The sequence below is a fragment of the Tribolium castaneum genome, chromosome 2, assembly GCF_031307605.1.
Source record: "Tribolium castaneum strain GA2 chromosome 2, icTriCast1.1, whole genome shotgun sequence".
NCBI classification, from domain to species: Eukaryota; Metazoa; Arthropoda; class Insecta; order Coleoptera; family Tenebrionidae; genus Tribolium; species Tribolium castaneum.
Genome location: NC_087395.1, coordinates 20,672,487 through 20,909,382, shown reverse-complemented (window position 1 = coordinate 20,909,382; position 236,896 = coordinate 20,672,487). Strand labels below are relative to the sequence as shown.

The following is a 236,896-nucleotide window of genomic DNA, read 5'->3' as shown; positions in this document are numbered from 1 at the left end:
AACCTTAATAATAACTGAGCTATAGAAGAGCTGAGCTGGACCAGCCTGTATAAAAGATGGGGCAAAAGTAATGTCATTTTGTTAAAAATAAAAATAAATAAGTTTTGTTTTTCGGAAAAGTTATAAAAAAGTGTAAAAGTGATGACGTTAAGTTGAAAAAATGACATCGTACCTTCTGAGTTCAAGCACAGTTTGAACTCGTTTTATGGCATTTTGAACTGTTTCTCGCTAAATATGTGACTGCAAATTGGTGATTTCTTTTGCAGTGTTGCCTTTCAATATTTGCAAAGGTTGTGGTCTTTTGTGGTAAACGTGAGATTTCCAAAAGTCCAAAGGAAAACGTTTGGCGTTATCGCCGAAACGGGAATTGGTCAAACAAGAGGTATAACAATAATTCCGCGTTCTTCAGGTGATTATTGCTTATTGACAACAAGTTCTCAATTTTTTAACAACATAAGTATCAAAGCACGATGATATTTGACGCCATTTGTAAAAATTATGGCACAACCAAACTATGACATTACGTTTGCTCCACCGTGTATATATTTTGCAGAAAATCTTATTTAAAACATAGTTCCGAGAGATATTCTTATATACAGCTACTCAACTTTTTTTAGCTGTACCTCACAAACTACCAATCACACAAAAATCAGTTTTTGAATTAAATACATTTCTCTATACAAGTGATTTTTTTCAGAATTTTTGACTCCTTGTAGTGAATATTACTTAATTACTTAAAACTAGTATCGACTTGTATTAATAAAATTAAAAACTTTATGTAGATACCTAATAATTTTTTAGGACTAGCGACAATTTTTAACTTAAGTCTGTGTGATTATTAGTTTTTGAGTACAGTAAAAAAATACTCTTAGCAGAATCGCCATGTGTGTAAGTGAATTATTTGTATTCAGGTTAGTTTTACACCAGTTTTATTTTTTGTCTAAAGTTTTCTGTGATTTCTTCTTATTTCCTCATGATTCCTTCATGATTTTTCCTGATTTCCTCAAAATTGGACAATTTGTTCTACGGTTTGTTTCTTAGTTTGCTCGGAGCATTGTTTTATTTTAGATTTAATTTGTTTTTCATTGCTTCTATTTTCAGTATAAATTTTTGCTTTTGTAGGAATAAAAACCCAGAAATTATGAATTAAAACAGTTCCATGTTTAGCTAGATTAATTGTCAATGTAACGGTTAAAAAATGTTTGTTCTGTTTTTTTGGATAATTTGAGAATAAAGCAAACGATTTTTCCACACAAACAAAACCTTGTCTGCCAAATAAAACTGCAAGTCGGAGAAAGAGCAAAATTGGCAAAATGTTTAGGTATAATCGCACAAAAAGGCTGCACATTTAGCGAACGAATTCCTCGTGTCGTCGGTAAAAGAACAAAGCGTTAACAACCCTGTATAACACAACACGTTTCAACTCCAGATTGCTAAACCGAATTCATTATCCCACATTTTTTAATCCTGCTACTTTTAACGTGACTTTTTTAGGAAATTATTAGATTAAAGCAGTCCGATTTTGGGTGAAAGACTTTAATCCCTTTTAAAGCCCGGAGAAACGATAAACACGGATCGATCCTTTTGATCGACACGTAGGGGAAACCGGAATCTAGAATGCATTTAAAAATAGGACGATGTGGCCTAAATTACGTTGGTAATGTCAAGTTCGATTATCTTTTAACTCGGTGACTCTATAAAACTCGACGTCCGATCGCTTTTGAAACTTGATTAACGAACTTGATATTTGTGAGTAGTAAAAGATAAACAAGACTTTCTCTGTTATTACATTCCAATTTTGTACGAGCTGTGTGTATCCGGCAATTTGTAATTTTTCTAAGTGCACTACAGGTGCACTTCGACATTATTCTTTTAATCAGGTAAGTTATTTCTCGTTATGAGAAAAAAACCAATGAAGCATAGAAAATATTACTTCGGGGTGGAATGGATTATGTGCAGGTGAACAGTTGGACTAATCATCACAAAAAATTACAGCACAAAGAAACTCAGATAAGTACTTACAACAAACTGTCAACTTAATCGAAAACTTTAATATTAATCACAATAACTCTTAATTATATCCTCTCAGAAATTGTTATTGTCAGATGAATGGGTAGTATTACCCGATTAGCATAAATTGACTATAAACATGATATAAAACCAGCTGAAAATAATGAATATGGTAATAGTGAGGTATAATAGTGTCCATTTTTAATGAAAACCTTACTTCGTTCTTGTGGGTAAATAGATATTTCACGGCAAAAGTCATTTTAATGCTATAATAATTGTGTGTAATCTAAAAGTTTTAATGGAATTTTTAAAAATCGATGATGAAAAATCTCATTAGCTGAAATTGACATGAGGTTAAGCTTGAATGCATATTCAAGGGTTTCGCTCCAAATTAATAATAATTGAAAAAGACGACTTTCATTCAAACATCAATTCTACACACCGTTTGCTTTAATGGCAATAATGGATTTATTGCCATTAAGTTGTTTTTGAAGTTATTAAGTGCTAAGTTAATTGGTAAATTGACGAAGTAAACGTTTTTTTAATAACGTAGGGGAAGAGGCGCGCCGTAGCACTTTAATAAACGTTTTATCAGGGGACATGCGAATGCAAGCAAAAGATAAATCTGGAGTCTTTTCCCCGATCTTTAAACTGCATACAACAGATACCTCATTTATACTTAAACGAATTTTTCTGCTCAATGAAAGCGTTTGGAATAATTATTCAAGCCTCAACAGAATGTTTTTCATTGTCGACGATTAGGAACCGGATTTTGCATTTGAATTTTCATGTCTATAAAGCCAGATTTCGATAAATCCAAACGTAGTCATTTAAAAAAATATAAAATAAATAAAATCAAATGGTACAGTGAATTGTGATAATTTTTATGAAAATTAACACCATTGCAGACAGAGTTCTGTTAACACCGTTAACAAGAGACCTTTAAAAACTAAATAAAATTCCGATTTCCGATGCTATTTAAATAACATATTGAAAAAACATACAATCATTATTTGTGAAAATGACTATTGAAGTTATGTACTCGAAAATCACGTCCATTCTCTATCATGTTTTGCCATCTTATAAAATATAGGGCGTTATAATATCAACGAAATTGCATAAATTAAGAAAGATCTAAAAAAAAAAAACAAAAAGTAAAAAAGTTTAGGTGTTTCACAACGTTAAATTTCGTCTTATGACCGTTTTATGTAGGATATCGAGATTGAAGTGGCAAGATAATACGTAGGGGGTCCAAAAATAAATTGGAATTTCCTATAGCCTTTGACTAAAACAACATTTTAAAAAAATTCTTTAAAATAGTTTTTCATGTACTCTTCCTACAACTCTGTGCATAGACGTCATTACTTTAGTCGTTTGCTAATATTTTTTATAAGTTTTTGACCTAGTCTGTAACCAATCATGTGCAAGAAGTTTTACAAAGCTTTATAGAATCGATTTAAGCACAAATGGAAACTTTTTGAATTCAGTATTACGTAATTAAGATGAAACCTTAATTAGTCAAAAAAAAAGACTGCACCCTATATCACCAAAGCTAAATTTGTGACCCAGGAGGTTATACAAGGTGTAAGAGTATGGTGCAGCAGTATTTCGTATGTAAATTTGTCATGATCAGACGAGTTAAAAACCCTTATATCATTTTCCAAAAAGTGCGTACTTTCTTGAGAAATGTTTATTAATCCATCTGTTGAAAGCCACTGCTTGACACTGTGACTTACTGTGGTTTATTATCAGTTAATTTTGTCATTAAACAAAATAGAGATGGTGGCGCATGGGCGTTTTCAGAATTTTTCAAAATTGTGGCTAACATGTTCATTTGTGTGGATGGTTCGGTAAAAAAATGTTTTTTTTTCTTAAAATTTAATAACAAAAGACAAATTGAAATAGAAAAATAACGTAACAACCTAAAAGTTAATTTATCCCTGCTGTTTTGTTAATGATATTAAAGTTGACGCAAATTTTTATTATTCTAGTTTAGCGGTTCTCAAAATTTGGGACTTTAATTTCAGAACGATTTTTTAGGAAAATTATATAAATTTTGTTTAATCGATTTGTCTTGCCATTCTCTATCTATCTTTAAATTTTTGCTAAACCGTTCCCTAACACGCTTATATTTTGGAAAAAAAGCGTCCAAATGAATGCTCCTTACTATTTTCAAGTGATATTTTTAAAATTAAGCCCTCATTTCAATTGCTTCAAGAAAATATGCCTGACAATTTATAGCCCGTGTGGAAAAATTTCACTGGAAGACTCCTGAAGTCCTGTACTTCCCTCTTAAAGCCCAATTTTAATTTTTTTATCCATCTAAAGGGGCACTGAAGAACGTTATATTCCCCAATGACGATGCGTTAAAAATATTTGCACATAACTGACTTACACTCTGCCACAAAACTTAGAAACCATAGAAAATATTATGAAACTACCAAATAAATGGCGTATTATGTGCATAAAGTTAGAGGAAAAGTTAGAATTTTGTTAAAACTTTGTTTCAACAAAAAGTTATAAACAAATTCCGGTTAATATATATTTGAACTATTTTGCACGTTTTTACTTTGCGTTTTTTTAAATTTTGATCATCTACAGATTTGGTTAGAAACGTCAAAAATTTAAAAGACCAGAGTTTCATTTGAAAGAAGGATTTTTTTACTTTTTGTTCACAAATTAAATTTAATAATATCAGTAGATGCTGCTTAACATGCTGAATCAAACGACAAGAAACTAGAAATCAATAAATTTTTCTTGTGTATGCACAAGAAGAAGTAGACAAGACTTGAAGAAGCCCAGATATGGTTTGAAATCATAACCCTGTAGTGCACACCATGCTCTAAATAACACAGTAAATTGCAAAATTACATCGGAAATGCGTTAGCTGTGCTTGTTTTAATGGATTTCTAGTCTTTTTCGATATAAAATTTACTTCTAAAAAACAAAGCAAGAACGTCGGTAAATGTTGTACCATAAAATCGAAAATATTCTGAATTAGAAAAAGCTCTGCCGGCGGAAATTTAGCCACAATTTAGCCGTTTATTTACGACCCCAGTTTTGGGGTTATGTTGTATTATGCTGGTTTTACACAGCATAAGATGTGGCTAAAGGTATACTTCACTTTTAAGGCTTGCTCAAATTGGGTATTTTGGATCTCATGGTTGTAAGCACAGGGTATATATAAATTAGCGCATAGACTCTTTACGCTATAGCAGACTCCAGAAAATTAGTTAAAAAATTCTCTCTCAATTATTCTTAGCTGTATTAAGACGTAAAATGGAGAGTGACCTGACCTGACCTAACCTGGCACGACTTGGCCTGACTTGACTTGCTAGTTCCAATTTTGTGTATTCTATTTGCAACAAAATTTAATAAAATATTTATCCTGTCGTGACTTGACCTGGCTTTGATTGACTCGAGTATAATAGAAACTAGTTCCTATTTTTTGTATTACTATTTGCAACGAAATTTGATAAAACATTTCCAGAAGGCTGCAGTCTTGTGATTGTAGTAACTAAGATACCACGGTTAATAAATTTTAAATTTTTGTATCATATGCTATGATTAAATTATTAGGTAGGTAAAGAAAGAAGTACCGAGAATCAAATGTTTCAAAATTTTATTTTTCAACGTAAGTGTATCCTTTACAATTATAATCGAGCGGACCTCTTAGGATCCACAGCTCATAATTTATTATGTTTTGTTGTGTTAATTCAATTTAAAAAAAATACTGACAATATTATAGGTGTAAATCTCAAGTAGAATGTGGGAAACATTTGATGAACTAAGAATATTTTAAATACTTTATTTAAATATTTAACCAAATCACGCAGTTTTGAAGGTGGGAATGACCTTTTTTCTTGTGATATTAAATTTATTCGTTTCTAAGTATGTAAACAAATACTATTCGAGTCTATGTGAAGATGAGTTTAAACTCGTAGCTAGAATGGATTTGTAAAAACTGTTTAAATTAGCAAACCACACGCACAACTTCCTGATCTGAACAATACATCAATTTATATAAACATTAAACATTATATACGTTCCCAAACGCCCTATAATTAACCAACTTTGAGTATTTTTAGATTGCTTACACCGGAAAAATGAGAAATGCATAATGCAATAGCTGCATTTCAGTAAGCGTGCATAATAGAATTAAGCTATTGATTTAGTAGAAAAAGCTGAATATTAATGCCAAGTGTTACAATTTCAAATTTATTTTTTGAACATGATTAAAAACTGTGAACTGGAGGAACGGAACCAAACGTTGTTTACATAAATGTGGTGTTTTTTAGGAATAGTATTTTTTTAGTGACTTTTTTTAATTGCAACCGTAAAACGTTATTTACCTACTTTTTCTTGAAGAACAATTCTAAGTAGCTTGCATTAAAAGAAAATCACATAACTCAAAAAACAACGTTTCATTAGTAGCACATTACCTATTATTCTTCAATTATTGAAAATAAATGGTAAAATCATTACTACCTTAAAAATCATTCAAAATTAAAAAAATAGATACAGTTCAATTTCTGATCAAAATATTTTTTATTTGAAGTATCACAAGATCGTTTATGCCATGAAAACTTTTAAAGGGGATAAGTGATGATACAAATTTAAAAAACAGACCAAGATGTCCCCCTATCAGTAAGTACATAAAACCAGTGAATAAACCCTGTTCAAAGTGTGAGTATTCAGTGTGAAATTTACGGATTCAGTTTTATAAAAAATCGTTCTATCTACAGATCCAATTTTCGGTTAATTAAATCCGAGTATTTTCGGGCCGGGATTAATTTTTCCAGATCGGGCTGTCGCAGATGAGGCCGTTTGATTCCCAGGTAACTAATTTAATTTGGTTAAATAGAGCCAGAGACGGTGAAAAGCGAGAAGGAAAATTCGTCGGTGTGCATGTCCCGTAATTGTTGTTCACCCAAACCGCACGCGTCCTCCCATAACACTGTTTTTGTTTTTCCAATTCCAGCCGACCAAAAAACACGAAAAATAAATAAAAGTAAATGGACGGTCCTGTAATTTATTCCAAGTTGCCTAACGAATTGTGTGCTGAAAAAAATTACGCTAATTTTATTTCTCTAGTCCGGGGCGAACGAGTTCACCCCTTTGTTTGCCCGGAAAACGAGCGCGTGCCGAACTAATCGCTAAATAAATTCGATTTTATTCGCTAGTTTTAATTACACGACAGGGAATTTTTATTTATCGTGGATTTGTGTGTGTTATCTGCTAATTTGTGAGCTTTCCGGATCCAACTTCGAGCTTTGAGCAACTGAAACAAAGCTCGCGTTTAAGACGCTACGCATGCGCTTCCTTGACTGGCAACTGGGGGTAAATTCCCCGTTTTTCAAGCGGTATTGTATTGGGCAGAGCAAAGTTTATCGACTGTGTAACAAAGAGAGACGTATGATAACAAAAACAGAAGATAATTCGTTCAAAATCACTTGATACCCTCGAGCTTTTCGCGAAGCTTGCGCAATACACACACTAGAACAAATTTAATTAGTTTTTTATATATTTTTTCGTTGTTAATTGGCGAGCTTTTTACTCCAGTCCTTGGCAACAAATAAATTAGCTGTAGAAGTAGACTCGAAGCAATTAAAACCGCTGGCTGGTCCTTGTCAGCGAAAAAAATCCACGCAAAAATATGTGCCACTTCTTGCGAATTCTTTTTACAACAGGAAAACATAAAGAAATTACTGTTTGCATCCCCTGTCGACGTCGAAAATTGAGGGATCGTCGGAATGAGCTTAACTATTCCGAAAAACGCGTCCCTTTTCTCCTTTGATAGTCGCCCTTAAACAGCCACGTCAAATTGAATAAAACATATTTTCTATCAATGACTGCGGCATCGGCGGCTTGCCAGTGACCGAGAGCCCCTGTGATGATTGGTGGTAAAATCCATACGGGACGGATCATAGAAACGACCTCGGGGGTGGCTCGAACAGGCAAAGAAATTCAAAATAGAGTACGGGGTGAAGTGAGACAGTAGAAGCTCAGTGGCGGCTCGATAGGTGAAGTACAATCTGTAAACTTTTACCTGATGTAACGGAAGAAAGGAACACGTCTTGCTTGTAATCGGTCGCATACACAGGGAGTTCCTGTGGGACCATTCCAAATTCGGAAGAAAAAAGCCATTTGGAAGAAAGTCTACTTAACTGTAAAACAAATATATAGGTAGAGGAAAGTGGGGAAATACCGCGCAATTAAGTAGAATACTAAAAACTAAAAATTAACTAACTTAAATGGATATATCATTTTGATATTGTGTTATACAGTCATTGGTAATTTTTAATTTAGTTTCGCCCAAACAGTTTTTTTTAGTTAATTTTTCTGTATTAGTGCAATCGCGCGGTATTACCTACCCCATGAGGTAAAATCGCGTAGAATGTGGTAGGTATATAGGTAGGTATATTTTCTTCAATAATGTAAAAAAGACACTTATTTGCAGCTGCTTTTATAGGCTTTGCCTATTTTTTTTCTCTTTCTCTTATTTTCTCCAAACTTTAAGTTTTGTTTTTTTTTTGTTTTCCTTTTATAGGTTCGTAACATATTCAAGCAATAATAATAAAATATTTAATGTTTTACTGTATTAACGACTGAGGAGTAAAACTGTGCATAACCTTATTGTGGCTTCCGCGGTATTACCAGAGTTGGGCATAATCAGATTACAATGCAATTACACATTAATCTGATTACATTGTAATCTGACTACTTTGTATTCAATTACAATGCAATTGTTATTACTTTCTTATTAACTAAAATCAGTTACATAACAATTTATTGAAAAGTAATCTAATAGTTGGGTACTATGGATACTATTAATAAAATTTAATGAAAGCTTTTACTATTGTTCTATCTTTTTCTTTCTAATAAAATCTAAATTGCGCTAACCTTTACTATCACAAGTAAAAGCATTTACTACATTTTATAAATACCACCCAGTTACTTTATTACAGATTATTTTGGAAAATCATACCCTGATAAGGTTCGGTTTACAGAAAGCAAAATTTAAATTTATTTTAATATTAAACTAATTCGAATTAAGTTGCCTATTTAAGAGCTGGTTTATAGGAAACTTCATTTTAATTCATTGTTAAAAGTTAAATGGACCAACCAAATGGCTTCAACTCGGTCATATGATCAGTTAATCACGCATTTAATAGCAGATTAAACTAATGAGGTTTCTATAAACCGGACCTTAATGTATTGATAAATGTCAAGTTAATCTCGAATTAAATTATAATTGCGATTAATGTGTTCTGTAAAACGGCCTTTAGGTTATTAAATGGGGTGTTAATAAAGTTCAAATTAAAATCCGTCATTTTTTAAATTATATCCTTGAAAATTAGAATCTAGGCTTTCGTCAAAAAATGAAGTAACATGTGTTTTATGATTTTTAAATTTAAATTTAAAAAACTATTAATTTTTAACTTATCATACCCATTGAATGAGATACACTTGTGTATTTATTCAATGGTAAACGTAGGAGTATTTGGGCTTAGGGTTAAAAATGAAAAGAACCGTGTTTTAGGATTTTTGGAAGTGAAACCCAAATACATACTATCACATAGATCTATTCGTAAGTCACATAGGTATACTCGTAAGTTCAAATACTGGGTGTTCTCGAAGTTGAGGCGTTTCATTTTACACGAGATACTATACCTCATTCTTAAGAGTTTTAGCCTAAATCGTCTTTAAAAAAATGTTTTCAATAACGGAGATAATTTTTAGGTTTTCTAAAATTTTGAGTCCGGTCCTATCTAACTGCCGTTTTTAGGTGAGCGTTTCAAAATAATCTTCCTCATTATTGTGGATACCAGATTTTCAGTAATGTTACTTTTATTATTATTTTTTCATATTCTAAGTACTTTCTGAATACCGCAGCTGCATTCTGATAGCATTGCCTATATACAACTGCATAAAATCTGTAAGATTGTTATTATTGTTATAGTGAGTCTCTCCGACTAATTAGTTGAAAATTGTAACAGTTTTTGTTGATTACGCAAACAGTCCTTTGATTTTTTTGATCTGAACAGGGTCGGTTTCAAAAATGAAAAAAAAAAGAAGTTACTGTATCTTTGTTGTCATTATCATTTTACTAAAGTTTAAAACACCAGTTTAAAAGTATTACCATGGTATTACTTTTGGTTAGTATTTTTGTAAACATATAAAAGTAGGTGTACTTGTACAGAGTTGCCATTTTTCGTTTTTGATTTCAGCCAAATGAAGCGTTTTGTGATTTTTTTTTTTCGAAAATAGTGCTCTATCTAGCTGCTCTTGCTCCCCGATTCGATATTGCATTTTATTAGGAGTGGAATTTCCAAAAAGCCCATGATATGCGTATTTCATTTTTAACCGAAAATGTAATAAGATGACATTATAATTACATTAATTTGTAATTCGTTACACACTCAACGATTAAACTGGGTAATTATGAACGAACATTCTTTGTGTAATCTGTTACAAAGTAATTGAATTACAAATTACATGGATTACATTTCCCAATACTGGGTAATACCCCTTAGTTGTACATTATTATTCAATCGTTTACTTTATAAAAAATTAATTAATTAAAAATAATAAAATAATAAACAAATAAAAGAAAAATAATAAATGAAAAATAAAAAAAGCTTCGCTGAATATAGTCTACTTTTTTACAGTGTTTTACGCGTTTCAATCACAAAAAGGTCATACTCAGGTGAGAATATAAACTGTCAGTTATATTCTCACCTGAGGATGACCACTTTGTGGTTGAAACGCGTTGTGTTTTAAATAAACGTTTGGTATGTTGGTTTTTTATACATTGTTTTAGTTAATTTCTGCACCAAGAAAACCCAACATAAAGTAAAACTATGATTCCTATTTAAAAAAAATACAACTAAACGAATTATTAAAAAAACCTAATAACATTATGAAATTATCTGTAAAAGAAGAGCCTTATAACGTCTGTGTTTCAAATATGTACCTCTTATACTAAGGAAGATATGAATTTTTTAAGATTTTGCTAAAATGACAACTTTTGTTTATAAGTCGAAAACAAAAGACAAAATTATTTTCTCAAAAACGGACCTTAAAATGTGTTACCCAGTTTTGCTCCTTTTTTTGTGTAAACGAGCCGGTCAGGTCAGGTCAGGTCAGTGTTTAATGTTTAATGTGTTAGTTTGTAATCATAGCGATAATGTTGATTGTTGTTTTAAATTGTTCAAATTGTCGGTTTCTATCATAACAAAAATAGTTCGGTATTTTTGTTTTTGTACCCATAGGTGGGTACACGTTTCAATATGTTATCTTTTCCAAATTTTAAGTAAATTATCGGGGTATTTGTTGAAAAATCACACATAAAAATGTTTTATTTGTTGAGCTCTGTTACCTGTTGAAATTAACACACGTATTTCTAATACACCCTGTATATGCCCCTTTCACTGAAAAAAATAAAACCAAAACAAATTTATTTTTTAAAAAAGGAGTCTTATAATTGGCATCTTCACCCTAGGGTTTGGAGACATTGAAACTGCGAAAAACAAACTTGCTTTGTGAATTTCGATTCCAAATCTCTTTATTTTCTTCATAATTGTTTACAAACTCAGGGCTAATTTACAATAGGGATTGGCGCTGCTGAGGCTTAAGGCCTTTTCAGCAATTCTTTGTGAATTGTGTCTTAGCCCTTCACCTAGTTTAGAGCTCACGAGCCGCCACTGCTCCGAGGGTAGTTGCTGGCGAGGAAGGGATGCAAGCAAAACGCGCCGCCGCGTCTGCGACCTACGTTCGAAAATCCTTCGTGTTCCAGCGGTGCCCGTCCGAAGAGAAGGGAGAAGCGGCTGCTCTCTCAGCCGGACCAGATAAGTTATTTCGTTCCCGGGCCTCAAAGGCTAACACACTCGCCGCGCCGTCAAATGCTCGACTTTCCAGCGTTTTTGCAATAATATCGCGGGTGATCGGTGCCGGAACTGTGAAAGCTCGCTCGAGCGCTTTGTCCTGGACTTCGAGCCTGGGTCTCGACGCAGAGGCCCATGCTAGCGCGGTCAATGTGATTGTTTTGCACGATGACTTAGTTCCGAGCTTTATGGGAGTAATAAATAATCTATAGGTAAGTTGTAGACACACACTCTCAATGCTTTTATTACACTTAGCACGTTGCCGTTGTTGATGAGCAAACAACACGTGTACTTCTTCTGTTTTCTGTCATTAGGACGAACGTAAAAACTGGTTAACATCCACTCAGCTCGACAAATAAAATTAAATCAACTGATTTTCATATTTGAGGACCGAGCTTTTTTACCCCCTGATCGCCAATTTTTCTTTTTCGCTTCCTTTCTACCGCCTGAGATAAACAGCTACATCATCCTATCGCAATCAAAATATCGACAGCACAGATTTCCTTTCAACCTCACGTCCACCACGATAACACCCATTACCCCAAAACTCCCTTCGTAAAATATTGATAGCAGGGTAATTACACCGACCAACAAATTTTAAGAATATCGCTTTTCTTGCCTGTGTTTGAGCATTTTTTAATACTTTCCCGCTCAGAAAAAAGATTAAAGTGAGCCCTTTCTATTCATAATTCAAATTTAAAACCTGTACGTTTCAATAGGTTTTATTTTTTCGTATAATCACCTTTCATGTTATGTATTATGTATTACTGAAGTTTTATTTGTCCTGAATCTCTGAGGAAAATCATAGCACGTAATTCACACTTTCGAGTATTAGGAGCCAAAATTATACTGGGGTGTAATGACTTAGACTAGTTTTTAAGTTGAGATATGGAAGGTATACCTACTGCATATTCTAAACAAAAGGTTTATAGGGTTGTCAACTGGTTATAATAAGCACTAGACCAGATTTTGAGGTGGTTGAAAAGTTTATTTTGGTGCAAAAAAAAGATCAGGTAATAAAATATTTTTTTAGTCACAATCATTAATGTAATTTGCCGATTACTAACCTTTTAAAGCTTGGGAAACATGTCATTAAATCCTACGGTCATTAATAATGTTTCATCCCTTGGGGCTATAATTACTCAAATTAAGATTGCAAAAATACTGCAAATTTTTTCAATCAAATTATTAAGGAACTCATTGTTATAATATTTTGCCTAATGAGTTATTTCAATGAGTGAAATTAATTTAATGCACGGTAATATTCAAATTCCTACATAATTTCACCGTCCGGTGCGTTCGTAAGCTCAGAATGGATCAAACATATTCTTAACGTAAACAACAAGACATGATCGTTTGCTGACGTGTTAACTTTCGACTGACAAGTCGATTGATTATAATTTTATTTTATTCAAATATTGGATTAAAGACTAAATATCTGTGCTAAGTAATGTGTTTGCGAATAAAATAGGATACAAGTTTCGCTTGTAAATATACTAGTGTTGTAGTAGGAAAAATAAAAACATTTCCTTTGTTGTAAAAAATACATATTGTACAAAATAAAAAATTCATTCAATTAACATTTTTAGTTAGATTTTTAGCTTCCACAACTTCTGTGGTATTTTTTAGAAACATTTTTTTCACTTTATTCATCCTTCAATAATAATTTCAACAGATGACAAGCTTACTTTTTCTTATTTTGATATGCTATACAGGGTGATTAAATACCGTACAATCTCTCGGGTGCGGATAAAGGACATCAGACACAAGGTATATGCAGCTCTTCAAAGTTGCAATTCTAAATTAATTTTTTGGTTTTTCAGATCATATTTTTTTTGATTTTAGTTAGAGGAAACGGCAGCAGTTGCAACATTTAACAAATACCTGTTGAAAAAATCAACAATTAATGTCTTATGATGTGGAAAACAATTGAAAAACTTGTAAATTCGACAATAAATTAAATTAAACAAAAGAGCAACAATAGATACCGTTGTTGAGAAAAGCAAATTAAAAATATATAAAAAATAAAATTTGACTTCATTTTTGTGCTTAACTGAACGTCTTTTATCACAATACGAGAGTTCAGCACTTTTGAGTCATTCTGTATATTTAGTTAAATTGGTATTGATGAGGAAGATAGATTTTGTTCGACGTATAATTTATGGGCAAGCTGTAGTCGAAAAGAAGGTTTATTATTTTTGAAAACGTTATCTGAACTGCATCAGGTTCAGCAATTTGAAAAGGATTTTTTATTAATGTTTTTGGACAACAGATAAAAAATGGTACTGTTTTAAACACATTAAAGATTACAAGAATAAAATTATATAACACTAAGGTGATTCCGGGTAATTCCAAAAAGTACAATTGAAGTATAGATTTATTTAATAAACCATCTGCATTAAGTGTAGTATCATCAAAAGGTAAATGAAAAAATAATTTTATTTTTATTTTATTTATTTTATGGTTATTACACGTTAGGTTTTCACTAGTAGTATCTCCCGGTATTTCAGGTGTTTCAGTAAAAATTGGGTTAAATTGTTTTTATAAAATGGTGCTTGAAAAACTTGATGCTAGGAAAAAAATAAGAGGGATATACACAAACGGCTTTTTTTTAATGGCAGGTACCAAAAACAGCCAAAGATGCACTTTGAGGACTTAAATGCAGTGCTAATAAAATTAAAAGGGGTTCCAAATTCACATTCAACACTCCAAAAAATACAAGCTACATCAGTTTTTAAAAGAGGATTTTGGTGTTGGACAGTGTTATTATTATCATTTATCAGTCCTGAGTTTAAAGATTACTTAATTCAGTAATCCCCTCTTACACCCAGTATTTCAGTGCCTGGTTAATAAGATCTATGGTAACTAACCACTGGTTAATTTTATCCAAGATTTTAACTTTAAATGCGTCTTTTAGTGCTTCAGCAGAGTCTGGGTTAAATTGGAAGCTTTTTGGCAACACCGCGCGCTAGGATTTTAAATGCGCATGCGTTGTTGACGTTGAAAAGTAGGAATCTCTTTTTGATTTCGTGATGATTTTTTTATTTTTCTTTAAAATGTAATAAGCATCCACATCCTCATGTCTCGTATAAAATAATTACAATACAGCCAAAATGTAGGCAAAAACAAGTCACAGAAAATAATAAAATTGCTTAATCTATCTGAAAAAAATTAGTTTAGAAAAACAAAGACACTGCACATGAGTATGTCTCACCATGAATAAAAGTTGCTAACCCGACCGACACATTTCCTTCGGTAAAGATTTTAACCTCGGTTAAATAATAACCAAGCGCTGAAATACGCCAAACCAGGAAATAAATTGGTAATTAGAATATTTTTATGGTTAAGCCGTCAACTGAAATACCGGGCGTAGAGACAGGACGTATTCGTACCTTTTAGATCCACTATAATAAAAACTAATACTTTAATTTAAACATAATATATAACGTCTTACAGATCCTTTTTTTTTTAATTGAAAAACTGCTTTATTCATTTATTAATTAAAAAGATCTGTAAGTTGTTATTTGATTGAAATAACAGAAACTATTAAACTGATCCAATAACCAATAAAAATTGTTATCGATAATCATTATTTGAACCGATTTTATTACTTAGACATTTTGACTCATAATTGTCGAAATTTTTTTTCGTCACGAAACTCGAACGATAATGGTCCAGTTGTTGTCATTCATTAGAGAAACATGTTACAAATGACAAGGAAAAAACGAGCCACAACTTCACGGTTTGAAATAGTCAAACATGTGGCATGTGCTCCTACTTAAAACTGTTGATATAATTAAACAGCGCCAGAAGCGGGGTTCACTTTTCATAATTAAAACGGCGTCTTCTGCGCTAATTACAAACTGAGATTAATTGCAACGAAAGGTGTTTGCAGCGAAGCTTCCATGTTTTTGTTCCTTGAAACCGTCGCAATTATTCTGTGGTCACTCACATAAAATCGTGTCAAGCTGTAAAAAATAATCGTAAATTTTAATTAAATCACGAGGCACTCGGATGCTCCAAAATTAGGCATCATTTAATTTTCGATAAAATTTCCATTTAAATTAAACATAAATTTCCATATGGAAGCGCACGGAACATTTTTAAGTGAAATATGGTCCAGGAAAGAGGGTTGGATACTTCCAACCGCGTCTCAATTTTCAATTATGTGTTGTAAATTATATCATGATCTTTCAAAGACAACCAAGGGAGCCTTCCTCGAATAGCTATGTTGGTAACAATGAACAATAAAGTACGGAAACATTCCGTTAGCAACGCCGCAGTTTAACACACACAATGGAAATTATTGTGGACTGAAGCCAAAAATTTGATGGCGTAAAATGCAGCCTTTTAATACGGTACATCTGATTCCGCAATGTTTTCTTAGCGCCGTGACGTAAGTGATTTTATTTCGTTGTGTTTTCAAAAAACTTGGAACGCTGCAGTAAACACGACACTGCAACAACATTCCTCAGTTTGTGGTTGTGGTAATTAACAAAATTTTTGGTCAACACAACCGAAAAATGTCATTTTACCATCGTTTAACCAAGACCTGGTTTAATATTAACGAACTGGGAATTGGTCGGAGCTGAACACTTTAAAACGCCTGGTCGAAACTTGCTCTGGCAAAATTATGGCATAAAATTGACTTTTTAAGAGAACGGGTTGTATATTGCAACGTTGAGACTTGAGCTTCCCCTTGAACATGTTCAAACGATAAGTCATCATTTAGCGTGAAATAAAAAATCTGATTTAAAACCCCATCCAATACAAAAGTGTTCAGCTTCAAAAGTATAGAAATAAATATATCCGAGCGCCTTTACCTGGTGACGATTTTCTATCCGCACAGAATTATCCCATTCCTTGCGATATCTTCCAAGATAAATCGATAAGTGTGTTTCTATAAATTGTTGTTTGGTTAAATTGGTTTCAACAAAGTTTTACACTGTCGTATGATTTTACAGTGTCCAAGGGGACGACAGAAATGCTAATTGTGGCTTTGTGTGATTTTAGCATCACCAATTTATTCTGTTTGTAATCAGCAAATAATTAGATTTGCTCTCAGAATTAATTCTGTTTCCAAATATTATTGACTTAATAATCATCTACAAATTGAAGATCACTAGAGTTGATGTGTTAAAAAGTACGGTCGAACTTCGATAACCCGAATAGACAGTTGTCGGTTCAATAGTTAGAGTTATAGAAAATTCGTGTTATCAAAATAAATGAAAAAAAAAGCAACTCAAAAATATGAATGAATTCTAAGAAAAATAATGCCTAAATGTTGTTTTATGCAAAAATACATTAAAAAAATTAACACTAGAATGTGAGGGAAAAGGTTTAAGGTGTAAAAAAATTAACTTATTAAAGTTTGACTATTCGAGTTATCGGTTTTTGTGCTACAGAATTTACAATCATCCGAGTTTTCAAAAAATTAAATGAAGTTCGTAAATTAATTACATTGGGATATCCGATTTGTTCTCACATAGTTGTCACTCATCAGTGTATCACATCCTTATTTTTAAAAATGTATTTTGAGATTCTCATAATTGTATTTTTAAAATACGTCAGGCAACGGGACGCGTAGAGTTTATTGAACATTTTCTTATTTTTAACATTAAAAAAAAACTTTCACAACCTTGATCTGGAAAAATTTTGACTTTTCATAAGTTTTTGAAACAAAGGAGCTTTGTTGTTCAATTGTTAAGAAAATTCTTCAGGTTTTAGGTTTTCAAAATAGTAGGTATACAGCCTGTTTCGTCTAAACCCCACATTAGAATTCCCTACCTATCTGTTATAATTTTCATGTTATGTTGTTTTTTTTTGACACGACACTAGAGAAAATTTCATACTAACCACACCTATTTTTGCATCGCTTGCCATAAAAACAAACAACAAACTCTGTTCAAAATTGTGTTATCTGTCCTGTGAAAACTAAATAAATACATTGAATTTTGGTTTCAAAAACTTTAACAAGTAGTATAACTAAAAAAAAACTATTAAACATAAGTATAGGGAATGCTAATACAGATCGATGCAGAATAAAATTCTCTACGACTTAATGAAATAAAACTTGTGGCATTTCATTTGAAAACATTGAATTATGGGAGCTTGAAGTTCTGAAAACTTAATTTTAAACATTTGGGGTTTGTTATTTTTTTTAGAATTTTGAAAACACCAAAGGAAAGATCTAGGCCTCGTCTTTCAAATGAGCTGAAAAATATTTCCAACTTTTTAAAAATTGCAGAATTACCAATTTTGAACAAGAAGGTGCAAATAAAAAAAAATTAAAAACCCTTAATATTTCGTCAACAGCTAAATTTAACTATAGAGAGAGCTTATGAAAACTTCTTTAAAATAACTATAGAAATCCAAAAACGCATTAAAAAATATAACTTTCCATTTAAAATATGGAAGTTGATAGCGACTTCTGGTATAACCGAAAGTGATACAATTTTGAAAATATTTTCATTGAAAGAGGTTGTGGTTGTATACAAATTTTTCGATGACTGTCATTATTAGAACTCCCTTTACTTCTAATGTGGGGTTTAGACGGAACACCTGTATGCTTAAACTGACCAGACTTAACTTGACCTGACCAGACTTTTCATAAGTTTTTTAAATTTAAGAGCTTTGTTTAATTGTTAAGACTTTAGAATAGAATGTTCAAACTTTCATTTAAAAATTGAATTTGTTTATATAAATAATGCGACGATAGTTCCTTATAATTTTTGAGGTATAATTCTTGGAATAAATGATAATTAAAAATTTTATTAGATGAATAGTAAATAAATCTCCCAAAAATCGCTACTAAAGGGTCCACGATTACAAAACTTCTTATAAAGTTTTCTGTTTCTTATAATGTTAATTTTGAGAGAACCAGACGATAACGATGAAATTTTTTTAGAGAAATATGGTTTATGTTAAATAAAGAATAAATGAAAAACAAAATTAAAAAGTTTATACAACAACTTCAACGTAAAAAAACATCGTGGTTGTGATTAGTAAAACATCTACTTTCTTGAGGACATAGTAATTGTCTGAATATAAAACAATAATTTTACAGATGTAAGCCTCCTTAAGGTAATTTTTATTGTAGATATTTCTTAAAATAATTACCACACAGAAATCAGCCTCTGTTATTAAATCTTTTTTTTTTCAAGCAATTTTTTTTACAATTCTTTGTGGCGAATATTATATAAGTTAAAATAATAATATTAGCATGATTTCCAGCGTATTTTAAAACAAATGATGTTTTCAGCTGCTAGCCTTTAAATTACATTTACTTCAATTTTTAATTTGTACCTGTTTATAATTATTATTTTTAAGGTTAATGCAATTTTTCGCTCAAACCAACATTTAAGCATCAGTTGTTCTCAAATAACACAGGAAATATTTTAATACTTATTGTTTTACACCTACCAAATTTTAGTTAATTGTAATTAAGGAAATGTAGAAAAATTTTGAAGAAATTTAGAGGCATAGGGTAGAAGTATTTGAAATCGAAAGCTGTGCTATTATTAGTTTTTGAGATACTCGTATACTATAAAAATATACGTTTAGCAGACATAAATTGGACATGAATCGTAAATATGGTGTTAACTATTATGGTTAGCTTTGGGATTGATTTTAATAATCTGAGAATTTTATTAGATAACAAATGTTTATTTTGGGAAAATCATTCATTAAATGCTTTTCACATCACAGCCAACAAGACAATTCGTATTGACAATCGAGTGCCATTTGTTTAGGTTATTTTGGTATTATGATAATTAAAGCTAATGGCATTGTATGCACGATTTATATTCATGACCAATGAATCATTACAAAATTTATTTACATTAAAAATGACATGAACCGAATCACTACAGGATACACATTTTCTGAATAAGGAAGTAAATTTCGGTGTTATTACAGTTATTAGAATCCAATCTTTTTGTGTGTAAAGGTGTGTAACTAAAGTTAGTACCAGATAAAATGGACGATGACATAAAACTTTTATGGCAGATCGTAACAGATAGTAATTATTAATAAATCAATCATGTCCCTAATAAGTATTTATGAATAGTCTGTGATAAATGTGGTTCGTTATGGCCGTTTGTTGAAGCAGGATTTTATTCTGGTGCAGTAGTTGAAAATTTCCCTTAATCATACAATTCGAGGAAATGATATCAGTGGGTTTAAGAAACCAATTTAAACGTTTATGCCCTCCGGAAGCGGTTTTATTGCAGTTTCTGTGCACAATTTATTTCGCGTTTGATGTGAGCAAAGACGCTACATGTCGAATGTCTGCGGTCTGTGACGGATTGATTCAAAAGTGTGTACTTACGGATATTATGGGATAAATAATGCAGTGAACCGCAACATCCGCAAGACGTATTTCCGTATTATAAGCTCTAAAAAATGAACGAAATAGGAAAAAAGCGGCGAGTAACAAACGAAGGTTGTCAGAACGCCAGCAGCTGCCAAAAAGGTTCTCCTGTAAATCGTTTCGACAAGACCACGAGACATTTGCATTCACTTAAGTGAATTAAAAGATTACTCCGCCGAGATATATGGCCGTGGAGATTTTTTGAGTCAGCCGTTTAAACCCTTTAACGTGCTGCGATAATAACCTGTTTATATCGCATTTAATTCGTCGAATGCGACGACGTCGTTATCAATTTATGGTCGGTGACACCGTCGCGCAACAATGAAGAGAATGTTAACGACACGCCAAAAATCTGGCTTGACGATGACAAAAGGAAAAATTAAAAAACACACAAAGTGTCGTTAGTTATCTGTCACGGTGAAAGATATGTTTACGGAGAGTTGGCCGCAGGAGGATGGAAAAGACGAGGGCGCCGAGCGCTTCTAAAATTACCGACGAAGGAATGCAAACACAATCGTAAATACGGAAATTAGGATGTTTATAATGACGATTTACTTAACAGTGGCCGGCCAGAATTAATATGGGGTATTTAACAGCACCAGAGCAAATCCCAATTATTGGAAAAATGTTTTAGAAGAAATTAACTTATTTCCAGGGATGTTATTTAGTCATAGAACATTTGTTTAATTTAAACACCATTTAAACAAATCAAGGTTGAAGTCTTAGCAAAATTCCATCTTTTAATAAATTGTGTATGACTTTTTTTGGTTCGAATTTATTTAATAAATTTCTCACAATTATGAATTCTTATTTTGACTTTTCCGACAATCAACAAATCATTGAAAAACTGAGGAAACTCAAAAATCACGAAATACGAGTATCAGCAACTTCTACCCGTAATGAAATAACAGTTTTCCAATACAAACCAAAAAAATCTCAGTCTGATCAAAGTCGGAAAATATGAGCGTAAAATTTTCTACATTTTGGTTCAGTTTCATTTAAAATTTTGATACCTAGGAATTTTAGATTTTAGCAATGAGTTTTCTTCAGATTTTGCTTTTTTTTGGTTCAGCTTTGTTTAAGTTTTTCAGTATTTTGAGTATTTTAAGTTTTTTTGTTTACAGCCATTTTAACGGACGGGACACATTGCACAAAATTTTATATTTTATTTTCAGTTTGTATGAACAGGGTCATTAGAAGTGAACTGTTCTTTATAGGAACTTAGTACTAGTCAAACAGTTTGCAACCTCCAATTAGAGCCACGTTTATAAAATTTGATACGAGCAGCAAAAAATACAAATTGATAACGGACGGGACACAGAAAAGGTGTCACATTTTTATTGTTGAACAATCAGTGCCTTTTGAATAAGCAGAATTTTATAATAATTAATTTATAACGAATTTGTGATGAATAATTCCCACAATTATTTTTTGACTAAAACGTCGAACTTGAAACTTTTAAAACTACGAAACCGAAAAACAAGGCAATGTGTAACGACTTCTGATTAATTTACTTTTTGTTTACACTTAACGGACGGGACAAACGAATGGGACAAAAATCTTTTGGGGGAAATTATCTCAAATTAACAAAATTGATTCTGACATGCTTTAATTATGTATTAAAGAGATAACAATATCAACATTAGACAGTGGAAATTAAATTCTTAGGCCTTGTTTAACGACGTAAGTAATAAGAACTGCATTTATATTTTTACAATAACGGACAGGTCCACAAAAGTTAGGAAGACAAAAAATAATATTACGAATCAATTTACTTACCTATTTCCATTTTCTAAACTACTAGAGACTAGAAAAACACTTTTATGTTTACCTTGTATACAACCCTACAAGGCAATGTATGTAAGTTCTACTTCAATTTAAATGATTCTCTTCCCCCATTTTATTTTTGAAAGAAACTTTACATTACTTAAATTATTTCGAAAATTTGGGTGTTCTATACAGATTGCAAAAAACGAAACTCAAATTCAGGGACAAGAAAAAGATTTGTTTTTGACTTAATTATCTATTGAACACTTGAATCTTGTCTTGATGTCAAGATATTTGTTCATTTTTATAAGTCCTGGAAGGTACTCCCTTCTCTATCACGTTCGATATTTTTTTTCTGCATTCATTCGTCGTCTACCTACTGGTGCTGTTAGTGTATTTTTTAGTTAATAACATTTTAAAACATTTTGGAAAATCCAACTGTATTGCAATAATTATTGTCGGTATAAAATGGTAACAATTGCGAAAAACTTTTGTTATAAAACTAATGCAGAAATGGAAGATTTACTTTCGAGATGGTACACATAGAAGTTGACTGAAAATAATAACGATAAAGAACATGAATACAATTTAAATCTAAGAGCTTTGATTAAGAACAATTGAGCTGATGATGGGAGTATTAAGAAAAAAGAAATTGACGACTAGATACTATGTGAGTGAAGCGGACGAAAATAAAAAAAAAACTAAATTTTATTTGCAAAATTAAAGTTAATTGTGATTAATTATTAAATTTAATTTATGTGAAATGGCTTTTTTACTGCTAAACGATATGATTAAAACTACAACTCACAAACTCCAGTGTCAATATTGTCATTGTTTCTTGACTTGACTTGAAATCATTAACTCAGTTGTTGTCTTGGTCTTGTCTTGATTCTTGACAACACCAATTTGATTTTTGTGACATACTTATAATAATGTTGTGTCTTTGTAAAAGATTATCCATGCTGAAAGCATTGCAATGGCTCTCCCTTGAGCGGACAAAAACCCACATTTTACATCTGAGGACAAATATTCTCTTGTGAGGACACAGTATTGTGTTGCATATCGAAGAAGTTTTTCGACTTGTGTTCGTATTTTTTCATGTATGACTACAATTTTTTCACTTGCTATTGCCCAATTTAGCATAATTAGGCTAATAATTAGGAGATTTTCTAAATTATCGAAAATACAAAATGTGGAGCTTAATTTTGCAATACGCGGCGTTTTGGAAATGAACACAAAGAGGTTTGCTTTAACTTTTAAATAAAAAATTGAGGTACCTTACAATAAAAAGATCTAAAGTGTCATAAATGTGTCGAAAAATGCAAGTTTCTGATACTTTGAAAAATGAAAACACCTGATGGAAAACATTCCATCATATACTTAATGAAGTACGTTTTTTGGTGATTATTTTTAAATTTACGGCGCTGACTAATCGTCACCAACTAATCTTCGGTTGATTTAAAGAAACTGAGTCAAAATTAACAAAGGCGGTCGCAAAAAAACATTTCCTGCCATAAAAAAAATATAAAAATGGTGAACTACCACCGATTTTCATTTCCTCAAATGTCATGGACTATTAGCTATATTAACTTTGGAATATTTGCACCCCGGAAATTACTTATCTACTGATTTAAATTTGCAATTTTCTCTCGAGAGGAATAGTTCTTTGAACAGACATAACATATTTTGATGCCCCGCTAAGAGAGATTCCACTGTAATTTCTTGCTTGTTAATAAAGTTTCTGTAGTTGTTTTCCAATCCTAGAATTAAATTATTTTCTAGAAGTTTTTTTAAATAAATTAATTTAAATTGTAGATAAAATTTGAAAATTTATTATTATTTATTAATGATTTCAGTTACCGTTCCATAGGCGTCAAGACTTTAACATCAAACATGTTTTTTAACCTAACCGAAATCTATTACACACTATTCGACATACCTCAAAAAACACCAATTAATTTAATTATTCCCTATGACTTAAATCGATAGAAAAACACATTCATTGCCTACTCAAATGTTATTTTTTACGCATATGCAATTATTGTGGCTTTTTCTAGAAAACATTGGAGAAAATTTACTGGAAACAAAACATTTTCATAAAAGTAAAATGTTTGTTGGTTTCTTTTAGTATTGTATTTTAGTATTTAAGGTTTGTTTTTAGTCTTTTCTAAACCTTCTACTTACTACTGTTGTATAAATAGAAAGAAATTACGAATTGTCTGGATGAAATATATCACCAAATATTTGATTCAAACATTGTACTGCAGGAAATTGAGGCTGCGGTAATGTAATTAAATCAGACCTTGTGAAAATATTATTTTTAATTATATTTTAATTCTGTAAATTTTAGAAATACGGCCGGTGAGAGCATCAGGCAGTGGATTAAAAAATAATTCATATGGTTTAGTGTAGGTTTTTGGTGCTGTTTTAATAATTGTTCTTGTTTGCGTCTGTGGAAGCGGTGCGTGATGGAATCGCAAAATTACTTTCGCAAATGGTCGTTTTCGTTGTCGATGCGTCCTATAAATCATGGAAAAAGAGGACGAGAAAAAAATTATGAGTAATATTGTGTCTAAGTTCGACGCTGCGCGAGATGTGTGTAAATATGTTTTACGAGTTACTTTTTTCTGGAGCGAGGTGAGGCCGTCAGCTACCCCTGACGAAAGACCGGGAGGCATAATCCACAGGAGACAAAGCGGTTCTTATCTGTGTTGTCTATCGGTTCGGACGGATATCCTCCAGTGGAGTCAATCCGCATCCCAAACAGGCAAGATAAGTGTGGCCGGTCTTGCGTCTCGAATATTTAATGGCTGGGAATTTTATACACTTTTAATTAGACCAAAAATAACTTATAACAATTCCAAAAATTGGTGAAACTTGTGACAATTTAAATTAGGTACTACATATAGAAATTCATCGACGTCTCTGAAGTGCTGTTCAGGTCCGTCCTAGGATATTTGGCGCCCAGTTCACGGTTCTTTATAAAAACTTATAAAATTTTAGTGGAAATAAAATAGCCCAGACATTTGTCTTTAAATCAAAATGTTAAGCTTACACTTTTGATGTAAGTTACTTTGAAGTATAGTATAAAAACGTTTAGTTAAAGAATTTTTTGTTTCAACCCTTGAGAAGTGGTTGACAAAACGTGAAATAAAGTGTTTTCTAAAGATTATCTAAAATAGGTATGAGCTAGAATTTTTTTTTAAATAATTAGCCCAGTCAAATTAGACAAAAATAAGACGATCGGTGGTAAAAATTTCTAGAGAGTTGGATTTTTTTTAAAAGCTTTCTTTACACTTGGTTAGACATATATCAAAAGTCCTCGAAGGTTGGGTACGAGCTCGAGGGAGACGGGGCTAAAGCTGTCTTTTTTGTTTTTTTTTGCTTATATCTCGGAAACGGTCACCTTTATCAATTTTTATCTTCTTACTAAAATTAAAGTTGATAAAATTTCCTACAAAATGGTTGTAGCCTTATTGTTGTAGGACTAACCGTAAGCGAGCTACTAGCTTTTGAAGTTTGGTGTCTACATGAAACTGTATAACTAAACATTAGTATATCATAAGTGTTTATATGGAAATAGTGTGTATAAAGCGTCTCCCACCTAAGCTAAGATTGGGATATAAGGGAGAAAAATACTTTCTTCTCTCGGGCTCTCCAGTTGAAGACCACAATTCAACATCAGAAGATGACTCAGATGATATAATAGAATGAAATGTTGAACTCAATGCATACAGTTTATTATAAGATTTATTCAAAACTTCTATATTAAATCATTTATTTATTAATATTTTACGGAACAAGACTGTAATTCAGTTTTCAATGTTTGAGACGAACACGAAAATGCAGCATCTAAAGACGACTCTGAAGACTTCTGGGACCCTCATGTCTCCTCCTTTAACCTCTAATGAAGTGTTGGACGCAATAAATTCAGTTTATTGTCAGTTTTTCAAATTATAAGACATTTTGTTTTACAGCACATTTTTTTAAATAATTATTTGTTTCTAGTCCTAAAACTCGCTTATGGTTAGTCCTACAAGAAAAATGCATATAACCATTTTGTAGCAAATTTTACCAGCTTTAATTTTGGTAAAAAAAGAAAAATTGACAGGAGTAACAGTTTCCGAGATATAAGCAAATAACCAAAAAAAGACTGCTTTAACCCCCTCCCTTTTCTCGAGCTCGCCCTCTACCTTTGGGTTTTGATATATGTCTACTCAAGTGTTAAGGAAGCTTTAAAAAATCCAACTCTCAAGGGATTTTTTCCACCGATTTGTCTAATTTGACTGGGCTAAATCTTACAAGAAAATGTAATTTTTTCGATTAACCCAAGATTTATCTTTATAAGAACTCAGCCTTATGTAACTACGTAAAAATCTGGATTCATTGAGGAATCTTTTTGCAAAAAAATAAAGTTCCTAGCTTTACCTAGAAGGAAGATACAAGAATGTAAACGCATGATCTCCAGTTTTTCGTTTTTGTAAATTTTTCGCTAAAACGTCTTTTTCATAATGAAGGCACTTGCAAATACATTGGATTTGAACTCAAAAAAAATCTTTACATAACAATAAAGTGTTTACGACGTTTTTTTTTATTTGTACAATTCATCATATCTTAATATTTAGCCACCCTAACATTTAATTTGAATAATATCAAAAAAAGTCAAGAAATTTTTTAAACACGTTTATCCATGTTTTACAATTTTTATTTAAAATTTGTTATTTCATCGTCACGGATAAAATATAAAATCGTATTATGTACACAGTTTGGTTGATGGATCATGGTTTCATGGTAAAACGAAATTGTATCGTCTAGAAAAATAAAGTTCACGAACCTTGTTGTTTTTCTGTTTTTCACGGTTTTTTCATTGTTTAGTATTTTGACGGCGGATACAAATCACCATTATCTTCTTAAAAAATTAAAAAAAATTAAATAAGTCGTCACACAAATCGTCTTAGCAAATTTAGAGATAAAAATACGAAACAGGAACAAATTCGGGGCGGGGGGGGGGGGGAGCATCTGAGCTGTGGTCAAAATTTGAACTGGTCAAGTAGACAAAAGAAGGGAAAATTTTCATTTCATTTTTTCATATAAGATTATAACTGTATTCTTATCACTTATCTGCGTTTTGAAAAGTTTTATTTACATATATTATTACAGACATTTTTTTAAAAACAACACATAGACTTTTGTTTTGTTTAGTTCATAATGTAAACAGACTCATACAAATCGTTCTATTTGAACAAAAAAAAAACAACAAAATCACAGTTTGCTCGCACCGAATTCGGTGTAATTTTTGTAAATTTGGACGGTGAAAACATAACATAAAACACGATCGTTTTGTAGTTTTTGTCAAGAAAACAATTTTAGATAAGAGTGTCTGGTTGGGACCGTATTTGAAAAAAGATTCGAAATTGTGTCAATTTTAAACTGAAGTTAAAGAATTTAAATATTTATTTTAACATTTTGTTTTCTCATCCTTGCATGAAAGGGTTTTATCTACGTTGAAAATTGTGTTTTTTAGAACCAAGAAAATAAATAAAATTACATATTAAGTTCCTCGCGATGTTTTGATACCTCATAACAATTGCCACAAACAAAAAAGTGTCGAAACGTCGCGACACATTTAATAATTTTATTTTTATTTTTTTTTAAACACTATTATCAATGTGATTGAAAATTAAAAATTAAAAACACTACTTGTATCAGCAACTTACCACTCAACTACAGTAAATAAATTTCATTTTTTATATCTGTATATTTTTTGGTGTATTTCAAAATCTTATAATCACACAAAGTCTGTGCTATTAAATACCTACGGTATTTTTTCCCGATGAATTTTTTCAGTATTATTTCTACATTTAAATTAAATATTTATATTTAGTAGTAATATTTGATTGATTATTTTAACACAAGCGATCCTTAAATGACGTTTTGTGCAAACATATTAATTTAAATCAAATACAGAGATACTTACACTCGTAAGTCGACTATAGCACATTTTTAATTTATCGAAGCATCGTTTGAAAAATATAGAGAAACATATTATTTTGAAATCTGTTTTTAGGAAAAGCACCTGTTTGATAAAAAATGTATTTTTAAACAAAAGTTTGGGTTTTAAAGAACGGACGGTGTGTAACAAAAAAATCCCATTCTGCATCTTAGATTATATTATAAAATTTGGAAATAACATGTGGTATAAATTTAATCAAAATCCGTTAGAGTACTAGTAACATTTGGTTTACCAAAAAACAGTTTTAAAAGCACGTAGCTTTTTCTACATTTTTATTAACTCGCTTAATCTAGCAATTCTAAAAAATTAATAAATGAAATCACCTGAAAAGTTAATATTCTTCGATTCCTCGCTTAAAAACCACGATACAATTGCTCGTGAATATTTTAATTCGTCTTTTATTTTGACACTTGTTTCGTTGAAGTAGATTGTTTTAAGCACTAATTTGTTTTAAAATGACTCAAGTGGCCTGAAAATTGTTTAAATCGCTTTGTTCTAGCACTTAATTTGTTTTACAAAATAAATTTTAATAATTGGCTGGAAATATCATAAAACATCTTAGTATGACATTTGATTCGTTTTAAGAAATTAATAAAAGAAGCGTTAATTTTTTTTAAAATTCCAATTGAAGCCTAATAATTTATAAACAGATATAAACGGGGATTGTATTTGTTTTTGTCACTATCCAGTGACATTCTTTTCAGAGCTTGGAGATAAATCATTATTATGCCTGTCCCGAAAATTTGAACGTTATTATGTCAAACACTAAAAGTGCAGTTTCAGATAGGTCCGTCCACTGAGTAAATATTGCCCCGGTGCTATAAATTCAGTAAGTGTTTTAAAAGAGTCGATTTTTATTTACTTTAGGATTTTCCGTTGTTTTTCGAATGAAATACAGAAATAAGCGAAAGTTGATCGATCCCTCACCGAAAATCAACAGTTATTTGCGGCAACTTCTTATTACCGGTGTGTAAACAATAAAATCAGACAAACTGAAAAGTTTCGCAATTACAAACCGACAAAGAACAATGCTGTAGTTATTAATCTGAAAAGTGAGAACCTGAAGGATTCATTCATTTCATAACTTCTGAATACTCCAAAGCGGAATGAAGATGGTTTTGCACATTGGCTCGTCCACAATACAATCACGGATTGCGAGCATGAAACGGCCATTTATTTACAATAAAATTTAATAAAGCCCGGCCAAAATTTGGCTTTGCCTGGTCGAAATAATATTTTTATAGCTAGATGGATCTTATCGATTGAACTCTGATGTATTGTTGAAACGCTTTGTGAAATTATTGCCGATGCACCGAACACATATTTGCGTGTTGCTTTTATTTTTTCATGCCGCGTTGCCATAAAATTAAAAAATGCCTGCAAAAATTAACAACTAAATTGCGCGCATATTATTTTGAATATTTATGGGGGCTGGAGATTACTTCCATCGTAAATATCCGAGCAAAAATTTATGTTCTTAACGCAGGAAGCGCGCAAAATAAGCAAAAATCTGTGCAACACAACCACAACAATTAAAATTTTGGCCCCGTTATTTTGTCCCTATCACGATATAATTCTTTAGTTTACGTGAACTTTTGTCGTAAAGTGAGTGATTTCTTTAATTACAGTTGTGTTACAAAGTGCGTGGTAAATGTAATGTGTTATCGGATATTACAGAGGGAAACCCATACCGAAAGTAGAACTTTTGTATATTTAATAAGAAAACCGTCCATTAGGTTAAATCGAAATTTAGAAATAGCTCCCTCTAAACACGGCATCGATTTTCCATCAATACCAAGTATGTTTAAAATTCCCTCGAGTGGAACTTCATTAAAATTCGTTATTCGATTCCCTCTTGGACTTAATTGCCGTAATTGATTGTTTTTATTTGTCCTAAAAGCAAGGAAAATATTGACTGAAGTCAGGCCCGGATCAAGTCCGGTCGGTAGCAACGCACTTTAATGGTTTTTCTTTCTAAGCGTGTTAAAATCGTGCGGAATCAGGGTACGTTAATCGATTAGGCGGCCCCTTTCTTCCTTAATTAAATTAAACAACGTTTAGGAATTCCGTTTTTCCAATTGCAGTCCGATAGAAATCCGATGTTAGTTCTGGGCCGGTTCACCCGGAATTACCTAGTTATGCTTAATTTATACGAGAGTTGCATGATAAAGCCGCGCCGAACCGCCGCAATCCGCAATACCGTAAACAGATATAGAGGGGAATTGGCGGAATCCGCTCATAAATTAATAAAAAGACTCCAAATCGGATTAGTTGGTGGCGGTGCGGAGTTTTTAAGAAGGCGGACAATTAAAGCGCCGTGTCCGAGAGCAGGGTCCTAAGTAGCATTAAAAGTCACAGTGTGAACCCTATTTGCTCTAAATTTGTCAATAGGATACATAAATAGGTTTTTTTACAGAAAAATTAAATATTTGGGATTTGCCTTATTAATATCATTGTGAGACGGGTAAGTTTGACTCTGTCCTTATATACCGGGTGCTCAAAAACCGGCGCACCAACTCAATGGTGTGTGGTAGAGAATTGCTTACATATAAAGGTAATAATAGTAAAAAAATTGTTTGTATTAAAGTTATTGATAAATAACGAATTTCAAATAAATGATATGTGGCAACGTTGTCTAACAGTCGTGATTGCAATAGAATTTGATCAACAATAAAAATAAATTATTTTTGAAACGGTTTCCTACGAAATAATTTCCAGTGTTGGCACATTTACAAACTGTGATTTTTTTGTAAATTTTAATTTTTTCAAATTAAAAAAACTGCTAGTCTGATAGGAAATTTAAAAATAATTATTCATCGTTGTATTCGGGAACGATTACTTAGTGTGAAACATAAAAACATTAAAAAATAATGAAAACTGAAGAAGTTAACAAAATAAGTTTGTAGCTCCAGATTTTTTTAAATATGGCTTTAGGAATTTTTTCAAGATTTTTCCAGTGATCTACACATGCTTCTCAACAATGTACCACTGAGTTGGTGCGCCAGTTTTTGAGCACTCTGTATAGAAATAAAATTTGGTGAATTTAATAATTGAATCGTTGATTGCAGAAAGTGTTCAAGATACATTTTTTACCATTTTTAGATAAGTGTGCATTTGTACTTTCATATGGTCTAATTGTGTTTCAGAAAATATCAACTGTTTTTCAGATTAGTCAATTTTGACCTAAAAACCATATCGAGCCATTTAGTTTACTCTTGAACGAGTAACAGATTTAATAGATTTTTCTAAAAACAAAAAAATGTATTTCAGAATGTGAAGTAAATGCAAAAACAATTAATATTTTCTGAAATTCATTTTACTGTTCTGAACTGCAAAATGTATTCTGAATTTGAACTGCAATAATTGGAAAAGTTGTAGTCACAGAATATTTCGTTTCGTGTAGAAAGATAGTCACCCAAAATGAAAAAGACGCGCTCATTATCTAACTCTCACATAACCAGACCTGTTACAAATTATCAGAGATCGTAAACTAGATTCGAGAGAAGTTCAACATTTCGTTTATCATTCTTTAAAATTTGTTGACTTATCAGCCAAATTTAATAGCATTTTAATAGCAATCAAATTTTAAGTCTAGTTTATTTTGACATTCTGAATGCATTTTAATTGGCAACTTAATGACGAATTAGTTTAATTCGGATGACCACTTTGTGGTTAAAACACGTTATGTTGAAAATAAACGTTTGGTGTGTTCAAGTATTTTTGTTAAAAAAAATTGATAATAAACGATGGGTATTTTTAATTTCGATGGCTATTTTTTTGATTATATTTGTAGTGTTTTCTTGTTAAAATTCTTCAATTATTTTTACATAAATTATTCATACCTGTTATAGCCTGTTAAAAATTAAGTTAATAACCTTTTAACTGGAAAAGACATCGTTTTTATCATTTTCATCGAAATTGCAATTTTTACAAAAAATACACAAGCATTTTCGTACTATAGTAATTACGAGTATTACTCTGGTATATTTACCAGATAACTAAAATTCATTACACTCATTTCCCTTTTTTTGGAATAGATTTACAAAAATCAAGCATTAAATCTATGTTTTCTTATTCAAATCTTGAGTTAGTTTCTATTGCCTCTACTTTCGTTAAGCTTAAGAAAGGTTTACACTGTCCGGCGTCAAAGATTCTTCCTTTATTTCTTCTCAGAGCGATTCGAAAAACAGTTGGCATACTATGAAAAATATTGTTGTGTTTGAGTGGTGGAAAAGGACTATACCCGGCGCCTCCACCAAAATGCTACATGTGAAAATGCGGAAAGTTTTCTAATGCTAGAATAAAAGCACATACTTTTTTAATCGTACCATCTCCCTAGGGTGTTTGACCTAAAAGGAAGATAAAGTTCCTGTTGGTGACGGTATCTTCTATTTCTGACCTCTTGGCCAATAAGTACAATTATAGCTGGTTTTCTTGCGTCTTTACAAAATTTTTGTACATAATTTTTTTGCTTTGTAGAAAGTACAGCAAATCTTCTGATAAAGCTTTTTGGTTATTTCAGTTCCTATTTGACTTCTGAACTTTTGGTGTATAGCTTACGTTTTTTTCTGTTGCAGTTGTTTAATTTGCACGCTTTAGATGTCTTCTTTTTTAAATCAGAATTAAATGACCGATGAAGGAGGCATTTGCTATTTTTTTCTTAACCAAATTCAAATTGTGGTTAATTCATTCGTGAGCGACAAACACATATGTAAAAGTTATTCACGATTTTAATACTTTGGTATTAATTATCTCGATAGGTTCTTTAGAAAATGATATTTGGACTAACCTACAACACTGAGTTTCTTCAAAGGAACTTTGCATCTTCAGAGTCATAAAGCTAGATTCGTACAAACTAAGGAATCAAATAGTTGCTTATAAATGTTTTCACCTGAAATCAGGGTTAAATACCGAATGATAACCATTTTAAAAGCAGACAGAGGTCTTCAGCAGGATTGTTTTTTAATTTTTCTGTTTTTTTTTGCATTTTGCGTCATTCAGAATATTTACTGGTTGTCTTTGGGTTTGTTGATCTTATGAGTTAGCTCTGTTTCATTCTGAAGCAATGTTTTTGAAATATTGTTTTCTAATTGTCTTTATTTTTAATTAAAAAAATACTTTTTCTTTGGTGAACTTCACAATCACTTCTGTGATTCAGTTCGAGGTAGAACAATCTCAATCTTTCTTCCAACATATGAATAGAAGTACTTGAAACAGAAACAAAGCATTTTCTAATTTGTCCTCAAGCAAAAATTTGATTATTTACTATTTCTTTTCTAATTTGTGGTAAAGAACAGTGATTTAAGTTTGTTTTGTTAGATTTGTTTTTTCGAACGTATTCATATAACAATTTTGCAGTAGACATGAACAAGACTGAGTGAAAATATGTACTTTTCTTGTTAAGTGTTTTGGAAAAAAATATAGGAACAAAACTGAATATCATGGACCAAAAAAAATCCAAGATTTTAGTTTATGTTATTTGCACCTTATATTAAATTTCATTGAAACTATTGTCAGAAAGAGAATGTTTAAGTAAAGTATTATTTATTTTTTTATTCAAACGAGGTCGCAGTTTGTTCTTGTGCATTTTTATACCTTTATGTTATTATACAATGTATTTTCAAATGATTCTCATCTAGTCGTCTGTGAATTTCTTACGTAACATCAGAAAATGCCGCTTCATAGAACTAATGATAGGCATTTAGACATCTAATATTACCATTCTTCATTTATTAATGTCTCGAATTCGGAAATAGGCTTTTGATTATAAAAGTGTTTTCTTTCACAGTGTAACAATTTAGTTGCATTTTAACAAAAATTTGTTAAGAAATTAATTAAATTTCACAACTGACACATTTGACATTTATTGACAGATAATTCAATTGAGTAGAACGGCATATTTTTTTTACATCTTAACCAGATGAGAATCATTTAAAAACACATTGTACATTCAAAATGATTTGACACAGACCTAAGATAGCTTAAAACATTTTAAAAATTGTGACCTTATAAAGCCAGTCAGTAAAGTTATCGGTTTAAAAGTAATTTTAATGAATTTATATCATTGTAAAACTTAAAAAAATAAGTCTAAATTGTCAAAGATTACGTTCTGTTTACCAAGTTTCTATCGAGTTATGTACCTTTAAAAATGTTTTTGTTGTATTTTTATGTGATCGAATAGTTATACAAAGTCTTGCTATCGTCGAAATCACGAATATTAATTTCAAATTGTTAGTCGACAACTTACTCGTGGCGATAGAAAACTCCTGAGTAATAGTTTAGGTTTGCGTGTTCTGGAGTTAGGACTGCGGTCCGATGGGCATATTTCACGGTTATGGGCGCTGCATGTGCATGGGAACGGTTAATTTTGGGTTTTATTTGGGTAATTAAGTTATTACGTGACGAAATCGTATTTTGAAAAAAAGGGGGAAACTTTGACGTAATTACCATCTTATTGGAGAGGCATGTGGCACGTAACATCGGACGTGTGCAAATTGAGCAATAAATTTTTCACGTTATCACCTTATGTTTGTACTGCAATTACAGTCGCAGGGTTACAAATGTACTCGTAGTTAACAATGAAGCTAATTGTGGGGTAATAAAAACGCGATAACTTGTGTTTGTTCAGGAAGACATGTGTCGAAGAGATTTGGCCATAATAGACATGGTTACCCCAAATTTGCACCAAACAAAATGTTTTGTGATTAATTAAAACTGTGCCACCGCGAAATAATTGTGAAAAATTGCACGCATCCACTGTGTCACAGTAACATTAAAATGGAAAAATGCTTTGATATATTTAGATAGACTCTTCACCGCTGACCTTTAATTGACACCATAAAAGTACACATTATAACTAGACCAAATAATATACTCACCTTTGCGTTAACCTCTTATAAAGTCGGCCAAACAAACAAAATAGTTTGGATTTACATCGAATTAGTTTTTATCAAAATATCAATGCTGAAATACAGTTAGTAACAAATTATTCAAAATTTTATAAGTAAAAAGTTTGTAAAGTTTTTGATGGTGTATGACTGAATCAAATACATAGATGAATAAATAAATAAATAAATTTGTTTATTCGCTATAAATACCTATTAAGAGTATATAGTACATAGAAGAAAAAGAGCAACAATGTTAAAACACAAAAAAAAAGATACGTAAGCCACCACAAGCAATGTAAAAATGTTTGTTTTTTAATTGGACTTAAGCTAGTACGTAATCGAAAACAAAGCAAAAAATAATACTACAGAAGGGTTAATAAACAAAAACAGATAAAACAGAGAAATGAAGAATGTAAGTAAAAAAACAAATTCATAATTTTTATCGAGAATATGAATTTGAATATCTTTTAAAGGAAGTGATTTCAACTATTTGATTTATTGCAAACAGAAGGTCCACCAACAGTTTCATTAACGTTTTTTTGGATGGAATTTCCTCTTTATCTGTAAAATATTATAGGGGCTGATTCTTTTAGGGCCTACATTAGAACCTTTTTAACTGCTAATACAGCTAGAGCTTTTAGATTTTGTACACAATCTAAATCGTCCATTCTGAGTTTAACTAAATGATTTTCAAAATGCCGGAATTTTTGGAATTATAAGAAATTGGCGCCAAGTTTGAAATTTTAAATAGTAATCACTTATTTTTATTGCATTTTTGAATTTGCCTCTTGAAACTGAGTAAAATGTGTCCTAGTTGTTCGTACTTATCTGTCATAGTTTTTGACTTATGTCAATTTTTTTATACAAATTTTTATTTGCAGGGGTTTATTTAAAATATCACAGCTTGTAAACCCTTTACAATAAGTGAATATTTTTTTTGCATTTACAGTAGTAGGTATGTTTTACAGTACCTCGAAAATTAATAGTTACAAAGAAATGAGCTTTTTTCTGTGAAATACTCAATTTATTTCTGCATAAATGTAATTTTTTTCAAAAATTTTCTACATTCCCGTGTAATTAAAAAAATTACTGACTCTTTCCGTTTAAAAATTTAAAGAAAAATTGATGTTTGAAGTGTTTAACCACAAAATTTCATACATTTATCAGTATCATTAGTTTTTCTCAGGAAATAGTCTAGGAAATAATAGTCTAAAAAATACACCTCGCACTTACCAAATTGTTGGAAGTGCTTTTGAAAAAATTGTCGAAACTTTGGAATGTACAGTTACGATCAAAAAGAATGACATTCCTAAAACCGCAGCCAAAAAGATTTTGATATAATACGGTTAATGTGTACGTTTGTCTACTAAATAACCTGTTTGTTGAAATTTGTGACCTAAACGACTTTAGTCGAACTTTTGCTATCTGGCTCGGTTGGTAGGGGTATCATTCTTTTTCATCGTAACTGTACTTGGGATATTACTATTAAACTCTAAATCATTGAAAAATTATGTAATTTTGAAAATATATGATTCAGATGTTTTATCCAAAAATACTTCAAAAAAAATATTGTTAAGTCCCCAAAAATTAAGAAATAAAGTTTCTTCCATGTGTAGTTCACACTTTCCAACACACATTCAAATGTACTCATATTAAATGGACAAAAAGAATTAATTACTGAAAACTAATTTGAATTAAGTCGTTATTTACTAGGCGAAGGTCAAATTAATGGCGAATTAGAATTTGATTTCAATTTAATGTGTTTTTGGAAAATGTAAGTTACAGAACAAAAAACTTTTTTTATGTATTTTTGTACAAATCCACATTCAAGGATGGTTTACATTGTCAATAAACGCAACAAAAAAAAAATGTGATTAAAGTATACTTTAAACAGACTCACCCTGTGTGTTTATTTCTTATTTTTCTATGACGACCATGAATTCCAAAATAATTGAAGTTGAAAACATACATACTTAACAATTAAAACTAATACCCATGTCTTTGGTTCTTTTTGTTCTTGCTTATTACAGTAGAACCCTGGTTATCCGAACTAATTTGGATGTTTTTGTGGCTTCGTTTACTTACTTTACTAAATTGTAAATGCTATTGTGGCAAATTCGTTAAATCAACGCTGTCCGAAAATCACAAAACGAAAACAGGGAAACAAACAGGCAAAATATGAGTCCGCATAATTTACGATACTAAGAATGTTTTTGGACGAGGTGACACATTGGAACATTTCTGTACAAACTATAGATGTTTATCCCCAACCTTTTCTATATTTAGATAGAATCTTTGAAACACAAATTTTGATTTACAATCTCCAAATGCCGGCTTATAAAGGCGGAACATTGTGTTCCAAGTTTGAAAGTTGGAATTCAATGTGTAATAGCCCGAATTCCAAATTAACTTCATTTGCATGTTGTAGTTTCGAATTTGGAAATCGGAATTCCGGGCATGAAAATCAAAAATATGTAGAAATAAAATCACTGACTTTGTGTTGTAATATAATGGGTTTATTAGTTAACTTTCAAGATAATAAAATTGAGACGAATTTACTTTCGGTGCCTACTAAACTCTTGCCGATAAAACAGTTTTGTCACAGTTTGCAAAGTTTGCACATAATCATGTTTGCAAAGTTAACTACAGTTAAACGAAATCTGTAATATTTCTGTCAGACACCGGAGTTTAAAACGTATAATTGCTCAAGAAACAATAAAATGATTTTTCCGTAATAATACCATTGAATATATTATCGTATCTAAGTTTTCTCATAATAGACAATGTATTGTTGTGCGAAATGAGAGAAAGAAGAGGAGGTTCGTCTCACAAATTCGGCATTTACTGCACACTTAATTATGTGTGTATTTACGTCAGATAAGTCCTGGGTCTACATTTTACGACAGCGCGCTGTCGTGCATTTTTATCTAGAAGTGGGTGTACGGACCGCTATCAAAAAATTTAAATGACTCATAATATTTTTCATTAAATATTTCGTGCTCCGTTTTTGCGGAAGTACGTGTATGTCATAATTAGGGTTGTTTGTTTAAGCCCTCGAGCCCGAAAGTCGGTTTATTTAATAGCGAACGAGAATAAGGAATTTTTGAGGGTGTTAAGCGGGTGGTGGCCAATGTAAATGTGTGTTTTGCAGCATAATATCGACTTACAGTTCCAGATTAAGCGGCAATACATCGTGGGCTTTATTTGCGCTCGCAATGATACTCGCAACTTTATTTGATATTGTATTAACATAATGGCGTGTGGTGAGACAAAAGCGGCGACTTCTATTGTCTCATTTTTATGATGCATGGCTGGATGAAAGTGCATGGTGTTGGTGGCATTTGCAATAATTGATGTGAATTATGTAGGTGAATTTTTTCCTCCGGTTTGCTTTTATTGCGTTTCTTGTTTTTATTGTCGTTCGTGTCTGATTCTTTGCGTGCGTTTTTCCCTGGGATCTCTTTTCGTAACAAGAAAGTGGCTGTTTTACTTCGGAAACTTTCAATCGTTGGACGTATCATTTATGCAACGGGATCCCTTCGACCTTCCGCACATTTCTTAAATAATGCCGACTTCAAGTCATGCAATTTAGATTCGGGACCCTCGCGAAGCCACATAATGTGACACATTTTGATCGAGAGGTTTTCAACTGACCGTTTTACCTGATAAATTTCATCGGTCCGTCTTCTGAAAGGACATATTTTTTACAGTTTTCGACAAACACCAACTAATGATGCCGGAATTATTTCGACTCTTGAACGCCTATTATTACAACAACTGCAGAAGGTGTCTAAATATAATAAGTTAAAACAACAGCTTTTTGCGCCAGAATAATGTAAACAACACAATAATTTCGCTTATTAGTGTTAGTATAAACAAACATAGATGTATGTACCGTTTCACACAATTTATTACATTTACACAGTTTTTAATTTAATAATTATAATTATGAAGAATGGCACTCTAATGGTCAGTATTCCAATGCACGATTAATAAACCAAAAATCTGGTTAATATTTTTTCTTGCTTAACTCTGGTTAATTTAAGGAAAGAATTACCATGGATACACTTGTTGTGTCTATATTTTTTCAACTTATATATTTATTTCCGTAATTAGTAATTAACATGCAACTTTATCAGTTTCTGCAACTTTTTTTACTTGTGTTTAAATGGGTTTCCAATGATTTAGTATGAAACCTGAATATCGTGGATGTCTATTTTCTATCAAGAAACCAAAAAATAAAAATAAACAGAAAAGGAGAGATTTACGTTCAATTTATTTATTTTTTTTACTTTAACATAAGCAACAGTTTTTTTTGTATAATTTGATCTTTTAACACATAAAGGATAAGTTTAACATGGTTTAGTTTAATTTTTTTAATAATATATTGTTTCCACCAACATTTTGGTTAAAAGTAGGTACACTACTTAAAGTATTTATTTTCCGCTTTAGTTAGTTCAGTCTAACCAATTTTTATAATCTGACCAAATAAAAAGCACTTGCAACACTGCCATATTCTGCCACCACCTTCGTATTCATAATCATGTCATCGTTTCCAAATAAGTTGTGCTGGAAGAGATAAATTTACAAAATTATTAAAACATAGTAGAAAAGAAGAAAGTCTATTTAAACTTTCTAGAGTAACGTAATATTTAAACTAAGACTGAAATATTGGCCTTTAGGTCAATAGGTCATAAAAAGTCTTGTTTCTCGAAGTAAAAACTGCAACCAGAATGCACTGTTTCAATATTCAGTTTAGAATGTAAGTAACGAAAGTAAACTTTTGAATGACGGATCACGTTATTCACATTATAAGCTTATTTTAGAATAGTCTGATGAGTTGGTCTTTACTAGCTTTTATCAAAACAACAAATTTTGATTTTGGTTTTTAAAGATTTATTCTTAATTTGACTAGTTTTTGGAAAATCCAGTTCTTGTTATAATGGCTTTTTTATTTGAACAATTTTCTCTTTCTTGAGAATTTTTGAAAAAAAAAAAAATAAAAGATGTTTAAGAGAACTTGTACGTAAAAGATGGACTAAAAAGTAAAAAATAATGTTTATCTGTTAGACAAGTTACGTTTCTAGGATTTATAAAAACTTTGGGAGTGGTCAACCGGACAAAGTAATTTTGTAATGCTGTATTATTATGTATGACCATTCTAAAAGCTTTTATAAATTTCAAAATCCTAACTTTTAAGCAAAAATATTCTCCTTTGAAAAAAAAACAATACGTATATTAACTTTTTAGTACATCTTTTATATACTGAAAACTGTTTTAAACATTGTTTTTATATATTTTTATTTTTTACGCCTTTACTATTTCTAATCGTTTTTTTTTCTCAGTTTTAGTTTCTCTTCATTGTTACACCATTACTTTGCTGACTTGTGCAAACGTGTTTAGTGGTATGTGGTACAAAACTGCTATTACTATTTCACAGCACATCCTAATCTCGGTTCTCTGTCTATCGTCTAAGATAAATGAATTTAAATATAAAATGGAACATTTGTTTGTAACGAAACGTCTCGAAATTAATTAGTGGTGATTAGTAGGTATTAATATATTTCTAGAAGTGAGTGAAGAGTGCACTTTTTATACCATACGGAGGCGTCCTAATGCCCAATATACCGTTGTTGGTATAAGATATACCGCATCTTACAAAAAAATTCCTAACCTAACCTAAACCGGTTAGGCGGTAATTAGATATTATAGGACTGCACTGTCACGCAGATTACGTAAGTATGCAAAATTTCAATTCATTCGGACAACAGGAACCCTTTCACACTTGGCTCAAACAATATGAAACAGGCAGACAGACGCCAAAGCAAGTTGAATAAAAGCTTTTAAAAGTTAATAGCAACTAATTATTATAAATTCGATCTGTGAAATGGCTTCACGAATTTGACGAAGAAGCTTGATTTTTAATTATTGTTTCTTGTCTTGACTTGAAATTATTAATTCAACTTTTGTCTTGATCTTTTCTTGATTCTTGACAGTCCCAAGACAAGAACAAGAACGTCTCTTGTTTTTCGAGAAACCCTAGTTGTTTTACGAGGAAAGATAAATAAAAATTTCTCCTCCAAATATTATTTTGTAAAAAAATAGCTTACCTGAAAGTATTATAACTTTATAACAGATAAAACACTTGATGACTAGACCTGTCAGTGCTCTAAAACCGATAATAATATAGTAATAATAATTATTGCATTAATAATTACGACCTATGCTTAATTGAATCAAATAAAAACAGATCTATTGTACAAAACAACGTCATGCATTATTTATATACACTGAAATTGCAGAAATACATGACTAAAGCGACCTGTTAATTAAATCTGTTTAGCTACAGTTAATTGGTAACTATACGATGCACATATTCTTCAATAAATAATATTACTGTTAAAATAACGCACAAAATTCTAATTCTTGTTAAAAATTATTTTTCAAAATAATTATCGAAGAGATTGATTTAATATTTTAAATGCGACATTTTGACACTATAGTGAAATTATTTATGACGTCAGTCGTTTTTGAGCAGTAAGGCCATTTTTAATTTTTATTTAAACACTGACATTTTTGATTAGTGCTTCAGATAGAACACAACTTTATCTTTCATTTAAATATAAAAATTCAAAAAATTTAGTAAAAAAACAAAAAACCATAAATAAAAAAATGTTAAAATAGAAAGTTTTATGAAAAGAGCTTTACTAGTCCGTCCTTGCTGTATTTTATAAAGAGTGATTGTTTTTTGTTATTTTTTACTTTTAGGTTTCATATTAAGTGTTTTCATTATCATTATTTAAAAAAATAGGCAAAAAAACAATTACCTTTTATATAATATGAAAAAAACAAGGAGATCATATTTTTGTATGTGGATGTATATATTTGTCAATTTCTTTAATTTATTTTTTAATTTTTGTTAATAAAGATGTGTACTTGCTATCAATAACAATAAATAAAAAGATCGTTTGTCATTTAAAAAATTAGTAATAACCTCAAACTCAAAATCTAATGTCGTCATAAATATGACATAAGAAGTAGTATTTAAAAAAGTAAAATGACGTGTATTTTTTTTTTTTTTTTTTTTTTTGGAAAATGACCCCTAACAAAATATGAATTTTGCGCGTTGCTTTTGGTCCATTCTGTATAAAATAGACACTATAGCGCAAATTTTTATCGTCCCAGTTCAGCGGTTTTCAAAATTTAGGACTATAGGCTCAAATGGAATTTTTGGAAAGTATGCATTTACGATATACCTACTCGAATTGTATTTTTTCTGTTCGTTACCATTCTCTATCTATCTCTAAATTTTTGGTAAACCATTCCCTAACATACTGTGGGTGTATTCTGTATAATTAGTAATTAGACACTAATTAGTTTGACAACATGAATTATAAAAAAAATAAGCGGGGCATGTTGAGGGGTTTTCGGTCCAATTAACTTTCCAACAAAGAAGTTATCTAAGCAGATTTCGATTCTGATACGAATAAAATTTTCTTCAACAGTTTTGCATTATTGGACGCAAATTAATCAGTGAATTTTAATTTCCTCCAGTTATTAATTCCGATTCAATTAATATCGAAATTAAAATCTGCGAGTCAAAGAAATGTGTTGCGATTTTAATTCCCGTGCTTACAGAGTGTCAAGTAAAGAACGTCACATGATGTGCATCTAAAAATAGTAATAAGTTGCTAAGTAAGATCGATGGTGGGTGTTTAAGCGATGAGAGATTTTTTGCGTAATTTCATGTAACCACCTTTGGGGCTAGAGCCGGGTCGCTTCTCATAAAAAGCCATTCATCATCCCGACAGGCGAATAAGAAAAACAGTTAGTAAAATAGTGTTCATAAATACGGTTTTAAAACAGCACAAAGGGCGGCGCGGCATAAATTCCGAAACGCATATTGTAATAAAACATTAACCCTCTCGCATCCACAAAAGCGCAAAATATAAAATAAAACATCTCGAGGTTTGCGTGCAACTTTTTAAATCTCGTAAAAAATGAAAAATGAACAACATTCGCATTTTAATGGCCGCCGAACTGCTGAAGCACCTCGGAGAGGAGAAGGACGCAACAGCCACGGTCGACTTGGACTCATATTCCTAATAAAGTTAGAAGGAAACGACGCAGAGCCGCTGGAAGATAAGCTAAGGTCCTTCGAGACCACAGACTTTCCGTTTTTGCTCCCTCAAAAGCTCCGCACATTTTTTGCCTTTCACAAAAATAAATTTACCCAGCTAAAGTCCGTGAAATGTCTATAACACATCTTTTTTCCCCGCGCGTTTGCTTTATTGCCATGTCAAGAAATTTGCGGGGGCGGCTCAGCCACTTCATACATTATGAAAACCCAACCCAAATTATTCAATATCGGGAATTTATATGAATTATTTAAATGCAGAACGAACGCATTTTCCAATATTTATTACTTAATAAATTAGACAAGTCCACCAGAACCTTACACTTGCACAAAGCGTCCATAAATCGCGGGGCTTTGCCTAAAGCTGGCATTTATACACCGCAAAAATGAAGGATACAACTAAATAAAAAAGAAATAAACAGAAAAAGTTTCCACGCAGCTGCGGAGTAGTGGCCAAAATATTACAATGCGTAAAGCCAAGAAATCTTCCCATTACACTTCGTTCCCGTTTCCATAAATGTGCTTGCGTTTGTATTTCACGAAAAACAATAATAATAAATAAAATGAATTCGGAGCACATGGGGTCCAGATGTAATAAAAACATTGGCCTAGAGGCTCGCGCAAAAAATATGATACTTATAATTCCAAGTTTGTATTTGGTGAGTTGCAATTAAATCGCCACCACATTTAACTCTCTACAGCTAGACTTCTGTAATAACATTAAAATTACAGTTCGTTTTATTTTTTATGTTGGAGTAGAACTTGCTACTAGAGGGGCGTGGAACATGGTGGTTTATGGTCCGTGTGTCAGTCAAAAGGGGACATCTGTGTTACCCATTCATATTTAAGAATTGTTTGCAGTATTAAAAGACATCGTAAATAAGCAGTCACAAAGGGGCCTCTTATAATTATTAGGGTTGAGTGGATTTTACTGTTTGGCCATAAATCATCCAAAAAACGTCCCACTAACTATATCTGTATCTATACGAGGGCATACCGTGTATTCAATTAAATTTCTGAGTAATTAAGACTTTGATATTAGGTTTATATGTAGATTAATAATCATTTAACTAAATCACCCTGTGTGTACCTTCAAGTTTTAATATTGCACCCATCTCGCAAATTACACCAATCAAGTTTGATACATTTCATTCAACAAAATTATACCTAATAGTTTTCTTAAAATAAATTTTTTGTGCCCCATAAAATACAGCGTGCTCAAAAACTGGCGCACCAGCTCAATGGTATGTGATAGAGAACTGGTTACATATAAAGGTAAAAATAGTAAAAAAATTCTTTGTATTAAAGTTATTGATAAATAACGGATTTTAAATAAATGATATGTGGCAACGTTGTCTAATAGTCGTAATCGCAATAAAATTTGATCAACAATAAAAATAAATTATTTTTGAAAGGGTTTCCTAGGAAATAATTTCCAGTGTTGGCACATCTACACATTGTGATTCTTTTGATAATTTTTATTTTTTTTTTAATTAAAAAAACTGCTAAAGTCTGATAGAAAATTTAAAAATAATTATTCGTCGTTTTGTTAGGGAACGATTACCTAGTGTGAAACATGAAAACATTACAAAATAATGAAAACTAAAGTTAACACAATAAGTTTGTGGCTCCAAATTTTTTAAAATATGACTTTAGGAATTTGTATAGTGATTGAGGAAAATGTTTATTGAAAAAAAAATTACCAATGGCCATAGAAAGAGTGTAAACATAAAATTTGTAAAGTTTTGATTTTTTTAATCATCTTTTGTGCACTTTTTCAAGCGGTAAAGTCTGTATTAAACTGACAGAACAGAATTTTACTGGAATTTTTTGCACTTTTTTGCTCCATATCCTGGTTCTCCGAAACATAGTTCTTCGAGCTGGATTCATATCAGCAACCAGACAATTTATGTCCGAATGCTAGTGCAGAGATTTTGCATCATACAGGGTGATTCTTTTAGGGGCTAATTTTTAATACAGCTAAAGCTTTAAAATTTTGTATATGGTCCAAATCGATCATTCTGAGTTCAACTAAATTATTTTCAAAATGGCTAAGCTTCCAGAACTACGAGAACCAACTTTGGCACCAACTTTGAAATTTTAAATAATAACTAAACATTTTTATTGCATTTTTTAATTTACATTTTCAAACAAAGTAAAATTTACCTAAGTTATTGGTACTTATCCATCACAGTTTTTGACATACGTCAATTTTTTTGTTAAAATTTTCATTTGCAAGGATTTAATAAAAATATCACAGCCCTTGAACCGTTTGTGATAAATGAATATTTTTTTGCATTCGACAACCGAACGTTCAAACTCTTCAAGAATTCTCAAAATTGTCAACTGTCAAAATTCAAGGCTAGGATGATTTTTTTTAAATGGTTTTAAAAAATCGGATATAACTCACTTTTTTCAAATAGAACGACTCTATTTTCTTAAGGGCAATTGAAAGGACATTGATATTTATGGTGACTAATCAGTATGCCCTATACATATCTCATGCAGTTTTGTAAAAAATAAAAAAAAACGGATTTTACTTCGTAATTTTCATACTTAATCAAGTAGACATTGCAAAATAGTCAACAATTGTCAAACTTCAATATTTTATTTAGTTTTTAGCAGTTTCATTATCGAATAGGCCGTAAAATAGTATTTTAATTATGGTTTATTATTACTTAGTGAATTATGTAAAGTCAGTCTGTTATCGAATTTTGAACTTATTCGACGAAAATAGTGAACAAATGGGACATTTTTTTAATCAATAGCACAGTTTTATCGTGTTTTTCGAAAGTTTACTTGATTAAAAATGAAAATAATAAACCAAAATTCTGTTTTTTTGCGATTATTTCAAAAACTGTAAGACATAGATATAAAAGATGTGAATAAAGGTCTGCATAAAAATTGATGTTCTTTTGATTGCCATTGAAAAAACGGGATCATCTCATTAAAAAAAATGTTTTCTAATCAGCTTTTAATCATTTTCAAAAAATCATAGTAGCCTTGCAGCTTGACAGTTGACAATTCCAAAGATTTGAGAAAACCCTTCGAACCTTTTTTTTACCAATCGTTTTTTATTTAGAAAAAACCTAGATGGTAATTTGCTAATTTGGAAGGAATGAAGACAAGAATTTTAAAATAAATGCAAATTTATTGAAATAAACCTCTTTATGTTAAATGAAGACTTACGACGGATAATGGTTATGAGATTTCGAATTAAAAATAAAATGTAACTTCTATGAGGTTTTAGATCCAAACAAAAAAGATCGACTGCTTCACACCAAAAATCACTGAACTGAAAACACATTAATACGACTGACTATTTAAAACAAAAAAAACCGAAATAGACGGTTGAATTGAAGTGCATATTAAAGATTAGGACTAAAGATGTACAAATTTTTGGAATCAGAATTGCTAGAAATTATTTGGTAGTATTCGGTAGAAGTTTAAAGCACGAACGATCGATATGGAGTGAGTGCTTTTTTAATAGTTGAGATCATGAGATAATTATTATTCGTTAGTCCCCCATTATCAACGAGTTGGTTACATTTTCGGAGACTACAAACTTTTTTATTCTGGTGACAAAATTTAAAATTAATACCAAATCGAAACCAATTTCTTCTTTTTTATTTTATTATGTTTAAATATATTTTCAACTTGTGACAGTTCTCACTAAACCTTACTGTGCATTTAATTTCCATAAATACAGGGTGAGTCAATTATGAGTTAATTCTCATTTTTCTAGATGCAACCTATATAATACAGGCTGATCCAGAAATACTGAGTCTGTTGGCAACACTGGACTTAAATTTTTAAGGATACTAATGGAATACGCTTCCAGTTAACAACAATTTAACATTCTTGTGGGGTTGTACGTCAAATAATTGTCAAGAAAAATCGAATTCGGTTGCAATGTTACAAATTACAAGCACAAATACTTTCAAATGTGTTGCCAACAGACTCAGTATTTCTGGATCAGTCTGTACTAGAATAATATTGTCTTTAGCTGACGAGATCGGTAATGGTTGAAAAAAATGAAAATTAATCCACGATTGCATTGTTTTCAATATTGTCAAGTCTTGACAGTTTTACTAAATTTCATTATGGACTATTATTATTTAATAGTTACTCATTTAACGAGCTTGATTGTAAATCGGACGCTTTATTTCACGAGTGGATTTATCATCCCCGAGGTGAAATAAATGAACCGATTTACATGAAAACGAGTTGAATACAATATTTTTTTTTTCGAATTAGACAACAATGCTTAAAATCTGTTAAAAATAATCTGACGTTTCGTATTGAGAAATACCAAACAGTTGTCAAGTTTCTTACACAGGAGAAAAACCGTAATTTCATTCTTCGACACTGTCGAAGAATGAAAGGTATAAAATCAATATTAATTTAATTAATGTTTTAAAAATCAAACGATATATTCAAGTGGTAAGTGTAATTCCTATTTTTGGTTTCATCTTAGGACAGTCAAAAATAACCTATAAATAATTCACCCTATACATCCTATTTAAAAAATCATTTATTGAAAATGACGCCAACAAACGGACATCGAAAAAATTATCCTCAAAAATGGAATTATTGGAATTATTTATTTTGTGAATTACTATGAAATTTTCTGGAATCCTTGGAATTCTTGTTGGAATTATCCCAGATTGCTTGGAAGATGGATGCAAATTCGATGCATTTTTTTGGAACTATAGGAATTATGTATTTTGGAATTATGAAAATTAAGAATTAAGTAATCTGAAGTTAAGATTATACTCGATCCCTGAAGAAATTCTTTAAATTTGAATAATGCAGTTTATTTCGGTCTTTGTAATCTAACACTGGTTAAATATGTAGACCACAAGAATCATTTAGATGTATTCTGCTCTTATTTCGTAATCCAGATGAAGCTTGTGGCAGTGGTGGTGTCAGAATGACCCGATCTTGCTGCATGCTGGCGAATTCAATAAATATTTTATAACTTTTAGGTCAGGAATTTGGCGTATCACAGTTTCTGATTACGTGACCTTTTGTGTTAGGTGTCAGCTGGGTAGGGAAATTTCGCCTGGCAAATATTTCAGGAGACTGGATGGAAAATTTATAATTCCGCCAAGATTTTTTTTACTCATGATGCAGTCCATATACATACAAGTTACGTTTACGGGTCTGCTCCAAATGCAAATGATAGTGCAGTCTTGATCGTCACGTAGCTGCTGTCTGGTTAGAAAGCGCCAGAATTAATAGGATTCGTTTTTCCCAGCACTGAAATTTATCTGTTATAAATATCAAAAAAGCTACATATTAATTAAAACTTTCCAGTTTGACAGCTACACTCGCGTGCGCGTTGGACGTTTCGTATTTATCGGATTCTTTAACGATATGCACATACGTGTCAGGGATTTTTAATAGTTTGCTTGCCGAAAAACACATGTTGCAATATATTTGAGCAGTAAAAATGTCTTACGAATGAAATTTATCAAAGCCCCGACTGCTAACATTGTTGGGTCTATTTGTAGTTTTCGCTCAATCCTTCAACATAAATTATTTTCATCCCTTTGATGCCTGCGCGTTGTACATACAAAATATATCTATCAATAATAGCATACACGACCACCACAAAGGAAACCCCGATTTTAATGCTCATGGTACATTCTGCAGATTACCTTTTGCAAAACTAGTACACAAAGGCATACTCCGCAGCATCACATAATTTAAAATTTAATTACCACCACTAACTATTTCAGGAGAAACACTTTCGTCAACGCGTGATCCTGAATCTTAAATTTCATGCGATACGTCACACACACACAGGGTGTTGAAAAGTATGGAACCAACCGCATTGTGCTTAATCTATTTATTTTACCAAAAAATTATTAGTGCCTTTAGGTACTCCACTTTAAAGTAATGTAAAAATGTGGTCGTTTGTCAGGAATGCAGTTTTTCGAAGCTTTTTGTTTTGTGACTTCTGCAATAAAGAGGTGTTGTTTTTTTAAATAGAACATATTTAATAGATTAATCACTTGCTAAAATTATTTTCAGACATACCGGGTGTTGCATAAATGAGTTCCAACTGACGAAACATAATTTTTTTAACAATGAATTGTACAGTGGAATTAAACAACAGAGCAACAAATGTTATAAAAAGATAATACCTAATAAAAGCGTCACGTGATTGTTATTATTGACGAAAAATTTACTTTTAGACTACAGAAACAATAGCCGAATTTTCTGAGCGTTGTGAAGATTAATATATTTTGAGTAATAAGCTAATAACACTTAACTATTAATATTTTTAAGATGACAGTTTAATATTTTATTAATAAACTAATTTGTTAATTCATTAATTAATTGTCAATAATGGATATTCGTTAAAGCACGTACGAGCGACAGCGAGTGAGAACCTTCAAGAGTTGAGATTATGATCTATTTACAAACGAGTTTATTACATGAGTTTAGAAACTTATTTTTCGTTGACTCCAAACTCTTAGGTACTAAATTATTGTGACAAATTTTGAAATTTGAAATTAATACCAAATTAAAGTCCATTTCATCCATCTTATTACTTTGACAGTTGTCATGTGAATTAAGTGTCGCTGGTGTTTTTGTCTAAATTTTTGCACACTGTTTTGAGGTAGGTCACAAACCGTAAAGCCTTTTTTAATATTCAAAAACGCAATAAAGCAGGAATTAATTTCTTTAAGATCAAAATTGCAAAAAGATTGAATTAATAAAAAAGGATGCAAAATAAAAAATAGGGTGTTCCATTTTAAAATTTTCATTTTGTCAACATTTAAGAACTTCTGCGTTTTTGTAATTTTTTACTGAATCTCATACTTTTGTTTTTTAAAATGGATCAAGAAATTTTACTTGCTTCTGGTGTACTGAATTTTTAAAAAAGTGTGTTTTCGTTGAAAAATCATATAATACAAAACAAAGTTCAGTTTGACTTTCAAAAGCTACAAAAGAAATGTGGCTAAAGTTACACTTCCCTTTCAAGGCTTACTTTAATACAGTTCATTTTCGATCCTATGTTATAATTGTGACAAAATTGTGACCAAATTAATACCAAATTATTTCATTATTTCATCCTCCTCATCCTTTGACAACTATCATTAAAATTTACTGTGAATTAAGCGTCGCTGGTGTTTTTGTGTAAATTTATGTACACTGTTTTAGAAGAGGTACCTAGGTCATGAACTGTAAAGCGTTTTTGAAGATTCAAAAGCCATATAAAGCAGGAATTAATTTTTAACATTAAGATTACAAAAAGATTGTAATTATGGAAAAGGATGGAAAATAAAAATTTCAATTTTTTCCACATTTAACTACTTCTGCGTTTTTGTAACTTTTCGACTGCGACGATTTCAAAAAATGTTAAAACATTGAATCTCAAACATTTATCTTTATTGGATTAAGTAATTTTATCGCTTAGAATTATCAATTTGCGTTCCACCTCTTATTTTTGCGAACGCTGCGAATACGGTTAAAGATACAATAAAAGTGTAAGGAACAAAGTTGTAGAGAATTAAATTTTCTAAAAAAAAGTCCGAGTCACCATATTTCTATCTTCAACGGTTTAGGTACAAATTAACTTTCGAATGCTTACCACCGGCAAAATGAAGCAAATCCATGGCTTGAGCTTCTTTGGACAACTTTGGGGTCTGAATGGTTGAAGATAGGGATATGGTCGCGCGGATTTTATTAAAGGAAATTTAATTCTCCACAAGTTTCTTCCTAACATTTTTCTTACTTGCATCTGTAACTGTATTTGCAGCGTTTTGAAAAATATGGAGTGTAAATTGGTAAAGTATGACATTTTTCTAAGTATAGTTTTCGATAAAATTTTTGCATTATGTTTATGTCTTACTATTGAGATTTTAATGCTCTATCTACCTGCAATTTTTGTTTGCTATGTGTTAACCATTACACAAATACAACCACTTTTTCACATTCATTGAAAGAACTGCGCCCTCTGGCAACATTAACGCAACTATCGAGGACAGGAAAGTTTTATTTGTGCGTCGATTCATATCCTAACCTTTACATATCTGTATTTTGGTTGAAAGTTATGATCAATCGATCAAAAATAACATTTGCGATTACACTTTATGACGCATTAACATTATTAAATTTTTCAGAAAGTAAATAATTTAGGTAAAAACACTAGGTTCTACATTTATTGTTTAGTCTGTATTTCACACAATACTGTGATAAGAGTAATTCAGTTTTCGTTGCATTTGTCAATGAAATGCACTCCGCAGACGGATTTTTTTAAACCGTCTGTAGAAATACTCAAGGAATTAAAAACGATAAAGGGAAAACGCCACCAGAGACTTGAATGTTTCCTTTTCGGGCAACAGAAATGGAGGACTTAAATATTGCATGAAAAACAATTTTTCTAAATGTACCAGAGCGACTTTTAAATAAAAAACGTCGACAAGTGACACAACAGAAACGAGCAAACTCATCGTCCTGTTTTTATCAATTTTAAACTAAAATAGCGCATTTGTTGGAGGATGTGTAACGTGCATCCATATAAATCAAGAGCAGCAGTCGGTCGCAAATTTAATTGAGGACACAACTAATATTACAAAACGTCAACGTTATCACACCCTGTACCTATTCTATTTAGCACTTTTGCCACAACAAAAGATAAACCGCTGGACGAGTCAGACAGAGCTTTTTCCTATTCTCCCACTTGAATAATAATATTGCCGCTTCCCTTGTTTATTTTCAAGCAACGCCTTTTTCAAAATTTAAGAGGGTGCTAACTTTATGCGGTTCCTGGACGTCTAGGAGCTCTTTTATACCGATCAGATTGGAAACAAAGAGGGTGTATGTAACGGTCGAGTTTTTAAGGGAAATTATTCGAGTTTTTGTTTTTTTTTTGACTTAAAACTTGGCAGTTTAATTTACTCAAGAAGAATTGAAAAATAGGGGGTTATTGAAGTCGGAGTCAGATTTCACGCCATATGTGCATTTCTGTGCATGTTTCTTATTTCGAGTCGCTTTGTAAAAAGAAACCGTACCGAACGAAATGTTACAAGTTTTGTAAAAGCAGCAAGTATCGTGTCATATCATTCGTGCCGACTTTTTCGGCTAGTGTTGAGTTTAATTGCAAAAAGAAGCAAAACACACTCAATTTTGTCTCCCTGATTCGACACACCGCACCACGCCGAAGTCGTCCTTTATTCAAGCTCAATTCAAAGCAGAGTGATAGAAATCAGCGCGCTTTGAAACAATCTTAATGCATTATTTTAAGCAAGTAGGAGACAATTCATCGTCGAGCTGAATGACACTTGTCAGGTGGAGTGAGTTTGCTCGCATGTGCTATTGATTGCTTCAGTTTTGGTGTCTCTGGAATCAGATAACGATGTTAGTTCGAGACGAATTCTATTCTTTAATAGCGTCCGAGATTCTGGACATCTATCAGTCAATTCCATCTCAACGCACAGGACGATCATGTGTTATTTGTCTCTAATGGAAAACGACAGGTGACTAACCGCTTTCGAAATAGTTCCGTTGCTTGCACACTGGCCACAGTCCGGATATTCCCCGGACGAATCCGGGTCAACGTTAGTTAGCAGCATACATTCAACGTCCAACACCCCGTCACACGTCGACGATCTAAGATTAAAAGCCACACGCACAAGTCAATTTGCAAGCGGGACTTTTCTGAGCAAATCTGTGTTTCTATTTTATTAACAACATTTTCATAAAACAACGATTCCTATTGTGATGCAAATTACAACTTGAAAATGGTTTAAGAAAACCAGCTTTACAAGTAATTATAATTCAAATATATCGTTTAAGAATTTTCTGGGAGTTAGATTTGTTAAAAGTACTTCTCCCGACTATTTTTCTTTTCTTTTAGGAGTGTTTTCTGTTGAAATAAATTAACAAAAATTTAAAACTTTCGTAAGTTGCCTTAACTGTACTAAATTTGATTTCCGTAAAGCAAATATTCTGAAATTAAATAAAAAATGTAGTTGTGGTCCTTATTTTTCATTTTTGTTTCAAGATAATGGAATATTGAAAAAATTAAAAAAAAAAACGTAGACGTTTTGTGGGCACTTATTTCCATTTCTTCAGTGTCTACACAGTCTATAACAATGCTGTGTGTACAGGGTGATGCATTTTTGCGAAAGGATGTCTGAAAGGAGATTTCCGAAACTAAAAGGTTTAGATGAAAACGTGTCACACATTCTTAAAAAATAATTTTGCTTAAAACCGCATCCCGCTATTTCTTTTTGTTTTTGATTTATAAACAAAAGTTGAAAACAAATTATAAACAATAGTTAAACGAAATCTTATAAAGATTCTGTACAGACACTAACTGACTAATTTAATAATGTTGTCAACGATTTTTTAATCATTCATTTAGCTTTAATAAGAATTACATAAAGTTGTATTTTAAATAGGAACAAAGTTGGCTATGACATTTTAGAAAAGCATGTTTTTTAAATTGAAAAAAAAAGACATAACTATACAGAGTGTCTCAAGATTTGCGAATTTCTAGTTTAGAGTCTTGAACTGAATCACTTCAATTGTCCAAATATAGAAATAAAATAAAGATTCGGGGCTTCCCCGCAAAGATACTTTGGTTTAAAGGTGCGCTTGAATTGCTTTTTTTTCAAACGCAGGCCAAAAATTTCAATGTTTTTTGTTACTTGTGGTGCAGATGATTATGGAAAGTAATAAAGTAAAACATTTTTTGAAAAAAATAGCTTTATTTTGCAGTCAAAAATTCCTAAATTTTTGTAATTTTTTTCAAAAATGAAACGACAAATTACAAAAATTTAAGATTTTTTTACTTCTAAATAAAGCTAACTTTTTGAGAAATTGTTTTAGATCATTGCTCTTTACAATTATCTAGACCATAAATAACAAGAAACACGGAAATCTTTAGCCTGCATTTGAAGAAAACACAATCAAAGAGTGAACTTCAAACCCCAAATATTTATTTTTATTCAGCATTCGGACCACTGAAGGGATTTTCGTCAATGCTCTAAACTGGGAATTTGCGCTTTTGAACAGCCTGTAGATTGCTATGTTTTATACTTTTCTTAAAAAAATATACCGGGTGTATCAGAAATACGAGTGTTAATTTTATCACGTAATAAAACTCATCAAGTACAACAACGTTTCTATTATAACTTTTTGCAAAATTCTTATTTGTTATTTTCGTTGTTTTGCTCCTTTTTTGTATAAAGGAGCCGGTCAGTATTTAATAATTAGTTTGTATTCAAAGTAACAATTTTCATTAATGTTTTAAATTATTCAAATTTTCCAGTTCTATCACAACGAAAATAGTTCCGTACTTTTATTTTTGTACCCAAAGGCGAGTTTCAATACGCTAAATTTTCTAAATTTTAAGTAAATTGTCGAAGCTTTTATTGAAAAATTACAAATAAAAAAATTATTTGTTTAGCTCTGTTACCTGTTAAAATTAACACACGTACTTTTGAAAAACCCCGTATGTAAAATATTTAGTAGTTAGTTATTCATGTAAAATTTATCACATAAATAGATAGGATTCGGGTGTTTGGACTGAGATTTTTTTGTAAAATAACATTTTATTGACAAGCATTCTTACATACATTCTTGTTTATGTATTTATAAAATAGAATGGCAATGTAAGCTTGCCATTTTAAATCGTAAGATCAAATAATTATTAATAATATGTTATTAATCATCAAAAAGGTGATGTGATAATTTATTTTGCTTTTTTTTGATTAATTATTGTGTAAAAATATCAAATTGGCAACATCATTTAGAAACAGCCTTTATTAAGGCACTTCGCATGCTACGGTTCACTATTTCTGCCGACTGATATTTTACGTTTATTTCGAAGAATTCTAATGTGTAAGCCATTTTAAACTATCACGAATAAACATCGTTAGAAAGACAATTAAAATGTCTAGCACCTGTTAAGAAATAAATTTTAAAATAATTATGGCTCTGAACAGTATCATGCAAGCAGCAATGGTGGTGCAGTTTATATCACAGACTTCGAATAAACTCCGTAATAGTCATGGTATAATTTATCATGGTTAAATATTGCTACAATTTATTTTTTATGTTTATACTCGAACAAAATTATCGATTCGTATCGATAATCTCAAATTTTCAGCAATTTGTTTTAAATGTAGCATTTAATGGTCAATTGTAATGAATTCTACCAACTCGTTGGGATAACGGGATCCGATTTGTATTTTTGTACGTTTTTGAGTCGCAGTCATTGTGGGCTTTGTGTCTACTGAAATTTCATTATCAAATAATGATGATCAACTGCAGACTTTTGTAAAATGGACAATAATTTAGCCTAAAATATAATTATTCTGCACACAAATTATACAATCCAACTTTTTGTGTAGGTATGTATACGTTACTCAACAGAAAGCATAGCTGCGTTATTTTTTAATACAATAATTGTTTGTTATTGATTTATCAATAAATTACACATGTTTGTATCTTTTGCGGCGTAATTTGACTAGCTGTATGTAATCGAACGAGTATGTAGATGGTTAGATATATAATGTTCTGTTAAATCTCACATTAGAAGCGTTGAAAGTTCTAATAATGATATTGATCAGAAAACTGCCTTTCATACCCTAATAAATTCAAGATTAAAAGTGACATAGATCCCAAAACTAGGAGCACCTCCTTTTCATTTCTGAAGAAATTGAAGGATTAAATTGAATAAACTTATTAATTCCACTAATTTGTCAAAAAACTGCCCAGTACTACTTTTCATAAATACATAATAAAATCAACAGACTTTTTATTAACAATACTAACCTCTTTAATAATGAAAACAATTGGAGGAGTAAATCAAACTAGAATACGAAAAATCCCTGCGTATTGCGTAAAGCACTAATCAAGTATTTATGATTTATTCAAATTGTACACATTATTCTTTTAAATTTAAGCACCATAAACTTTGTTCATTTGAATAATATCGAAGAACTCAAGACAATATTGTTATGTAAAATTTTATGTTTTACGATTTTTGTTTAAATCTTTTTCCTTTTGGGTTGAAAAAAAAACTTTGAACGTCTTATATACTTTACAGCAATTTATATCAAAAAATGCAAGCTTATCCCCAATATGTTGATTTAAAGGCTTATTTGACTGGACTACGTAGTGGATACTGGATGTGAACTTGCTACAACATGTGTTTTCGACATCGTGACAACATTAATAAAAGAAATAATAATTCCTATCAATCTCATTTAATGTCAGTTTTGTTATTGTGGTAGAAATTTGTCGATTGACGACAGGGCAAACTCGTAATATGACTGACTGTCTTTTATAAATTAGTTTCTTTACCTAATATTGATGACCAGTTTACTTATAAGCTAAAAATAAGCCGCGTAAGAGTTCTATTTGGAAAATACGTGTAAAAATTCGATTTTTAATTTTGATTTTTAATAGTTGAAGATACAGAATGTTTCGTGAGGTTGTGCAAATACTTTAACCACAGAGTGAGCGTTAAAATTAAGTTGACCATATTTTTATTTTTTCCAAAAGCGATTTTTTGTGGAATATGTCTTTTGTAATTTTTTGTAAAATGTACGTACTATTTTTGATAAAGTAATAAAATGTGAAAGGATACAGTGGGTATATCAACAGCAGCATCCCACTATTTTTAAACTAACCAGCTTTGATTTAAAACTTGTCAAAAGTGCAAATTTTATTGTTTTTCGTTTTAATATTTTTTTTAATATTTTTTTTTTGTAAAATAGACAGACAACAAAAAAAAAATAAAAACGAGCATTCTTAGCATTTCGATTATTTTACTTTGCAAATTTTGTTTTAACATCAAGCATTTCTACTGAGCGAATGATATTCATAAAAAGTAGAACATGCTTATACAGCGTGTTCCGGTTTTATTGTTACACATTTAAACAGATGATTCAGTTTTAAGACTAAAGTTTTCTATGAACATGTATCGAAAAATATTTTCTAAGGGAGCTACACCCTCTGAAAGGAGTACTTCTTGTAGTGGATTTTTTCCAATATTTCAGAAACCATGGCTTATAAAATTACAAAACTTGGTGCGGTTAATAATTTTTGTGGCAAATTCGAAGGCTAATGTGAATGTTTTTATCAGCGGCATCGCAACTTGGGGGGATGGAGGGTGAAAAATACCCCAACTAATACCTAATATAGTTTTTTGCCAGTTTCAGCAACGATAGCTTGAATTTTATAGTTTTTTACATAAAAATGGTCTCTTGTGTTGTCTAATACAACTCACCGTTTTAAATCGATTTAAAATTTATGCTATAGACCACAAACAGCATGAAAATTAAGAAGAACTACCAGAACCAAACTGAAATCTAGGTGTTTTGGAGTTAGACCGCATGGATTTGTAAGAAAATGTCGACATTTCGCCAGTTCTGGTAAGGGGTTTCTTCAGGACATGTTCTGGTCGCGAAAGCCTCTGTTCATCTTTGATTTTCATACTGTTTATGTTCTGTAACATTACGTTTAAATGAATTTTGCTGAAAAACGGTGAGTTGTATCGAAATCACAGAGGCCATTTTTGTGTAGAAAACTATGAAATTTACGATTTTGTTGCTGAAAGTGTCAAAAAACTAAAACCAAAATAGTTAGGATATTTTTTACCGTACGCCCCCCCCCTCTCGTTTGGGACGCCCCTGAATAAAAGTTTCTACATATGATCTTCGAATTCGATTAGGCGTTTGAAAAATTCAACTTTACCTGTAATGGTTTCTGAAATATTGAGGAAAATCTACTAAAAGAAACACCACTTTGAAGGGGTGTAGCTCCCATACGAAGTATTTTTTGATTCATGTTTGTAGGAAACTTTTGTCTTAAAATAGAATGTTCTATTACCTGTTTAGATTTGTAACAATAAAAAATAAAAACGGAACAGCCTGTATGTGCTTATAATTTTTTAAGTATATGCTTACATCCATATTTATAAAACAAATAAGTTACTAACAAAAATTAACATATACTTATGAAATCACTAGTCTGCTATTCGTTTTAAACATGTTTCTGCTCAAAAGACAATTTATTAAAAAACGCTATGTTTGCCGTATTAAGAATTCCAAGAAACTTTAAAGGTAGGCGGAACCATCCGGACGATCATGATTTCATATAAATATAGCGGCTTTCGACAGAAAATATGCAATGGTTAATGCAACATTTCTTAATGAAGAAAGAATTGATAAATAATAGTGATTGGGTGGGCTCACAAAAGCCGATTTATCATTTTAAAATTTCTTATTGAAATTGATAATCCAAGTTTTGTATTACTTTAATAGGCTGAAAACTGTCGGCTGTAAGTAACAGAGTTTAGTAGATTCGAAATTTTCAAGATGATTTTTCGTCGATTTCAGTGCGTTTTGGCTGCCTCCGGGTTCATTATAACCAAACGAATAAGTTTGGGAGACATTTTTGGGAACTATGATGTCTAAATCGAAACTAGAAATGCCGAATCTGCATTTAAAGCCTACCAGTTAAAAAAAAAAAACGAGTAAACAAGCAAATTAGTGCATAGGTTCTTATATGATGTAAGTTATTTACTTACAAGAATAAGCATCTCTTTATGAATATGGATTCAAGTATTTACTTTTAGGCTGAACTGATACTTTTAAGTAAATGCTAATACCTGTAAGTACCGACTTACAAGTAGATACTAATTTTTATGAATATCACCCTAATATCCCCCAGCATTTAGATTATTTTACCTAGCATTTACAATAATTTCCATCAAAATGATTATTATTTACCTAGCAGTTAATTAGTACCCGATTTTTTGAACTTTTTCACGGACTTTTGGTTCGATTCACCTTGGGGTGCGTTTTCACCCTCCGACATGTGGTGGCGGACTTGGGTTCGATTTAAGAAGTAAAGGATGATGTTGTCAGTGGCAGGTGGCGCTGTTGGCGACATGAAATGCGATAGAGATGTGATCTGACAGCTTAAGACTTTTCTAATTTTATTATTTTTCTTTCAGATAGATTGTGTTTTTTTTCTTTTTCCCATCCGACTTATCTCGGAAATTTCGAAGACAACAATATTTCCATCGCAGCGTAAACAATAAACAACCCCACCCCCACCGCGCGCAAACGATAACATCTCCAAGTAATTTCCAAATGGTTTGTGTAATTTTCGTCTTCGTTCCCGTTCACTCGAAATTTCGTAAAAACGTAATTGCTAAAGTCGTAAAAAGTTGCGCCGCGGCGCAATTTATCCGATTCGCGCTCACTGCCGAAGAAACTGATGGATTTGTGATTTTATAGGAAACATCTATTCGAGATGTTGGACAATAAAACTGTACTCGATAAATCCTCTTTCGGACAAAAACCGACCGGAAATTCTTCCAGAGATGTTGCACTCGGCGGTATTGAATTGATAGTTTTAAAAATAATTATCGAAAATTCTCGAAAAGAAATCGCCGCTGACGCCACCAAACCTAATCTCCGGTTAATAAAGAATCTCGAAGGGAAATCAGTCCGGGATTAGGCGCGGAAAATACGCACCTGACCCCGATAAAGTGCAATCGGTTAATCGAAAAAGTCGGAATTAACAAGTTTTTGCAAAATGCGTCGGCTTTCAACTTTCGTCTTATTGGCGATAAAGAATCCTGAAGGAAAATCAATCGTGCGTTAGCGTGAGAAAACTTCCAAATAATTCGTTAGCCTCTTCGAAAAAATCTCCACGGTTTCATAATTAAAAGATACACGAGAGTAAGTTGATTAAAAAAATGAACTGCGAGACGTCGCGTCGTCTTTCAACCTTTTCGACTTTTTCATTTGTGATACAGGTTTTCTCGACATAATTTATGAAATAATAGGGTGCTGGCATGACAACTTGTCATTCTTGTAAGAACTCAGAAGAAAATGATTACTCAAACTTTATATTTATTCAAGTTGTACCTTTTTATTCAGCGACTGTCATTCAACACTCGGAAACGTTTTAATCGCTGCCAGCAAACAGTATTCTCAACTCAAATTAAAATTGGACGATTTAATATACGCACATTCTACAATACGTAACTTACTTCCACCCCAAATTCCGCTCGCGACACAATGGTTTTACAAAATCGCTCTTTCCAATTCAACAAAGTCATATACATCTTCACACCTTGATCTTTCTTTATATGTGTTATCCTCAAGACTTGGATCGTCCCTCCGTAATCATTGAATGAAACAGGCCTCTGCGCCTTTCTAGACCTCAAATTTACCTTGTGAAATTTATTAGAGTGTGACACGACTCGGGGTAAAAGCCAATAGTAGGCCATACTTTTCCGGGACTTTACCCCTAGTTACTCTAAAATTGAGCCTTTTTTGTAAAATCTCGACTTGTCAAAAGGTTTCATTTTGTATAATTCTACAAACTTCCATAAATCCAGTCAACTTCCCCGGAAGTCAGGGGCCTATTTATCACCAAATAAATTATGTTATAACTTTGCAGACTCATAAATTGAAGACAGCTTAATCATTCGACTGCAAGTTATATTTTGCAAATATGTTTAAACAGACTAAAGGATTCGAATGATGGAAAGATTTAAATACAAAATTGACGGAATATTGATTTATGGTCTGTTAAAAAACGATGAACATAAAAAGCACCATTAGCGATAATAATTTATTAACAGTGAAACATTACGGGAAATTATTATGGCGTGTTTTAAATAGCATTTGAACGACCAAAGAAGTTCTCAATTTTTATTATACTTCAAACAAGTTAATTATCTATAATACCAAATCGCAAGCAAAACTACAAGGTGATTCATGTGAAATTTGTCACTTGGCCTCACCTGACTAGAGGACTGAGCGCACACATGTTTTTTTTTTTTTTGGAATTGTATTTATTGAAAAGTGACAATTAAAACTTTAAAACACGAAAAGTTCAAAAGATTAATTTTATTGATATTAATATTATGTAATTCTGTTTGGTGTGAACATTAAAAAAGACAAAATTTCTATTGCCACTAAATTAAATTAAATATAATTGGATTAGTGGCTTTTTAATATTTTGAAGACTGACATTTATCGAACCTATGAATTCGTTATTAAGTTTATATTGAAGCTAGAAAAATCATAGTGATCACTGATACATTTTTTGTATAAAGCTAAAGAAGTGTAAGGTCACAAGTTTCTTAACATTGGTCAATGATCATACAGGATAACGCATGGGTGTGTAATTGGTCTATAGCTTTTTTGCTATTTGAAATATTGCCATGCCGTTTTCATTTTCCGTTAGATCTAGTCAAAGTTCATAAACTGAAAATATTTTTATTACTCACAGGGTGTTGTATATAGGGTGATGAACCAAAGTTTATATTTTTTAAATGGAACACCTTATTTGTTTTTGCACAATTAGGTTTCAAGTGGAAAAATGAATTTTATAAAACCAACTTGTGAAAAATTACTACGAAGTTGCCCATGAATATTTTCCGACAATTTTGCAACACAATAACTTATAATACTTTGTAGTTTTAGCAAATAGTCGACTTTTATTTGAGACACGCAAATTATACACAGGTGTGCCAAAACACACAAAGTTGAACAATTCATATTTTTTTAATGGAACACCATGTATTTGTTCACACGTATCGATAGCATTTTTCATGAGCTTTGTTAATTTATTTTGATATGCGGTGTGTAGCAAATTAAAAAAATATTTATGTATTTATTTTGTTAAGTCTTGATGAATGAAATTCATTTAAGTTATTAGGTAATAGTTGGATCACTAATGTAATTAGTGATTAATTACTACTAATTACTAATTAATTAATTAGTATAGAGGCTGATTCTTTTAGGGCCTATATTAAAAACTTTCTTACTTCTAGTATAGCTACTTATTTTATTTTATTATTTTTAAAATGACTGAACTTTGAAAGAAGCGATGCCATGAGGCGCCAACTTTGAAATTTGAAATAGTAACAACCTACTTTTATTGCATTTTTGAATGTGCCGTTTGAAACGAACTAAAATATACCTTAGTTGTTAGTACTTATCTGTCATAGCTTTTCACGTGTATCAATTTTTTGGGCAAATCTTTATTTGCAGGGGTTTATTTAAAACATTTCAGCTTTTAAACTCTTTAGAATACATGAATAATTCTTTTTGCATTTGATAACCAAAGATTCGGAGGGTCTTCTAAAATCTTCAGAATTGTCAACTGTCAAATTTTAAGGCTACTAAGATTTTTTGAAAATGATATCAAAAAATTATTATAACACAACTTTTTCAAATGGAATGACCCTATTTTTTCAATGGCAGCCAAAAATAATATCGATTTTTACAGACTTTTATCAACATTTTCTACATCTATCTCTTACAGTTTTTGAAATAATAAAATAAGTTTTTAGTTCGTTATTTTTATTTTTAATCGAGTATACTTCCGAAAAATATGATAAAGTTCTGTTATTAACTAAAAGAAATGTTTCAATTGTCCACCATTTTCATTGAATAAGTTCAAAATTAGATTTCAGACTGACTGAGTCACTTTACATAATTCACTAAATTATAATAAACTATAGTTAAATATTATAGTTTCACTGTTTATTCTTCATGAACCAGCTAAAAACTAAATAAAATGTTAAAGTTTGACAATATTGTAGAGTATTTTGAAAGGCCTACTTGATGAAAATTTTAAACTACAATCAATTTTGTAAAATCAGTAAGAGATAGGTAGAGGACGGGTTGATAAAAGTCACCATAAATGTCGATGTTCTTTTGATTGCCGTTAAGAAAATGGGTCGTTTTATTTGGAAAAACTGAGTTATAGCCGTTCTTGAATTTTGACAGTTGACAACTTTGAAAATTCTAGAAGGCTCCTCAAACTTTTGGTTATCGAATGCATAAAGAATTATTCACCTATCGCAAAGGGTTCAAGGAATGTATTATTCTAAACAAACCCCTGTATATGTCATATACATATATCTAAATTTATAACAGATAAGTACCAATAACTTGGTAAAGTTTACTCAGTTTGAAAAGGTGAATACAAAAATGCAATAAAATGTATGGTTATTATTTAAAATTTTAAAGGTGGCGCCAATTTCTCGTAGCTCCCAAAGTTCAGCCATTTTGAAAATAATTTAGTTAAACTCAGAATGGTCGACTTGGATCGTATATAAAATTTTAAAACTCTAGCTATATCAGAAGTTAAAAAGTTTTTAATGAACACCCTAAAAGAATCACTCTGTATATCAAGAAATAAATTACCATTTGACTTATCAGAGTTTAGGCTAACAACTTTTATTGTAATAAAACAAATTTTTATTTTAAAAACAGTTTTTAAAACGAATTAGATCTCTCGTGAAAACGTAGTAAGTATATATATGCAACACAATGTCTCCAAACTTTACCTAATTTTTGATATCTTTATCAATTAAAAAGAAAAGTAAAGAAAAACGATCATTAAAATGAGAAATGTACCTAATAATAATAATTGATTTTCTCCGTTTGTTCTCTTGAATAAACACAGCAGTTAATATTCCTCAATTTTTCCTTCCAGGTGACGTTATTAGTTTAAATTCGCGATAAGGTAACATTTCTTTTTGTTTTTCTTCTGTATTTTCCATATTTGAAAAAGTCATAAGTTCTAAAAATTTGATATTCTGTTACACTTTTAAAAATCACCTTTGATCATTTGCTGTTGCTTTTCTACAGTTTTAGTCTGATTTCCTGAATAAAAGTTTTTAAATTGTCTCCATCTCTTAAACTGACACGAAGGCGCACCATTCGCAATGTTTTCTAAAACATTTATTTTTTGAGCAACTGAGTTGCTGTTCGTTTTTTAACTGGATTTCAACTGTTTTTTCCTAGCAGATTGTCAAAAACTGCTTGAAGTGCTGAAGAAAAGGCTAGAGGCGACAAAGTTAGACACACACGTTTTGTCAAAATGTGACAAAACCGGTTTTTTCAGAGATAATAACAGAAGAAATTATAGGATCACTCTGTACAATTTGTTTTAAACCGGATTGAACTGATATTCTGCTGGTTCCTTTTTTCTATTTGTCTATAATTTACACCTTAACGGACAGTCAAAATAATGGTTGTATAAAATTATAGTTATTTATTGTATGTGTTTTAGAAAGCGTTTTATCTACGCAAGAATGTTTAATCACGAGGGCGACAGCCCGTGATAGGTCACTTTATATGCTTTATTGGTGAGGATAAAACTCCAATTATAATGTGATTGTAGATAAAAAATACTATTAACTATGATTTTTGAATTTAATATTTATTCAAAATTAAATAAAAGCAAAAAGTCGTGATATTCTCCAAGACTGGTATAGTTCCTCGGCAAGTTTTATGTTAAATCGTAAAGTCGATTTATTCCTGAATATAATGACAGTTCCAGAATCTGGTAAAGTTCGTTAAAAGAAACAATACAAAAATTTCCAAGACGTCTGTCGAAACGGCAGATTATTAAATATTAAAACTGGCCACTTTAAGTTATCTCAAACGTGAACTAAAAATGTATAAAACATGAGGAGCGATCAATGCTGAAGCCCCGGAAACATAAAGGAATATACCAGTTTTGAGGCAAAAATCACTGTGATGACACAGAGAATAAGGGATAATTCCATATCCGCACTTTCAGTTTCCACTGCTAATATAATTTTCGAATGAAGTGGACGTGGTATTGTCGGCAGCAACAAATTTAAATTAGATCAGAGTATGCATCAATGGGTTTGTTCAGTTGTTAAATTTAGTGTACGAAATGTGTTGCAATCACATCAAACGCCGGTCCTGCAACGGTAATCCAGCGAATTGAAAAAAATAATTAAAGGATAAATGTCAAAGCAGCGATTTTGGAATAATTTTCCGCGATTTCGTTTTAACAAAAAATGGTAGACGATAATAGCATAAAAATAAATTAAAAATGTTTAATTTTTTGTCGGTTTTGCTTGTCAGCTATAATCTGATTTTATACAAAATATGAAATCTTTGCAACTTCATTTTCTATTCAAATAATAGTCAAGACAATTGTTGTGACATTGTATTTTGTAAATAATTTTTGACTTGTTCTAGTTTTGAAAAAGATTCATCTGCAGAAACTACTGTCACAGATAAAGTTAGGAACAATCCAAACCTAATTATTTCTGCTGACTTCAGTATTCTTCTCGGTATTTAATTGACCATAATTTACGGTTTAACTTGTGAGATAAAATACATATTTAGTGAATTATAAGTTTTTATTATTTCTTTAGCTCTATAGATATTTTTAATTTTTTTAAATATTAATTTTTATCCCGGCGCCTCCACCATTTTTAACAAACTGAAAAAATTTATTCAATGATTATATGCTACTTATTAATTAAAACATTCATTTTATTTTATTCCATTCAAACGTTAACAAAGTTTAAATGTGAATATTTTTGAACAAATAAACTGGGATGTCGTTTTTGTACGCAAGATGAAATTCTTTACTCATTAATTTGAAACAGTTCATTGTCTGATTTATTCAATAAATTTTATTTACTAGCAAATGTTTATTTGACCGTATTTCTTGTTGTTCAATAATGATGCAATAAGTTATTAACAAATCATTTATACTAAAAAAAAGTATTTGCTTGTCTGAATTTGTTGAAAATTACTTGATTCGTTAAATTAGTTTTGAACGGGAAATCGCTTTTGTGTAAACTTTTTGGATGTTTCCCAATTTCTAGTTAATGTAGTGGTTGTATTATTTAGCTCAAAAAATGAGTATGAAGAAGCTTTATTTCTGTAGGCGCGTTGTTATTTAAAGTTCTGTGTCTTTTCTTTTAAACATTTAGATAAAAACAATTAAAAATACCGCTTCATCCATCCCCAATGTTTTTTCAAAGATTTAGCCTCCTTAATTTAGATTTTACTTTATTCTAATACGCTACTTTATTTTGAATTGAATAAGTGATTTTTTAGATCTCTTCTCCAAAGAGATTAAAAAAAAACAGGGTTATACCAGACTTTTTAGAAGCAATATTGTTGTCATGTCCACGAACAGGATGTTACAGGAAGTTAATAAAAGTGCAACTACAATTACACGTTTTTTTTCATTAATAGCTTTATTTAAACGCCATTACATTGACCGTGTTGTTAATTTTTCTCTTGCCTTTTAATTATGTAGTTTACGTATATCCAATCATTGAAATCTAAACCAAGGGCAGTTTGTTGTATTGAAAATAATATTATTGCTCTTAATACTGATGTATCAATTTTTGTGTACCTAATAGGAATCCGTAAAACTTACTTCCATTTTTTTTCAGGTATGGATCGTATGGTCTACAGAGTCCATTTGAAATAATAAAACACTTTTCGGAATCTGTCAAACTTGAGGTGTAACATCCACGGTTTGTAACATTTTCATTATCTACTTGTATCTTACTATTTTCAGAATTAAAACATATACGCGTAAATATAAATTTTAAAGCTATTATTCTAACTTCCAAATGTTTTGAATGAACTTTGGATCTGTGTTCTCGCGTTTTTCTATCAAAATATGAATAAAACAAAGTTTAAAAACCCGACACACCAAACCTTTTTGGTTTTTAAACTTTGTTTTATTTATTTTACACGCCAAGAAAATCCAACAAGGAGGATCAAATTATGAAAAATGAAGAACACGTGTTTTTTTAAGTTATAATTTTGAAAATTGGTAATTGGTTTTTCTGTTAAAAATGAAGAAAAGCGTTTTTTTGGATTTCTGGAAGTTCCATCCCCAAGGGGGGTAAATACAAAACTCTTATCATTAACCATTTCAGTTATAACCATGAAAAATAAAATTGGTAAAATAAAAAAAAGCATGTTTAGTTTAGGTTTGTTGGAAGCTTTACGTCCAATGAGGTTAAACGTAAAAATCCTTCATTCTTGAAGTTATCATTACGAAAATTTTTGGGTTTCTAGAAATTCCATTCCCAAAGGGGGTATTTTTGAAGCTATATCTATGAGAATTGATAATTGGGCTTTTGGTAAAAAATGGAAATGAAAATATATGTGTTTTAGAATTTTTTAAATTTACATTCAGAAGGGGGTTAAATATAGTGAATTAAAGTAAAAGTAACTTGGGTCTGTACTGGGTAACGGTTTCACAGTGAAATTATGTATTCCTACTTTTTATTTCTAGGTTTTCCTTTGTTTTTATGCGTTTCAAAATATGTAGTGAAACCGCGGGCAACTGTGAGTCCTTCATACTCGAATAATAATAGAGTTGAATAAATCTTTAACAAAGCTATTAAGACAAATTTGACAATACACAGAACAATGCATTCATAGAATAATTTTATAATTTTTTAACAGTTAAGCATTTCAAAAGCTGGTATTAATGTGATTCATTGCATCTTAAAAATTCAACAAAATACATCATACTTACCGTGTATGTAATACCTTTACGCACTACAGTAGAACTACAGTCTTACAGTTAATAACACAAATTTACATTTTTTTTTCTTTTGCCAATAGAAAATTAATACTGATTTTGTTTTTTGTTTACTCACTGGTCATTAAAATATATGTCACATTTGTCTATCACGTCTAGTTTATTCACCAATACTTATGAAACTTTGTTTAGTTTGTCATTCGTTGTTTCTGTGATAAACTAATTGTTAAAAATCTTATTTGCTTTAAAATGTCGTGAAGTGAATGTAGATTAAGCTCAAAACAACATTTGTTTTGTTTGTGAAAAAATTATCATAATAAAACCTGAAATGATGAACGTTCCCATCAAGATTTAATTGATAAACATTTTATTTATTTTAAAATATCATCAGATGAAGGTAAATTAAGCCCAAACAACTTTTTCTATGGTTGTATTTAAATGATCTAAACAAAATCTGGGAAGCTTAAGCGATGGACCTGGTGAACGTTTTCATCAAAATTTAAAGTTTAACGAAGAGACGAAGAGAGGTATTAATAAGGTTTTTGGGATAAAATTATGTTAGTCGATTACTACTAGTCTACATTAAGATAGACTGACCCTGATATTTCAAAAGATGAAGCACTCTGTGCCATTTTTTGTTTTTGCAAAAATTGTAAACTTTTATATTTTCTAATGAATATTAAAAAACTTGATGTTCAAAATTTTTTCGACTACATTATGAGACTTTTAGGGTTATGATTATTCTACCGATACACATTGGTTACAAGTATTGGTAAAAAACCTTGTAAACTAGTGTAAATTATAAATTATTATTACTTATTAATATACTGACAAAGCTAGAAATCTGTATCTTTCAGGAGGTTAAAATGTAAACTACAAAAACTTGGTTTTATTAGTGAAAGCAAATAATAATTACACGAGGTCTAATTTATTATTAACAATTATTATTAATTATTATTAATTATTATTAACATTTCTCCAAACTTACAAATATGTACTTATAATGACATGTGGGGGCTTCCGGGGAGTTAGCGCTCAACCTATTTACTTCATATAAATTACAAAAGCAGTTACAAATTACCTACAATCGACTTAAAAAATTTTAAAACTAACAAAGCATTTTTTAATAAGAAGGAGCATTTTTTCGTGCATTTTCTGAAAATTTGGAAGCTAACGTTACGTGTGATATTGGTCCAATTATATCGGCCAGGATTGGGGCCTGATGGGGCTATTACGTTAGTCTTGGCACACAACGAGCATAGGTGGGTTCAAGTCAGGTTTCGGAATGCCGGGAATAATAATTATGAAAATGATTGGTATTGGGTCGTCGAGAAGGGATGTGCGAGGGTCCCCTTTGGCCCGGCGGGATGTTTATGAAACGGAGGTGATCGGCGCAGCAAAACGACCGATTAAACGAGTAGGCAGAGAGGACGGGGGTTAATCCTTTAACGTCGGCATTGCCTGGAAGGCGGCACCGTAATTTTTTGATCGGATTACGTTCAACTTTCCACTTGGCGTTAATTACCGTAATTCATCCATTATGCTATGTAAATAATCAGTTAATTACCGCGGACGTTAAAACCCTAACTCCACGGAGATTTTTGACAGCACGCCTGGACCTAATCTAATAAAATCAAAATATATTCAAAGGCGGCAACGTCAGCAGCGCAATATTAATAATTTTAATGAGCCAATAAACCGACCTTTTGAGAAGCCCTAGCCAAAACCCGGTATTATCGACCGTTCCCCTGACGGAGGGGCGGAGGAGGTGTGCTGAACCGACCCTCCATTCGACCGAAAGTCTGACACCTAGAAGGAGTCACGCAGAGTCGAAACAAAACACTCCCTACAAGGATTAGAGATTGTCACTTGCTTTCAGATGAGTGGATCTTGCGAACAATAAAGTGCTCCTCGACAGCACAAACTTTGCCATTTTGAACGGGTCCGGGATTCCCCCAAATTACCACCACCGCGCCAAATTCGAATCATTCCGACACGTCGTTTTATCTCTAATGGGCTCTGATACAAATGATCTATGGGCAATTCCGACCATATTTTGTCTCGGGAATATTGGGGAATAAAAGGGGAGATGTACCATTTAGATTATAAATTAGCCACAAAATCGTTCTTTAATGCCCCTCGGATCTATGCAGGTTTCGGCTTGCTAATGCAAATTTTATTTTCAAATGGTTATCTTTGGTTAAGACCATGTGAAGGTTAGCAAACATTCATTATTAAAAGCTTTCATATAACTTGTTTTGTTGTCTGACTACTTTATAAGTATTATGCGATTACTGTTAACAGAACAAACTGAAATTTTACGTACACACCTGATCGTGACACTGCAGGAATATACAGGGTGTAACAATGACAGGGAACCAGAAATTTCTCAGTTCAAAATATAGCACAATTTACCTCTATACTATAGATGAACCCTTCAAAAGTTGGAGGGCTTCAAATTTCAAAAATTATTTTAGATTTTCTTTAATAACTTTTCAGTGGAATAATCGATTTCAATGAAATTTTGGTAAAAATATTTTTTCATCAGAACCAAATTTTTATACCGTTGCTTTTGTTTTTCCTTGTTTGTGAAGTACTCACAAATCAACAATAATTTAACACATTTTAAAGACTCATTTATGTTATACGTTAGACGAGTAGTGTAATACTTTTTTATTTGAAACACCCGTTCATTTTGAACAATTTTTGTAACTTATAAAATTTTTGTATGGGCCCCGGTTTTGGAGTAAAAAAATAATTTAAGAGGATGTGTGAAAATTTTAGATCTTTGTCAATTTGATATTATTGGGTTTTTAATTATTTTTTTAAATTTTGACTTTAGGTCATTTATGTACGTGTATGCTAAATAACAATAATGTAACTAGTTATTAATTTAAACCAAAAAAGCATTTTTTTTTCGCAAAATTGTAGATTTCTAAAATTCGAATTATTTCTACCCAACGCAACTAATAAAAATCTACACTTTCGTTATGGAAAAATTATCACTTACAATAATAGTGAGTAAAGTAATAATTAAATAATTAAATTGAATAATAATACTTGACGAACCTCCGAAATGTTGACACTTAACTTAACTTTACGTAAATTATTTTTTTATTTCAAAACCAGGCCCAATACAAAAATTTTATAAGATACAGAGAATGTTCAGAAATAAAAGGTCTTTCAAATAAAAAAATTATTACTCTATTCTGATAACGTATAACAAAAATATGTTCTAAAATGTGTTCAACAATTAAGTACTTTACAATAATATAAAATCAAAAGAAATAGCACCAAAACAAGTGGTTTTCATGACAAATTATTTATAGCAAATTTCATCAAAACCGATTATTTCATTTAGAAGTTACTAATAAAAAAATAATTTTTGAACTTTGGCGCTCTCTAACTTCTAAACGGTGCAAGGTGATATAGAGATAAGTTGGGTTGAATCGTTTTATTCCGACTTGGAGAATCTGTGGTTCCTTTTTGTCCCCATCTTTTTGTTACAGACTGTATATTATTGAGTTTAAATAAAAATTATTTAAAGATAATTAGCAATTGCTTTAAAAAATAATTAACAATATCATAGTTTGTAATTAAAGACGAAAATTAACCCAACGCCATTCGACAAAGCAAAAAAAATCCACAAGGTGGTTAGATTTGTAATAATAAAACGAAGACATTCTTTATTTTTAATTTAATTAATGTTTATTTATTTATTGCAAAGAAAAAGCAAATTCATAGGAAAAGATCAGTATACAGTAAAAACAACATAAAACAACAATAATTCTAAAAATTATACACAGAACCTGATTGTTTCCTTCAGACTGCCACACATTGTCAATTTTTTATTTAATACAGTAATGTTTGTGTGATTCAAGCCACCTCTAATCCGAACGCCCCAATTATATAAAATGGTTTCCATAATCCAAACGTTTGAATTCCGTAATCCGACAATCATAAAAGCTACATCCAAAAATGTAAAAAATATAGAGTGTTCTAATTAATGTTTGAAAATAATTTTAAGTAAGTCAGGGGGTTAGTATGTATGGCTTTCGTAATAAACTGATTAATGATTAAAGAGCAACAATGGATTTTTTCAAATTGCTCGGACATCATGTATGGTGTTTGCATAGTTAATTGGTCTTGTACGGTTATTATATGATGTTATTATATGATATATTATATGATATAAATACAATGTGTTTAAAAATGGTCGTTCATCAAGTCTCCTATGAAATTTGAACGTTATGTGCCGCTTAATTTATATTATAAATGCCGTCAAACTGACAGATCCGTCAAAATAATGCAAAAAGGCTTCGAATCCAAAAATGAAAGAATACACAATACAAATCACGGAAATATAAAACACAAATCAAGACAAACCCTACTCTTAAAACAACTTTGCGGAAAAATGCAAAACAGTTAATAAAAAGCTAATTCCAATATTTGACAAAGAAACTACAATAGTCATTTGGACGGAGCGGCACATTGAGTTTGAATTCCATAGTCAACTTGATGAACAATCATTTTTGAACACATTGTATCATTTATTATGCATTCCGTAATCTGAACGGGCTCTGCAAACTTTCTTTTCGAATTATTCAAACATTACTGTAGTACTAAATTCAAATTACAGGGTATGCGTAAATGCTCTAGCAAATTATTGAATATTTAGTTATTACTGCAGCATAAGTATTTTTCTCAGTAAGGGTAAGTTTGTTTTTTTTACGAAATAAAGCTCTTAAAAGTTAAGTTTTTGGTGCTTTTTGACCTTAGTTAACAGAAACGACAACTCTTGTTGGAAAAATCGCTAATAAATGATATCACCAGTTGATACATCTGTGTCAACAGATTATTTGACTTCAAAAATATTAGAAAGCTATGACAATAGACTTATGGGCTAATACTTGGGCGTTTTTTGGGACAGTGTTGAAATTTTGCATATACAAATAATTTCCGTGACATTATAAGATATTCATTTTGGTTAGTAACTAATTTAATGGAATCTAGGCAACAACACCATTCGATAGAGCATAAAAATTGCATATAAAAGTTTCATAATAAAATGTTAGAGACACACATAATTTTAGTGACCTTACAATAATATTTATTTCAATAATTATTGTATACCCTTAATTAGCAAGTTCTATTGTGAAATATGAAAACGGAACCCACTCTACTCAATACTATTATACTATTATTACTATTATTCGATACTATTGTTCGATACACAATAAAGTCTAAAAAAATTAAAACAATGTTTTTACAAGGTTTTTAGTATTTTGTTTTCTCCAATAATGTTACCTTCGCAACGCATTGCATCAAAATACAATCTTATCCAGAAAAACTGAATCTGTTGGCAAATAACACATTTGAAAATATTATGTTTGATCCTAATTTGTAACACTATAACCGGATTCGGTTTTCTTTGACGTTTATTTGACGTAGAACCACACAAAAGTGTTGAATTGTTGAACTCTATTGATATTCTTTAAAATTTAAATTCATTGTTGCCAACAGACTAGTATTTCTGGATCAGTCTGTATTATTAACAACACTAGTGCTGTAAAAAACTGCTTAAAACATGCCAAATGAAATGTGTTTAGTTTACAGCTTGTGATTTTAAGACTTATAAAAGCTCTGAAAGCGATCAAAATATTACGGTATTCCACAATTAAGACTTTGTTCTATCAATTTTTAATCTTTCAAATTTTCGGCTGTAGTATGTTTTTAAAGCATATACTTAATGAATTAAGTACTGTTCACTTTATTACGAATAAAAATGCAAATTTGTGAGCCCGTTGTACTTTCGACAGAAAAATCGCACTTGGGAGACTGTCGCACAACTTCCGAATAATTACTTTTCTCGTAATGTGCCCATTAAAACTTTTTCACTACCTAATAGCTTCGATCGTAATAATAAAAAAATCTCGTTTTATAACCCGACCGTAAAAGCAAAACTCAACAAAGAACAACACTGTTTATTGATATAAATATGTATTTTTTATTAAGTTAGAATTTTATCTCGTCGTAAAAAAGCTTCCCAGCAACAATAATGAGGGCTCATTGTCGCCCGATTATTAATCTAAATAGGGTTATCATCTGAATGGGTTGTTTTGTCCATTATTATCAATGGCATTTATGCCAGATTAAAAGAGATATTAACTTTGTACGAAGACCCCTGACCTAAATTTGAAGCAGGAATTTCACACAAAATACGCTTCGGGATTTTCCATCTTTTAATTCTTTTCAATACACCTCAAATGTACCATCTTTCAGAATCCCTTTCATGAACTCTAGTGGATGCACGAAAGCAACTTTGTATAAATGAATATTTTTGGCAAAGAGCGACTTTTTAGGTTGCTTCTCATTGCGAATAAGCAATAGTAAGCGATGAAAACTAACCAGTATGAAAGTTTGCGAACTTTTGCCGGATGGAAGTAAAGAATAATAATGTTTTCAACGCTAGTTATGCAACTTTTATTAGATAGTAAACTTCAGGATCATCGCAAGAACTGTTAGAACACTAACTAGATACTTGATGATTCTTTTGACAATAATCGCAACTCCAACAAACCTCACAAGAAGCGGCATAAATTAAACTTGGGTTTTATGTATTTTCTCTTTTTGCAAATAACTATTATCAAATACTCTTTTGTATTAAAATCTTATCTACAAAATATTAAAACTCTTTTCTAACTGCATTTCGAAGAGATTTGGATAAAATTACCTACATAGAAGGGCGATTTAAAGTTTCATTATTTATTTCTAAACTATTTTTTTAAGCTACCAATTTGTAAAGCTTAAATTTCTTCCTAGGTTTTAAAAGAGTTGGATATTGTGTTCTTTATTCTTTCATTAGTTCAAAGAGACACGCGCTATTTTCTGAAAATGTTACACAAACACAATAAAAATTGGAAATAACTGAGAAAACTACAAATTTCTACAAAAGATAGAAGGTGTTTAAGGTACACAAAAAGCTTCTTGTGCATAGTACATATAGTTTTTTTAACATTGGGAATTATTTTCTTGGAAACTATTTCAGAAATAATTTATTTTTATTATTGATCAAATTCTATTGAGATCACGACTGTTAGACAGCGTTGCCACATTATTTATTTAAATTTCGTTATTTATCAATAACTTTAATATAAAGATTGTTTTTACTTTTTTTACCTTTATACTATGTAAGTAATTCTCTACAACACACCATTGAGTTGGTGCGCCCGATAGAAGTAGTAGTCGTATTAAAGTTACAATTTATAGTAACAATTTTTGAAAACATACAAACGCAATCTAAATGAGTTTACAATATATTTTGACCTCATTCTTTCAGACTTTGAGTTTAGCCTAAAAAGGATTTTTTCTAATGAATGTGTTCCGAAGAAAGAAAAAAAAAGTTATGGTCACGCAATAATTTTGACTGATTAATTACAAAAAGCAAAAAAAAGAAAGAGAGAACGATATGATATGATATCTTTGTATTGAATTGATTTGTCTCAGAATGAAAAAACTTGGCAATGGAAATTGTCTTACCAGAACTGTAATAGGAATTGCTTCTTTCCGTCTATTTCTCAGAATATTTGCCCAGGTGTGCATATTATCTTTAAAACGCAAAAATTACTTTGGTTGCCAGAGATTTTCATTTAGTAGAACTAAATGATCTATTAATTAAACATCTATTTTACATGTTCTCCAAAATTAATTTTTTTGTGGAGCTGATAAAACTGGAACATCGTTAGAGGAGGTGTATAAAGCAAGCAATAGATTTTATTGAAAATCATATCGAAACCTGGTTAAAACTACCTTCGTATCAATGGAGGATAAGCCATTCTGTACTAGTAGTCTGTTGTACATAGATGCAAATTTATTACAAAATAATTATTGCCTACGAGTATAAAAAAGAAAGAAGAAATTTTAAAAACTTGCACAAATTACTTAATCTCTGAACTGCAATCGTTTGCCATGTTAAAAAAAATTCAACAAATTTTGTTTTTTTGGACCTAAAACTCAAACTATTACTTTTGATCGAATTAATCTACAGCGTGGTTTAAAAAGATGTTGCCAAACGTTAGGGTCTTATAGCTGTCATTAAGACAGACATTTTTTGCTTATAAATCTTTAGTCGCAAATGAGCCGTTTTGCCTCAGAAGCTATTTACATTTAAAGAGAATGTAAACATGCCTCTACTTATAACGAAGCAAAAAACAACGTTAGAGCAGCCGATGGTCCTTGTGCTAAGCATTTTCAAAATCGCCGACATCCTTGTCGAAGTACATTTTCGTTAATCAAAAATTTCCTAAGAGGTCAAGAGGAGAGGATTTTTTTTCTCTGGGGTACATCAAGTTTCTAATCTATGACCCCATGTAGCCACACAAAAGTAACTCTTAGACAGTGATGGCCGCATGTCCTTTCGTGCCGCAAGATCAGCAAATAACAAATGGTTCCAGAGGCAAAACGGCTCATTTGCGGATAGGGGTTAATAAGCAAAAAATGTCTGTCTTGATGACCGCTATAAAACCCTAACGTTTGGCAACATCTTTTTGAACCAGCCTGTATAATACGAACATTTAAATATAGTTCATTTTTTTAAATAATCAACTGTCATTGTCAAAATTCTGATAAAGACCAGACTGTATCACCCTAAAAGTTCATGTCCAACCACTTTTACATTACTCCAACTTTAAAAAATTACTATTTATGATAATGCCAACCTGACGGCTCTCAGACAGTTGATTATAAAAAAATATCGACTATACAAAGGAAAGTTAAAGGAGTTTATTGTTTGGCATTTTTTGTAATTAAAGTAACTATGAATACACGCCACCTGTGCTCCTGTTAAGAAGAAAATCATTTACCTACTAGCTAGCCTCTTTTGGGGGTGGAAGTAAAGCTAACGCAAAGTATACATGAATAAAAAATTGACCCGTTTGAGCGCTTTTGAGTAAATTGAGTCCAATTTTTAAGCTTGTGTTTTCGCACTCGTATTATTAGTAATTATTTGATTTTTTTATAAAAATCGTTAGCCAAAACGTTAGATACAAATTTTGTGTGTTAACAAATTTACAGCGTTGAGTTATTAACAAATTAATTTCGTCTTGCAAAAACATATAAGTTACCACACACGAATGTAAACAAACTTTGTCTACAGCTTCACGACCGTTCACGACAGAACTAAATTACAAATAATCATTTATTTTATTGAAAAATTAACTCACTAATAAATAAAAGACTTTCAATTGACCGTTAGTCGCTTTCTATTTTATTTTACGACATTTTTAACAGTACATCGCATCTTGCACCATTTATCGAGCACTTTCAAAAGCCAATAAAATTTTAAAATTGCTTTTTGGTGGCGCTACGGATTAGTTGGCCTCTCCAAACGCCACATTCACCATTTGTCTATTTTCACAGCATATTTAAAATAACAGTCCTACAACAGTAGCTAACACTTGCCAAGCACTTTCTGGGAATGCACCTAAATTTTACAATTTCACATTTGTTGCGGCTGCTGTTTCATTTACCCCTCAATTTTTACTTCTTTTTGTAGAATTTTTGCTTTAATAGGTATGTGACTTTATATACATTAATCAGCACTTGTGCTTATATGAAAAACTTTCAACTATTAAATAATATAGGTACTGGAAATTACAAAACTTGTGTGTGTAAAAGGCCAGAACACATCTTGGGTAATTTCATGCTAATTATACAAGGTGTCGGACAAACTCTTGAGTGGTGATAAAAGACGTTCAGATGTTTTTATGTTTTACACATAATTATTTTTAAATTTACTATCAAATTTTAGCAGTTTTTTGAATTAAAAGAAATTAAATTCAGCAAAAAAATCACAAGTTGCAAATCTGCCAACACTGGGAATTATTTCCTAGGAAACCGTTTCAAAAATAATTTATTCTTATTAACGATCAAATTCTATTGCGATCGCGGCTTTTAGACAACGTTATCACATAATTATTCATTTAAAATTTGTTATCTACCAATAACTTTAATACAAAGATTTTTTTACTATTTTTATCTTTAAATGGAAGCAGTTCTCTACCACACACCATTGAGTTGATGCGCCGGTTTTTGAGTACCCGGTATATATTTTTTAATTTGTTTTCTTTAGCAACAGTATCGATTGTTGCTCCTTTGTTTCCTATGATGTCGGAATTAATATATTTTTAAGTTTTTCTAATATTTAATAACTTTTTTTATTTTTTTCCCATAACTAAAGTCAAAAAAATATTATCTGAAGCTCCAAAAACTTAATTTAAAATTTTAAATTTGAATACTTATATAAAAGGCTGAAACAGTTTTTTGTCATAGGAACTTTTATTCATTTTGATGTCTTTTGTCACCTCCAGAGAGATTATACGACACTTTTGAATCATCGTGTATTAGTTATTATGGCGGACAACTTGAAAAGGATACAACAACTGTAAAACAAATAATTTTTAGATTTCCAGAGTTTTCTAAATTTGAAGATTTGATAAGTAATTTTAAATTCTTCTTTTAAATTCTTTTTAATTCTAAAGCATTAGAGGGAACTGTGTTACATGCACTTGCATAAACACTTCTTTCTTAGTTGTAAAAAACAATAATTAAATCTTCGCAGTATAGTTTTTTTTCAAAATCCTAGATAACGTTACATTGTTTCACATTCATTGCACAAATCAATCGTGCAATTGTTTACCATTATACTATTTCGATTTAAATGCAAAATTGCTAAAAGCTTAAACAAATACCGACAATCATTTAAAAAGCAGCAGCTTTGAGTGTTATTTTTAAATTTATGTAAAATGTTCGCTGACCTCTGAACAGTTTCGTGCTTTTGTCGGCTCGGCGAAGTAAAATTTTAATTTATTCTTCGATTTGAGCGTCTCCGATCCGCGATCCGGCATCCTGCGGAGTTTTTGATAAATAATAGCGCCAGCATAAAGAGACTGAATTAAAATCAAATTACAGACCACCGCCCTCCTTCTTCGACTCGCTGCTTTATAAAAATGGATTTATTTTCAAAAATACCTAATGATTACTGTGCAGTTATAAATAATAAAAGCCCCACTGCTTCTCTGACACTTATAATTTATAAAGTATTCTTATTATTGTTCTCCTTCTTCCACGTTAATGGCATTTCTTTGTTTGTAAATTGTCAGGCAATTTGCAGATAACCAATGCTTCTTTCAATTTAAAATGCAAAACAACGTCCCCGTTACATATTTGAGCATTTTTGCTCCGGAGTGAGCACAGACAGGCACACTTGAGTTTTTGCGTTTGATGCGCATATTGCAGATGTTATTTTCTTTTCGCTGAGTAATTAGAGGCGCCGTTTAATTGCTTTATTTGCGTTTGAATTTGATTGTATGGAAAAAGGCGGCAAGAAAGAGAGGTGGTGTAATTTAATCGAGAGCGCAATTTATTAGTAGCAACGTGTGAGTTTAATTAACATTGTGAGGCTGCAAGCTCAAGTACAACAAATTAATTGCGTTAACTGTCGCTTTTAAATGAGTATTGGGTGGAAGCTTTTAAGCCCCGTGCACGCGGCTTCCAATTACATGATGAGGAGATAAGTAAAATTACCTGCCAAAATTATACTTTTATATAAATGTAAATTTGGCCCTAATTTATTGGTATTTACCCTGGCGCAGAAAAGCTGTTAGTCGGAAATGAAAGTAACGTCTTGGAGGCATTCGTACGACTTAAGATAAACATTATGCGGCGTTTGAATACGTTAAGTAAATTACGTGCAGAAGCCCTAAGTCAATACCGAGCCATCTTTCGACATCTGAAAGGCAAACAATCAAAAAAATTCAGACGATGACTTTTAGTTTGTAAGTTGCGCCATATTGATTTTCAATTTAGTTGCATTAATATTTCGCTTGGAGAGTTAAGTGAAGTGTGTATTTAGAGGGAACTTCCAGTCATTATTATTGATGGGGTTGGCACCCTTGTAGCAGTGCTGCCGCCCTTGCAAAAGTCATTCCTTATTTATCGGGATGAACGAGATACGCCAGCCGAGAGAAATTGCGAAACAACCTGAAAAAACGGAAACAGAAATTTAGACGAGTGTGATGCTTTCTCATCTCAAAACCACTATTTATTTCGTTCTCTATCTTCCCCTAATACCTGGATTGCTAGATTGACGATCGACGAATGTGCACACTGGGAAATGATCATAATCCGGCCCAATCCAGGGCCGGACTGCCTCGAAAAAGAAGTGGCTCATAGGAAAAAATGGCTTTTGAATCTAGTTTTTGGTGTAGTTTAGAAATTATTTTTGTCCGAGTTAAATGTATAGCTTAGCAGTTAATAATTATAATAATTTTATGTTATTATTTTGATTAATAAAAGTACATAATGGTTAATGAATAAAACTAACGTGTTTTTCATTAAAAAAAAGATATGTGTGCCATCTTTTTCGATGGAGGTTGTACAATGTGTTTTTAAATGATTCTCATCTAGCCGTCTGTGAATTTCCCATGTAAAAGCAGAAATGCCGCTTTATAGAATTAATGACAGGCATTTAGACACAGAATATTACCGTTCTCCATTTATTAAGTCTCTAATACGGAAATAGGCTTCGACAATAAAAGTGTTTTCTGACACAGTATAAAAATTAAGTTGCATTTTGACGAAATTTTTCAAAGAAATTAATTGATAATTTGTGAATTCCACGGCAGAGCGGCACACATTTGTTTACAAATAAACCAATAACTATTTTTGTCAAAAAAACGCAGTAACGATTCGAATTTGTATTTTAGTTTAGAAGTCTGATTTTGTCGAATATGTGAAATTTGTCTGTTTAGAAAAAGGATTCTCATATTAGCAAAAAAGCAAAAAAAATGTTAAAAATAACCAACCGCTCTATTGATAATTTTTTTTTCAATAATATAAAATAAAAAATAAGCATAACAAACTAATCAGAAACAAAATAACAGTTTTTTGTAACGCAAATTAACATTTTTTTGTCAAAATAAAAAAAAATTAAAAATCTTTAAGTTTTATATTTACAACAGAGGACACAGAAAAACTGTTTTGAGTTAAATAAATAATTTACAGCGCATTTCGAAGTTTGTTTAGTTTTTATTCTAAATCTTACAGTTTTCTAAAACAAAAAAATTGCAAAAATACCTATATCCCATTTCAGTATATAGTAGAATTGCAACAGCCCATTAAATTTTTCGGGGTGAAAAATAAAGCACAAATTAAGAGTTTCTGTAAAAGAAAAGAATTCTGTGTTAAATTAAATCCCAGCGACACGTTTTGAGCTAAGAAAACCCACCAGAAACCTTCAATTTGTGCTCAATTTTACTCCAAAAAATTCAACTGCGCTGTTGCAAAATTCTACTATGAATTGACATGATATATACATATATACAATTGAACCTTTTTTTAGTTTGTAAACGCCGATCACTTTTAAAAGTCAGGCACTTTTAAGATCGGCAACTTTGGATAGAAAGGAGGGATAATTTTTGATTTTTTATTCTCTTAATTATTAAAAAACAATTATGTTGACACACTCCCATATAAAATGATCCGGGGACTCAATTGGCGTCGAGAAAATCGGCAAATCTTGATAGTTTTCAAGTCTATTTTTATTGTTAGTCGCAGGACAATGATCCTTTTTTAAACGACAGATAAATACTTACAAAAGATTTCCAGTTACGAGTATAAATAAGTAAGCTCATTATGTCTAACGCTAATAATTCTAAAGTCATAACCGGATAAACGCTTTGGGTAAATATCGACCACATTCTTGACAAAAATCGGAGAAATCAAATATTTTATAACTGAACCAAATCACGTTTTCTTGCACTTTTAAGGATTCTTTAGGGTTCTAAACACATACAAAAGTGCATATTATCTAATTCTAAAAGTACACACATTTATGAGTTGAACCTTGATGTTATCAAATCAGTTAAACGCTTTTCTCGTAAATCTCTCCAAAAATGCATTAATGAAAACTAAACTATTTCCCAGTTTTCTAAAAAATATTTATATGTAACTCTAATTATTATTAAAGACCACCTTTATTGCTGCCAATCATATCAAAATATTTGTGTAAATAAGATATTAGTGACTCAAATCACGAATACAGTAGTTTATTTACCTACATATCACTTTGGCATTAGGAAAAATAGGTTTGACGCAGTGCTTAAACTTGCTTTTGAAATCAAACTGTATTAGAACTTTATTTTTCGAACTTTTCTTATTCTTCCTTTTCTTTGGCTTTGACGCTGTCTGTACAGATGTAATTGTATCCCAAGGATTTATACTGGGGCCATTGCTTTCCAAATTTCTTATAAGCATTGGCAACTTATTTTACCTGTTTTATATTTTATCGGAAATTCAAAATATCGTTCGTTCTTTACCAATGTTTTTTTCAAAATTTTCTGTGATGAGAAATAAGCGTGGTAATCGCCTCTCATCATACAATCCTCTTATCACTGAACCCTCTTAATCTCTAAAAACTTGACAGATATTTAAACATTTTTCACACATCTTTGACAAAATCAAAAATTAACTATTTTCTCGACTAATTTATGTTCTACATTTTGTCTTGAACTTCGCGAAAGCTCTAAGAAATTTTGATAAACTCTGACAGTGTCACCTAAATGTCAAAAACATTTCTTCTTTCAAGCCTATACAAAGAACAAATCCATTACACTTTATAAAAAATATAATACACATTATTACAGTTTTCAATAAAAATAAGGATAGTCGCAAAGTTTATTAAATGGTAATAAAATAATCTGTTAAAAATATTCTGTTTAATATACCATTTTAATATACCTTAAGTTAACCATTAACAAAATCTGGCGTCTAGGTATTAGCGCGTATTTTATAACTTTTTTAAACAATATAAATTATTACAGAAGTATTTAATTTGTATCAAAAATTTATTAATCTTATTAAAAAAATATATATTATTGCTAATTAAAATAAATCATTATTTTTATTGGAAAAAACGTACTAGACAAATTTTAATAAACAGTTTTTTCCGTGTATTAAAAATTGGTTGTGACAATAAATTGCATCTGAATAAAAATAATACTATTTAAATTTGTTTCACTTTAGTGCTTCTGACAAAGAGAGTACTACATAGTTTCTTGCTAGTTCAAAAAAAAAATGTTTTAACTCTTTAAACATCTTAACATTTTTTAGTTTATATATTTTTAGATTCTTGAATGTTTTGTTAAGCGTATTGATTTATTTAACAACGCGGAGTCATAAATTTGGCCATTTATTATTTCGTGTAAGTAAAATCTAGGTTTAGATTCAGTTACTACCATATAAAATTTTAGTGTACTGTACTGCTTATAAATGTCTGGAAATAAATCGGGATGTGTATTTTTAAATGAAATAAAAAGGTTTTAACCAAAAAATGTTTTTTCATTTTCGACGAATATTTAAAATATGATTTTAGTGAAATGGTTCGTCACATCTTAGCATTCATTTGCTTCTATAAATCATTACTGTATTATATTTATTATTGATTTTGTGTATTTTCAGTCCTGTAGTGTGGTACCTATAAACATCATAATTTATTGTAGATCGTGGCGGCCCTTTGAGGCTTGATCAGACCCAGTTCGGTCCTGGCCGAATCGACGACATATTCCGATCTGCCACCGAAAGTTTCAATTACACCGCCCCCCGCCAGCATTCAACACCTCACCACATGCCTCCGATAAAGAATTTTCGGTTTTTTTCATTTCCTTTTTCTTCGCATTGTGCAAACCCCAAACCTTCATATTTCCACGTCTTATTTCATATTCACCTCCACCTTTTTAACACTGCTCAATGGCTAACATGCAATGTTGGGGAACATCCATCATAGAAATAAAAAACACCACCACCACAAAGTGTGTGTGTGTGCTTTTGGCAAACAAGAACAAAGTGCAATGTTATTGATCTCGCACCGATGATAATCAGGATGTAAACTAGCTTTTTAATGACGGACTTTGACGGGACCTACCGTATACGCGTTGTAAAATGAATTTGTAATAGGATAACAACACCCTCTCTCTATTATTAACAATTGAGGACAATTGTAAGACCTGCCTCAAGGCATTCACCATTAACATAAATTGAACGAGACCATTCGCCCACTAATATAATCGTTACGGACAATGGAAGGCCCATCAGAAAAAGATCATTCAATTAATCCATGATACTCGATCTCCTCTTGTTCTATTCACCCCTCTGGTCGGCTAACACACCCTTTGTCTCTATCCAGTCGAATTATTAGACGAGTACATTCAATTCACTTACCCACACACAGGTGTAATTATTTTTCCAGCTAATCTAAGTCCGTATAAATAAATAAATGAAATCTGTATACACTAAAAATTAAAAGCAAAATTCTGTCCAGTTTATTGTTTCATGCTCACAACTGTTTTAACTTGTTACGACACATTTTTATTCCTTTTTTTCAATTTTTAATTTGCGGATAATTTTTTCCATTTTTTTCGTCATTATATATTTTTATTTTTCAAAGTTTATTTTCAAATATTTTTATAAAATGTATACAGTAGAACCTCGATTATCCTAAAAAGGTGACTTCAGGTTTCAAAACTTCGTGCAAAATCAGCATTGTGTTTCACAATTCTTTCTCATTTAATTTTTTTAACTTCAATTTTTTTTTAAACATGGCTACGTGAAACAAGTATCGATCCAAGTTTTAAATCTCCTTTTTGTAGCCTTTACTAATACCTTGGCGCAAAAGAAAATTTAAAAGATAGTTTTAATTGTGAATTTCGATTATACGTTTCAAGTCGTTTTAAAGCTTTGTGTTTTGCAATTCTTTTTTTAGGAGTTTTTGATTTTATAAAATAATTACAATAGAACTTCGATTATCCGTGTTTTTAGGGGATGTTGGTGCACCACTTCAGGTTTCAAAACTTTGTGCAAAATCAAACTTTTCAATTTCGATTAACTGTTTCAAATCGTTTTAAAATCAGCTTTGTACTTCACAATTCGTTCTTTAGGAGTTTTTGATTTTATAAAATATATACAGTAGAACCACGATTATCTGTATTTTTAGGTGATGTCCGTGCACCAGTTCAGGTTTGTAATTTGTTTGAATTTTTGGCGTTTTATTCTTCTTTCAATTATCCGTGTTTTTTATTATCTGGCCGGACAAGGCTTTACTGTATACACAGTTTGCCCAAAAATTATGGAATAAAGAAGTTTTGTCTCAATTATACACATTTTCAAAACACACCGACATTCTTCCTAATATGACTGAAGAAACTGTTTTTGAAGTTGACTGAGACTATTTATTGTATTGGGTGATTTTTTTATTTGTAACATTGCTATTTGTATCATACTACTTGGAGAGGAAAAGTTAGACTTTATGTGTTGAGTTCATAACCAGTTCGGAAGATCTTTACTCACCTAAAATCCATTTTATGTAGACTATTCATTGTAATTTTAAATCATACTCCTTAACAAAAATAATTATGGTAGGTTGCTATTCATAATATTTTTAATACTATATAATTTAAAAACTAAAAGCTATTTTGAAAAATTTGGTTTCTGCCTCTCAGAACATAAATTTGAAAATCCGTGTCATTTAAAAATAAAATGAGAAAAATCTCATTTTTTGGTCATTTTATTAAGAAATGAAACGTACTTTTTTGATCATTTTTTTAAGATCTTCTATACAGGGTGAGTCATTGATATGAGCATGCTGGATTGCTCCTGCAATGTCAAAGATATCGAAATAAAGTAAATGGCATTGCAAATGGGAAGTTAAAGTGTACGTTTTAAAATTATTTTGCCATATACAGGGTAATTCATTTTTACTGTGCAGCCTTTAACATAGTTTTTTAATGGCATTCCCTGTATATTCGTACATATTTAAATTTGCTCCTTTTTTAGGCTGTATAAATTAGTTTAGTTTTTTCAATTTATTTTAACCGTTTAGAAATTATTTACTTTTTTTCTACAATTTAGTGTGCCTGTAGACACATTATTAAAAAATCGCAGTACCCTTTCATTTTTATTTAATGATTTCTTATCAAAATTAAAGTTATATCTCGATGAGATGTGTTATACAATTTACATGAAAAATTAATTTTCACAACAAAATTAAAACGTCACGCACAAAAAACACCAGTCTTATGTTCTTATGTCAGAATGTATTGTTTTACATGGCACACTACGTTGGTATCCAAGGGATTTTATGTGCATTTTTTAGATAAACCGAGTCATCTCCGAAACTATCAACTTTTGGAAGAAAATTAAAGAGATGAAAAAGATGTAAAATGAGATGCTGAATAATACTTAATAATAAAATACAAAGGTTGCTCTTTGAAAAAATTAAGTTAAGGTTCTTCAAAGTTTACCAAAATGAATGTGTCACAGCATGGTAATGCTACAATACAGATGGACAGTCTTGTCGCCGAAAGATACCTCTGAGAGTTGTTTACCCACAGACAACATCGCAACTCAATATCTTGAAAATCAAGCGCACTGCGATTTTTTAATTATGTGCCTACAGACGTACAAAATTGTAGAAAAAATTAAATAACTTCTGAATGGTTAAAGCAAATTGCAAAAACTAAACTGATTTATAAAGCGTAAAAAAGTGCACATTTAAATATGTACAAATATACAGGGGGTGCCAATTAGAAAAATATAATTTAAAGGCTGTACTGTAAAAATGAAACACTTTGTATAGATAGAGCAAAATAATTTTAGAACGTGCACTTTGACTTGCCATTTGCAGTGATATTTGATTCATTTCGATATCTTTGACAGTGTAGGTGCAATCAAGCACACCCGTATCAATGACTCACCCTGTATAACTTGTTTAATATATGACTGTATTTTTTCAAAACATTTAAACCGTGGGTTTTTCCATAAAAATATTAAAATTATTAATCTATTTAACCCGTTAAAACTTAATACAATAATTACAATAACGAGATATGACATCCTATTGTAAAAAAACGAATTAAGGTATCATGTTTCTTAAAAAGTGAGTTTCAAATTTCTGCATTAGTACAGCCGCTTGGACAGTGTACTCAGTATAGTTCTCCCTTAATAGAAAATGGCAACAGCGTATTTAAATTTTTTGGAGTGAAATAGAGTACAAAATTGAGAATTTCCGTAGAAGAAATGAATAGTGGTAAACTAAATCTCAACGACAAGAAAACTCACCAATTCAAAGAGAAAACTAATTTTAAAATGTACTTAAATAGTTGTTGTTTTATAGGTTAGAAGCAATAATTTTCCTCTATACCTTTCGTATTTATGGTACTATTTCTATGTGCTAGTTAGTACTTTAACAGTAAGACATTTCCTATCTAAAGGTTGGTTTGTACGTGACTCTAATATTTTAATTTAAGCTGAAGATGTTGGTAGTTACTAATGGAGCATGTCCTTTTTATAATTTTTAACATTTCTAATGAAATTGACCGTCCACTCGGTTGTCATTGCCTAAATTTTCGATGTTTGGGTTTTGTTGTTATTGACGTAACTCATTTGTGAAAAACGTTTTATGATAAAATAACCATTTGCCGAATTTTTCGATTTCTTATAGTCGCTCTTCCATTTGTACTTTTACAACTAGCTAAAATGCAAACTATTCCCGGCGTTTAAAATTGATGGTGTGATATTATTCCTCTTGCTTGAGCAAAAATACACATCCAACTTATAGAACTTTATTGTTATTTTCCGCATAAAAAGAAAAGCAGTTAGGTTTTTGTGCCCTAAACGAGTTTTTCTTCGATCAGTTAGTTTTCAACTCCATTACTATTATACGAAATTTTCCAGACTGTTCTGTTCCCATTTTCCTTTATTAAGACCTTTTAAATTAATCCCTGCAGGCACTCCGGATTCCGAGATTTTTTGTCTATCTGTGGGGCTTCGCAAATGAATCATCTCTTGAAACATTACACGATTAATTGCTATTTATGAAGCCGGCCACATTTTTAATTGTTTCTTTGTTGCGACCAAGCAAACGCGAACCTTGCCTTTTAATGAACACTACCAAGTTGTTGCCACCGTTAGGCAAAGTTTGCGCCATCAAAATGATTTCAAATTAAAATCAGTCGTAATTAGAGAGTTTGTGAGAAAACAATAAGTCGCGATTTTTTCAGCTCCCCTCCGGTGCCAATTTGCTCCCTTCCGTTCTTTTGCCCAACTTTTAGCATTCGGAATTTATATCCATAAATTTCGGGGAGGTAATATCGACTACATATCTATCAGTTTGATCAAATTGAATCCGATTACATGTTACATTCTCGTTCGTTGCCTCAAGCATATTTCCAATATTCCATACTCTCAAATTTACGTAATTGATAAAATTCTGTTTTTCGTTCGTGCCTAATCCACCCCGACATGTTCGCGAGATTTGAGCCCCCTTCTCAGTTTCCCCTTGATCCAATCAGAGATACAGAAAACTGGCCACAATGCAATCGCAGGTACCAGACGACAATAACCCATGTATAAAAAAATCGGGCCTTGAAGCGGAAAATTCTAAACATATTTCATATCCAACCCTATTGGAAGTGGAGCTGACGCCGGGCTCGGATTTACGGCCTTACGCTCCGGCAAACACGCCGTAAGAAATTATTAGATGATTATTATTTCTATAACTGCACTTAAACCGCTGCTGAACTACAAACAGAATCCGTTATTTGCCTTTTGAAACGAGCCGACCCTCTTCACGGGGGATGAAATATCCTCGAATTTTAAGAAACGAGCGCAGGGAGTCTAATTAAAGCGACCGCACTGCACTACTCCACCCTCTACTTTTTCCACTGCCAAACAAACCAATCCGAATCAAAACTAAAATATCGCTGGCCATTATTCAATTAACCCCGGGCTTTGTGCCGCCTCGTTTTGTTCGACACGATTTTTTTGTTGCGATCGCAGAGAAATGGGGTCGTTTATAATCGGAAATAATAATTACACTACCTAGAAATCCTACCCGTTTATTACGCCCAATATGTGTACCACTCCACAATCAACAAAAACGGTATTCACTACAGTTCGCTCTTTTTGTCTCCAATCATTTATGTATGAAGCAAATTAAATAACGTTTGCTTAGGGAAATATCAGTTGCCGCTAATGAAGCGTTTCTCAAAAGGGGAGTATTTACTACTTATATTTTATTCTCTTTTATGTTTGGAACTGACCTTCAGGATACAAGTCCTTGGAGTTATCGATGGAAAGTTTACCAATGTTATCAGATTTAAAAATACTGTGAAATTGCTGATTACATCAGTGTTACTAAGTTGCCGGAGCCAATACTTTTTTCTTGTATTAATTTAGCAAAGGTCTGGTCTCTGCATGTTAGCTTTTTCCCACAGAAAAATCCCACAGTTGTTCAGTCCTTTATTTTGCAAAAGTATTAAGTTTCTTGTTACGTAGGTATCAGTTTTAATATTGTTGCCCTCTCATCTGCTCAGCTGATTTCACAATGGATACCACAAATTGATGAATGATGAATGAATTTCAAATCTTGTTTACCACTTTGTAAAAAATTTAAACAGTACCCAACTTATTTTTGATTTCTAAAATAGCGAAAGAAAAAAATGTGTAGGCACCATGAAAATAAAAAAAATTAGAGGGGAAGTGATTTACCTCGGGCCTTTATTTTTAAAGAAATGTTAATTATGCCAGAATAACAATTTTAGAATAATTAGTAATTTGGTTATAAGGTTTGGTTAAATTAGTTAAAGCAAAAACAAACTACCAAATTAGAACACGATCTTTCGTTAAGAAAATCTCTTTAAAAATTAAAAATTTTACTTTTCTTGTTTATGTTTATTTAATTGTATGACTTGCTCAAATAACTTTTAGATATTTTCTCACATTTACTCTGTGTTGCACCTACTCTTCTATAGGTAGCCGCATTTTGTTAAATCGGTGATAATATAATTTTGATATTTCTCAAGGGTTGAATAAAAAGTTGTTCTGTAGTTAAGGTTCGAAGTTTATTAGTGTTTTCTGCTCAAGGAAAAGATTTTTCTAGTTCTTCTTATATGTAACGTTGGATCTTCTCCAACTCAACATGCAAAAGTAATAAATATTTGAATCCATGTGTAAAAGACTTTTTTCTCCCAAAGATCTTACCATTTTTACCGTTTCCAACAAACCTTTAATCTTTAATCTTTTAACCTTTAACCGAATTTACAATTATGTATCTTAAATTCGTTACTAAATTCTGTTTATTTATCTTAAAGTATCTTCCCAAATGCTGAGGTTTATACAAAAAAAAAACATCTTAAATTTTCTTGCAATATATTTTCTTTCATAATGCATTGCTTGCTTTTAACATTGGAAATGTAATCTAAGACTTGAAAAAGTTCGAATTTAAAACACGAAACAATGACATAGATTACATTTTTTCTTAAATGTTCAAATTATCCAAAAGCTATTTTAATATAACATGAGATCGAAAATAAACTAAATTAGAGCAGGCCATGCTTGCGGAATGTTAGCCACATGTCAAAAATTGACAGATCAGGATTTTTCAAAGATTGATTCCTAGCTTAATTTAAATTATTCCGAAATGGTTTTTACCTCCCAACAAAAAGCTTACATTGTGGAATGCTATTTTAACATGTGAAAAACAAATGAGGAATGGAAATATTTAATACTGGTGATTGATGCCTAGCAGAATTTCGGGAAAAATTTTGCTACGATTTTTTTAAACGATTATTTACTAACATAGAAACAGAATTTCTGGACACCTCCTAAGTTTCCTCTAGAATCCTTTGAAACAGAAAGTTTTGAAAAAAAATGGTTAAAATTATACTTCCCTTCCAAGGCTTGCTCTACTTCAGTACATTTTAAATCTCATGATATAAGCCAAATATGGATCCATACAAAACATATTTTTTGCATTATATCAAAGTTTTTGGTTTTAGGTCAGATTTTTTTCTCACCTTTTCATAAATTGTTTTTGAATAAGACCCCAGTTTCAGTCTTTTCTTTAATTTACTCTACTTGAGCTAAACGTCATTTTTCTTCACGTAAAAGGAGCAATTCTACAGTTAGAAGCAACATTTTTATATCTTTCAGAGTTTCCAAAAATCTGTCTGAATCAGAGGATTGGAGAACTGTTTTATGTCAATATTCTCATCACGGTATTTCTAATTTACAAGACGAAAAAGAAGTATATAATGATGTCAATAGCCATGATTTTTTGATTGTGTGGTTGTGTTTCATTATTCGTTTTTTCGTTTTTGCCCTTTGTTTGTAAAAAACCTTCTTAAAAGATGTTTCTTGTAGAAACAAATATATTTAACAGAGAATTAAACTTAAACCTCAGTTAAGCTAAAACAGCAACGCCAATCAGATACGCATTACCTTGACAACTAACTGAGACATAAATAAAAAATTCAGGCTGTTTTTTGTAAGCATTAATTGTTAACTTTATAAAATCAGATTATCATAGTTATTAATTATTATTATACTCGTTGAAAATCAAATGTCTCATCATTTTCGGAAATTTTTTACAAGCTATGCATGATACGTTATAATATACAATTCAACAGTTTCGAAATTTTATTTTTTTATTGGTAACATTTTAAGCCTTCTTTTTATTCTCAATCCTAGATTATAAACTTTAAAACACGTTTCCAATAGCAACGTATATTCACTATAACGACAGCCCTCGAAATTTAAGCTTGTGTTTTCGCACTCGTGTTATTAATAACTATATTCTGCATTACTTTCTAAATGTAGAGACCAAGAATTCTCGTTTTCGTGCTCTGCGTTTTAGATTTTCTTTCTACTACTTGTTTAATACAATTGCCTCTTAATTAATTGCTTTGAGTCTTTAGGTATAGACAAATTTAAAAAAAAGGCCGATAAGCAGTGATGAAATCTGAAAAATAGTATACAATTTTAAATTCGACGGCCTTTGGTATAACTCCTGTGCAGGTTCGTTCATATTGAAACAAAATTCTTACTTTGTTGTTTTAAGTTGAAATTAAAAAAATAAAGTTTTCTAGTTCATCACACTCGCTTTTATTCTGTATAAAGATAAAATAAATAAAGTAAATGACAGATTTAACTATTTAGGTTTAGTAGCTAATTTTAAAAACCGAACAGCCTGTAAACATATAGGTACGTGGAATCGTGGTTAACACCCGTCTGAACTTTCTCTCATTCACCTTCGTGGAGTATTTATAGACTAATTTGATTTTAACTGCTGTCTGTTGAGAATCCTGCATCTTACATAAAAACACACTTCATTTTACGGAACTCTAAATTCTAATTAACTGTTTGACAACGGTACCTGCCTGTCTTTCTCTTGTTTATCACTGATTTCATCATGTCCCCTAAGGGTAGCTAGAGTTTTTTAATCAGACGTGACAAAATTTTCTCATATCTCCTTTTTTATCTCGAACATAAATGACACAATTTATGAAGAGTTTTCACCTCACAACTGTATATAACCTCGATATCAGGGAACGTGGAGTTTCGCTTATTAATTTTTGGATCCTAATATGAAGTTGTTCTCTTGAATTATAACTCGGGCCGGCCATAGATCCTAATCTGCCGCTGTGGCCAAAATTACAAATTAAGGCCACTTACTGGTACGAAATTTATGAGTGTCTCATCGTAATCCGCGACTTGGGCCATTCGTCTAATCATTAGAGTAGGGATTTCGCCATTTCATATTCCTTTGAGGCAAATCATTTTTCGGAGTATATAGGGGGATTTTTTAAATACAATTTTAGATTTCTTTTCACAATTTTAATCATTTTATGTAATGGAATAAATAATAATATATTGCATTTCACTTTTTCTAATGTGGTTTGTGCTGTTTCCATCTAAGTTTAATGTACCTTCAATATAAAATCCTCTATAGCCTATAATTATTGTGAGCCATTTGTTTCAAAACTATATTCCTACTTGTTTTGTTTTAACACTGACATTACCTAGTGACTAATGAACTATCTTCTTCGTAACTCAAACATTTTAAAAAATTCACTAAACCAAAAATTTGCATTTCTATGAGAAATTTAAAAAACTTCACTTTTAAATCTATGGTAACCACTGCCTTTCCAAAGAAATTCTAGTCTTTTGTTCAAGTTGAAAAACGCACCTCAAGAATTCCGGGTGTAATGTTTCGGTCAATTTTTCAAAATTGTAGTTTCTGGTTTGGAATCCATTTAGGATAGTTTAGGATAAGATGGAAGTCCAGTAGATACTCTTTTTTCTATAAGCTGTCTTACTCAAAAAATGGCAATAGAAAAACAGGAAAAGTACTGTTTTAAGAAGTTTTGTATGTTTTTTATGGTAATGGAAATCTTAAGGGCAGTTACTTCTTCGATAAAATAAATTCTAAACAATTAACTATATAAGATATGTGGAAAAACCGATGGAAGATTTTGAGGAGTGATTGCCTAGGCCATAGATTCCTAAGTTAATTTAAAAAAAGTTTCTATAGAATTATGGCTGGAAATGCTTTTTGATTTTTTTACTAATAAAACGTGGAAATGGAGACAGAACTGAAAGAAGTGATGAGGCAGCGCAGAAACAGAAAGAAGGTAAATAATAAAGAGGTGAGAAAAGATAGTAGAAGTAGGAGTTCACAAAGAAAAGTGAATGGAAGACGAGAAGACTGGACAAAGAAGAAAGATACGCAAACCAAAAGGGAAGGAAAAAAGGCAGAAGATAGAAGATAGAGGTTAAAAAAGACAAATGTTAGAGGATTTTGAAATCCCTTTCTAGTAGAGAATAATAATAAATAATAATAATAAAATAATATAGGTGAGAGAGAATAAAAGCTAAACTGAAAAGGAAAAACAGAAAGAGGCTCGGAAACTGACTAGGAAACAAGACAGAAGAAAAATTTCCGGACATACTTCAACCAAAGTAATCACCTCCAGTTTAGTACTTTTTATTGAATATTTTCTTGAAGTATCTTTTAGTCGATATTTGTTTTATGTTTTTTTGTTTGTTTGAAATTGTAATTTCTGTGTTGCTCTTTATTAATATTTTTTCGTTGACCATTTATTAATTTCGATATTAATGAATTATTTTATTAAAAAAAAGATGTATTAATAGACGTCATTAATGCACTCTTTTCTATTAAGTAACTGTTTTTGGGATTTTGACGTTTTGATCATATTAGTTAATTACAATTATACACTTTTTCACAATAGCGACCTTTTTTGGTATAACTCGCATGTCATTTTTTCAATGGTAACTACGTTTTTATAACAAACATAATTTTTACTTGAGATTGAAAATGTATGGAGTTAGCGTTATTCTCTTCTGGTAGCATAGTCTTTGTGGAAAAGTGAATGGAAAGTAGTGAAAATTTAAAAAATGGTCTACCTCGAGGACAAGGATGAAGAAACATGGGATGAAGGTATTTTATAAGTCTCAACTTTATGGATGCGATGAAAAAGATAAAATTGATTTCATTTGTAATTAATTTCTACTTTTGTCACAAAAAAAGAGTTTACGGTCAACGAAAAAATATTGTCATAAACTCGTTTGTTAATGAGGGATTATTAAACTTAACTATTAAAGGCACTCACTCGCTATCGTTCGTTCGTGCTTTAAACAATTTTGTTTATGAATCGCCTTCATTAACAACATTAAATAGCTATAATTTAAATTTGCGAACTTTGACGTTTCCCAATATTTTCAAAACGGGTGTAGTTTTCGACAGTATCTACAAGTGTAAAAATATGTTTATGAAAAAAGATCAACTGTTACAAATTTGGTGTATTTTACTCAGTTTATATTCAATGCTTATTAATTTTTTGTATAACTTTATAAATACTTGCATAGACTGTTCTTTGGGCATTGAATATTATGTTAAATTTTTTGTTCCGCGTTTAAACTCTATTCAGTTTCGAGTAGGACCAACTTAACGGATAAATCTCCTCAATCTCATGAATGACTAATTTATTTAATAGAGTATGTAAAGACTGTGATATTAAAACTGTGGTTCCTTGGCCAGAAATTGAATCTTCTATTAATTTCTTTTTTATCCTAAGTGTGTAATCTTACTGTAAATGGGTTTTGCTTTCCTGATGTAAATAAAGTCGTTATTATAATTTTTTTAAACGGGCCATTTTGGATGTCTCCGAAAATAAATGAAAAAGAAAAACTTGGGACACGTCAATTTCTGTTGACAAGGGAACATTTTGGTGTACTTCTAAAAGTGTTGCACTGAAATACTAACAACCCCATAAAAATTTTGTTAAATAACATGACCCTTACCTTAGCTATCTTTCTTTTAAGTTCTGATTATTAAAGTTACATGTACTTACTTTTTACTAGTGGTTCTACTAATGTTGTAATTTTTATTTAACAACTGAAAATAAACGAAATTTTTACGTGTTCTACGAAACACATTTTGAGTCGAAATTTAAAAAACCGATCTACAGGAGGTGTTCAAAATAATCACCATTTCTCCAAATTTTTTAAATTCTTGCCGTATATTTTACTTCTAGGAATTGTTCTTCTTAACAATAACTGGTTGTTCCAAATAATTTGAGTTTTCTGGTGGTGTTTTAAAGATTATACAGTCTGTGCCATCTAAACCTCATATTAAACTAATAAAAGTTCTTATATTTGAATGTTGGTACTCAGCTATGATCCGCTGAGGTCTGCTCAATGAATACGTTTTCAATATGGCGGCACTTCCGGTTATACTGGAAGTTACTATATTTTTTTTATAACTGAAAGCTATGTTTTTTACTGCGTTTTTGAATTAATTGAGTGATTTTAAGGAGTCTTTATCAGCTTTCCTTATACCTAAGTTTAACCGTTTTTGAGATATTTAATTTTTGAAAATTTTTGTATTTGCACCTGTCACGTAAAAAAATAACTTTCTTGGTTTTAGAGATTTCGAAATCATATTTAGAGAATTAAAAGAGAAAGCCTACATCTGTTCGCCGGTGGCTTCAAAATTGGAAACGGTGTTAACAAACCCAAAAATTTTAAGGTTAATTTTAGACAAGTTCAAGTACCCCTATCTTAATTTTTTCAAATGGAATGTCTCAATTTTTACTTTACTAAATGGTGGAGGATTTTTTTTTGCATCGATCTGTATTAGCATTCTCTATACCTATCTGTGATAATTTCCAAGTTATGTTATGGATAATTTTCCAAGTTTGTCTTATCTTTCAATCTTCCTGCACCTTTTGTTCTGATCTAGTGTCTTGGAACTTCAACTAATTTCTTTACGAATTTGTGGTTTATTTACTTGTGGTTCTTCAATTTGTATTCACTTGACAGAAATATTCCTGCATTTTTAGAGAACTAGTTGTTCTAGAACTAGGTCCGCATACTTTTAATAAAAACTCGTCGAAACTCAAAAAAAGGTTGCAGCTGACTTGCTGATTTAAAATATACCTTTCATATGGGGTGAGTGCTAAAATTTTCACGGACTTGTTTTTTTATTTCCTTATGCTATATCCAAGCTATATTCATATTTTGCACTCATTTGACCTAAAATGTTTAAATGAAAAACAAAAAGTTACTTTCATACGATTTTCTCAAGACCTCTCCAATAACAATTAAAACGGCTTCGTCCAAAGGAGGATTTCGACGTTGGACATTGTGATCATTGATGCACAACTTTAGATTGAACAGTCAGTTGCTGTAGGAGCGCAATGCCACTTCTTTTGATTAAAGGAGACGTCGTGCCATGTCACGGCGATAATTACAAATGCAGAGTCGAGGCAAATTGCTCATCCGGTTAAACATACTTTATCAATGGTAAAGTTGGTAAAGAGATTCATATTCCGCGGATGCAGTGTTCTAACCGTTCAAAAGATGTTGCGGATGCATCAGCAGTGAGTAACGAAAGCGCACACGTGTACTTGATGTGTTTGAAAACTTTGCGAATTGTTCGAAACTGTTTAATTCCCAAAAACAAACTATTAATTACGCGATCCTCAGCAGATTAAGGGATGGAAACGCGCGGCCGTCATTTATCCTTCAAAAATTGAAATTAATTAATTCGAAGGGGGTGGCAACAAATTTCGCCCTTTTTAATGATAATTGATGCAAGCCGCACTAACCCAGCGGGATGCATACCATGAAAGTAGGACGTGACTTCACTGATGAATTTATGGGCAAAAGCTCGGTTATTTAAATCCCAGTTGCGCGATTTAACCAGTGAATTAATAATAATATAGTTCGGGAAAAGTTTGCCTTTGCGATAGTTTTGTTTTGGACGCTGTTATTGTTTTGTGCTCGACTTCTGTGATGTTGATCAAATTGAAATTTAATTTCGGATAAAACACAGTTGTAAAATCATAAATTCGTGTTGGTTTTGCTGATTTATAAGCCGTAAATTTCGAATTAGACGCGATGAGAAAGCCCTATGTAAACACTCGATGGTGAATTGCAAGAGTAATTTAGTTCGAGTCGATAATTTTATCAACTAGAATTTTATACAAATAAGTTATATTCCTTCGGAATTGCTATTGGATTTGCCATCAGTTCGCCCGAAAAGGACAGATGGCGCCGTTTTAAAGGGTTGCCCCGATAGAGATCGCAGTTCGACACAAAGTAATATTTTAATGGATTTATATAATGGCATGATAAGTGAATGGAGTCTTTTGCATTGATAGTAATGGGTTTCTTTGATACTCTTAAAGAGCTAATTAGGCGGTAGCCATCAAATGTACTTAGTTTGAAATTCTCATAAAATTATACAAAAGAAGTTCTTTCTCCAAGAAAGAACTTCTCTTTGTTCCCTTTTATGAATATTTTAAGTTGTCTAGAGTGGCAGTGGAAGACATACAAACATCTATGACGTACTACCCGACACATAATTAACCACGTCCATTCAAAACCAACCCCAATCTCCACTTTTTTAAGACCTCCTAAAACTTATATGGAGTATAAAAATGATTGCTTCTGAAATGAAATAAAGCCGTAAAACTTTTAAAAACTTCACGAACACCGGGCGATAAATTTACATCGGAAACCTGTTCAGATGCATGCATATTTTACCCCGAAGCTTTTGGCTGAACGATTCTTCTCTGAAGCCACCTGCCTAATTATGTATTTATGATATTTGGTTATCAAAACACCGACAGGTGCTCATTTTCGAAGGACAGCTCAAATTTCATACAAAATTATAACGTGCCATCAAAAAAAGCCTCATCACCGTCCATTGTTATTTAAATTCGGTGGCATTTTAAGGAGCTTTTTGTGGCTTTAATTTAATGGAAATGTATACACACATACATGCGCTTATGAAATTTGGGAGCGGCAACTCTTACGCGCATGCAAATAATCACTCCAAATTACTCAAAATTGTTTTGAATTTGTATACCTATGTGTTGTACTCAATGACAAATTTTAACGTGGTTTAGTGAGTAATCGATTTTTTGTTCAGAAAGAAATAATTTAAGTTACAGTAGTATTTATTTTCAATGTGTTTTTCATAATAGAGAAATGTATTTATGCTGCAAAGAGACCTGGAGGACCGCCGTTGTGAAAAAGAAAAGAAAACCTTCGTACCTTTCCTTTCATGACCCGACTTAATTACGCACCAGACAAAATTAATATAAAGTTTAAGTCAACTTCTCCCAACTTCATCAGCATGCAAAATTTCCGTTAATACATTAGATTGTGCCGACTTTATCATAAGAGCTATATTAAATTCGTGTTTTGTATTTTAATAAAGTCGAAACAAATAGCCGTAATTCATAAATTTATGCCGCTGAAACGGGTTTTTGTGCTTGCGGTCGGAGGCCTATTCTGAAGCGAAGACTTCTCGATTGGGAAATATTTCATAGGGAACCGATACCAGCAGGACCGCTTTGGCGCTTTGATCACTAGACTCAGTTTTAATTAATTACTTCGTTTCGTTACCAACAAACGAACTTATAGGTTCTGCATAAATGCCGAACACAAAACCACAACAACAAATTTGCCCACCACATAAAACACAGCTCACATAAATTACAAACTTCCTTTTCCAAACTACATAAATTCTTCCGAAAATGAAAGTGAAGCTACAAAATCAAACTCGGATACCGCAACGATGCAACTTACAAATCTTACTGGTCTCTAAAGTTAGACCCTCAATCCTAATAGATTTGTGTGTAATTAATTAATTATGTTTATATTTCAAAGATCGTATATGCAACTGATTCAATTAATTATTTAAAAACAAACACAATATCATGTGGTAGTTTAATTAGTATTTTTGCTGAATATAAACAAATTTTAAAATTCCACTTTTAATTCATTCTGTATAGTTTTTTTAGAACATTTTATAAAAAAGTGCAATTTATATAACTTAATACCTATGTCAGCATATCTGCACATCGATACTATATTAACAAAACTCACCAAGAACAACTTTTCTGTACACCAGCTCTACTGAAAATAAGTCATTGTTATACGAAGTACGGTGTTTGATATACAAGGCATCATTATACAAGCTTATTCTTTTAAGGCCCACATTACAAACATTTTAACTTTTAATATAGGTAGAGCTTTAAAATTATCTAAACGATTCAAATCAACCCTTCTCAGTTCAACTAAATTATTTTTAACATGGCTGAACTTTCGGAACTATGAAAAATTGGCGCCAACTTGTACTAACAATGTACCCTCGTTGTTAGTATTTATCTGTCATAGTTTTTAAAGTATGAAAATGTTTTTCTTAAAATTTTCATTGGCAGCGGTTTATTTAAAATATAACAGCTCTTTAACTCTTTATAATAAGTAAATAATTCTTATTGCATTTGATAACCAAAGGCCCTTTTGAAATTTTTAGGATTGTCAACTGTCAATGTGCAAGGCTACTGGGATATTTTAAAAATAATGATTATTCGATAGTGAACCAGCTAACAACTAAATAAAAGTTTGACAATTGTTGATTATTTTGAAATGTCTACTTGATTAATTATAAAAATTACAAAGTAAAATCTGTTTTTTGTGTATAGGACGTGTTGATAAAAATTAACATAAATATTATTATTCTTTCGATTTCCGTTAAGAAAATAGGGTCGATCCATTTGAAAAACTTAGTAATAGCCGATTTTTGATAACCATTTTGAAAAAATCATGCTAGCCTTGAATTTTGGCAGCTGAAAATTTTGAAAATTCTAGAAGATTCTTCGAACCTTTGGTTTTCGAATACAAAAAAAATTATTCACTTATCACAGACGGTTCACGGGCTGTGATATTTGAAATAAACCCTGCAAATGAGAATTTTAAAAATTTTAACAAAAAAATTGTCGTATGTAAAAAACTATGACAGAAGTAGCAACAACTTGGGTAAATTTTACAATTTTACTCAGTTTTAAAAGGTAAATTAAAAAATGCAATAAACATGTTTGGTTACTATCTAAGATTTCAAAGTAATTTCTCGTAGTTCTGTAAGCTCAACCATTTTGAAAATAATTTAGTTGAACTCGGAAAGGTCGTATACAAAATTTTAAAGCTCTAGTTTTATTAGAAGTTTCTAATGTATGCCTTAAAAAAATCACTCTGTACTGAATATTGAAACTGGTAAGTTTTGAAACTGTTGTTTATAACTTCCTTATTTAACGTTAAACTTAAATATTGGTTGTAATTCATTCAATTATTATACAGCTAATTACTAATCGAAACTATTTTTATTGGTAACAAAATTTATTATCTGTTTTACTATAGCCTTTAATTCTGTTTTATTTCTTAAAATCAAGTGTAAATTAATCAATGAAGTAAAATTGCTTGGGTCTCAAAAATGTTCCAATCGAATCTTTAGCATTTAATTCTTATTTATTTGTTTATTTATTTAAGTATTTATTAACCAGTGATTGATTGGTTTTTTATTCTCTATTTACCTTCAAATTTTTGCTAAACCATTCCCCCACATACTGTACATTTGAATTTTGTCAAATGTAACTTTTGTTTTTTTTTTCGTAGATATTTTTTAAACATGCAGAAAAATATTTTTTTATATTATACTAACTACTAATTTGTTTTAAATATTTGCATTGCCAGAAAACCTAATTTATAGAAAACTTCCTTGTTGAAGAATCGAGAAAAATAATGTATCCTAATTGTATAAAAATTGTAACCTACTAGTTATGTGATAGCAGCTTCGGAGTGTCCACTTTTTAGATTTGTTTTTCCAAGTCTTTGTAATTTTTTAATAATTACATTACATTACAATAATTACTTAAGCGACTTGCCCTATGTTTATGCATTTGCGAATAATAAACACAGTCTTGCAAATAATTACAAATCATTATTTACCAATTTCTTATGGAAAAAGTAAAAAGTCTCTATAATTCAATGACAGTGCTAAAAGGTAAGTTAGCCCTCAGCTATAATAATAATGATAATGATTAAGGATAATCTTTAATGTTAATAAAATTTGGTACAATAATAAATAAGGAATGTACCTTTTTGGAGGAAAAAAAGACAAGTAATAAAATGAGACAAATCTGATGAATAATCAACGTAAGGAAACACACTCCTTAAAAAAGAAAAAAAAACAATTTACAAATTAAAAAAGTATAAGCTACAGAAACAAACGGTTAAAAATTCCTTAAATTCCTCAAAATTTTTTAGTATTTTTTACTAAACAATTTGCACCGTAAAATTTAAATATTCAGAATTACAGAAGTATTGAAAAAATTTAAACAATAATAATAATTGGAGTGCGGCATTACTCTCCAACATTTAAATTACATATTAATAATGCAGATATTTTTACTTTGATATCAACTTGTAGAAGTTGTTTTAGTAAGTAGATACATTTCTTGTGATCCTATGAGTGTTTTTATCAACATAAATAAGATCTTATAATTTAATTGCTTTAGAAATTTCATCAAAGTTCCGTAACGAAAAATTAATCAATTTTGTTGTATCTTTATTGAAAAGATAGTCTATTTCTCTTAAACCATATTTTAATTTCATTCTCTGAAGCTAAGACAATATTATGTACTGATTTATCATTACTGCGACTGTCTACAATTTGAATGGGTTCTCTTCGGTAGGCCTTATATAAATTAAAAACAAAGGTCTCAAGACGGATTCTTGAGGAACACCAAATCTATCAGCTGTAATGGCAACTGAAAACGTTATCTTTATATTTAACAATTTGTTTGCGATCACGAAGATAAGATGAACTACAATTTCTACTAGAAGAAAAAACATACCTACTAATATTTCACTTAAGATAATTTTGTATGTAATGCAATCAAAAGCCTTAGCTAAATCATCGTAACAGCAAAACCGTGGTTTTTATATCAAAATGGATCAGTGACTAACTGTGACAGAAGTTAGTCAATCGATCTGTTATGTTAATATTGTTAATCTGAAACTAAATTAAATTTTCGAGAATAAGTGATTGGTTTCAAAGTGACAGTTTGATTTTTTACACGTACTTATCTCGAAAATTTTGTTCATTAGTTTGCAGTATCGCTGACATTGCGATTTTTGAACGTGGATATTACCTTAGATAGTTTCAAACATTCGGGAAAAACATTGTTAAATAGACACAATTTAAAAAGTTTAGTTTGGTTTTTGATACCAATAAATAACATAATATCTTCATCGTCTCACACAAAGTGAAAGAAGTTGCAGGTGGGTTTCACGGAGCCAAATCTTCTTCAAAACATTACAATGTCTCGAAGCCTCGCTGATCCCGCAGTTGCAGTTAGCTAAGTTGTGTATACTTTGTATTAGAGCAAAACTCACCCTTGCTGAATGGGCATCCACTAATGAGGCCACTCTTGTTAATGAACACATTTGCCCTGTCGCCGCATTCTCATCTCAGTCCCCATAACAATCTATCTCCATGTGGGCCATCTCCGCAGTTTATGACATTTTAACTTCAAAACTTCTTGATGACGAACCATGAACTGGATCGGACAACTCGGTTAAAATATTCCATATTTTCAAGTTTGTTTATCCATCCTCTCCTTTACCAACGACCTTAAAGCTGTCACATCCCTTGAACTTAACCGTTAATCTAGCTTTGTTTTCTTAAGGGGTGGAGAATGTATTATCGCATCAAAGCGGCCTAGCATTAATCCAACAAATCAAAGTTGCAATTTTGATTCACTCGATGGTTTTTGTCGTTTGTTGATGCAACTGTGCCGTTCCACACTTGATTGTGTTAAACAAATTACTCTTTTGTGAGTATTGACTTTTAGTGATCCCAGAGGGCACGTTTACGTATGCAATTTTGTATTTTGCGTGCTTCTCATTCATAAGCAATCCTTTCCGTTTGTTACGATTGCAAACATTTGGCTAAATCGTTTTCAGAGGTTCTTAACAAGCTTTTATCATTACAAGAGTAGAAAAACAAAACAATCAGTGGCGGTTCGCCACTAAAAGAAATTCATATTCAAATTAAACACAAAGTTTAAGGGAAAAAAAGTTATTGTAATTAATAAATTAGGTTCTAGTATTGTTAACGTAAATACTGCATAGAATAACTGAGAAGAGAACGGTGCAAAGTTCATTATGTATTTTAAAATTGCATAAGACCTCCAGGGCAGCTTTTATCTTTAACCTGAGTGGCCTGATGAGATAACGGTCAGTTTGTATGAAGTAAGGTGAAGATGTGTTACTGTTTCTCGCAATTCTAAAAAGAAATAATTTTTAGCCCGTTTCCTGTTAGTGTGTACGTGATCAAAATACAGTTGTGACTTGTGACACACCCTGTATATATTTGATGTTTGTATAATTGTTTATTTGTCTCTTAAGGTAAGGTAACAATTTCATAGTCATATACATAATTCAATGCTCATAATACTTGTACCTTAATAAGAAACTTGAAATTAATGTGTGATTTTTTAAATTTTATTTTACCCTATACCAGATATGAGATGTGGGTGTAGTGGATACAGAAGTGTAGTGAATTGGATTTATGGACTACGGTATTTAGAATGTTAAAAATTTTTGAAAAAAGCGTTCTAGTATTTAAAAAAACTCAAAACAAAAATAAATGAGCTATTTGTGAATCCTTTTCTTTCATTTATTTGTGATTGCTCATTAGCAATTTTTAAACATTTTTTTAAGTTTAAAAACAAATTTCTATTTTTTTTTAAATGAAAAGCGTGCCTTCTTGTTTTCCTATTCCTGGTAAATACACTGGAACTCGGTTATATTATTGTAACAATTTAGCTTTTGACAAAAAAGCGCTAAACCTCAGTTATAGCGAATATACACGCACTTTTGCGATGTTCTTGGAAACAATAATGATTTTCGATATTGCAGCAAGTTTCCAAGAGACACATGAACACACTAAGTAATCAGAAACACTTTAAATTTTGCCACAAAATTAACAGTGATGATATATTGTAGGAAAACTATTAAACGTAGGTATATGCAAATTTTTTTTCTTAATAAATTAGATTAATACTTTATTTCGTTCTAAACGAGTTCTACTGTATTTTATATTTCCGTACGGCATACATAAATTACAGTAGTTGTAATTTCCACAGTAATTCCAGACTAATTTTAAATAACTTTCTGTAATTCCTACTTACGTTTCTATAATTTATGCTAATTCCAAATAGATTCCGATAGTTTTAAAAAAATCAACGTAATTTTCTGTCCAAGTAATCTCGGATAACTCCAAAAATAGTTCTAGTAATTCCAGAAAAATTCCAATAATTCACAAATAATTCCAGCACTTTCAGTTACAATGAATTCAGTTTCAAAGTAATTTTGATTAAATTCCAATTTAAGTTCCAAAAGAAAACTCTTTCCAGACTTACTTTAAATATTAAATTATAGATTATATGAACACTCACTTATAAATTAATAAGTTATTTTATGAAAACTTTACATTTTTTCTACATTTTCCAAATTCTCTTTTATTAGATTCCACTCTGCGTCTTTTCAAAATTGCCGTGTAGTTTCGCCACAAGTTTTGTTTATAAAATTTTTCAGATTATTTTTTTTTATTTTTTTCTGATTTTTTCTAAAGCCCTTCTGGATCTGAAATATGAACTTTTTTTTAGATTATTCTGTAATCCCATCTTTAGTGCCGTTTATAAATTCTTCTCCAGATCCTTCTTTGCAATTGTTATTTTATAATATATACGCTTTTTCTACGTTTTTTCTACATTCTCCAATTTTTCTTTTAGATTCTACTCTACGTCTTTTCAAAATTTTTCGATAGTTTTGTTTTTCTAGATTATTTTTTAGCATTGTTTTGTATTACTCTTCTCTAGATTTTTCTTACCATCCATTTCTAATTCTATAGATCGCTTTAGACTTTTCTATAGAGTATTTTATAAACCTATATTTAAAATTTTTATAAATTTTTTTTCAGAGACTTCTTTACAATTCTTTCCTAGACGTTACTCAAGGTTATTTTATATACACTTCTTCTACATTGTTCAAATTCTCTCTTAGATTCTACTCCATGCCTTTTCACAATTCTTAATTTTTCCCACATTTTTTTTATTTTTTTGTATTCTTTTCTAGATTTTTCTAAAGATTATTTTCTGATGGGTCTTTTCTGTAGCCATCTCTAGATTTGAAAACTGGAATTTCTTTTAAATTGTTTTATAAACCCATCTTTACTTTCTTTTATAAATTATCCTCTAGATATTTATTTATAATAATTATTTTCTAGACTGTATCCGAAGTTATTTTATAAAAACTCTTTCTACGAGTATATTTCTTCTATATTCGCTTTTCAAAATCCTTCAATACTTCGTCTAGAATTTTTCCAGATTATTTTTAGCATCGTTCTGTACTCTTTTTATAAACACAATTTTTCTTGTTTTTTTTTGATAAATTCATAAAATTTTGATAAATCTTTTGATTCATTTATAAATTCTTCGCCTAAATTCGTCTTTAGAATAATTTTCAAGACTCTACATAAAATAATAATTTTATAAACACTGTAAAAAAAACAGACTACATGCTTTCCCCGAATTTTTTTTTGATTTTACTCTGATCTTTTTTAAAACTTTATTATAGTTTTGTTTACAAGTTTTCTAGATTATTTTTTAATCATTATTGTTTCTGTACAAAGTTGACTAAGTCAAAAAATACATTTTCTGCCACTGTATTCTTATAATTATAGACAATGTTATGGTAATAATCTTCTCTAAAAATTCTTTACATAATTTTAGAATTCGCCATGTTTTCGACTAATCTTAAAAGGGTCTAAAACTTCTACAAATCTTTATAAAATTGTTCAAGAGTGCGAAAAATTCACTAAATTGGCGAAACTATTAATGAGCTCTTGGTATTTTGTATGTTTTCAGGTCTAGGAGAGTGAACATTTTGTTTTAATTAGTTTTTTATGAGTTTGTTGATTTTTTTGTACGGTTTGGAAGTAGTTCATTTTGCTTCAGACTTATGTTATGAGATGAAAAATCATCAAAACATTAAATTTATAAAAGAAATGAGGAAAATTGAAGTAATGAAGAATGTCAAAGTTTTGTTATTTTCTTTTGATATTTACCGTTTCTCTAATCAAATAACTAATAAGGTATTTCAAAAATGAAACCCTCTCAAGTTTTTTCACATCATTCTAAGAAAAATCCGAGAAAAATTACTTGGGTCTAGACAAAAAATTTAACATAATTAATTATGTTAATAACTGACAGAATCTTTAACTGCTAAGAGGGGTTTAGTTAAAAGCTTGAATTAGACTTCGATCGAATTATTATTCTTCTTTATTATTTTATTCAAGTAAAGTAATTATTTATTTGCTTTACTTTATTTGAGTAGTAAAAAAAGATGTAGCTACATTTCTTAGGTGTTACATTTCAACGTCTATATTTAATTAAATATTAACTATTCACTTTGTGAGGATTTTCAGAATTAAGCTTTAGCAAAAAATGATTAACGAGTCGACCCTGGAGAAAATCCAAAGCTTGATTACACTCGGGCAAACTGCGCATATATGCTGTCCAAAAAAAGGCTATTTCCGTTAAAAAATCCGGAGCATTCAAATGCAAATGGATATCGGAATATGTTGACATCATTCAGGCTTCCCCTGTTAAAAACACTTGCTGCACTTTTAATCCCAGACCTTGAATAATTAGCAGTTTCGAAAAAGCGTTTCCCACTTTATTTGTTGGGGGACTTAAGTAGCTGTGGCAGTTTTGAGGAGGGCGTCGACTGTTAGGGGTGTAGGTGCGTTTCACTAGTCGCAGAGCAAAAAAGAATTAACCACAACCGTGATCAAACAGGCTTTTGAGGCGTACCTAAACCTATTTTGTTAGTCAACTGAGTTCGGTGCGCTATCTGTAAAAGGACATGTTTAATTAAGTCCGAGGTGCACAGGCTTGTGGTGGCGTATTGTTTGGTAAAGTAATTCCGGTTGTTGTTTCATGATAATAATTGTAATAATAAAATCTGTCATCGTAGTGCGCGTGAGCAGATAAGGGTAAGCTAATGTCAGCTAGTAACGCGATATTCTTTGACATGAAACAGGTGATAAAGCGGTTAAGGTAGAGTTTGCATTAGAATAATGCGAGTCCACGTAAATCTGGGCTTTATTCGCATGTTCCGGGCTCATAAAAAATTGTCACATCCTGCACAAAACAGGACCTAATGGACTTGTTATACCGAAATTGGTTTGTGGCCCGTTTTCGGCACTAAATTAAATCTTGTTTGTTTTACTTCGCACAGTCGACCGCGTGAGAGTTTAGTATTCTGGCGGCGCAACTTATGTTTTCTTTATTTTATTACTTCGGAAACTAATAAGGAGGAGCTTAAAATGCAAAGCTGTTTACTGTGCCATCACTAGGAGATTTGGCGATTCTTCTCGCGGGAGGGTCCGTGTTTCCATCTGATTAAAAAAAATCAAGTTTTTCAAAAATCTTGACTTGCAAGTTGTTTACAACCCAGGCACAAGTCTCAAAAGTTTTCTCGGAAGTCCAAAAGATAAAATTGGATTTTTGGAAAAATCGGGGATTTATGGAATTAATTGTAAAGATTGTGAACAAAAATATATTGGGCAGACACGTCGGTCAATCAACAATAGATTTAAAGAACATTTAGCACATTTAAAATTCAACAGATTTGAAAAATCAAGTGTTGCTCAACATATTTTTGAAAAAGACCATAGAATTGATAGCACTAATTTAAAAATTCTTAGAGTAGTTAATAATTGTAAATTTCTTGACGCTTTCGAAAGTCTTGAAATTTTTAAGAATAGAAATAGGCTTATGAATTCAGACAACGGCCCCATCCCTTTTTCTCCCCTCTACTCATTAGTCGGGGGTAGGAAAAGTGAAAGTCGGCAAAATTAGTATATAAGGCAGAACATTGTAAGAATTAGTTTAGTTTATATTCTCACCTAAGGATGACCACTTTGTGGTTGAAACGCGTAGTGTTTTTTTAAATAAAGCTTTGTTGTGTCGGGTTTTTTTAAACTTTGTTTATTTTAGTTTCCACGCCAAGGAAATCCAACAAGAAGTCATAGGAAACTAATCTACATTCTGTAATTTCAGAAAATAAATCTGAAATAAATGTAGATTTAATTAAATTTAATATATATGAAAGAAAATAACATAAGTTACATTTCGCAAAATTCATTAAAAACTATGTGTATTAAACTTATATCTTGCGTCTGTACTGACTAGTAGTAGTACGCACGCAAATCGGTATACAAAAGTCGCAAAACACTAAAAAATACTCATTTAACTTATTATTTAATTGGTCAAACTAGTAGGTATTATCTACTATGTTCTATCAAAAGACAGCATGAACATGATTTTAATCTGTCTATCTAATTCTCTATAATTAACAAAAATGTTGCAATTTTTTGAACGAACGAAGAAAATATTAGAGGAGATTATATAATTTTTTTTAAGTTTGTAATCGAGTTTGTTTCGGAATATGAATTGTTGATTGCATTTTACAGGCACAGGCCTCGTAAAATCATGTGAAACATCCTGCATAGGTTCTCATTATCACACGCCGTACATCGAGAGAATGTAACTTCATTTATGTTTGTATAAACATTACTATTGCAATAAACTGATTATAATAATAATGTAGTAAAAATATAAAAATCGAAAAAAAAATACATTCACACCACATGAAAAGCAATTAGAAATAAATGTTATAAATTTGATTGGGACATTTTCCCAAATTTTCTCTGGAACAAACTTAATATAGAATGAAAAAAAAAATAGAAACCTAAGCGTTTTTACTTTATTAATTAATTTTAGGTACACTTTATTTCCACAAATTCACTTAAACTGAATGCTGATAAAACAAATAAAGATATTTTAATAGAAAAAATTTCTTACAAAAAAAAACAATTGTTAATTTGTTTAATAATACTGTAATGCGGCGTAGAATAATGAACGCCGTACTTCGTAAATATTTCTAATTTTATAACTATAATATTGTCATTTTTTGAGCACACAGAAACAACAGAGTTTGTCCGGCACTTTTGAGTCATCCTGTATATGAGAAATTAAAAAATTTTCCAACTTAAGCTCAGTGAAATAAATTTTTTATAACGGAAAGGATAACATAAACAGAACTTGTCGTTTATTATAAAGAAATGTTTCTTTGGCCAACTATGCAAAAACAACTGCGGCTAGTAAGAAGTTTTCCTTAAAATAAAAAAATATACATAAATTGTCATAAAGCGAAAATTATCACACACTGGTATAGGAAATGCTAATACAGATCATTACAGAAGTAAATTTTCTTTCATCTAGTGAAATAAAAACCGAGACAATCTAGGTAGGTATTTGAAAAAACAAACTTAACTTTAGAATTCTGAACACCCAGATGGAAAGATTCAAGCTTCTCTGTAAAATGACAAAAATAATGATTTCAAAATCTTTAAAAGCGGCAGAGTCACAGATTTTTAAAATGAAAGATGTAAAACCAAGAATTAAAAGAAAATCAAAAACGACTAAATTTAAGTACATATAGGGAAAGGTTTAAATGAAAAACATAGATTTTCATTTAAAGTAAGAAAGTTGATACCGACGTTCAGTATAATTGGGAGTACAAAAAATCTGTACTCATAGCTTTTAGATAGTTATTTGTAGACTTTCCCACACTGCGGTGTTTTTTACTTTGCAACAGTGGCTAAGGACATGTAATAGGTTGGTATCATTACCGTTGAAATAGAAACTATACTTTTTTATGATAACTTCATGTCAATTTGATGATTATTTGACCAGTTTGACCTATCAGCAAAAAGAACTAAATTATCAAAAAAAAGTTATTTTTAATTTCTTTTTGAGACATTCGTTACAAAAAATATTGTACTAGTGTTTGTAAAGGAATTTCCCACATTCGCACTTTATGCAGCACCCGCTGCGTTCATGTGGGAAATTGCACTTTCCAAATTTGTTAGGTAAATAGCTATTATTAAGGCTAGGTTAAAAGGAATCTCGAACTCGCTCTCGGGGTGTCGATCATAAAACTGTCGGCCCGACCGGCTTAGGGCGCTTAAAATTCTGTGGTTAAGCTGATGTCACAACAAAGAATGTATTTGTGATTTACAACATTACCTACATTGGTTTTACTTGATATTTGTATGCCCAAAGAAGATGTTCCCAATTTGAACAGTTTTATTTTAAATTTGAAGTGTTTATTTAATGAAAAAGAAAAAACGTTCTAAAATACTGGTAAATCACGATAAAAAGAAACTAATTCAAGGCGTTCTCTGGATTGTCAATTTTTCGGATTACTTAATTAGTTTAATAAATATAATTTTAATTTAAGATTCGATTAACATATAGTCGAATTAAAAGATTTGACTGTAGTTAGGAACGTAGGTGTTATGCAATGAAACATGCGTAAAAAAAGATTCATATATTTTCAAAAAAAAATCAAAATACTTTTTTAACTAACAGAAATTTATATATTTTTATCTTCCATTGCCTTTGGATCTAGCCACTTTGTAAAATGTCACTAAGCACAAACTCCACACAATAGCACAGCGAACTGTTAAACAGTTATTAAAAATTACCATAGTTTTGCACGTCTTATATTAGCAGAAGCTTCCTCCTACCACTTTAGGGAGATTACAATGTAGGGGGTTGGTGTTTTCTCTTTTAAATAGCAATAACTATACTTTCTAAAGAATGTAAATTTTATAAAAACGAATAACATATAATAACGAATAACACTCTAAATACCTATGGTCACTGGTAGAGTAGACAATTAACAAAAAAATCTTTAGGTCAAAGAACTCAATTATGCAATTGCCATTCATCTTTTTTTACTTAATTTTAATTTTATTTTTTAATTACTAGAAAGTGTACTGTCAAAAACAACAAGCAGAAATGTCAGTTGTTATTTACAAAAATTAAAAATTACGTTATAATTCAAAAACCAATTACGTCATTAATGTTGCTATACTGTCATAATCATAATATATATAGCATGCACACAGCTGAGTCTTTTGAAAACTAAAACATTCCTTTTCAGCATATTATTTGTTATATTTAAAAAAAAACAAAGTGTAAATTAGGTTTTTATTAAGAATAACAGTGTACACTGGCGAGCACTTTTGACATTTCACCGACATAATCGTGGGCAATACTACTCTATCCTTTTTGACAATGAAATGACAAAAGTGTCCAAAATTTTTTGCTCGCTATTGTAGGTATCATTTTTTGACGAAACAGAGTCGTGCGAATTTTTTTAATTCTATAATTATTATCATTATTATCAATTTTTACATTGAAATTTGTACAGAACACAATAGCTCCAAAGCGTTATAGTTTAGGAAATAGTCACGCAATACGAGTTTACTGTTTTAAATTAAAGTTAGTAAACAAAGCCTAAAGTTAGTTAGGGTTTTGTTAGGTGATTCTAGAAGTGACTTTTGATTTTTGAAAAAGAAAAACCAAAACCAATTAAATTTACGTTAACAATTTCTGGGTAATAGAAAATTAGCCTGGTGTGTGTTCACAAATAAAGTGCTTTCTAAATACCAGCCTTAGATAAAGAAATTATTAGATAAACAAGTTACCTATTGTAATACCAATTATAAATAACGTGAAACCCTTAAATTATTATTAAGCGGATAATCCCTTTTCTGGTTACATGGTTTAACTTTCTCTGGGTTGGTTGTTAATCTCGACCAAATTCCTTTTTCAACGGAAACAAAAGTCATTATTGTTTCGATGTATAAGACTAACAAGTAAGTGAGATGTGACAAATCTAATCATTTTTAGCAGGTACCTACTTTTGGGTCTGTTACTCAGACCCAGACCCTCCGGTCCCATTGTAAATCTTTCTGCGGATTTATCTAGTCAACTGCTATAAATCATCGCCCAAGGAATTTTGTGCTTCCAATGAATTAAAATTGTCGCGATATTAAGCTTATTTTTAATAACAGAAAAAAATTAAAAATACCAAGGTGTTTAAAATAAAAATCTCTATCGATTGGCCGGAGAGTTTTTTCATTTTGAAGTCTTGGTGTCTTAATACGTGTATTATTTAGAAATCGTGTTTATTTAAATAGCTATAATTTATTGAGCACTAGATTTTTTAAAATTTTCTAATGGCCATTTTGTAAATATCATTTCTAAGATACATTGAGTTTTGAAACGATGTTGATATCTTTTCAAATAACTTAATTACAGCCACAATTCTTTTACATTTAAAACGCCATAAGACGAATACGTTTAACCTAGCCTTAAGCAGGACCTAATAATTTATCAGAACTTCCAATATTTTTAATGAGCTAATGTGGGGTTTAAACGGAACAGCCTGTAATATATTTTGTTGGTGATGTAATGAGAAATGAGCAAAAAAACGCGTACTCTTAGCTTTTTAGTTAAAACAATGATATATTTTTCATCAAAAAATTAAATTTAGTAGATGTAATTTCTAGGGAGCTGTAATTATGTTTACAAAATAATTAATTTTTATTTGTTGACCAAGCATAGATTTTTTTTACGTTTTTTTTTGTAATGATTTCTCTACCACGTAGCACACAATTATTGTGCCGTTTTTTGAACACCCTATACAATGCATACTCCCACAAAAATTGAAAGAAATTAGGGGGCTGGTTTCACACAGCCCAAATAACTGGGCAATTTATTATTCATCTGCCGATGTTCCCTTCAGAGGCCATTAGCGGTGAATTTGTGTCGGATCCCTTTCATCCCCCGCAATTGCCCTTATTGTCAAATTATCACGTCGTTTTAGATACAAGAAGGTGTGGGGAAATACCCGGCAAGCCGCCATGCGTGGCACATGACGCTCCGGTATTCAAAGTTCCCGCACCCCCGGCGAACATGAAACTCCACTCCGGTGTCTTCCGGATTTGACCCAAGTGTCCCCATCCCACCATGTTATGCTCGCCGCCAGGCCTGTTCCTTCATATTCCATAGTCGACCAGTTCGTAATACATGATGATGCAGGCCGACGATTGTTCGCTGTAATTGAAAAATTTGCATACTGTGGCGCATAACGCATGACTCCGGTTCGGTCCGGGTGACAACCCGCGTCCGGAATTTATTTTTCGGCATGCTCCGGTGTCTCGCTACAGTGGTGTATCGATATAAGGGGATAAGGCAAATTCTTTAACAATTATTTACACATTTGGACAGTTAAATCTTGAAAATAAATTTCAACTAGAATACAGAGTGAACTAAAAGTAAATAAGTAATTTTTCAAAAAAAAATTTTCGACAGGTCGATTTTATTTTTGTAAATGACGTCATAGTGACATTTATGATATGATTCGTTTTTGAGTTTTGACCTCATTCTTAATTTGTTTAAATGGTTAAATGATTTGTTTAAATCGCCCATTGTATTCTAGATAGCACACATTTTTATTTATAAAAAAATAAAAATAAAACAAAAACAAATTATTATAAAATGTAAAATACTTGAAAAGTAAACATAATAGACTTTATCTTTTTGATCTTCACTTATTCAATAAACGACAATTTTTTATTTTATTTCCTTCATTGTTATGAATGTTGTTGGTGTATTTTTGGAATTTTTTTATATTTACCAAAAGATATAAAAAAAATTTAAACAAAAAAAAAATGTCAATTGTCATTAAAAAAATTAAAAATGATGTTATTTCACAAAGCGAATGACATCAGAAATGTATGGTATGAAAATGTATCATTTAAAAAAATAAAATCGACCTCTACGAGGATTTTTTTTTGAAAAATGATTTATATTAAAAATATGAATTTTGTGTGTTACTTTTGGTTGAGTCTGTATTATGAAGGGTCTCATGGAAACATGGTAGTTAATTTCTTGGGTTTCTACATCTTTTGCAGTTGTATTTCAAGAAGTCATTTCATTTGTACTTGATTATACAATCCATCTTTTCTGAAATAATGTAATTGTTCTGAACTACACCTTTTTTCCAATTGTAAGTATTTCAGAAAGCATCATACCCGTACGTATAATGTATTTCAGATTAATCAATTGTATTTCAGAAAATATAAAATGTATCTCAAAAAGTGTCATTTGCCAATCAGAAAGCATAATTTGTAATTATAAGTAAAAAATTCTGAAATACATTTTTGATGGTTTCTGAAAATAATCTTTTACCTACATTCTGAACTACAATTAGAAAAAATCTACAATTTACAATTGTACAGAATGTATCGGATTAATTTCAGAAACTACTAAATATATCTCAGATTAGTTAATTATATTTTAGGAAAGACGAACTGTATTTACAAATGACTTTCAGAAATACCTTGGAAACATTCTGAACTAACTGGAAACGGTGTAGTGCAAACTTAGGGGAAAATGTAGTATTCTAATTAAATATTACCGTTTGAATCATTATTATTTGACTCTTCAGTTTTATTAATTATGATTATTAGCGTTTTCATTTAATTTATAAACTAATAATTCCTACTCTAATTAAAAATTTAAATGATCACATGGTATAATTAACTGACTAATCTGAAATGCATCTGATACTTTCTGAAAATAATCTGATAAGTAATCTGATTGATGAAGCTTTGAATTTTTGAAATGCCGATTTTAAGGCAAACCTTGAAAAACAATGCTTTAGGTACTTGGAAGATTTTGGATTTGTTTGTTACTTCTGTACAATAAAGATTAAACATTAGTTCTCTCCTAGGACCCAGAGACTGAAGAGAATTTCAAAGAATGGAAACATTTTAGTTTTCCGAGTTTAAAATACTTGTCTCGGTTTTTGTAACAGAATCCAAGGCTGGTGGATTTAAAAAAAAAGGGTAAAATTATCCCAAGAGCTTATTATAGGTCGTTGTGTTGACTTAATTATATGAAAAATTGTGGAAAACGCTTTAGAACGGTCGGCGCCACAATCTAACCACAAAGCAAAAACAATATTATTTTTGACCCATTTCGAAATAACATTGTTTTGAGATCAAAAATGTGTTTAAATGCTCAAAACAATGGAAAAATTACATCCTTCTTAAATTCTTGGCGAAATTACGCGAAAAGAGTGCATTTCTAACAACAAGATAATGTTATTTCAGTTTTATTAATTATAAGAACTCGAAAAAAATATTTAATGCAGATACCTATCTATAGTAAATTTAATTTGTGAGTTCTAATCCGTCTTACTGTCAGAAGCGCAATTATTTCCCGAAATTTTGTGAGTAGGTACTCATGATTTATTGATTTTTTGACTACTTTTATCAAAAACTGAATCTTCAGCTAGCTCAGAGAACTGTTTAAACTTTCGTGCAATTGTAGCACGTCTGGAAGAAAAACGTTTCTTTGACGCTCATAAAAGGTAACAGTATAATTTTTTAATCAGTTTGGAAATTTTTTGCTAAATAATATTACTTTCATGTTAATTAATTACAACAAATGAAAAATATGAACTATTGCAAACATTCTCTCAGGGGTGTCTACCATGAACGTTTAGCAAAAAAGTATAGTTTTATCAAAGTTTAGGGCAGGCTTATACAAAGCAGAAATACAATTTAAGTCACTGTTGAAACTTAATTTCGTATTAGTTTGTGAATCTGAGCAAGTGACTGGTTCATTTTTATCAGGTGCTTTGTTATTTTGTCGGTATTGAATTGCAATAACTTAGTGACCATTTTTTAAACTGGCCCCAAGATATTTATGGATTTTAGATGCACTTTTTTCAGATTTGACAGTTTTTTCTCGAAGTGTTAGATACTTATTTCGGGTTAATTTGCACTTAAACATTCTCACTCTTGTAGAAATGACGTCAAAGTTTCATTAAATTTCATTTTTTGTTCAGTTTTGTTAATGATGGAAATATAATATGTTGCCTCTTTAAAGTTATAGGGATCCAGTGAATGCGAACAGAATAATAAAAAAATTAAAATGAGAGAAATAAAAAAACTGAAAGCGTTAAAACCGTGAAATAAAAAACATACACAAATATAACTGAATAACTGAGAAAACCTTTCGCTTCAAAGTAGCGCGAAATATTAGAAACTCCACTTTGTAATGAGTAATGACAATACATATTTCGAACAAAAACCCTTTAATATTTTGGTTTTTTAAATTTATTTTACTTCAAACTTTTAATTTTTTTATTAAAAATTTATTTTCGCTTTTTTGGTTCTGGTTTAGGTATTAGAATTTCTAAGTATTTTAGTTTAACTACGCTTTTCAAATTTAGTACGGTTTTCATTTTGATTTTATCAATTACAATCATTTTTGGTTTAATGTTTTTTTGGATTAATGTTCGATTAAAAAACTAAGAATACGTGGTCTGAATTTGAGAACCTTAAAAAAATTAAAAAGATGGGCACACAACTCTAGGAAAACTGTACACACTTTAAATTTTGAAATAACAAAAACCCGTATCTTGATCCACAATCTTTCTAATTAAAAATCTTACAACCTTCTCTCTACCAAGGTTATTCACATTTTTTCTCCGATTTCTTACGGTGTATATTTTTCACAATAATTTTCGGATATGCGATTAATGTCTTTTTAGTTTAAGCTTATTCAAAGTTTTCACATTTTTAAATTTTTCTTTTGGAAAGCCAAAAACCAGTAGATTTTTAAGTTTAACTTCAGCTTTAAATTGTCACTTTACAATTATATTTCCCCAATTACCAGTCCATCCAGACATATTTATTTAATTCCTTTCTGGCTCAAAATTGGAGAAAGGTTATCTTTTTACAACTTTTTTTTCACTCTGTTCTTCTTTTGTGTTTTTATTTAACATTTAACAACTTTTTTTAAATAGCTCAAAACGTGATACTGCTAACACCTTTATTGAAATTACCACAAAATAATTTGGTTGGGGTGGCACTAATTAAGAAAACCCATGGTGTATGTCTTAGTACTGTCTTGTAAAATGTGTGCGGTTTATGCGGTTTACAATTTGTTGACTTTCCTCCGGGGAATTGATAAAATTCCTTTTCCAAAAATCTGAAAAAAAAATTTGAAAGATCAACGATTTTGACAAATGAAACTTCTTGTGGAGTTCTGCCTGTGTATTTGTAATTGTCTATGAAATGCGTGTTTATAAGCAGTAAAAGTATCATTACTACGATTTCAATAATTACTATTATCAAATCAAGCTTATGCTGGTGAGCATTAATTAATTTTTATTTTTTAAAAGGGGAACACCCCTTAATGGTGTAGTGAACACACCACTGCATCAATAGCTTACGGTGCACTCTTGGCCGAATTAAGCCAAGCCGAGCTTAATTTTATAATAGAAATTCAGAGTAGCGTATAATGTGTTTATGTTAAGGTGAAATATATAAGTTTTTGTCCGGAAGCAAGAGAGCACCCACACAATCTTACCAAAATTACCTCGATAAAACATTTGGCTTATTAAAAGCATTTCGGTTTTGTTCTTGTTTCAGGTACAAAGTGCTACAATGTAACCCGCAGCAATAAAGCTTCACTATGGATGTTCGATGGTTCGTCTTCTTCACTCACTTCGCTATCGTCCTGCCTTGTTTTTTCCACCTCACTGCTACTTTCAAACAACAAGGTAACATCAACCGCAAATTGAAAACTATCCGTGCACGCCACACTTTATTCAAACCAACCACCGGTTTATTTTCGGCAACTTTCGTCGTCGACCCAGAACCCAACATGCGAAATAATTACCCGTGGGACATTATCCCGAAATTTAAAAAAATAACCCGCCCATTCCTAGCCGGCAATACATTATCGTGCAACAATTTACATTAAAACAGTAAATTTCGGGCCAGTGGATCGATGCGGAAGGGCTTTAACAGTGGCGCCTCGCCAGGAGAAGCAATATTGATAATATCATACTTATTTATAAATTTAGTAATAAGCTATTTTCAATGATCATTTAGCCTGTTTTAAGAAAATGTAAAAAAACTAAGTTTCTCTAAACTTACAAATCATTCTAAACATCTTTACTTAAAGTAACAAGCCGCAGAAGCCACTGTGTTTAGAAAAATCGTTGTATAAACGTGGCAGTTTGGAGGCAGATGGCATTTTTAAAACACAGAATACTACCAAATAAGATGGCATAAAATCCGGCTCGAAGGACCATATTTTGGGTAAAAGCTTGGGGTTAAGTTTAATACTGATTTTATTATAAAAATAATTTGAACAAATATACCTATAAACTAAAACAGTTAATCTAAAACAATCTGAGTCACAACAATAATTGGGCCTTTTGAAATTTAAATCTGTTATTGTTTAGTTATCGCTTGTTAGGACACTGCGCTGATCTTTGCTGATGTTGAGGAAATACCTGCATGGATTACTTAACAATTGGGACAATCTTCATAGAAAATTTTCAAATTTAATTTGAATTTTCGACTTTTTTGTTGTGATTTTTTGTGCTCAAAAAATGCAACAGTAATGTCATTTTCAATCTTCACTGGTGATTGTTTGGTTCAATTCATCCAAAGGAATTTTAATGATTTAAAAAATAATGGAACACAGTAACGTCATTTTCAACTTTAATGAGTAATAATTACATATTTTTGTAGTATTAGAAAGCTTTCTCGATTCTGAAAAATTTCATCATTTGGACAAAATTTATTTTAAAAGTGCTCGTCAAATGCTCTTTTCCTTAGGCATAACTTCTCGATCTGGTTGAACAAAATTTCATTGAATTTGATTTTAAAAATGCTCTCCAGCGTTTGAAAAAACTAAATGATTTCTAACTTTTCTGCCGATTTTAAGGAAATATTAATTTCTCATCCACAAAACAAGTTTTTTTTTCAAAATGATTTGAATTTAGACTTTAATTAGAAAATTTTTGCTGTAGGTATTAAAAAGAAATCTCGCATAATAAGTACAAAGCGATCGAAAAGTCCTTCTATCAAGTTAGCTTAGAAATTAAAGGGCGTATGTCTGCAGAACTCAAGCTAAATGTCAAAGGAAAAATGTCAAAAAAATCAAGCAAATTAAATTATTGCTGGAATCCAGTTTTACCCCATAGACACCATTTACCATTCGGGTGTTATTTGTGTCACGAATTCACGGCATCTAGCAGTTTTCGTTTGAGGTAATTTCAATTTAAATTTTGACAGCAGGCTGAACTAATACACGACACCGGACACACGTTATCAAGTGATACGCCTACTTGATAGAAGGACTTTCTGATCGCTTTGTATAAGTAAGATCAAATTAAAGCAGTTTTTCCCAATTTTCAGTTTGTTTTTTTGTGACTTTTTACTCTATTCTAGCGAATTAATTAATATTTCAAACATGGTAAAAGAGAATTTTTCGTTTTTCTTGAGCACAATTTCGGGAGAAAGATGCGTCCGTCTTATAAAATCTAACAAAATATCAAATAGCATCATTTTCGAGTTTTTAAAACAAACAAGGCCAAAGTAGAATGTTATTTTCGATCTTTCGGCTAGGGAATGTATGCGAAATAATAATAATAAAAATAATATTAAGATGCTCGAAAAGGAAAAGTAACGCAATCTTCAATTTTCATAGATTGTCCTTTTTTGTGAGTAAATTGAATATTATTTTCCTAATAATATGCCCAAGCATTTGAGAATATAAATGATTTTAACATACGAGTAATTGGTTTTTCGCTTTTTTATGGAAATTTTGCAAAAAATTATAATTTATCATACACAAAATAAACTATTAGCGAAACTGCTCAAAATACCATCATATTCGACCTCAATGGCAAATTTTTCGAAGTTATTAACACACAGAAATTTCGCAAAACCAGTGAGTTTTTACTTAAACAAATAATTATCGACGTTCTTCGACACATCTTAAATATTTTAACAAAATTCGCAATAAATGTTTTCCGCTAACAAAACAATTAAACATCAGGCCACTTGACCATCATTTTTGATATAAATTGATCATTTTTACGAAATTTTGGTAAATTTTTACTCAAACTCAAAATAAATTCAATCGTTCTTTTTTAGCCTGTTTTATTAAAATTATGCTAAACAAGTTAGTCTTTGGCTGAAATTCGTGCTAATTTGTTCGAAAAACAGAAGCTGATAATTATTTTCGATCTTCACTGCTCTCCATATTGAGCAAAATTTTGCGAAAGCAGCACCAAGAAAACAACTCATTTTCAACATTAATTGAAGAATTTTCACCGAATTAGAAACAAAATTTTCACAATAGCTCACATGAAATTCACGCTAAACAAGCTAAAGGAATGTTAATTTCGAAAGTTGACCTAATTATTTAATAGATTAAATAGATTTAAATTTTTAAAATAAAGAAGTTTCTGCTCAAAAACAAGCTAAAATTAACAAAAAAACTCCGATATATAATAAATTACTGTGACCTTATTCACTTGTACTTTTTGACCTGTTTCGAGAAAGAAATTTATGCGAAATACGTGAGTTTTATTAAAACGCTCGCAAAAAGAAAAATGAATCTTCAACTTTTATAAATTATTTATAAGTTTGTTTAAGTAAAATTTCTGCATAAAAGTGAATTTTGGCTTAAAAATTAGCTTAAGCATTATTAACTTATTTGTTTTGCGCCTTTTTCTCAAAAAAATTCTTACTCACAAAATGAGCTTATAGCGAAGTTGATCAAAGTACATAATTTTCGACTTTAACCGGAAATTTTTGAAAAATTTCCTAAAATAACTGAGGTTTTAGCTGAAAATAACGTAATTTCAAGGTTTTTAGCCAGTTTTAACAAAGGTTCACGAACAAAATTTCCCCTCACACCAAGGAAGCTGAAAATTATTTTTAACAAAAAACAAAGTCAATTTCGATCTCATTGGGTCATTCTTGACGAAATTTTGTAAAATTGGTGAATTTATTTTTACCCAAAATTAAGATAAAACCAACGAAAAACGAATGTTGGTTCAGTTGTGAAGGGTAGGCAATGGTAACTTCTCCAAAACAACGTCAATTTCGACACAACTTAATTTCTCGCTCAAAACAAGTTAAATATAACTTGCCTTATTTTAGTGAATTTTTGATTAAACATTTGTAAAAGGTAAATTTAGGACCGATTTATAGAACCGTCATTAATTTAATTCGCAATTAAATGTGTTCACGTGACCAAATTGAACCAATTTCATTGGTCTATTCGCGTTAACTTTTAACATCGAATTAAAATTTGATGAAGCTTTCTAAAACCGGCTCTTAATAATTTTAACCTAATTTTTTATCTATGACGTTTATCGCGAATTCTGGAAAATTTTGCAAAAAATATTTATTTCTCATTCATAAAACGGACCTTTTGACGAAATAAATTGAGATTCAAGATATTTTCTACTTAATTGGAAAATAAAGCGCAAAGTATGGTATTTTTTTGCTCTGTTCTAGCATTTGTGCTCGTATTCTTACGTTTGACTAAATAAGAAATTTGAAATATTTGATCTATTATCGATTCATCGCATCAAAAAACACAAAGCTCTGGAACCGCCACTGACTTTGGACTAGCAGAAAGGGGTGAGACGAAACGACTGTATAATTCGGACACGTATCTGCCCGCCGATAAATCGGAATTCTTGCCCTAACGTTTTGATAAAACTTCTCATCCACTTTCACGTACATTTTCGACGATTAATAGTTAAAGTTGGGCGCGCGTTGCATCCATCTTTATTTTCTTCGCCTCGACAAAGACGAATCGTGGGAGATAAAGTGCGTGAGATTATAAAATGGCGAATGCAAATACATCGGGAAGGGTCAGCAAGCTACGAAGGGTCGTTTGCAATTATCGGACCTATATTTGTCTATGTAGAGTTAAGGCGATCAATCAAGGTGTTGGCAATCGGCCTCATCGCGGACAAAACTGATGAGGGGCGATAAAGAGTTGAGTATCTCTTTACACTCAAAGGAAACGAGCGAATCTTAACAACGCCGAATCCCCTGGTACATACACTTTCGTTTTACACAGCTCGAACCAGTTTTACTTGACTTAATTTTAGACAGATTTGCCTAATTTCTCGCATACCTCTCGCACCCAATTTTTAGTACAAATAAGTGATTTAGAAATTAAACAAACTTACCTAATTGTCAAGATCTTGAGCCCCACGTTGTTAAATTTTATCGCAGAGATGTTTTCAGGGTAATAAACAGACGGACTGCACTTTATCGTTCTGAACTACACAATTTAAAATTTTTAAAAAGAGTTATAACTTTACGACTGCAGCGAATATGTTTACGACTTCATTTTACAACTGACCAAATATTACGGCAATTACTTGGCAAAAAGTCCAGCTGTTCATTAGTTTAAAAATACCCCAACAACTAAAAAATGTTGAATTGTGCAAATTTTAAAAGTAGGTTCTCGTAAAATTATATCTGAAATTAAAGGGAATCAAAGCGTTTTAATGTGATTTTTTAATAACTTATGACAACGCCATAAGCAATTTGAATGAAATTTTAAATTATTGACAAAATTTTGCATTCTCTATATTCCAAAACAAAGGTTTTATTAATAAATAAATATGCAGATCAAAACAAGGAATTTTTGAACATTTATCCTGAAAAACATTTGGGAGTTTGATATGAAAACCAGTTTATTTAATAAACTGGTTAATTGTTATTTTTGAATAAAAATTTGAAAAAGCACATCTGGTATTATTGCCTAAAACATCGTTTGATATTATTCGTAATTCTGTACGAAATTTATTTATTACGAAAACAAATTTCAAATTAAATCTTTGCAATTAATTATTTGAAGGATTTTGGTAAAATATCTCTGTACTACAATTATTTAAATTGAACAAATCTCGAAACAAATTAAATAAAATTTATTAAGGAAATAACAAATTTCGTGTAATCCTTATCTCTTAACATGACAGTCCTGAAATTAGTTTTTGGTGAGGTTGTATATTTTATTCGATTAATTCTAATTTCTATGAATTATTGCACCACCATACTTACGGTTTTTAAAATCTTTTATCTTTAGTTTCAAGCACTCTAAAGAGTTACAGCATATTCTAAACTATACTAAACTGATAAACCTACTGGAAGTTGGACAGAAAATAGAAGACAGTACACAGATTTTATATTTTCAAAAACAGAACACAGTGATATATTTAGTATACATATAATACAATAACTCAATAAGATGCAATTTATTTTACATTATGTTTTCTGGATGTCACTTTTATTTTTTTTAAACTAATCATAAACTTTTTGTCTTTGGATTGGTTATTTCGGCTAGGCTAGTTTTTGATTCATTCAATAAGATCCAAGAATAAGATAGTTACAAAAAAACTACACATTTAATATAATCCATGTAGGCATCGTGCGTGGTTTATTTCAGGATTTTTCAACCTAGGACTATTTTGTTCGTACCTTCCTATATATTTTGTTGTTAAGAGATGTAAAAGAGCCCAAAAAATCATACTGAAGTAACTGAAGTAAGAAACTGCTGCAAACTCACAAACACGAGTTTATGAAAAGGGATATTGTGATTTGTTTTTAAAGTTTAACTTTTGTACCTCAAGTACCTATGCACTTAACAAATATGTTCTAAGAACACTGTTTCAAAAAGTGTATGTGAGAAATATCCACAAAATAGTATCCGCTATTTTCATCAACAAAGCATTAACAGAAAGTAAAACATGTTATTAGTTCAAAAAACTGTTATTTGAACCAAAAAAATTGAAATAAACAAGAAAATTTTTAAATACGAACTAAATTATGATTAATTCGAAAAAAAAAGTCTTTTAGTCTAGTTTGGTACGAAATAACATTATTATTATTATTATTAATGGGGAGTTCAACTCAAGTTCAACTTCTGGTCCAAAATTCTCTTACTTTGGCAATAAAAGTTTGGCAGACACTAAGATTAAGAGTAAGCGATGAAACAATTTCAACCGGATTAAAAAAGGTACATGTAAAGTGTCGCCGACCTACAAACAAAGTACATTACAATTAGCAGAAGAACGACTCAATTTGTGTCGTCAAAATTTGGATCGTGATTGGAAAAATGTAATTTTCACAGACGGAAAAACATTTTGTTCAAGCAGCGATGCCCCTATTTCATTGTGGAGGCTAGCTAGCACCAGATACGCAGCGGATCATGTTGTTCCAACTTTTTGAAGTGGGTACATATCTGTGGAATTTTATTTTTCGTTTGTCTCTCTTTTTAGTATTGTCTCTATTTTTTCCAGTTTTTTTTGTTCTGTGTTCGGTTTCCCAGTTGTGTAGTTTTTTTTCCAAACTTCAGTATCTATTATTTTTAAGGTCGCTATCATTTAGTAGTGATTTGAATCTTAAAATTTTTCAGTTATGTATTTTGTCAATACTTGAGCATTGTTTCTTCTAAAATTTTTCCATTAAGCATTGATGTTTATTTATAGCTAATATCTAAATAAAAGTTATTCAACACATTCTTTTCCTAGTCTTCTCTTCTGACAGAATATTGATCTTGTCTTTGTTTATAATATTTCCGTTGATGATTCATATGGTAAATTTTCTTTTACTCTTTTGATTTTACACTATAATTATTAAAATCTTTCTCTAGTAGCATTCATAGCTCACACTGAAGGGGCGTATCCAGCTCTAAACAAAAAGTGGGGCAGTTTTCAAAATTTAATATCTTAACGACATAAACACAATCTGAATTAAAAATTGTTTGAGCCCTTTTGCACGAGATATGGATCTTCAAAGTTAGATTTTTAGTTTCAGTCTATGGCACTTCACAGCAAATTTTTTAAAGTTATTTAGCGGTTACGACAAATCTTAACATCATTACAGATATCTGTTAAATAATCACCATTTCTCCTCTTGTGTTATTCCAGACATTTAATAAACTCGCAAATTAGACATTAGATTAAACTTGACATTTTACATCTTTTCACCTCAATTTTTTTTCCAAAAGTTGATAGTTTCGGAGATAACTCAATTTTTCTGAAAAATGCACATAAAATCTCTTGGATGCCAACGTATAGTGTGCAATGTAAAACAATATATTCTGACATGATAACATCAGACTGACGTATTTTGTACGTCACGTTTTGATTTTGTTATGAAAATGAATTTTTCATGTAAAATGCATACAAATCTCATCGAGATATAAATTTTAATTTTGATAAGAAATCACTAAATAAAAAAGAAAAAAACGACAGCAATACCAGAGAAAATATGTAAGAAACAATTATAAAAGCTTTTGGTAGAATCATGCTACATTAAAAGCGGAGGATTTTTAAAAAGAATTGACGAATGTTTTATTACTTTATTGATTAAGAAAGCCGTCATTTTAAACAGTTTGGTAACTACAAGTAATATGTTATCGCTATTGCTTTGTTATACCTCAGTTTTTTATTTCTTATTTTTCCATTGTAAATTTATGTCTCGATGAGATTTTACGCGAAAAATTCATTTTTACAATAAAATTAAAACGTGACGTACTATAAATGCCATTATGACATTAGTAGGCCAAAATGTATTGTTTTTCATAACACGCTACATTAGTATCCAAGAGATTTTGTGTGCATTTTTCAGAAAAATCAAATTATCTCCCTAACTATCAACTTTTGGAAAAAAAACTAAAGAGGTAAAAAAGATGTAAAATGAGACGCTGATTGATAATTAGTAATAAAATACAAAGGGTGCTATTTAAAAAAATCATGTTATGGTTCTTCAAAGTTTACCAAAATGAATGCGTTATAGCAAGGTGATGCTACAATACAAATGTATGGTCTTGTCACCAAAAGATACCTCAGACATTTGTTTACCTACGGACAAAGTCCCAACCTGATATCCCAAAAACCAAGCGCACTGCAATTTTTTAATAATGTGCCTGCAAACGCACTAAATTGTAGAAAAAATTTAATAATTTCTGAACAGTTAAAGTAAATTGCAAAAATAAAACTGTTTTATAAAGTCTAAAAATGTGTAAATATTAATATATACAAATATACAGGGATTGCCATTAAAAAAAACTGTTAAAGGCTGCACTGAAAAAATGAAGAGGAAAATAATTGTAGGACGTACACTTTGACTTCCCATTTGCAGTGCAATTTGATTTATTTCGATATCTTTGACAGTGTGGGAACAATCGAGCACGCCCATATCAATGACCCACCCTGTATTTTTTATTTTATATATTTTTAAAGATAGCCCACCCTAGATACGCCCTTAGCTCACAGCAAAATATCATTGCTTTTAGCAATCTGACACTTTTAAACAATTTTTAAGAAATGCTAGCGTCAAAAATACTTTCTAGGATTTGCTAGTCATATACCTATACTAGTATTTACTAAATTCTTATTAATACCACTGTAAGCAATTGCTAATAATAACAAGTAAACTTATTGTATTACTGCTCAATTGGTGAAAATTAGTCACATTTTGTTAATTTTGGATTGGCAAGAATTTGAAATTATGTAAACGGGCTAACACCTATAAATTTGTGACGCATTCTTGCCAAAATTTTTATTGAACAAAAGAAAAAGTGCATCTAAGAAAATCTATAGCATTTGCGATTGCAGTCTTTAATTTGCATTCATAATTTCAGTGCTAGTTCGTTTTATGAGCCATTTTGAGCAAATCTTTGTCCTATATTTAAAAACCGCTCGCTAATTAAGTTATTCGATCGTTTGGACTTTAATTATAGGAAGTGGTTTATGTACTGTGCATGATTACTGTACATACAGTGGAAAACTATTTGCGTTGTAGGCATTTTGTGCTGCATACTATTATCGTTAAGTAGGCAAACAGTGACGACCGTAAATAACAATTATTTCGATTAACAATTTTTCCCAAATTAGGGAACTTTTCTGAGTATAAAATTATTGTTGACTTTTTGGTCGCGTGAGATCGTAGGCTACTATTGGGAGAACAGGAATTTTTGCATGCCTGCAGTTCCCTCGTGTGCAATATCGGATTGTCACATTTGCATTTTTGATCGTGTGTCGCAATTATAGCGGTTGATGTAAATCGCGGCATAAAACAATTTAAAAAGAATGATGGGCCATCAAGTTTGCATCACGCGTCAGATTGGAAAAATCCCAAAAAACTTGAACCACTGATCGCGAAATGATAATCCGGCGCGAGTTTTTGTTTAATTACAAACGCCTAAATAATTCAATTACGATTAATTTCGGGCGCCGCTAAATATGATACGGACCGTGTAAATTCATCAAAACTGCTAATCTTTGCCTCGCCTGTTCCCATATTCGTCGGTTTCAGTTTTAAATCTGACCCCTCTAGCCGGTCATGCATCTGCATTATCTACATTAGCGCGCTGTCTGTGTGTTTTCAGGGGGCTGCTATTTCCCGGAGCGATGGGAGGGGACGTGGTTCCAGTCGGGGGTCCGTCAGCCCATCATCATAGAAGGGCCACGACTCAGCAGTAAAGGACGATGTCTGGGATCGGAGGGCGACAAGTTCTTGGTCGTGGATGAGTAAGTGAGCTTTTTATCCCGGAATTATCGGGGTCCGGACCCGGAATCGGGTCACTTCGTCGCAATTAAATCCGCCCATTTTGTGACGCCTCAAAAACAGGCTGTCCCGTGTGAACCCTACATTAGATGCAATGTGAATCCCAATAATAATATTCACCTAAAAAGTTGTACACAACCATAATCCGTTAGGTCATTTTGAATGAAAGTATTTTTTAGATGGAGGGGTGTTTTTTATTGTGTTTGAGTTATTCCAAGGGAGTTTCCTTTAGCTTTCCCTATACATAATAAAGTTTAGCTGTTTTTTAGATTTGTGCCTTTCTTTTCAAAATTTTGTATTTTGAAATTTGAAGTTGATTTGAAAGAGTTTTTTTTCTTCAAATTTTGAAAAAAGTTAACAAACCCCACATTTTCAGCATTTGGAAGGTTACGTGTTCTTGTTTCTTGCTGAATTAGGTAACCATTTCCTATACCCAGTTTAGTTTATTTTAGTTTTCTAGTTACTTTGGTTGTTTTGCATTGCGGGAAAATCTTCAAAAATGTGAGATATTTTGGAAGAAAATTTTGTGTGTTGGTACAATTGATACTGATGTGTATAGTAGGTTTACCTCAAATTTTCAAATAACAGAAATTAACTGAAATGTTTTGGAAAAATTTTATTTTGCATTATTAATTGACTCCACTTTTTTATTTTTAATCTAAGGTATACAATTATTAATAATGCCCTTTTGAAATGCTGCTAGCTTAAAATTTCGATTTATAAAAATGTTATGTTGAACTGCATTTGAAAAAGGGTACAAAAGTTACTTAGGTATAACTCCTCTGAATTCTAATTTAGTAAAATCAAAAATAAAAAAATGTAGTTTGAAAAACTATCAGATTTTAGGAATGGCATTTTAGCTAAAAGGAGACCACATAACTAAAACCAAACTTTGTTAAAAAGTTCGCACTGAAACTATGTCAAAAACTTGAAAATTTCATTTCTTAGCCGGTTTAAAGAAAGCTCTGTTAAAATTTGATACGTTGTTAAAAGTTAACAACACGCATGGACCAATCAGTTTGTTCAATTTGATCAGTTAATCAAGCATTTAATTGCAGATTAACTTAATGACGCTTCTATAAACCGACCCTTAGTGTGACAAAAAAATAATTTCAGTGTCGACTTATCAATGTTATTAAAGCTATGAGCTTGTTTATAAAAGCTCAATGAAATTTAATGCACTGTTAATAGTTAATTTCGTAAATGAGAGCATCGAATTGATTTAACTTGGTCACGTGATCAGTCAATCATCACGCATTTAATTACAGATTAAATTAATGACGTTTTTATAAATCTACTTTACTTTTATTTAAGGTGATTTCTGGTTTTATTTGAATTATTACGTTGTTTCTATCGGATTTAAGTTTTTTTTTCGATATCATTTACACTTTTAATGTTTTGTTATTTACATTTTTCTCTTTAAAAATTGATAACTTTAATAACTTCAGATATTATTATAATTATTATTTTACGAGTAAATTCGTATTTGACAGTTTAAAAGAGAAAGCGTAGACCTTTCCTTTGACATTTTCAAATTTCGAAAAAAAAGTTAGTGCCTATTTTTACAAGGTTACGTATGGAGAACTACGAATGCCTAATTTTTTTTCTTTAATTTTTTAATTTCTGGCATGACCTGACCTAACCTGACCTGAAATAATATTTTCTAAACCTGTATATTATAGTTTTTAAGTTATTCTTATGGTTTTGTATTGCCAGAAAATTACTAGTACGCATAGTTATTTTAAAAAAAATTGTATCTTTCAAGATGTGAGATATTTTAGAATCAAATTTTGCATGTTGCTAGAACTGATAGGTACAGATGTTTTTACGATAATATCTAAATTTTTTAAATTGAAAATAAATTTAAGTATTTAGTAAAAAATTGAATTTGATATCACGAAATAAATTTTTTGGCGTAGTTGTGCGCTAAAACTTTTAGTTTCGAAACACCTTAGTCAAAAAAAATAGTTTTTGGTTACGTTATTACTTATTTGACAAAAAAATTGCAACGAACTTTAGGATTTTGTTTTACAAAGGCCTTAATATAGTTTACGGTATACAAAGTTACTCATATAGTAAACCTACCGAGTAAAAGTCAAAATTGAAAAAATTTTAGTTTGAAAATTCTCATATTTTAGGAGTGACGTTTGAGCTTATACATATAGAAAATAGACCACGTAACTATTTACTATCTAAAATTCATTCAGAACTATGTAAAAAAATTCAAAATCTTAACTTTTAGTGGAAAATTTTTAAAATTTCTATCTTCCACGATGTAAGATATTTTGGAATGAAATTTTCCGTGTTGTGATGGAACTGATAGATACAGTAGCTCCAAATTTTCAAAAAAGAATAAACTACAATGTTTGAAAATAATCAGGTTTGATATGCAATAACGAAATTTTTCGGCTTGATCATTTTTTTTTCTTTCAAAACTATAAGATATAAAATTAATATAACAATGTCCTTTTGGAACATTATTTATTAGCTCTACAATTAAACTCAAAAACGTAAAACTCGAAATGTGGAATTCTAGACTCCAGTTTTGAAATGCTATTATTTACTGCGCACTTATTATTTTTACTGTGCATTTATCATTTTTATTAAAAAAAATACTATTTAGTTTGTACCCAAATAAAAATGGGGGCACTTCTTTGGAAAAATTGAGTTACGGGTACGTGAATTTCTCCAAACATAATTTTAAAAATTCGGATTTTGTTGTTTTTTTTTCGAAATTTTAAACACTTTAAGAAAGATTTATTAAGCTTTCTCTTTCAAATATCCAAATACGATCTCAAAATATTTTAAAATGAAAAAGTTATCGATTTTTGGAAGAGAAAGTGTATTAAAATAACAAAGTTAACACCGACGTCTTGAAAGTATTTTTAGTGAGTTAGACCTAACGGATTTTGGCTGTTTTAACATTTTCAAAGAATATTTTTACTGGAATTCACATTGCTTCAAACGAGAGGGGCTTAGACGGAATATTTTGTATAATCCGGCCCTGCGTGGACAATAAAGATATTACGCAGGTGAATTTTTTAGATAAATGAGGGATAAAAAGAAGTGGCCCGGACTAATATTATGACATTATTAAAAATGTGTTTTGTTGCAGCAAAAGGGCGTGCTACCGTTGCGTCGTGATTCACGAAAAACACGCAAACGTTCTGCAATACAAAGAAAGTAAGTGCGCCCTATATTACAGTATGTGCTACTATACACACTGCACTTTGATTAATGCATTCGCTAGTGCATTACTCACGTCACTTATCATTCTACAAAGTTATCATTTAACAGTGCACAACTTTATTACATTAATTTTATCAAGGCTGGCGTTTTTTCCACTCGTCTGCTTGTTTAACAACGAGACATCTTGTTAAACACAACACAAAAATATCGTCTATATGGTCTCACTTTCTTGACACCATTATTTATAACCAAAAAACTAAACGTCTTCACAGTCTACATGTTTGTCGTTTGAATAGTCATATAAATAGAAATATCTTACTCCTGCTCTCATATATCATTCTTAATGATATGTTTTGAAACGCCTTTCATAACTTGAAATATTAAGAATCCTATCTTCCTTATAAACCCCCACAAGATTGCTTATTTTAAAGTTACACGATAAATCAAAACTTCTTGTTCCAAAAATGCTGAATACGCCAGACTTACACAATAATATTTTCGGTAGTTCCACCCTGTATAAATCTGCATCTAATTCCAAAATAATAACAATGCATTTCCTCCTGACATTTTATCTTATCGTGGAATCTTAGTTTCACATACACTTGTACTCGTATTTATCGTTTAATTTCCCAGCTGCACCTTGAAAATACACCTCGAAGAGGTTTATCCTTAGAAAAATAAGAGTTCAAGTTTCAAATGGACAACTATCACAGGTCTGCTACCAAAAAAACACAATAAAAGATTTCTGTTCTGTTTTTACAACGTATACCTACAGTTTTTTTTATTTGAACCAAAAATTCTGTAATCCTGGTTTAAAAAATCCGTTTCTACTAACATATTTTTCTAATATACCTAAAATTCTTTTAATAAATAAATAGAAGCAACACATATGAAAAAAGGAGTATAATCGCCAAACGAAGTGAACACTGAACATAATAGGATGTATGTAAAATGTAATAAAAAGGTAATGCTCAGCGTTTATTTGAATTTATTTGCAATTTCTTTGTTTTTTTACGTTTTTAAATATGTACAGAATAAAAATAATAAAAGAGAAATAAATAATCACAAAAGTTCACTTTTTGTCTGTTGCCGTAAATTTAACAGTTGATTCTATTACTGTTGGAAAGTAGAATTTAAATCTGATGTCCAAAATTGGCCATTAGCTCCAGTTTCTATTTTTGAGCTTATGAAAATTCAAAAAGTGCTTATATGAGTTACCTCTATCTCAAAAACTAGAGCTGGTAGAAAAAATATCAACAAACAGTTACTCAACAACAGCAAAAAAATCAAGACAACAGAGAGTAAAATGACTTAAAAAACCTGTGTGCATTTTTCTAAATAAGTGTTAATGAGTTACCTATATCTCGAAAACTTGAGCTGATAGAAAAAATCTATCTGCATTTTTGAAACCAACATTCAACAACTATTTAACAACAGCAAAAAAATCTGAGGCAACAGATATACTGTAAACTAGTGATAATTTTTTAGGTGTTCCATAAGTATACCATCTCCATTTTTTATGACAAATAATATAGATGTTGCTTTTGGTGTAAAAGCATATTTTAAATATATAAATATATAAAATTATTTCGTAAAAAAAGTGTAATCTTCCTTAATACAACCTTTTAAATTATTAATTAAAATAAAATGTTCCATGTCCAGAGCATATAGATATAGAGTAGAATTAAATTTGCAAAGTGAAATGAAATTAATACTTGTTTTTATAAAACTTTTTTAATATTAGAAAACTTTTCTATTACACCTTAGTTTTAGAGGTCACTTAGTTTTTTTAATTCTAAATACATTATAATCTCCACCATTTAACTTACAATTATACCACACTACAATTATTGCAATCCCCTGAAAATATTTTTTGACAAAAAAAAAACTTTTTTTTGAATTTGTATATCAAATGATAATTTTAACTCAACCACATTTTTGAGAAAAAATCGTTTTTCAAGTTTTCTGACATGTTTTGCACTTTACAACAAATTATCCATTTAGAACTACCTCGGATTTCAGGATATGTTTGGTACTAGAGGTAACATAATTTTTTATCTTGTTGTTGTTTCCACCGTTTTCATAAACCATTGAAGTAAATAAAAAATTAGTTGTATTATTTGTTTTTTGGATTTGTGCCAAAAAACAAACTTTTCTCTTTTGTCTGTACAGGGTGATTCACAAAAGACTTTGACTAGCTTCAAATGAAACCAGTTATAATTTTTTTATTAAGAATAGGTTTTTTCGAGAATTACCAAAAAAATCGATAATTTAGATACAAGAACTACTTGATTTCTTATTTTGAGCAGAACAAACCACACTCACATTTGTTGTAAAAAAACTCGTGCATTACTTGTTACCCTCACTATTTCAGACCACTATTATGCACAAAATTTGAATTTACTTTATTATCTTGTGTCTTTATCTTGGACCTTATTCAACAAAAATCTTTAAATAAATAATTGCGGTGTTCATTAAGTATTATACTTTTTGAAACAGTCTGCAAAGCAATAATTGGACTTTGAAAGTACATTGCAACAAATAAGCAAGATTGAATTTCTATGCTTTTAAAAAAATGCAGTATGCAAAATTGTCTAAATACATTTAATAATTACATTAAAGCCCAGGTTAAATTATTCCTTTAAACGAGACACTATAAGGAGTGTTTAGCAAAAATTTAAAGGTAGATAAAGATTCGCAAAACAAATTGATTAAGCAAAATTTATGTAAATCAGAAATGCATAATTTTCTCAAAAAATCATTCTGAAATTAATGTCTCAAATTTTGAGAACTGCTGAATTAAAATTATAAAAATTTGCATAAATTTTAATATTATTCACAAAACAGGGGTAAATTAACTTATTGGTGCACTAGGTTATTCTTCTATTTCAATTTGTGTTTTGTTGTTAAATTTTCGATAAAAATAAAACAATTTTTTTGCCAGGATCGGAATTGGAACCTCTAACACAAATGAACATGTTAGCTACAATTTAAAAAAAATCTTAAAATCCCATGCGCCACCATCTTCTTTTTGTTTAATAAAAAAAATAAGTGCTAATAAACTACACAGTGGCTCTCAACAGGTGGGTTAATAAAAATTTCTGATAAAAGTTCACACTTTTTAAGAAAATGATATAACGGTTTTTAACTCGTCTGATTATGACAAATTCTCATACGAAATATTGCTAAGCCATTCCCTAATACCCTATATGTTTTGGTTCGTTTTTTAAGAATCTAAATTCTGCAATTTTTTTCTAAAGAAATCCTCTGTGAAACATTGTTCTAAAAATTAAAACAACCTTATTATCTGGTACTTTTCCCTCACCTATTTTTTTCTGAACAGAAAAATTTAAACAAAAATGCTTAGTTCACATCAACTCAAAGTTTGACTTACACATGGTATAAATTAAAATGTATTCAATATTAGCTGGATTAAGGTAGTTTCTTTTTGCTTCTGGATTAGTCTTTATTTAATTGAGAAAGTAAAATGTTAAAGCACTGTATTCATCTTATGAAATAAAGTCCATTGTACTTTATCCGTATTTTCCGCACTTATTTCTCGCCCACAATACAAAACAACGTCTTTTCTTTCGAACAAAACTTTGGGTATTTCTTTAGATTTTACATCACTTGCATCAAATTTTCGCAAGAGAAGCACTTGAAAACACGAATGCAACATTTTAATCTTCACACATTCCAAACATCGTATTAAACAACACTCCAAACTCTTCTCAAATATGTATTGTCCTTACTCCGACTTATTGTTACCCTCCTAGCAATTCCCCGCTTTGTTCTTTTAGTCATGCTGTACTCGAAACATTTTACTGGTCAAACAGTAAACAATAAAGGCGGATGCGCCAGCCTTGCACGCAACTCGCTCCATCAGAAATTCCGCCGAAAATATGATTAGAAATAATTGAAACAGAACAAAAGAGTTTTTATCAGCAAAATCCATTTGTCAGCCATTAAAAGCCAATCATACACACGGGGAAAATTTCGTCGGAGACTAATTTATGATAATTCGGCCGTGCGTCACGCAATCCGTTTTTCTGTTCCAGCGTTCTGCCACAGTCGAGATTCCCTTCCGACGCTGTGCAGCCTAATAACAGGGGACGCGTTGCTCTTTTCCATGTTCAGAGAGAATGCAGCCCCTGTGCCTTGTCCGTTCCGAGGGCCCTTCACTTTCACCTACAACCGGGGCCACGGCGAGTGCCGCACTCCCGTGTCCAGCATCGATACTTGCACCGAAGACAGCAGGCTTTTGCTGAGCTACCAGGCGTGTCCTGATGTATACGGCTCGGAAAGCACCGGTAAGTTATTTTATCGTGACGATCAGATAAAGTCCTGCATAAAATTTGAATTTGAGCTATAACAGGATATTCCCTGACATTTATTAAATTGGTCGGGGATTCGATATTTGAATATTTTATTTAAATAAAGCGATTGCTTCGTACTGGATCTTCCTGGTGTTGAATGAATCAAAAACTCGTAAAAACACCAAAATTTATTTTTAGTACACACGACTGTGGTTCGGCCACAAGGTGGTTAAGAATAAAACTAAATACTAAATATCTAAAATATAAACTAAAAACTTGAAAATTCCGAGGTCAAATCATAATTTTTTTAACGATTACCTATCTGGTCAGCTGGAATCAGTATTATTTTAATATTATTTGTTGCATATATATATACAAATTTAGAAGTAACCCACTATTAACTTACCCTGTACAGGATGTTGCATTTTGGATATCCGAATAGGGGATCTCGGAAACTAATAGATTTAAAGAAAAACTAGTGACACATTCTAGGGTCCATTTTTTGAGAAAATATTTTTAGTCAAAACTGCATCCCGATATCGTCTTTTATTTTCGACTTGTCAACAAAAGTTATTATAAAAGATACACATTTGAAACAAAGACATTATAAGGTACTTTTACGGAAAATTTAATAATGTTATCAGCGATTTTTTTTACCTTTCGTTTAGCTGTAATAAAATAAAGTTTTATTTTTTTTTAATAGGAATCATAGTTGGCTATGACATTTTCGAGAAGCTTGTTTTTTTCTGAATTGAAAACAATATAAATACAGTTGATATTTTTATACACTTTTGATAAAAAATGTATATAAAATATTTGAAAATAGTTGGCCATGGAAAAATTATTTCATGTAAAAGGTGTGAATAATCTGGAAATTTTGTGAACGGTTATTTAAGTAAGAAATGTGAAATTATAAAAATTAACTATGTTAAAATTATTTTAAATTGAACAAATACGTATACAATGAACTGAAAAATTTAAATCTAGTGTTGCCAACTGGCTCAGTATTTTTGCGAACGCTTCGAATACGGTTGAGGATACAAAAAAAGTGTAAAGAACAAAGTTGTAGAGAATTAAATTTTCTACAATAAAGTCCGCGACACCATATTTCTAACTGCACCGGTTTAGGTATAAATTAATTAGCTTTCCAATACTTGACCACCGGCAAAATGAAGCAAATCCATCACTTGAGCGTCTCTGACAGTTTGTGCAATCAGATTTTTTTGTATGCCGTCGATAAGACCCAAAACACATGCGATGTTACCGTTTGACCCTGCGGAAGCAGCCCCAATACACAATTTCAAAATCTAAAAAAGTGCTTCTTTTAGGCGAAGTCTTGGAATAAGCTACCCTCAGCAAACTTTTCCCGATTTTTGGCCAAACTGCACTTAGTACCTCAAGTTCTCACATTAACAGGAACAATAATCGAAACGTGAATTCTACGTTAAATTAAAGGCAATAAAATAAGCTTTCAAAAGATATATAATTTGGCCTATTATAATCTACTTTAAAGGTCTTTTTGAACCTCTGAGCATAAAACGGGCAAAACTTTTTTCCAACCATATAGTTTACGATAAAATTTTTGCATTATTGCGAATTGAAACTTCAAAAAGGTACAAAATACCTACTTAAAATACCTTTCATTTAGATTATCACAAGTGGTGACATAATTAAAAATTTTCAGGGGTTTGGTTGTATATGAAACGTGCTGTAAATTGCTGTTGTGTGAGATGTTATATCCAAAGTTGCGGGTTTAAAAGAACACCTTAAAACATTTCACTTGAATTCGTTTTTTGTTTGAATTTCCACCCTAAAACTTTTTGATTTTTTACTGTTGAGTCTTCTTATTTTATTATTTTTTCTTATTTCTTCTTACTTTTCCGTTGACCTGTTTTTCTATATTCATTTTTGTTGCAATTAGATCAGTCTTAGTCTGTTTTCTCATTTTTTTGTTTTTTTTTAATTGCTTCTTTCATTTTTTTGTATGCACTTCGGGCTAGTTCTGTTGTAAATTCTTTTAATTTTTGTGTCTATGTTATGTTTATACTATAGTCCTTCTACTGCTTCTCTTGCTTTGTTTTCTTCCCAGTTCTCTAAGTTTGTTTTTATTTAGGATTACTAACTACTCCACTTCCGTATTCTGGATTTGTAAATTTTTAGTTTTAGTTCTTTGTTTAGTTTGTTGTTTCTGTTGGTTCCCTGTGTCTTCTTTTCTACTAAATACTTAAAGTAGTTCTGGCATTTTATTTCTGCCTTATTGATATTTACTTTCTGTGTAGAATTTTCTTTACGTTCTTTGTGTTCTTGGTTCAAGTAAGAGTTTATATTTTCTCTCGATTGATCTATTCTCCATTTCAGCTTTTCTTCCGTATTTTTTTGTTTTCATTTACTTTCACGTAATACCTTCTGCACTTCTGATTTACAAGTTTTAATGCAGTAAAATTTACGATTAAGTAGAGTATATTTATTACTTACTGTGCATTTATTATTATTTTTTACTGTGGAATTATTATTTTTACTGTGCATTTATTATTTTACTGTGTATTTATTGTCTTTACTGGTCAAAAATACTTGTCGTTTAAATAAAAGACTGTGCATTTAATTTGTACCGAAAAAAAATTGCTGTGAAGTAGGTGGCTGAAAGCGAAGATTTTTCTACTAAGTAGTTTTTTCTTTAAAATGACCTTTTTCCATCTTCTTTTTTTTTCTTCTTAAAGTTTGAACAAAATCATTGATTTTGCATTTGTTATCTAAAATAGTAAAAATGATTACATCCTTAGCTGAACTTTTGTAAAATAGTTGAGCTCATCTCTCAAATCCTTTTCATGAAAAGTTCAGCTTATTATTATAATATTATTACAATAATCTCAGTGAGTTGAATACATAATTCAATGGCTTTTTGATGCAAATTATTTGGATTCAGCAAGTCTTTGAGATAGACCAAAATTTGTGGAATCGGAACACTTGGAAAAGCCAACAATTTTATAAATTTCTTAACGCTTTCGATAGTTTGGAGATAAGTTAGTTAGGAATAAAAATAGGTAAATGAATTCAGACAATGGGGAAGGGAATTAAAGTCATGAAATTATTGTTTCATATTTTAACTAGTCTTATTCTTCACCTTGTAGTGCTTTTTTTGATGAATTTAGCGATGACTGAATCATGAAACGTTTTACCAAATAGCAGCGAATAAACTTGATTGTCGAATGCACTTTGCCCGAGAAAAAAACTAAAAGAGACGAGTACATTATCCGGCAGTGGGTTATTGCGGTAATGCAGATGAGACAATTGGGGTTAGCGCTCGTTGCATGTAATGGATAAAAAATTTCAATTGCGTTTGAACCGTGCACGTCCCGTGCATGCGATAGTTGCACAATTTTCATCAAAAACGTGACTTATTAAGCCGGGATTTGGCAGTCCTTTCGGGATATTTGTACTTGGCCACAAGTAACGTAATGCTATTAGGCGTAATTACGACATCCAATATCCAACCCGGCACGAGGAGAGCCGTTCTATTGTGGTCGCTGGCGCTAATAAACATTTCTATAATCAATATTCAAACCACCATGCACAGTTGACTTTCTGCCGAATTTCTGTTTGTTTTTTCCGAGTCGTCTCGATCAGGAATTCCAGTCGAGCGTCCCGATGGCTCATAAATTTTCACTTTTCTATCAGCTTCTATTATGCACTAAAATCTAATAACGTTGCCAGTGGAAGAGCTCCAGTGCCTGGCGGTATGGAAAGAAGGTAGTTCGAGGTATTTAGTAGGCAAAGTGCACCACAACCATGCGACGTCCAACGAGGACCGTTTCAGATGCTTTGTGTATGAAAAGGCATCACCGGCGTCGGAAGCTTTGGATGGTGTCGATTATAGAGTCGCACAAAGCGGAGACGCGACCTGTAATGGACTCTTCAGTGCCACCGAGGGAAGCAGGACTATGATTCTTAAAAGAGGTGAGTCCCTGAATACGAATTGTGACTATTTTCAACTTGCACTAGTTCCTCACGCGTTTATTATTTTTTCAATTGAAGTACTAAATACAAATTGTTTTCTTGTTGAGAAGTGTTGTGGATTTTGTTGTAGTATTCCTAGACAACAGTTTCATCTGGCAGCAGTTTGTGCTTATCGTTCACCTGTTGTGACCTATTAAAGCGTATTCGTATGAGTAAAAACATTATGATTTGGAGTGACTAGAATATAGACAATATATCGACAATATACAGGGTTATTCACATAAGACTCCGAGCTTGAACAGGTAAAAATGCAACTTTCTTAAACATGCAAGTCTAGATTCTAAAGTAGAAAGACAAATTATAAAGTCAAGCAGATATTACGACATAATTACGACATCATATCAGAAATCCAATTAGGTTTATAATATATATTTTGTGTTCCATTTTTTAATTTTTTACGTGGTCTTATGACAATAACCCTGTATATTTAGTTCATTTTTCATTGACGCAATGCAAAAATATTTTTGAATCAAATTTCAAATTGTTTTTTATCATTTCGATACTGCTATCAGTGATGACTGATGATCGAAAAGACTTCGAAACATTGGATAAGTCAGGAATAATAACACCAATAAATAACCTACATGATATCTCTTTGTTACGTAAATCAAGAAATAATTGTCAACTAATAATTAACTAGATATATAAAGCGAAAAAAAAAGTTGCAAACAACTTATACATGACAGAAAAACAGCATCCACTGATTACCACCCACATCCTAAGGAAATTTAAAGCTGTTTGAAATAATATATTTGTTATATTATTATATTATATTTATTATATTATATTATAAATAAATCAAAGAAAGACCCATAGTACTATGACACCATTAAGACCAAGTGGTCAAGAAATAGAAAAATTTCGCCTTTCGATAGCAGATCTTTTTTTTCAATAACCACTAGCAAAATATTCGATAATAAACTCATTTTGAATAATTATAATAATTATAATTATTCACAATGAGTTTGTTATCGGATAAACATGAATAACATGGGAACACGTAATTACACAAATATATTTCTACTACTTTCTGACCCCTTTATGATGAAGTACAGTCGAGAGCGTTAAATATTGGTCATCAATGTTAACCAGTGAAACATTTACAAACTTTTTGGAAGTTATAATTAGCTGAAAACGATGATCTAAGCACTACGACTTTATCTTCTTAAAAACGGTAAAACACGCTGTAGAATGGCTTATACTTGCCGAAAACGACGATTAAATAACAGTTTACTTAAAAGCAATTGATTTTGAAAAGCAATTATTATTCTTATTATTATTATTAATATTATTAAAAATCTCAAAACATGTTCGCAAAAACCTAAAGTCGCATTATTTCGACTATTTAAACATCAGTGAAAATACTTGATTTTGGGCGATTACTTGCTTAACAACAAAACTCACTGTCAAAAAGATTAAATCGCTTTTGGCGATAATTTGATCATTAGTTTTGTTAAAATTTTTTGATTTGAAAAGATGATTCTTTGTTCAAAAATGTCAAAACACGCCATCCAAACCTAAAAGGTAACTATAATGCCTATTTTTGAACCTGCTTCTGAAATTATTAAAAGAAATTAAATTAAAAGATCGAGCAAATATTTATTTGAGCGTAGGACCCTTGGTTCCGTTGTTAGGTCAGCTAATTTAAGGAGAGGGTTGCAGCCATAAAAATGAAAAAAGTAAATTTTGTTAACAAATAACCCAGCATATTGTTGATAGTAAAAGCAAAACTTTAGTTTTAACACTTTTAGTCTTAACAAGCAATTGTCCTTACACAAATGTGAGATATCACGATTTGCAGTTCAATTCCCTTTGCAGGTTAAAACGACAAAAAAGGCGTTTACCCCATCACATACAGTCAAGCAAAATGGATACCTAATTTCATTTCATTGTAGCAAATCTGTCATAGTACGAGGAGCACCTCAAGGATCTCTATTGGGGCCTCTGCTGTTTCTGGTTTATGTTGACAACATGTCTTTTCTTCAAAATAGTGTCATTTTTCAGTCTGATGGTGATACAAGCTAAATTGAAAAAGCTATGTTACTTTTTGTGCTGATTCAAGCACTAATACTATCATTAAAATGAATGAATGATGTCACCTAAATCAACTCATGTTTACTTCACTAAAACGAAAACTGTTTTATTATTTGATAGTAATTCCAAAAGAAATGAGTTTTTGGGTATAAAATATAAAGGTTTAATAATACAAATAGTGATCATTGATTACACAATATTTTTACCTTTAAATTAAAAACTGGAGAAATCATGTTGCCAAAATTTTGGCTAAACTTTATTAACTCTTTGTTTTTTTAAATGACCAAGTGTTTATCATATGAAGCACTGGGGATATTATTATACTCATGTCCAATCTGTCATAAATTATGGTGTAATGTTTTGGAAAAATTACACCTATGCACATAGAATTTTATTAGGTATGTCATTAAAAATGAGATCGATGTTAGACTTAAAATTGTGTCGTCGTGAGTGTTCTCAAAACGGTTATAAATTTGTAAAATATGCTGCAATCTCATGATCATCTTATTTTTCTTATTGAGAATTGGATCATGTGTGTAAATACAACGTATACAAGAAATATTTGAAATTACAGACTGATCCAGAACAACTGAGTCTGTTGGCAACACTCAGCATTTCAGTCTCTGGTATTCAACAGAATACGGAGATAAACGAGTTTAACAGAAATTTTTAAACTAAAAGATGCTTTAGTTCCCTCTGTAAGAACTGTAATGGATGACTAAAAGAGTTTTGAATTAAAAATGTAGTACTAACACATCAGAGCTTAGTGCAAACACAACTAAATTTAAAAAATATTTATAAGCAATAATTACAAATTTGCGCACTGTGCCATCTTTAGTATCAAAAGGCTGCGAATACGGTTAAAGATACCAAAAAAGTCTTAAGAACAGAGTTATAAAGAATTAAATTTCTTACAAAAATGACAAAAACACTTGTCTCTATCTTCAGCGATTTAGATTTAAATTAATTTCCCATTATTTCACTCCAGTTTGCTTTGTATCTTCAACGATATATAGCGCAAAATAATTTTATTATTTTTCTTCGTCATGTTTCTCGTGAAAATTTTAGTGGTCAGTTTTTATCAGCCTATGAGCTTAAGAATGTAAGGCTAAACATTTCTGCATTTTGTCTCAAACATCAATTAATAAGCTAGTTAAAAATTAATTAATTAATTAATTAATTAATTAATAGTAAAGGATTTAGACCCGAGACGGTCAACGCCTTGAAACATAGGTATTATAATTTTTTGAGGACAGAAAAGGAGCGTTTTTGTATCGCGTGCCGTCTCCTAGTGTTTAGTTCCCCAAAGTCGCCTGTTTATAATTTTTTCAAGCAGTCACTCGTGTGGAGAAACTTATTAAAATGCGCCACTTTACCATTACTTGATTAAATTTTGCATTCCGAAATATCCCCTTTACGGGTGAAATTCACAAAATCCGGAATTTGTCTCAGTTGTAGTCGGGCTAATTTCTCTCCGGCGTAACATCAGTGATTTGAATTTTTCCAGCTCCCTCGTTGAATAAGTGCCGTTTCCCTTCCTGGGTGGTAAATTATATCCACTGGCACACTTTGGATTACTCGGCAACTTACAATTTTCATCATAGGAACTCCACCCTCAGGATAACCAATTCATCCGGACTCGAAATGAAAGTCGTCTGTGCCCAGCTGAAACCTTCGTCGAGGGATGAAAACTCCGTCGTGCTTCTGACACATTTCACAATGGGATGGTACGCGGGCGCTGCTTGTTTGGGAAATATGACGTAATTGATTTATTGCAGCCAAAGCGGATTCACTTGTATGTCGTTCTACAAGCGCGACAAGCACGTCATGGAGGTCCAGATAGGCGCGCACACCAAACGACAAGAGGAAGCCTGCAATCCTGCTTACTTCAACAGGACCAATTTGCCATACGTCACGCTAGTCAGTGAGTACCGCAACGTCAATCACACTAATTGTGACGAACACAAATCCGGTCGATAACGCGTCTCGTTGCTTTATTTGATTATGCAGTTAATGCAAATTTGCCGCATAATCACGCGCCAAATTGCAAACCGAAATTAAACCCGACAACTATTCACCAAAATAAAACGCATTGTTCCGCTCTCACAATGAAGAATATCGCGGTAGGAAATGTGCATCTCTGATGCGACCTCCATCAACTCCTCCAAATAACTTCCGCCTTTTTAAGCCCGTTTGATCTATTTCCGCCACCCCAACCAGATGCTATTAGCTCAGCGGGCGGCAATATTGCCGTTAATTGTTAACATGTGTCACACCAACTGTCATTAATAATTTTCTAACGACTCTTTCTTGGTGGTCCGCCACCATTTGCCAAGCGAACGAAACGTTTAAAATAAGCGCGTGCCAAAGAAACATACAACTGCCACAACTTTGTTTTTGCAGCATTCGCCGACGTTCGTGACTTATTGGCGCAACTTTTAATTTTCATTCGGAAAAAGAAACGGCACTCGCTCTATAAACGTTAAAAACTTCAACGTAAATTAAAATTTAAAGGATCTAGTCCGTTAAGTAGAGGCTATTTTAGTGTTCACATTTCGAGAGATCAGACCACCGCTTCTTTAGTAAGAACTCGATGATTAATAGTTTGTAAACTTTTACTAGTTTTACTCATAATAACTTAGTAATGTGCCTTTCATATTGCGGGAAATACGTCATTACAATGCTCAGTCAGAAAACAGATATTTTATTCTTCAGCCAAATAAGATAACACAGAAACTTCTTGGGTAATGAATAGTACAGCAACTGGGTATTAGTTGACTATCGGCGATGCTAGCTACAAATATCAGTTTGACGCCCTTAAATGTATTTTTTAAATACTGTATTGTGACTTCCTTTCCTTTATGTGTGAAATCTACAGGGTGTATAAGTTACAAGAAGTGTAGAACGTGAAGTTGAGGCGTTGCTTTTGACAGGAGATAGCTCGCATTGTTCTTACGAGTTTTGGCCTAAAACACCTTAGTAAAATGTTAATGGTAATGTCACATACGCACGGCCGAGTCAAGTCGATGTGCAATGGTACACGGGCGGCCACTTACAGGGGCGGTCGCCGACCTGCCACCTTTAAAATAATTAGAAAGAAATGGTCTAGCTGTTCCTGCGTTTTTTTACTTTTGGAAACATATTTGTCTATCCAAAGTTTTTTTTCTAAGAAACATTCAACAATAATTATTTCTTGTGTCATAATCGTTTTTTTTTTTCACGAATGCGTTCTTGTTCGTGAAATTAAACGCCAGAATGCTATCAAAAGGATTAATGAATACAGCTGATCTTCTTTTTTTTTGGGAGCACAAAATTTATAAAGTATAAATAATCAAAATAATATCCACTATAATAACTAGAGAACAGCGGTTTCCATAGTTCATTCAGTTTTTTTAAACTGTTTATTACGTAATAAATACGACAAAGCTATGATAATATACTATAAACAATAATGAACTATTTGGTAACAGGAAAATATTTATTTATATTTAATTTAATCGTTTCATTTCAAATCTCTGATTTTTCTCAGAATTTTTTTTCGAATGCTTTTAAACGGCTGCAGTTTCATCTCTTCATCTATTCCCTCTTCTAAGCCCCTTATAATTTCATATTTCTATATCTCTCAATTATTGTCAGAACTCGTCATTTTGTAAATTTATTTATGATGAAAAATGAAGTAAAAGAAATACTAATTATCACTAATTGCCAAATTTGTTCTCAACACATAGAAGGAATAAATGTAAGTGAATACAAAAGTTTTAAATCGCAAAAAAATCAGGAAAATCAAAAGAGCACAGGCAAAAGGTTCATTCAACGTAGTTACAAATTTGTATCTCCAATAGTTTTTTGATACACCATTCTCTTTCTTTATTTAAAGTAGGTTTTAGTAAAACGTCCAACCATAAACATGACAACTTGTTTAGACCTTTTGCAAAACTAAGTAAAAACGTTTTTCAAACATTCAGTTAACCGACAAATTGTGAAGCCAAGAAATAAAACAAAGCAATTGTGTTATGGAAATGAGAACAAACCAGTAACAGATTCTAAAAATTATTTTAAAAGTCACGTCTTTTGTTTAGTGTTATCAGGTCTCAATCAGTATCAGCATTTTCCACTATTTATTATTACTGTTGATATTAGCTATTTCTGCTTGTGTGGAAAGAACCTTTTCAAAATTAAAAACTAAAAAATTATCTATCAAAATCGATTTAATAATCTTCTTAATTTCTTACTACTTCAGTGGAAAGAGAAATACCCAATTATATACCCAATTATACGGACTGTATATAAAAGAGTATAGGAACTCAGGTGGTTCTGGTATTTGAATTTGCCGCATTTAATTATTTTATAAATTTGATATTTATGAAATTTTAAATTTTTCATATACTAACATTATTTGTTTTTTCTGGAAAGAAGCGGGAAACTTTTAATACCTACTACGATTCTACATTCATTTATAGACAGATTGTACTTTAGAAAAAGTATTTGCTTAGAGTAAAGTAATGTGAATTTATTCTGTAAATTACACAGGGTAAATACAGGGTGTATCATAAATGCGTGTCTTAATTTTAACAGGGAACATATTTTAACAAATAAAACATTTTTTCTATTTGTAATTTCTTAGTAAAAAATTCGCAGATTTACTTAAAATTTGGAAAAAGATAACATACTGAAACGTCTACCCGCCTATGGGTACAAAAGAAAGGAGCAAAACAGTGGAAATTATAAATAAGAATTTCGCAAAATGTTATACAGCGTGATTCTTAAATAGACCAACAAATTTCTACCCAAGGTAGTATCAAATGAGTACATGCTGGTAAAAATTGTAAAAAAATTCTTGTGTCACCGTTTTCGAAATAATTTTTTAAGTTATGTTGGAGATAATGCGTACGCCACTGATATGGTCGTAAGTAACAGTTAGTAGAGAGCATGATATAAGATTTAAGAATCACGCTGTATAGAAAAGTTGTTGTATTTGATAAGTTTTATTACGTGTTAAAATTAAGACACGTATTTCTGATACACCCTGTATTACGTATGTAAATACTCAACAGCTGATGTACTTGTACAAAATTTAAATATTCTAGTCATTTTTGTAAATAATCTTTTATACAAAAAGCCTCCACATGTTTTTCTAATTCCACCCTATGACATATGGTGGAGGCGCCGGGTCAGGTCAGAATAGTTAGAAAGCTACTTACATATTTTGTTAGACGATTAAATTACTTAAAAAACACAGGTCACTATTAACAACCAACTAAGACGAGGACGAACCAAAATGATACAAACAGGACTAAGCTCCGCTCCCCAATATTTTGCGTTTTTATTATGTTTCGAGAAACTGAGTCGACAGTATTCATGATGTTTGATTGGTATACTTATGAAACGACATCGCAACCGAGATGTTTTTTAAACATAATTTTTGTTATGGAATATTAAGTAAGGATAAGCAATGTTATCAACATGCCCCTTTGGCTTTCAGAGAGAGTCTGCAAAATAATAAAAAATAATAGTAAAAATCATTGAAAATCTTGTATCCATAATTTTTTTGAAGCGATAATCATAGACAGGACAAGACTCGAAATGTTAGAAAACTACCAAAAATTATCTCCGTTAATAAAATCATTTTACTCGGACGCTTTAAGCTAAAACTTTTAAAAATAATGCAAACTGTCACATGTCAAAAGGAACGCCTCACTTCGCGAACACCTGTATGATGGAAAAATGAAATTGTGTCCTGCCTCTATATTAACGGAGGGTGTGTTTCTACTAACTCTTGAAGTCAAACAGGCGTATTGTTTGAACATAATTTTGAGCTCCATCTCTCGTAATTTTTAATACGAATACAACGTATTGTTGGTTCGTTAGTCGTAGTTTTATTAGAAACTTTAGAGTCGTTGTCTTCAAAAAGTCCCCTTCTTACATTGATAAATAAAATTTAACTACGTAATGTGAAATTAGGGGCCACACAACAATTTTTTTCTCAAATAGCTCTTAATACAAATAAGAAATTTGAGACATTCTGTATACAGGATGCTCAAAAACTGGCGCACCAACTCAGTGGTACGTCATTGAGAAGCAAGCGCAAATTACGGGAAAAATGTTGAAAAAATTCCTAAAGTCATATTTTAAAAAATCTGGAGCTACAAAGTTATTGTGTTAACTTCTTTAGTTTTCATTATTTTTTTATGTTTTTAATGTTTCATACCAGGTAATCGTTCCGTAACAAAACGATGAATAATTATTTTTAAATTTACTATCAGATTTTAGAAGTTTTTTTAATTCAAAAAAATAAAATTCATAAAAAAAATCACAATGTGTAGATGTGCCAACACTGGGAATTATTTCCTAGGAAACTGTTTCAAAAATAATTTATTTTTATTGTTGCTCAAATTCTATTGCGATCATGACTGTTAGAGAACGTTGCCACATATCATTTATCTAAAATCCGTTATTTATTAATAACTTTAATACAAAGAATTTTTTTACTATTTTTACCTTTATATGTAACCTGTTCTCCACACACCATTGAGTTGGTGCGCCAGTTTTTGAGCACGCTGTATGATAAAAAGCTTATGATTCTGTTCTCATTCTTGGATAATCGATATTTTGAAAATACAAAGTTTTAAGAAACAACCTTTTTTAATTTAAATCTAAATATTTTAAATCTGAAAACTAATTTTAACTGAAAGGGGCATTTTTGAAAGTGATTGCCTCAGCCCTATGTGGTTTTGTTTAAATAAAAATCCACATTCTAATATTCTGCTTTCAGAGGCCATAGTTAAGTAAAAAAAATAAAAATGTTAATCAATTTGAATCATATGAATTAAGAAGAGAACAATTACAACATTCTAAAAGTTAATAGAGGAAATTTTATTTAATTTTTTTTACCGAAATTCAAGAAAATATTGAAAACTAAATTAAGTATTTAGGTTTCCAACAATCAAATAAGATATCACATAGTGATATTAAAGCGAAACTAGTAGACAGTTTTATCGTCGGATGTACACAATTTGTTAAAACACAAAAATCTCATAAAGGCAATAAATACCTTTGTTGTTCCAATTCTAGTTTATTTGTTTGGGATTAGGTATTAAATGGATAAACACTGATATTGATAACATTAACATATTAGAACACTACTTACTCATTTCAGAAAACACCATCCAACGTTGAAACATTTAATGAATAGTTAAAAACAATCGTTACTATGATTATAACATTCGTTTCTGTAGATTTATTCTTCTAATAAATTTAACTAAGGTTGGTTGTAGAAAACAGAGAGCTGAGTATTTGATTTTCACATTAGATAAGTTTCTTCTCATCATATTTTTTTTAATCGTAGTCCAAAATTTTATTTCACAAAATTTCATTTACATAAGTGAATTAATTTTTAATAAAAATTCAATTATTGTAACTTTGAAACTTTAAACGAAAATCAGTTCACAATAGATAGACTTTTCAAAGAGTTAAATAATAATTTATTGCATAATAAAAAAACTTCACTCTTTTGTATGGTCCACTAAAACTAATATTCTTTAAAAGACTGAAGGTTCTATAATAAATAAAATATTTAAAATATCTAATCAAAACATAATAAGGGTAACTTTTAAAGATCTGAAACAGCAATATACATCTAATTTCGTCTTACCAATGCTGCATAAACCTAAAAAGGTTAACATGTTAATAGGGACATTTCATTCTGAATTCGGGTTTGATTCAAATTACCTTATTGTAAATATGATCTCGATTCTTTTCTAGAAAATAACAATTATAATTTCTCTTGGCATAAAAAAGTTCTAACTATAGAAATGATCCTCGTTTGTAAATAGAAGAATACGCTTTATAACATTTGTAACAATAGATAATTATTATTTCACTTCCAAACACACACATCTAACAAAATTATTACACAAATACACCCAAGTATATGACCTTGACAAGTGAAACTCAAAATACCATATGGAATATTGAAAATGTTAAATTCGTACCGGTAATTATTTTTATTTTTATATACAGTAAATACATGGTTTCCGCTACATATCTTTTGAGCAGCTCCAAAACATTCATATAATATGAAAAAACTATGTATATGCAAGTAAATCTTGTATTTTTTCGTATACTTCCCGAAAATTTACTGTGGTATTAAGGCAACTTTCAACCTCATCACTAACATTTTCATCAATCTTTTGTCACATTTTCCTAAAAAAAATTTTTTACACGCACTGATATTTCATTCTAGATTTCCGGTAATCATAACAAACAATCCAGTTATTCAGTACGTCTTTCAGCAAAATTCCATTTCTTACAAAAAAAAAATAATTTCAGCGACCAGTCCCGAGACGCGGGCCTGTCCCTACACTGGCAAATTCGAAGTTAGCAACTTGATCAGAAGCGAGAATTCCCATCAACCGGACTCTCGTTATTACGACAACAACTATTACGTTAACAAGTTCCCCAGGTCGGTCCGCGGAGACTCCGACCATATGAAGCGAATCAAGAGGCTGGACCAAAATCTGGACTGTGACAGCAACGGCTTCACCAGTCTCGTTATCGGCTGCAATTCCATCGATACGATGGAATTTCGAGCACAGTGCTCTTCACCAGACATCATCACCTGTAAGTAACCGCCCTCTTAAGGCTGGCGTTCTGTGGAGTATAAAGCATACGGCAAAAACAGGCATTCAATAAATACGAACCGATTTGAGTTTGACGAAGCTAAATGAATTTTTGATAACAGCATGTAAAAGATGATTCTTTTCTTCGCGGGTCGACATATTTTTTGTCGCCAATAAGGTTTTACAAATACAAAATAAATCGGGTTGGAAATTATTGAAAAAATGAACTTTATCATTTATTTCTAAGCAGTTTACTAAAAAAATTTGAAGTCGCTTAACACACACATTTTCATATCTTATCGAATATTCTGAAGGCGCGTTATTTGTGTCCTTCAAACCCAGTTAAAAACATGCAAGTGCCACTTAGCTCAGGCACATTTTGTGTACTTTTTTCCGCTTGATCCGTTCAACAACTGTCCAATAGAATTGTCCTGTTCCATAATCATAACAAATTTGAAAACAAATGTGAGCCACTTTCGACTAAGACCTGGCCTTCGAAGAAATCAACGTTTTTGTCTTTTGAATAGCGCCTTTTAAAAGTGAATATGTTTTAACAAAAAAAAATAAAAAGACAAAAATTGGTTTCTTTGTAATGGTCTTAAAATTGCCAAAACAAATCTAGTGATTATGTTATATCTATAAAAGAACTGTTTAGGGGATACGTTACAGTTGTTCATATACGGAAAAATAATAAACCACGCAATAACTTTTTTTGTTAAGTTTATTGGCCGATTGTACGGTCTCTCATGATCATAATCAATTTTAATTTATTTAAATGATTTTTCGGCTTTTTTATATAGGAATTTCGTAAAATAAAGTGTTTTTGAGTGAAAAGCTCCCGATAAAAAGTAATTTAAGCTTAAATTTATATTTTTTTGACCCGTTTGAACAAAATCTTGTACATTCAAAAACGTTAAAACGTTAAAAAACGCAATTCTTGACTTAATTTTACTATATTATTAATTTTTATTAATATTGCAAAATAATTGCTTTCCTGAATTTATTTCACAATTTCGCCAACAAAGATGATCTTTTAGCTCAAAAACGATTTAAAGCGCTCGAGAAATAAAAACTTTTACCAATTTTGACCTACTTTCTTGATTTTTCGGCTTATTTTGGACGAAATTACGAAAAATTGCGTAAAAAATTGCGGTTTTAACTCAACAACGCCAAAAAAGGCAAATGTAAAGCCATTTTAGAGCTTCGCCAGTCGAAGACAACAGCAAATAGCACAATACTCCCAATGTACCAGTTACGTCAATTGAAAAATCGGTAACTTGGTCATTTTTAAAAATTTGGAAATCTATTTTTGGGCGTTTGATAGAGAATGCTTAGACCCGAAGGGCACAGAAAATTTATGTATAAAATTGAGAAAAAAGTCACGGGAAATTATTTTAAATTTAGGGAAATTAGGGTAAAGGGAAAATCAGAAGTAAATCAGAAGAAAACATAATTAACTCAGAGAATATTTGCCGTCCGAAAATTGTTAAAAGTTAAAAAAATACATTTCTTTAAAATTACGTTTGTAGAACACACATAACTTTTTTTTTTCAAATAAAATGCAATGAGAGATCTGACATGAATAACTATTTTACAATTTTATTAAAAAAAAAATTTTGGTAAAATGCGCCGTTGGCGTTTTTATAGTTTTGAAACAGCTAATAACTTTTTGTTAACATTAAGAAATTCTTGAGAACTTAACCGTTATTCATTGAGAAATGTTTCTTTTTCAAAAAAATAAGTGTGGCTAAGAGAAATTTTCTACAATGTCAAAAAGCAACATAACTTGAAAAATGCAGGGTGTTAGGGAATGGCCTAGCAATATTTCGTATGAATTTGTCACGATCAGACGAGTTAAAAACTTATATATTATTTTTCCAAAAAGTGCGTACTTTTTTCAGAAATTTTTAGTAACCCACCTGTTGAGAGCCATTTGTGTTAGAGGTTCTGGCAAATAAAATTTTTGTGTTTTTTTTTCGTTAAATTTAATAAAAAAACACAAACTGAAATAGAAGAATAACGTAGTGGACCAAGAAGTAAATTTACCTTTGCTGTTTTGTCAATAATATTAAAATTTACGCTAATATTTATAATTCTAGTTTAGCGGTTCTCAAAATTTGGGACTTCAATTTTGCTTAATCGATTTGTCTTGCCATTCTCTATTTACCTCTATATTTTTACTAAACCATTCCCTAACACGCTGTATAACTTAACGACATAGGTTATGCAAAATTACATTCTCTTTCATCTAAAAGATAAATGTGATAAATTGATTTATGGTTAGGTACTTAAAGTTCTCAAGATTTAAACCAAAAATTTTGTTGTTTGTTGACTTTTTTCCGACTAAAGAAAGATATAGGTTTTCTCCTGTAATTGTCTGAATACGATTGCGAAATCTTTTTAAAGATATGGCAGAATTATCGATTTTTGAAAATGTATTCAAACAACGCTAAATATTTTGAAAACGGCCAAATTTCGGCAGAGGAAAAACTGATGAAAGCTCCCTTAGAATGCCTCGGGTACTTAAAAAACGCAGTAAACAACATAGATTTCCATTTAAAATCAGAAAGTTGTTATTGACTTCCGGGACAACCAAAAGTTAATCTTGACAATATTTTCTTTGAACAGGACCTAACGGATTATGGCTGAGTACCAGTTGTCAGATTAATATCATTATCAGAACATCCGACACTTATAATGTGGTGTTTAGAAAGAACATCTGTATAGTTTTTCTTTTGCCAAATTTTTAATAAAAATTGTGAACAAGAAATACACTAACAGAGATTTTCAAAAACTGGCGCACCAACTCAGTGGTACTCAGTGATATAACAATATGTGTACATTACGGGAATAATCTTGGAAAAAAAACCTAATGTCATATTTTCAATTATTTAGGGCTACACACTGATTTTGTTTTTTAATGTTTTTATGTTCCAAATTAAATTATCATTTCCTAACACAATGATGAATAATCATTTTAAATTTACAATTAGCTCCACACAATTTTGTTTGTTAAAAAAATTAAATTAATAAAAAATCAAAATTTTTAGATGTGTCAACACTGGGTACTATTTAAGAAATAATTCGTTTTTTGATCAAATTCTATTGCGAATACAATTGTTAGACCACGTTGCCACATATCATTTATTTAAAATTAGTTATTTATTGATAACTTGAATGCATAGATTTCTTTAGTATTTTTACTTTTTATGTGTAAACAGTTTTCCACAACATATCAATGAGTTGGTGCCCCGGTTTTTTTATAAAACATAGTTTAGTTTCATCATAGTTATTAATAATACGAGTGCGAAAACACAAGCTTAAAGTTTGAGGGCTGTCGTTATGCAACGAGCGTATGCGAAAAACCAAATTTCTCTCACAAGAGAGATAAAGCTGTCAGTTCTATTTACAAGTGGGTAAATCCGGAGAAAATTGGGGAAACAATGAAACTGTTTATTTCATAACTATAGCAACACAGGTCAGTACGAAAACTGATACATAGAACTATGCTAATGTTACAGGCGGATATTTACTTGAATTTCTTGGATTTTTTTGCACCTCTAAGATAAAACGTCGTATACCACACGTGATCGAAATGCCATTATAAAGCTCGTGGAAACTGTCACACTCATTCGCATATAATGATTCATTTCTATCACTTAATATAAAATATACATTTTTTTTATTAGAACATTTTTATTGCTGTTGCTATCGGAAACGTGTTTTAAAATAGTGTTTATAACCTAGGAATGAGATATTAAAAAGGAGACTTAAAATGTTACGAACAAAAAAACTTCGGAATTTGATTTCGAAATTTCTCTTAGTACTAAAAACAGGATGTCAGCCTTAACTCTCCTCACACGATCATGAAAAAAGCTGAAACGGGTTATCATCTTGTCCATTGCTGTTCCGAACAGCATCGAACTTAGTATGCACCCTAGCCCCAAATTTCAATATCTGTCCTGTCTTGCTCGCTTGTCAAGTTCCTAATTGAATGTTGCAGCTTACTCGTGCCACGGAGGATGGAAGGAGAACGGCACCAACTACTTGATAACGACTCCGCTGAGTCGGGCATCGCACGGCTCTCGGCGATACTGCTTCATCTACAAGGAGTCCACTCCTGATTTGGTGCTCTTTTCGACATCTGCCGATAACTGTGATCGCATCGTCAGACCGGGAATCACCGGAGAGCTGGTTTTTAACGTCACGAGTACCGGTGAGAGTACATCGTTAAAATTATCTCGATCCAATAGTCACACCGAATCGAATTTTTCAGGCAAGTGCGTCGAAACCAGCAAATCAGAGCGAACTAAAGCACTCCTACTACTCACCCTCTTCTCTTATATTCTAAAATTTGCCATCACAGCGCTTATTCAGAGATGATCTACATATTCGTAAGTTAGGAAATTTTCAAATGATGAGACTGGAATTATTAGGTCCTCGCCGGTCCGATTTTTGTTGTGAAACGGAATATCTTGGTTGTGTTTTGTTGTTAAATATGTAATAAGTAGAAGTGATTAAAGTTCAAATTGTACAGCTGCACCCATCCTCAATTATTATTTTTTGACAACCTTCAGTCGGATGGGTTTAGTGCCGCTTACGGAGGACTGAAATAACAGTGGGTAGCAAAACTACTGAATTTCATTAAAACTGTTCTGTTTTGACAAAAATTCTGAAATGGTCTTTTTTCTTTTTGAAAAGTACTATAGGTACATACTTTTTTCTGAGGAGCTACATCAACGACATTTTTTTAAAGAAACTTTTAATTTGTTTAGCCATTGGGACATATCTTTTATTTTATTATTAAATGTGTGCCACATACACTATTTTTTCTAGGACCCCACCGATTATAATAAAGTCTTTTTTTTCAAAAACTAAGATTTTTTTAAAATAGTACTACATTTTGTCTGTGACAAGCGTGCACAAAATGTATCTAGAACGGTGCAATCTTAGACACAATTTATACAAAACATCTTAAAAATACAAAAGTTACATCTCACACATTACACGTTATGATTTTCAATCACCTACTACTGATTTTTACCGAATTTTCATCGTTTCTCTTCCATTTATTTCACAATAAATTTTAATGACATCTGTCAAAGTTAAAATCCTAAAAGTTAAAATTGACGTTAAAGATGTTGCGATGAAAAAATTTAAATTGGTTTTACTTTGGCATTAAGTTCAAATTTTGTCACCATAATGATAGAAAAAAATTTGTAGACCACTCGTTGTTAATGGAGAATTAATAATCTCTGTTAAATCCAATTACTCGCATCGCTCGTTCGTACTTTAAACATCAACAAATTAGCCTATTAAATTACTTAATCAAATTAGTTTTTGTCAAAACAAAATATTTCATTTTTAATGCATTTATTGCATAATTTTGTCACTCACTGTATAAGGAGATGTTACAGAACTAAATATTAGAAGGTGAAACGAAATAATAACTCGATTTACTGTACTCAAAAATTTAGTGCAGTAGCTCCAAATTGTTTACAATGAATTTAGACTCTGATAGACAGGAACGTGAATCACATTCTTAAGATAAAAAATGTCGACTGACTAAAACTTTCGCATGAGAAAAAATTAGCGTCCCGTCCCATATTTTTCAAACCACTGGGAATACGGTTAAGGAGACAAGAAAAATATAAGAAAATGGGAGAGAATTAAATTCAAAAATTCTGCGAGGTCACATATTTATTATTACCAGTTTAAAAGTTTCATATTTGTCAGTGGTTGAGTGACGAGATAACACTTAAAAACAATTTGAAACAAAACGGTTGAAATAAAGATGAGGTCCAGTAGACATTTTCGAAGTAAAATTTGTTCGTCTACTTTCTCCTTTACCGTTTTTTTTGTGTTTACAACCATATTCGCAGATTTTTGTTTGGAATTGGTAAAAGTTTTTTTAATACAGTTTTTACATTATTTTGCATTGCATTTATTTCTTATCTTTATATCCGGCTCGAAGGACCATATGTTTGACTAAGAACTCGGGGTTAAGTTCAATACTGGTTTGATACCATAAAATAATTCTATAACATCAAAATTATCTTACACAGAGGCTTTAAAACAAAGTGAACTGAACTGAAATAATAATTTTTCCATTTAAAGTTTAAAAAAACTGTTATTGTTTAGTTGGCGCTTGTTAAGTGACCCAGTTACGACATTTTGCTGATCTTTGCCGGTCAGGTACAAATGCCTGCATAGGTTACTCAACCCTTGCAACAACCTTAGTGGAAAAATCTGTAATTTAATTTAAATTTTCGAGAAACATCATTGATAAATTACTATAAAAATGATAATTGAAATATCAATGATAATTTAATGCCCTATATGCCTGTAATTTTTCGCGTGCGTTGTATTCCTTGTTTTTTAAATACAGCGAGCGACTTTTTTATACATAATTTCAATAAAAAAAATTACATAATCAGGATTATTTACTCAGCTTTCTGTGGTTTACTGTAGCTGTAAATCCACTTTTTATTATCCTGAATTCTTCTCATGATGGTTTCAAATTAAAAAGAACAAAGTTGAATTGTCTAAAATTATTATACATGACTATCAAAACTGATGTAATTATCTATTATTTATAATTATAATAAATTATTTAATAATTTAAATTATGTGCTGCAATTTAATAAGAACTAAATTGATTATTTACAATAATTTTGCTTGAGACATTGTTGATATTTGGAGAAGACAAATGCAAAATTCTAGCAATTCACAGACGAAATTTTAAAGATTTAAATTTTGTGATTGATTTTTTTAAATGGAGTTTTCGATAAACTTTTTGCATTACCTGTTTCTCTTACCATTCAGAATTTAATGCACCATTTTCCTGTAATTTGTTTTTTTTTACCTTGTGATCGCTAACCGAACTAATAAGAACGAGAACGTTGTATATACAGGTCGTGTCACATCCTAGTATTTAGATATCCATAGACAAAACAAAAAAAAGCAATTTATTTTACTCTACCTCCTTGTTTCGTCCTCCGTGGCCGCTTTATGAAAATGTCTCGATCTTTACCCACTTCTCCCTTAGAAACGAGTCTCAAGATACCATTGTATATTGTAATGTAATTAAGTATATACTTTAATCTGTGATTACTGCAAGTAGAACCGATAGAGAAGTAACCCTCACTTTTAATCACTTTGAATCGAATCGTAAGATTAGTGTTTTTAAAGGTGTTCCTCTCCGACCTATTTTAAACTTTGCTTCAATAGTTTTAGAATTCTTTTCAAACCCAGACGAAACAAACACAATTCGGTCGAGAAGAAAAAAAGGACTCAACATATCATTAATGACGAATGTGTTTGTTTCCGTCCCGACACCCGGACAAGTATAGAACAAAATAGCTGAAAACTGTGATTGATTTCAAGGAGTTTTTAAATGAACGATAATAGCATTTTTATTCGTGAAAAATGCTTGCAATAAAATACGTATTTTTGCACTTAACACTTGCTTGTTTAAAAATATATGGATGGTGATATTTTTGGTAACCGGAAGCAATATTTATATTTTTGTTAGATTGTATTCATGTTTGTAATTGCGATTAATTTTAGACTATTACGTTTTTACTTTTCCATGAGCAATAATATAAGATAGTTTAGTAGAAATTTGTATACCTACATATTATACAGCGTTATAATTTACCATTTTATAATTACAGTTACGGACAAATGGTTGTAGTGGGACAGTTAATGCAACTTTACATCACTCGTGTATTTTCAGTCATCTATAGGTTTTGCCGTACAAATAAATTTTCCTCGAAACGATTTAAATTTGGTTTAAGTGTAGTGTCACTTAATTCATGTTTCTTCCAAAGTCGCATAAAATGTCCCATCAATGACGGAACATAATTTGTGGTATGCCACACACCCATAAATCATGTTCGAACGGTCTCGATAGACTTAAAGCCGAAATGATTAATATTTCATACAAAGTTGTGCGATTTGCAATCATTGTAAGATATGTATGTATAATTTATTAACGAATTTAGTGGATTAGACTAGTTGAATATGTAAAATAAAATAGATTAAATTGGAACAAACTCTAAGTTAGTACTTGTAGCAAGTAGACTGTTTTACAAAGGCAGAATATGTACAGTACGTGATGACTCGTTTGTAGAGACAATCAAGGAATGTAATTCATGTTATAAACCGGGCAAAACTTATCTCAATTGCATCTAATCTCAAACAATCGCTATTTTACGAACATCCGCCTAAATTTTGCAAGTCACAGGTGTGCACACTATTATACAAACGAGCCATTTTGTGCTATAGAAGAATGGTGCCTTGGATGTTTTGTTTGATAAAAAAAAAACAAAATGTTGAATATATGAACAAATACAATTGTTGTAATATCTGTACATTATCTGAATAAAACATGGAAGAGATGAGATTTTTTGTTTGAACCCGGGGGACTTTGGGATTTATTAAAAAAATATTTTTTTTAATTTATGGAATTACTGGAATTATCTATGGATTACTAGAATTCTTTAAGGAATTACGGGAATTATGTTGAAATTACAAAAATTAACCTGGAATTACTATTTGAATTGAAGGAATTTTTAGGAATTACTAGAATCGTTTGTGAAGTACTGAAATTCTTTTTGGAACTACGAAAATTAAATTAAGTACATGAAAGCTTGAATTACAAAAATTAATCTGGATTTACCATAGATTATTGGAATTAATAAAATTGTGGTAGAGTTTTTTCGAACTATTGGATTTTTTTTATGAATTACTGAAATGCTTTTGGAATTACTTTAAATGTCTTTTAAATCACTAAAAAAATACGAGAAATTGTTGGAATGGAAATTAGGTGAATTTCTTAGAATTAGTGGAGTTAAGTTGGAATTACAGTAATTACTCCGGAATTCGTGAATACTAATTCAAGTATCAGCTATTAATTAAGTTAGAATTACGATAATTATTTGTGAAGTACTGCAATTTTTCTGGAAGTTTTCGGAAGTTGGAAAAATTAAAATTACAGTAGTTAAGTTGGAATTACAAAAATTAATCTGGAATTACTATGAATTGTAGAGGAACTGCAGAAGTATTGTTGATAATTCTAATTCTTTGTGAATTAGTTAATTTGGAATTTTAGGGATTATTTTGGAATTATGAAAATTTAATGGAAATTACAGAAACTAAACTGGAATTACTAGAAATTGTAGAAATAACAGATATTTTGATAGAGTTTTTTGTAATATTGCACTTTTCTTTCGAATCACTGGAATTTTTGTAATGGAAATGCTTGTAAGTTTCTTGAATCATGCTATTAATTTGAAATTTAGGAATTTTGAAATTATAGGAATTAAGTTGGCGTTACAACTTAACTTCATCTGGATAATTACTTTAGTTGGTTGGAATTACTGGGATTTTTGTGATTTTTTTGAAATAATTATTTGTGAATTGATGTTTTTTTTTAATAAAATTTCTGTAATTCTTTGTGAAATTACGAAGAATGAGTTAAAACTACGAGAACGAAATTGAAATTACAAGAACCTGGAATTACCTAGTAATGTTGAAATTACTGGTGATTTTTTTTGGAATTACAGGTTTAATAAATAGGGGATTAATAAACCTTTTTAGAATTAACGTGAATCTTTTTGAAATTACTGAAGGAAGTTCTTCTGTAAATCACTAGAATTCTTTTTGGAATTATCGGAAATTACATGAACTGGAATTGGGATTTGTTAGAACTATCAGGAATTCAGAATTGCTGAAATTTTTTTTTAATAACTGCAATTCTTTTTGGAATTATCCAAAATTGCTTGGAATGAAAATTACGGTAAATTTCGTAGGATAATACGAGTTAATTTAATTATTAATTAAATTTTTTATTAATAATAAAAGTTTTAATTAACATGAATGAATTATTAAGAAATTATTTTGTAATTAGAAAATTCTGAAATTATGGCAATTATGGATTGCTAGAATTCCCGAATTTTTTTGGAATTACCAGAATTCCATTCGAAAAGGATGGAATATTACATAAATGAATTTGGAATTACAATGAATTATTGTAATTACAGGAATTATTGGTGAATTGATAGACTTTTTTTAAATTAATAAAACTCTTTTTGAAATTATTGACGTCCTTTTGCGAATCACTAGATTTTTTTAGAATTATTGGAAATAAAATTGGGATTTGTCAGAATTATCGGAGTTACCAAGAAATTACAGGAATTATTTTTCAATAAATCTGAAATATTAATTACTGGAACTAGTATGTGTGAATTACTGAAGTTTATCAAGAATTGGGAAAGTCTTTTCGGAATTATCTACTGGAATTATCCGAGATTGCTTCCAATGGAAATTATGGTACAATTTCGTAAAATTATCGGAATTAATTATTTATTAATTAAATAATTGAATTAATTATTAATTAATTAAATAATTAATTATTACAACTTTTTGAAAGTACAGGAATTATAAATTGCCGCAATTTCTGAATTTTTTTGAAATTCATTTTGAAATGACTAGAATTCGTTTAAAATTAAGAAAAAGGATGGAATTACAGAATGATGTTAATGGAATTTTACTGGAATTATTTGTGAATTACTGGACTTTTTCTGGATAATTCTTTTTTGGCATTGTCAAAGGTTGTTACTTGTGGGTAATAGAAATTACGTTAGATTTTTAAGAATTGCCGTAGTTACAGGGATTAAGTACGGGAAATATACAAAAAATAAGTTGCAATTTCAGGATAATATAAATAATAAATAATAATATGGAATGATCAATAAAAAATTAATCTGGAATACTATGGGAATTAACCGGAATTTTGGTGATTTTTTTTGAATGACTTGAATTGTTTACATTTTTTAAAGTTAACGGCCCCTCATTTGAGCTGAAATAAGTATCGCACGACTTTCACGATCGGCAGACAAAAAGTGTGTCAGCTCGTCTTCGACTTCGATCAATAAATACACTGGCGCCCAACGCGTGTTCCGTTACAATTACATTTTTAGTTTTTTCGCATTAATAATAATTATGCTGTAGACAATGGTCAATTGAGAAGCGTTATTTCCAATTAAATTATTAATTCTTCATTGTTGAACTCGTTCCTAGTCCGAAATTTGATGCAGCCAAGAATTCGTCATAAAATGCGGTTTTCAATGGTGGGAGAACGCTGATTATTGTACTAGCATAATAAGTACAGCAGATAGTGTCTATCACTATTCAAACTCCAAAGCTTGATAGCTTGTAAACATAACCTAGTACTTAGTCACGGTGGTGGTGTGTGTTCGAAACAAAACAAATCCAAGAGTGATGAACTGATTTGAAACATACACCTGTTCGAGGTTCGTAATCGATCACTTATAATCAACCTTGATGATATGCATTTTTATGCTCACCTTGTTTAATCCAATTATAGAATTATATCAGTCGCTGAGCGCAGCATAACACATTTTTGAATACTCTTGTCCCATTTCCTGAGGCATCTGTTGCAAGTTTGGGTAGTTGACCTTAAAAATTCGGTCCCTGTGTCGTTTATCTACATTTCAAATTTTTTGCTTATCGTCCCAATTTCGATGCAAATTGTTCTTAATAGATAGTATAGTATTAATAGCATCATCAAATTTAATCTACACCCAAATAATAGATTTAGGTCTTTCCATATCAGTGTAAAAGTGCCTTATCACTAAGGACCAAAAGTAATTGTAGGATAGCCGCCACCAGTTGGGCGCCAAATCTCCCCAATCCACAAGTGGTGTTTCAAAAATGCAGCGTATTTTCACAAGACGGAAACTGTTACTTATCGCAACATTATTCATAAACGGTGAGTTTTGCGCCGACTAATCGTTGTAATTATTGAATATTTTATAAAACTGTAGTTGTCTTCATTCTCCAAAAATTTAAGATTAGAAAAGCAACGGCTAGAGGTAAAAGGTTTAACTAATTCACACTTTACGACTTTTTGCACGCTTGTTATGTGTGCAAACAAGAACCGGTTGCTTATTGCCCACATTTTCGAAAAAACTGCTTTCACCTGGGATATTCTAACCGAGCTTTTCCAATCTAATCACGGGGTGACTTTTCACAATAATGATCGGCATAACGATACAATATTACACAAAAATTAAAATAAGGGTACTTTAAGACCCCAAAAACAAACTTGAATTGGTTGAAATAACGTAATTCAAATCTCATATGATTATTTGAAATAAGTGATACTGTGCTCAAGAATGAAGTGATTCTCAGCTGAAATCACGTGGGAAGATAAATAAATATAATGTTTAATGTTTAAATAAATAAAAATAAATGTGCGGATGTACCTACTTCATTATTTTTTGTTTTTCATTCATTTATTTGTGTATGTTTATTTTACTCTTTTCCTAATAACGTTTATCTTGTGTCGACAAATTGTTGAAATGTGTAAGGTGTCACTGAGATTAATCGTATTATAATATCTTTATTTCATATTTTCAATGTTTAAATAAATATGTTATTAAATAATAAGTGATATTATAAAATTAATTATAGACGTCCTCCGAATGTTATAGAAAAAGTAGATGTGATAGAAAAGAAAATGCTGAATTTAGTAATTCAGATCCAGGTATTTGGTGACTTCGGAGATACGGTAGAACTCGGTTATAACGAACCCAGCTTTTACTGAACGCTCGGATATAACGAACAAAATTGAAAGTTCCGATTTGAAAACCTATTATTGTAACAAATTGTTTCGGTTTTAACGAACAAACGAACGTCGCTTATAACGAACGATCACTTTTAACGTCCAATTATTAGACAAAAAATGATTTACGATTCGGTTTTTAAGTTATAACGAACGCACGTGCACTTTTGGTACGTTCTAGGAAACAATAAACATTTCCAATATTGCAGAATGATTCCAAAAGTAATACATACCACGAAAACAGTTAAACTGTTAAGTACAAACAAAAATAAGTAAATAAATATAATATTTGTCATTTGTCAATTACATATTTATACCTATGTAATTAATAAGTATGTATTTTTCTTAGTAAAATCTATTTCAAACCTTAGAACTTAAAGTTTGGTTAAAACGAACAATCGGCTATAACGAACCAATTCTAAAGTCTCTTGAGTGTTCGTTATAACCGAGTTTCACTGTAATTGTATTCAGCGAGTTTTCAGCCGGGCTTAAACTTATCTCAGAGTTAAACAATCGGTATTTTAATACACTTAAATTTTGCAAGTCATATATGCACACATTATTTTAAAACCAGTTATTCAAACGAGACATTTCATTCGTAATTCAGCGGGTTTTCGGTGAAGAAATCCTTTTTATAATACGGAGAAACTATTTAAAAGATTATACCAATAAGTTGCTTTAAGACCCACAAAAGTGAGTTAGTTGGACGACTAAATTATTGCTTTTTTAATGTGAACCAGTGATTTTAAAAATAAATACGAAATACTTATCAGTTAGCGCATATTATTAAAAAAAAGTAACACAACCCCAACTTTTATACACCTACGGAGAACTAAAAATTTTTTTCTCAAAATTTTAATTTAACTAATGCTTGGAAAAAAAGCGGAGACATGAGAAAAAATAACCTACTAAAGATTTGAAGCTTGCGCCCATATTTTGCGAGTACGGTTAAAGATACAATAAAAGTGTAAGAAAGTTATAGAAAATAAGTTTCCTTTCCTACAAAAAAAATTACGAGACGATATTCCTATTTTTAACGGTTTAAGTCCCAAAAACGTCCAAATCTGCTCGATACAACTTTGTTTCTTAGACTTTTTTGTATCGTCGCACAATCATTATAATTGGTAAAATGGTGATTTTAAATGCAGTTCTCGATAACATTTTTACGTTACTTTTGGCTTTTACTATTGAGAATTTAAAAATAATAATCTACCTCTCATAAAAAGATATGAATGAATAAATAAATAAAAATAAATATGCCGATATACCTACTTAATTATACTTAATTGCTTTTTATTTAGTTTATTTATGTATGTTACCTGCGTCATTTTTTTTTCAATATTTTGGCTTGTTTTGATAAAAGTTTATTGATTTATGCAAGTTTTTGCTGGATCCAGTTTGGTGACTTTTTCGGTTGTTTTCCACAAGATATATCACTCAAAAACAATATAAATCGGTCGAAATTTTCTGAAATAATTATTCAGCTAATTTTCAGCGGGGCTTAAGCACAACTTATCTCATTGTTGTCTGTAAACTGAAACAATAGTTTATCTTTATTATGCAAGTCATATGTACATACATTACTTCAAAAAACGAAACATTTACCCAGTATTTGGTGTGCAAATTAGTTGAAATAACGAAAAACCTTTCAATTGAAAGATAAGAAAAGAGTGAAAACCAATGAAAAAACAGAAACTCTGTATTTTTGATTAGTTTTTCAGTTTGAAGTTTCAGTCGAATATTGTATCGAAATGCCGACTACTACAATTAATTCACGATAATAATTCATTTCTTTGCAGTTGTACAAAAAGCGCAATGTGATATTAGCGTATCGACAAATGACTTAACTATACAATTAGAGCACACAGACTCATTTAATTTAATATTAAGGTAATTATTTCAGCAATAGTTAGAACCAAACTAACTCAACTTTTCTAGAAACGTCACAAATTATGCTCCTTTCACCATCAAATTTGATATTCAGCATAAAGACATAATTCGTGTGGAACCAGACTCATATAACGTTACGAAAGATGAAGATGTAAATATAATAGTTCACGCAATTGGAGCCGGACACTCCGAAGTCGTAGCCAATGCAACCAACTCAAGCATAACGTACTGTTTCACACCTTTATTCTAATTGCCCCTAAATATATTTTTTGTAGCGTTAGAAAGGCCTTTGTCCGAGTCACAGTTCAAAAACACCCAGAACTTGACACGTTTTCTCTAGTCATTGGGTGGATCTACTTCGTGGCGTGGTCTATTTCCTTCTACCCGCAGATTTATGTCAATTTTCAGAGGAAAAGGTAAGGAAACGTTCATTCACGTGTAAATTGAAACCTACCGACTGCGCCAATTAAGTTGTTGTTAGTTAGACTGTATTGTTTTTAGCGTGGTTGGACTCAATTTCGACTTCCTGGCCCTCAATATCATCGGTTTTACGTTGTATGCAGTATTCAATTTAGGATTATACTTCATACCTGAAATCAAGGTATTACGAGCGTGATTCAAAGTGAGTTGTACAAAAGTCTCCTTTCAGGCGGAATACTCAAACCGATATCCTCGAGGTTTAAATCCCGTTCAAGTCAACGACATCGTATTTGCTGTTCATGCAGCTGCCGCAACAATAATTACGATAGTTCAATGCTATTTGTATGAACGGAGCGACCAAAGAGTGTCGCATGTCGCCAGAATAATAATTGGAGTTTTTGGTCTATTTCTTTTCATTGGTATTATTTTGGCGGCCAGTGACGTGATCCACTGGTTGGATTTCCTGTACTACTGTTCCTATGTTAAACTCACGATAACACTCATCAAATATGTTCCGCAGGTTTGATTCCTTTAATTGAAATACGTTTAAAAAAATTACGGTTTCAGGCATACATGAATTACAAGAGACAAAGTACAGTTGGGTGGAGCATAGGGAACATTTTCCTCGATTTTACAGGAGGCATTTTGAGTATGCTTCAAATGATTATAATCTCATACAATTATGGTACGTATGACGTCAGTCGTCATTATCATTGTCTGGCTTTTGTAATCGCGATAATAACTTAATCGTTCAGTTTCAATGCGAAATACCAAAAACGTGATTTTTTTACAGATGACTGGGTTTCTATTTTCGGCGACCCGACCAAGTTCGGCCTAGGCCTCTTTTCCGTGGTCTTCGATATTTTCTTCATAGTCCAACACTACGTTTTATACAGACACACAAATTACGAAGAGCAATAAAACATTATTTTGTTAAAGTTTATAGTGATTTTACATACTGTGTTACATAAATAAAGAGTTTTATTATTTCTGTTAGTATTACTTATCCCTACGGAGGACTATAAGTTAGGAGACGAAACAGGATTTTTTGAACCCAAAAAATAGGACGACAGAGTAAAAATGAGGGCGCTTCGAGCGTTATACCGTCTCAGCGCTAAACCGTTTTAATTAATTTAAATTCAACTAATTCACTAACTATTTAGAAAAATAGCTGAAATGTTGAGCTTTGCATTCTTTATAGGCTTTATCGAGTACAACTAATGGCTCAAATTTTCATAAGAAGCATGACAAAAAATTATTTAAAATTTGTATTATAGCAAAATGTTAGGAAGAAATTTGTAGGAAATTACATTAACTTAAAAAAATCTGAGACCACATCTTTATCGTCAACGGTTTAGGCGCTAAAGTGACGGATTCGTTTCATCCTTTCATTTTACCGGGGGCCAAGTGACGGAAAGTTGACTTAAACCTAAACTTCAGGAGCTGCAAGAATGGTGTCCCAAACTTTCTTATAGGAAATTTGATTTTCTGCAACTTTGTTCCTTACACTTTTTTGTATCTTCAACCGTATTCCCAGCGTTTTGATAAATATGCGACGGTGCGCAATAAATTATCCACCTTATATTTTTGCGGTTGGAGATATAAAAAAGCGTAAGGTACAAAGTTGTAGAGAATTAAATTTTGTACAAGAAGGTATGCGACACCATATTTCCATCTTCAACGGTTTAGCGTAAATTAACTTTCCAATACTTGACCACCGGCAAAATGAAGCAAATCCGTCGCTTAGGCGTCTTTGAACAACTTTGGGGCCTAAATAGTTAAAGATAAAGACATGGCCGGGCGGACTTTTTTGTAGGAAATTTTGTTCTCTACAACTTCCTTCCTAACATTTTTCTTGTATCTGTAATCGTATTCGCAGCATTTTGAAAAATATGAGGCAGAGTATAAATTAGTAAAAGCATAAAAAATTTTAAAATATAGTTTACGTTAAAATATTTATATTATCTTTATGTTTTACTATTGAGAATTTAATGCTCTATCTCCTGTATTTTTTGTTTGCTTTGTGTTAACCGGAATACAAATACAATAATTTTTTTAAATTTATTGCTCTGAAAACTTAACAGTAATAGAACAACTGCACTCTCTGGCAACATTAATGGAACTACCGAAGACGGAAACGTTTTATTTGTACGTCGTTTTATTACTCTAACTTTTGGATATCTGTTCTGATCCCTTTTTTTAATCTAAAATCTTGAAATACCCACAAAAACCGACCCGACCGATAAAACAGTTTCCTGTATTGACAGTACAAATGTCAAAATTGACGTTTACTGATTGTCATTACAAAAATTGTAGTTTTAATAATAACAAATAGTATCGAATAAATAAAGTGCCGCCGTTAATATTTAGTTGCGATAACATGGAAGAAGTGGCAAGTCGTGTAAAAACCAACGAAGAGGTTATCGAAGACCTAACCAAAGATTTGCAAAATTCGCACATTCCTGACGATTTTGAAGCCTCTGACTCTGATTCGACTAAACCTGAGGCCCCGCAACACCTTTCGGATGACTCAGATGATGAAGAATTGAAGAATCAGGAGTTGGATTTGATTGATGAGGAAAAGGAAGCGCGGAGGGAGCAAGCAATTGTGTTAAAAAATAAAGGCAATGACGAATTCAAAAACTGTAAATATTTAGAGTCTATTGGGACGTACAGTGAAGCTTTGCGGTTGTGTCCTTTGAAATACAGTAGTGATCGAGCGATTTTGTATGCAAATAGGGCAGCTTCTAAAATAAATGTGGAGAGGAAAGCTAGTGCGATAGATGATTGTACGAAAGCTATAACGTTGAATGATAAGTATGTAAGGGCCTATTTAAGAAGAGCAAAGTTGTACGAGGAAACTGACAAATTGGATGAGAGTTTAGAAGATTTCAAGAAAATTCTAGAGTTGGATCCTGGTAATAAAGAGGCGTTAAGTGCTACCCATAGACTGCCGTCACTTATAGAGGAAAGAAATGAAAAACTGAAGACAGAAATGCTAGGTAAATTTATTTTCTTAAAAAACTGGATTCAATTTAGTTTCCAAAAATTTTCAAGTTTAAATAAACAAAAATCAAAATTATCATTTTTATGAGCATTCCAGTATGTAACCGTTTCCGTACGTTAAAAAAATATTTATTTAGATATGGAAGTTAATACGAATAAATAAAAATGAAATTCCAAGTACGTGAAGATTTTGCAATGTTTGTTATTCTGAAAAACCACTGGCGTGTAATAATGATTTTGCTTCAATTCATATGCAACATAGGTTACCAATAAAAAAAACATTTTTTCTATTTACAACTTTTCAATAAAAGTTTCGCAAATTTTAGTTAAAATTTGGAAAAGATAACATAGTGTTATAGAAACGGACAATTTAAACAATTTAAAACAACAATGAAAATTGTTGCTATGTATACAAACCAATTATTAACAATGACTGACTCGTTTGCACAAAAGAAAGGAGGAAAACAGTGAAAATAATTAATAAGAATTTTGCAAAATGTTATACAGGGTGTTCGCAGTTAAGGCGTTCCTTTCAACACGAGATCCTATGCATTACTCTTAATAGTTTTAGCCTAAATCGTCTTAATAAAATGTTTTTAATATCGGAGATAATAAAGTGTTTTTAAAATTTTGAGTCCTGTCCTGTCTAACTATCGTTTTGAAATGAGCGCTTCAAAATAATTTACCTCATTATCGTGGATACCAGATTTTCGATAATGTTCCTTTTATTATATTTTTTTCATACTCTTTGAATGTTGCAGCTGCATTCTGGTAGCATTACCCAAACAATTGAATTAAATCTGTAAGATTGTTGTCATTGTAATAATGTGTCTCTCCGACAAATTAGATGACAATTGTAACAGTTTTTGTTAATTACAACGCCAATGGTCCCTTGATTTTTTTGTTCTGAACAGAGTCAGTATCCAAAATTAGAAAAAAAAAAGTTATTGTATCTAAAACTCCTGAGAATAATGCATGCTAGCACCTCTTAAAAGGAACGCCTCAACTTTGCGAACACGCTGTATAGAAAAGTTGTTGTACTTGATGAGTTTTATTACATGTTAAAATTGACACACGTATTTCTGATACACCCAGTATTAGAAGTAACATGTGTTGGCAGTAATCAAACAATTAAATTAAAAACACTTTGTCGAGCAAAATTTGTGTAACAATCAACTAGAAATTTGTAGATTATGTAGATACATAAATAATTTATTTAAAAACACAATGTTGCAGTGACACTCCGCTCCTCATGGAATTAAGTTAGAAATATAGGAAAATAGATGTATATTTTTAACTATTCGGAGACAAACAGGATTTAATACACATTTCGTCTGAAAGATTAAATTTTTATTTCCATTTATTTTTTTCCAGTAATAACGCAATCACAGTTTCTCGATTCCCATTGCAGTTTTCAGAAACTTGTGTTGAAATTAAATAAAATTGTGCACATTCTTGTTTGTTTACTTTGGCAGTGAAGCTAATTATTAGAACATACAGTTTTTGCTTGAATTATTGGAATGTTTGAAATAATCACGATTCCTCAATTGTTAATCTTTGCAGGCATTTTTTAATTTTATGGCACGCGGCATGAAAAAATAAACATTGTTTAAAAGACGTAAATATGTGTTGGCGTTTCAACAATAATTTTACAAAAAACCAAAAGCCAAGTTTTGTTGGAGCTTTATTAAATTCTATTGTAAATAAATGACAGTTTCATCTCGGCAATTCGGACGAGAAATTGTGCAAAACAGTTTTTGTTTCGTCCTGAAGTTATCATTTATTAGTTTTAGGAAGTTATGAAATGAGTTAATCTTTTAAGATTATTATTAATAACAACCTACTACATTGTTCATTGTCAGTTTCTAATATTGCGAAATATTTCGTTTTGTCTGACTTTATTGTTTAACAACTGATTATCAGAAATTCTCAAAAATTGGAGATCGTTCAACTTGTGATTAATTCAGTATTTCACTCAGACGAAAAACCAATGAAAAATCCTAGTAAATAAATGGTTAAATAAATAAAAATCGACTCGTTTTAACGTAACTGAATTTATATTTTATGTTATCACGCATTTGAAACTGGACTTGAAATAATTAATGTTTGCAAATCGTAAAAATTTTTAAGACGGGCGAGATAATTATGATTTATTGTAGATTTATCCACTTAAATTTGAATGACTCTCATCGCTCATTGTTTAACATTTTAATTTTTTTTTGTTCCACTACATAAATAAAAATAAAGGACCAAATTGTTAAATTTAAAGTGTTAAAGTAAAAATCGTTTTTGCCTTAATTTAATCATTAATGAAAATAAAAATCGGCAGTTTTTTCAATATATAGTGTAACTCAGTTATATACCGGGTGACTATTAATGATTGTAATTTTTGTAATCAAGTTGGTTACAAATTCGAAAACTAAATTTGGCAATTTTGACTATCAAATTTATTTGTCAAAATTTTATACTCAACTGTCATTCTCTTCCGACCTACGATCGCTGACATGGCCGTCAGATGAAAGAGCTCCATATAACAAGCTAGCAGGAAGGCCAATAACTTAGTATTACCAATAGATTTTTTTGCGTCAATCATTAAAAGTCACCCGGTATAACGAACACCCAAGGGACTTCAGAATTTGTTCGTTATAACCGATCGTTCGTTCTAACGATCGTCGCCCTTATAGAGTAATTTTCAAGTTAAATGAGTTCTAAAGTTCGAAGTACTAGGTACAGGAGATAAATTATTTATCTTTTTTATTATATAATTATACAGTACAGGGTGCTGCATTTTGGATTTCTGAAACTAAGAGGTTCAGAGAAAAATGAGACACATTCTCGGGTTCGTTTTTTGAGAAAATAATTTTGGTCAAAACCGCTATCGTCTTTTGTTTTCGACTTATAAACAAAAGTTGACATTTTAGCGAAATTTTTACAAATTCATATCTTCCTTATTAAGATTTATGTTGGGAATTACATTGTATTCAGACGCGAATTTGTGCCCTGCGAGTGCTTGTTGTTAGTGCGCATGTTCGGCTTCAGATGAAGATGAAGGATCCTCGAGAGAGAGTAAGAGTTGATGTGCAGTCGCCGACGTATAGACTCGCAACTCTCGGTTATTGTTTCCAATTCTTTCCTGCCCGTTCCATTAATATATTAACCGTATTATCAACCGTGTTTCAATACTACCTACCACTGCTCGACCACCACCACAACAGGTTATGGGCCCAGGTCGCAAGGGTAGTTTTAGTTCAGTTTTGTCTACAGTAACGTTCGAGTGAAACACGCGTTCGGGCGATTAAAAACTGGTTCGTGCGGTCAAAACCAGTGTGTCGGGTGATTCACAGACAAAAACGAGTGTCGTGAAAACAAGAATGGCAGACGGAATAAATTTGTCAGCAATAAACAAATTCGACGGAAACAACTACAAGCAGTGGCGGTTCCAGCTAAAATGCGCCCTAAAGGCAAAGGGGGTGTATTCAATAGCAATAGGCGAAATAGAGAAACCGTCAGCGAATAGGGTTGAAGAACTCAACACCTGGAACAAAAAGGACGCCATAGCAATGTGCGTAATAACATCTACGATGGAATTGTCTCAAATAACGATGATAGAAAGCTGCGATACGGCTAAAGAAATTCTCGACAAGTTGGATGCGATCTACGATATAAAGACGGAGACAAACAAGATGCTTATACACGAGGAGTTTCATCAGTACAAAATGTGTTTAAATGATTCCATTGCACAACACATTTCAAAAGTCGAGAATCTGGCAAGACGAATAAGAGAATCTGGCGACAATATAAGCGAAGTGGCCATAATTACAAAAATTCTTGGTACGCTGCCGGCGAAATACCGCAATTTTAGACAGGCATGGTTGTCTTTAGCGGAAGACAAACAAACACTTAGCAACCTGACATCAAGACTCATCGACGAAGAGCGTAATTTAACAACTGTGGAAACAACAGAAAACGCGTTGGTCACCACTACACGTGTCGTACCAAACAAGAAAACGATAAGAGGAAAACCACGCATTACGTGCTACAATTGTAATAAAAAAGGGCATATTTCAAGAGAGTGTCGTGCCCCACGAAAAACCCATGTGACTCAAGGTCACAGTGGAGCATTCTTAATCGAAGATGTCAACGAAATTGCTACCAAAATCCAAGAAGATGAAGCATGGATCCTGGACAGCGGCGCCTCGGCGCATATGACGTCACGACGCGACATGTTTTCAACAATACAAGAGGTCGATGAGTTCAGTGTGAAACTTGGCAATGGCAGCGAACTAAAAGTAAAAGGAAAGGGTACGATTGAAATCGAATGCTGGCTAGAAAACGAATGGATTAAAAACAAAATGACAGATGTTTGGTATATTCCAAATCTAAAGAGAAACCTCTTCTCGGAGGGTCAAATTACGAAAAAGGGAATGACAATTACAAAAGAGAATAACAAAGCCAAAATAGTTTGTGATGGTGTCGTAAAAGCCTGTGCAGTTCGGCAGTCAAATAATATTTATAAATTACTGATACGTTGTACAACAAAAACAAGCGAGGTTAATTTGACAGCGACAAGAAGTCTACAAACTTGGCATCAGCGCTTAGGACACATCAATATGAAAACAATCCAGGAGATGGCGAAGAGAGGCTTAATCGACGCACATGGAACAACTGATGACGAGGTCAATCAAATTTGCGAGGGTTGTCGGTATGGTAAGCAACACAAAATGCCATATCATAAAATCGAGAAAAGAAATTACAAAGCCGGTGAATTAATTCACACAGACGTGTGTGGTCCAATGTCAGTAGATTCCGTCGGCGGATGTCGATTCTTTATACTTTTCAAAGACGATTCGACGAATTTTAGAACCGTTTATTTCGTAAAACATAAATCAGATGCTCTCGATTGTTTCAAACAGTTCTATTATATGTGCAAAAATAAATTTGGTCACCCAATTAAAACCTTGCGTGCGGACAATGGCGGGGAATACGTGAATCAGGAATTTCATAAGTTCTTAAAAGATAGAGGCATAATTCTCGAAACCTGCGCCCCATATTGTCACGAACAAAACGGAAAAGCTGAACGCGAAAATCGGACTCTAGTTGAAAGCGCCCGATCTATGATCTTTACGAAGAATTTACCATTATATTTGTGGGCGGAAGCCGTAAACACGGCGGCATATATTTTGAATCGAACGACAAATTCGATCAACCAAGAAGTGACGCCATACGAACTTTGGACAAACAAGACACCTGATCTAAAACACATAAGAATCTTTGGTTCTGACGCGTACATGCACGTACCTGATAACTTAAGAAAGAAATTAGAGCCGAAAAGCAAGAAACTGATCCTTGTAGGGTATGATAATGACTCGACAAATTACAGACTGTTTGATCGAGCAACTCGAAAGATTAAAATCGCTAGAAATGTAACATTCGGCGAAGATAATGAACTGACTTTACCCAGAGCAAATAAGATTGTAATCACGGATGAAATTCACGACGATGAAAGAAATTTAGAGCATAATAACCAAAACGATCAAACTAAAGAACCCGAGGAAGAACCCGTACCAGAAACTGAAGATCGAAGAGGGTATAATCTGAGACCACGTGAAATTTTAAAAACACCAAACAATCTTGATGATTATGTGATAAACATAGTTGAGGGCGATACCCCAAATACATATGACGAAGCAATCACCAGTAGCGAATCCGAAGAGTGGAGAAATGCAATACAGGAGGAACTGGACGCTTTGAAGAAGAACGATACTTGGAATCTTGTCAACCTACCAGTTGATAAAAAGGCAATTGGATCTAAGTGGGTGTTCAAAATTAAAAGATCCCCCAATAATAAAAATATTCGTTATAAGGCACGATTATGTGCAAAAGGTTTTGCCCAGACCGAAGGCGTAGATTATAACGAAACGTATGCACCGACAACTCGATACGACACGATAAGAATTCTTTTGGCCGTCGCCGCAAGAGAAAATTATCAGATGATACAGTTCGACGTCAAAACAGCATTCCTTCACGGAGAATTAGAAGAAAACATTTACATGCAACCTCCTCCCGGGTTATCTGTGCCACCTAATTCTGTGTTAAAATTAAAAAAGTCATTGTACGGACTTAAGCAATCACCTCGCTGCTGGAACAGGAAATTCAACGAGTTCCTCGAACTTTTCGGACTTAAACAATGTGAAAGTGATAAATGTGTTTACACAGGAAAATTCAACGAACAATTAATGATCCTTCTACTGTATGTAGATGATGGTCTAATTTTGGCAAAGGACATGGACACTCTACACAAAATGGGCAACAAATTAAAAAGTGCGTTCGAAGTGACCATTTGTGAACCAGAATATTTTGTGGGACTGGAAATTAAAAGACAGAGTGATCCTAAAGTTGGTAAGAATTCGATCTTCATACATTTATCGAACTTTATCGATCGTATTATTGACCGTTTTAATATGAACGATGCGAGAACATGTAATACACCAGCTGATCCAAACGCGATATTGTCGCAATCCGATCCAAACGAACCCAAGAACAATGACGTGCTATTTCCTTACCGAGAAGCAATTGGATGTTTAATGTTCGCCGCAATTTCCGCGCGTCCCGATATTATGTACGCGGTAAATGTAGTGAGTCGTTACCAAAACAATCCAACAATCGCTCACGTAAACGCCGTGAAACGGATCTTCAAATATTTAAAAGGGACTAAGGAGCTGGGAATCCTCTACAACAACTCCGGTAAACTCATCGGATACTCGGATGCCGATTATGCGAACGACATCGATTCCAGGAAGTCGACAAGCGGCTTCGTTTTCAAACTGGGAGACGGCGCCATCACCTGGTGTAGCCGTCGTCAAAGGTGCATCTCCCTATCTACAACGGAGGCCGAGTACGTGGCAGCTTCGGAAGCTACCAAGGAAGCAGTGTGGATAAGTGGCCTCTTAAGTGAAGTGGGTGAAAAGTGCGGTGGTGTCGCTTTGTGCGTTGACAACCAATCAGCGATTAAGCTTGTTAAAAATCCAATGTTTCATAAACGCACTAAGCATATCGATGTCCGATATCACTTTGTACGTGAGAAATATGAAAATGGAGATATTGTCTTGAAATATGTACCATCGACTGAACAAGTCGCCGATGTGTTTACTAAAGCATTATGTTATGCGAAATTTAATGTTTTTGTTTTGAATTTGGGAATGTTGTTCATTAGTCCCACTGTGTAATTTTTGTTTGTTTGCTTCTTGTATTTTGTTCTGATGTACTCTAATTAACGTAAGTTGTTTAAAAAAAATTGTAACAAATTCCGGCAGAATACGGGGGAGTGTTGGGAATTACATTGTATTCAGACGCGAATTTGTGCCCTGCGAGTGCTTGTTGTTAGTGCGCATGTTCGGCTTCAGATGAAGATGAAGGATCCTCGAGAGAGAGTAAGAGTTGATGTGCAGTCGCCGACGTATAGACTCGCAACTCTCGGTTATTGTTTCCAATTCTTTCCTGCCCGTTCCATTAATATATTAACCGTATTATCAACCGTGTTTCAATACTACCTACCACTGCTCGACCACCACCACAACAATTTACAATTGAAACAGACATTACGTATAAGGCACTTTTTTACAGAGAATTTAATAATGTTATCAGCGGTTTTTTTAATCATTCGCTTAGCTTTAATAACATAAAGTTGTGTTTTTTTACATAAGAATCATAGGTGCCTATGACATTTTCGAAATGATTAATTTTCTGTAAATTGAAAACAATATAAATACAGTTTGATATTTCTGTATACTTTTGATAAAAAATATATTTAGAATATTTGAAAATAGTTGGGCATGTAAAAATTATTTCACATAAAAGATGTGTATAATCTAGAAATTTTGTGAACGGTTATTGAAGTGTGTGAAATTATCAAAATAAGCTATGTTAAAGTTATTCTCAATTCAACAAATATACAATCGTCGCACATTTTAATTACATAAAAAATGTGCAGGAAATTGAAAACGTTGTGTTACTACCGTTTGACGAAACTTTTTTATGATTTAGTGAAGTGCAATGATAATGTTATGTATTTTTTACCGCAGATGGGATTTGATTTTGGTGTTTGGATCGACATTTTTTTGTAAAATAAAATTTTGACAGGCAATCATACAATTACTAAGATTTTCCTTTTTCCGAAATTTCATCTTTAATTACAAAATAGAATAACAATGTAAGCTTGCCATTTTAAATCTAAGAACAAATAATATTTTTTAATGATAAAAATTCACTCAAAAAAAGTCCCTACCACCATTCCGCTTCACGCCATAGGGGCACTGTTCCCGTAGAAAAATAAGCTCCTCGCCTTGACTTGTAAATAACTATTACAATGACCTTTTCAAACAAATAATTTTGCGATTGACCCAATTGTTACTCCTAATTGCTTTATGAATGCAACCACTAATTAATTTTTTGTTTCAGGAAAATTGAAGGACTTGGGAAACATGTTTTTAAGACCGTTCGGACTATCCACAAACAATTTCAAATTGCAGCAAGATCCGAACACGGGAGGATATTCTGTAAACTTTCAACAAAATGGATCAAATTGATATTTAGTTTTTGTGATAGTTTTCAAACTTGTGATATTAAACTACATTTTCAATAATTACCGTACCAAAACTAGAAATTTATTTCAACTTTTCTTGTAGTTATTGTAAATACTACCATCACGTTAAAAATAAAACAGTTCCACGTAGTTAGTAATCCTTTAATTTACAAGTAGCAAGATACATCAAATCTGCCTTTTCTACTAAAACTAAAGTAAGAAAAAAAAGTTTAGTCCAAGTTATCACCATTGGGATGGAACCCCAGACTAGGAATTTATTTAACTTTTATTGTAATTATTGTGTACCACCATCAAGTTAAAAATAAAACAACTCCAAGTAGTTAATAACCCTTTAATTTACAAGTAGCAAGATACATAAAATCAGCCTTTTTTACTAAAACTAAAGTAAGAAAAAAACGTTTAATCCAAGTTATCATCATCGTGTTGGAACTGGGGCGGGGCTGCGCCCGCGCCCCCTCCTGGCATCCCCCCGAACCCGGGAAACCCTCCAGGGAATCCCGGAAAGCTCCCCGGTCCAAAACCAGACCCCGCCAATTTTCCCGACAACTTTGTAATCAAAGCCATGACTTTCGGGTTCGACTGATACTTATAAAAGTTGGCAGGATTTGACGAAATATCAGCAAATGCCGCCGAGACTTCAGGATCGGTGAACGCAGCCCGAATTTCCGGATCTTGCAAAAGTTTATAAAAATCATCACCAGGAGCTGCGTTTGCATTGGCGTTGTTTGTTTCAGTTCTGGTCGCATTACTGGCTTTGGCATGCGCTTCTCGCGCTTTCCGGGCCCTTTCCCTCTTCTCCCGTTCCTCCTTCTCGAGCCTTTTCCGCTCCTGTTTCAACTTGTGTTGCTCTATCTTTTTGGCGTTCGGTGTCACCGCTTTGAGCCACTCGTCGGTCTGCTCGTCAAAGTCAATATTGCAGGCTTGACGCAAGTCTTTGGCCGCTTTCTCCCACTCGCCGATGAGGCTGAAAGCGCGTCCGCGGAATTTGAAGGCTGCAGCGGAGTCAGGGTTCAGTTCTAAGGCTCTGGTGCAATCTTTAATGCAAGCGTTGGGTTTAGTTTGCTTCAGAAACGCCTGTCCTCTCTTGGCGAAGAGCAGCGCAGAGGAGGGATTCAATTCGATCGCTTCTGTGAATAATTCGATGGCTTTGTCGTAGTTTCCTTCAGAGAACTGACCCATGGCTTCCATTCGTTTTTCGTCCGACTTGTCGCTCTCTTCTTCGGTCACTTTTTTGTTTGGATCGCCCATCTTTTGGTTTTCGTCCAGAGGATCAGGTTCCACACAGCCTTCAGTATCAAGCTCCAAGTCTGATTCTGGTTCGGATTCGGCATCGGACGCGACGTCTTCAGCTCGTGCATTGGGGGCTTCTGAGGACATTTTCGAAGGTGGGGGCACTTTACCACCGAAGGACTCGATGAATTCTTTGAAGAAGTTTAAATCAGGCAACGACAGAATGTCAGGGTTGGACTTGCAAACGTCAATGAATTGTTTCAGCTTGTCCAAGGCCTCTTTTCCAAAAGGGCAGCTCATTTTTGATTGGTTTTGGGACGTAAACACACACTTCGATATCCAAATAGGCACTCACGGAAAAATTCTAGAAATGCGGCTTGCGGCGTGACTGTCAAAAATGTAAATAAAAATGGGCCGGTAATACATACACCTATAATTTTATATAAATGCCGGGCCAAGTAAGAATTAAAGAGCCCGACTACACATGCACAAGACATCATAGTTAAGCTAGTAAAATGCAAACTGGGGTGAATCTTAATGCGAATTGTCTTAGATTTAATTTTTGAATTCGACGATACGCGTGACATCTTTTGGCGAGAAATAATACAGTTTGACAAGGGGGCGACCTTGAGCATAACCTCAAAAAATACGTTTTGTTTATGTGTGAATTTCTTGAAAATGGGTGATAATGATCCTCCAGTAAAGGTGAAACTTTAAAGTGTTTGTGATTCATTCACGATGATTGCAAAATATTCCAGAGATACAGACGTGACGAGAAGGATCAAGAAAAATCAGATTCGGACGATAATTACGTCCCATACGTGCCAGTCAAAGAACGCAAGAAGCAAAAGCTTTTGAAACTCGGACGATTAGGCCAGGTATATTAATTGAAAGCACTTGGGATCGGTAGGCACTCCAACTGCAGTGGCATGACATTTTCAAATACTCGGCCGTACAGTTTTTCCAGCTATTGATCTATCGTTGCAAAAACTATTTTTGGTAGATTATGTTTATTACGAGTGAAAGCTATATTCTTAATGAAGAAACTGAATATTTATTATGTAATTGCTAAATAATTCAGCTGAGCGATGTAAACTCACTTTAACAACTCTGTGTTTTAACTACCTGTTAGCTGTTTCTAAACTATAAAAATGCCTCATTTTACCGAATTATTTTTTTAATAAGATTGATAAATTTGTAAAATAGTTATTAATGATTGAAAGTATTGAAAAAATCATTAAAAGTATAAATTAAATTAGCTATTTTTTTGAAGTGCATGAGTAATAATTTATAACAACTAATTTTTAGAGAAAATGCAAAGTTGGCGTTTTTGTAGTTTTGAAACAGCTAATAATTTTTATAACATTTTTTTAATCCGACTTTTCAAATTGAGTAAAATGTAGGATGATTTTTTGAAAATAATAATTAAAAAGAAAAATATGGTTACAACCCAACATTTTTTTAATGGAAAGACCTTCTTCTTTTCAATGGCAATTAAAAGAACATCGATTTTTATGGAGACTTTTACAAGATTCTTTACATCTATGTCTTAAGTTTTTGAAATAATCGCAAAAAACGATTTCTGCTAATTTTTAATTGAAAAGTATAATACGAAAAAATTATGCTAATATTAATAGAAATGTTTTATTTGCCCATAATTCGGTAAAATGCGACGTTGGCATTTCTGTGCTTTTGTAACAGCTAATAATTATTGTTGTATGCAAAAGTCTGTGATACAATTTTTCTAATAATTACTAAATTGCTTACTCAATTCATTGGTACTACGTTCTATAGAATTATAGTATTAAGATACTATCAAAATATTTGGATTATCTAAACTTATCTGGAGTTGTTAATCCTAATTAGAGGTAAATCTACAATCATCATTTCCTTCAAAGTGATAAGCCTTCATAGTACAACTAAATTTCTAAAAATAATTCGTTTATTTATTTATCTAACAAAATTACCGATAATTCGACAGGTAATAAACATCAGTCTTCATTAGTTTTATGGCGTAGATATCTATTAATTAAAAATGATTAAAATAAAACATTTACGATTTTTTTAACACCTGCAGCTAAAAGAGTCTGAATTGAACAAACCAAAATCATCTAGCGAGAACGAAACAAACGATGACGAAGAAGAGGATGAAGTATGGGGGCGCAAGAACAACATTTCACTTTTGGACCAACATACAGAACTTAAAAAATTGGCAGAAGGTATGCTATGACTCAATTTAATATTTACATTAAAATATTTCATGTTTGCCGAAAATTATTTGTATAAACTTTGCATTTTAAGTTTTTTGGTCAAGCGAAACCAAAAATTTCAACTTATTGAATGCAAAAAGAATCACTGAATTAATAAAAAAAATAAACGAATTAGAGATGATAAATGATTACTGATGTTTGCAATTCCAGTTAAAACTTCCAGTTCCAGTTAAAAGTTTTTTATTAAATTTCAGAAATATAGAAGAAAACTTTGTTTCGCAAAAAAATATTTAAAAAAATTGAATTGAATTGAACGTATTAAATACAAAAAGAATAACACTGTTATTGAATCTCAGACTATTCATCTAATGTCTGTAATGGAACGAATTGAAATAAAGAAAAACTAATTATACGAGTTAGAAAAGGTAGATGATTACTGATGTTTGCTATTCCAAAACTGCAAACGTGTTGTTTTTTTTATTAAATTTCAGAAATTTAGTACAATGTTAATTTTACCGGATTTTACATTTCCCAATTTTTTAAAACATTTTTGGTTTTAATAAAATAATCTTGGCATTGGACAATGTTTAAGCGTACATTTTTTTGTGAACTTTTGATAAAAAAAGGTCATGAACTGGACTGAAAATTCGACTGGAAATAAAGTGAAATGAGAATCACTTTTTAGGCCCTTCATTTTTTTATTTTCTCAAGATATTTTGGCATTGTCTCGTTTTTAGACTGTAAGAAAAATAGTGAATTGATAATTACTTTAGGGTAAGCCCAGATAAAATTATTGCTTTTTTTATAAATTTCAATAATGTACAAGAAGACATTGTTTTGCAAAAAATTATTTAAAAAAAATAAATTGAGGAATACGTCCGAGTTTTATTTAACTTTCAGCCAAAAAGGTAAGCGCCGTGGAACGCCAATTAAAAAAAGAAGAGGAAATTCTGGAAATAGTAGCGGAAAAGAAAGCCTTGATGGGCGTTTCTGAGTTGGCCAAAGGCATACAATACAGCGACCCGATTAAAACCAGTTGGCGACCCCCTCGTTACGTGCTTGCAATGCCGGAAAATCGCCATGAAAAAATCCGAAACGAACTCCGGATTCTAGTCGAAGGTGAAGACATTCCTCCACCACTTAAAACCTTTCGCGAAATGAAACTACACGAAGGGATCATAAGCGGACTGAAAGAAAAGAAAATTAAGAAACCAACACCGATTCAGATTCAAGGCATTCCAACAGTGTAAGTTTAATAATTTACACTGATTTGATTTTGTTTGATTTTTTTGTATTAGTTTATCAGGTCGGGATATGATTGGGATAGCATTCACGGGTTCAGGCAAAACACTAGTTTTTGTTTTGCCTCTCATCATGTTTTGTTTGGAACAGGAAGTTAAATTGCCCTTTATTAAAAATGAAGGGCCCTATGGACTTATAATTTGCCCTTCGCGAGAGTTGGCAAAGCAAACTTTCGATATCATACAACATTTTTGTAACAGTCTGAGGAAGCATGGAATGCCCGAAATTAGGACGTCTTTAGCCATTGGTGGAGTGCCTGTTTCAGAAGCTGTTGATGTTATACAGAGGTAGAAATATTTTTTATTTTCTCTTTTTTGTTAGTTTCCTTAAGGCTATTCCCTGCGAATTCCCTTTTAAGGATTTTAATGTCAATTTCGGAATCAAATATCTCCAAGCTGAATACGACTTTTTCAAAAATCTATAATCTCTACTGCATATTTTTTCTTCAATTTATACAGTGATTCAAAAGTGTCGGCCAATCTCTCGAACATCAAACTGAATTAAAAGTTCCTTTGACAAAAAATTGTTTGAGCCTTTTTTCACGGGATATAACTCTTCAAAGTTAAATTTTGAAGTTAAGTTTTTGGTGTTTTTTAACATACTTTTTTTGCTGTAGTTAGCGGAAACGACAGCTCTTGCAACATTAAACAGATACCTGTTAAAAAAACACTAATTCATATTTTATGATGTACAAAACATTTATGTAGGTGACTAATATTTAACAACAAAAAAGAAAAAATATTATTTATTACATACGTAATTATTTCAGCGTATACCGTATTAAAAATTATCAAGAAAAATACTATATCCATTTGTCAACCTTAATCTAGTTGTTGGCTATTATTATTTGCCACGCCTTGTTTTCGCTTGGCAGAATTTAACTGTAAAATAGCTTTCTTTTTCTTTTGAGTTTTTCGTCAAAAACAAGCCGAAAAATCATTAAAGTTGGTCAAAATGGGTATAATTCTTGCTTTTTTCGAACGTCTTAAATCTTAAATTGTTTTTTATTTAACTGCTAATTTTTTTGTTGGATTTTGTTAAACACAATATTGCCAAGTGAGTTTAGAAATGTCTTGCCAATAAAGGTGACAAAAATTATGGAATTAAGTCAACAGTCGTATTATTTTTGCTTTTTTGACCATTTTAAAAGGTTTTTAAATTCAGCTTTTTTGGCAAGATTTTGCCAAATATGTTTGGTATGACTTAAGTTAAATTTAATTCTTTTAATTTTTTGACGATGTTGGTGTCTGTAAGATTTGTGACAGTAAACATGTTGCTACCAAACTACTTTTTATTATTAGCTATACAATTATTATAACTAGAAATCTTTTCAAATTTAAATTAAGATCATTAAAAAAGGAAATAAGTATGTAATTAGATTTTTTACTTAAAACCTTCAGTTTTTGTTTGGTTGCTTTTAGGAGCTGTTTTCTACAAAAATTGTTTACAATGCACATAATTTAAAAAAAAAAATCGAAAAATCAGTAAATAGATTTTTACGTTTTTCACGAAATTTTGCTAATAAGTCGGCTGTAATTAAATAAGGACGCTTAAATGATGTTTTAGAGCACAAACTTCTTATTTTGCTAGCTCCCAAAATTACGTTTATTTGAATTTTAATTGTTACTTAATTATCTTTTGGGGCTAGCGACATTTTTTTTTCGGAATTTTATCATAAAACAACATTTGAGCATCGCTTTTTCTTAGATGATTCCAAAAAATAACAATTTTTGCAGCTACTTATTAAAGTAATTATCAGGAACCGTAGAAAAAATCTGAAAAAATTTACAGGCATAGAAAAAAATACAAAGTTTTTTAATAGCAAAAGCTGAATTCTGTGAAATTATTAGTTTTGAGGTTTGTAAAAGTATACTTTTAGTATAGGCTCTCGCCCTGCACCTGCTTGACAAATATGGTTTCATATTCACTTTTAAAGCATAATTTAGCATTTTTCTACTTCATCAGCACACGGCGCAAACGTATTATATTTTTATTAAATTCTTAAACATCAAAAACTTGTTCTACATTACCTACATAAAAATAAAGAAAAAAAATATAAAGCGATTTTAAGAAATTTTCTTAGCAAAAAAAGTTTCCTTATACTTACATTTTTTTTAAATTAGCGATTTTCCGCCAAGCCCTTTGTCTCTTGATATCCTAACTATCAACACGTAGCTCCCCTCCAATTAAACATTTTTAGGCTTAAATAATTCTGAACGAAATTTATTAATTCTCTGCAACTTTCCTCCTTACAGTTTTTTGTATCTTCAACAACATTTTTGAAAAATTTTTATTATGGAAAAAGAATAAACTTAATAATAATATCCTTTATTAATATTTTCAAACAAATAAATTAAAAAATAATTGAAATTGTGGAAGTGCCGTCATCCTTACTTCACCAAATACAAAATATTGAGTAATTTGGTCCCCTGATCGTTCCATTTTTCATTAGAGGTGTGCATATTATGGTCGCCACTCCAGGACGATTAATGGACATGCTTGAGAAAAAAATCGTAAAACTATCGGTTTGTCGATATTTGTGTATGGATGAAGCGGATCGTATGATTGACTTGGGTTTCGAAGAGGACGTTAGAACAATTTTTTCATATTTTAATGTAAGTTATTTGCGGACAAATCCTAGAGAAAAATGATACGATTTTCAATATGTTTAGGGCCAAAGGCAGACTTTGCTTTTCTCAGCTACTATGCCCAAGAAAATACAAAATTTTGCACGGTCAGCCTTAGTCAAACCTGTAACGATCAACGTAGGACGGGCTGGAGCAGCCTCAATGAATGTTATCCAGGTATTTATATTGTTATTTTGAAACAATATTTTTTAAACCAATAGTGTTTTTTGTATAGGAGGTGGAATACGTTAAACAAGAAGCAAAAGTGGTTTACTTGCTAGAATGTTTGCAAAAAACACCGCCACCCGTTTTAATTTTCGCGGAGAAAAAACAAGACGTGGATGCCATTCATGAATACCTTCTTTTGAAAGGAGTTGAAGCTGTTGCAATTCATGGTGGCAAAGGTAAAATATTATTTTTGTCTCATCCGTTAATACAATATTAACGTTTTTGTGTTTTAAGACCAAGAAGAACGTTCGAGATCCGTTGAAGCATTCAGGAAACACGAAAAAGATGTTCTTGTAGCTACAGATGTGGCCTCTAAAGGATTAGATTTTCCTGATATCCAACATGTTATAAATTACGATATGCCCGACGATGTGGAAAATTATGGTAAGAAATTGGATTCTTCAATTTTAGTAATTAACTAACCTTTCCCCAATCCATAATAAATCAAAACATAATTTTAGAAACAAACAAACAAAACAAATTATTTAAATTATTTCTGGAATCCCATCAGTTGTAGATTCATGAAGCCAATGTAGTGACTAGTGACCTAAAAAAATAAGTTGGTGTTTCAAAAATAATTAATCATTTCAAAAAATTCCACGAGAAATACCACAAATAATAATAAATTTAAAAAAATGCTGAAAACAAAATTCTATAATAAAATAATAATAAAATTAAAAAATACACTAATATTTCTTTACAGTTCACCGAATTGGGAGAACTGGCAGATCCGGCAAACAAGGCCTAGCTACCACATTCATAAACAAATCCAACGACGAATCTGTCCTCCTCGACCTGAAACACCTCCTTATGGAAGCCAAACAAAAGGTCCCCGCTTTCTTGAGCGAATTATGCTCAGAAAGTGAGAAATATCTAGACTTGGGAGATGAGAGAGGTTGTAGCTATTGCGGAGGTTTGGGTCACAGAATCACCGACTGTCCGAAATTGGAAGCACTTCAAAACAAACAAGCGTCAAACATTGGCAGGAGGGATTATTTGGCCAATACTGCAGCAGATTATTAGATTTTAATAACATTTTATTAATATTCCCAAATCTTACAATATAAAATATTACATTTACGGAAAATATTATGATTTATATTATGTATTACAAATTGAATTCATTCTTAAAAAAATCGTAAGCTTTATTTCGTTAAGCATGTGCGCCAATAACAACTTCTGTAGCATGTTTCTATAACGAGTGACAAAAAAATCTACATTGACTAGAAGTATTAACCACGTAGTTTCAAAACATTTAAGCACAGCTTTCTTAATCAGAGAAGGAAGTGTTTCTTCACTCTGCATTTTTTACAAAAAAAACTCTTGTCTTGTTTGATTAGACGGATCCACATCATTTCCCCAAACACTGCGCAACTGAGAAAGATTTTGATCAAAATTAAAAACGGTCAATGATGTGAAAATAATGTCTCTAACGCTAGGGGCACACTTAAATTGTAATGTCGGTGGAACAAATTCAGGATAAATTATAGCTTATTAGACTAGATAGCTACAGCCGTACGTTAAAAAAAAATGCTTTTGAGTAGCTTTGGAAAAAATTAAAATATTTAATAGCAAACGCTGATTTTTGTGTGACAATTAGTTTTTGAGATATAGTAAAAAGTACTTATAATAAACAGACTCACTGTCGCCAACATTCGGCAAGACATATATTTTTTAAATACTGTTAATATTACAATATATATCACTATTTCATATAATTCATACGAAAATGTGCCAATGAGATGGTTTCGAAGTTTTTAAATTGAGAAACTGTTAATTTTTGTGGAGCAATGGTATGGATATTTCTGTTTATTAATAACTATTTTATTCATAGGGTGTTTTAGAAACAAAATTAATAGTAATGTAATAATAATGAATAATAATAATAAATAACAAAACTATTAAAAAAATTACTTTTCTCTTAGATAAAATGGATCATACAGGGTGTTTTCAGTTTTAGTACCAGTCAAAAAAATAAATACTTTTAGTTGCCCAAAGGAAAAAAAATATTTCAAACGATAGAGTTTTTAACACATCAATTTGATGCTTCAACATTATCCCAAATTTTAAAGGTATGAGCATATAATGCAAAAAAACTACATAAAGTTTTTTGTTTTCAAAAATTGCAATTGTTTTTTCATAATAAAATTCTTCCTATTTTTCAAGAGAATTCAGAAACTCAAATAGTGAATTACTATTTCAATTTCGGAATTCTCACTTAAAAATAAAGCAGGAATTTTATTATGAGAAAACGATTGCAATAATTAAAAAAAAATTAATGTAGTTTTTTGCATTTTACGCTCATACCATATGGGTAACGTTAAAGCATCAAATTGAAGCGTGTTAGAAACTCTACTGTTTGCCATATAATATTTTTTTTGGACAACTAAAAGTACTTGTTTATTTTTTGACTGGCACTAAAACATGAAACTCCCTGTATAACCACCTTTTAACTTTTTCCGGTACACCAGTTCAAATATTTTTACTCTAGCGGCATGGTGATGCAAAATTTAAACAACTCCTGGGAATAATATAATATGTTGAATATAAATTAATTTAAAAAATTCATGCCACAGAAATTAAAACCAAATTCGACAATTTGAAAAACAGAGGCAGAAAAATAATTGCAGGTAATAACAAATACTATCTACGAGGATTCTACGAGCTGTTTAAAAGTTAGAAAAAAATACAAGAAAGAAGTGGAGGAAGAAAAGAAATAAGTTAAAGCAGTTAAAAAAATTGCGGGATACTGAGAACACCAAAAAATGATGCTCTAAATCTAGAAAAAAAAAATAAGAAAATAATGTTAAAGAATAATTAGTAAGTAATTTTTTATAACCCAACAAAGTGGTCTGTAATTAGAACTTTTCTAACATTAGCATTTGTGTTTTATCAAAAAATCTTCGTTTCTAAATCATCTTCTTCATTAATATTTTCTAATCATTGTATTTTTGCAATTAAAATAAGGGCCGGTTTATAGAAAGCTCTGTTAAAATTTTATTCGTTGTTAAAAATTAACAACGCAAATGGACCAATCAAATTACTTCAATTTGGTCACGTGCTCAGTTAATCACGTATCTAATTAAGGAATAAATTAATGACGCTTATAAAAACCAGTCTATAATTAGTAAATTTGTAAGTAATTATTTCTCAAACTGTATTTTGTTCGTCTTTTTTCACACATCATCTTCACTTCCAAAAAACGAACTGGTACTTTCAATTACCTTACGTTGTTATTAAATGGAGGATTTAATAAGTTAATGGACGAAAATTGTGATTTTAAACCTAAACGGACATAATTTTTTAATTGTACAATTCAAGTAATAACAAAATAGAATTAAAGTCGACTTAAATTTAATTGAAGATTTAAATTTGTTTATGAAAATGGCCCCTACTAAATGTAAATAATAAAAGTTTGAATTCTTATAAATTTAATATAGTTTACGACACAATTTTTGGATTACTTTAATTACTTACTGTTAAAAATTTAATGCTTTATTCCTCTGAAATGTTATTTCTTATTTAAATGTATCTGTATATAAGAAGGCTAAGCCAAAATTATGTAATAATTTCATATCGAGTTGGTTATGACCTAACTCAATGTGGCGCCACCTGTTAATTTCTCCTGAAAACTTATAGCCACGTTACCAAATCAAATTATGCCCTTTTGTTTGAAAAATCTATTACACCAGCAACACATAACCACAGTAACTTCCTTAGAAACAAAAGCACAACGCAAACTTATTTTACTGATTAAGTAAGCTGTGCATTTAAGTAACAAATGCTGAAATAAACCCACTACACATTTACGAGACAGTCACAATTACTATGCCTGATCAGCCCTCCTTAAGAAAATATGCCTCTTAAAAAATCTACCTTTAAACCTTTTCACTTTCAACAGTGTACTTTGGAGGAGTCGAGAATCCAATTTCTTGAAAATCCTCCAGAAGTTCAGGATCTTTTTCTTCGTTTTCTAGTATTAATTTTTCGTCAGGAATGTCCACCTCCGCTACCTCCTCAGTGTTTTTCTTTTCAGTTGAGAAACTCAACCATAAAGCCACTAAAACCGCTGACAAAAACGCAGTTAGGAGAATCCATCGGGGAATCCCCGAATTTCTGGAAGCGCAATCGAGCCAGTCGCCTGAATATTCACTCGATTTGATCACGATCGTGTCATCCTTGAATTCGATAGGCATTGTTCTGATGTGAGTTTCGGGGATTTTGTAATCAATATTGAAACCGATCTCAAGCTGACTTTTAATACTCGGGTCAGAGAGAATATCAGATTCTAATATTTCTAAGTCAGGCTCCGCCAAAACAATGTTATGCGACTCATCATCTTCTGTTATCACCAGAAATGTGGACATGTCGCTCTGGCGCTTTTTCGCCATCAAATCGCAACCTTTTAAGCAAATTTCGTTTTCTTTCGCGACAATGTAAGATTCGTTGCATGCTACAAAGCAAAACAGTAGGAAAGTGGTGAAAAAAATTGCAAACTTACACAAATGGCACTCCTTCCGTGTGGTGTTTAAATTCAACTCGTCCTTAAAATTAATTATGTTAAAAAACCTACAACCGCGTTGGCATACGATTTGCTCGTAGTTTTCCTACAAAAATTCGGAGTTAAACCTCGAAACCCCAAACGAAGGCACAAACCAAGTCAAGCAGCGGCAGCTCATTTTCCTTACACAAACTAATACACTGATCAGTCACTGAGAACGTACTTGTAAAAATTTCATCAGAAGTTGCGGTTTTTAAGGCAAAAATTAACAAAAACTTCCACATTCTGGGATTTGTTCTATCGGCTGTCAAAATTTGTAAACAATTTCGGTGGCGCCCTCTATCTGTCACCGAATTTGAAAGAATGCGCGAAACGCTATTTTTGTTATTTTTGGTGAAATTCTCCCTCTGTGAGCCTTAAAACCACAAAACTTGCACGAAAACCACTGACTACACTTGTTCCAGGTGGTCGCGTGTATAGGCCCTCGTTTTTGAGCGACGATGAGATCACACACACTCGCTTTGAACGAGATGACAACAGTGCCCCTTGCAACGAAGACGATTTAATGAATTTTCTAGCCGAAATTCAAGTGATCAACCCTGAGAGTATAGTGAAGTTGGCCACTTTGGGCGATATTAAGCCGTCGTGTAATCGCGTGGCCGAAAATTTGGAAAAAATCAAGGCGTACCTCAAAACCTGTACTCCCCCGAATCAGCCTGACTTGTATATGCAATTGATCAAAGGAGTTGAGGCGTTGCATGAGAAGATTTGTACAGAATCTCCGTTCAGGAGCCGTAAGTGAAAATGGATTATTCAGGGAAATTATTTTTATTAATTAATTATTTAACAGAATTTGAGAAAATTCACAAATGCCTTCATGAGCTCAGAAATGATTTGGAGGACTGTGGAGGACCGGCAGATTGGAACGAAAATTCAGACAATGCCGCAGTTTGCAAGTAAGTGCATAAATGAAATTCGCTGTTTAAAAGTAACTAAAAAATATGATAAATTAAAATACATAATAGCATGATGTATAATTTTGTGTGGAACCGTTAACTTACTGAGACAAATATGTCAAAAATTCTTATTTATTATTTTCCTCTTTTCCTCCTTTTTTGTGTAACAAGCCGGTCAGTGTTTAATAACTAATTTTGTATTATTTTTAAATCCAGAGCAAAAGTTTTCATATTTGATATAAATTGTATGTAGATTTCTATCACAACGAAAATAGTTTGGCGCTTTTATTTTTGTACTCATAAGCGCGGGTACACGTTTCTGTATGTAATATCAAAGATTAAGGCAATCTGTGGAAATATTTTACAAATTTTAAGTAAATTTGCAAAACCTTCATTGAAAAATTTAAAATAGAAAAAAAATGAATTTAAAGAGCTCTGTCACCTGTTAAAATTAACACGCAACTAAACTAAACTAAACCTATGACCAAACTTATAATTAAAATAATAACTACAAACATTAACCTTATTATAGTTTTCAAAAGAACCTTATCTAGCATTTCTGAACATTCACTTTCGATAAAACTCCAATTTCTGTTGTTCTGGCACTAAACCAGCAAAAAACTCTTTTAACAATCCGGGGAAAAACATTTCTGATACGACATACATGAAAGCATGACGTCAAGTCAAAGACATTTCATTGGTTTATTTGTAAGTGGTCGATATGGAATTTAGTAAAATTCATTTTTACAAAAAATAAAGATATTTTCACACCACACGCCACTGCGTTTTAACGCGATTACATCGAAAAGTTCGTTACGAACTTTGAAAAAATCGCCAAATTAGCCAAAAATATTGTTTTTACTTTTTTCAAGCCTTCAACAAGTTTTGGAGCTAAAAAGTTGAAAATATGCAATCAAGTTTGGTGCAACGGCAACTTAATAAAATATAATTAACATTTGAATTTAATAGTACTTACATGTTACCTTTGAGTGTTACGAAACTTATTTAACATCATGGGCTTCTTTGATCAAATATTTAATTGTTTTCAGGGCTTACAAAGACATAGCTGACTGTTATTACATCAAAACTGCGAAAGTGTGTGGAAACAGCGCTGCAGCAACAACTAAAGAACTTCTACAGTCGATAATTGACAGTATTCTCACAATAAGCTGTGACAATGTGAAGGAGACGCCCAAAGTCAAGGACCCAATGCCTGAGGAATATATGAAAAAAGAAAATAAGGCAACTTGTTCCTTCACATTTATTTCATTTACAATTATTTTTTACAGGCTGACACAATGATTCTTCCAACTGTACTTCACTTACTAGTTAGCATAATATTGATTTTTATTTAAACTTCAACAAATCTAAATTATTGTAATAAAGGTATTGAAAGACATTTTGCTACTTTTTTTTAGACGATCCAAAACCTGCAAATCCCATAATGCTAGCAAGCTCACTTGCTTGTTCAGATGTTTCTTCCAACATTTCCTCAGCTTTTCGCTTCTCTTTCCTTTTCTCCCTCCTGTATTCGCGTAGCTTTTCCTCTTCTTCGGCAATTTCCTGCATGCGAGCTGCCATATCGTAATCTTTTTTCTTCTCCTCCATTTTCCGCTTGTTTTGGTCAAACCTTCGTTTAACTGCGTCCAGACTGCTGCGTTCGATCCGCATCGACATTCCCAAGTTTCGTTGATGCTTTTTGCCATTGATGTGATCCAAAAAGTTGATTGAATCTTTAACAACACAGTCGCAGACGTTGCAGTAGTAGCCCCCCGATTGTGATGTTGGTGTGTTTTTGTTTATTACAATGCTTTTGCCAAGCTTTGAATCCAGGTCTACTTTATACTCTCGGGTTTTTAGCATTTCACGTTTCACCGGGGGGCCTTTCTTTTTCTTGGTTTCTTCTTCGAGGCGCTCGATTTCTTCCCTCTTGCGCTCCTCGGCTAACCTCTCGTATTCGTCCCTGTCCCATTTTCGGCGGTGGTCGTCTGGTCGCATAGTCATTTCTGATGATTTTTCTTTAGCAGGATCACAATCAATTAATAAAAACTCAAGTACAATAACAGTGTTGACAAACTGCAGTACACATTGACAGCTGTCAAATTTTCAAGGTTAGGTTATGTTGCTAACTTCATAAGAATAAAGGTTCATTTTCTAATAAATTGCGAATTTGCGCCATTCAGGATGTTTATATATATCATTAGATTATTACAATTGAATTCATTAAACTCATAGAATACTTAATAGATTTTTTAATTTTTTGGTTATTCGACTCTGCTATTACATCTAACGAAGTTAGCTGGGTTACCTGTTTAAAAATTTAAGATGGGAAAAGATCAAAAAAATCCCGTAATCAAGACAATTAGTTATTTATTTCAATTTTTTTATTAATTTTTAAAATCTAATTCACAGAATCTTTCGTTTGCAATTTTTCAGTCTGTGGCTGTTCAAACTACCACTACGTTATGAGTTAGTTATAAGTTATAAATACCAAAGAAAAAGTGGATAACTCAAAAAATTTAAATTTTTAACAAATTATTATTTTGGGTAGGCAACACAATATTCAAATGGCAGCCTACGCAACTAATTATACAGAGTGTTCCAAGTTTTATGGTCGAAGCAAAAATTAATATTCTAGTCGAGTACAAATAAATTAAATTAATTTAAATTACAAAAAATCAAATTGAATTTAATTCAAAATTAAACTAATTCAAATTAAGTAGCATTAAATACATTGACAAATGTCGAGTTAACCGCGATTAAAATTTAATTGCAATTAAAATGTTTTGTAAACCGGCGCTCTTAGTCTAGACAATTAATTACGCTACCATTTGATATTTTGAATGTGGTCAAGTATTAATTGCTGTGAAACATTATAAACCAATTTTTTAAAATAAAGTTCAAGGTGTATTTTCTATTATATGATAAAATTCTTTCAATATTTAAAACCGTAACTGCTAACATAGAATTATACGATTGTTGCCAACTTTTGAGTAATATTATTATTATTACATTATCAGAAAATTCTGATGTGGGCTCTATTCCACAAACGACTTTTACACTTTGCGCTTGCACGTTCCCGAACACCTTTATGTTCCACCAACAACAGTATTTTGCACACTTAGCAAAAAATATACTTAGCAAAAATACTTCTTTTTACAAAAATATGCCAAAACAAATGCAAAGATTGGTGGAAGACATTAACTTTAAAATTTGCAATTTATGCAAAATGCAAAGTTGCAAAAAATTTTAGTGGAACAAGGTGATATTTAGTGATTAAGGTGATATTAAAAAAAATATCAATTTTAAAAAGCCGATTATGGCGAAACTATAAAGATTGTAATCAAAATCTATTTGATACAATATTACATGCAGCGTTGAGCAAAAGTATTAAATCAAGCGTTTTGTGCGTAAACTATGTACCTTACAAAAAATACTAATTAGTACATCATTAACTACTTTAAAAATGTAACGATTTAAAAAAAAAATTTTGTTCGAAATAATTTTTCAAAATTTCAAAAGTTAAGTAAACCTTACATTATTCAGTTAAACGAAATAAAAGGTAGGGCAAAAGTGATGTCGCATATTTGCGGTCACATATTTTATGTACTCAACGTCAGCATCAGTAGCGCGCAATAGTTAATAATTTATTTGTCCGTGTAGGTTAGAGAACATACGTTTTTTAAAACTGATTCTTATGCAAAATTTTCTGCTGATTTCGAATCCGAAGTTCGATTTTCTGCATGGAATTGCCTTTATTATGTGAACATTTTCGAAAAACTTAAAACTGGTAAAATTTTGTGTTTACATGGTCATATCTTCCTTCTGCATAAAGCAAGAAAAATTTTTTTTGCAAAAGATTACTTACACAAACTAAAACACAAGTTTTAGTTTCGACAAAAGAAAACTAAGAAAATTGGATTTTTCTTGTAACGTTTCATATTTTTGTAGTGAAATTTTCAAGATGCGAGAATTTTTTTTGTCTTAAAAGATAGACCTATTTATACATAATCGAAATGAAATTATGCCAATTGATTAAATATGTTTTTGGCCCAAAAATCCTTTTGATATCTTTAACACTAACAAAGTTATTGCAATTGACCCGGCGCATCCACCAAAATTAAAATAATTTTATAAATTTTCCCAGTTTTCTTTTCTCAAAACTAAAAATTGTTTATTTATGTTAAAAAGTACATTCATTGAGAATCTTTTGCAAAAAATAGTTTCTATCTTTATCCCGAAGGATAAAGATACGACGATGAAAACGAAAATCTCTTCAAAAACAAGTTTTTCATAATAAAAGCAATTCCAAATCAAAAAAGTAACTTTAGATTCGAATTCAGCAGAAAACTGTACAAAAAGATAGGTATTCAGTAAACGGTTCGCTGAATTGGAGCGAGCGCGCAATAGAAAACTAGTCTAAAACTACAAATATTTGTCTAATTTTTTAATTTTTAATTTATTTGTTTACACCATTTAAAACAACAATTTTATTAATGGGTTATTAATGAGGCGTCTTGTCGCTAGGTTATTTTGTCGGTAAGCCATTTTGTCGGGGCTATTTTGTAGCAGACTCTTTTGTCTGGTCACGGGACAATATTAAATTCTTATTACTTTGTTTTGTTAAAAACCAAAAGAATAAAACACTGAAACTAAAAAATACTTAAAGTGAAAAAAGAGACGAAATATCAGAAACTTGTTTATTTAGACTGACAGTACTTCCAACCAAAACCAAAAAATTTTGATCACAAATTCTGGCTCTGATTATAAGGGCCGGCTTATAGAAAGCTCAATTAAAGTTAATTACGCTATTCAAAGCTAACAACGCGAATGGACCAATTAAATTGGTTCAATTTGGTCACGTGACCAGTTAATCACGCATTCAATTGCGAATTAAAATAATGACGCTTCTATCCTAAATCATTAAACTTCTCATTATAAATAATATAAATAATTTTTAGTCAATCTTTATATCTTTAAATTTAATGAATGATTCGACAAAGATTAAGACGAGGCAATGCGAAAATAATTTGAAAAATAAACAAGGAACTTATTAAGGCCTGAGGGTAAACCGAATGGCAAATCGGTGTACAAAACTGAGGAATCGGGAGAAATTTTGAGAAAATCAATTAAAAAAAGTAGAGGAAATCTTAAGGAAATCAACTGAAATTAGGAGAAACCAAAAAAAATGAAAGAAAATTAGAGGAAATTTTGATGTAATTTGATGTACACTCGTTAAAAGCTTAAGACGTGTTTGTTAGTTCACTATTTCTTCCAATACTATAAGGATTTTTGATAAGCTTGGTTTTGTGGAAAAATAATAAAAATGCTTATGTTTAAATCACACTCCACACTGTTTCAGGAGATTAATCACTAGAAATAAAGATTTGGAACTAATGCCACAGGTTATCAAAAGATACCCAACACCGATCGACGTTCTCCCCTATTTCTAAGAATAAACAACAAAAGTTTCAAATATTTTTTTTATTAAATATTGTATTGGTCAAGTACAAAGTTACAAAATTACAATAAATGAGTCACTTCAAAATATTAAACTTTGTTTTCGTTCGTGTCTTCCGCAGCTCTCATTTCTTCGGCCATATTGGATTTGTTGTCACCCTCCTCGTTGATGTTCCAACCTGGGTTAGGCATCTTCACTTTACCTTCCAAAGCCATATTTCGCGCTTCAGTCATTTGAGTCATCGCCTCCACCGTGTGTTTCTCCTTTTCCTCTTGACTTGGAACATGGGAAGACTGCGTCATCTTCGCTTCTTCGGCTTCCCTGTACCCGACTGGAGAAGGATAACCGTGTGGCTTGGGGGCTGGCCCGTACGTTGGAGGAGGGGCGTAGGCTGGAGCTGGGGGCGGGCTGTGTGGTTTAGGGGCGTAGGCTGGGGCTGGAGCTGGTTGATAAGTGGGTTGCGGAGCTGGGGCTGGCTGATAAGAGGGTTGCGGAGCTGGGGCTGGTTGGTAAGATGGCTGAGGGGCTGGGGCTGGTTGATAAGAGGGTTGTGGAGCTGGGGCTGGTTGATAGGAGGGTTGAGGGGCGGGGGCTGGTTGATATGAGGGTTCTGGGTAGGCGGGAGCAGGGGCTGGTTTATAGGCTGGTTGTGGGGCGGAATATGCTGGAGCAGGAGCACTGTAGCTAGGGGCGGGTTTGTAGGCGGGGGCTGGTTTGTAAACAGGGGCGGAGTATGAGGGGGCACTGTAAGAGGGTTTGTAGTAAGAGGGTGGGGGCGGTACCTTGTAAACTGGGGCAGGTGCTGGGGCGTATCCTCCGTAACCTCTTGGGGGACTTGGTCGTTCGTATCTTCCGTAGGATGACCTCGACATGGACGATCTGTAACCACCATAACCTCCCATATTTCCACCACCGTAGGGTCCAGCACCGTAGCTGGGACCATGACTAGGAATCGTGGCGGCATATCCCGCCAAAGATGGTTGGCACGTGATAACCAACCCATTGTGGCCCTTCTTCGCCTTGTGCTTCAAGGCCGGTTGGAGGTAGGTCATGGGTAGTCCGTACTCTTGCCCTGCAGATCTCGCGTGGTCCATCAGCTCATCGGAATGCTCTTCCTCTTCTTCGGGCATTTCCGCCATGCCATCGTCGGAACGGTAGGAGACTGAGCTGTATGAAGAGGGTGAATGGGCGGCATAGGGCTTTGATGAACCGTAGGCCGGGGCTGAGGTAGGCTTTGCGGGGGCGGAGTAGACCTTGGCGGGCGCTTCGTAGGCGGGAGCGGGCTTGGGGGTGGCGGCGGGCTTGACCTCTTCGTAAGCCGGGGCGGGGTAGTAGCCTTGAGGAGCTGGGGCGGCGTATGGTTTGGACTCGGCGGGTTCGCAAATTTGGAAGGGCCGCTGGTAGGGGCCGCTGGGCCTGATTTCGACGCAGAGGGTGGTAGTAGCTGATTTCTTTTTGCGGATGGCGTCGGTTTGGTCGTCGGGTTGCACTAAAGTAGGATCGAGGGATTTGGAGGCTTCTTCTGTGGCGTTTTTCGGAGATTCCTCGGTTTTCGCCTGAGTGAAGGCGACGAAGATGAGAAGCACTAACACTTGGAGAGCACGAAACACTTGCATGGTGGTGGTGATGAGGAACTGACTGGTCGACACTGATTGACGAGGAAATGCGGTGCGCTTTTATATTGTTGAGTTGTGTGGTCGTCAGCGATTTTCAATAAAATTTGAACACAATGGGGCTTAGAAACTTACCCCTCATTCGAATATCGTTCTAAGAATTAGGAAAAGACATTTGCCTTTTTCATTTTAAAGTTTTGTTTTCGAGAATTGAACAAATCTTGATTTATCACTGGTTTAGTAACAAAAAGTGCATCAGTAAACAACAAGTAGGTCAAATGTTTTATTGCAATGAAGTTCAAATTTGTAATAGGGCTTAATTTTTTGAAAAAAATTGTAAACCTCAACAGATCTCTAACATTTACAAATTTAAAAAATTAAACAATTTTCTTTTTAAAAAAAATAATTTTAATTAACCAGTTTTTATGAACAAATTTATGCTAATCACCACAAAATGTATTACCAAATTTTCAGTGATTACTGATTATTAAGATGAAAACAGTTTAATTTTTTAAATTTGCAAATGTTAAAGATCTGTTGAGGTTTACAAATTTGCAAATGTAAAAAATTAAACTGTGTTCTCTGTAAAAAAATAATTTTAATTAACCAGTTTTTATGAACAAATTTATGCTAATCACCACATAAAAAATTACCAAATTTTTAATGATTAATAATTTAGAAAATTTCAATTGTTCGGTGGTGGCTTGCAAATATTTAGAAAAATCGAGGAGAAAAAAATGAATTAAATGTTTTATTGGGATGCAGTCAAAGAAAAACTGCGAATCTAGTCATATTAAAAAAAATCAGGTTATAAAGCTCAAGTTACAGGAACTAACTTCCACTCATACTTTCTTTTATCGAAATGATGAGTTCTTAAGAATACTCTCAATTTGGTCGATAAAAAAGTTTAGGGTCGTTTTCCAGAAAATTTAGTTGAAAGCAAATTTTTAATCACGGTTAACTGACCCTTATGTAATTTCATTTCAATAAATTCAAAGTCACACCTTATTTATCATAAATTGGAGTTTTTAGACCCAAAAATTATTCGATGTTCAAAATTGTCTTATTCCCATATGTAATTTTAATTTATAATTTTCGCAATGCCAGTGAACCTTTGTCTGATTTCTGTATAAAAAATCATTCTTTCAGCAAATATTTCAACCCATGCCAGAGGTGAATAAACGAATGTGACACAATTAAACATATTGCAGACTTCCGTAATTATAGCGTAATTAAATTGTTATTTTAACATAATATAAATTAAAATTTTAATTAAATAAAAATCAAAATACCATCTACGTCCAAAATGTAGTGATAAATTGTTATTTTTGTCGCCAGTTTGTAGTACGACATTTTTAGACATTTAGCAAACATTTTTTTTAAAGTGCTGAGACTTGCTTACGTACTTTAGCTTCAATTTGTCAATTTGTTAAATTGATCTTGTGTTAAAATTTAATCGCTTTCTGTAAAGTGGCCCTAAAGGGTTTTAAGCAATTTAGCAATAAAAATAAGTAAATCGAAACTTTTGAATGACTTTTGGAATACATTCAAGTAAAATTAGTATTTCACTTGAAATACTACAAAAAAATTAATGATTATCAGTAGATTCACAGAAAACGAATTAAAATTTAATTCAAGACAAATTAATTCGAATTCTGTAAACGGGCCCTAAAACTGTTTATTTAACATTTTTTCCACATACCAAAAGGAATTTGGCCCCATTTATCAAGCGACAAGGTCACGCTAAATTACTTAATACACTCATTGTAAAAAATATTCGATCAGCAAAAATATTTTAATTATTGCTAGAAGACAACAAACGATGAATGAGGAAATAATGCATACTTTCGTAATTGCAATTTAATAATAAGAGGGTGGGTACTAGATTTTTGGATTTTTTGCTGAATTTTTGTCAATTTTTATCCAGAAATAAAAGCGTGACCTATAACTTGAGTTCACATTTAAAATTTTGAACTTAGTTTGCAAAATTGTCGGAAAATCTCATTAATTCATTAGATAATGTCAAAAAAGAAATTTGTCAAGCGTTTAAGGTTTTGAGCCAAAAACTCAAATTTTCCTAAGTAATTTTTTCTAATGTAAGGTGGACTAAAAAGTAACCAGATGACTTTTGCTAGTGGTTTTGTGTATATTTTAAGCGTTTTATTAAACACTCAACTGTTCCCCAAAATAAAACAAAAAATCAAATTAAATACATATGTTGTTTTCATGTTTAGTGCTTCTTAATCACGTTTGTGGGCTAATAAGTAATAAATCATCTCATTTCATAAATGTTTCTAAAGCGTGTGGAAAAATCATTGTAAATAGGGTAAAAAATTAAATTATTTTTCTTTTTTCCAGTGTTCCATTGTCAATAATAACCAAACCAAAAATTATCATTTTCTTTACATAAAGAAGCAAAAAAAAAGTAACAAGGTCACGACAAATTACTCAATAAAAATCAACACCTGCAATTTCGCAATAAATAATTTATTAATAAATAAATTTGTTAACATTTTTTAAACAATGTCATATCACAACTTGCGTAACTCTTCCATCCTTACATCACTGAGATTCAAAAATCTCAGTTTTTGTTTCAACCTGTTTTTCCGTTTTCTCCTCGGGCGTTTTCTTGCTCATGTCAATCTCCTTAAACATGGCTAAAGCAGGATTGCTTGTCGATGAGGGTTCAGGCCGAGTTGTTACTTTTTCGATGATAACTTCCTTAGTTTGACTAAGTGGTTCCTTTAAGTATTTTTCCTCAATTTCGACATTTTCCATATCGTGCGCTTCTTCCGTCAATTCGGATTGTTCCATACTCAGCATATCAACAATTGGAGGAGCGTCATCGGGCTTGACGTAGACGTCTGGCAAAGCTGTTATACTTTTGGAAGCTGGGATTTCACCAACCTTCCACATCTTGTTGTAATCGACTTTGATATCCTCCTCCGGTTCTTCCTCAAGGTGGGACGTGTGAAGTTCGGTCAAGTCGGCGGGAGTTATGTTCGGGAAATAGGTCACAGGGACTTTGGGCTGGTACTGCTGTCTTGGGTCCACTGCCCCAGGATGGGTGTGATAAGTGTTGTAATAAGGGGTTTCTTTCCGCAGACGGTTATCCACTAAAACAACTTGTTGGGTTGGCTGAACTGGACCCATCCGACTCTGGATAAAACTCGGTGTTACTTTGAACACGGGATTATCGTAATAACCACAATTATTGTCCTTAACGAGAACAATTTGGCGGTTTGTGTTGTAACAGGAAGTTAGGTGTGGACACACCAAAGCTGTGACAATTGCGATGCTTGATACCCACATGTTTGCAATTTCTGTTGAGAGACAGTTTTAGGTCCTTTTTATATTTCAAGTTCCGAGGCCAGTTCATGCCAGCATCAAGGTAAATTTTGGCCGAAATGAAAATATTTATTTTTTTGGCCAAAATCACATGGCCGTCGCGTTTGTGCAACAACAAATTGCTTATTCAAGATGTTTCGTTGCTCAAGTCGTAATTATTGTAACAAAGTCAATGACTTTGTGCATCTAGGTCGTTGTTGGGAATTGGAAAACTGCTTACTTAATAAAATAGTTATTTTTCCACAAAATATGAATTTGAAATTAATAAATTACTTTAAATTTCTTTAGTCCTACTTTAAATTGACGTTTTATTGATACACAGATTGTCCCTACAAACGTGGCTCCAAAACTTCATCGCGATTTTTATGTGATTTTTGTTGCCTGAAACTATTAAAGGATAATAATTGCTTACGTTGTCTAAAATAATAAAAAAGTTAGTAGCTCCGTTTCACGTTTTCAAGCGAAGAAAAAATATCCCTAAAGTTAAATTTTACACTTTCGTAAAATTAAGAAACTAACCAAAAATTTGTTTTTCAAAAATGTAAAAAATTGTTAAAAAAACAAAAATACATGGTGGTCTAGCCCAAGCTTCCGTCTTCTGTAGCTCGCAGTTAAATTTTACACTTTCGTAAAATTAAGAAACTAACCAAAAATCTGTTTTTCAAAAAAATTAAAAATTGTTAAAAAAACAAAAATACATGGTAGTCCAGCCCAGCTTCCGTCTTCTGTAGCTCGCAGTTATTACTAAAGTTGACCTTATGATAATTTTTAAACATTATTTATACACCAGAACGCTTTTCACGACAAAATTATATAACGTGTTCCAAAAAATTGTTAATTCAAAATGGTATTTTTTTAGTGGCATGCTATTATTTTATATAAGATAAAAAAAAAACATCGGTTTTACGCTTTTAGTTTTAAACATGAATAAAAATACGTCGGAAAAATTAATAGTTATTTATTTAATGAGTTTGAGTGTAAATCGGACGCTTTATTTCACGAGTGGATTTATAAACCACGAGTGAAAACGAGTGGTTTATCATCCACGAGGCGAAATAAATGAACCGATTTACACAAAAACGAGTTGAATACAACATTTTATTCTTCGAAATAGACTCAGCAAGGCTTAAAATTGCTTTAAATTTGTTAAAAATAATTTGACGTTTCGTACTGAGAAATGCCAAACAGTTGTCAAAACTTCCTTACACAGGAGAAAAACCGTAAATTTTGACAGTGTCGAAGAATAAATATTTTTTTGAATACATTATTACTAAAGTACGTGTAAAACAACGTCACATAGACTTAATTAAGTTTGATTGATCTGAATTACTACAGGGTGTATAGAGTTTAGGCATTTTTATTTTATTTTATTTTAAATGGGAACAACTGCTTATTTTTAATTTCTTTCTTTAGAAGCAACTATCTCGCTTATTTTTCAGCGGGTCACAAACATTCAAGCAATCTATATTTTTCAACATACTCGCACTATACAGTGCTTTGATTTCAAAAGTCTCAATAACTTTTGACAATGAGCAAATCTATTTCCAAGCAATAACAGGTCAATTAGGATCGCGAGGGGGAAGTTCAAAACCATCATTAGTTACATTTTAGGTTTTTCCCTTAATCGCTAGCCATCTCTACTGTAAAATTTTAAATAGCACCCCTACTTTTTTAAACATTTTTGGAAAGGTAAGAAATTTGCGTATCTAACTGTCAAAGAAAAAAAATTTTTGTCGATTCGTTATGATCTGACGCCAATTTAATTTTAATAAAAATGTCGATTAGGAAAGCAATGGGGGAGTTTAAAACCAACATTAGTAACATTTTACCTTTCATCCCTTAGTCGCATTTTAAAACATCATTTTATGCTGGTAATAATGTTACCTAAAAAGCACTGTTTCTATTTTTTATTAATTCTCAAAAGTAAAGATGAAAAACTAATTTTTTAAAGTTGTTAATTTTTGCAACAGCAGTAATCCTTGAACCGATTTGAAAAAAAAAATAGGGACGTGTAAAATGCTAAAAAGGTATTCTAATAAGCACCAAAAATAGTAGCATGCTATTAAAAAAATATTATAATGACGTCATACTTTTTTGAGACGCTCTGTACAGCGTAACCCAGGAGTGTGTAATCGGTCCATAACTTTTTTAATGTTTGTTATCCGATAAATTGACTTAAAGTCCACAAACTAAAAATATTTTATTATACACAGGGTGTTGTATACAAGTTATATGTTTTCAAATGGAACATCTTCTATATTTTTGCATACTTGGATTCAATGCAAAACAATAATGTAACTTTTTATTAACTGTTTTGGGTCTCTTTTCGTTTCGAAATTATTCAACTTTTCGTTATAAAAAAGACCAACATTAGAAAAGTCATTGCGAAATCGCTTATGAATATTTTCCAATAACTTTGCACCATAACAACTTAGAATACCTTGTGGTGTTAGCAACTAGTCGACTTATACCACGCAGATAATATACAGAATGTGCCAAAGTGCAAAAAGTTGAATAACTAATTTTTTTCAAACAGAACACCATGTATTTTTCTAATGATATGCAAATTTGAAATATTTGTCAGTATTCAAAAATTTTTTATTTATTTATTTATTTATTAATTCTTGATAAGTAATAGCTATGTATCTACCAAGGCAGTAAAGTGAAACGAGTTTGCAAATTGTTGCTTTGTCGGAAATATTCATAGGCGACTTTGCAGTGAATTTTAAAAAATTGGTCTGTTTTATAACGAAAATTTAAATAATTCTGAAAGAAAAAGAGACAGACCAATAATAGAAACACAAGTTACATATATTATTTTTTTGCATAGAATCTAGGGTGTTCTATTTAAAAATATATAATTTTTTGTATGTGTATCATAAAAATATATTTAGTTTGTGAACTATAAGTCGATCTATCGGATAATGAGAACGGCTTGGCAATATTTCAAAGAACGACCTATTACGCACCCCTGGATCACCCTGTATAATCAAAAATATATTTCTAAAATGTGTTTTAGAGCATAAATAACGTCGACAAAATATCAAAAGTCCAGCGTTACTAATAACTGAGCTACTGAAGATGAGAGCTGGGCTAATAAGTATTGTTTTGGTTTGATTTGAAATAATTTTTGGCAAAATTATCTGCGAAATTTTAAATTTAAATTAAAATAAAATGAAATAGAAATCCGTGTTTTGCCATGTTTGTTATTGGGCAAATTTTAATCTCACTTCAAAACTTATTTTGCATCAACCAAATAATAAATTAAATTTGCAAAGTAACATTTTATATTTTATTAAATAACAAGTTTCATAAGTAAAGTCTTGAAACACGAATTCAGTTTCCAAAATGAATGGCGTTAGCTACGAATTATTTGAAACAATGTGAGCTTCAAGGACTTATGAAACGAGTTTTTTTATACTATTTTTGTAATTTGCTCTCTTTTTGCCGTTTTAAATAAAAATTGTTATTTTTCACGATGCAGGAAAATTTATGTGACGATTCAATAACTTAATCTTTAAATAGAAAAATTGATTTAAAATTTTCGCTTTATCCAAATTCGGTCAAAAAACAGGAGTACCTATAAATGATAATTGATAACAAAGGTAAACTTGCACGAACGCCCCTTGAAATTTGTGAAATTGACAAAATATGGTGGCGAATTGCCATCCTGCCAACCTAAAAATTTTCGTAAAATATTCCGTCACATAGGTAATGACTATTATGACATCGCACTCGATGACGTTGCGTGCTATAATACCGTGTGATTTTCTAAAATTTTGATCTAGTTATCCATGACAGTTACGTTAACTCGATGTCCATTACGGAAATAAGGCTCCAAGACATAACTTTTTTCTGTTCTTCGGTGAACATTTTGGACATATTGACAGATAAAGCGATGCTGGAGTTATTAAGGTAATACATTTCACTGCTGAGGTAACTGTCATAGATAACTAGATTAAAGTTTTAAAAATCGCTTGGTATTCCTATTAAAGCATCAACATGGCGGCAAATTATAAAAAAACAATAAACGTCTTGAGAACTCTTCTAACGTTCTAAGATGTTGTTTTTTGTAAACACCATATCAATAACGCCATTTACAGGTGCAACAAGCCAGTGACTGGGATACTGGGATTTTCTTTGTCATTCGTTATCAATTTATTATCACCAAAGATTTCGACCAAAATATCGAGCAGCGTTCAAATGCTGTTAATTTTACAGAATATGAGGTATAAAACTTTTCATTTAAATATTTAATTAAGAATACTATTTTTTTCATATTTCGTTCAAATAAGCTTTATCAGGGGCCCGTTTCATAAATTACAAGTGATTTACTTGTCACTTGTAAAAATCAACTTGTAATTTTTATAAAAGACTCCTGGAGGTAACACTCTTATTTAACTTAGGAATTCTAAAGATCTAAAAAGATTTAATCAAGTAATTTTTGCACCTACGTATCTAATACTTATTAGATGATGATCTTTGTTAAATAATTATTAAGATGGGCAATTGCGCGTACCTAGTTACTCATTTTAAAAATATGTGCTTACGAAAATATTTGTAAATTCATGTCATAACCGTTGAAAATCTTACAAAACAATCATTAAATGTTGACGATAGATGTTTTGTACTTGTGGTGTAATTTAAAATCGGATGAAAAATGTATGACAATTTTTTTCAAGGTCCGATTGATTATTGACTCATTTATCCAATTAGTTATATAAACTTCGTATTATATTATATAATACAATATTATATTGTATTATATACTTCGTATCTATTCTTTTAATTATTCTGTCATTTAAAAACGTCACCCTGATTTCTAACTCTTCCTTTTAATTTGCAATTATTTAAATTTAGTTTAGAACCAAATTTATTTGTACAAGTTTTTCTTTTTCTACAAAGCTTGGTTATTTTTTTTAATCCAGGAAATTAAAAAAAATACTATTAGAAAATGAGGGATAATTGCAATGTCCGTTTAAACTTAGAATAGGTTTGCTGTTTTTCCCTTTTTTTAACAAATCCAGCACAATAAAACATATCCATGTTAGAGGGATTATAGCCAATAAAAGATAAATTAAGGCAACGGGAATGTTTTATTCAACATTTATAAATACTGTCTCACAGTAACTTTCAAGAACAATAGATTTTTAAATCGGTTTAAAGTATCTACAAAATCATAAGAAAACTCACACACGCACATCTTCATTTACATAAATAAATTATTAAATACCGTCATTTTTTCTGTTCTTAACAAAACAATAGACTCCATACACACTTCTGACAAATATTATCACATATATTGAGATGTATAACTGAACTGATGCAACAAAAATGCACGTTTAACCTATTTTCAGTCAGGTAAAGATTATTATTATTATTTTTAATCCGACATAACGCCTTTATTACTTAATGGTGGAAGATGACGTCGAACTCGAACTATTGTTTATTTGCGATAAAATCCTACACTTCTGAGTACAAGGTGGTTGGTAACAAACAGCACTAGTATGACCTGATCGACCCGAGGTCAACGGTTCCCCATCCTCCCATACGTCTCTCAAAGGATCATAAATTTCTACGTTCGCTAAAAAATCCTGACCATTATATCCACCTGAAAGTTATTAAAAATTAGTCTACAAAACTAAAAAGGAGGCGAAACACAAAAAATTTAGTGAGCTGAATTCAAGAGCAATTTGCATAAAAAAAAAACAGGAATACTGAACCTTCTATTCTCCAAAAGAGAAGAAAAAATAACAAATACAGCTGTGAAAATATGAAATAAAAAGTTGTAGTGTCATTTTATAGAAGAAGCGTTATTAATTTAATCCGCAATTAAATGTCTGATTTACTGAGCACGTGACCAAATTGAACAAATTTGATTGGTCTATTTGCGTTGTTAACATTTAACAACGAATTAAAATTTAATGAAGCTTTCTATAAATCGGCCAGTAGAGAATTAACTTTATTTACTTAGAATTTACTTTATGAACAAACTAAAATAAAATAAATGAAAGAGACAGTCATAAAAGAAAAAAAAACACGAAACTTATGACAAAAGTTCTAAAGTTCCTAAATCATCAAAATCATCGAATGAATTTTGGGTTTTGACCAGTAATTATTGTGTAAATCCATTTCACATAAGAAATATTTTTTATTTTGCGAAAAAATTTGTAATTGGATTAGAAAAATCGAATTCGAATTTTTGTTATATCGCGACACATCAAACTTCAACGCCGGTCGTAACGTTCAAAACAAACTTTTTTTTAATCTCCCAAACCAATCTTGATTGTCCTACAACATTAATTACATGTTGCACATTTTTTTTCTTTTACGACAAATTAATATACTGGAATAATTCTTTGGACCATAGGTACGTAAAACTTTCCAATAAATCGATTAGTGTTTATAAAGCCTAGTTTAAAGGATATTAAAGTATTAAAAAACTGTATTTTTATCGCAAACACTGAACGTAATCAACGTTCAAAATTTAGGAAACCGGTTTGTAAAAAAATGTTATAAATATAAATTTTTGTTGATTTGGGTAAAGTTCCAAACACAATTAACAGCAATGTTTCAGAACATGCATAAGTAAGACCTTCTAAAAAATGTGTTGAGGAGAAACCCAAAAAATTCTTCGGCAACGATTTTTCAGTAGCTATCAATGTCGTGCCTATTTATACCAAAAGTCCATTCAAAATTTAAAAAAAAGAGAAAAATCGAATCAAATGAGTTTTATTGTACTCTTAGCGATCAAAGAGTCTTTAAAAGTGACATAAAATATTCGTTTAGTAACTTAACTAAAATAACGAAATGTAGTACGAATGATTTGTTTCACCTCTTAATACTTTTTTTGAATCTACCGTAGTTGTTGAAACACTCACCCATTGCGTATATTTTGCAATCTAGGACCGTTACACTTAGGGCACTTCTTGCAATCTTCATACTAGCAACAAATTCCCAAGTATCTTTCTCCGTATCATATCTTTCCACTGTATTCAGTTGCTTCGAGCCGTCATATCCACCAACTACGTATATGTACTGATTAATTGCGGCAACTCCAGCGCCGCTCCGTTGCGTATGCATGGGGGCTATCATAGTCCACGAGTTATTTTCGGGGTGGTAACACTCTGCACTATTGTGTCTTTGGGTACCGTCATAACCACCTATTGCATATAGCAGTCGGTTGACAACAGCGACACCAACCGCTAGACGTTTGAAATGCATAGGTTTTATCGTCGTCCACCTATCCAAATCAGGATCGTAGCTGAAAAATAAACAGCAACTTAGACTTAACTTTAGACGGGTACTTGTTTTGTAAGAAACAAGGTAAACTCTCAAGTCGTCTCGATAATTTTTTTCAATTTAGAAAAACATTTAATTAAAAATATTGATAAGGATAATATAGATAAGAATTGACGGTTATAGCAAAAAAGATGCAGTTTCTAATTATAATTATTTGGAAGTATGCAAAACAATGCAACAATTAAAATGTTATCCGAGGAAATAGTTTGCAAATTATTTGGAATATTATAACGCGTTTATTGATTATCAACGATTATAAGTTTTTTTTAATTTGGTTTTATTATTAATCTGTTGCTGATGTTGTCAGATTTGAATTAATGTCAAATGTACTAGTTTGGTGGTAAATGTTTTAAACACCATAAAATACAATATGACGATTTTTTCAAAAAGTATAAAGCTTGTGAAAAAAGGCTCAAACAATTTTTTGTCATAAGAATTTTAACTTAGTTTAATGTCAGCTATCAATATCCAAAAGATGGTCGGCGACTTTTAAATCACCTGTAGTTACTGTGAGTTTCAACTTGTACGCAACTTAGGAAATGTTAGCCTTTGCCAAATAATAACGAATAGTAGAAAAAAAAATAGTACATAATAGTTTTTTAGTTTCAGAGATATTACATAATTTTACACTATTAAATTTTTACATTTGAAGTTATACCAAGATTGTGAATATTTGTTCTTAAACTATGATTTTTTGATATTTTTTTTAATTCAAATAACGGCTAGAAATTGATAGTTTTAAAAATAATTATTCATCACTGTGTTAGGAAACGTGTTAAACATAAAAACATTAAAAAATAATGAAAACTAAAGTTACAGATTTTTTTAAATATGACTAGAAATTTTTTCGATTTTTTCCATGCTTCTCAACAACGTACTGTTGAGTTGGTGGGTTGGTTTTTGAACAGCTTGTACAACTATGTTTGCATAGTTTGCCCCAGCAACATTTTTTATTGAATAAATGACATGTTCAATTTAAAGTTATGTTATCCTTTCTGTTAAAACAAATTAATTTTATTAAGCTTAGGATCCAAAAACTTTATTGCTCGTATTTTACTCTCGTTTCTATGGCAATCTATGCGGAAAGGGCTATGCTGAATAAATTTTTCAATGGCAACAAAAATTACCATAACATGAAAATTATTATCAAATTAATAGGCATAGGCAATAGTTTTACTACAGATTAAAATCTTTACCATTCAGTCAAATGAAAATTGGGGCATTTCATTTGGAAAAACTGAATTATATGTGTTTGCATTTCTTCGGACTTAACTTTAAAAATTTAGGGTTTGTCCAAAAAACCATTTCAAAATCTTGAAAATGGCACAGTTACCGCTTATTGCGGTAATAAATAAAACAAATCTAAAAATTATCAAAAAATTATAAATAAACTGATCGAAAAAAGTTATGGACATTGGTATCTTAACATCTGTATTTTAAGATTATACCATGTGATTTTTTTAAATTTGATCTAGTTATTCATGGCAGCTTCGCCAGTAGTGAAACGAATTACGTAAATAACTTCAGCATCGCATTGACTGTCAATATGTCCAAAATGTTTACCGAAGAACATAAAAAAATTATGTTGGAATTATTTCCGTAATGGACATCTGGTTAACATAACTGTCATGGACAACTAGATCAAAATTTTAGAAAATCGCATTGTACGTTTATAAAAGTGAACATTTTTTACTAGAGGATGTAAAACCAGTACAATTAATCGATAGAACGACAGACATATTATTTAATTGCTTCTGCAAATTTTTTTTAAATAAAAAAATATCCCATAATTTTCTCGAACAATTTATTTTGGAAACAGCTAAATTTAGGTATATAGAAAACTGAAGAAAATTTCTTTAGAGTAACTCAAGTAATCCAAACAGGCAGCAAAAACATAGCTTCCTATTATAAAGTTGATACCTACTTTTGGCAGAACCTAAGTGCTAGGACCTAACGGATTATAGTTGTGAAGATAAATATTATTATTAGAATTTCCGTTGCTTCTAATTACGGATCAGCTTTTCCACTTATTTTTTTTAATTTTGATAAAGTTAATAAGACGTTTATTCAACAATTCTGAAAAAACTTTTTTGGCTCCGACAACTGTAATTGATGTTTCTACACATTTTTGACAGCTATTTGGAATTTTAAAGGCATTTGCGCAGTTTTCCGCACGCATACTAGGCATTCAGAGACCCCGAAATATCCCGATATAACCTGCCCGAACAAAATCCAGTAAAAATCTAATAAAAGTCTTTTCGTTTTCGAAATAAAAATCATTGAAAATTAGACGTAAGTATGATTGCTTACATACTGTCATTCTTAGAAGCAATAACAATTAATTTCTGACTATGACTGTGATCAGCAGCATCGAATGTGTGTGGAAAGGGGTTATTTTATCTATTTTTATCATTATTTTTGACCTAGCAAAAAAAGGTTTTCCAGACTTGTTGGATCCTTCCAATCACTCAGAATTTTTTTCGCAGGTTATATCGGGACTAGACTGTATACTTAATGATAAAACTTATTAATGCGGAGGGAATATTACGCTCTCATTTGTCTATTTGGTATTCAAAATTTAATTCAATTTATTTTTCTGCTAAATTCTAATTAGCGCCATTGCGTGGCGAAAACAGTAAACGCATAGATCCAAAAATCGAAATTTGAATTCATCGAAAATGGTCTTCAGCCAAAAAGTTTGGTACATTAGTTGTGTGTTAGGTATTTTATAGCGTTCAGTTTTAATAAAACCCTCAACTGTAAAATTATACCTACCGCACGTATAATGTAAATAACTATCGTTTTTTAATTACCTCATCGGTCAGTTTTGAAAACTAAAATGGTGTTTCTTCCCCTATTTGTTACAATAAAACGAACTATCGTAAAATATTTAATCATAAATATTTGCTGTTTAAATTGTAAAGTTCATGCATAATGTATAACAGCAAATTTTGAGAGAAAATGCGACGTTGGTGTTTTTATAGTTTTGAAACAGCTAATACTGTAATAACGTTTATTTGAAAAAAAAACGAGTTCCGCGTAACTTTTAATTGCAACAAATCTAAATATAGCACTTGTGCACAGAATCGCGAGCAACACAATGACAAAATGACAAGCTTGACATCTTCGCTCTCTCCATTATACAATGTTGCCAACATAATTTCAAAGCCGTGGGCTACCTTTGATCGATAATAATTCAATTGAACGCATGGTATTACCAACAAAGGAAGACATTAAACGCAAATTACTAACCATTCGACGCTATTGTGGTATCTGGAGCCCTCACTTCCGCCAACTGCGTACAGCAAGCCGTCCATTACAGCAACACCTACTCGATTTCGCGGCACCGACATGGGGCTACATGGTCTCCATTGGTCCTTGACTGGGTTGTATTTATCCACCCAATCCGAATCGTAACTATTACCCGGAGCGTTGTTTCTGCCACCTACTGCGTAAAAAGTTCCCTACGATAAATTTGTGTGGGTTTGCAACGATGGAAATAATTTCGAAGAGTACCTTCAAAAAAGCTCCTCCTAATCCAGATCTAGGTACAGTGAGACTGTCTAATTTGTGCCACGTTTTATCGTCGATATTGTAACCCTCTAAGACGTCGAGAGATTGTCGGTAGTAGCCGCCTGCGACATATATTACTCTAGGGATATTTGGTGTTCGTTCTTTTACGACTGTCCGTATGTGAAGCGTCAAATCTTTAAAGATCCTAGCTAAATATTCTCTACATGCCGGTGTTTTTTTGATAACTTCGCAGTTAGTCATTTGGTCGTTGAGGAACTTGGGTGGTAAAAACTGACATCGGACTGCGCTTAATATGTGTTCCATTTTCTTGTGTCGGTTTTCTTCGTCGTGTCGGACCCATTTTAGGACGGCGTTGTAAACTTCCTTCTCGTCTTGAACGTTAAGTTCATCTTTCTTAATCAATGTGATTAATTGTAACGCGTTTAATTGAAGAAACTCCTCCTCCTGACAGATCTGGCAAAAATGACGTTCGATATATTGATTCGCCTTTTTGCATAATTCGATACATCCGTGTTGTTCCGCAAAACTTGCAATTCCAATTGCATTGCTAGGATCTAATTGTCTTTCTAAAAAATCACAGCAGGCTTGTATTACGTTCGTAACCTGAAAACACCCGATTGGAGTTTACTAGAGTTGCTATAGTAATTGAGAAAATTTAGAACAATGAATGGCAGCAGAAAAAAACGCAAATGTGGTGACAACTTTAGACTATAGTCCAAAATATCTAAATTTTCCACACTATCGTAAAACTATAGCTTTCTGTATCTTTGATTCGTAAAATCTGTAACTCTACACCAGACCCATTGATTCGTCGAATGAATGCATAAAATGAAATAATTAGCTGTAGTTAAGTGGAAGATTTAATGCAATCTTAAATAATGGATTCTCAAACTGTTTTTAGACTTTTGACTTCGCAAACACTATGAACGTCCACGATAGGCGGAGTGGGGAGAATGAGCAGTGGCGTAGCAAAAAACTATTTTGCGGTCAAAGGGGTTTCAGTTTTAGACTTTTTATTATTTATTCTTTCCTGTGTTCAATAATATCAACATGGGGTAATAAAAAATCACATATCTTATTCTTACACGTTGATTTTATAGAAATACAAAGCCGAGATGTCCAATTAATAACAAAAACATAAAACAAGTAAAAACGAGTTTAATACAAAAAAGATTTCTAATGTTATCTTTACCATAAATTTTAAGAATTACGATGAATTCTTTATACACGTCACGCCACTGTTTCATAACAACACCCTTAAATTTACAAATTGACTCGTCCGTGACGAATTTTCGTCACTGCACACTCCTACCACCGTGGTCGTCATAAAAACCAAAAGAAAATGCGACGTTGGCGTTTTAATAGTTTTAAAACAGCTAATCATAAAATAAACGAGAAAAAACTAAAAACTTTAAAATTTTGCAATCGTCTTCAACTTACAACTTGTACACGTAATATCGGTGAACACAAAAAACAGATACATACAAAATTTGCGCATTGTGTATGAAACTTTTGAATTGTCATTAAAGACAAAAACTGTCAGAAAGCTAACGATAGTCTGTGGAGTTCTTTAGCTGTCAGGGTCCCTACACACGCTCAGGATTTTACTCCGACTAAAGTCCGGCACTGCTTGATATTTTGGCCTGCACAAACTTGAAAAATAGGTGTGATTCAGGCCATAAGCTCAGTTTTCTTCAAGCAAAAAGCGGTTTGGTTTGAGTATAAAATAAAGGTATGGGCGCTAGAAATTAATCTAAAGAATTTTTATTAATAATTTTGAGTTGGATAAAGAATGTAAAAAGTACAAACAAAGAATACAGCAACAAAAATAAGAAATCCCAAACTTAGGAAATTGAAATTAATAAAAAGAAAGAGGTCGAACACATTCCGACTAAAAAAATATTGTGTAAAAAAGAACAATATTTAAAGCTCTTTACAAAAAGCACCATTGTCATTGTCTCAAAAACTGAGCTCATAAATAGCTCATAAACCAGAGTGTGAGTAGGGGCTCTTATAAGATCAAGTGTGTAATCTATGTTTAAACTCTGTAAATATAGAAAACATTAGAGAACTGAACTTTAACTTAAAGTTTTTGAAAACATGTCAATAGTACAATGTGTTTTAAATGATTCTCATCAAGTCGTCTGTGAATTTTTTATGTAAAATCAGAAATGCCACTTTACAGAATTAATGACAGGCATGTAGACATCGAATATTACAAATCTCTATTTATTAAGACTCCAATTCGGAAAAAAGCTTCGACAGTAAAAATGTTTACTTGCACAGTGTAACAATTTAGTTGCATTTAAACGAAATTTTTTAAATTAATTAAATGACAATATGTGAATTTTACAACTGATAGTTATGACATTTATTGACAAAGAATTCAACTGAGCAGAGCGGCACAGCTAATAGATGAGAATCATTTACAAACTCATTGTATGCGAAAATTTTTAGAACCTTATTCTCAAAAAGCCAAATTTACCCGATATAAATTTTTGATTTTATTGACTTATACAACTGTCATGCTTGTTTCATTTTTTATGTCCATCGATGGTACACATCGAGTTATTTTAAAGACTAACGAATTAACAAATGCACACTAATGTTCAAAAATGTCAAATCTGGTGTGCAAAATGTCAAATACAGAATACAGCCAGTTTCAAAAGTGGTTGGACATGCACTTTTAGGGTGATACAGTCTTCTCTTTATCAGAATTTTGACACTGACAGTTGATTATTTAAAAAATAAACTATACCGGGTGCTCAAAAACCGGCGCACCAACTCAGTGGTGAGGCTTTCGGTGGTAGAGAACTGCTTACATATAAAGATAAAAATATTTAAAAAATTCTTTGTATTAAAGTTATTGATAAATAACGAATTAAATAAATGGTATGTGGCAACGGTGTTTAACAGTCGTGATCGTGGTCGTAATCGCAACGCAATAGAACTTGATCAACAATAAAGATAAATTATTTTTGAAACGGTTTCCTAGGAAATAATTCCCAGTGTTGGCACATCTACACACTGTGTTTTTTTGCTAAATTGTATTTTTTCTAAATTCAAAAAACTGCTAAGTCTGATATTAAATTTAAAAATAATTATGCATCGTTTTGTTAGGGAACAATTACGCATGCTTCTCAACAACGTACAACGTACCTACTACTGAGTTGGTGCGCCAGTCTCTGAGCACTATGTTTCAAGTTTTAGTGCCAGTAAAAAAATAAATACTTCTAGTTGTCCAAAAGAAAAATATCGCAAACGGTAGAGTATTTAACACGCTTCAATTTGTTGCTTTAACGTTATAACAAATTTTCATAGTATGAGCGTGAAATGCAAAAAACTATAATAAAAAATTTTTGTTTTCAAATTATTGCAATCTTTTTTTATAATAAAATTCCTCCTATTTTTTAAGTAACGATTCCGGAATTGAAATAGTAAAAAACGCAAGACGTTTGGGGCAAATGATTTATTTGATTTGATTTAGACCAAATAAATGTTTTATCTTGTCACCTTTGAGAAAACAGAGCTCGTGTCTTTGCTTGACTCACAAAAATTTGTACTGTCACTGTCTCACTTAAAAAATAGGAGGAATTTTATTATAGAAAAAACGATTGCCATAATTTAAAAACAAACAAAACATAATGTAGTTTTTTGCATTTCTCACCCATATTATAAAAATTTGGAATAACATTAAAGCATCAATTTGAAGCGTGTTAGAAACTCCATCGTTGGAAATATATTTTATTTCCTTTGAGCAACAAAAAGTATTTATTTTTTCACTGGAACTAAAACTTGAAACACCCTGTATATGATATTATTTTCAAAATTACTTGCATTAAATTTCTTATACTTTATTAGACTTGGAGATTTTGCATTTTACCGAGAACACACCGCGTGCCAAGACGGTCAAACGCTTCGGCCCACAAAAGTTTTGAAGATTAGGTGATTTTGTTTCCGTTACGTCTTTTCGATTTAGTTTTTCGTAATTTATATGTAAAATTCTCCTAAATAAAGAAAAAATCTACAAAAAAATATAATTAAATAAAATAATAAAATTAGGTAACTTGTAACTTTTATTACTTATTCATATGTAGTATTTATTGCATACCACAGAAATTAATAAAATTATTATTATAGTCAACAACAAAGAAAACAAATTTTCTGTAAAATTGAATTCATTTTGTTTTCTAGCGAAAATTTTTTCTTTTGTGTATAAGCAAAAGCAAACAAACGTAGATACAATATGAAAAAATCAAAAACTGCCATCCAATGTCCCAACTGTTTTAATAGAGGATCTCTGGACTTTGCCCCCTGCTATCTCCTTTCCGCGAAACCCGCGTGATAACGAGAATACTCACTTGTAGCATTGTCGCGGCAGGTAATAATTGGCACACGGTGTTTTCCGTCACTCTTATCCTACCGGTGTACATGAAATGTATTAGTCTAGCCATCGCGGTCGCGGAAACGCCTTGAAGGGGTATCCTCGTCATTTCGCATTCTTTTAAGCCACCAGTAAACATGGCCTTAAAGTAGGGACTAGCAGCGGCGAGGACCACTCGATGTGCATAAAATACTTCGTGGCCAACTTCTAGTGTTATGTCGGTCAACATTTGATGACCTCTCATCATGTCCATGGCCTGTAAAGTAACGAAATTATTTCTGATAAGGAGCTATCGAGTCATCTACCTTCATGGCTTCTTTGATGTAATCCAACATCATGAAACTCATGTCGCCCAAGTCAGACACGTGGACGCCATTCTGGCGAGAATGGCTTTTGCTGCAGTAACTGTCTTCGTCTCCATCCATTCTACAACTGCAATGGAAATGCGTATTTTTAGCGACTGATAAGAGGACCCCCTGGTTCCCAAACTTTTCGTAATTGATCTTTTAAATTTGATGTCATTAGCCGATTTGCCTATCTTATCATCCTCGTTTCAAGTCAAGTGTTTTAAATACATTATTTATTAGCGTGCAATTTTTGAATGGATCTCGTGGTAGTCAATTCAAACGGTGACACAAGAATATAACCGAGTCACTGTTAGAAATGTTAGTAATATGCAAATAAGACATGAATGAATGACACGTTTTTGAAAAAATCAGCATTAATAATGCAAAATGGTAATTTCTTGTTAAATTTATTCAGCGTCGATTGTGCCAAAATCTACGCACAGTAGTTAATTAGAAAAGCATTTTCATTCTAATACTGTTCGAACAATTTAATCTCGAAATGTTTACAAGTCATTCTTTATCAGGATCTTTGCACACTTAACGGAACATTAAATATTAGCATTATCAAAAACAGGCTGTTTAAATACTCTGCAAAATCGTTGTTCGACTTTTCTAATAGCTATTAAACAAATATTAACCATTCGCAATCTCGCGTGATAAGCTTGACACGAGTCTGCTGCTTTGAAAATCCAAAAGCAATGATTCACGTGTCAATAAACCCCTTCAAAAAATAGATAACGATTTTGCTTAAATTTGGATTTATTCATGTGACTGACGAGTTTATACTACGTGGTGTAGGCAAAGTTCAAATGACATCATTTTTTAAATGTGAACATTAGACTTTATGATCCTCTTGTGTTAAGAATGCACTATTTTAATAATAGAAAATGATGCTTTTAGCAGAGCTGATGCGCTTGTTAATTAGCTTTAATTTTTGTTTTTCTATTTTAGTTATTTTTGCCTGTAACTATTTCACACAATATAGGTGATTTAAAAGTGTCAAACGAGCTTCCAAATAGTGTCAGAAGACGTTTTTTCTTTTTTCCAGTTAACTAATATTTTTTTCCTTACAAACCGCCTTAATTGATGCCATTTTGTTTCCAATGTTGTCGGATTCAATTTATTGTCGATTTTCCTAGTTTGTTAAATGTCTTGAACACCATAAGACATAAATTCGTATTTTTTTTTTCAACAGTTATCTGTGTAATGTTGCAAGATCTACTATTTCCGCTAACTAAATTCAAGAAAACAAAATCTAAAAAATTAACACAAACATCGAACCTTTGAACAGCTATAGGTATCACATGAAAAAAAGATCAAACAATTTTTTGGCAGAAAACTTTTAACTTACTTGTATCTCTTTTATCACTGCGCAAAAGATGATCTAAGATTTTTTTGAATCACGCTGTATCGGTTTATACGTTTTATTCAAATTTCCAGATACATTATCATTATCACTAAAAATGTACCTATTACAAATCCAAATACACCTCTTACTAATCGTTCTGACATAGAGAACCTTAACACTTATTTTTCAACAACCCTCTAAACCTTTCCTTAAAAATAGCCAATACAAGAGATAAGATAAGTAAAAACCCTGTTTGTTTTAAAATGTTATTCTCTCATGAATTATGAAACTCCCGGGAATAGACCACTATTTTCAATCAGGGGCAGTTTCTTAAGTGAAAAATCCTGTATGCACAGACTTGGAGAAAATGGTTTATTGGTCGAAAATTTTTTACTCCCAATTATTTAGTCTTTGATGGTACCTAAAATGCCGCTATCAATATGTCATTTACGTTTACATCATCACACAGATAACACTAGTTAATTTAATTTGTATGTAAACATGTACACACAGAGAAATAATTTTCAAAATGACTAAAAGGAAAAATAAAAAACATTGCTTTGGTACTAAATCAAAACCAAGTTTGCGAGAACTTGAAAACTATAACAGCTCCTATGTTCTGATTCTTTGCTCTGATCTTAGCATTAAAAAATTTTTTTTTGAACATATTGGATCTACAGGCTGCTTCAAAAACCAATGCACCAACTCTGTTGTTGTTGAAAAGCATGTGTGGATTACGGGAAAAATCTTGAAAATATTACTAAAGTCATATTTTCAAAAATTTGGAGCGACAAACTTATTTTATTAACTTCTTCAGTTTTCATTATTTTTAATCGTTTTATGTTTCGCACTACGTAATCGTTCCCTAACACAATGGTGAATAATTATTTTTAAGTTTATTATCAGACTTTAGCAGTTTTTTTGTTAAAAAAAAATAAAATTCAATAAAAAATCGCAAACACTTGGTACTATTTTCTAGGAAACAACTTAAAAAATATTTCATTTTTATTTTTGATCAAATTCAATTACGATCACATTGATTCGTTATTTATCAGTAACTTTTATACATAGATTTTTTTACAATTTTACTTTTTATACAGGGTGACCCCCCTGTCAGAATACCTTGTAGATTTAAGAAATAGTCGACTTTTACTTGAAATGTACAGGGTGTGCCATTACATGTATCGATAGTATGTTTCATAGGCTTTCTAATGATATGCGGTTTGTTTACCAAATTTACAATATTTCTTAAAGTGTTCAAAAGAGTAAAAAAATATGTTTTATTTATTTTGTTAATAATTCTTGATGAATGAAATTCATTTATGTATTAGGTAATAATTAGATTACTAATGTAATTAGTCACATCAGTACATATCAAAAATGTACCATTTGACTATCAGATTCTAAGCATATTTTCTTGTAATAAAATACATATATTTTTTAAATCTCGAAAAATATTTTATATTTGCTATGCAAACTCTATTTCATTAGAAAGCTCATTCGAAATACTATCGATACATAAAAAAATCATGGTGTTCTAGCATTTCTCTACGACACACCATTGAGTTGATGCGCCGGTTTTTGAGCAACCTGTATTATTTACTTAAAATCAAAAGTTCCACTTTTGAAATGAAAAGACTGAACTATATTATGCAGAAAATCAGAAAAAGATCTGTGGTAAGGAGAGTATTAAGAAAAATCTTACTAACGTGAGATCGAAAATATTTTCGATCTCATATTAGAGCAAACCTTGAAAGTGAAGTATAACTTTAGTCATATCATATGCTGTGTAAAACCAGCATAAGACAACATAATCTCAAAAGTGCGGCGACCATAAATACTAGGTGTTTACGGTCTAGAAGTCGAAACTTTACCTGGTGCTAAAAGGGTGTAGAAATAAGGTTTAATTCTGTGTTAAATTGGACTCTAGTGACCAATTTAGTTTTGAAACAGATATTACAAAAATAAAATTTGAAAACAAGAAACAGGTATCGAATTTTTATTTATTAACTGAAAAAATAAAAATTATTTTAAAAAAGCAATTGTATCTAAAGTCTAAAGTGAAAAATTTAAATAATAATAAAGATAAGAAATGATTGTAAAGCAAAGTTATCTTCTAAAATATTGCTATTATGCACCTTTCATACTTTCAAAATGTTAATAAATTAAAAAATAGTTGTTTTTGAGTTCAAAATTTGTTAGTAATCCAAAGTTGGATTCTGATGGCTAATAAGACACATTCTGCTATTTTGGTGACTATAATTTTCAACGAAAATTTTAAAATATGTATCTTAAAAGAGTCCTGTAGAATATCGTTTCAAATACTTGTAAGTTACAAGTAAAATAACACAAGCTATACGAGTACGTACATAATTGAATGATTTCTATTACCTATCAACGCTAAACTCTAATATGTATTTTATTAATCATTAAAAAGTTGCTAGGTCTAATATCTCAATACTGCAAATTATATTATTAGTATTACTAATTTATTACAAATAAATCATAAATATTTTTTCGTGACAATTGATAACGAAGTCAAAAAGTTGATGATCTCCACACTCACTCGTGGCGCGATCATACTTTTCTGGTTACCACAAAGATAACAACACATTACCGGCCCACATCTTAGCCAAACAAATGATCAGTTAATTATGCATAAATTGTCGTTTTATTGCTCGTGCAATTAAGATCTTCATACGACAAACATTCGTCAGCAAAAACTATTACTGGATTTTTCAAATAGAATGTTTCAAAGAATTGACTCAGGAAAACATTTCTCGCCAAAGACACAAGAAACAAAAAATCAATTTATAACACCAGAAGAAGGGATTAATTAGTGTCCGGTTACCGACACTGTTAAAACCAACAAACAACAAATTAGAGTATCATTATTTGTGATTGCATGTTCAGCCTTGAAACATACAAAATAAATTCCAGTATCAACTAAATGACTTGCAATCTTACTCTAAATCTGCCGGCCAACCACTATCGCTGGGAGAAATCATTTTTTTTATCTACACATTACGCACTAATATATCACAGCTCGAACAATGGTCCTCCATGCTCCACCGTTACTCCACAACTGAACATGATGGATAATAAATTTAATCAAAAACTTTTATCTATTGAATATATCAAGAAACTTGTTTTGTTATTTTCTGATTTGCAACAGCGAATGACATGATGACTTTTAAAAGCCGCCGGTTACAAACCTTAACGTAGGTCAAGACAAGAATGCGTGAGAAGTTTACATTGCACGCTAACAGTGGTCATTTTTATGCATTAAAAATTATTTACGTTGTTTCTAATTAAAACACACCTGATAAGATGGGAAAATGTGATTATTATTTATTACAACAACGTCAGAATGACTAGAAAAAATGGAGTGGTTAATAACCTTAACAGATTTTTGGCAGGACCCAACTGAAATTTACTTCCTGCAACAGCCTGTAATTCTCATTTTTAAAAATAGATTTCAGTCACATCATTTTTTATTATACAGATTTTTAAGATAAAAGACAATGCATTGTTTCGATAAGTATTTTCCTGGAATGTCAGGAAAACGAAAATACCAAATACTTTTGCAAGTACAGAAACATCACCATATGTAAAGCTAAAATTGTCTAAATAGTTACAGAAGATAGAAAAATTGGCAAATTTCTTAGTCTACATCGATGATGAAAAATTCATATTAAAATTATTGCTAATTAATTGATAAAAAATAATTCGATAACCAATAAATAGCTACACAAAATCACCATGTTTATAGGCGATTGAAATCAAGTTGAATTACTAATTCCTAGTGAGAATTTAGGTCATAATATTAGATCGACAAAATCTCGATGGCTATGCGAAGAAATAACAGATGATAAAAAAGAGTGTCTAAATTGGCTACAATATTTTTTTTTATCTTAAAAGTGCCTTCCGGTTGTCGACAGATTAATACTTGACACTTGTAATTATTATAAAAAGGAAACAACTTTCGTCAACTATTTATCAATAAAAATCATTTTCGATTACAGTACTGGAAACAGTCACTTTTGTTCACCCGGTATTTTATACAATGTGTTCAAAAATGGTTGTTCATCAAGCCACCAATGAAATTTGAACGTAATGTGCCGCTTAATTTAAATTGTGAATGCCGTCAAAGTGACAGAGCCGTCAAAATAATGCAAAAGACCTCGAACTCAAAAACGAAAAAATACAAAACATCAAAAATCCCGGAAATAAACTTTGCTGAAAAATGCAAAAAGTGAGTAAAAGTTTAATTCAAGATTTCACAGAGAAATCACAATAGTCATTGGGAAGAAGCGGCACAATGAACTTGAATTCCATAGTCAACTTGATAAACAACCATTTTTAAACACTGTACTTAAAAAAATACATTCTTTACCGAAATTAAAATTTTGTAGACAAACATTTTAACTATTTCATTTTTCTCTCAGTCTGTCTACGTCAAAAAAAATAAATTTTAGCAGTGTTAAATTATTTGTCATCCACTGATACCAACCTCACAATTAATCAATAATCAGGCATCTAAAACAAGAGGTGAAGTCATTGTAACATGAGTTAAAAACATTGAAGAGTATAAGGGAAAAACACAGAATGTCACAGGTTCTGTCTAAAACTGATATTGTGATTTCTAACTATTAACTTTTTTACTTTATTTTTTTGATTCACTTCAAAAATTGATGAATTTATAAATATCAAATATTTTTTGAAATCACGTTTGGGAGTTTGAAAGAGAAAGCTTTGATTTTTCCTTTGGTAATTTCAAATTACGCAAGAAAGTTAATCCCAAATTTTTACCAAAATTTTTAAAATGTCCCAATTCCTATTTCAGTAATAATTGGAAGATAATTTAATTTGACTGTATTAACATTCCTATATCCATGTTTGACAGATTACGAGTTATTTCAACTTTTTGCTGATACTGATAAATTTATTAACCATAAGGATAATTGCATAGGATGTCACGGAAACAAAAAAAAATATGAAAAAAAAAATTCAAACGTGAAGCTTATGAATTTGTTCTATAAATTACTGAAAGTACAACAGAACTTGTATCTATACCGGGTGTATCAGAAATACGTGTGTTAATTTCGTAATAAAACTCACCAAGTCAACAACTTTTCTACATAACATTTTTCAAAATTCTTATTTATTATTTTCACTGTTTTCCTCCTTCTTTTGTGTGTCGGTCAGTGTTTAATAATAAATTAGTTTGTATTCATAGCAACAATTTTCATAGTTGTTTTAAATTGCTCAAATTATCCGTTTCTATCACAATGAAAATAGTTCGCTACTTTTATTTTTGTACCCATAGGCGGGTACATGTTTCAATGTGTTATCTTTTTCAAATTATAAGTAAATTGTTAAAACTTGTATTGAAAAATACAAATAAAAAAAATGTTTTATTTGTTGAACTCTGTTACCTGTTAAAATTAACACACGTATATCTGATGTATTTCTGATACACCGTGTATATTTAATAATAAATATTGAAAATGTGGAATGTAAAAAAAAAAACAAAATAACTTCAAAATTATTAAACAATAAATACAGAAAATTTTACTACAGGTCGATAAATAAATAAATCTTCCATCAGCTATTATAGAGAAAAAAAAACATTTCCATTTGAAACAAATTGAATTACCAGTAATTAAAGTTCTTCAAAAGTAACTTTCAAAATTTGGGGCACGTTAACTTTTTTTTACTTGAATACACTTAAACTTTATCTTTTAAATGCCTTAATACGATTTTAAAATATTTTAAAATAATAAAATTAACACTGTTTGAAGACAAAGGTGCAAATAAAAAAAATTTGAAAGTGTAAAAATTCTTAAAGCAGCTACACTTCGCTATAAAGAAAGACAAAAACTCCACCAAAACAACTCAGGTAATCCAAAAACAATAAAAAAACATATCTTTCTATTAAAATGACAAAGTTAACTCCCACTCTCGGTATAACCAGAAGTATCTCCATCTTAAAAATATTTTTCTTGAAGAATACCTAAGAAATTATGACTTGGTTAAAAAAAATTGAAGTGAATATCATTACATTACTAAAACTCACACGGAATAGCCCATATTCGTAAAAATTCTGAGAAAAACAAGTTTTTTTGTTCAACTTTTATTTTCTATTCAACTTAAACCTAATTTTTGATAACTTTTTAAAAGTAACGAAAAAAAATCAAAAACAAAAAATGTAATAATAAAAATGTTGTTTCGTTTTTTCTTTGTATGGACATAGCAGTCAATACTCAATAGTTTTTTTTACAGATGACATTATTATGCCATTGCTTGTTTGGTACAATTATATTTTCGTGACAAAAGATAGACAGAAGATCTGTTAATTTTTAAACTGCGTGATAAAAAATATTGCCTACACTAAAAAATATTAGTGGTTTCAGGTGACACCTGAGCCAGTAATGACAAAGGTCTATAAAATTGTGACATTTGAAATTGAGAGGCACTGTTGCCAATATGTAATTTTGCCAACGTAATTTCAAACTCGCAGGCTACTTTGATCAAAAATTAAACGCATGCTACTTAATGGATGATAATTAGTTACACTCGTTAAAAGTGCACACCATAATGAATAATTTTATACATTTATGCTGAGTATTGTTACTTAATGCCCAAAGAATGAGGCAACTGTCAGCAAAATACTCCATCATTTTTGACATTTCGTTCTGATAAGACGTGATAAAACCTGAACCAGTGTCGTTTTTTCTTATTCTTTTTAAAAGTGGAATAAACTTTAAAATTTTGCTGAGTCAAAGAATGTGGTTCTTCAACAATAAATAAAAATAGGTACACAATTTGGATGATGAAACTCGAGAGATATTTTCATCAGACAGGAAAGTTAAATTATCTGGAGCAATTAAGACATTTCCGATTTTCCGCATTGCTACCTTGTGTAAATTTAATAAAGAATAATACGGATATTTACAACCGCTTTCATCATACCTACGAGGCAATAAATCAAAGGAATTGCATGTATGTAGGTAGTCAATGACAATGTATTATTTTCGTCCACATAGTGATAAATAAAATTTATACAATTTTTAAACACTTTAATAACGTTTAACCCCCACCATTAACTGACCCACATCAATGAATTACCACAGTGTTTCTAATCTCCGTAAGGCGAGTGACCAAACTTTACATTTTTTCGGCAAATCATCATGTGCATGTAATAAATAAATTAAAACGATAATGTTTATAAACATACCGATGAATTTGTTTGAGGCACTGTAGTACTGTTCAACTTTGAGAGATGATATGGTGATATTTTCCATTCTTGTTTGATAAATTTTAATAGCGTGGTATCAGCGTGACTCGACAATAAATATAATTTTTGTTGTAACCTTCGCGCCGACTGAAACGCTCTGACGTGTGCATGTATTTTACACAAATAACAAAAGTAACATAGACGAGTAATTACAAAAATGCAAATCAAGTTTCGAAAGAAAAATTCGATATTTTCCGGGTCTATCGACGATTGTGAAGTGGAATTGTAGTACTATCTTTCATTTCGTTATAATCGCAACTCATCATCACGTTCCAGGAAAAAACGCATGGGGAAACCCCGCTTTATCAATAAAGGGCAAACTTTAGCAAACAAAATACGATAAAGCAGGATGTTTGTCGAGAAAACAATGATTTGAGTTTTAGAAAGATTCTTTCCAATCACTGTTACAATGACGCTATATGAATTTAATAGCTGCACATTAACGATGAAGGATATCCCCAAATACTGAACTCAATTCATAATTAAAAAAGAAAAAACTGATCATAAGTGAAAAGTGATAGGATGTAACAAGAAAGTGAGAAAGTTTGAGAGTTAAGAGATTAAAAATAAAATAAAATATCAAAATTACATTATTGGGAAAACTATCCAATTTTTCAAAATTTGTAATCGAGTTCGTATTGCAAAATGTATTGTTGGTGGCATTTTACAGATGCGGGCCTCGTAAATTTATTTAAAACACCCTGTATAACTAAATGACACGACCGAACCATAAATACATCAAAAAAAGTTATGGAAAATCAAAAACAGTTTGAATGTTTTGATATAAAGCTGGAAAGACATTATTTTTTGCGGAACGTTTGTGAGTTTTCATAAACATTAATTTTTATAATCTATGTATGTATATATTGTTATTAATACAGAGTGGTTCAAAAAATGTTGCCAAACGTTAGAATGTTATAGAGGTCTCTAAGATTACATTGTCTATGTAAACCTCTGGATGGAAATGAGCCGTTTTGTGTCTGGAGCCATCTTTGTCCAAAAATTAAACACTGCCTAGTTCACATAAAAGACTTTACTATTTCATTAATTAGCCTTCAAAATAAGAAAAAAACAATAAATTTACAATAGTGGTTCAAACTGGCATTCTCTAATTTCTTTACATAAATTTACTCGGCGAATTATGGAATTATGGACCCCTTGTAGTCTTTGCCCATCTCGCTGAACGAAAAGACATGCTGCCACCACAGTTGTAAATTTAATATTTTTACCTTATTTTTAAGGCAAAGTAATTAAATACTAATGTCTTTTAATATGAAGAAGTCGGAATTACATTTTTGGACAAAGATGGCTCCAGAAGCAAAACGTCTCATTTCCGACTAGAGGTTTATTTGCAAAAATTTTCTGTCTCAATGAGCTCTATAACATCCGAAAGTTTGGCAACATTTTTTGAACCACCCTGTATAATATTTTATACGAGTAAATACTTCAAGTTTATTAAACAAATTACAAATGTGATTCTTAATAATCTGCTTGTTACACACATATTTATATTAAAGCTCCTTCCATTTATTTAAACTGTTTGAAGAGGCATTTCTGAGAGCTTTCATTCGAAAGTACTTCCCTTAAAGTAATTCAGGATGTTGTAGAATTGTTGTTTCTTCATTTCCAGTTTGAGTTTAGAAAAAATCCATTTGGTGACAAAATAAGAAAATAAGAATAAACTTTTGTCAGCCAAAAATTGTGAAATCGATGTTATGTTGAGATGCAATACAAAACTATTTGCCAACATTTTTAGTCTTTTTTGATCAATATTTCTAATAGTTATTAATCTTAAAGTCTACGTAGTATTATGTATTTGTATGTATGTATTTACGTTTGCTTCTCCTTGTATGATTACAACACAGTTTGAAAATAATTTTAAAAATTGTGATAAGTGTACTGGAAAGAATAAAAAAAAATATCTTTAATTAGGTCAAGATCAATATCAAGTATGATACACAATTATAAAAATAGCTTATTTGTTCTAAATATAAAGTGGTAGAAGTATTAGATTTTTTCAATTCACTATTCCTATCACTAAAATTATAGTTTTTGTCAATTAATTACTATACTATATATACTCTTACCTAAAGAATTAAAAACTCAAAACTGCAAGTTACAGGCAAAGGTAAATCAAAACATCATCACAGAGAAAAAATATAAAAAAATTGAATCATAAAACAAATACATTTTTATTGAGATATTAGTTTCGCCTAGCTGGACAGCCAAATTTCAGGTAGCGTGAATAATTTTTATATAATAATAAAATAAACACATACAGCGTTATGTATACACATTGGTTATTCTAATGGCTACAATATAATAAACTATGAATAGTTTGGAAGCAAACAAAGAGCAAACTATTAAAGTTAATTTAAATCATAACATTTTTCTCCATCCAACTGAACCAAAATCTGCGTTCCGCTTTATTAAAATATGCCTTATCTCATGACATTTCAAAATGTTAGATTTTGTTCATATTTTTGGGAAATTCGATAAGGAATTCTTTAACTTTTTCAAACTCGTTTGAGATTGCAAAAGTTCACTGCGTACAAAAGAAACATAAAATAAAAAAGAACTGCGTATTAGTTTATTAAATAAAAGCTCGTTCTTTTTAACAAATCATTATTTTTAGGTCTTATTTTTTCATTCTACTGATAGTTGGGAAAAACTAAAATAAAAGAGTTAAGGAATTTTACGATTACAGTTATTACTTGTGTACAACTGATTACGATTAGAAATATACTTTGCCAAACAAATACTTTGTACTATTTTCTCCGTTTCAGGCGTCATTTATATTACTGAATTAGTATTCACTTATAAAAACAATTGGTTACTCCGATTAATGGATATTTGAGCATAATTCAGATTGGTTACACTGATTTTGAACGCACACAGCAATTTTTCTTATTTTATTTAATAAAAAAAAATCTCAAGATTAGAATGGCAAAATATTAATTTTTCCACACCCGTTGCACAAACAGCTATAATTTGCCTTATATACTATGTATGTAGTAGTATACATTCATTATCTGTTTGAAAAATATATAAACGCCAACGTCGCATTTTCTCTCAAATTAGTTGTTATAAATTATTTATTTACTTTAAAAAATTAGCTTATGTAATATAGAGTTATAATGAGAGATTTAATCATTAGTAACTATTTTACATTTTTATCATTGAAAAATCTGTAAATTAATGAATATCATCAAAGTACAGGGTGCTGCATTTTGGATGTCCGAATAGGAAATTTCCGAAACTAAGAGCTGTAGAGAAAAACAAGTGACACATTTTCGAGTCCGTTTAAAAAAAAAACAATTTTGGTCAAAACCGCGTCCCGCTTTCGTTTTTTGTTTTCAACTTATTGACATTTTAGCGAAATATTAAAAAATCCATATCTTCCTTATTAAAAAAGATACACATTTGAAACAAAGACATTATATAGACACTTTTTTACAGATAATTTAATAATGTTATCAGTGTTTTTTTTAATCATTCATTTAGCTGTAATAACATAAAGTTGTATTTTTTTAAATAAGAATTATGTGTCTATGACAATTTCGAAAAGGTTATTTTTTTCGAAAACAATATAAATACAGTTTGATATTTTTATATACTTTTAATAAAAAATATATTTTAAAATATTTATTTGGCCATGGAAAAAATATTTTACATAAAAGGTGTGAATAATCGTGTGAACGGTTATTAAAGTAAAAAATGTGGAATTATCAAAATAAACTATGTTAAAGTTATTTTCAATTAAACAAATATACGATCGTCGTAGATTTTAATTACATAAAAAATGTTCAGAACATTGAAAACGATGTGTCACTACCATTTGATGACACTTTTTTATGATTTGGTGAAGTGCAGTGGAGGTGACATTAATAATGTTATGTATTTTTTTACAGAAGATGGAATGTGATTTTGGTGTTTGGATTGATATTTTTTGATAAAATAAAGTTTTCTTGACAGGGAATCATACAATTAATAAAATTTTTCTTTTTCCGACATTTCATGTTTAATTAGAAAATAGAATGACAATGTAAGCTTGCCATTTTAAATCTAAAAACAAATAATTTTTATTAATCGCAAAAATTGGATCTAATAATTTATTATGCTGTTTTTGAATTAATTAGTGTTTAAAAAATCACTAAATTATAAATTATAATTATAAACTATACTTGTTGCATAATATATTTTTCACAGTTTTAATTGAAAATCCTGAATGTTTTCATGACCTACTATAAAGAAAAAGCGAAATGTTATGTTTTTTTTTAATATTCAAGAATAATATATTACAAAAATAGATATATCAAATCAGAAAAAAATAAGCTTTTCAAAAATATCACAGCTGCCTATGATTCCTATTTAAAAAAATACAACTTTATGTTACTACAGGTAAACGAAAGGTTAAAAAAATCACTGATAACATTATTAAATTCTCTGTGAAAAAGTGCCTGTATAATGTCTTTCTTCCAATATGTATCTTATATAATACAAAAGATATGAATTTTTTAAAATTCCCCTAAAAAGTCAATTTTTGTTTATAAGTCAAAAACAGAAGAGGATATTGAGATGCGGTTTTGACCAAAATTATTTTCTCAAAAAACGGACTCGAGAATGTGTTACTCGTTTTTCTCTAAACCTCTTAGTTTCGGACATCCAAAATGCGGCACCCTGTACTTTGATGATATTCATTAATTTACAGATTTTTTCAATAAGATACAAGTTTGTGACCAATCGTAATACGTGAAGACCCTGGGACCACTTATAACCAGTGGAAACGTAACATGACACATGACAGCAATTATTAGCAATTATTACTGCCTTGAGTATTTGATACTTAGTAATAAATCTGATATTTTGAATAAAAAAATATCTATATACTAACTGTAATTTTTTTCATTGTCCGCTTGGATCGTAGAAAAAATTGTGTATGCAGCTCGCAATTAATAGCTATACTAAGACAAGGACAAAAATTACAGCACGAGCGGCAGACGAGTGTCGCTCGTTGCATAAAACACTCTAAACAATTAATATCAACTTAACAAAAATTAAATTGTTTGTTTTATTTGCTTTAAATAAATATGCTTTAAATACGGAATGTATTGATTTATATGTATTTTCTCTAATTAAGTTATTTTATTACAAATACAATAATTACTATCAATTAATTCACACGAGCGGAAGGTCTGTTTGAATCACGTGGAATGTTCACAGTTATTTTATATTTTGTAGGTGAAATAAAACCTATATGGGAATTTTAATCCAAAAAAAATAATCCCATCTAAGTCAGGCTTAAATATTGTGCATTGTCTTGTGGCTTTTTACATTTCCTTTGGTTACTTTCAACGCATTACATGACAAACACTCTTTACGCTAACAAATGTACAAATTTCATGACCAGACTACGTAAAAACAGATGATAAATCCTTAACAGAATGATAACTTTAAAGTCAAAATAACAAGGTTGGATACGATCATAAACAATATGATTCCCTATTATTTCTGTTTACACGACGTTTTATTTCATTAGTGCTTTTACAAGTGTTATTCAGAGAAATCACTAAATCAACATAACCAGATTGTAAAAATATTCCAATACTTGCACTTTGTACCACAAATTTTATTGTAAAAATTCCAGACCCCCCAAAAAATACACTTAAAGCTTCGTCAGTTAACAACTCGTACTTATTTAATTGTTCAAGGTGTACAACAAAATGATATTAAAACCACGATTATGAATCTATTTCTCTACGTAATTGTGACCTGATGAAGTTTTGGCAAACCTTCGAGGAAGTAACTGTAAGCCAGAAACCGGTGTAATTTATTCTGGAAATGCTGTCACTTTTGAAATCGAACAAAACAGACAGGTAAATGAAATAATTAAAAGCAGAGCGAATAAAAAAAATCAATTCAAACTTTGTACTACGCTACGGGTGGATTAATCTAATCCCCCTGACACAAAAACGAGCAAAATCGGTTTAGTACATGGCTGGTTATTTATCTTTTAAAATTGCTGACTAACTTATTAGCATAGTGACGTAACATATAAATCCATATGTAAATGACTGTTCTGTATTTATTTAAATTCCATAAAAATTCAATTCAGAGTGCTTCAGGTTACAGCAACTCGCTCTGAAAACAATCAAATTCCGTTATGCTGAAAATAAAACGTAAACAAACGGTCAAAAGAGGAAATATGTTATCTTTTGTAAAGTCATTTTCCATTTGATCACACTCGAACTTATCTATCAACTTTGAGCTAAAAAACATTCCAAACTTTCACCCGGCGAAAACTTAAACAATGAAGACGTTCATATTCATAGGCAAATAACTCAAAATAGATGCAAAGTGTTTAAACAAATGATTCAAGCGTACGGAAATTATCGCACATTTTATTGAAAGAAACAAGGAATTAACCTCCAAAAGTGATGTGTCACACACTTACCGCTTTGGTATTATTTTCCCAATTATTTTTCGGGATTGGCACGTGCAAATATGTTAGAGATAAACAACACTTAACATCAGTTTCAGCAATGTTTATTATTACACATTTGACATTTCAATAACCGCACAAAATGACAGTGACATTCTGACACTACTAGTCGAGAGTCCGAGATCGGAGTTGACGCATGCAGAATGTTACACAATTGTTTCATAACAAACGCCTAAGCATAGGCAACACAGAATACACAATTTTATAAAAGGGTTTTCCTTATCATGTTCATTGCCCCCAATTTGGTACATTTTGCACAATATTACTGGTTTGAAACACAAATTACTTTAACGATAATTATAAGAATACTGTGAAAGAAAATAAATTTTTAGAACTAACCAACTTTGTTTTTAGAATATAAAGTTTTGTACAAAAACAATGCAAAAAAATAACAACAAAAATTCACAACGAAATTATAATAAAAGCTGTACAGTCTCTTATTATGGTAAAGATGATTGTTTAAAATAATAACGTAAAACAATTTCTCAAAAAATTTGCTTTATTTTGGAGTAAAAAGATCTTAAACTTTTGTAATTTTTCTTAAAAATGAAACGACAAATTACATAAAATTAAGATTTTTTTACTATCTAAAATATGATAAATTTGTTAAAAAATTGTTTTACATCGTGGAGGGGAAACTTTCTCCCTTTCTCCCTCCACGTTTTACATTATTCTTCTCCACAATCATCTATAACCAAAAATAACAAAAAACACTGAAATTTTTAGCTAACATCAGAGGAAAAAGCAATTCAAAAAGTGATCTTCAAACCAATATATCTTTGTGGGAAAATCTCGAATCTTTAATTAATTAACTGTAATCCTCTACAATGCTCTGAACTTGTAATTCATCAATCCGGAGACACCCTATACAAATATTTTTGTATATTTTATGGAAACAACTACAAAAAAAGAACCAAAAAGAATCTTAAGAAAAATCTAGAAAAGTTCTAAACAAAACTAAACTCTAAAATAATTTTGAAAAGACGCAGAATAAATACAAAAAACACACTAAAAGAGAATTTGGAGTGGTAGAAAAAATATAGAGAGCATAATTTAAATAAAATTTAGAAAATGCTGAAAAATATAGAATAAGTGCTTACAAAATAATTTTGAGTAGAGACTAAAAAATAATGTACTCGTATTATTGGTTTATAAAATAATAAATTAAAGAATTTTAATTCTAAAAGAAATTTGGAAAATGTGAAAAAAATTTTGGAAAATTCTAAAGAGGGTATAAACAGTAACTGCAAAAAAATCACTTGGAGAAGAATTGCAACGCCTTTTGAAATTTGTGAAATTGGCAAAAATACGATGGCGAATTTGCTTCTTGCCAACCTAAAAATGTTTGTAAAATGTTCCGTCAAATAATGATGTTGCGTGCTTTAATACGCCTATTAAAGCATCAAAATGGCGGCAAATTACAAAAAACGATTTTTAAAAGAGTAGCGTTATCGAATTTAATCAACTATAAAAATGTAAGTAATTTTGAAAAGGGTTTCTAAGAAATAATGCCTAGCGTTGACACATCTAGAAATTTAGATTTTTTATTTTAGGATGGATTTTAGAATCGTCGGACAAATTTATCCTGGGGATAAATTTTGATAAATATATTGTTGTACCAATTGTAACCATAGTAATTATACTAGAAATAACTTATCCGCAGTTTATCTGACGATCGTAAAATCCACCGTTACTAATTTCAAAAAACTGATTTGAAAATAATAATTTAAATGAAACATTAAACATTGAAAAATAATGAAAACTGAAGAAGTTAACAAAATAATTAAGATTTTTTAAAATGACGGTTTTTTCAAGATTTTGCTCTTAATCTACACATGCTTCTCAGCAACGTATCACTGAGTTGGTGCCCTAGTTTATGATGAGCACTGAGCACCTGTAGAGTAAAAAAAATGGAGAATGTAAAAAACATATTAAAAGAATTTTTAGTAGTGTAGAAAATACTTATCTATAAAAAAAACATTTGGGAAAGAATTTATAAAAGAAGCTGAAGATGGGTGCACCTAATTTAAAGAAAGGTCCAGATTTGAGATCTACGGTCGACTCTAAAAATCTGGAAGAAAATGACAACAATCTCAAAAAAACTTTGAGCACTAAAACAACGTTAAAGAATGATTTTAATTTTTTTGTTTCAAATATCGACTTTTATTCAAATTTGGAGAATAAAAATAGGGATTTTCATATGTAATATCAAGCTCATTTGAGAGCTTTTGTGAGTCACCGTTTGCAACACTGGGGAAGTGTCAAACTGACAAAACGCTTTTTTTAAACAAAGAACAACAAAGTTAAACACTATTGTCTTGTAATAATAATAGTTTTTATTACTTTTACGAATAATATACATTATTACACAAGTAGTTGTAAAACGTTACGTCAAGTGACTAAAAGTGTGGTTATGTTTGTGTAGTTTTTATACAATAAATACACAACAATGATACCTCCTGTAACACCTGGACAAGCTGAAGAGAAACAAAATATGGTCAGTTGGGTAAGTTTGTTTGATCCTAATCGATGACGGAATTAATTTAATTTGGATGTTAAACATTGCAGAAGAACACGTTTAGTATGAGGCAAATCAGCTTGATGAACCTCGCCGCTTCTCAATTGGGGGTTAAAAACGGCAGTAGGTCTGCAATCCCGAATTGTAGAAGAACGTACAGTATTACTAGTCCTGCAAAGTCGTTGGATCTTTTAAGAAAGAATTTACAAAGTGCCATTAACAAAGACATTGACACTGTTATAAGAAAGTACTTGGAGGTGTTTTATTGCATAATGGGCCAACAAACTGATCGATTTTTAATGTATTGTAGAAGTTTTTTCAACCCGCCATTAACAATATCAAGATTAACTTGGGTAAAGACAGTGTGACGGAAGACCACTTGAAGGAAGTGTGCAAACAGATGCTGGAAGATGCCAAATTAATGTACAAAATATCACCAGGGTCACGTGATAGCTCACCCTATGATTACAGTGATTCTGAGGCTAGTACAACAGATGGGAGATGTGGTCATAATGTAGGTTCAAAAAGAGAATGTATTCTCTGGAAGGTCGTGAAAACAAAATCATAGCCTTCTAGAGGATAAATTCTCTTTAGTGATTAAAATAAATGCATTATTTTGTTCGTTTCTATGGCTTTAGCACGTATTCCGCATTAGAGTTCCAATTTATAGGATTCAAGACAGCCAATTTTTTTTTTAATTTTGTCAAAAAAAGCCGCAAGAATTAGATTGGGGACAACGTTCGGAGATGATGATGTTTTTTTTTTTGTTTGTCTTCTTTTCAAATATTTTAAGCACGTCTTTGAACTACAAAGATATGTTCAGTACCTGTCTAAAAATCACTTAATTTGGCAGAAAATTATATTATTTTGCGCTTTAGCAAGCTTTCGAACTATCAATAAATGTTAGGTCGTTAATAATTAAGCACTTTTTTCACCGACAAATATCACTAGGTAATTTAAATATATTGTTGGTATCATCATTTTTGTGAGTTGTATTTTTGCAAAAAATAACTTAGAAACTTATAAAAATATGTCGAAAGTTATTATGTAATTATTATTCTTTTTCAAATACAAAAACAGGAACGCAATTATTTTGCCTCTTGTGAGGTCTAAGCTAATGGCTTTTCGCCAGATTTCCGGATAGGAAAATTACTAAATTAGCTCTGAATTTATATGTTTTTTATTTTCTTTTAAGGTTTTTGCATATTTCTCACACAGAACCGTAATTATTTTAGGAAATTATTTATTTAAATTTTGTTATTTTGGTTATTTTAAACACGTTTGTCTTTTAAAAAGGCATCTTTTAAGCGAAATTTGATCAAAATTAAAAACAATCTTGTACGAAAGTAGACATTTTTGAGTGTTTAGATAATAGTGACTAAAAACATATTTTTACCAAATTTTCTACATCGAGCCGATTTTGAGCATCTTAGCACGTTTTTTGGTTAGATAAGCAGTTATTTTGCGAAATTTAGCCGAAAATAAAAAAATTGCTACATTTAATGGGAGATTTATTCTTTTTATTAATATTATTTTGAAGTAATAAAATTTAGGAAAGCAACGTAATTTTTAATCTAATTTAGTATTTTTTTATTAATTAAACACAATAAATCTTCATCAAATTTGGTAGTTTTTCACGAACATTTTAGCCGGAAATGGTCAGAAATGTAATTAGTATTTTAAAAACGAAATAATTTTTTTTTTTGGATTGTAGCCTCGATTTTAGCACATTTTTTAGGCATTACTTACAGCAATTATTTTAGTTTTGATCTAAAAACAATTGTATAAATTGATTCAAAACTTGTTATTGTTGTTCGAAATTTTATTAAAAATAAGCCAAAAAAAATCGTCGTATGATTTTTTAGAAAAACATTTTTTGCACAATGATTATTATTTCAGGGTGTCTCAGCGAGTTAGAAAAGTCTATTATTGACCTTTAAATGTTAGAAAATGATTCCTTTTTTTATAAAAGCCGTAGATATTAACCTCCTGGCACACTTATTTTCAAATTATCGAGGCTGTTTCTGAAATTAGCTACAATACAAATTTTTCTTAATCGAACGCAATATGTTTTTTGCATTTTTGGATGTAGCTTTTAACACTGATGTTTTAAGCTAAATTGTTATTGGTCGATTTAGCTTAGTTTTTGAAATAATTTGATTGTTTTTTTGACGAAACAATAAATTAAGAACTCTTGGAAAAGAGGACTTTAATCACTTTAAAGAAGGAAGTTCAAACTTTAAAGATATATTTTTTTAGCTCACTGCAATCAAAAAGATAAAAAATGAAGAGGTTAGTTGCATATTGCATAACTTAATGGAATACCTTATTTTTTATTTTCGCATCTTGAAGAATTTTAAATTGACTCTCTAAGAACATTAATAGTTAAGTGTCTCTTCTGATTACTCAAAAGACATTTTACTTTAAATATTAAAAAAATTAATTAACTAAGTTAGCTATTATTATTCGGTACTTTCAGTCCTTATAAATAATTGCAGGGTTATTGCTGAAATTAACTTTTAAAGTCAAATATCTTTGTAGTTATTAACTTTAGGCATTTATAACTTCTTGTTTTTAGATAGATATTTTAAAAATATTTGAGAAGCAAAAAAATAGGTTCTCCCATTTAAAGTTATTTAACTTTTATCAGACTTCTTAATTTTTCTTACGTTCCTAGTTGTTATGCGCTCAACAATTGTTACAGATTTTGAGTTTGAACTGGTGAAAGTCTTACACTTCTAGAATTTTTAGCTTTTGTGTAATAATTTAAAAAAAGCGTGTTTTCGTCAAAAAACTCAAATTATTTCAAAAACTATTTAGAATTGATTAATACAAGTTTAGAACAAGATCATCAGTATTACAAGCTATGTCCAATAAAATTTGGGGTGTCCTTTGTGTTATTTGTCTTCCGTAGTTCAAGATTTCTAATAAGTGTAAAATTTTAGAGCCCCCTTCACCGAAAAAGGAAAGAATCCGACACCGATTCAGAGACAAACAACAAACGCCACAAATCGCAATTTTTCTACATGACCGAATGTGGCAAATACAAGGTTCCAATTAAGAGAGAAGGCATAAAGTGGAATCCTGACCGAATCACCGAAAACACATTATTCATAATGGGCCCCAGAGCCAACAAGGTTTTGGGGTATGGACAGACAAGGGGGCGCCTCTACGCCCGCCATCCTGATCTAGTTCGCTATTCTGGCGACCAAGAAGACAAGGAGTGGCTTTCAGCGAAAAACTTGATGCCACCAAGTGGCGGCAAAGCATATCTCATGATTTTGGAAGATATCAAAGAACTAACAGAGAGTGACGAATACAAAAACAACCCCAACTTGCAGCTGCACGAGTTGAAAGGGTTCATAGCGCCGCAGTTTCTAGTCAACAAAGTCAAATTATTCATTCAAAATTTCAAGACTGATAAGAAGCCTTTTATGGGTTTGGATTTGTTTGATTTTCGCAGTCAGTCAATTACGCCACCAAATACTACACCAGATTCGGGCCCGTCCACGCCTTCTGATTCCGTGCAAGTTGAAAGCCAGTCAGGAAGCACCAGTTCCAAGCAATCCGAAAACAATTTTGTTAATATTCCCGAAATGAGCCCAAACTCGAACCATTCGATTATTTCAAGCCAAAGTCCCATCCAGAATTCTGGATTGCTCTCTCCTAATATGCTGATGACCATTGCGAATCACACCGAAGGCGGACCCGTCATGATCCTGAAGGAGAACACTCAGAATGATACTTGTTTATCCAGTATTTTAGCAAGTGATAACTCGCAAGATTTTTAGCCCCGTTTTATTTGCTAGATTATTTATTTTTGTATTTGCTTTTAACTTATTCTTTTGAATGCATGTGTATCACCCGTTTTTCAATAAAACCTAATGAAGTATGTTGCCAAATGTTTAGTATTTTCAGTACCTCCTTTTTTTTCTCATTACTTTCTTGTCATCATTGGTGTTTTTAACACTGAGTGATGGCGTATTAAGAGTTCTAGTGAAAGATGCGTATTTATAATTTTGTGATTAAGGAAGTGTAAAAATAATTGCGCAATGATTCGTAATTTTTAGTCACATGTTACAGAGGTCATCGTTATTTATTGAGCAAAGTGGATACATCAAGTAAACCATTAAACTGAAGTGTGTATGTTTAAATCTGCACAAAACGCGAATACGGTCTTATTATAACCGCTTTCTTTCTTCTTTAAAATTTGAAAAAACTCGTTTTTAGCGTCAAAGTGGTGATAAGTTTTGAATATGTTTACATCAAATTGTGATATTAATAAGATTGAACTATACAGAGAACGCCTGAAGCGGAGCTGTTCGAACAAGCGCGTAAACG

At 31.3% G+C, this 236,896-nt stretch overlaps 11 protein-coding genes across 17 annotated transcripts; 6 read left to right on the top strand and 5 right to left on the bottom strand.

The window, feature by feature from the left end:
- The first annotated feature begins 11,802 nt into the window (after positions 1-11,802).
- LOC655640 (uncharacterized) lies at positions 11,803-157,676 on the top strand. Of its 3 annotated transcripts, XM_015983760.2 has the most exons (12): positions 11,803-12,109; positions 66,318-66,401; positions 117,129-117,259; positions 126,925-127,066; positions 130,219-130,286; positions 134,351-134,602; positions 138,320-138,562; positions 142,164-142,383; positions 142,435-142,580; positions 148,985-149,275; positions 153,278-153,490; positions 153,551-157,676. In XM_015983760.2, exons 3-12 carry the CDS (start codon positions 117,172-117,174, stop codon positions 153,655-153,657), a joined length of 1,770 nt encoding a protein of 589 aa, XP_015839246.1. In that variant the 5' UTR covers positions 11,803-12,109; positions 66,318-66,401; positions 117,129-117,171; the 3' UTR covers positions 153,658-157,676. The 3 variants fall into 3 exon arrangements, with proteins under 3 accessions (XP_015839246.1, XP_008199682.1, XP_008199681.1); XM_008201460.3 differs by lacking the exon at positions 66,318-66,401; XM_008201459.3 differs by lacking the exons at positions 11,803-12,109; positions 66,318-66,401 and adding an exon at positions 102,910-103,099.
- Positions 157,677-160,427: 2,751 nt separating this feature from the next.
- Ctns (Cystinosin) lies at positions 160,428-165,225 on the top strand. 2 transcript variants are annotated; one of them, XM_008201462.3, is made up of 9 exons: positions 160,428-160,592; positions 160,957-161,071; positions 163,726-163,816; positions 163,865-164,041; positions 164,092-164,232; positions 164,318-164,417; positions 164,466-164,756; positions 164,804-164,921; positions 165,030-165,225. In XM_008201462.3, exons 2-9 carry the CDS (start codon positions 161,014-161,016, stop codon positions 165,155-165,157), a joined length of 1,104 nt encoding a protein of 367 aa, XP_008199684.1. In that variant the 5' UTR covers positions 160,428-160,592; positions 160,957-161,013; the 3' UTR covers positions 165,158-165,225. The 2 variants fall into 2 exon arrangements, with proteins under 2 accessions (XP_008199684.1, XP_064210710.1); XM_064354640.1 differs by having other exon boundaries at positions 160,449-160,592; positions 160,948-161,071.
- Positions 165,226-166,487: 1,262 nt separating this feature from the next.
- Positions 166,488-176,171, top strand: Ttc1 (Tetratricopeptide repeat domain 1). The gene is made up of 2 exons (XM_962452.4): positions 166,488-167,238; positions 175,700-176,171. Exons 1-2 carry the CDS (start codon positions 166,617-166,619, stop codon positions 175,825-175,827), a joined length of 750 nt encoding a protein of 249 aa, XP_967545.1. The 5' UTR covers positions 166,488-166,616; the 3' UTR covers positions 175,828-176,171.
- Positions 176,162-177,507, bottom strand: LOC655970 (putative protein FAM10A4). The gene has a single exon (XM_962524.4). The coding sequence runs from the start codon at positions 177,372-177,374 to the stop codon at positions 176,244-176,246; it is 1,131 nt and encodes a 376-aa protein (XP_967617.1). The 5' UTR covers positions 177,375-177,507; the 3' UTR covers positions 176,162-176,243.
- Positions 177,508-177,628: 121 nt separating this feature from the next.
- abs (abstrakt) lies at positions 177,629-184,521 on the top strand. Its single transcript, XM_008201464.3, has 10 exons — positions 177,629-177,779; positions 177,833-177,952; positions 179,152-179,293; positions 180,185-180,530; positions 180,583-180,873; positions 183,039-183,201; positions 183,259-183,390; positions 183,449-183,617; positions 183,676-183,825; positions 184,145-184,521. Exons 1-10 carry the CDS (start codon positions 177,753-177,755, stop codon positions 184,462-184,464), a joined length of 1,860 nt encoding a protein of 619 aa, XP_008199686.2. The 5' UTR covers positions 177,629-177,752; the 3' UTR covers positions 184,465-184,521.
- Positions 184,458-188,231, bottom strand: LOC656133 (transmembrane protein 59-like). 2 transcript variants are annotated; one of them, XM_064355161.1, is made up of 4 exons: positions 188,098-188,231; positions 187,943-188,048; positions 187,318-187,894; positions 184,458-184,815 (listed from the first exon to the last, which is right to left on the bottom strand). In XM_064355161.1, the coding sequence occupies exons 1-3, from the start codon at positions 188,224-188,226 to the stop codon at positions 187,320-187,322; spliced, it is 810 nt and encodes a 269-aa protein (XP_064211231.1). In that variant the 5' UTR covers positions 188,227-188,231; the 3' UTR covers positions 184,458-184,815; positions 187,318-187,319. The 2 variants fall into 2 exon arrangements, with proteins under 2 accessions (XP_064211231.1, XP_967775.1); XM_962682.5 differs by having other exon boundaries at positions 184,458-187,894.
- A 20-nt stretch (positions 188,232-188,251) lies between these two features.
- Positions 188,252-190,297, top strand: LOC656218 (uncharacterized protein). Its single transcript, XM_015983808.2, has 5 exons — positions 188,252-188,351; positions 188,407-188,736; positions 188,793-188,898; positions 189,948-190,140; positions 190,188-190,297. Exons 1-5 carry the CDS (start codon positions 188,306-188,308, stop codon positions 190,251-190,253), a joined length of 741 nt encoding a protein of 246 aa, XP_015839294.1. The 5' UTR covers positions 188,252-188,305; the 3' UTR covers positions 190,254-190,297.
- On the bottom strand, positions 190,146-191,019 carry LOC656305 (uncharacterized protein). The gene has a single exon (XM_962845.4). It carries the CDS (start codon positions 190,900-190,902, stop codon positions 190,303-190,305), a length of 600 nt encoding a protein of 199 aa, XP_967938.1. The 5' UTR covers positions 190,903-191,019; the 3' UTR covers positions 190,146-190,302.
- Positions 191,020-194,367: 3,348 nt separating this feature from the next.
- Positions 194,368-196,026, bottom strand: LOC103314733 (uncharacterized). Its single transcript, XM_008201465.3, has one exon. The coding sequence runs from the start codon at positions 195,973-195,975 to the stop codon at positions 194,449-194,451; it is 1,527 nt and encodes a 508-aa protein (XP_008199687.1). The 5' UTR covers positions 195,976-196,026; the 3' UTR covers positions 194,368-194,448.
- Positions 196,027-204,397: 8,371 nt separating this feature from the next.
- Keap1 lies at positions 204,398-230,160 on the bottom strand. Of its 3 annotated transcripts, none has more exons than XM_008201466.3 (7): positions 229,990-230,160; positions 214,846-214,972; positions 214,518-214,796; positions 210,139-210,759; positions 209,875-210,086; positions 206,202-206,584; positions 204,398-204,931 (listed from the first exon to the last, which is right to left on the bottom strand). In XM_008201466.3, the coding sequence occupies exons 2-7, from the start codon at positions 214,963-214,965 to the stop codon at positions 204,726-204,728; spliced, it is 1,821 nt and encodes a 606-aa protein (XP_008199688.1). In that variant the 5' UTR covers positions 214,966-214,972; positions 229,990-230,160; the 3' UTR covers positions 204,398-204,725. The 3 variants fall into 3 exon arrangements, with proteins under 3 accessions (XP_008199688.1, XP_008199689.1, XP_966348.3); XM_008201467.3 differs by lacking the exon at positions 229,990-230,160 and adding an exon at positions 223,476-223,614; XM_961255.4 differs by lacking the exon at positions 229,990-230,160 and adding an exon at positions 219,203-219,341.
- A 2,109-nt stretch (positions 230,161-232,269) lies between these two features.
- On the top strand, positions 232,270-236,457 carry LOC656467 (uncharacterized protein). Its single transcript, XM_008201468.3, has 4 exons — positions 232,270-232,543; positions 232,606-232,812; positions 232,866-233,069; positions 235,501-236,457. Exons 1-4 carry the CDS (start codon positions 232,487-232,489, stop codon positions 236,344-236,346), a joined length of 1,314 nt encoding a protein of 437 aa, XP_008199690.1. The 5' UTR covers positions 232,270-232,486; the 3' UTR covers positions 236,347-236,457.
- Positions 236,458-236,896: the final 439 nt, after the last annotated feature.

Coding starts and splice junctions, on each gene's coding strand:
- LOC655640 (XM_008201460.3), top strand. CDS start 117,172: ATGGATGTTCGATGGTTCGTCTTCTTCACTCACTTCGCTATCGTCCTG. Junction 117,260..126,924: donor TGCTACTTTCAAACAACAAG/GTAACATCAACC, acceptor GTGTGTTTTCAG/GGGGCTGCTATTTCCCGGAG. Junction 127,067..130,218: donor AAGTTCTTGGTCGTGGATGA/GTAAGTGAGCTT, acceptor GTTTTGTTGCAG/CAAAAGGGCGTGCTACCGTT.
- Ctns (XM_008201462.3), top strand. CDS start 161,014: ATGCAGCGTATTTTCACAAGACGGAAACTGTTACTTATCGCAACATTA. Junction 164,233..164,317: donor GTCAATTTTCAGAGGAAAAG/GTAAGGAAACGT, acceptor TATTGTTTTTAG/CGTGGTTGGACTCAATTTCG. Junction 164,922..165,029: donor TATAATCTCATACAATTATG/GTACGTATGACG, acceptor ATTTTTTTACAG/ATGACTGGGTTTCTATTTTC.
- Ttc1 (XM_962452.4), top strand. CDS start 166,617: ATGGAAGAAGTGGCAAGTCGTGTAAAAACCAACGAAGAGGTTATCGAA. Junction 167,239..175,699: donor ACTGAAGACAGAAATGCTAG/GTAAATTTATTT, acceptor TTTTTGTTTCAG/GAAAATTGAAGGACTTGGGA.
- LOC655970 (XM_962524.4), bottom strand. CDS start 177,374: ATGAGCTGCCCTTTTGGAAAAGAGGCCTTGGACAAGCTGAAACAATTC.
- abs (XM_008201464.3), top strand. CDS start 177,753: ATGGGTGATAATGATCCTCCAGTAAAG. Junction 177,780..177,832: donor ATAATGATCCTCCAGTAAAG/GTGAAACTTTAA, acceptor AAAATATTCCAG/AGATACAGACGTGACGAGAA. Junction 180,531..180,582: donor ATTCAAGGCATTCCAACAGT/GTAAGTTTAATA, acceptor TTTTTGTATTAG/TTTATCAGGTCGGGATATGA.
- LOC656133 (XM_962682.5), bottom strand. CDS start 188,226: ATGTGGAAGTTTTTGTTAATTTTTGCCTTAAAAACCGCAACTTCTGAT. Junction 188,049..188,097: donor AGCTGCCGCTGCTTGACTTG/GTTTGTGCCTTC, acceptor GAATTTTTGTAG/GAAAACTACGAGCAAATCGT. Junction 187,895..187,942: donor ACGGAAGGAGTGCCATTTGT/GTAAGTTTGCAA, acceptor TTTGCTTTGTAG/CATGCAACGAATCTTACATT.
- LOC656218 (XM_015983808.2), top strand. CDS start 188,306: ATGCGCGAAACGCTATTTTTGTTATTTTTGGTGAAATTCTCCCTCT. Junction 188,737..188,792: donor AGAATCTCCGTTCAGGAGCC/GTAAGTGAAAAT, acceptor ATTATTTAACAG/AATTTGAGAAAATTCACAAA. Junction 190,141..190,187: donor ATATGAAAAAAGAAAATAAG/GCAACTTGTTCC, acceptor TATTTTTTACAG/GCTGACACAATGATTCTTCC.
- LOC656305 (XM_962845.4), bottom strand. CDS start 190,902: ATGACTATGCGACCAGACGACCACCGCCGAAAATGGGACAGGGACGAA.
- LOC103314733 (XM_008201465.3), bottom strand. CDS start 195,975: ATGCAAGTGTTTCGTGCTCTCCAAGTGTTAGTGCTTCTCATCTTCGTC.
- Keap1 (XM_961255.4), bottom strand. CDS start 219,243: ATGATTTCTCCCAGCGATAGTGGTTGGCCGGCAGATTTAGA. Junction 214,973..219,202: donor GGTTGGCCGGCAGATTTAGA/GTAAGATTGCAA, acceptor TTTCCATTGCAG/TTGTAGAATGGATGGAGACG. Junction 206,585..209,874: donor TACCACAATAGCGTCGAATG/GTTAGTAATTTG, acceptor TTTATTTTTCAG/CTACGATCCTGATTTGGATA.
- LOC656467 (XM_008201468.3), top strand. CDS start 232,487: ATGATACCTCCTGTAACACCTGGACAAGCTGAAGAGAAACAAAATATG. Junction 232,544..232,605: donor AACAAAATATGGTCAGTTGG/GTAAGTTTGTTT, acceptor TAAACATTGCAG/AAGAACACGTTTAGTATGAG. Junction 233,070..235,500: donor ATGGGAGATGTGGTCATAAT/GTAGGTTCAAAA, acceptor GTAAAATTTTAG/AGCCCCCTTCACCGAAAAAG.